The 220,905-nt window shown below is 39.4% G+C and overlaps 16 protein-coding genes and 1 long non-coding RNA gene across 22 annotated transcripts; 6 read left to right on the top strand and 11 right to left on the bottom strand.

Moving 5' to 3' along the window:
• Positions 1-3,429: 3,429 nt before the first annotated feature.
• si:zfos-911d5.4 (uncharacterized) lies at positions 3,430-18,703 on the top strand. 2 transcript variants are annotated; one of them, XM_063894179.1, is made up of 7 exons: positions 3,430-3,583; positions 4,046-4,170; positions 4,739-4,839; positions 5,435-5,583; positions 6,691-6,919; positions 7,385-7,605; positions 17,263-18,703. In XM_063894179.1, the coding sequence occupies exons 2-7, from the start codon at positions 4,058-4,060 to the stop codon at positions 17,428-17,430; spliced, it is 981 nt and encodes a 326-aa protein (XP_063750249.1). In that variant the 5' UTR covers positions 3,430-3,583; positions 4,046-4,057; the 3' UTR covers positions 17,431-18,703. The 2 variants fall into 2 exon arrangements, with proteins under 2 accessions (XP_063750249.1, XP_063750248.1); XM_063894178.1 differs by having other exon boundaries at positions 3,449-3,656.
• Positions 18,704-28,164: 9,461 nt separating this feature from the next.
• On the bottom strand, positions 28,165-31,675 carry bub3 (BUB3 mitotic checkpoint protein). The gene is made up of 7 exons (XM_063892470.1): positions 31,509-31,675; positions 30,554-30,748; positions 30,385-30,454; positions 30,106-30,257; positions 29,758-29,916; positions 29,420-29,597; positions 28,165-29,242 (listed from the first exon to the last, which is right to left on the bottom strand). Exons 2-7 carry the CDS (start codon positions 30,746-30,748, stop codon positions 29,022-29,024), a joined length of 975 nt encoding a protein of 324 aa, XP_063748540.1. The 5' UTR covers positions 31,509-31,675; the 3' UTR covers positions 28,165-29,021.
• Positions 31,676-32,808: 1,133 nt separating this feature from the next.
• On the bottom strand, positions 32,809-34,974 carry hmx3b (H6 family homeobox 3b). The gene is made up of 2 exons (XM_063893706.1): positions 34,449-34,974; positions 32,809-34,132 (listed from the first exon to the last, which is right to left on the bottom strand). Exons 1-2 carry the CDS (start codon positions 34,756-34,758, stop codon positions 33,540-33,542), a joined length of 903 nt encoding a protein of 300 aa, XP_063749776.1. The 5' UTR covers positions 34,759-34,974; the 3' UTR covers positions 32,809-33,539.
• A 1,615-nt stretch (positions 34,975-36,589) lies between these two features.
• Positions 36,590-42,554, bottom strand: acadsb (acyl-CoA dehydrogenase short/branched chain). 2 transcript variants are annotated; one of them, XM_063892777.1, is made up of 11 exons: positions 42,347-42,554; positions 41,140-41,296; positions 40,952-41,052; positions 40,660-40,866; positions 40,343-40,513; positions 39,923-40,048; positions 39,751-39,843; positions 39,562-39,651; positions 39,320-39,457; positions 38,830-38,929; positions 36,590-38,340 (listed from the first exon to the last, which is right to left on the bottom strand). In XM_063892777.1, the coding sequence occupies exons 2-11, from the start codon at positions 41,153-41,155 to the stop codon at positions 38,264-38,266; spliced, it is 1,119 nt and encodes a 372-aa protein (XP_063748847.1). In that variant the 5' UTR covers positions 41,156-41,296; positions 42,347-42,554; the 3' UTR covers positions 36,590-38,263. The 2 variants fall into 2 exon arrangements, with proteins under 2 accessions (XP_063748847.1, XP_063748846.1); XM_063892776.1 differs by lacking the exon at positions 42,347-42,554 and adding an exon at positions 41,602-41,758.
• LOC134870555 (zinc finger protein Pegasus-like) lies at positions 42,075-46,200 on the top strand. The gene is made up of 3 exons (XM_063892779.1): positions 42,075-42,566; positions 42,648-42,836; positions 43,303-46,200. Exons 1-3 carry the CDS (start codon positions 42,431-42,433, stop codon positions 44,217-44,219), a joined length of 1,242 nt encoding a protein of 413 aa, XP_063748849.1. The 5' UTR covers positions 42,075-42,430; the 3' UTR covers positions 44,220-46,200.
• LOC134870556 (L-seryl-tRNA(Sec) kinase) lies at positions 46,196-48,461 on the bottom strand. Of its 2 annotated transcripts, none has more exons than XM_063892780.1 (6): positions 48,143-48,461; positions 47,504-47,759; positions 47,176-47,377; positions 46,995-47,070; positions 46,524-46,617; positions 46,196-46,429 (listed from the first exon to the last, which is right to left on the bottom strand). In XM_063892780.1, exons 1-6 carry the CDS (start codon positions 48,365-48,367, stop codon positions 46,212-46,214), a joined length of 1,071 nt encoding a protein of 356 aa, XP_063748850.1. In that variant the 5' UTR covers positions 48,368-48,461; the 3' UTR covers positions 46,196-46,211. The 2 variants fall into 2 exon arrangements, with proteins under 2 accessions (XP_063748850.1, XP_063748851.1); XM_063892781.1 differs by having other exon boundaries at positions 48,149-48,461.
• Positions 48,462-49,041: 580 nt separating this feature from the next.
• On the bottom strand, positions 49,042-57,610 carry zgc:174164 (uncharacterized protein LOC570656 homolog). Its single transcript, XM_063893107.1, has 22 exons — positions 57,358-57,610; positions 56,888-56,994; positions 56,717-56,793; positions 56,246-56,324; positions 56,092-56,168; positions 55,571-55,763; positions 55,397-55,459; positions 55,132-55,203; positions 54,859-55,031; positions 54,679-54,766; positions 53,988-54,118; positions 53,203-53,374; positions 52,874-52,963; positions 52,515-52,716; positions 52,307-52,415; positions 51,978-52,158; positions 51,723-51,809; positions 51,540-51,645; positions 50,339-50,468; positions 50,114-50,207; positions 49,604-49,641; positions 49,042-49,492 (listed from the first exon to the last, which is right to left on the bottom strand). The coding sequence occupies exons 1-22, from the start codon at positions 57,422-57,424 to the stop codon at positions 49,369-49,371; spliced, it is 2,460 nt and encodes an 819-aa protein (XP_063749177.1). The 5' UTR covers positions 57,425-57,610; the 3' UTR covers positions 49,042-49,368.
• A 290-nt stretch (positions 57,611-57,900) lies between these two features.
• Positions 57,901-78,621, top strand: LOC134870731 (poly(ADP-ribose) glycohydrolase). The gene is given in 19 exon segments (XM_063893108.1): positions 57,901-58,484; positions 58,587-58,675; positions 58,758-59,183; positions 59,290-59,474; positions 59,734-59,856; positions 60,287-60,373; positions 60,632-60,706; positions 64,054-64,146; positions 65,121-65,275; positions 67,392-67,471; positions 67,573-67,633; positions 67,798-67,873; positions 69,091-69,238; positions 73,301-73,379; positions 73,789-73,837; positions 73,839-73,898; positions 75,695-75,800; positions 76,853-76,981; positions 77,216-78,621. Coding segments are annotated over 19 exon segments (2,313 nt in total). The 5' UTR covers positions 57,901-58,368; the 3' UTR covers positions 77,392-78,621.
• A 10,528-nt stretch (positions 78,622-89,149) lies between these two features.
• LOC134870491 (choline O-acetyltransferase-like) lies at positions 89,150-105,336 on the bottom strand. The gene is given in 16 exon segments (XM_063892674.1): positions 89,150-91,880; positions 92,255-92,392; positions 92,478-92,540; positions 92,773-92,914; positions 93,005-93,127; positions 93,210-93,338; positions 93,442-93,542; positions 93,619-93,788; positions 93,887-94,064; positions 95,111-95,291; positions 95,442-95,495; positions 96,476-96,594; positions 103,548-103,739; positions 104,548-104,561; positions 104,564-104,662; positions 105,158-105,336. Coding segments are annotated over 15 exon segments (1,899 nt in total). The 5' UTR covers positions 104,592-104,662; positions 105,158-105,336; the 3' UTR covers positions 89,150-91,613.
• A 654-nt stretch (positions 105,337-105,990) lies between these two features.
• Positions 105,991-108,779, bottom strand: slc18a3b (solute carrier family 18 member 3b). The gene has a single exon (XM_063893620.1). It carries the CDS (start codon positions 108,323-108,325, stop codon positions 106,757-106,759), a length of 1,569 nt encoding a protein of 522 aa, XP_063749690.1. The 5' UTR covers positions 108,326-108,779; the 3' UTR covers positions 105,991-106,756.
• A 4,657-nt stretch (positions 108,780-113,436) lies between these two features.
• On the bottom strand, positions 113,437-117,373 carry rgrb (retinal G protein coupled receptor b). Its single transcript, XM_063892561.1, has 7 exons — positions 116,948-117,373; positions 116,562-116,718; positions 115,802-115,923; positions 115,318-115,471; positions 115,031-115,148; positions 114,197-114,310; positions 113,437-113,984 (listed from the first exon to the last, which is right to left on the bottom strand). Exons 1-7 carry the CDS (start codon positions 117,021-117,023, stop codon positions 113,841-113,843), a joined length of 885 nt encoding a protein of 294 aa, XP_063748631.1. The 5' UTR covers positions 117,024-117,373; the 3' UTR covers positions 113,437-113,840.
• Positions 117,374-120,751: 3,378 nt separating this feature from the next.
• On the top strand, positions 120,752-124,220 carry lrit1b (leucine-rich repeat, immunoglobulin-like and transmembrane domains 1b). The gene is made up of 4 exons (XM_063892560.1): positions 120,752-121,011; positions 121,387-121,847; positions 122,129-122,434; positions 122,584-124,220. Exons 1-4 carry the CDS (start codon positions 120,890-120,892, stop codon positions 123,645-123,647), a joined length of 1,953 nt encoding a protein of 650 aa, XP_063748630.1. The 5' UTR covers positions 120,752-120,889; the 3' UTR covers positions 123,648-124,220.
• A 1,160-nt stretch (positions 124,221-125,380) lies between these two features.
• LOC134870357 (leucine-rich repeat, immunoglobulin-like domain and transmembrane domain-containing protein 2) lies at positions 125,381-129,171 on the top strand. Its single transcript, XM_063892492.1, has 3 exons — positions 125,381-125,577; positions 125,761-126,542; positions 126,738-129,171. Exons 1-3 carry the CDS (start codon positions 125,468-125,470, stop codon positions 127,523-127,525), a joined length of 1,680 nt encoding a protein of 559 aa, XP_063748562.1. The 5' UTR covers positions 125,381-125,467; the 3' UTR covers positions 127,526-129,171.
• Positions 128,957-140,827, bottom strand: LOC134870356 (cadherin-related family member 1). Of its 3 annotated transcripts, none has more exons than XM_063892489.1 (17): positions 140,575-140,826; positions 140,106-140,201; positions 139,673-139,818; positions 139,541-139,591; positions 139,169-139,258; positions 138,938-139,024; positions 137,813-137,929; positions 136,715-136,858; positions 136,536-136,614; positions 136,340-136,440; positions 136,048-136,251; positions 135,663-135,815; positions 134,939-135,103; positions 134,352-134,419; positions 132,763-132,991; positions 131,809-132,063; positions 128,957-130,558 (listed from the first exon to the last, which is right to left on the bottom strand). In XM_063892489.1, the coding sequence occupies exons 1-17, from the start codon at positions 140,633-140,635 to the stop codon at positions 130,043-130,045; spliced, it is 2,562 nt and encodes an 853-aa protein (XP_063748559.1). In that variant the 5' UTR covers positions 140,636-140,826; the 3' UTR covers positions 128,957-130,042. The 3 variants fall into 3 exon arrangements, with proteins under 3 accessions (XP_063748559.1, XP_063748560.1, XP_063748561.1); XM_063892491.1 differs by lacking the exon at positions 128,957-130,558 and adding an exon at positions 130,566-131,365 and having other exon boundaries at positions 140,575-140,827; XM_063892490.1 differs by lacking the exon at positions 138,938-139,024.
• A 3,212-nt stretch (positions 140,828-144,039) lies between these two features.
• ghitm (growth hormone inducible transmembrane protein) lies at positions 144,040-148,232 on the bottom strand. Its single transcript, XM_063893596.1, has 9 exons — positions 148,122-148,232; positions 147,618-147,776; positions 147,113-147,209; positions 146,752-146,863; positions 146,507-146,648; positions 145,875-145,983; positions 145,506-145,694; positions 144,768-144,939; positions 144,040-144,662 (listed from the first exon to the last, which is right to left on the bottom strand). Exons 2-9 carry the CDS (start codon positions 147,747-147,749, stop codon positions 144,575-144,577), a joined length of 1,041 nt encoding a protein of 346 aa, XP_063749666.1. The 5' UTR covers positions 147,750-147,776; positions 148,122-148,232; the 3' UTR covers positions 144,040-144,574.
• A 770-nt stretch (positions 148,233-149,002) lies between these two features.
• On the top strand, positions 149,003-155,304 carry LOC134870378 (carbohydrate sulfotransferase 3-like). The gene is made up of 3 exons (XM_063892527.1): positions 149,003-149,230; positions 152,586-152,801; positions 153,068-155,304. Exons 2-3 carry the CDS (start codon positions 152,722-152,724, stop codon positions 154,284-154,286), a joined length of 1,299 nt encoding a protein of 432 aa, XP_063748597.1. The 5' UTR covers positions 149,003-149,230; positions 152,586-152,721; the 3' UTR covers positions 154,287-155,304.
• Positions 155,305-160,788: 5,484 nt separating this feature from the next.
• On the bottom strand, positions 160,789-220,413 carry LOC134871153 (uncharacterized). The gene is made up of 5 exons (XR_010166637.1): positions 220,282-220,413; positions 219,749-219,866; positions 211,252-211,402; positions 170,130-170,209; positions 160,789-162,319 (listed from the first exon to the last, which is right to left on the bottom strand). It is a non-coding gene; the product is annotated as an uncharacterized LOC134871153 (long non-coding RNA).
• Between the last annotated feature and the right edge of the window lie 492 nt (positions 220,414-220,905).

Below are 220,905 nucleotides of genomic sequence, written 5' to 3'. Positions count from 1 at the left end.
ACACTAGGCTTCTTCAAAAGCATTCCACTGTGGAATTATTTAGAATAAAAAACAAAGTAAAAATACAACATTTGCTTGACATTGAAAGTTGTTTAAAAAAAAGAGTAATCTGAAGTAAGTTAGTAATGCTTATTTTTAGAGTTACAATACAAACAACGATGTTAGCTTCAATAGAAGCTGCATTCAGTAAACATGCAAACCTTTCCAGGTTGAATGCACTGGAGGACTAGGCTGTAAAATATGTTAATTGAAACTGTTTGCTGATGAAAAATACTGAAGGTCATTGTTCACGTGAGCTAGTTTCCCTCTCTGTTTATACCCTGAAGAAACACATACTTCTACAATGAATTCTCAGTTAATCTTCTCTTCTTTTTGTAATAATGTTGATTTAACATGTTGTCCTCCTCAGTACTTATACAGTTGGTGTTTATGCTGTCTGTCAGCAGCTAGTGGAGGTGTTTTCCACAGTGAGAGCCGGGCAGGTTCAGCTCTGCGGCTGAATCGACGGACTCTTCACTGCCAACGACTGCACCCGGCAGGTAGCAGAGGCTTTCAGCGAGGCCAGTCTGCAGCAATCAACTTAGTTAGAGGGCTCTCTCTGTAATTGCCAACTATTACAATATGTGGCATGAGGGGTTCAACACTATTTTCAAACATTATGAAATGGCATCAAGGCCTCCTCTCACATCCAGTGATAATTGAACAATTAAACTTTAGCATACAAATTACCTCTTCATATGGCATAACTAATTACTGAGACGGGCCAGTCACAAAGAAGGCTCTCCAAGGTGGATACCATTTATTTTTTTATAAAATCAAGCTTCATTTTTGAGCCCAGGCTTGACTGGGTTTATTATATAAATGTGATTATTCATTATTATGTTTTGTTAATCATTTTTGCATTTAGCGTTTTAGCTAAGTTATTGTAACTCATTTTCAGAACCTTATTTTGAATACCTCTTTTCAGCACCCATGGTTATCAGGTGAGATTGTCCTAATTACACAGGTGATTGAGACCCAGGAACATTTTCAGACCATTTACTTCAGGTCATCCAGTTGCAACCCCTATTAAACAACTTGATTAGACATGATTTAAATCACCCGGTTTGATTGGTGCAGTTAAGCTCTTTATACTCTTCACTGTAAAATGCTAATTTTCTGAAAAAAAGGGAATGGACAAGAATCCTCTGAGAGCATATGGAGAATCTCTCATATAAATAATTCAAAGGAAATGAGCAAAAATTAGTGAGCAGAGCATCAGCGGTGTAATGTAGCCATTACTTCTGCAAATGAGATATTTGAATTGAATGATTGAAAATGGAAATATCATGAGCTGGAAAATTGATCTCTTTTTTTATAGTATTAGAAACTGAACATAATCTGCTTGTATGACAGATTGTGAAAAAACAAGAAATTCATACCACTATCATTTCCCAGATTATGCTTCTTTCCTTCTACTAAGGTTTCAAAGTAGATCTATACAATAGTAGATATACCTCCAAAATCTGAACCCTGATAACTAATTATACTTTAGAGGGGACCTGAAAACCCCTCAGCAACTCCGCACACACACAGCGGAGCTCTTCAGGTGCATTAGGTGAAAAAGGCATTAATGCAATGGTAGAACCAAGGCTTCAGAAAGCACTTGAAGCATGCAGTGGACCTGAAGTGTGCCTGTTTTCAGCCCATGACAAAAGACTGAAGACAATAACATGAATCTTGCAGCAGTATTATGTATAATGTCTCCAAAATAAGCAGATGCTAATTCATCTGTCAAATACTTCTTCATGTATTTGGTGAGCTTTAATGCCTTGAAGCACAAATGGTGTTTGTAGTCAGGGTAAAGTTTGTTCATGGCTCCTGATGATGTTTGACACTCTTCCCAGTGGACAGTCGGAGATGAGAGAGATTAGGAATTTGATATTAACTCCAAATGAAAAGGCCAAACTAGGAGCACAAGGCACATTTCATATCTAAACGTGGCTGCTCACACACACAAGTCATTTGCAAGTTCCAATACAAGATGTGTTGATACGTGAAGGCAAAAGATGAAAATGATTGGAAATGTATTTTGAGGCGCTGATTGTAGACAATATTAAACTACACAAAGAAGCTTTTGTTCTCGAATTCCTGTGGCAGTTCAGCCAGTATTGCCTCTGCTTTAATTTAATATCTATTTATTTTACTCTGTTGTATGGATTTTATTGAGGTTGCGCCTGCTTTATCGCCCGATCTCACCGAGAAGTGAAGGTCAGGAGAGGCAGAGTACCTCGGTTTATTGGCTTCCATTGAGCCCATATGAGCTGATTTGGCTATCTGCTCTTGATATTAAGCTCTTTCATGGTATTTTGTGCTATCCGGATATTGCTTATCACCACGTTGAGATACTCCATGTGTATTTACTAGTGAATTAAATATTCTTCATCACTTTTTTAATATCCTCTTTGTATTTCATACAGGATGTGAGGATCCTTCTTTATGTGAAAGCAAATCCTTACTAAGCTTAGAGGAAAAACACAATATGCAGTACATTTCATCAGTGTTCCAACCAGTTTTCTCTACAATATTGTAATAAGTCTGCCCTTTGTACTGTCAAGGGTCACCAGTGAATGATAATTGTATTCCTTTATTTCACTATCATTTAACACAGCTTTATCATACAATTAATCAAAAATCAATTGGAGTATAATATTACATGTAATCCAACAATACCAAAACAGTGAAGCAACTATATAGCTCTATATTTCTTCTCTGATTTCTCTGTTACAGCCAAATATTAATATTATGAATTATTTTTCTCTCACTTCCAATCCCAGTTGTGACCATATATGTAGCTCAGCTTGCAATGAACTATGACTATGTATCTTGCATTGTGTGACATATGTGAAATGCCATAATGTTGTTGTTAATTCAATTTCTCTGAAAGCTGTAGTTGTTCAGTTATTTGGAGACAGTAAACTTTTCAATGTAATTAATAAGGAATACAAACTTGACCATCCATAAATCATAATGAATGAATACAAACATTAGTAAAGACACCTATAACAAAACTGGCAAGAGGAACTTATTTTGATATACAGCAGAATATATTGTTCATGAGCAGCCAACAGTATTTTTTCTCCTGTTTGTTGTGTTAACGTAATCTGGATTGCATGTGATCCATTACTACCAAGCCAACCATGAGTATTATTCTGCAAATACTTCTTGTTTACAAATTCCACTGCATGCATTTCACATGTAGTTTATTTGTGGACTATTTATCGACTGACTGTGGTGTTGTTGTATCTCTTTCCACATGATCTTGTCAGCTAGATTCGCAGTCCAAGGCATAACTTGGAGATCACATGGAAATAACATGGAATTGTTCCATAAATGCATCATACAAACACTGCCGCGACGAGTGACGTATCCTGACGTCATGTCGTAACATGATGCTGCAGGTGCTGCACGTGGTATGTTGTTTACGTCTTCCAGGAAAGCTGGAAGTGCTGTTGGAGAGGAGGGGGGGGGGGCGGTGAAATTGTGAAACAGCTTTCCCTGGATAGAGTTACATTGCTCAGCATTTGGAAAAAGACCCGTAGAAGTACGTTAATGTCGTGTAAAATGTCGGGCTGAACTGCCTCATCTTTGCTCTTGAACGGCGCGAGACTTCCTCAGTATGTATTGTTTGTGTTTCAGAGCTCGTGCCAGGCTTGTCTTTTGTTCTTTGTTCTCTCCACAGGGTCCTCAAGTTCAAATTACAGCGTTCAAACGTCGTCAACAAAGATGTAAAAAGTAGCAGTTTAGCAGTTAGCATGCTTTCAGGATGCTGTTAAAGCACTAGAGGTGGTGTTTTTAGTTAAACTAATGGTATGTTAATAGAACAACATGTTTTAAACACTGTTGACATTCTTTTAAAAGTATTGCAGTATGTAACTAGTTGAAGCCAAACATTTAAAGCTATTTATTTCTTCATTGTCTTTGTTATTTCACTGGATAGGCCTATTTTGAATCTTAGTCAAACTGCTTAGTCAGTTAAATGTCATAATATCTTACATTTTTTCAGATAAAGACTATAATGTCTCAGCTTGGAAGCCTGTTTACCCATATCATCTCCAAATCTCCTGAAAGTGTCAAGGGTCAGAGCCCACACCGGACACCTAAACTACCTGATTTTATTCAACATGTCAGGTAAGTGCTGTGGACATTGTAGCTGCATTAATAAAAACATATTTTTATACCTAGAATATACAATGTGAAAGAGATGTTTGAAGTGTTTATGAAAGCACTGGGAATTTCACCAAACTATGCAGTTCGCTTTACCTCTTCAGTGTTTTAGCATATTGTTTTGATTTTACAGCTGCCACCTATTCTCATTAAACCTGATGAACCTGCTGTCGTACACTACCTAACCAGTAATAAATAGCAGACCGACACAGTTAGCTACTGGTGAACATAGTGAAGATTTTAGCCGCTAAAAAGTCATATACAGTCACAGGTTGGTGGAACAAAGCTACAAAATAACTAGACGTACCTTCATTGGACTAACAGTGACAAATTGAATTCTCACGTGATCTTGTCGGAAATGCCAAGAGTTTTTTCCGCAACCTCATCATTTCATTAAATGTCGATGTTATGATTGCAGCTTGTTCTGATGCCCCTTAGTGGCCAATATAACATAGATATATGAAGCTTTTAAAAAGTGTTACATGAAAAGATGTAATAATTTATTAAACATTTTTCTATGTATCTTCTGTAGGAAACTCACTGGAATAAGAAAGGAAGATGTTTACTCCAATCTGCGTATCCCTGACAAGCTGCAGTCTGCCAAAGATGACATCAACATTGTTATCCTCACAGGTTGGTATCTAGAATAAAACATGGCATTACATGTACATTACATATAGGAATGAAGTGAGCAGTGAAGCGTTATAAAATGATTTTCACAGCAAAGATTTTGTCATAGTTTAAAACCAAGCTACTTTTAACATTAATGATGGCTCTGCTCTATTCAGTGCCTGTGTAAGCCGTACAGTGGGTCAGCAAGCAACTTACCAGGTTGCTTAAACTTAAGTAGCTAAATGGTAATCACCCATCCGTAATTATATTGTTTCCTACTTAATCACATCACAGATTAGTTTCAAGTGGGAAAAATGTACCAATAGCGATCACCACATTATATATTTCGGAGGTTAAGCTCTAAAATGCTACTTTATTTAAGACGGTTCATATTGTTCTGTGCTAACTCCCATCTAGTCATCCAAACATCTAACAATACAGTGAAAATAATTGACATAAATGTTTTATATCACAATGCTTATCGCTGTGGTAGTATAAAATGATATGTGATGCAACATTTAAACCATTTTGCCTTGAGAAAAGTATTAGCTACAGTATCTGGTGTTATAATATTATTCTGAGTCTTTAAATCTCCACTTTTCTTCTCTTCGCTAAGGCCAGGGGATCTTCTGCATAGATGTAAAACCCTGGAGAGGCGCAGTGTCCGCTCACAACCAGAAATGGCATTTGCAAGTGAAGGAAGAGGACCAAAACTTAACCAATACCTGCATTGAGCAGATTGAAGATCCCCTCAAAGCTATCATGGTAAAAAAAAAAGACACATTCAGCTGTAATGTCATCATGAAAACCTAAATGTCAAACTGTCTGGCACAATTGTGTCCAAGGTCCAACCAATTGTCCAGGACATTGTTTTCATCCGAACTCCAGCCGGGTGAAGAGATTCTGAGTCACCATAACAATTTATATGGAAATTTCAAACACTACAGCGAGGCTTCCTAAACTTCCCAAGTGGTTGCTCTTCATTTGAAAGGCCATAATTATGCTCAGAGGGGGATGGATGTGGGGGGGTGAAAGCAGGCAGGTGCCTAAACACAGCTGTCACCTTATGTGCTTGGGTCTGTTAGGAGTCATTCATTTCCATCTCTATAGATGCACAATTTAGACTGGGAGCTTGACAGAAGAGTCTGATGGCAAAAACACACTGCATTATTTAAAGAGTTGTGCTTGAATTGGACGTATTAACTTCAATAATCAACACAAAGCAGATACAGCTCCAACATGTGTGCTAATTTTAAAGTTGTATAATTTAATAAGTGGTTCTCTTTAGACACAGAGGATTAGACACCTGCATGTGTGTGTCTCTAGGTAATTATATAATTTTTAAGGCAAATATATCTTAAATCTAGCCAATTAGAAAGAACATTAATGAACAACAATTCTGTTAAAAGATGAATAGTTTTCTACATTTTTATTTGTTGTATCATTCTAAAATTAGTATCTCTGTTATTTCGATGGATAAGACTAGAACATATATTAAACAACACCTAGGTACCAATAACAAAACAACAGTTTTTTTCCAAACTTTGCTTAATAAAATACAAAAATGCTTATTCCTAAATACTACTCGTTCATTTAATACATTCATCAAAATCAAATGTCAAAGTTGCTTCAATATACAGTCTATGATTAGAAAGTAATCATTTAAATCAGTGACTGTTCCATCAAAGAACAAGTAAACAAGATTACTAAAGTGTCCTCACAATTCAAAGCCAGCTGTCAGTACTGCTGCTTATTGATTTGTTACAGATATGTTGTTCTGTACCAAAAAAGGATTGATTGGGACCCAGCCGTAGATCGGGATTGTTCCAAACCTATAATCATATCTTGCATCCCTAAACTCTTCTTCTCTAGACCAAGACGGCTAACTTCTGTGGCCATTTGAAGCGGAGTGGAGTGTCAGTACACCAAAGCCTCTTCTTCCCCAGGGTTATCTTCCTCTCCCCAGACTGCGTGCTAGATGAGGAGCTGAGGAAGAGGAGGGAGCTGATCCTCCAAAGCCAAACAGACGACTTCCTCAGATCTTTCAGGGCGGGCTACATGACCTGGATATCAGACGCAATGACTCCATCCTGGCTGTCTGGTGAGCGGTTCGTTAAAGGATAAACATACTTTAAACGACTTAATAACAAATCAGATTTTTACATAATATATACTGTATATATAGATATATATATTTAGCAGGGATATTAGTCTTATTATATATGATAAGACTAATCCACTTTTTGAAACTTAATTCAATTAACACTGTCGTTTTTGCCAAAAAGTTTAGGAAACAATACGCTGACCATTATTCTCAAATAACCCCAGATTGAATGTTTGGGTGGCATTTGTTGCATCTCATCCAATTAATCTCTACAATCGTTTCCTATCATCTTTCTGTTGACTCTCTGAGAAAAGACAAAAATGCCCCCGAAAATACTAAAATAATCTTACTGACAATCGATGACTGATTAACAGTATAATGAATTCCAGCACAGAATAGGAATAAATAATCAGGCTTCTGACAGGAGAGCTAGGTCAACCTCTGTTATGCTGTATCCTGCAGGTCATATGTCGTACAGGCAGATGGAGTCGGTGCGGGAGGTCCTGAGGAGGGTGGGGACGTGGGATCTGGTGCGCCTGCACTGTGGCGAGCAGCTGAAAGGAGACTTCCAGGGCTGCCAGTACATCGCTCTCAACCGGCAGGAGACAGACACGCTGGAGTTTACCAGATACAAGATCCTGTCAGCTGATTCGCTATGGGCCCTGCTGGGACACGCTCCTCAGGTCAGTCCACTCTGAACAGCTATCGGAACCAGAAGGGCCGTCTGTAAATGAGCGTTTAGGGCTGCATCTACGGCTTTAAATAATAATATAAAGCGAAAAGCCCAACACGAACCAGAAGTCCAGCAGGTGGCAGTATTACTTTATGACTCTCAGCTTTCAGGAATCCCCCGCTTGGGAACCGGAGAATCACAGGGTTGAGTATTGCAAAACATTGCAGAACATTACAGCCATTTAAATGTTATGGGGAAAAAACATAAGGGACATAGTTAGTTTAGAAAATGTCAGGATATTACTGTGTACATACAAAAAAGGAAGTTATTACTTTACCATTTAAGTCAAGAGCCATTCAATAAAATCTACAGTATTACAGTTTTTATATTGCATCAAAGAATTAATAATATATTAAGAAGTGAAGCAATTAGACTCATTTCCGTAATAAAAAGCAGGATGTGGCATCTTTTGCTCTGGTGCTGAAGCTCTGTCAGTTAATTTCAAATGAACGCTCTGGTGTTAATTACTATCCTAACTCTTGAGTTTGTTGTGGGGGGAAATCACTCTCTCTGCCTGCAAGGTCCTCATTAGCTCACTGATTGAATCAAGTCATTGAATGTGAATAAGCATCATTTGAGCTCTTCATATTGTCAGGTCGGTTGATAATTATTGTTTATGTTATTGTGAGGTAATGATTCAGCTAATTAGTTACACGTTGTCTCATCTGGAAGCATAAGAGGAAATCTTAACTGACAATGAGTCAATGTCACAGCGAGTGATTATAATATCACACAAAATGAAAACTGCTTTTGGTGATATCCTAAATCAATCACAGTGGTTTGTTTTTGCTTGTGCAACTGATAATCAGTACGGCTTGTTAGGGAAATTAGTTGTTGAATGAAGTATTTGTTAGAGGGTCAAAGGTCAGAGCTCTTAGGTCCAGTGGGTACGACCCCCGGTCAGCATCCATTACAGATTCCGTACCAACCCATCAGCACGCCAACAGACTGGGCTTTCCTTACAGACTCCACTCGGGCTTTAGTTTACCCCCCCCCAACCCCTCCCCAGATATCCAGACTGTATGTACTCTCCCCTCCTGCCTCCAGCTGCTGTGTATTTGATACATGACCCAGCGATCATTAGACGGTCTCCAGCGGGCCCTTCTGTAGCCCAAGGGGACACACACGGCGACAACAAAATATATTATTTTCAAAGAAGTATTTGTGTGAGGCAAACCCCCCTTCCCCATATTTCACTAAGAAATGTGAATAGTAAATAAGGTCTCTGTTTACCATGCTTAATATGCGGAGGTACATTAGACAGGGTGGGTGTTTCCCATTGTCCATTGACTAGCATTTAGCTGTAATAACCAACCCAAACACTCAGATTTTGCCATTGAATTTGCACTATAAAATTAAGGAAAACATGTACTCCTTTGATCTTGGCTGTCACCCACTCCATCTTAAGAAGAAAAAAAACATTGTGTGCAGCAGCTGCAAGGGGAAGCTTGGGGAGGGGAGGCAAAGAAACCTGATAGCTCCCCGAGGCGTATTTTCAGAGCCCCGAAATAATGCATGCTTTTGATTTGTTACTTGTAAACACACTGGATAGGAGATCTGCGATATGACCCACAGTTTCACTCAGGCGTCTGTTGCATCCACAAAGACATCGTGGAGGCACAAGGTGTGTTTCCTCGGTCAATTACTCCGCGGAGAATGGGATGTCTACATGTCCCCAAAGTGGAGAATGATTGAGTAGAGTGGCTGTAATTTATTAATTATGGTCTATATTCTTAGTCCGCAGTTCTGGCTTCATTCAATTTGTATGGATTGAGGAGTAATTACATTGTGTGTGTGTGTGTGTGTGTGTGTGTGTGTGTGTGTGTGTGTGTGTGTGTGTGTGTGTGTGTGTGTGTGTGTGTGTGTGTGTGTGTGTGTGTGTGTGTGTGTGTTAGGGAGAGAGAGAAAGAGCTAAAGATCTTTTCATGTCATAATTTAAAGTGCAGGTTACTAACGTTGTTCATCTTCATGTCATCTGAAATTTGAATGTTTCATGAGGTCTTTTTCTACCAGTTTATATAATCCACTTTATTCAGGAGTAGAAATGGAGAAACTGTGTTTAAAAAAAAAATGTCCTCGCTCACGTTGAGCATATAGAGTGTCTACTAATTGCATAGATGAGAAACAACAATTGAGTTCCTACCAGCGTAACTTGACTACTCCACCCTGTCAGCTGATTAATATAAGAAAAGCCACCAGAGGAAAAAAGGCTGCAAATGCACCGCCAACATCCCGGCTAACAAATAACCAGACCCCGGTTACCGTAGATACAGCTTGTCTCTCTGACTGGCTGCAGATTCCACACGGAGGTAGCTTGTTAATTTAACTCCGCTTTAACTTTAACATTCCTCTCTGCTGGGCCATCTCCCAGGCTGCACGCGTCACATGCCTGTAATGGACAGTGCGGTGCGCTTGGTGCTGAGCACAGAAAAGGCAGCGCGGGGAGACATCAACCGCTTTGTGGTGATAATGAATGGAGGTACACAAAAGGCCAGGAGCTGGCCATTTACAAAGCCTGCACATTCTGCTGTCTAAATAGATCATATTGGCAGCCACTGCAGCTTTTTACTCTTTTTATGTAGGGAAGAAAAGTATTTTGCCATTGAAATCGAATATATGCAGCACCCCTTACTGTTGATTATAATGAATTCATACTAGTTATTCACATATATGGCTTTTGTATGCACATTAATGTAATTTCCAAGCCAACAAACAGATATAAACATGGCTGAAAGCTGTGTCCTTATGAATGGATGGCCACAGAAAACATCCTTTTAGTTAAAAGGATACTTAAAAGTTGTTTCACCACATTTTATAGTTTAAGATTAGCGATTACCAAATGAAACTTGATAGAAGGATGATTTCTGTACCAAAGATTACATTTTGGAGGAAGACTATTAGTGTCATTTTTCAACAAAAATGAAAATTGTGGGGAAATTACCTGGATGTTCAGATTTCTATAATTGTCGCTCTCGAAAGGAAACTGGAATTGGAAATAATTTGCACCAGAGTGTGTGTAGGAAGCTACAGAGAAAAGCTAACCATGCAATTACACATGAGAAGGGGGCTGCAGAATCACAAGTGTCGGTAATGAACTAGTGAAGACACCCGCACTCACACAGTGGAAGGCAATGATATAAGCTGCCTTGTAATAGCGTGTGATTAAACTTGTTAAAATTTATTTTTTCACTCGAGCACTAAACCACAGTGAAGAGTCCTGTGGAGAGATTCTGCATCTGTCAATTTGAAGATGACTCAATGCATTTCCTCCAAATTCATAACCCAGCATGCAGAACCAGTCATTTTTAAAGGGCCCTTCATGCGCTCTTTTGTTAATTTAGTTAAACATCAACCAGTAGAGTTCATGTTTTACACATTCCTACTTAACTCAGTGGGAGATTGAGTTTCAGTAAATTTGAATACATGTTTAAAATAAAGCTCCAATCCATTAATATTCATTACAAGATAATTCCTGTGAATGTGGAATAAGCTACAGTTGTGCAAAACACACAGTAGGTTTATACTATATGTAATACCCATAAATATTGTACTGGATTATATAGTACATTGAATACTGTATGCATTATCACTTTTTATACAAAAATACAAATGAAAGACCGTACTCATATCACATTAAGGAATATTCTTAAAACAATCAATACAAATCAAGCAAAATGGCAAATATTCTCATTGCACCACCATCAGATATGAGGATTAGATGCCTTTCTTTGATATATACTGAATATCTTTGAGTTTTAAAATGTTATTTAAATAAAACAAGCACTTTGAAGATTTCTTTGTGCTTTTGGAAATCAGCATTTTTCCCTATTTTGTGACATTTTATTAACTGAATGATTAATAAGCAAATGATGTGCAGATTAAGCGGTAATTAAACAAAATGTTACTTACAATAGTCTTCAGTGAAGTTCAATAGTCGATAATCTTTAATCTCTGCCCAGACCTTTGCTACTGTACATTTAATAAGACCATAAAGGCTTCATACTAAATTTTAATGAGTCTCTGACATCATCCAATTAAGCATCAAATGCCGGATTTTTTATCTAAGAGAAACTTTTCCTTTGGTCACTGGCCAAGATGTTAATTTTACCTCGGGAAGCTCAGCTATTTGTTTCGGGGATTCAGGATATTACAGTGATCCCCACAGTATAGCTTGTAAGATATGATCAATAGGGATTCATGCATAATGAAGAGGCCGAGTGGAGCAGAGACACTTAATTACAGTTTCAAAAGCCATTCTCGTTAATTGAGGAGAATAAAGGTGGTGAAGTGGACTGAGCGGCGACATTAGAATTTTTTATCTGTGGCTTTCTTTTTTAATACAAAAAAAGACCCTTAATGCCAGCTAGAAACACCAGCTGGTAATTAGCAAGTTCTTACTATTTATCCCAAATTGATGCGCTTCTATGTTTGACATTTAATATCGCAGTTTGTTTTGTGTCCATTTCCTCTGACCACCTGTGAGCAGACTATCGTTCTTTTAATGCGAAGGCTAATCTGCTGCATATCCAGACAGTGTGTGGCCGCTGTGTGCAGCAGATACAGCATTTAATTGACAGCCCTGCCATCTGTTACAGTTATGTGAAATTATGGATAAACTAGTTAACAGACACTTTGGCCCATTGTCTGTTGTTTTGATAATCACCCTTAATAACGGACGGCATCAATATGGTCTTTAAACCTGATTTGGGAGTTAATGGAGTCAGATGGGGGCAGTCCGTGTATGCTCTGGGGCTAATGCTGTTAGAGATGTTCGTAAAGGGCAAATTAAATCAGTCATAGATTGTGCCCTCTCAAGTCAGCCAGACAACCAGACCCATTGAGGAGAAAAAGGAGGGGATTCATATTTTAACCTCTCGCAGAAAATGCACTTATGTGGATGGAAAATAAAGTCTGGGTGAATAGATGTAAATGGTTATTGCCGAGAGTCTAATGGCTTCCTGTTAGCTGTAGCAGATCGGTTATAAGCAGAGACGACGCTATTTACAACTCAACCAGCCACGTTCTGCGTTCATGGCTTAAGACAAATGTCGTTACTAACATGGACACGTATGTCATGTCACCAAACCAAAATTTAGGCATCTTAATGGATGGTCAGCAGTATTTCAGTAATTCTTCAAACACAATTTAGCTGATATCATTCTGGGATTCTTTTTTTTGGTATGCTAAATTAATAAATAGATTAGTCTGTCAACCCAAACCAAATATTCTTGTCTTAAATCATTGTAAAATAGAGCAGTTTGTCGATAACGATTTTCAGGTTTATTCACTAAATAATGACTCGGTTAATTGAACAAATAATCTAAAGGTTCATCGATAGCAAACCCTCTCCTTATTTCAGCACTTCAGGATGCATGAGTTCATTCTTGGGATTTATTTAAATCTTTCATAAATCGTATTGAATTAAAAAAGAAACAAATCTTGAATTGCTTTTGCAACTTGTAGAATCTAATTTAGTAAAACTCCTGATAATCCAGCGTTTCCCCTCTCAGCAGGTTGTTAATTTATTCACCTGGTGGGCCAAACCACACACTGGTTACCTAATTGCCTTGTTAAATCCAATCCGGATTGACAGCAAACTACTATTGGTCCGATTCCATCACATTTGGCGCGTCGACAAACATGTTTTGCCGCACCAGAGGTGTGTAACTCGGTGTTCCTCCTCATCTGTGTCTGGTGAGACACGGCGTGGAACAAAGAGCCCGTCGTCTGAAGCTGGTGTGGCGTTACGCTCACTCAGAGTTCACCTGAAACACGGCACCCATGGCTCCAGGTAACGGCCCCCGCTGACTGATACCCCACTGGGATTCTTTGACTTTATCAGGGAGAAGAATCTGAACTTTGTGAATGGCAATACACACAGGTGGTGACACGTCTCTACCCAATTACACAGCTCCTCACATTATTCACGATTGTCAGACCTGTCACGCCTTTGATCGCAAATCACGACATTTATACTTAAACGATCACATCTACAGTGTCAAAATGTAAAGTCCACGAGGTAAGTTAAGTAGTTTATAAAAGGATTTCTGACACCAAATTGGAGAAACTGTGCAAGGTGGACGCTAAGGAAACCTGTGAGATCAGCTGTTTGTAAGTAGATGTTAGTATGAGCTGTCATCTTGAGTTGAGAGGGTAAAAGGTTAACAGCAAAGGCAGGATTTATGACTATTAGCAGACGGTAAATAAGAAGACGGAGTTTTTCTCGTTGAAATGTGAGCAGTGATGTCATTCACACGACCTCCGCGACACTGAAAGTGAGAGGCAGATCAGGGGTAGACACGTTAGGTGAGCTCTTAGCCCTTTGTGTGACACCCAACCTTAGCCCCAAGGGTCCTGTACTCCCCATTAAGTGTTACATACACACACTCTCACATTCAGGCCTGTCTGCGCTCGACATAGTTTTGTTAATTAAAGTGAGATATTATTTTTAGTAACTCTTTATCTATTTGCTGGTTAAAGGCGGGGGAATTATGGCATGCTACACTTAATTCTATGATGCAAGTTGTTGTTTTATTGTCGGCAGATACTTTGCTGTTCTTCTGCTATTGAGAAACACTATTGTGCGTCAAGTGGCTGAGAGATGACATGCAGTGACAGCTCCTGTACCTGACACACCTTCACCTGGCAGGCAGCTTGTCTAGACCACACAGAACTCCCCTCTTTGAGCTCATGCCAAAGACGACTGCATACTTCCTTTATATGACAAAACACAGTCAGCATAGCAGTAAATCAAACCTCTTTTGATTTCAAATGATGCAGTATTCTTCTGTAGCTTCTGTTATACATTCAGGGCTGTTTGTCTGTGAACTGTCCAAAATTAAAGGAATTCGTTGTCGAAAAATACTATTTTGTCTCAATACGTTTATTCAAACAACAAATCTGGAGAATGTGCATTAAAAAAATAGAAAGATATTACTAGCTTATACCAAAACAACCCTTTATTCAACTCAAGTTTCATTGGTTAATTTCCAATAATTTGTTAGGGAAATCTTAAAAAGGAAACTAATGTTCAGATTCCACTACATTTTCCTGGTACTGTTATGGACTGTATGAATACATTTGATTTTACTATACTATACTACTTTACTATCACCTATAAACAAAATGCAATTGCAACCAAATAAGACGTAATTTGCTCACAAAAACTCAAACTATTTGATTGCATTCTGCCTTTTGGATGATGCTACAGAAAAATAAACATGGGAAGGTCTTTAAATTTAATTTGACACAATTTATCCTTAAAAACATATTATTCTCAGACAGGATTTATGTATCCACAAAAGACTCCATTAATTCCAAACTCTTTTGTACATTTCAATAATGTCTGAAGGATGCTGCAGCCGTATTGGAGGTCGATACTCTATAGAAGCAGTATGTGTTTCAGAGTCTCTCCTGCCGCTCTTCAATAGTTTTCTTGTTTGTACGAGTTTGAATATAATGATGATTACGTCTGCGCCACATAGACAGCAACTTCGGTTCCGTCAAATTAGTTAATTACTGCTACTTTTAGCTGTGATTTGTTAGAATAATCCCTCTCTGATGTCTTTGTGTTGGTTTATACGCCTCCCTGCCACCAGCTGTCATGAAGCTATTTTTTCATGCATCCCAAATTAATAGACACTCATTCTGAAGTGTCTGATGCTATTGTAATACAAGCCATGTGGCATTCGGCCAAGGCTGCAATATAAGACACAATTGTTCCTCCTGTTTTAATGCACAGTAATAAGTAAGTAAATGCTGGAAAGATGTGTGTCTGAAATCGCCGTGGCCTTTGTTGCAGATAATTAGGTTAGCAGCGAGAGTGTGCAGGTGCTGAGGGTGTGCTGTGCGCTCGTGTTGTGTTATCGACTTGCTCATATTCGTAGGCAGTCAGGGGTGTCGCACTTCCCATCAGCCCCAAATACACCAACCTCTTCACTATTAAAATGATCACTTTCAATAGCAGACAAAGGAAAGAGGGAACATATCTAGTGCAGGGTATTCTCCCCACCTCTAATGCTTATCTGCCTTTTGATGTCGGCGCAATAAAAGGCCTATTGGGCTTCCACAATGACCTGCAAAATGGACAAGGGCCGATATACTGGGCTCTGACTGTCGCTACCATTAACTAAAAGGCCCAGACATTATGGAGAGCCGGGGATGAAAGAACATGGAAAAAAATAATAATTGAAAAATTGCCTAATGCTAAAGTGAAAGAAAATGGAACTGTGAAAAGGCACTGTAATATTCTGTTATCCCCTGTAAATGCAGCCAAACAAGAGATGCAGCGACGCATTCTTTTTGAAATGGATGTGGTTCAATTACCTGCATGTCTAAATCTAGTTAAGGCTTCCATTGTGAGGCTCAAACATAACAGGCAGTTTCGATGTAGTGTTAAAGCGTATTATGCCCTACAACCTACATAAAATCAAGAGAGCTGTGACTCCATTCAAGATACAGAGGGGAATTAAAAGAGCTCACAGTGAGAAGAAGGTTAATCTAATATTTATTCTGTTACACACCACCGTTTGCATTACTGCTGCAAAAGAGCTGCTCGATGCTTTACCAGGTTGTGAAAAATATTTCAGTTTTTTAAAATCCCATTTCTGTGGATCACTAATTGGTTCCTGGATATCCTTGCATTTATCTACTTTGTATAAAAGATGTGGTTTTAGCCCGTAATACATTTGACCAGTTGAAAACCTCCTACACAATCACACTAGAATGGACCGCACAACAAGCATGGTGTATCTGAAAGGAAATAATTGATTTAATAAGTTAATAAACACAAGCTTAATCAGCTAAATAGTTTATGTCATTCTAGGAAAAAATGCTGGTTAAATATCTTTGGTATTTTTACTGTTTATTGGATGTTACAAGCCATTTTCCTAAATGTGATGGGAATTTTTCAGATTAAAAATAGACTGAACATCTAATCATGCTGTGAAAATAATGGACGGATTAACCACTAATGAGAAAAATGTTAATTAGACATAGATGTGTTAATTTGCAGGTAAAAAAACGGCATTAGTTAGCATCCGTGTTAAATATGTTTAAGAATAGGATACTTTTAGAGATGTCCAGTTATTTCTAGTTAATTTTAAAGACTACATTTCAATGAAGAGTTACCTGCTACACATTTATAACACACAGTTGTTGAAATGATTCAATTAATTACAATATGTATCCATATTGTCTTTTAAAAAGTTACCTTTCTTCCAAAAAGAGCCCATTTTTAGTTTTGGGAGCCTTGTCATCCTTAGCTTTAAATCCCCCAAAAGTATACTTTTAGGGTGAAATCTGTATACATACAATGGTGAAAATGTTCCCTTTAACAGTCCCTTTCAAGAAGAATCAGTAGGATTATACTGGTCCTTCAGTCTTTAAGGCCCAGACTGAGCAACAGCTTGTACATGAAGAGGTCAAATGTGAAGGTCATGAGCGTCTGCTTAGCTCTAGGCCAAGTCAAAGGTCTCAGTCCGGGTTATGATCCGAGCATGAGCCCCTGATATCCAACAGAAGCGTATGGTTTGTTAGACTCTTCTGTTCAGACTGTCACATATAACTTTTATTATTTGCTTTTCCTTTTTTCTGTCCTTCTCTGCAGGTGACCGTTAAAATGTACAAGCGTGGCTCTCAGGGCTGGCTTGGTAAATCGCTGATCGCCACCACCACCATCCCCTCCAACACCTCTGTGATCTTCAGGATCAGCGGGGAGGAAACGGATGCCAAAATCTCAGCAAACACCATCCACAGCATCACACTCAGCCACTGACCGTGTGTATCATTCAATACAAGAGGATAGCATCACTACATAGCGCTGTGGGAAGAGGAAGCACCCTTTAATACAAAAAGATAACTCTCAATTTAACCTTCTCTCATTTTTACGAGTGCCTTTTACTATGCAGTGTTTGTATTTGGTGATATAATGTCTTCAAACACAATTTCTGAATGTCTTACCGTGATTCTGCCATCGTCAGTGGCAATGTTATGTTAATCCGGATGGTTTCAGATAATTATCCTGATTAACTTTCCTTTGTTTGGAATTTCTAGGGCTGGCCCACACTTTACACTAGCAATTAATGAATCATTAGCTGATTGTGTCACATCAGTTCAGGATTGAAGTGTTTAATGTGTTAATCGTGGCGGTCACAAAGCAACGGCCCTGCTACGATGAGGGCCGAGCATCCTACTGCCTCTGCGGGTTTAATGGGCAGTGATTTACGGTCTGTTTAGACGGTGTAATTGTAAGGTGCTTTATTAATATGCTCCCGCGCACGGAGGAGATGATAACATATTCAAGAGCTCACAGGCGCGGTCACCAGCACCATTTATAACTGCGTCACTTTCCATCAGTTACCAGGCTTGCACAGCTGCGCTAACAGCTAGCAATTGTATTTACTGTGCCTGGTAGTGGGCAAAATGAAGTTATTTCCATCAAGATATCAGTGCCTTTAGCTAATGCAATAGAAGCAGCTCTCTGAGTCGATGGTATCTCTTTGCATGGCATCTCTCTACCTGAAACATCATTACACTGTACTCAAGCTCCTCACTTTTTCAAACGTCTGTTTACTGTTTTACCTGAGGGTAAGATTTGAAAATAGCAGTGTATTCTTTACATTTGTACTTGCACATTTTAAAGACTGTGGTTCTTTTTCAAATCTTGTTTAACATTGCTTGAATTCAAAATGTTTTGGACAAATGTGTTGTCATATTTAAGCTTACCTACTAAAGAGTTTCCTCAGGAACGGTTCTCTACACAGAACTCAACAAGCAATATTGGTAATATCAGACAATATGGGAAGAAAAGGGTTTGAAGAGATATGTAATTCTGAGAGCTAGGTGCATGCAGGTTAATATGAATGTTTTGCTATTTTTTTTTTTACTTCAAGCACTTTCAGTATCAAACCAACTTGATTGTACCCAAACCCTTCAGTTGATTGATTTAGGCATGGTTGTTTTTAGGTGTTTTTATTAGTCATGGTATCCTCAAATGTGTTTTTTGTTTGTACTATCTGGTGTCATAATAAAAAGATTTAATGGTTTAATGCTTATTATCCAAAGCCACTTGTTGTCACTTCTAGGCCACAAGGTTTCTTCAAAGCTCAATGTGCACGGTGAAAGCATGCAGCACGTCTCCAGCATGGTAAAGGCTGGATATTAGCACTGGATGACTGGCCACGGGGACAAAGCGAGCTCTGTCGGGCAGCATGGTGGCGAGAGGGAGGGGAAGCTGAGCGGAAATGCACATGGCGATCAGACCAGAACATAGTGTGACAAGGTAACAAGGTAAACTGATCCCAGCCTGCAATTCCTCTGGAAAGTGAATCAATGAGGGTTCTGTTAAAGAGGAAATCCTCCCGGATATCGAGTTTATGTGAATCTATAGCACAATGGAATTAGCAGTAAATATGTTTTCCTTCGCAGTAAACATGTACGTCATGTAACCTACAGATAGCCTTTCTGTACATCTGTTAGGTAAATCCAGGAAGTGATGAACTACAAGTCCCTGCAGTAAGGCCAGGTGTCTAACTTTGACCTCTGGCTGTTGGGCAAGGTCCCCAGGGTTGTCAGGTCAGGTGACTGGTTTGACCTTTCCTTTGTACAGGACATGGAACTGTAGAGCAGCGGACATGAAGGACCGATCCATCTCGAATGACATGCGAAGAAACAACTCACAATCTCAGCCATTTAAGGTCAGAAATCCTGCACCACAGTGCTGTATTCATACCGATCAGTAGTAGTACTCGAGGACAAAAAAAGTTTGACCGAACCCCCGTCTTTGGTTTTCTGCTTGTTTGACTACCTCTAAGGTTCTGATCAGACTGGGGTAACTACACTCTTTGTAATTCTGTTTTCTGATATGCAGGCCGGTTTCATCTGTGAAGGGCTCTAGAGAGGAGATTGTGTTGTACTGAGAGTCTAACCCCATGGGAAAAGCTGTGTTTACTGTAAGTGGGAAAACGTTTAGTTGTGACTCTGATGTGCCCTTACACACACTGAACAGTAAAATACTCTAAAACTGTCTGTGCATTAATATTCAGCAGTTAACAATCACTCTGTAGCTATCACGGCTGCTATCTTGACTTCACATTTTTGACACCACACACCGTTATTGAAGCTTAAAGGGTCAGTTCACCTAAATTAAAGTAAGAGTGTGCCACAGCTTCTATTTTTACATGCTTATGATAAAACTGTTTTGATGCTGATGGTATTCAGGTATAATCCCTACTGTTCTCGCTTCTTAGTTTAGTACATTAGCTTGCTAACATTTGCTAACTAGCCCCTGACACAAAGTACAGCATTAACCAGCCAAATGGTAAATGGACTTGTACTTATATAGCGCTTTATCCAGTCTTTTCGACCCCTCAAAGTGCTTTACATACTACATATCATTCACCCCATTCACACCCATTCATACAGAGCAGTACACTTTTTGCTCTAGGTAACTACCTTTCACACACATTCATACACCGTTGGCCATGCCATCAGGAGCAAATCAGGGTTAGGTATTTTGACCAACGATGAATCGACACATTGACTGCTAGTGCTGGGATCGAACTCACAACCTTCTGGTTGAAAGACGAAAATGAATTTGTCATGGTGAGTCATTGTATCAGTAAAATCATAAGGATGCATCCTATAGACACTATGAATGTCTATGACACATTTTATGTCAACGTGACAAGTTGTTGAGATATTTCAGTCTTGAGCAAAGTGATGGACAAACCGACATTCCTATCTATAAAAGTAAACAGCTACGATCTCTCCAGAAGATTACTCTGGATAATCTAAAGACCCTGCTGTCAACACTTTTCACTCAAACTACTTCTCAATCTCAATAACAACTGTTGACAACTTTAAGACCATACACCAACGCTGTCCAACCTGAAGACCCTGTTTCTCTTTCTTTACCCCTAACTATTGAACAATAAAACCCATTCAAGATAAATAAAACAAACTTCAAAGGGAAAGTGAAAATGTGATGCCCCCAATTTATAGATATGCCAACTATGATAAGGAGTCGACATGAATTATGAATTGTACCAAAGGGGCAAAAGCAAAACATGGTTGGGAAACACTGGCGTACAAGACTGACACAGCATAAACTGCTTAAAACATAAAAATAATTACATATTTAAAGGATCTGTGTAAAGATCCATGCAGTGACTGAAATAAAAACTCCTTCTTTAGCACCACTATTCATAAAAAGCTGATGTATCCAAAGGTTAAGAGTGCTTATGAAAAAATGCATGGTGAAAAATATTTTAATGCAACAGGATAAAGTGTAATTGTGGGGAAACTACAGGCTTTTATACAACTGCTACAATGTGATAATGAAAGAGACAGGCTGTCTGTCTAATGCCCACCACCCTTTATTCTGTGACCACTACTTTACTGAACAGCAACAAAGCTTTCAGTGTGAAAGCAGCAGAATACACAAGAGATTAAATGTTTTTCCACCTTTTGCAGATGTTCAAAATTAAGTAGGGCACTCAAAAGTATCATCAAGACTCTATTAAATTCTGACTTATTAATACACTTTAGTGTCCAACAACAACAAAAGGAGGAATCTTTCATTGTGTATTCATAAAGGAATAAATAAAATGGGCACATGGGTAGCAACAGGCATGGGGCTGCAAAAATTAGCCCGTCTTTAAACAACCCTCAAAAAGCACCACACTTGTAAAAAGCTACAGGACAACAAAAGACATACAGGAGTGAATGAAATGAAGCTTCCTTGCCAATTACTGTGGCGAACGTGGCCGCGCTGGGGCTTTTTGTGCTTCACACAGGCAGTCTTTTCTCCCCTTGTCCCCGGCTATTGAGAGGGATACATTAGCCAGGCGGGGATGGATGTGTGGATGGATGGAGTGGAGAGGAGCAGAGCGGTGTATTCGCAGTCATAGAGCTCACTTCACGCCCGGTGTTACAGACCTCTCTTATGACTTCACTCACAGTGCTCACACAAAATGTGATTTTGAACAATGTCATTTTTCTACCTGCTTTCTAAGACTTTGACAAGGATAATCCAAACGTGTAGAATATCTGCTCGGTTTTACCTGATGTGTTGCAGTGAAGAACAATCCTGTGTGTGTGTGGTTTGATTCCTCATCGTGCTGACATTTTGTTGACTATTTACTAATTTGTCAAATAAACCTAGCTCTGTTGTCTCACATGTTGGTTTAAAAGGACATTTATTCACCTTTCAAAGTCTAATTGTCAAATGTATACTTCAGGAATGGTTGGAATTCGTGTGGAAGTCTACATTAAAACCTCCTTAATTGTAATTGAAAAGTGACATTTTCCAGTGCATCAACTTGTAACCTCCTTCGATTCTAAATATGATCATTTATATGCTGTCTTTAGACAAATTCTGACTGCAACACTTGTTAGGATTAATTTTAAAATGTCTTTCTCACGTACATGCCTCTGGACCACCTTTATAAATGCTCAGCTCTTTATTTGTATGGCAATCCGAGCATATGCAGGGTCACAGTGTGTAAATGTGCTGCCTGTGACAACTATCAGCAAGGTTAATGCTGCGGATAACCACATCCATCATTCACTTTCATTAGCGCTGTCCTCTGACCTGCTCCACATAATGTTGTCAAATGTGTCAGGCGCCAGATTATTGGGAGATATGATGATCAATAGATAAATAACAGGGAGTGCGTGGAGCGGCTGCAGAATAAACCTCCATCCAGCATTCTGCCGCCTGTCACAAATCTGAAAAACAAATGGACTAGCCCGAGGCAAGAGCCATCAATAATAATATAATGTGTGGACGATGATGAATTAGAGCCAGACTCCTCAATGCATTGCCGTTCTACGCACAGAAAACCTCACTGGCTGAATGCATTGATCTCCGTATGCACATTAGTTTGCTTAATCTGCATTTGAGTCGATGGGACAACACAGCGTTTCACTTCACTGAATTCAGAAAAGTTAATAATGTCCGATAATCAAAAGCTGTTTATGAAAGCACCTCTTTTTGTGCGTCATTGATTGGGCTCTGTAATGCACTGATCACTCAGACAGTATGCACTTAGGAAATGACAAATGTATTTTATATTCAATAACATAGATTTTTCCCTGCTTAACCACAGGTTGGAGTTCAAACACACATGTCCACATCCATAAAAAAGTATTAACTAATATTGTCCCTTGTAATGTTCTCTTGAGCTCTACTTATGAGATGTTGAAGGAGAATATAACACAGGAATTGTCTCATTTCACACAGATGTTAACTGGATGTTACATTTCTACTGCATTAATAGTTTACTCTACATAATTGCCCAGCATGTTGCTTTTTCTTAAGGTTTTTGAGAAGCAATTTGGCAGTTGTATTTAAGAAATATCTTAAAGTAATGAATAACTCAATGAAAATACAGCACCTTGTTTTGAGTGTGAGCCTTATATTTGTCTTAATTCATCTTTAAGTAGACAGAGTTTGTTTGTCTCTTTGCCATATTATTCCCATCATTTATAAAAAATGCACTCACATTTCAGCCTACAACAAAACTTAAGTCACCCTACATAAACATTGCACATTAACTGAGTCATAAACACACCACTACAACAGAGAAAGCTAATAGCAGAAAACAGCTAGGAGCAGCTGTACTTTAAACAGTGCTGTCACTTAAGACCCATGAGATCCCCACGGCCCACAACAGCTACCACAAAGAGGTGGTGTAAATGTGGCTGTGTGCTGAAAACTGCAACAAGATCACAGTGTATGACCTAAATGTCACAGGGCAAACCAGACAAGAAAAAGAGACCAAAACAGAAACTAGATTTTTTTTTTTGTCGGGGAACTGTAGGAAAAATAGAGGAAACAAATGCACGTTGCCAATGGAAATGGCCAATATGGATCACTCATTGATGGTTTAGACCCCAGTGCTAATCCTCTTTAATCTATATAACAGATGTCAGAAAACAGTATATGCACAAGTTTATAAATCTGTTTTTTACAATTTGATAGCAACACTTAATTGGCTGTTAGTTGGCTTTAAATGGTTTTCTGTAGGGCATTTTGCAAACAACATCTAATAAAGCAGGTTGAAATGGATACAAGGAGTCGGTTAAATCTTGCTCCGCAGTCACCCAGAGGCACACAGGGAAACCTGATCCTCAAAGATGTGGTGCATTAGTTCTGCTAAGCTAACCGTGAATGCTAATTGCAGGAAGGACAAACTGTAACCCCTGCCCTGTGGCCATGAACCCATTAAACAGCACAGAGGGTTTCATAGACATGGAGAGCATACAATGAGGCTGGGCTGAAAAGGCCTGCAATCGGATTTCGGTTTAAACGGGGATAACAAGTTTTGCAAAGTCCCCCCTGGGATCTACCCTCGCCTTATTTTTCTGAGAGTGTAAAGTAGCTCCAAGCTGACCGCAAATCATCGATACAATGCAACAGGTTCTGTGTTTCCGAGTGGAATATGTTGCCGCTCAACAGGAGTTCTCACAGAGCCTGACAGGTGCTCTCTTTAGGATGTGGATCAATTAAGTTTGAGTACGTCCCACCCCTGGAACAGGGGTTTCAAAAACAAGCGGTTCAATATGACACCCTATACATTACGGGAAAGGTGTCCTCCTGAGTAGGAATCATCAAGTGCTGTCTCTGTTGGGGAGGAAGCACCTTAAACACTTAATCAGAACAACACTTAGATGAATCTATTAACATTTAGCTTGTTTGGGGCTAAGCAGGTTATTTTTCTGGGTGAGCAAAAATCATAAACAAGAGTTCCCTTTTCTGAGTGTTTTCACCTTTCATCTCTGCGGCTCTGGTGCCTCCTGGCCATACATTTTCAAACATGAGCCCGATGCACCGATTGCCCCCGACTTCTTCTTCATACATACATCCATCAGTTTGACAATTGGAATGAAAGCTGCTCTTTTTTTCACTTAAACATGCATTTCCACAATTTAACTTTTGAAGTGAATGTTTAGTTGGATGTGTGTCTTTCAGGAATGGCAAGTATGGAACATTACGTTGAAGTGTTTTTAAGTTGAGTGCAATCAACCAAGAGGATATACATTTACAACAGCAAGAAACAAAGTAGCTACATTAGCTTCAAATAAAACAAACCTTTTTCCGTGCTAAATACATCATTTTTTTTATTGCCAAGCTGCAGATCTGTGGCAGCTATGTATATCTGTCATTCATCCACAACATTGCTGAATTCAGTCTGATTTCATAGTCTTATTAGGCCTGATACTAAACACCAATGCTACACATTTCTTTGCAAAATGATTAATCTGCAGCACAAAGCCTAGGAGCCAAAAAGTAACCTCCAGCCCAAAATCTGTGACCCTCCTGTCATACCCAGAGATTTTTGATTTACTATAGTCCCCACTCCCAGGTGAGCGTCCCCTCCACCAGTGAGCCCCATGCTGTCTTGCCAACCCGGCCTGTAAGGAGATGGATGACTGCGAGTGTGAAACCTAGCAGTGGGTTACATGGCCTTGAGCTTCACCATCTAATTAGGCTCTAATGTAACTACAATGCTCTGGAGGAGATGTTGTCTTGCCCTCCAAAGCTCTTTAAAAGCCTCCTCGGGGCAGGGGGGAGCTCTGAGTGAGGTGCTGTGGCAGGACACAGCCCCGTCCTAAAGAAAGCTCAGGTTTCCATCTGGGATGCACTGGAAATGGGACGCCAACAACACTGCATCAGCAGCTTTGTGTTGGACCAGTTTGATGGTTGCGCTACAGCTTCACATTAACGTAGTAAATAATAAATACTGAAATGTCGCTTCATTCGCATTGAATTTAAAACTAAAAAGTCAAAGCAAGATATGCTAAAGTGGTATGTTCTGCTTGATTTCAAACTGGCAACCCAAATGATTACCTTGATAAATATCTACTTGCAACTAGCACTCTCAAATTTGAAAACCGTCATTCCCTTCTGGTGGACACTTTTCATCAGACACTTTATTTTTAGTGTCATTATGACAAAGATCTGCTGAACTGCCAGCAATGGAAATTATTTATACGCTTGATGGAAGCATGTCCCATCCAACTTTTAAAGTTTTGTAAAGAAACAGCTCAATATTGATATTTTTTTCCAAAAAAAAAAATATAGTTTAAGATGTATTTCTAAAGGAAGAAGAAATCACATTATTGATGGTGTTCCTGTTTCTTGAAACAGATACAAAATACATCATGTGATTTCCTCATTTCTACGCAGCTCATGCAGCTTTATATCATATTGGAAGCGGCTCCTGAGAGATAAGGTGTCTTCTTGAAGGTCATCTGTGCCCTCTTGAGTGAACATAAGAGCCTTCTGTGGTCGGGTTAAATGCACATGACAGGCTGTTGGAGCACAATCACCCATTTTAATTGTCATGTAACGGTTTCATGTAGAGCCAAACTGTCTGCAACACTTCAGCGGTTGGAAACCAGAGCCTGGCCACACAACCACAGATGTGGTTAACTGGGCCTTTACTGGAGAAAAGAAAAAAAAGATATTTGTGGAGACAGGCTGGGAGGAAGATAAGGAAACAGATTTATCTGCTGCAATTTCTGAAGTTCCAGGCCTGAAGAAATGGTAATGAATAAAAAGGCAGTGGTGGATGAAGAGCTCAAATATTTTACTTAAGTGAAAGTGGCAATACAAGAGTAAAGAAATACTCTGTTAAAAGCCTTGCATTCATCGCACTCAAGTGAAAGTGCTGTATTGGCATAAAAAAGGTCAAATTCAGATTCATACTTTAAATTTCTGAATGATAATCGATTATAAAAGGATGCATTCATTTGTAAATAACATTAATGTTGTAGCTGGTAAAGTTGGGTTTCATTTAAATGCCTCTATATACTGCTGGTCAGATTGCATCCTCATCATGTAACTTTAGCAATGAAAAATATGTAGTGAACTAAAAAGTGCATGTTGCTTACTATATATAATAGAGGAAACGCAGAAAATACTTGAGTGCTTTCAAATGTTCGTTTTTTTGTAAATGTACTTAGTTACATCCCACGACTGTAAAAAGGGACTTAATTTGTGCCTCTTTCAAACTTTAAGGCAGCAAAAGAATACAAATTGTTTCATATGCACCCGCTAAAAAACCTTCCTTATGAAATATCTAAACAATACAATTAAATTCAAAGAACCTATTTTCCAGTTGAGCAGCAGCCAAAGATGACAGGAAACAAGGTAATTTGCTGTAGCCCCAATAACAAACCCCCGGCCGTTCCCCGCCTGCTTCATGCAGAGTAATTATGTCCCAAAATGAGTGCCATTTCATATTAAGCTGCAGTCATGATCTAACGTCAAAGATGGACTCATTATCGGCAATCATGGGAATTAGTTACATCATTTAACCAATCCCAACTAATCATTTCCAGGATACCACAGAAGCAGATAGAGCCATTAGAAAAGATTGGAGCTCTTAAATAGAATAATTGACATCTATATCTTCGCTGCTGCTTTGGCTGAAGGGCTTCAGAAATTACATTAGTTGCAATTGAAAAATCTGAACTGAGGGAAAAAGACACCACTTAGACTTTAGCGGGGCTCTGCTCAGTGTTCACTCTTCCCATTCATATATTGCCCAATACAGCGTTAACAAAGGTCTGCGTCGCATCCCACTCTGTCAGCAGTGTAACAACTTGTAAAACAGCAGCAGCTAAATGCAGGGATATTAATGGAAAAGGTATTAAACCACAGAAACACCCAGGCCATTTTTATCTCCAATAAAATGTGTATAATGTTTGTGAATTTAATCTTCCTTTTCCCCTGTAGATTTAGCAAGAAATGACTTAACACTAAAAGGTACTAAACTGATGAAGCAGCATTACAATGAGTTAAATCTAGAAATGAGCAGAGGTTATTGATGCAGTAAAGTGTTCTCAAAGCTGGTAAAGGTGCAGCTAGTTTTAATGACTTCGTATTGCAGGGTAGCTTGTGAATTTACTCCAGGTGAAACTAAAGGATTTTTTAAGTGTTGATTATATTTGACCTCATTATTCCAAATCGGAGAAGTAACTAAAGGTATTAAATACATGTGGTGGAGTACAAGTACACCATTGGGGCTAGTGAAGTAGAAGTAGCTAAAAATGGAAATACTCAAAGTACAAGTACCTCAATTTGTACTTATGAACAGTAAATCTACTTAGTGACTTTACACCTCTGTAAATTAGCTGCATGCTCATTTCATCTTAGTGTCACCAGTGATTCTAATGCAGCCGGGTCACCCAGTTTAGTGGTTTCCTCACAATTTCCCCCAATAATAAAGCAGGATCTGGTCTGAGCCGCAGACCTCTGATGTCTATCAGCACAGGTCAGTGTCCGAGGGCAAGTGGAGCCCTCGGCAAGATGAGTGGATCCTCGCTTTCCCTCAACACATCATCAGGAGGACAGCCTCTTCTGCCCCGAAACATTCCTGGCGTTTCCCAGGTTTCGTTTCGGAAGTACATACGAGTTGGCTTGATATAAGCATGTTCTATTATATGTCAAAGTTTTAAAAAACATCCACTGCACAATAACCAAGCAGAAATACCAAAATAGGATTATATAAAAATCAGCTTTAGTAAAGAAAACAAAAGTTGGTTTACAAAAGATACATGAAACAAAGACATATTCAACAAGTCCCCCAAAAGAGAAGAGTTAGAACAAACAGGAAGTCAAAGAGGGAATTGGAATAAATGACAATGATAAATATGGTAATGGTACACTGGATGCCAGCAGATAACCCAAATGTGATAAAGGCTTTTATTCTATGGGTGAAATTCAAGTTGATGTTTATATAGTAAATACATACAAATTTCAGTTTGAATTCCTGTTAGCAGATATATTATTATACACTGGTATAGGTCGGGTTCTTGGTGCATCCTTATTTTGAATGAACAGTGAGAAAGTCATTTATTACATTGTCGCTGATGTGGAGCATTTTGTACCAACATTACAACAAAATCAAACCTTGGTCTGCACAAAACCTTCATGAAAACGAATCAATATATTGCCAGATTTCTTCATAGGGAAAAACATTTAACCAACAATGTGTTACTGTCCGAGTCCAATACATACAAACAATATATTTCAAAAAAGGTTTTATAAAAGTTCCTAGTCAAACATTGATTTAGTTTCACAAAGGTAGTATTTATACAGGGCTATTGTAGCGGTACAGCAGGGTTCTATCTGTCTGGGGTGTATATTTACAGCAGCATACACACACACACTGGGGGGAGGATTTTCAAGTTCTCATCTGTCTATCTTTCAACTGTCGGATATTGAAAAGTGGACGGACAGAGATACAGATCGGCAAACTGTGCAGCTGGACGTGCCTCCTTGTAAACGCAGCTGCATACAAGATTCGCTGAGTAGCAGACTGCCACAGTGAGGACACGACAGGTGAGGGAGACTCACTTGGGTTTCGTCTCTGCGTCTGTGACTTGGCGGATGAAGATGGTGTCCTCCGGGTGGTTGATGTCTCCTCTCTCGTGCATGTAGGAGGACGCGATGGCGAGCATGGTGCCGTCGTTGTTGAACGCCAGCGAGGCGATGCTGGTCGGGTACCTGTGGAACTGACACAGGCGCTTCTTGTTGAATGGGTCCCAGATGTTCACAAAGCCGTCTGAGCCACCTGGAAGAAGGAGAGGCTCAAGGTTAACCTCAAAAGATTTAGGTTGTGTGGCTGTTGAGATATGGATCTATAATAACTCTGTTCCTCATGCAACCTTGGCAGATCAATGGAAAAGGTCATAGGAAAACCCTGAGCTTTATAAACACATTTTGACAAGTAATAACTAGCAGGCCTTACCTGTGGCAAAGGTGTTATGAATACTGTGAAAGGAAATGGCATTGACAGGGTAAACATGCTCGATTCCCTCCTCCTTCAGTCTGTGGCATTTGAAGGCATACTTCTTCTTCTGAAACTCCTGGCTTGGGTCCAGGTACTCCACAGCTACACGTCCCTCGATTGAACTCAAAACGTAGCCCTGGAGCCAAGACAGAAAATATGATGTTACCACCCAACTTCCTTTCATTAACACAGGTATCTGTGCCAAAGTGCTCTCAAAGGAGTAACTCACCTGACAAGCTTAAACAGTAGTCTGCATCTTTCAGTATATAAAGTCGAGTCTAATTAAAAAAATGTACCTGTTTGTTGGGGAAGGCTCTGATGCAGCGAGTCTGATACTTGAGACTGGACTCTCTCCTTTGCTGTACATAGCCCATGTTCCTCAAATCCCACACAAGGACTCGTCTTCCAGCTGTGCCAACGATCAGCCTGTCTCCAGCTACAGACAGGGTATACACCTTTCAGAAAAGATAAGAGACAGGGTGAGAAAGGAAAGAAACACACCACCAGAAATGCCCAAAGTGTTACTTGACACACAATCACAATGTTACCATAAGTCATAACGAACACTTTCTGTAACAAAGACTAAAAAACAAAAACACCGTTATACTTCAGTCTACTATACTACTGTGTATCTTTTGCTTTACCTTTTCAGGCTGAGTGAAGGTGCCAGCGTTGCAGGGCGTCCTCGGGTCCCACAGCCGAACTGATCTGTCCCAGCTACCCGTTACCATGACGTTAACCTCTGGACAGTATTCCACACAACGAATGGGGGCGTCGTGTGTTCCAACGATTGTATCTGTTTGAGGATAACATTAAAGAGCAGCAGAAATTAACACAGAGCAAATACATGGCAGATATGAAAATCGGTCACAGGGTTAAGCAATACTGCCTGAAAACTCGTTAGTATTTGTCAGGTTTGTTACCTTGGTCTGTGTTCAGATCATGAGTTTTTAATTGTGCATCCAAACCTCCACTCCAAGAATGAGTTGGGTCCTGCCAGAAAAAAAGGAATGTTATCTGTGTGTGTAGCAGACTTGTGGGCTTTAATGTGAAAATAGAAAGACGGAACAAATATACAAATCTGTGACCTACATAAAAGGCACAGTCAAGAACTGGAGCCGAGTGCTGGTACTTCATCCGCATGGTGTTGCTTCCCACATCGAATAGGCGCACAGTTCCATCCCAGGAGGAAACCAGGAGGAACTGTGTTGCACTGGGGCTGAACTTGACAGCAGAGATGCTGTCCTCTGGTCCCTGGTTTAGCTTGTACTCGTTTGAGCCTGTCATCTGCAAAGATTAAACATATCATTTAGTGCGCGATTGTAACTGAGGCTAAAATATAACCATTGAGTTTATTAGAAACTTTTTGTGGCTGAAATTCCAATGTATTTAAATAATATGCTACAGGAAATACTACAATAGCGTGCCTGGAATTACAATTCTAAAAAAGGTAGTGTTGTTTTTTCTGGTAAACTCTGTTCCAAAACCACTTGATCCTAAACTAAACCACTGTCAAAATTGGTAAAAAATTGAATTACTTGCTGAAAAACCACAACATACAGATGTGGGATTGTAAAGGGTTTGCCATCCCACATATCTAATGTAGCTTCAGATAGGTATACAATTGCGTTTTATTCCGTTGTTTTCTTTCTAAATCATGTATCTTGAAAAGAACAACAACGTACATGTTTTGATACAGCAACTGAAGCTAACATCAATGGAGGATCAACGGCTCCAGCTTGTTGTTAGCCTAGCCCAGTGACAGCGGTTGAGGGTTTAACTTGCCAGCTAGCACTACTAAGTATTTGACTTAAAAGTAAAAGCTAAATAATATGGCTTTCTGTTGCAACGCTGGGGCAGGTATAACTTTACGTTGTGCGATCTCGATATACCGTGTTCTTCAGAATGACAACACAACTTGTACCGCTACATCCAGCAATTACACCTAGCCTTCTGCTACTTGAACTGGTGTATGCTAACGCTAGCTTGAAAACGTTCACGATAACGTAAGTTAAAGACTTGGTGATAGCTGTTTAACTATACTTACCGCTTTGGTTTAGTGTGCTGTGCTCAAATCGCAACTGATGCAGTTCTTTCACCGCAGGATTATTATACCTTGATTTACGGCAAAATGTAGAGTATATAACGTGGAAATGCTACAAAGCAATGTGGCTGCGTGACGCTGTATCCTTAGCAAGCGCCGCCGATGCCTCAGTGGATGCTGATTGGTTGACTCGAATGTTTAAATTCCCGCCTGCGACATCATTGGTTCATTTACGCTTATAATATCCATTTCCGTTGTCTCAGCGCAGATCACATGATGCAGGACTGTTCTCTTTCTCTTTTTCTCTCTCTCTCTTCGCTCTCTCTCTCTCTCTCTCTCTCTCTCTCTCTCTCTCTCTCCTTCTCGCTCTCTCCTCTCTCTTCTGTAAGTATGAGTATCCGTTTGTTTCATGAGTGATACAATGCAATATCAGAAAAACAAAATCATGAATTATTTAAAAATCAAAACCAGCCTACAGCGTGATAATCTTAGCCTATTGGCAAACTAACAAGGAAAACGTAACGTAGATAAAAAGGATTTTCTTATTTAGTCGGCTGCTGTTTAGTAGCTTCAGCAATGGTATACGCATACCTATGCTGTTTTGTACAATTGTTTCTTTCTCTAGCCTTTCTTCCTATTATTTATTTAGGGGAACTTTACGCAAATAGGTCCAGCCTTAGAATTCCAACACGTCACAACAAACACAAGTCTTTCTAAACATAAGCAGTAGGCTATCATTTACATTTTTGAAGATGTAACGACTGACTTTGCTTTTTAATTGTGCCACTGGGACCTGACTTTGGCATTTTTCGGATTTTCACTTTTTCTAGCTTGAATTATTTCTGCAGACTGTGAATTTGTATTATTGCAAGTCATCGAGATAATGTGATTGTATTTTATCTTAATCTATCGTTTTCTGTCAAATGTTTGCAGAATACCTGGAAACAAATACAGCAAAACAATAGCCCTATAGCAAAAGATCTGTGTTACGCTTTAAAGTGTAATTCCAGAACAATGGCTCCTCAAATAATGATTTAAGAATTGCGCAAAATGTGTCAAATCATCAAAACTAAATTGGTAGCCATAATGAATAACTGTTAAAATGATTCAATTTAAGTGTTTTATTTTGGAGAGCACGGTCCTCCCTGCAGTCCCTCAATGTGCCCTAAAGCCCCTGAACGCCTTTAACATTGTGTTTCTAAAGAATCGTAAAGAAAACCTCAATCCTCACAAAAGTTTGAAAATCAAGAATTTTAGGACACAGCTAGAATACATAATTGAATGGTTATATATGTACATCGCTTTTACATCAAAGATAGAAACATTTTTGGAACGAAATCTTTACTTAAGACCATAATATACAGATTTTCAATAACAATATCAGAGAAAAACATACACAAAACAGAGACTATTTTTGGCTCTTTGCATGGCTTTTAAATTACCGGAAAACATTGCGACATAAAAACAAATGCCCATCAACTGCAGATTTTTTTTAAGGATCCCATGATTGTCTTCACTATTCAAAGTGAACTATGGCCTATGGTGACAAAGGCTGGTAGCCTAATGTGAAGCCAACATTATTGCACAATATAGGAAAATATCAAAATATTAAATTCCACATGTTTAATACAAACACTGACACACATCTCTGTAAAATACATATGGACAGTCATCCTGTTTGAAAACAAGTTATTCTTTTCCAAATAAAACATTAAATTATTAAAATATATTGACCCACTTAAGAGCATGTAACAATTTTACCAATAACAATTATAATATTTGTAATAATATGTTTTGAATGTCCCTCATGTAAAACCAAATGGAGCCGTAAGGGACGCTTCAGCAGGATAAGGGCTGCCTAATAATAATAATAATAATAATAATAATAATAATAATAATAATAATAATAATAATAATAATAATTATATAACATAACATTGTGTTCATTTAATCTACAAAATGTACAAAATTGGGGGTTTTTTTCAATGAAGATCACTCTCGTTTAAAAACATGTGTACAGCTCATGGTGCACAGTCAGTGTTGCACAGGCCTCAACAGTGGGACATGGTGGGAATAGTACATGTGGTGGGGGAAAGCCAGCAGTGACTGGCTGCTAGGCGAGTTTGCAGCGGGGCCCCCGGCCGATTCTGGGGCTCCGTTCTCATGGTAAAGTATGGGCACACGCACAATCCTCTGCGCCGCCGCATGGCTCATGTTTGCCGCCTCCAGCTCCGCGGCCAGCTGCCTTTTCCACTTATTCCTCCGGTTCTGAAACCAAATTTTCACCTGCGTCTCTGTCAAGTGCAGGGACGCAGCCAGGCCGGCCCTCTCTGAGCTGCTCAGGTAGCGCTTGATGTCGAAGGTGGACTCCAGCTGGAAGACCTGACTCCTGGAAAACACCGTGCGCGTCTTCTTCTTTCGACAGGGCTTTCTATCGGAGTCCAGCTCGTCCGATTTCCTCCTCCAGTCGTCTTCCTGGTCTATTTCTTTCTTTGGCTCTTCAGAGTCACTTTCCTCAAGCGCGATATCTTCGTCGGCGCTTTCCTCTTTGGCATCTAGGTCAATTTTTTGGAGATCCGGGGATCGCCTGGCAGGCGAAGCTTCCCTCAGGCTGGCCTTCTCAGACCCTGCATGGAAAAAAATCCATTTAAAATCAAACTTCTTTACACTTAAACATGTGATCCTGAGGCAAAACCTGTTTTTGAATTAATTATAGACATTCATTATATTGTTGAAATAAGCTACGGGAACTTTTGTTGAAATATTGACATTAAAGGATAGCCCTATACTTCCATGATGCATGTGGCTATTTTAAATCCCCTACTATAATATGGTATCCCTCCCTGATATGAAATAATAGGCCATTTGATTTAAAATTCATTAAAATTATTTTCTTTTCGAAAACATTACATTATTCTCATCAACTAAGTTAATAGTATTTACCTCCAGTCCTCAGATGAGTGCCGAGTGTGTATGGGTACCACCAGGTAGACGCTCTCTCCAAATACTGCGCTGATAGTCCAATTCTCTGTGTGGGCAACTCAAACCGAGGGAAAGACAAGTCCCCGAGCCGAGAGAAGAAGTTGCCTTCAAACACACCTCTGGACGAGCTGAGGAAGCTTTTGGGCTTGGCTGGTTTATCTTCGATGTTCAGCAGGTTCTTTATGGAGAAGGGAGAGTCTTTTGCAGGTTGGCGAGTCTCTTGCGCATCAGAGTCTGCCATCACAGTTGACTGTCCGATGTGGATCACCATCAAAACTTATCTAGGAAAAAAAACGCTTGAAAAATCGATCTTGTTTTATTTCAAAACTATGCGAGAGAGAGGTTGAAAACAGCTGATCAGAATGAGAGCACTGAGATCACTGCGTCAAACTCGCGCTGGGTTGTAATGATAAAATGTAAAATGCAATCCGACTTAACACACGCTCGGTCTCTGCTATTGGGCAGGTACAACAACGAATGGGATGAAACCGCGAGGGGCTGTGACGAGAATGGACTCCAAAGAAAAAGGGCCGCGCAAGCGTTTTGGCTTCGGGCTCAACAGTACGCACCCACTTATCATCCAATTAGAATAAAGAGGAGAACGTCTCGGGGGTTTTGGGGCGTGCACATGCCACAATCACCTGTTAGTAAATTGAATAAATGGTGAAGGGATTATCACACCTCAATGTGAAGCTGCACACAGTTTGGATTTGGCACAACTATTTGGCAAATTACGCACCGTTTACGCACTACTGTAAGCCACCCAAAGAATAAAAAAACACAAAAAAATAAAGTTGACTTAAAAAAGGACAGTATATTCGTTTAGAATTACATTTAATTATAGAAGATGATTCTTAAGTGTTTGTTGAATTGTGAGCTACTGGGGATCAATGTCTTTCATCCGTTATTTGAAACTGATACGTTCCACCTGTTTGTAACCGGAAAGCAATACACCTGCATTTGTACTGCACCAGATCTCATTGACTTCAATGTAATTATATTTAGTCAGGAAGTGCTACAGGCAGACATCAAATTGAATGCTTACCATTGTGATAAAGGCTTTACAAATCTGCTTTGTACAAAAGATTGCAAACCCATAGGGGCAGCAGCAGGAGATGCAATGCACGAGGAGGACACAACAACTAACTGGTGTTTGAAGGTAGCAAAATATATTATGTGTAATAAAACATGATTGAATTCGGTCAGATTAGATGATATTACATTTAGAGATATTAGAGATTTCACCAGGGGAAATATATTTTAAAAGCTGGATTTTTCAATTAAAAGCTGACCTCTGGATTTATATGTATTCTAGGAAATCCTACACAAAACAAATTCTGCCTGCCCCTGTCTTTGGATATAGATGCTTTATTTATCTTTGAGTCAACATTTTGTTCAGACTTATTTGCACAGAAGGGCAAAGAAAAATAAGTGAAGGTACAAAAACCCATACGAGATTCATTTAAGATTCATCATTTAAACCAAACTTGAAGCAGATGCAGAGCACTAATCATAACAATTGAATTTGCTCAACCTACAAACATGCAGCCTGTCCTTTTAGCTCAGGGAGCGCTCTCCAGCTCTGAAGGACAACACTGTGTTTTGTGAAAAGCTACTTGAATCCCTGCATAATTAGAGGTCTCATAGCTGTGTTAAAGATGGGGGCGGAGAAAGAGGCTAGTTGAGCCGCGTTTGCCGATGCAGAGAGAAAAGCAGATCGCTGTGTTTTCATCAGATAAGGTTCATTAAGCAGGGGCTTGCACAATAGACGGAACAAGTCAGAGTGGATCAGTGGGGGAAACAAAGTCCACTCAATCAGAGATTCCAAAAGTACCCTCTGTTTCAATTTTCTAATTTTAGTAAAATGTCTGGGTAAAACATCTAGTCCTTTGAGTCACATGTTATTCCAAGTCTTCAGTTTGAACCTGTCATGATTGGTCTAATTACATCACACATATAATACTGTTCTAAGTACTATCAGTGATGACCCATGCCGAAATCATACCGTTCATTTTAAATCAAATATCAAATAACTGTTGTGTTTGATCAGGTGTCTCAGTATCAAAAGTACATCAGTAAATATAATTGTATGGTCACAAAACTAAAAAGGATACTGTTTAATAACATTTAGTTTTTGTATAGGTGGAAAAATTCAAAATAAGAGAAAATCAATGAAAATGGAAAATGTTAAGCTTTCTAGAGGTGTTTTTTTTTTGTACTTGCTTTGTTGTCTTTCTATGGTATTAGAAGCAACGTTTTTGGGGCACAAGTTAAAAAGAGAGCTCTGTTATTTCCCTGTAAAAATAAAGTTTGATAAATATAATACAAATTGACAATATGTTGGATGTTTGAATTGAAATCGTTTATAACCCTTAACCAAATGGAGATCTGAATATATTTTGCATCTCAACCACTGCAATGGGTATTCATCTGACAGTTTTTATCCTATTCAATACCTACTAAGTACTGCCAGTGATTAATGGATTCCTAACAAGATTACTTTTTACAAGGGGTCATCATGGGTAATGGCTATTACAGGTCTGTGAACATAGACACAGCTTGTCTGTGTTGTGTAAAACACTAAACCTCATTTTACACAGCACATGCAGGCAATGGAAATGTAATCAGCTAAAAAATGATCGGTGAGTCAATTACACAAGGCAGGCTCTTTTCATCTGAAGCACCAGCATAATTAAATTGATATACAATATCATTAGAGGTGACAGGCTGTTAAATGATGTGGTAATTGACTGTTCTCAGAGAGAAGCTGTCTCAACTCGGGAGTGCTGCTGTCCCTCTGGAGAAGGCTGCCATCTAGTGACAGAACTATGTATTATACAGTAGGCCTCAGTCGCAACACAGGTAGAGGGTTGATTCAGTATATTTCACATTTATTGATAAAGGATATTGATAATCGCTCTGTAAAGAGAATTTCTTTATATGATGTGAGAGACCTACTAGTTTAACATAACAAGGAACTGTACAATATTTCTAAAGCATATAAGTGAGTGTGTTGTAACCAGTCACCTATTCGAGAGCATCCTGTGAAGACAGACTTTCTAAGTTATTCAGCTCAGCTGACCCTCTGAAGGCACTGAAACATTTAAAGAAAATCTAAATCTTTAAAAGTTGTGATATAATCAGTTATTCTATTCTGCCATGATTAGTCACAATGTCTCAATAAACAAAAGAAGAATATGGATGGGGGGAGGGGTAGAACTGCAACGATTTGTCCAGTAACAGAAAAAAAAATGGACAACTATATTGTAAAATCAATTAAAGAAAATATTGGAAAATACAAATCTGTGGAAATGTCCTGCTTTTTCTTGGTTTTATATCATATTTAACTGAATATCTTTCGTTTTTTGACTCACAAGACATCCACTTTTTCCACTAAAAAAAGCTAGAAAATAAAATCTGCTGATATTTGATAACGAGGATAACCGTTAGTGGAAGCTCAATCTATATGAACAAATCATCTTATTGCTAGACTTTTGTAAAAGTATGACAGAAAGAAAATAGAATAACAATCATTGCACCAGAGCAACTTTAACCCTAAAGCTGGAGAAGTGGAACCACAACATCAGTAACATTAGTAGTGCAAACCACTTAAAAAGAGCAATAATTGGTAATATTGAGAACAAACATCTAGAACAAACAAAACTGTAGAAAAATGATAGAAGATCTACAGCAAGGCATCGCCCAGAGTCATTTGAGGAGAAGGTAATGGAGTGTAACACGGCAGAGTGCATTCCCTCTGGATCCGAAGGATGTGTTCAGTGATCATACTCCTTATCAATGAACTTGGCCATAGTCGATAGCTGAATGTTTGTTGTGCCCTCATATATGGTACCTGCACATGGAGGCGAAACAAAGCATTAGGTTGAATTCCTGCAATACAAAACAAGGTCAATGTTGTCTAATTCCTCTTCAGAAAACATGAACCTGCAGCTTTCGCTATCAGGACACAAAGGGGATCATTATGTAGCTCAGTCTGACGGTGCTCCAGCTGGATAACTGGGGAGCCAAAATGCTGGTGTTGACACGAAAAGTGACATTTGCCCTGGTAGCTTCCTTAGCTGTGTGTTGGTATAATGGCACTCTGAGGGGTCAGACGGGTGGAATTCCTGCAGAGTCCGATTACAGCCACTAGCATCAGCCTTTCCCTCCACCCCACTGTAGTCCAATCACAAACAGCTACATCTGACCTTCCCTCAGCCCTTCAGGAGCTGTGTCCTTTTGCACATTGGGGCTTGAGTCACAGCTCTAATTTACTTTTAAGAAAACAGTGTACAAATGTCAATATTTGTTTCGTGGCGCATACTTGTTGAGTCATGCTCACCAATTTTACAGTCTCTGTAGTATTTCTCTATGGGGTAGTCCTTGGTGAAGCCCACTCCTCCCATCCATTCGATGCATTTAGATGTTGTTAGAGTTGCAACCTTAGGAAAACAACATATATTGTGACTCTGATAAAGACAGGAAGATGTTTCGTGGTGACTGAAATTATACTTTTTGCAGGAGTTTCTTTGCCAAAAAAGCAGCACATAGAATAGATATCAACAAACATGTAACAGACCAAAAATGTATGAATGTCAAAACTATAATGAGATTACTAAAGGTTCAGCAACACATACAGTAAGGAATCGAATCAGCAATTTACTATAACAAGTGGGGGAAATCCTTAGAAATACACAAAGTAGATTTTTTTAAACATAAAGCCGATAACATTGATGACCACAATATTCTCTAGAAATACATTTAAACACTTCCAAAACCTTTAGCCACACCATCATTGTGTTGAGGTGCGGTCAATGAATCAGGATGCCCACCTCTGCAGTGAAGTATTTGGCCATGCAGGCCTCCTTGATGAAAGGTCTCCCAGCTTCCTTCAGACGAGCAGCGTTGTACGTCAGCAGTCGACCGGCTTCAATCTGTGTCGCTACGTGGGCTATTTGGTGCTGCATGCCCTGCAAAAAAAAAGAGAACCACAACAACATTAGAACCCATGTACAATAGAAAAATGTGAATAATTACAAACATGTTGTGTGAAAGAGGGAAGACTGATGTGAACCTGGAAGTCAAAAATGCGTTTTCCGAACTGCATTCTCTGTCGGGTGTAAGGAATAGTGGCGTCGAAGCAACCCTGTGCCAGACCAAGCATCTGAAACACAAACCAAAAATCAGCACTCATTGTACACTTTGTAATCTTGAATGGAACACATTGAGCTTGTCGTAATTATATCCCTTAAAAAAGGTTTACCTGAGCAGCAATTCCAATCCTGCCCTCATTTAACATTCCAATAGCGTACTTGTACCCATGACCGATCTGTCCCAAAATATTCTTCTCTGGTACCTGCAACGAAAAAGCAGGAAGTAAGTAAAAGTCAGAGTGTGCATATGTAACTGGTGCCGTAACAGGTGTTCTGTGGTACCTTAACATTGTCAAAGTTGAGAGGGCAGGTGGAGGATGCACGCAGGCCGAGCTTGTTCTCCTTCTTGCCAATCTCAAGCCCCTCCGTGTCCCGGTCCACGATGAAGCAGGTGATGCCTTTGTATCCCTGTCAGACCAAAGTGAGTTTCTCTTAACATTTTGTAGATCATTGGTGCACACTTTTTTTTGTTGAAGAGGTCTCTGTTTGATTGTTACGATTTTAAAATGTGTGATATTGCTAGTTTGTATTACATGTTAACGAACACTATCAAGAGCTGATATGCATTCAAGATAACAGGGAAAACTGATTTCTTTGCGATGGAAAATGATGAAAAAAGGTTGTTTTTTTTATTAAAGAAATACTCTTATTATAAAAAATATTTATAGTGACAAAAGGCAACAAGATCAGAAGATTACTCACAACAGAGGGGTCTACATTGGCCATCACCAGGAAGACACCTGCATGTTCTGCATTGCTGATCCACATCTTGGACCCATTGATGACGTAATAGTCCTTGTGTTTTTCAGCACGTGTCTTTAGAGCGAAGGCATCACTCCCTGACTCGGCTTCAGAGAGGCAGAAGCTTCCAATCTATGTGACATGAAACAGGTAGTATAATGAAGGAAGCTTTTAAAACATCTTTCTGTTATCTTTAGATTACCACTTGATATCTATGCCACACTGACAGTGTAGTGTTATATGCCATACAATAAGAGCCAGTATGTCACAGTCCTCACCATGTCTGTTGACAGTCGGCTGAGATAATGTTCTTTCTGAGCTGCTGTACCCAGTTTGGCAAACAGTGTGTTTATCAGCGTGTTCTGAATGTCGCAGAGCACAGCCACAGAGGCGTCCACCTTTGCCAGCTCCTCGATGACCAGAATGGAAGAGAAGAAGGACGAGCCAGTGCCATTGTACTCTGGGTCAATCTCAATGCCCATGAGCTGTAAACAGTAAATAGAACTTCAGTCAGTGGATAGAAAGAAAACGCTGGATTAAGCATAATGTGATGTACAATAAATTACATACACCCTGTTCAAAGAGAGACTTCAGCACTTCCTCGTCCATTGCAGAATTGTCATCCATCTTTGACACAAACGGAGCAATGCGCTCTTGTGCATATTTTTTAACTGTTGAAGAGCGAAACACATGTAAGAGTTTTAGGAATGTATGTGTCCAGTTGTCAGCATCATGTGTCTACTAGATGTCCAGCTCACCTGCTTCCCTCATCATGCTCTCCTCCTCTGAAAAAGTTTGAAGGGGAGGAAAGGAGACCCACCCCTGGTCTGTGGATGTATCTGGGGCCGGATGGGTAGACCTGCTCCTCCATCCAGCCTGACAAGCACCCCATGGTCGACAGATCTGTCTGCACGACTGAGAACAGGACAGACAACAGTGTTTCAAATGAATGTCTATCTGAATGTCTCTCACATTTTGAATAATAATTGCTACACAGTCATGTCCACCATTATTCACCATCAAAATGAATTAATGAATTATTGCAGTGATGCTCTGTTTCTATGCTAGCATTAGCAGTATGCTAACAACATAACAATCGTCATAAGAGCCAGTCAGGTTACGTGATGTAGTTCAAGGATAAGGGATTTAAATAGAGGAAAACATAACTGTGCCAAAAGAACAAAAGTATTTTTGACTGGGACAATAATGTTCAGTCTCACCTTTGAGAAAATCCTGACCAGCAATGCAGCCATGACTTCTTACGAAATGTTTACATGCATACGTACTTACGTCCACCAGAGGGGTGATGCTGCTTTCAAGTGCCTCTTATGAGAATCAGACACTCAAAGTGTATGTTTTATCGCAATTGCCAACACTGTTAAGTATAGCACAATCAACATACCAATCATGATGCTCTTTATCATGGGTTCAAACTAAAAAGTGCTTTGCAGTGTCTGAAAGAAAGGCATGCTATTTTTTTTAAATATGATTTGATGTTCTGAATTTAAGACTGTACCATACAGTGATTACATGAATGGGATGAAATCTGGTTTCGTGGCAACCCGGATAAAATAAATACATCTAATAAGTATTTAAGTGACGTTTCCATTACAGTTTTATCGTCGTTTGTAGGCGCTAATTTGTATAAAATAAATGTTACCTACGGTACTCGAAGGCAGCAGATGCGTTTGCGGGGACACGGAACACTGACGTATCAGCAAAAACGGAAGCGTTCACCTGTTAACAATCCAGGGCCCAATTTTCACCTTTTGTTCTACTTAGCGATAATGTTACTTCGACGCTGAAATGTTGGATAAGAGCTGCGTTACGGATAGCGTTAGATAATAGTTTTTAATCATTATGAAAAGTACGATAAAGTGTCGAACTAGCGGGGCAACATTAGCATTGTTGTTGCTATGAGCTAACAATCAATTTAGGCAGCTTACGTTACGTCCTTTTACTTACCTACTGAGGGATACCAGAAGTAAAAGTTGCTGAGCTTTACACCTTTCCTCTGGGTAATTTCAAGTTCAATACAGAAGAAGGAGGATGGAAGAGATAAAAACCGAGCCTGTGGATTTTGTGAAGGAATTTCAAGAATACCTGACACAACAAACTCAGCATGTCAACATGATTTCAGGCTCTGTTTGCGGAGAAAAGGAATCTGGGGAGCCCTATCAAGCCGGTGGGAATTGAGTACAATGCATTTTAAAGAGATATCTTTTTTGAAAGTCGAATATGAAAGTCATTGTGTGTTCTGTTTTAGTTGCCCCCAGGAGTGAGCAGAATGGTCTGGACCCTCCCTCTGTGGAGGTGAGCCTACCTATAGAGGATGGGTCAGATGTTCAGATGGACGGCCTTGAGAGGACCTGCGATGGGAAGTACAAATGCAGCTACTGCAGCTATGCAAACAAAGGCATGGCTCGCCTAATAGAGCACATCCGCATCCACACAGGTCAGTGTTTACATTCCATTCATTTATTATTGACCCATGCCTACACATCAATCTGCAACACAGACACGCATTGTTCATGGTAAACATACTTTTTAGTGAAAAGAACAATGCTAATCAAGGTCCCCTGCATAAGTAAAGGATGCAAAATACATTTCAAAACAGCGACATTGTGTGAGTATGTTATAACATGATATATTTTTAAATAGGCTCTGCTCTTCACTTCCCGATATATGAGATATATGAGAATATTCACAATAAACCTGATTATGAAACTTCACTACAATGATCTTACTGTGAATTTGTTATGCTGGAATTTACCTAACATTCTAAATCTCCCCATCACTAATCGTCAAGTCCCATACTGTTCAATCCCTTGTGCTGAATACATTGTACTTAGGGCATCATAACTGTTGACTCTTTCACAGTAAAGTATGCTTGACCATAGCCATATTATTTTCTTCCCTAGGAGAAAAGCCTCATCGCTGCCAGCTGTGCCCGTTTGCTTCAGCGTACGAGCGCCACTTGGAAGCCCACATGCGCTCGCACACAGGCGAGAAGCCCTACAAATGTGATCTCTGCGCCTTCTGCTGTAGCGACCGCAGCAACCTGTCTCATCACCGCCGCCGCCGTCACAAGCTCCTACCTACGAGGGCCGTCCGCTCTCCGTTCACCAATAAGAGAATGCTGAGCTCCCTGCAGAAGAGGACAGGCTCACCGGGCTTCGGCAGGCGACTACTCATCAACTTAAACTCTCACTCCATGGCGATGCCAAAATCAGATTATCTGAATAACTTGTCACAAAAGATCCACCACAATTTGAATAGCAGTGAGTATAAAAACTTTCAAAAGGTGGATGACAATGACAGTCTCAACAGAAGTGCTAATGGTTTCACGTTTACTAACCCACTGGACCAATTGTCCACACTTGCCGGCCAGTTAGCAGACCTCCATCCTCGTGCATCCCCAGATAGGGAGTCCTTTAAAGACGAGAAGCCCATCCTCATACACCAGGTCTCCAGTGAACATGTAGCAATGTGTTCAAATCAAGTGCAGACTTCGCCTCCTAAAAATGAATCTCCCACGTTAGGCTGCAGGAGTTGCAGTCCTGTTCCTGGCCTCGGCTTTGACAACAGCATGAACACTCTTACTGCGAGTGTTAGCAGCCAGCCGAGCTCACCCCCCCCTGCCCTGACCACACAGGACCAACTGCTGTTGAATAAATGCGAGCACTGTGATATTCACTTTCAGGATAATATCCTCTACACCATTCACATGGGCTGCCATGGCTACGAGCACCCATTCCAGTGTAACATCTGTGGGCACATGTGCACAGACAAATATGATTTTTCATGCCATTTTGCCCGTGGACAACATAAAAAGTGATTGCTATCAACATTCATGCATAATGGAGTCTTAAATCCTTATGTATTGTATTGCATATACACCGATCAGCCATAACATTATGACCAGCTGCTTAATATTGTGTAGGTCCCCTTTTTGCAGCAAATGAGCCTTTGCCGCCCATGATCCTGTCGCTGGTTCACCGCTTTTCCTTCCTTTGCCACTTTTGGTAGGTACTGACCACTGCAGACCGGGAACCACCCTCAAGAGCTGCTGTTTTGGAGATGCTCTGACTCACAATTTGTCCCTTGTCAAAGTCGCTCACATCCTTAAGCTTGCCCATTTTTCCTGCTTCCAACACATCATCTTTGAGGACAAAGTGTTCACTTGCTGCCTAACATATCCCACCCACTGACAGGTGCCATTCTAACAAGATGATCACTGTTCTACGCTTCAGCTGTGACCATAATGTTATGGCTGATACGGTGTACAAGGGGACTGAATTAATTTTTTTTCTTCTTATGTACAGTTTTACAATTCCCTTTTCATCTTATACTAACTATATTGTTGCCTTACTGCAGTTCTACCCTGCTTCAAGCTTTTCATATTGGTTTTGAATGAAAACATAGTACGGGTAGACACAACAACAGTAACATCTTGCTACGGCTTGACAGTAAAAACACATTGAGGCTCACTAAATCGTCTTTTCAACTCATCCTACAGTCAGTATAAGTAAGGGCATTGTGAACACTCTCCTTCTGTGCCATTGCAGCTGTTTGTGTTTGATATATTATCCTTTTTCCAACGCTTATTTCTCTGCAGTGAATTACCTGAATTTCGCTAAAAAAAAAATCTAAATTACACAGGAAGTTATATATGAGACATTTGATATGAAACCAACAGTATTTATCATAAATGTTACGAGTTTATCCACAGTTTGCTATTCATCATGGTGCTTCTTATCTAATGAGTCATTTTTATACACCAAAGTTTTCACGTTTAAACTGGCTGGAAATATTTCACTGTGAGAAACTGAAGTGAGACAAACTGAACAAATAATAGTCTGATTTTCTGTTCAAAACCCACATTTGTTTCTGCTTTCTGTTCTGATATTATTTATTCATTTTTATTTTCTATTATTGTCATGTATGTACAGTACACAGTGTAACACACACAAAATGTAACCTCTGCATTTAACCCATCCTAGTACTAGGAGCAGTGGCCAGCTATTGTACAGCGCCTGGGTAGCAGGGGTGGGGGGTCTGGTGCCTTGCTTAAGGGCACTTTGGCAGTCACCAGGAGGTGTACTGGCACCTTTCCCTTTCGGGGACGTGAACCAGAGACCCTTCGGTTCAAAGACCAAACCCCTACAGGCAAGATATTTATACCTCATTTAACAGACTCCAGCCATATCAGGAAGACTTTAGATAGATTTCAACATGCCTTTTCCTTTTTTGTTACTAATTTATTCCCACAAAACAATTTAAGAGTTATTTTGTAGTTTTTTGGAAGACATTTTTAGGCCAAATCAAATTTCCCTGTAGCTGCTGTGTGTAGTAGATGTTAAGACACTGTTGAGGTTTTTGTGACTCTAAGATATAATGTGAAGTAATATTAATTTCTATTTCAATAAAGAGCGTTTTAACTGTGTAGATCTTGGTCTAAAGTTAAGACGGGGTAACTTATTTGTTTGTGATTATCTTAGTATGAACAGAAAGTTCAAATCTGAGATCAATGGTTTTTTATCTCTTTATATAAGTAGAGAAATTGTATATTGACCTCATATTTCAGTGATGTGTAGATGGGTTGTACATAAGTTTTGAAGGAAGATTAATTAAAAAAATATATATATATATATATATATATATATATATTACTCTGAAAAATGAATACATTTTCTTTGTTTGACTTAGTGCCACAATCACCAGCAAAAGTACATTTTATTAACAATTAAATAATTACAGTGTCTTGCATTTACTTGTGACTTTTGAAGCGATTAAATCTGCCTTTGTCAAAAATTCAAGGAAGTTCGAGTCATTTATTTTCATTTATGATTCTCAACAGGATTTCTTTCTTCTCGTGATCAAAAAGGTCCACTGCTCTTTTCACCACACGTTCCACATCAATGTCTTCTTCTTGGGCGAAAGACGCTTCCAGTAGAAACTCTCTCCGCAGGTTGAGAAGAAACGTTGCTTTAGACTCGTTCAGCTGAGCGGCCAAAGACCTCATGAGATCAGGAGGGAGGTGATTATCTAGAATTAAGCAGGAAGAATTATCAAAACAATGTGCTTCAAATAACAAGCTATTTCAAATGTGTGGTATTAATGAAGCTCAAACACAACTGACCTCTTGCAGTCCTCATGGCTTCAGATATATGGCGTCGAAAGGCCTGATCAGTTTGGTGGATTACGCTAGAGGCACATTTCAGGCGGTCTGCCTCCTGAACAGTATGAGAACACAAAAAGAGCTGAGTGGGATTATACTGAAAGATATTGCATTTACGTTATGATTTATACATTATTCTCATTTTCTTTGTAATACTTAATGATGATGGTAAGATTAAAAAGTTTTCTTAAGTCTGTAGATTATGATCTGTAGGCTAGAGTATCTCCTAAGCACCTTACAATAATTTCAAATGTTTTAGATACAAATTTAGCCTCTAAAAAAGAACTCCTGCTTATTGAAACTTGCAAGATGCTAGACTGCGCAATTGGATTAAATGTTCAGCCATTACTGCAACACAAATGCATGTAAAGTGGCATAATTTACTTTCATTATTACACTTATATTAACTTATATTTGGTTACGATGGCGCACCTTTTGTTCTTTGTTGTCTTCAGCCGGGCTAAGCGGGTTGCTAAGGGCAGAGGAGATCAACTCCATCACCCTAAGCCTGAGTACAAGCCAGACAGAGAAAGAAACGGCAGCACAATAATACTTATTTATGCTTTGGAAATACTGTAATTGCTGGTAATATCTTCTTATTCTGCTGTCTTACATGTCACATTCGGACAAATCGTCTGTGGTGTTGAATGAAATGCTGTTTGTCTCCCATGAGTTCTTCTGTGGATTTGGAGAATCCAAGCGCTTCACCATCTCCAATATCACCTCAGTGGGAATGGGTTTAGACCTGCTCTGGTTTCTGCTGATGCAGAGGTCCAGATCGCACTGCAGATACACCTGGCAGAAACCCAGAGAAACTAAAAAAAACAAACAGTCAACTTAGTTTAGCAAAATAGAAATGGGTTTAGATATTGTAATACTACCAGTATTGGTCTTCATAACACTTCATTTAACGGTCCATGCTTTAGAAAGAAAGTTCATACATTTTCTTGCAAGTTGGTACACTTCATATCTCATGCTTGGATAGTAGAAGTTGTCATCCAGTAGAAAGAGGAGTGGTGCCCCGGCAGCCTGTGATCGGCCCAAATATCCAGGCTGCAGCAGAGGAAGGATGCATTGTTCCCATGCTGCCATGTTGATCTGACAGCTGCTCGGAAGCTCTGCCAAAACACCAGGTTTCTCCAAGAACTGCTCGATGCACTGCAAAACTGCCTGTCTGTGTAACTTCCATTCAGTGTGCTAAAAAGAGGGAAAAGATAAGTTTAATGCATGCTGGAAACATAACAGTGTATTGTAGTGGCACAATGCCTTGTGGACACATAACTAAAACCCAAAGGATGAAAACACTTTTCGGTGACTACACGTGTCCTTAGTAATTGTTTGGTCGATAAAATGTCAGCGCCTGAGTTTAGGTATACAAATTGTTTATTTTGAATGACAAACAATCCGAATTGTAATACGAGAAAATGTTACTCTCATTGTATAACTCCCAGTGTAACTAACACAACAGTGAGATAAGATAATAGGGAAAGTAATTTCTACTCTACTAGTTTTGGAAACAGATTCAATAAATGGCACTTATGGAGGTTTATATGAGATAGGGAACAATCAAGCTTATCCGCCTTTACTATTTCTTGCAGTTTGACACCGTCTTCTGCCCCTCTGGTCTGAAATGCATGCTCGGGGATCAGGTCATCATACGGCACAACACTGGCTCTCCACCCGCGCTGTGCAGCGGAGCTGAGGACTCTGCGGGCCAGTGAGGACTTCCCGGCAGCAGGGAGCCCGCAGAGGACACACAGGCAGGCCGGAGTCCGGGACACACCTCCGGCTTCCTCCGCTGCCATTTGCTACCAGACAGCTGCCTTAAAATGTATCTTTTCACATGTTGTAGCGGTGGGTGGTTGCAGCTGACAGCTAACTTCCGCGTCATTCGACTTCAAAACATTAGTAAACATGTGACTTCCGGCGGCAATTCTTTCAAAATAAAAAGGCATAGGGAGAAGTAATACTTAATTCAGGTTATATGTTAAAACAGGATATTTTACAGTTGTTGTAGGTGGAGAGTGTTTGATTTAAGTAAATATTTGCATATTATTGGAAACTAGGTAATGTACATGTTGTAGACGTGTTTTCCGAAACGGGGGTTGTAAAACCCTCGAGTAGTCCCCTGGGAAAAAACCCCCCACTAGATAATTCTTGAAGAAAAGGTTTGCTGTGCTAAGTGGTTCGTCTTGAAATATATATTTTTCACTTTTTAAAAATCCTTCAAATGAATCAACACAAGAAGATAAGTCCCAAATTAATGGTCACAGGTGAAAAAAGGTTCAGAACCACTGGTTCAATGACTGTCTGATCCAAGTTTAAAAAATGAATAATTTAAAACCAACTCATTGGAAAAGCAGTTGTGCAGGTGATCTGTAAGAGCATAATTGTTGGTTTAAGTCATTCTTTATTCTGAGAGAGCATGACACACTTAGCAATGTCTAAATAAACTGTCAAAACTGTCAGAACATGCAGATGAAGGGGAAGCAATGCCCTGATACATTTCTTTATTTGGTTAACATTCACAAAATCTTTATAATATTTTAATATATACCAACATAAAATACAAAATGTTTGATGATATCTTTACAAATATTTTAACAGACATATTCTAATAAATATTAACATGTCTACAAGCGTCATCCACCACCACCACGGTATTACAGTCAATCTTAAAAGATGTGCATGTCAAAATTAGTCATTATATCACAGTGTTCTAAAAATGTCTCTTCATACAGTGTTGAGCCATGGTAAACTCCATACATTCACAATACAATTTAAATGATGTAGTATAAAAAGCAAATCAACTTGGTGGTGGCCTGGGTGGAATTGGTCTGGGGACTCCCGGGCCCTGGTTGGGAGGTGGGGGTTGTGCAGTGGCAGTGCTTGAGTTGTCATTCCAATAATCCAGTTCTCCATACCTAAAACTAACAAGTGGTGGGAAAATTCTATTAGACCGGTTATACAGGTTCAAAGCTCCAATATCCAACCGGAATGTGATGCTAATATTGACAGTAACATTAAAAAAAAGTTCATACCCAGAAATTGGAAGTGAGGTTTCTTGTGGATGTCCAGGCTGGAATAAGAAGAAACAAAAACTTAAAATCTGCATTTCTGAAACCAAAACATTTGCCCCTTTTGTTTCTGACATTTTTTTCCCTATTTTTAGTTAGATACCCTTACAGCATGACCCGTCTTTTCAGATTATCATCATTACAAAACACAAATATAATAATAATTTGAGATATAAATGAAAAAATTATATTTGAATGAAGGAAGGGATTTTCATGGAAATGTACATATTTGTGGATGTTGAATTTAGAAGCTGAAAGAGGGTTTTTTTCCCCAATCAATAGTATGTTTTTGTCCCCGATATAATTACAAAACCTCTGTAAATCTTGCACCAAAAGGTATTTACATTCGAACATGTGCTTATTTACCTCTTTTCTATTTAGCTTTTTCATGTAATAAACATTTTAAACTGTTGAATTAACAATTTGCTGCTTTCCCTACAGTGATGATGATCAAGAAAATGAACAAATATTTACCCTCCCAGGAGGAGCTGGTACTGGAGGCTTTGCTGCGGCACTTGTGGAAACATTACCATTTGCCTGCCCATTTCCATTTTGATCATTACGCGATCTAAGAAAGCGAAACATTTATGAGAAGCAAAAATATATGAATCAACATATAAAACATTGCAACTTTAGACTTTAAATGATCCATAACTATATCTTTTATGTATATAGTTATGGATGTTTTATGATGTTTACTTTTTGCCTCTTTTAAGACACCGGTCCAGGGAGTCCCTCCTGAAGAAGTAGAGCAGGACCAGAATCAGAAGAACCAGAAGAGGAACCACCAACAAGAAAAAGATCAACAGGCCATCTCTGAGGGAGTAGTCTGAGCGGAAAAGGTCATATGTGAATATCAATTAGAACAGTGTATTTCACTCTATTTGTTCGCCAAATAGTCAACATTGCTAGCAGATACCCTCAGTTATTTTTCGTCTTAGAAGGACATTTTTCCCCAAAACATGACACTACAAGACTTTATGATGGACACAACTTATGTTAATACCTAAGAGTAGAGGCGGGGTGCGAAAATACAACTAAATTGACCATTTATATCTAGGCCAGTATAACAGCTTACATATCTGTATTTTTCTAGTTCATCCTGAGTAGCATCACAGCATGAGAAGTGATAACTGATAGAACACTCTGTTTCTATTATACTATTTCTAATGAAAGATAATGATACAATTTTAATATTATTTCAATGATCTAAAACCAAAACAAATACACATGCAACAAGGAACCACTGCTAACACAGTCATTTAAGCAGAAGACAGAATGATTAATATATGAGTAATATGAAGCCCAATAAAGAACTACTGTATTAGATTACTGTGTATCAGGTGATGCTTTAAAATAACTAAAAGATGACTTCCATATGTTGCCCCAATTAGAGTTTAGGAGTGTGGCATTAAAGTCAAACCAAATCATATTAGCTCTTTAGGATATTTTAATATATTGGGAGTTGAACAAAAGTGCAGATGGGTAAAGATTGGCCTCAATACAGGTATGTGTAGTTAAATACATAAAACAGTGCATTAAAGAAATAGATTTAATACCTTCTTATAAGATATCAGATATCTACATCAAATGAAAAAGCAGTAACTTAAAAACAAGTTAAGAGGGAACTTGACAAAAGCCATTGGGGCTTACTCAGACTGAATTTAAGTGTCTGTACATTTGATTTGAAACTTGAGGGTGGCCTGGGTGCAGCAACAGAAAAAGCTTGGACATCTTTAGTTCTGAGGAAAAAGTGTGAGGGACTGAGAGGAGTTGTTGTGAGAATGACTATAGTTACCTGGGGACAGGTTATGTGGACTGTATATAAAATACATGTAGTGTCTTTGACTATCTGTGTACTGACTTGAAAAGCAAATTAATGTAAATTATGTAAACTCACCTATCTGAGCCGGGCCGCTGTCTATGCTGCCACCTCTCCCGGATCTGTCACATTTAGGCGGAGCCCACCCATTTTTACAGTGGCAGTTTTCTTGGTCATTACATACCTGGAGAAAACAATATAACAGCCAAGTCAGACCTGTTATTGGCTGAAAGTTTTTTTATATAAAAAATGCTGACTCACCCCTCGGTCGTTGCAGGTGGTCTGGGCATCACACTCCAAGTTGGGTCTCAGATTAGAGGCGTTTACACACTGAAAATCCATGCATGTCTGAGAGAGAAACGTATTGTAACTTATTGGTTCAACAAAAATGAATCACTTGGCGGCATTATGTCCACTCTCACATTACTGCACTGAACTGGAACAAGTATAATCACATTTGTTCCTGGTTACATTCCTACATTGGTGTGAAAACTTCTTAAAATGTTGTCTGTTTACCTTTCCTTTCTCACAAGGGCTGCCGGAGTTAACATAGGCAGGATCTAGCACATCAGGGCCGAAATCGAAGTTTGCATTAATACACTTCGACCCTTGAATGACCTCGATACTGACTTGGGCATTAGGAGGGATGGTGGTGAGATCCACGTTGACACACTGCAACTTTCCACACATGGAATTTCTGCAGTGCAGGTTTAAGAAAACAGTCAGTTCCCACAACTTTTGATGAGTAAACAAAGTAAAGTTGTACAATTAAATCCAGTGATGTTTATGCTGTATGTATCCATAGTGAATTCATATAATTAAATTATTAAAAATCTTGTACTTACACTGAAGGACATTTTATGAAGTTGGCACCGTTGTTTCCACAGTTCCCAAATTTGTCTCCCCTCATATTAATAGTCTTGAAACAAATATCGTTTGCCTTTGTTGCTGGATCTGCCCAAAACATAAAAAATATTTATGACATTGAATACACAAAGCTGATATTTTCAGCTAGCTGAAACTACTCTTTGTATAAAGCATAATTGAATATACCTGGCGCAAAGATATGGTTGCACTGGAAATCATACGTCTGGCATCGGCCTTCAAAGCAGTACGCTGAAGCTTTACGGTATTCACAGGGCAGGCCGTCCATGATATAGAAGTCCTCTGGGCAGAGCGGAGTCTTGCCATCACAGTATTCAGAAAGATCACAGGTGTTAGCAGAATCTCTGCATGGCGTTCCAGATACTCTGATCTAAAATGAATCCAATCACATACAGCAATATGTAAGACATGCTTTTTTTTCTTTTAAAAAGTGCAAACAATGTCTTGTCTGAGGAATTGTTAATTGCCTATTTGCCTTGAAGTCATAAGCTAAATAACTCTGGCCTCAAGTCCAACTGAATGCTGACCTGACAGTTTTCGCAGCAGAGACCCTGAGCACAGGCAGCCCCCGGGTTGAGTTTGCAGGTGGCAGGATTACAGCATTTATTGTCACATTCCTGTATGATATGGAAACGGAGAAAACATTTTAAGACAACAATTTTCTTACTAAAATCTGTATTTTAATGAGGTTGTTACATAACGTGTATGTATAATCTGTAAAACTGACACTTAAAATGTGTTTATGTTACGCAATAAAGATATACATTTACCCAAAAATACTTATAAACTGTACTTAAACTGATCTGTAATTTTTTTTTGTGTGTGTGTGAGAGAGTTTCTGGCAGCAGGACTTTACCTCTGCTGTGCCACAGTCACATTCCTCTCCTGTGTCCAGCCGGCCATTGCCGCATACAGCGATACCGACCACATTTGATGGGGAGGGCTGGTTTTTTAGACACATGCCGCCTCCACGAAGGATCAACCTCTCAAAGTCTTCTCCACTGCAGCTGCTGAACATCGGGGAACCACTATAGGGAAGAAGGATAAACCATTAACATACAAATCCAACTGGACCGGCCTCATGTTGAACATTGAGCCAAGGCATTTTTTTGTTTCATTCATTTATATGACGTAGCATTTTGGGAGCCTACACTAAAACACAAACAAATACAGATTTGTATTTTACTCACATAAAGAGCCACCAGAGTCCCAAATGTGTTAAAAAAAATTAAAATCTTTTATGGACATTCAAGCTTTGTACCTGAAAACATCAGCATAAAGTGTGCATATTGTGAAATAAAATTAAGCTACTCTATGCTTGAAATAACATTAAAAGGTCTGAAATGTGTTTCTTATACTCCAGTATATAGGAGGATTAAGTCCTGTACAGGAAACACATTGACAGTGGAGATTTAACCTAATTGAACAACATCAAGACACCAAAACTGCTGTCTGCTAGTTTCACGCCACAACAAAAACATTTCTTAATTTAAGGTTGGATAAACTGTTGGTTTGAATTAGTCAAATTTAACCCAACCTATCTGTGTCTTTGTAAAGGACTCTGATTATACCATATCATTTTAACTACTGGTTTAATTTCATTGCAAAAAGTCAATAACAATGTTTTTGAAGTTGTGTTACCCAGTACCGGCTCCCATGATGCAGCCTTTTCCATCGCAGATGCAGCCCGCCCTGTCGTGATTCATGCCCAGGTTATGGCCCATTTCATGAGCCACCACAGCGGAGGCAGCAGGCAGGTTATCATTACGAAACTGAGAAAACACCCAGTGCAAAGCAGATTAAAAGAGATACGAGAGTATTTTAAAAACATTTCAAGTATCTATTGTTGGATCAAGATATATATATATATAGATACAGTATATATTTTGATATCTTTCAAAAGTGTAAACTACATTATTTGGATATTATTTGGATTAGTTCAATAAAGAAAAATGTGTTTTATTTAAAAAGGGAAAAGAGAGCAGCAAATGTAAAACAAACAAAAACTGTAAATGTTTTTGACAATCAGGAAGTAAATAAAATAAATTCCCAACCAACATTTTGTACATTTCATAGTTATCCTTCCTTCTAGTGTGAGGTATCGCAATGCAAAATGTTTTAAGGAATTCAATCAGCCAAATAAAGTTGCCTTGTCATTGTGTTTAGCAAGACTGTTCAGATCTAACCTGTTTGACTCCTTTGTTATTTAGAGCTGCACTTAAAGAACCTGCCATGAATAATACAGACAGTATCAGTTTCTGTTTAAAAGCTCATGATTCCAAAGTCCCCAGGTGTCAGCTGATGTTAGAAGTTAAAAGGGAGTTGAACTAACCACGTTGATTCCTCCAGAACTCGCTGTGGAGCAGACCGTACCCACGAATGCCATGCCCACTATGTTTCCAAATAGCTTGGGCCTACCACTAAAGTGGACCAAGAGATAGATCACAAACTTTCATGTAATATACTGTCATCATATAAGAAAAAAAAAAGCCAGAAAACACATGTTACTTACATTATGAGTTGTCCGATGTCATGCCTGATCTTTGGTAACAGCGTGGTCTTCCTCCACTTGACAAACCTTCCCAGCACCTCTCCTGCAGAGCCTGCCTCCACGTCAAAGGGATTACTCTCCTTAAAAATCTCCAGGCCCACCAGCACCACACGGATATTCAGCTTCTTGTAATACTAGATTAAATCAAGGATTACACATTTAAAACATAGTACACCACTATAACTTATTAAAGAATGAAGCTTTCTTTCTTTTGCAAACAACTTGAAATCTCACCCCATCCAGCAGATTAGCCATCTCCACCATTTCCTCTCGTACCGCTGTATCATTTTTTTTCTTATAATTATACTGTACATACAAATATAAAAAGATAATTATTATAGATAATATTGTGGCCTTATTGTCTGCAGCACTGGAAAAGCAAAGCGACAAAGTGTTAATGACACGGCATCTAGTAAAACTAAAAAGAATCCACAAAATCATGATGCAGCCAATTAATACTCACTTACATAAAAGTGAAGACAAACAAATACACACTTACCCTGAGATTATCGACAACTAGCACAAGCTCCACGTAATTCGTTTGAGGTAAATTGCGCTTCCTCTAAAAAACAAACAGTCAAAAAGGTAAAGCAGACATTTAGACCCACTTTCAATTTCAAGTCCTGTTTACACTTTAAATATAAGTTCAGGTGAACTTGGTGAGCATCCTAACCCGCAGCAGTGAAGTGAGCGATTGGCCAGGCTCAAAGTGTTCATGGCTTTGCGTTGATGAAGCCTCACTGACGACCCCACAAGTGGTGGGCTCGGACTGAGAGTCCTCCAGTAGGTACAAAATGTGCTCATTGGTTGTAGACTGCGGAATAGGCTCAACCCCATAGGTCTCATTTCCAAGGATGATCACGCCCCTACAGAGAAGAATAGATTAAGTGCACGGTAGACACAACATTGGATTGTGGATTATGGCAATGCATTTCAAAACATAATATTGGAAAACAAACATACTTTAGAAGAGCGAGACTAAGATAGATTTGGTTCAATTTGATTGATTCAAACAAACCAATCAGATACACTTCCACACAATAAAAGTACATGTCTGAGCAGGACATGTAGAAATGATTGAGATTTGAAAGATCTTTATTGCTATCGATGAATAATTTGGAAAACAAATCACATAACTATGATATGTTTTCACTGAAATATAGGACCTAAAAACAGCAAGAGGGATGTTCAAACCTGAGGCCAGAGCATGTGCTGAGTGCTACCAATGAATCCTCATATCCCTCCACCTCTCCATGGTAATAGCAGTGCACCTGGGAAAAACAACAAAAAACATAGTTCAAGAATTGAAGTTCAAACAAGCCCTATAAACCAACAACTGTCGACTTACATGCTGTTTTGGATAAGATGATTCGGGGTTACCAGTGGCGTCACGTGAATACTGAACAAAGTTTGGGTGTAAAAAGTCTCTGATAAGACGAGGAAAAAAAACACACAAAATATTTAATCAGAAGCATAACAAGGACTAAGATAAAGGTTACTTTCTCCAATGGGAGAATATTGTTTTGGAGAAAGAACATTGCTGCATCAGGAGCACACAACTCAACAAAAGATACAAAATGCATTATACAAACATCAACCTTGAACAACCATCCAAAAAACAACACACCATTCCCTTTGTTTAGAGCTAAAGAAATTCAAGGCATATGTATAAAGAATAAGTTGGTAGTGAGAGGTATGGAAATCCCTATCATCTTCCCTGTTGTCTTAACCAGACTGAATATTAGATCTGATAATATTTGAGGTTTTCTTGTGAGTAGGCTTAAATATTGCAATTTAGTTTGCACATTTCGACATATACCTGTTCTTTTTTAGATGAAGGAGGTGCTTCCTGTTGTTAATGTTCAGTGCATATGATATTGTCTCATCTTCCTTTTTCTGAAATGGGTAAAAACAAGGAAGTATTCTTGATGTTGTCATATTAAACTTCTTTAATGTTTAATTAATATAATGAATCAGGGTTTTTACCTACCTCTTGTGACTGTTGTGTTTTGCCAATGCTCCTTGTCCATCTGTGAATCACCTGAGGATTTACAATGGAGTACTTGGAAAGCTTTAATGAAAGCCCATTGAGTATGTCTGGAAGAAAGATGAATAGAGGAAAAACTGTAAATAGTCTGGAAGAAAGATGAATAGAGGAAAAACAGTCAATAGTGTGAGAGTGGTTAAGTCAGGATATTTCTTCTCAGGACAAAGAGGTCTACTATAATTAAACCACATACAAAAACAATGAATTGTGAAATATGACAGTTGTTAGGTTTCTTCCTCTCGATTCAAAACAGAAAAACAGCCAAGGATACACAACTAATATTATCTGTAGACTACAAACAAGCTCAAAGTAAAAACCACACCAAAACCATCCAACCATCGTTGTCTCGGTTTACAAAAGAAGAAAAACACGCTCTATTTCTGCTTGGTCGAAGGACTAAAGCTGTATCTCACCTTTGTTGTCAATCCTCGAAACGTAAGACAGCAAAATAACAGCGAATAAAGTATATTTGCTGACCATGATTCTGGTTAAAGTATCACGATTATTTTTCCTTAGGTCTGAGCTATGTCTGCTTCCAATGCAAGTCTGTGCCTTTGCTTCCTTCTGTTGGTCAGGTGCATCGCGTGGGTGTGGCTAAGCACAGGTGAGCTCCACGGATTCAGAAACAAAGTAAAGGCGCCGTGGCTCAATAACTGGAAGTTTTGCAGATAATTGTGCGTTACTATGCTGTAAATGTAAGTGTTAAGTGAAAGGTTTCACTGTCAAATGGTTTACAACCATCCTAAGTCGGTTTCTGTAAAATTCCATAAATATATATATGTATATTCACATCAATATATATATATATATTAATGTGAATATACAAAGCCTAAGTACGTCTCCAATAAAAAGTTGTATTTGTTTTTCTGAGTGCCTTTCTGAAAAAATGTCTTGACATATTTGCGATCCACGAGAACTGCATCGGAAATATCGCGTTGTTTTGGGATTTGTGCCGTCACTCATACACGGAAGTGTTTTGGTGTTGAACAACGTCACTGTTTGTAACCATGAGCAGTTCGTTTACCATTAACAAAAAACAACAAATGCTCTTATAATATACGTTGAAGCTATTTCTTATATTAAGCTATCACTCTACACTACCAAGCTCAAGTTTCTGACGCTACTCTTAATTATTTTCCGGTTGTTTTAACGCATAGTTAGCATGTAGGTCAAGCGTTAGCTCATAAGCTATGCTTTGTTGACAATTGTTTATGGACAGCTTGTCAATTTTTCTTTTGACTGCAACTAACTACTGCCAAAGACCAACGTCGGAATAATATGAAATTACAAAACATCATTTTCCTGCCTCATTTAGTGCTTAGTTAATGCTTATTAGTTAGGAAACGTGTGATAGTCACTAAACCACGGAGGAGTATGTACCTTTGGGTAACCAAAGCACTCTCTGATTTCCAGAAATAGAGTGTATGGCTGCATACCATATATTAAGATTTGCAAACCTATTGAAGAAAGGACTGCCCAAGAAACAAGTCTGCACACAACCACATAACATTTCAATCGTGGTGTCAGCTCAAATTGTATTGTGAGTATACATTGATTTTCTTTTTATGTTTAAGCTGCTCAGTTGCACCTCTTTTTCAATTTAATATGGACATGGTGTTATGTGTTGGTTTTTCTTTTGTAGAATGACTGCGCTCACAGACTTTGAACCTTTAGCAAAGAGACTCAGGGTTGAAACCAGTGCCCCAACTTACCCTGCATCTCCTCTCCAAGGTAATTTGGTAAGATAGCATTTTAAGTATACGTCAAACAAGTTGTTAGCTTGGTTTTAATCTTCCTCTTTGTAAACTTTCAGTTCCAACTTTTAACATTCAGATTGGAGATAATGACACAGTAAATAAAGAAAGAAGGCAAGACAACACACACAAAAGGATGGATGTACAGCCAAAGACTGGAGCAGATGGTCTGAGAGGTGTAAAGACAAAAGGTAACAATCAAAGAATCGGCCCAAGACAACAAAATACCTTAAAAAATACTCTTGATCGATGGTTGGTTAAGCCCAAAAGAGACCCAAGTACAGCTGATGGGTGCCATATCTTAGAAGATGTAGAGATGGACGATGATGACAGAGGCTTGCAAAGCACCTCAGTTCAGATTCAATACTGTAAAGATGCAGAAAAGCCTGCTGTCTCTGATTCGGATGAAGAAACTCAACACATGACATCAAAAAACCTGTATGACGACGATCCTGTCTCACCAGCCTCCATGGATTCTGCAGAGAGTGAGCATATGCAGACACTGTCTCATAATTATGATACATTTAAGAGTGAAGAAAGCTCAGACGGCTCTTACAAACATAATACCAAAAATAACAGACTTCTTTTCAGGGACCTCATCACCAGATAAGCCTCCAGAGAAAGGAGATGCAGACAAGGAAAATACCTCTGCTGTTGTCAAGCCTGTTGTCAAATGGCTGGGGACACCAATCAATGATCTCAACAGAATGCCTGAATGTGGGAGAGCGCTTCCACCGCTAAAGGATGTTCCTGGCCACCACAGTGTGATGATAAGGGTTGGAGCATCTTCTTTTTAAACACAAAACTTCAGATTTATTTCAATCTAACGTCTTTGCATGTTTCTGAGTCAGCTATCAGAAACAATTAGTACAATCATAATCCGATTTTTTCAGAAAAATATGTAAGCTTGGGAAGGCGAAAAACTAAACTCCAATATGTCTTTTTAAGTGTCTCATCGTTTTATATTGTATTGCCATTTAGATGGTTTGTGCACAGGTACTACATGTTCTTATGCCATTTGTTCTTCACTGACAGACAGACCTTCTTCACAGTGGTAAAGTACCTGTTCCATATCCTGCTAAGTTTAAGGATACCTGGGATGACATCCATGTCAAGATGCCCTGTTCCAGTTGGAACCTGTTTCCTGTACATGATGAGGTAATGGTGTATATATATAAAGTGTTTATTGACTTGTCAGTATTAAATTACAATTGTAGCAATGGATAATGTTAAAAATATAAATGAATGGCACATTAATGCAAACTTTTATATGGGTAAGTAAACTGACTAAACAATTTTTAAGTCTATTATTGTGAACAATGAGCATACTTTTATGAGCACTGGGATATTTAGTTGTAGTAACTCTCAAGAGTTGCTACCATTTAGTTGCTTACCCATCCACATTACATGTTTCAAATCTGCATGTTCAAGAATTATACAACGAGGGGGTAAATGACTGTACTGTTTTACATTGATTAATTAAACTACTGCAAGAAACAGGCACAACAACACAGCCTTGTTATTCTTTATATGAATATCTTATCTGAATTTACCCTGCAGAGAACTTACAAGCTGTGTGCTTCAACAGGAAACACAAGAACGAGAGAATAAGAGTCGATGGGAGTTGATCAAGGAAACTTTGAACGACGAATTTACATGTCAACCCGAGTTGAAGGCAAGTTTAGTATGTATGTGCTGTCCTTTATTGGCAAGGCCTAATGCATTTCAGTCTGTAAAACAGGCATGCTGCACAGTGGTTGTTGTTACCAGACTATGCCATAAGATGGCGTCATAAGCCCAGAAACTGAGAGGCACGCAGCATCTGACAATGTTACTCTTTGTTCATTATGTTTCTTATTTTAATACACGTGTAGAAATACAAACTTAAAATGACAACTTCAGATTCATTTAGATTCTCAATTTTTTTTAACAGAATGCCATTTTGAAGTACAGTTCCTCACAGGCGAAGAAATGGGACTTCACCGCATTACGACTTTACTGCACTAAGGTAAAGAATAGCAATGATTCCATATGTAGCGAATAAAGTTTATTTGTTCTTGTAATTTATTCATCGTAAGAGTATGTTGATCAAAACTGGTATTCAGATGGACACGCATGTTGAAGTTGTTTGAGGGTAGCTGTCTAATGAAATCTCTACTGTCTAACCATCATACTTAATTGCCCGACAGAAGGCATCGTAAACCAGTGTTTCTCACAGAGCTTGGGTCAAAGAGAGTACAGATGTCTCATTAGGTAGTTAGGATAATGTCTCCAACTTGTGGATGAAACAGTAATACGGATGTCTCATTTGCACCAGATTAGATTTAGTTTAGTATAACCAGTATTTAAGTCACATTGTGAATCAATATCGATAAATATGCCTACTGTGCATCCATTTTTCCTTTCTCTTTGGAAACGCTGCATAATTCGAAGTTATGGCACCTAAAATGAGCCTTTCATAAACTGATCTGATACTGTTTTTAAAGGAAATATATAGCTAAGAGTGGAAGTGAAGTTTTAACAGGGCTTTTGAGAAAGTTTGTTCTATATTATTAAATTGTTTTTTCAAGGATTGTGAGTGCGTTTTTGCACCATTACATAACCAGAGCCACAGCATTTGCTCCAAGTTAGTACAATACAAATAATTGGACATATTTTATCCTTTTGTGCAGTTTAAAGTTCTGAGACTCAGATATAGCATTGTCTTAAAAGGAGTTTTTATGTATATATCTTTTACTGTCCCCAGATAACCCCTTTTATTTCGTTCCGTGTTACGTTGAGATGGCCAGAGCACTGTTTGTTTATTGGCTGTTGCTCAGAGTTGTCAGTGCGTTTTCCAGCCTTGTTTGGAGGCCATCCATCATCTTCTGTCCTGATGCGCTCTGCGTCATCCTTTGTAAAATCCAGAACGGCTGTACTCCTGTCTGGTTCATGAAAGGAATAGGAAACTTCCATTAGTACAGATGGGCCATTTTGTGACATGAGTGTTTGATTGAACAAATCCTGAGCATGTAAGACTAGACAAATAATGAGCTTTATTTTCCTTGTAGTAAAAAGCACTCTTCTACTCTGTGCTTTCATAGCATCACCTTGAATTCATGATGTTTTTCACGATATCTCAGGAAAGAATTATATGTAATGCTTTTTTTAATGAATGCCATTATGTCAATTATTTAGTAATGGATTGTTCACAGGAGAATGTTGAAGCCCTTCAAAGGAAAAGTGGCAGACCAGAGAAATAATTTAACATGTTGCCGAAAGGTCAAAGTTTAGTAAGTTGTCAGAAATGAAAATGGCATTATATGACATTACATCCTAGAGAATGATTTACTTCAGCCTTATACTCTTGAGCCAATTGTGTGCCATAAATCATAGTGAATGGGGATTTTATTAGATACAATCTGGACATGTTGAAAGGCTTTAGCCTTAGGCCAAGTTTTGTTGTGGTTGGATTTGAATTGTGTCAAGTCAACTTGGATGGCAAGATTTGGCTTTGTCTGATTGCAAAATGTCCAGTAGCATTAAATCTATTGAAACAAATATGGATTTTAAGTGAGGTGTCACATGAATTGAAGCTTTTGCTTTGTTGGTTCATACTGAAGGTGGTTTGTTGAAGTCAGTAAACACGTTAAATTTGACGTAAGGTTATGGTAATGAAAGTGTGACAGTTATGTTTCATGTCACTCTTTAGAGTTGCGTATAAGTCATGGTAGTGCACACAAAATAGATAGGCTTTATTTATGCTCCATATTATTGCAAAGTTGACACACACAGTTCCTCTTAACAAAGTCTGTTTATTGCCTTAGCTCCCATAGATGTAAAAGAAAGCTTCAGTGAGTTAATAAATCTGTGTTTTAGTAGTTCATTGTGCAGCAGGGGCAGTAGCAATTAGGATTCGTACATATGTACAGCCATAGCCAAGAAAATATAGTGTTGGTATTTAACCTAGTTTATTGTAAAAACCAATCACAGAGTATTTTATATGTCTTATTTATTTCCAGTGCAACACACAGGCAACATGAGGAAAGGCAACCCATGCAAGGCTACCTACCCCGTTTTCCCCTTTGTTACTTTTCCGTTGGAGATTTTAGCCTGGAGACCCTGGAGCAGGCTTATTTTGAGTGTCAGAGAAAAGTAGACATGAATGGCATGGAGTGACGGGCCGGGCAACCTCATTGAATATTCATTTCTGCACAATAACCTTATGAATATGGGAAAAGCGGTTGACGGACAGCATTGGTTTTGTCAATTTCACTTTCTCCAGCACAACCAGTCTTGTATTTACGGTTACGAGCACGCAAGCGTTTTATTTTTACACGGTCGCACGTCCACAGACGCAGTCAGGCGGATTGCTTTATAGCTCGGACCTGTGTGGAATAGGAACCCAGAGCATCAGGAGTTGTGTTAAATCTGAATCTGGTTTCTTACTGCCCACACCCACGCATCTCGCTTGATTACTTTGTCAGTTGGGTGTGATGTACAGACCTGTATCAAGACATACAGAGTGTTATTTCAGTTGATTTGATGCAGTGTCTTCTGCTGATTTAAAGAGCTTGGCTTATACTACCTCAGCTATATCCCAGTCTCGCCCTGTCAACTGCCTTTATTTATTACGCCCGTAGGAGCAGTTTATGATGTCAACCAGGTCATTACTTATGACAGTGTTTAGTCAGGCTTCCTTTGCCATAATATAAATGTCCTTCACTAAAACACAAGTCAAGGCTCCTTTTCCTGGACACACACTGTCCTTTCTGTTTCCAATGCTTGGCCATTTGCATCTCTTCCAGGAAGACTGTTTAATCAGCTGGCATGGCTGTGCGGGCAACCTTGATTAAATGACTCTGTGATTGATCGGTGACATTTTGTAGCCAATATGGGTGTAAATATGGGTAATATACACTGTATATGTTCTATGATATATTAGAGCACTGACTGTAAGCAGTGTTGTTGAGTCATGTATGATACTTTAATATTTGTTTCTTGTCATGTTATTATCGACAAACTGTTCAGCTAAAGCCAGATGTAATTCATTTATATATTTCACAATTGTTTTAAATGTCCAATAGTAGGTTATATTCAGTTATTTTTCTTCCACTATTTGTTTTAAATCTGCATGCATGCTATGGTAGGTTGTATAGTGTAATTTCACCTATTTATTTTTTACTTCTTCTACAGAGGTTATGGCTTTTTGACGTTCTGTATAGCTTACATTTCTTACTATACGTTTTTCAGTGAAATTGTTCATATTGCCATAGATCCGAGTTGTCAATTTAATCAACCCATACAGCTAATAATGTCACAGCTGGGTTTTGTGGCAAAACAACAAACATAAACAGATTTCTTGCTCTCTCCAAGGTCTTGGATCCTGATGCTGCTGAACATCTGTTTGACTCCCTGCTGCCAGACATGGTGCAATTAGCACTGAGAGCATCTGAGCTCTGTACCAAGGTAACAGTCATCACTAACCAACAGGCCCTGACTTACTGGTCCGTGACACAGTAGATCACCGCAGCAGGTTGATCCCAAAGGTCGCAACATGACAAATATCTTGTGAAATGGTAGTAAAAATGGTGAGGTCAAGGCACGTAGTTATTGATGGTCATTTGTCCAATGTTTTCAGTCCTCCTGGTCATCCGCTTCTTTCATGTGCGGATGATGAAGAGCAATGTGTGGTAGTAGTTTAAAAGTGTCATTGTGTATCCATTAGCAAGTCATCCTAGTTTTACATCAGTGAGTGATAAATTGATCGAGAAATAACTTTTATATTCAGTATATGACTAAAAACATTATTCAAGCAAACAGGTTCGCGCTAAGGCAGAATTTCATGTAGCAAATTATAGCGTTCATTAAAAAGAGTGCGTTGCAGTGGAATTTTATGTTTTTTCTAAGGACCAAATACATTTTTTTTCTACAAATGGAAAATTAAGTGGGTAGCTTGTCTAAAATGTATGTAAAACTCTACTGATTCTGTGGAAAACTGGTCTGTGTTGAGATAAAGAGAGGAATAGATTCATAGTAAAGTAAACAGAATGGACTCTTACATTGATCTGATCTATAACCACATACACACCTGTCAGATTGAATTTAAACCACTATTATTATTATGTTGTTTCATATTTGGTAACTTGTATTTTATCAGTTATTTTCCCGGTTCGTCTCTATTCCTAAATTCAACCAGCACTTCTAATTGTCGTGACAGAATTGCTTACACAGATGCATTGTTTATTTATAAAGTAATAGCTGTTATCAGGTGTATGGATCTCTAGTGAGCAAAGGAGGATGTTGATTGTGATTATGATTCAAGAAGCACCAAGTGGTGCCAAATGAGTGCATTTATGCAACGTACTTCAGTGTCTCGTTTGGTAAATTGACAAAACAAATTACTTTGACCTTCCTCAGTATTATCTGTATTCCTCCTCTAGCCGATACCCCTCCTCAAAGAAGGCATGGACCACTCCATCACCGTGTCTCAGGAGCAGGTGGCATGTCTGCTTGCCAACGCCTTCTTCTGCACCTTCCCCCGACGCAACTCCAGGAAGACTGAGTACTACAACTACCCAGACATCAACTTCTTCAGGTAACATGGGGATGTGGTGCCTTCATACATAATGTTTAAATAATCAGTTTGTAAATGATGCTGCTGGGACAACTTGTTTAATTTCCATGAGATGGCACTAGTGTATACGTTTTCGCTATAAACCATTTTATCTTCATGCTGGGTTTAAAGCAAGCATTAACATTGTGTGTAGATTGTAGGAGCAGAAGCTATCTTATAACTTGTATAGTGATTAGAAACAGTGATCGCTTTGATTGTCATTTTACCTTTTTAAATAATGACATTTTAAAGCACGTAGCAGATGTGTCCTTTTGCCTGCGATACTTACACAAACTTTACACTATGATGCTATTTGTTGCTCAATCTATCTTTCTCTGGCACTCAGTTTTACCAGACATTTTAATACCGTTCTTTACGTGTAGGTCAGAGCCAAACCTTTTCCTTTAAAAGCATGAAACGGGAAAAAGAGGAATGCAGCAGTTTAATTCCTGCAAGCTTTCGCTGTGGAGATCGCCTGGGTGGTGTAATGCCAAAACAGTCTGCAGGTCTCTGCTCAGTCTTGTCCCCCATCTCTTTTGGCATCACAGTGTAATTACCTAAATGGAGGTCTGAATTAGATTAACATTGACTCAGATGGCTGCTCTTGACAATGGAGAAGGCCATTGGCTGTTTTGCAGAAGGCTGTTACAGAGATCAATTGCATCAGCATTTTATTCACATAAAGGTTTTTCTTTGATTTGAAAGGAAAGCCCAGAGTCATCTTGTTAGCTTGCTGCTAAAAATGCCCCTGAATCACCGATTTGGAGCGAGCCAGCTTTGAACGTTTTTCTTTTATTGTTGTTAAAACGGTTCTTTTCCTCTGCATTTCGGTTTCAAAAGAATAAGAAAAGGAAATAAAAACAAAGCTGTTTATCTTCAGATGTTATTCTACCTCAATAGAGACGTCCCATATGTATTTAAAACATAATCAGCTTTATCGCAATGCAAATAAGAACTCTACATTGAGATAAAGCTGACTTAAAAGTATTGTTTGTTGTTTTTTGGCTGAAATGGTGGACCTGCCATTCAACGGATTCATCAAAAGCAAGCTTTGTGTATCATTTTACCACAAAGTGCATTTAGCTTTTCCTGTCTCCTGTTAAATGTTTTCTTATGCTGATGATTGAGGAACCCAACCGGTGTACATACTGTGGGCAATTATCCCCTTTTCTTGAGTTACATCATAGCTTTCTTTTATATCTATGGGAGCTCTATTGATGTTATATAACTATTAATTCTCTCTTCCCCAAAGAGCACATGTTACTAAAAGCCTGCTCTTACTAGTGGCCGGTTGATGTCAAAGACTTATGCCCTGAAGACTACACAACGCACAATGGTTTCTAGGCGCCACACTGGGTGCAGGAGCTGACTTGGATGAAAGCATTTCTCGGCCCCTGAAGGGCTCTCGGTGCATCAAGCTTTTGTCGATATTTCATTTCACTCATATGACATTTTCTTCCACTTTATTGTGGTTTATAAGGAGGGCTGTGGCGTTCTTTACAGTTTGCTTGAGACGGCGATGGTGGGCTCAATGCTGCATTCAAACTCGCCCAGTGCACCTCACTACCAGCAGTTTTGTGTGTGTGTGCGTTTGTATGTTATTTTTCAGGGGGATTGACCTTTTGCCTCCTGAGGACTCTGTTGCTTAAAAACAACACAGGGCTTCTTAATGTACCCCCAAGGAGGGAGCCCTGTTTCCCTCTTTGTTCTATTCTCTTTTTTGTGTGAGTGCTGTGAAGTAGCACACCAGTGTGACTCTGCGATGGCAAGCCTCGGGCTACTCCATTGTCGTAACAGCGAAGGAGCTCCTGCATAATCGGATAGTGACTGAAAGGGAAACTGAGTGAGAGATGAACCAATTCATATCAAAAGTTAAAGCCTGACTGAACTCACATGGCCAAAGTGGAGGTCTTGTGTTTCGACCCACTGGAGAGTCATGTTTCCCACTCATGGCTCTAGTTGTTTAACCAGTGGATGACTGAATGTGTTGGTCGTTGGCTGTGATGCCGTGAACAACCTTGCCAAAAAAGTGTGGTTTCTTTTTTTTAAGAAGAACATAATATGTATCCTAATATCCAAAATCTCTTCTTGCCTTCAGGCTCTTTGGGGGGGGCTCTTCAAGCAAGATTGAGAAACTAAAAACCCTGATGTGCTATTTCAAAAGTGTCACTGAACAAAGTAGGTGTTACATTTGAAAATGTTTGCAATGTCGTATTGATGTAAAGTGCTTTTTTATAAATAAAAAAAAATATTCCTTTCTTCCCTATTTTTCTTTTCAGAGCCTACCGGACTTGTGACATTCACACGAAAAAGCTTGGATAAACCTCTGAATTGGAAAAGGTGTAGTGAGCTGACACTGTTTCAAAACCTAGTAGTAGTATGTCAATTGTTTTTGCCCAAAAGAAATCACTGCAGCTTCCTAAATCTAAAGCTATAAGACTGTTTGGAAGCAAAAATCCATGGCTCAACTTTAATGAATAACTTAAAAACATGTTGTGTTTCAGCTCACAGGCTCAGCTCACAAATCTCCACATCACTTGTGAAGGAACCATTGAGGATGATGGTTATGGAATGCTTCAGGTAAGAATAGTATAGCAATAGCGTTCAATAGTGAATATACAATGTCATGTTATTTTAATAGACCTTGCAGAATCCTATTCTTTTGCTTGATAAATGGCTGCGATATACTCTACACTGCTTGGTTCCCATCCCCTTTTCCCACTGATGTAGTCAGTCACTAAGCCACCACATTCTGGAGTCTTTCACCCAGAATGCTTACGACTGCTGAAAAGGCCTTTGAGGGAGCTGGTGACACGTCAGAGGGAGTGTGTGCTGGGACCGGGGTCGAGGCCTCTGAGTCTCCTCTGCTCTCTTTGTCGGCCGTGCTTCCTTTACTCTGTCAGGACGGCCCGCTCTGCCTTTCACCTTTTGTTTGCCTCCAGTTGCCACAAGCTGACAGTTGATGTGCACACATGACCAGCCCCGGGGTACACCGTGGCCCGGATTGATGGATGCTCTGCTGGGGTGCAGTGGGGTGGGGGGGTGGGATGACAGCCTGTCAAAGCAGACTTTGGAGGCTGGCTTGCTATCCCAGTGTTGAGTGACCAGTTTGGGAAGATCTGCAGCACGCTCCTCTGCAGCCTCTGCTTTAGGGTTGTGACGGGGTTGGTGTGTGCTGTCTTTAGGCCAATGAGCAACAACTGTCAGGAAATTCAATAATATGTTCAAAACGGCTGCTTTTTTAATAAAACCATGACTTGTCACGTCTGTTTCATAAACTGAAACGATGAGAATTGATTTTGAATCATAAACAGACCAAAACCAATCACATAAACAAGTCTCACCCATAGTTTTGTGCACACAGCACAAGCAGCAAGCTATATTACAGGCACCAGTCAGCAGTCAATTTAGTAGCATGTTATGACTAGAGGGAGATGTTTACTCTGGACTGCAGGACTCTGCTCTTGTTTTTTTCATATTTGCCACTGGCAGCAGCTAGCCTAAGTGCTGCTCCCGGGGAGAGCTCTTTTTGGCATGGGGGAAAGGAGTCTGAGTAATGTGAGCACCTTGGGACACATTCCCAATCAGCTTGTCAGGAATTCTGTCAGAAATAAAAAAAGCCTAAAACCCTTTCCTGCTTCGTGTTTTCCACCTACTGTCCAAAGTTTAGGAAACTACACGTTTAACAGTCAAAGAAAATGTTTTGTCAAAAGAATATGTGACTTCTAAATTCAGTCCATGCTGCAAGGGGTGTTTGATTGTTTTCTTCATAGCAAGTCATCTGTCTTGATTTGCAGGTGGATTTTGCCAACCAGTTTGTGGGGGGAGGAGTCACCAGTTCTGGTCTAGTCCAGGAGGAAATCCGTTTTCTGATCAACCCTGAGCTTATTGTTTCTCGCCTCTTCACTGAAGCCCTGGATCATAATGAATGTCTGATCATCACAGGTCAGTGATAATAAAAACTCCTCCACACATTGTATGCAAAATAAAAACAAATCCTCTGAAGAAGTATTTTTCTATTCAATTATGCATGATTTAATATTTTGATCCAGATCAGATCAATAATGCCCCTGGGTTTACTTTTCTTTTGCTTGACCTATAATTTGACTGAAGGGTAGAAGGCGTTTGTTGACACAGCAGCAGTATGACCTTGAAACCTTGAAACCTTGTATACACAATCAATTTACCCATTGTGGCTCAGCATGAGGCTAAAGGATTGTTCTTCTTTAAATTGCCCTGTTTTCCCTTTCCGTCCTTGTCACATGTTGCCTTTTGATTGGCCCAAAGGTAAGGGAAGAGTCGCATCATTCTAGAGTTGTAGATTGGCCTGTCCTGATTTCTCAGCTGGGGTCTTCCTGTTGAGTAATTCCCACAGACTGTACTTCAGTATTGAGTGGTTGCAACAAACAAGGTTGTGACGGGCCAGTAGACCCAGTAACAACCGAGTCTCAGCAGGAGGCTGATTGCTGTCCTTTTTAAAAAAACTCTTCAACACTGTTGACTCTTTGCTTGATTGATTTTGATGGAGAGGTTGGAAAACAAATGTTGCTTTGTATAGCAATTGCTTTAAAAACACTCAGGGAAGCCCACTTAAATCCAGTAGAACCATTTCAACAAGAACAATATAAGATAACTTCATTACAATAGTAACTTCATTCATAAGGGAATAATCAGGCATACGAATTAGAGATACATAATTGAATGCATGATATTGGGACTAGTATTTTAATAATCAAAGATTTTATAGCAGGATTACCAAAAATCATCAGATTTTTATGCAACCTTTTTGTTATTTAGAAATAATTTTTACGAACCAGACACATCTTTGCTGGGCCAAGATTGATCTGTTTCGCACTACAAAAATATCATAATTGATATTTCTGTATGTACTGAACCTCCCTAGAAACACTTAGGTCTTGAAAATATATTTTTTACCTAGTTAGCAAAGACTCTCAACATGAATTGTTGTATTGAATGGAAACAGGTTATCTTATCATGTTGTTGAATAAATATACAGTACATCTCTTTTAATAGATGCAGTGAGCCCTTTATAAGTAGAGCATGGTATAGCTGACGTAAATTAAATGGATTTTAGTTAGAGAAAAATGCCACTCTTTCCTTGTTACCCTTACAATTTATTTAAATAAAAGGTTCTGGCACTGCTTAGTTAAAATCATTCAAATTAAAATCCATTTAGGGCCATATCGATATTTTATTATTACATTACTGCAACTATCATCAATAAAGATGCTTTGCTCATTTTTGGGATTTACGTCCCTTTTTTGTTGGTTCACTCTGACTTTATGGCGTTGCTTTCCAGCACAGGCAGAAGTCATTGCTGATAAACCATCTGTACGCTCCTTGTCTAGCACCAGATATTAGCTGCTAATAAACCCTTCTGATAACATTAGAGATAAATATGTCTTGAAATTATACATTTAAATATATTCAAGTGCATGGCGTCAACCACTGTTACAGCAGATACCCACTGACCATAAATAGATTAACAAGATGCATTACCAGTGGGTGGATTTGAGCAGGAAGTGAGGCAACAGAGCCTCCGCCCTCCTGATCAGCAATCATACCGCAGCAGCAGATCTCCTGTGCTTGGCGGAGTCACCTTCAGACTTCTTGATGGCCATCTCTCCCTCGCCTCCACTTACGCCACTTAACTTTATTACCCGGGCCCAGAATAAATTATAGCTGGAAGACCTGCCCAAGACCCGCTCTGCTAATGGACTCTCCCATTCCATCATCTTATTAAACCCTGCCCGCATCTCTTGTCCTCCGTTGTAACAGCCAAATCTAAGCCTTAGCTGCGATGTGGCCATGTGGTAAATCATATCCCCCTGTCATGTGTTTTGGCATACAGTAAGGAAGCTAATGGAATTTACCTCTGCAGTGAAATTTGCAAAAGTGCCCCTGCCTAATTGAATTTATCCTTGATTGCTAGATATGTGGCTACCATTGGAGCGGTCAAACATATATAGTGTATCAAGGAGAAGTCATGTGACTCATAGAAGGAAATACTGACCAGAAATTGTGGTGCATACTGCAAAAGATTTTAGGGATTTTGTCTTGATGCATAATCATGCTACACCATTTATTGGTACCTTCTCAGTTTCCCACTTTTACCTCAACATGGCAATGAGATGCACTCCTGACCTTTTACTGTCTCTGGTTCACCACAAATATGAGACAGTTTGTTGTGATGCATTTGCACATGAAAGGAACAACCTTCAGGAGCACAGCAAATAATACCTGCTGATTTTTATGCAACCTTTTTGTTATTTAGAAATTATTTTTAACAACCAGACACATCTTTGCCGGGCCAAGATTGATCTGCTTCGCACTACAAAAATATTATAATTGATATTGTTCATGAAGGTTGTTCCTTTCAAACGCAAATATGGTTGATCATAGAGTTGATATTCTTGCAGGACCAGTAAAGGTCAGATGTACAGTATGAATACTGGAGACAGGGCCGTCTTGTTTTATGGTGGGAGTGTCAAAGTTTGTGTTTTGAAAACATCCTTCAAGGGTCTACTTTGTGTATCTATTGTACATCACTAAAAACACCTCTATAGTTTAGTGGAGATACACATTTTCATTTATTATTGCAAAGGTGTTTGTATGCAGGAGTTGGATTGTAATCGATGTATCCTTGGGCAAGATACTTAACCCCAATTTGCTCCCGATGGCATGGCCAACAGTATATGAATGTGTGTGAAAGGTAGTTCCCCAGAGCAAAGAGTGTACTGCTCTGTATGAATGGGTGTGAATGACATGTAGTATGTAAAGCGTTTTGAGGGGTCGAAAAGACTGGATAAAGCGCTATATAAGTACAAGTCCATTTACCATACTGAGCTTGAAGGAGTTGGCTGAACAGTTTATATTAAAGTCAGGTAGTATGTTGAATTGTCCATCCTGTCTCTTCGCTCATCTGTTTTCTGTAAATTAAGTATTTGTGAACCAGTTTAGACACTCTAATGTCTTGTTTGGGCCGCAATTGTGCTTATTACTTTAAGAAAGTGTTAGTCAGGCTGATTATAAGTGAAAGGTCTGTCAAGCAGACTGCGCTGTAGATACCACCCCCCCCCGCGCACCTCCTTATACCTGCTGACCAAGGCCCCACTACTAATCACTTGGTTTATTCACTTTGCAGCGTGAAGCATCTCAGCGAGTGCTCTCGACAGCCAGGTACTAATGAGCGCTAATGAATGGGAAGTTAATTTGTGGCCTCATTGGTTTGACTGTGCTGCTGTTCCCCCCCCCCTCCTCTCCCCCTTTAACTGGTGATGAGTGTTCCCCTGTGGGCAATCGGTCAGATTCTGACGTTGTTTCAAGGGGGGGGGAATAACTTGACCTTCCTCTTGTCAGGAAACTCCTCCTGGTTCATCCGATCACATCAGGGAGGATCACTAACGACACCTGAATGAAAACCTTTAGTTATTACAGTTAATTGCTAAAGTTATTTGTATTGTTGGATATCTATGCACATATTTCAAGAGTAACCACTTGTACATGCTTTTTTGTCTTTGCATTTCTGTTTTTGACTTTTAATATAAACTGATATTTAAATTGTGGAAGCTGTTGTTGGGTTCAAAGTAGGATGTCTGCCACATGTAATTTTTAGGAAAGTGTATTCTATTTTTCTGCAAAGTATATGACAGGTACTCCTAACAGGTGACAAGATGAATGCTGTTTGTCATCTCCTGACACAAGCGTGAAAATAAACTGTATATCCTAGGTAGTTATTGTTGTTTTAATTTAAAAAATCAATAGAAAAATGTTCAAAAAGAAAAACATTGATTTTAGCTACACAAGTATGACAACACCTCCGTTTTCTAAATGGTAGCCACTGGACTTTATGTGCCTGTTAACACTGTAATCTTACCTGCCTTTCTTTCAGCTTTGCTACCTGAACTCAACCGGAAGGATTCTTTAATTCTGAAATGTTAAATTATAAAAATAAATGTGTTAATGCTTTGTTATTGTTATTACCAGGGACGCAGCAGTATAGTAAATACACCGGCTATGCTCAGACTTACAAGTGGGCTGGCAGCCACCAGGACACAACTCTGAGGTATTTATTGAATTTAGCTGCTTTAAAAACCTTAAAATACCGTATTTAAAAAATAAATGCTTTGTTAAATGCTACGTAGCAATCAGTTATGGCCATGTTAGCTCATGGTAGTGCAGTTTTGATCGGTTCATCAACTTGGTCCAGACTGAAACACCTCAACAACTATTTGATGAACTGCCATCCAATTTTATGATTGCCTGACATTTCATCCAGTACCTTTATCATAATGTAAATCCAGACATGTCTTTGTATGTCACAAGGCATGTTTTTTGAACCTGTTTCTTTATGACTTTATTTACTGGAACTTCCTATTTCTGTCATAGATGTTGCTGCAGGATATTATTGCATAATTTGTCTCAAGTGTATCTGTTCCTTTGTACGTGATACCATTTTTTAAATTTGTTGGCAGAGATGGCTGGCAGAGAAGATGCACAGAGATTGTAGCCATCGATGCGCTGCAGGTTCAAGAACTTCCTCGAACAGTTCCGTCCTGATAGACTCAATCGAGAACTAAACAAGGTCATTTTATTTGTATTTTGATGTGTATAACCTGCTTACATTCTTTGGATGATTGTGTTGTATATGCCTTGTTTTTCTTTGTATATCTTATATATACACAAAACTGAACAGGTCCCTATTTAGAAAAAAAACACTTAAAAATTCAAATGATAAAAAAGAGTTAAAACAAAAGATGTCAGCTCATCGAAACTTTAGTAACTTTATGATGAGTGCTGCTGTAAGAGCTTTTTTGTTGTGTAGACAAAGTTTGCACTGTTTAATTGAGAGGAGTGGAAGTGAGGGGGCAATCTACCACTGCTCTTTGATGTTACACTCTGAACTAGTCATGGCTTTTTAAAGGCGCATGGCTGCAATTATCTTTTAGCTTTTTTTGCTAGTTAACCTAATGTTGCTTTTCATAGACATATCGACTTTAATGTCAGTCCGTTTGGTTTATAAATGGGTAACGGGAATATAGCAAATGTCAGCTGAGATGACATTGATGTTCACTTTTCTCTAGGTACATATTTTAATTGTAAGTAATACAGGCTGATGGATTTCTACATTTGTAGAGAATAAATTGATGCTATTCGTTACAATATCCAATAGGGCTAGGATTCATTTAATCAACATATGTGACCTCACACCAATGAATCGTAATTATTATATTTACATTACAGATTATTTTTTAAATGGGAATCTTCCATGTGTGCAGTCTGCCCGTTCAAAGACAATCAAGATGTTGTCAAATCAGAAAGTATGGAGGAGTTTGACAGCTCTGACAAGGGTGTGAAGGATGCACCAACATATAAATCAATCTTGTTTCGAATATTGTTCAGCTAACTGTCACATCTACCCTTTCACAGGAACAATTTATGACTGGTCAGGAAGAGGGTGGGCTCGCACAATTCATTTTCACTATTCACTTCATTTCATGGTGAAAATGAATGTCCAGAGCCCCTTCAGATCTTTTATTTTATAATGTCTTCCTGTGAAATACTCATGTTGCTGCACGTGGGTTTAGTATATTTGATATGCGATGACTATTTTGAAACCTACGCCAATTTCACACCAGTTGGAATTGACTTGAGGAAATAGGTGTGAAATGTAGCCAAATATATGTTGAGTCAATCCAACCAACCTTTTATGTGTTCATGCATTAACTGATGTGTCAAGCACAGGCCTGCAGGCAAATGGAATTACTTTGCTTTTTTCCATTTATATCTGATATAAAGGAGACGTTCTGAAGGACTGGCTCTTATACAAAAAAAAACATACCAGTGAGCTGAAATAAAATGTGATCCTACGACCTGAGGCTCATCAGAGTGGATTTTGCATTTATGTACCAAATGACATATCACTCAGTGCCCTTGTGTGCCTGACAACTTGATGTTTTTTCAACCCAGAGAAAACCTAGTGTATTCACAATTTTGATGATGGAAGGGCTATGCTTATCATGAGGCAATGGCGGTATCTGAAATCAGTCCCTATTTGCTACTTATTGCATTATTTTATTTTAGCACCATAATCAGAATATCTTTATAGTTGTCATACTCAGGTACAACAACATTTTGTAGGCTTCTCTCAATGCAGTAATGACATATAGTAGAAACATATAAATACCAGCAGCGATAAAAGCAGTATTGGCAGCAAATGTTTTCAATACGACAGCAGTATAGAATACATTATTTAGGGTTACTGTGTAGAAACAAGTAACCAATTTTAGACACAGCAAACTTTTTTACAGTGTTATTTTCTCATGAAAATATAGTAAATGGTTGTTTTGCATTGTGTTTACATTTTCTGTCTGCATTTAGGCCTACTGTGGCTTTGCTCGCCCTGAAGAACAAAGCCAAAACCTCTCGGCAGTGGCTACAGGGAACTGGGGCTGTGGGGTTTTTGGAGGTGACACACGTCTGAAAGGTAAGCACTGACGTAATGCTGCTGTCAGAAAAAAAAAAAGCTCAGATCATCTTAATGCACTTGGCAGTCTAAGCGGACACTCTTCCTGGATATATCGGAATATATTTCAGCTTGAAAGGCTCCAGCAGATCAGTGTGGGCCATCCATTTGTCTTCCGGGAATGCGTTCATTTAGTTAAGGCCTATTCTTCGCCTTCCTTCTATTGATCAAATGACAAATTTAATATGTTTCATTAATAGTGAAATTGATCGCCAGCTGGAGTCCATCAATCCGGTACAGCTTTCTGTCCCAGCCTTGTAACACGGACACTGAGAGGAAGCCTAAGGTCTCTTAATGCTAACAGTTTGCAGTAGTATCTCTGCTTCTTACTTTATACCTGATGTGGTGCCATGGTGCTTGAAAACTATACATACATATTTGTTAATTAGCTGTAGCAAGGTACAGCCCTCCATAGGCAACATCACCTACTGTCTGCTTAATGACATGCCTCCCGGGAAGAGCTTTGTAATTCAGATGCTGTTTTCTTCCTGGGTTTACCTTCTGTGGCTTCAGATAGCCAGATAGTGTTTAATTGTCAGATAATTCTTGGGAAAAGCGGATGAAACAGAGCCGGGGACAGAAACTGCTGAAGTGTAGGCATATTCAGCTCATAGCTCTCTTCTGAAAATGTTGATTCAGTTATGCTCGTTAACTTGCCATAGTCCCAACCCTCATTAATCAGCAGACATATTTCCAGTCTCTTAAAATATTCACAGCTCTCTACGGGGCCAGACCTTGCTTCTCTTTGTAACTAATCCAGAGTTCTCAGTGGGGGTGAGACCTATTCCCCCGATTATTGCCTTTTGCAGTACACTGCCACAGAGGTGGGTGGCACACAATTTAAATGCTAATATTAGATTAGACCTCTGTTAATATAACTGCATATTAACAAGTAAGAAGATGATAATGTTTATACAAACCTGCAACAACAGCCTCTACAGGGCAATCTTTTTATTCTAATGAACCAGTTTCTCACAGTGGAGCGTTAACACAGGCAGCTTCTTTTCCTTCAGCTCTGCTCCAGATGCTGGCAGCTGCTGAGGCGGGCAGAGATGTGGCCTATTTCACCTTTGGTGACAGCCAGCTCATGACAGATGTCCACAAGATGCACTCTTTCCTAACTCAGAGGAAGATCTGTGTCGGTAAGGAAAACCACCCGTCTGCCTCCTGTTTACATGGAACTGTGTCTTTTTAATATTTCAGGGTGTGACAATAATGAAATTATAACAGTATTGAATATGCTTTGGAAAATGTGCTCTTTGGATTTTGTTGTGAACAATGTGATCTAATGAAACAATGTTATGGAAAACTTACTGACAATTCGAGATTTAGCTTTATGTGGTTTGATTTCAATCCTCATCTTTTCTCCCTCACAGGAGAGGTGTATGATCTCCTGGGGCAGTACCACAGCTCAGTGTGCAAGAGCTGCCTTGGTCGGCGACCTGACATCAGCCTGTACTCCTTCATCTACCAACAGGTCAGCTCCTCCCCGGCGCCAGATGACTCTGACAGGGACTCGGCGAGACATCACGTCCCCGCAGACTGCAGTTAAGGCCAGGTGGCTGATGAGTCACCATGCCTAATCTTTTTTTATTTTTTTTAAGAAGGCTTGATCAACCAAATCTGGTTTTCATCAATGGGAGCTACATGCAGATCCTTTTGTATCAAAAACAACTGGACTGCAGAGGGTGATTAGTTACGACCCTGTCTGGCGCTGTGTTCATTTTGCTGCAGCTGGTACTACACCGATGGATTGAGCTTCAATACGACGCAATTGTGATTTTAATGGTGAAGCAAAGGTTGCCATCCATCTTCTCAGTTTGTCATGTTGCCTTTTTTACACCTACACATATCCAACCTAATTGAATTGGCTGTCAGAAATGAAGTTAAAAGAAAAGAATAACAAGAACGGGGTTTGGAAGGCTAGGAGCACTCTCAGGAAAATGGTTTGATTTAAAGAGCAACCTGGCTCTTTAGGAAAAAATATTTAACTTTCTGCATTTACAGCAACATTTAACTTTCAATAATGACTTCCATGATCACATTTTACCAGTTCTTTGCTGTATGGGATAAAAACATTCGAAAGAACCAACAGTTGCATTTGAAATATTCATTTGATTGGTTTGTTTCTATATTTTACAACTATTTACACTTTGAATCTGTTTTTTGTAGTCCTTCTTACTAATTGCTGTATAGCTGCACATGAACGAAAAGTAGGATTTTTTTGCCAAAATAAAATCAGTTTTAAGAAAATGGCATATTTGTATATTTCTAATATTGCTTTTGTTTTATTCCGAAGCCCTATTTACAGCCACACGTCAGAAATACTACTTTGAACAATCACAATGAGAGCTTCTTGTCCCATAGATGTTACAGGCAATATCGGTTTCTGTACAGCGCTGCCATTTATCTTTCCCCTGCTTCACCCTTTCACTCAATATATTAATAAGGTCATACCTTTTATATAAACTGTACATGACACCTCATTAAGTAAAAAGTAGATCATAGAACATCCAGTCAGGCGGTGGGGCTCCTGGGTGATTTCTCTGTCTGTCGGATGAAACACCACTTCAACTGCATTAAGAAGAAGCTGCTTGGGCGCAAATCCTCAGACGTTCAGCCGTTGGCACTTTGGAACGTTTGATTTCTTTTGGTATTTGTTGGTCAAAAAATAATCTCAGCAAATAATACTTTTATTTGTATGTATGATATCTGTTTTACAATATTAAAGTTGATGTGTTTAATAACACCATGTTTGATGTTATGGACACAATGTATTTCAGTGATGCCTTTGCCTGATTGTGCGATTATCTACTTACACTCCTAATGAGCTGTTATGTTTAACTTTACAGATTACCCAGCCAGCAGGAGTTTATTGATTCAATATTTCCAGTTAAATGTTGCTTCAGTTTTGCCCCCAGATAGGCTGCACGGCACTGAATGGACTCCTGGGAGCCTGTATGTGAATGAATACGGAGTAGGTGTCTCTGAACCTGATGCTGAGCCTTCATCGAATCAGGACTCGAAGTAGGTGGGTTTCTCTTTGTAGCTGGCTGAGTTCAAAAAAAGCCTTTTGTGGTGTCTCCAGGGGGCTCCATCATAGACACACAGGGGTTTCTTACTGGATAGATCCCTTTGCCGAGAACCCCATGTGTGTGTTTAACCTTTTGGCTACAGTCTGCCATAAAGTCACAAACATGGACAGTGTTTATTCTCTTCAACATGATCACACTTTGACCACACTTTACTATTATGCATTTTGGCGATCAGATCAATAATGCAGTTTCCAGATCAGACTGAAATTAATAAGCTCACCGCTCAATGGGTTAAAACCAAATACAAATGCTATTAATTGTATATATTTCAATTTATAATTCATGCACATTTGAGCCAAACAATAACACACCCCTACCCGTCACTTTTTAAAGAAAATGACCCAATTGTTTAAGAGAAATCTGGTAAAAATGCATTTTTGACATCATTGTTTCTGACTTTCGAGCGTTCAATGTTAGAAATCTGGGGGATCAACTATCCTTTTAAGAGACATTCAGCACTACAGCAATGCTGAGTTTTTATTCAGCCTATAGAATGAATCATCCATGCTCCCCAAAGAGCAAATAAAATGCATCAACCAGTTCATGATTAGATTCTGTTTGAATCTGGAATGACATATCCTTTCACTTTTCCTTTGTTTCCATCCAAGAAGGTCAGGTCTTATAACAAGACTACTGTATTATGAATGGAAAGGCCTATTTGAATTCATTATGAGCTATTTACTTCATATTTCCTTATCATTAGTGGATTTCTTTGGCCGTGTTGGAGGAGTGATGGAAGGATCTCTTGGCCACAGATTAAAGGCATTATCAGCTGAATATTGATATGTTTGATTAAACCCTGGGAGCTGTGGCTTACATTTGTTTGGACTAAACACGTAAGACACAAATGTGATTCGTAGTCATGAGCTTCCTCTTGGTAATTATTCATACTTTCAGTCCTTTCCATTATAAACACACTATTTTATGAAAAACAGAGGGGTGCTGCACATAATGCATATACATACCGGGGCACTGGATTGCATAGGGATGTACATCATTTGCAATTGACTTAATCCTCAAACATAAGACATGGACTATTTCTATTTAAACTATTTTGGTAAAAGAAAAAAGAAAAGTCTAAGGTGGTTTTATTTATTACTCCAATCAATTTATACCATTGCAATTTTTATTCTTTGTTTTATTTTGCAAGACCCATTGCACTGGTGCGTTTTGTTACAGTAGTTAGCTTTCTTGAGCTACAGTCCCCTGAGCTTCACAGTGATTCTGACACATTTTTCAAAGTACACACATAAAAGCAAAGTGTTATTGTAAAGCTGTTAGGAAAAACTCTTGCAGAGAACAAACTGCTTAACACTGATCATTGTGATTGAAACAAATTACAGCCACTGAGATAAAAGACAATATTCTGTTACACGCCCGCAGTATTTATTGCAAACCACCAAGTCTGTTATGCTCCTTTGCAGACAGGATGTTTGCAGTGTCATGCTCTTCTTTAAATCAAGTGTTCGCCATCATGATTAACACATTTTGCATCGTCTGGGAATGTCCTAAGCTTTCACTCCCGTAGCTGTTGGCATGTTTGAACTCGGTGTGACCTAAATGTTTCACCGCTTCCTCTGTGTCCTGTGTGGCACTTCAGCAGTGTCATTGCTGCTATCGTTTGATGGTAATTGCGTCCCTCCTTGGGCTCTTAGCATGCTGAGATGGTTCCTCATCCAAAGGCAGTTCCTTTACTGCTCTGAAAACCTGCATGCAGTGTCTTTTTTATTCAATCCAAATAGCTTGCGGTCAAAAACACTTTTAAATATGGGTTGCTCGAAAGGAGGCGTAGGAGGTGTATACATCCATAACACAGCAATTATTTATTAGTGACAGCTTTCTATGGCCATTTTAGTTCAAATGCTTCCACTGCAATTGATCCCCAAAGAAAAATCAATTTTTATGTGAAAGCCGTAGCTTTTAACCAAACGGACTGCTAGCTCCGTAAGGTCAAGGATTGAGTGAGTGAAGTTATTTTTGCTCCTTGTTTTATTAGATTGCCTATCTATCATTGTAGTGTCATGTGATTGATACTGACTAGGCTTGAATGAAAGATGGAGCAAGGCCATTGTTGCTCCCACACAAGTGTAGAGGAGTAGCCTGTATGGAACAGCAACTTGTGTAGGAAAAGGGTTTAAAATTAGCCACCAGCTAAACACTTACTGCTTCTGCTGCGTCATGCCTTCACATAACATTTACAAACTCAGCATGTTTAGCAGTTGTGGAAGGATGATTACCTCCATGTATGTTCGCACAATCTGTTAAATTAGGGAAAATCTACTTATTACTGTCCACTTAAAATTGCATGAACTGCTCATTAGCTATTACCTGTGGTTGATGAATACATTTAGCCATATATTAGAAGTCTAACTGTCAAATTTAACATTCCATGTGTGAAAGAAATATTTTCTGTATACTGCTGAATTGGTTTACTCTCCTGAGCTTATCTGTTTTGAACTGAAGGCATCTCTTCAGGCCTTTAATTGCGCACTTGTTGCTCCTTCCATTCATGAGGTGGAACACCATCTGCTCCTTGTCCGCACAAGTCCAATCATAATTTCAAAAAGATACAAATATATTCAGTTCATTGGCAAAGATTTCAGAGTGCTAAGGGAAGCCTATTAGAGAATATGAAACACATGTTTTATTTTGACTTTAAAAGTGTTTAATATTAAACCATTATTTGCAGTGGTATCTGTTTGAAAGACATGTATGCAACATATGTTGATCTTTGAGTTCTTTGGGAATATAAGCACATCAGGCAGAGGTCTCTCTCCGGGATTCAAAGGTGCCAGAAACAGATGCTTCCCACGCATTTCAAAGGAGACATTTTCCTGGCTTTTGGCCTTGATCATTTTCCGGATATGATTAGATCTCGACACATGGCTACAGTCATTAACTGGGAGACAAACACAGTACAGCAAATAAGTTAGAATTTGTTTTACTTCACCTTTAGGTGCGGTGCTGAAACGATTGGATATTGAATTGATCAATACGTTTGTTGCAAGGGAATTAATTATGTCCTATACTATTCTGATAAGGGATTAATCAGCAATGTGATTTTGAAAGCAGAAATCCCCAAGAATGACCAATTCCTCAAATGTGAGGATCTGTTGCTTCCGTCTTTTTTGATATCATTAAAAATGTAATATATTTTTGACTGTTGGTCAAAAAAACATGCAATTTGAAGACTTCTCCTCCGGTTCTTTTTCATCAATTACACAAACATCTTATACAGAATCTTTAAAAAAGGGATAAAATAATGTATAGTAAACCTCCTTCAACTGCAAACCTATAATATGGTGGTCAATGTTTGGAGAACGGGAACCTCAGCTGGACCTTTCCCTGACATCTCAAAGTGCTTGATATGTTGTTTTCTGCATGCATGTGAGGACCGTGTGACAGTGGGCTGTGGGGGATCGCAGAACAGAATGACTGGAGGCCGGGGCCTGTCACGTGTCGCAGGTTTACTCTGTGTGCGTCTGTCCACAGAGAGGAGGGAGCTGTCTGCGTGTGCCTCTAGTGCCTTTCAGAGTAGCTGTGTTAGAGTGGACCTCGAGGCTCTGCCGTGCAACGACTTGTTATGGAGCTGTCACTGTTAGGGTGGCAGCCCACAATGCAACGACCCCTCTCCTGGAAGTTGGACAGGATGTATGTGGAGCGTAAAAAAAAAGGCACAAGTAAATTGGTTATGTTAAGACCTCTGTTTGTGCTCTGTTGTTCACAGATTAATTACAGTAAGAATCTCTAAGTATTTGTCAGTTTTTTTTTTTGACAAAACAGTAATTACAGTGATTTGTAGTCACAGTTGATTCACCACCAAGGCTGAGGATTTCCTGGTTAGAAAGTGAATCCCCCTGGGCCTTTTTACTGAATGTTAATTGGATTTCATCCGGGAAAGCCCTCCAGTCCTCACATAGACATCCTTTTTAATCAAAACATAAATGAGACATGCTGAAGTATCATAACTCAGGGGGATCCATGACTTGTAATTGGATCATTATTTAATCTTTTCACTCTGCTTAACATCTTATTAATGATCAAGTGCCTACGTTTTTGATTAAGACAATATATAAAAGCATCTTTTTTGAGATATCTTTTCTATAGAGAGATGCAAGTGTAATAAGATAATGCTGCATACAAACTGCACTTCACAGATCATATAATACATAAGCGCAAAAAAAACAAAAAAAAACGTTTTTGAGAAAAAGGGCAAAGGAACAGCTTACAAGCTTACCTTTTGTGGTCCAAAATGTAGTTTCAGTAAGTCAAAAAAATAATTGGCAGTAATTTACCCACTTGAATTACAATGCCGACCAGCAAGCCAATGTATACTATAGTTAAACCTCCAGTTTGATTACAAGTAATTCACCACTACCCATAACTGGTTATTGTTGCACAAGCAACTTTACTGCCACATTGGGAGCTCCGCCATCCTTAGTTTTTTTTATACATGTCAGGTATATGTTTAATTGTAAATAAATAAAAAGTCCTGTATTTGCAGCTGTTTTAATTTATACTACAATGGTTTCCTTTGCACTGGCCAAATAAGCAACATTGAGTCTGTGTCGGCTAATACTTTTCAGAGTCAGTTTAGAGACTGAAGATGCTATAAAATCTGTCCCTCTGCTGGGTAATTGTAAAACAAACTGACAAAGACTATTTGTTGTGCCCATCGAGGCTGTCTTGTGGGCAAGTTGCTCTGACAAGTGTGGTTAGAGGGGCTATAAAGCAGCACCACCACCATTTCTCAGTCCTGTCTATTACATATGAACAAGGGGCTAAACTGACAGGCTTATTTGCACCAGGACACATGTAGCTTAGATGACACTATTGCTCCTGTGCCAAACTCCGCTGGTTTACAAACAGATGTCATTGACAAAGTACCACAAGTGAAAGCCAACAGAGAGAGGGTAAAGAGACCATACCAATATAAATCCAGCAGTCATTCAGTTTGCACACACTTCCTTTACGGATAAGTGGATGAGACCCTTTTTCCTCCTGCTGCTCAATTACCCAAGCACCCATAAAAACCTGAAGTTCTGTCTCCCGAGTGAGATATTGTCGCGCTGCTCACGGCAATAAGAGCGAGATTTAGGATGAGCCTTTCCACTGTGACAGAGATTCGGCAGAGGGACCCTCTCTGTCACCAGATATTGCGGTCCCCAGCCGCTCATTAAAGATGGAACCATTACTTCACGGCTCTGGCTCGCTTCTCTCTGCTCCTTCTTCATCTGCCTTCACAGCCCCGTGGAAGTAAATAGACACAAATTAGCTCAGGAATGTACAGAAAGCACATAAGTCGATCCTGTGAAAGGTGGCCTTAAAGTATCAATTGTGTGGCCCATTAAGTTCCTAATGCCTCTTACCATATTTCTCATAACGTCTCTTTGTGGTCGGATTAACTTTAAAGTCCCCTGTGCACCATGCAGCGTAATGTGTTTGTTGTTCGTTGTATGTGCGCGTTCCCCCATGGTGCAGTTTGGATTTAACTGGGTTGTTTGCTTCACTCATAAAGGAAGGACGATCATAGAACTAATTTATTCGTTTTAACATAACATTACCGCTATTTAGCCAAAGACAAAGTAATTTAGGATTAGTGCATTTAAACTGTGAAGATACAACATACACACATTGCAAAAATTGGAATTTGAGGGCTTGATTGAATGCTCTTTAACATCAGTAATCTTTGACATTTGTTAATGAACATTTAGCAGTCAAACTGATTTTGCAATTATCAAAATATATCATAAGACTTTCACCTGACCTCGTGAACCTCACATTACGGCAAAAATAACAACATAAATATCCTTTTAAAATCTGAACAATCTATGAGGAAACTTTTTAAATGTTCTTTTTGTCCCACTTTGAACCAGAAATAGACTAGTGTCTCATTCCACCAAACACAGGAATGAACACACCTCTGTTCTCCCATCTGTTGGAGCTGCATTGGTTTCCTCTTAATGGGTCACTGTAATTGGAAGAGTCAGGAAGCGGGTGCTGCTCCATGCCGTGTGGTGTAGTTACTGGAGTCGTGAGAGTGATGGAGCCATTGGCAGCTAGGGTCTGGAGGATGCTGCTTCCGCTCTTTGTAGGCCTTGGTTCATCTCCACTCCATCCCACACAGCTCTGCTCCACAGGGACAATGGGACAAATGGTCACCTGGGAGATGAGCACTTAATGAAGCACACCTTTTTTTTCCTCCTCTTCTCAATTAAACCCTTAAAAAACTGCAACAATTTCCCATCTGGCATGGCGTCACAACAGATCTGTTGGGGAACATGTGAGGGAATTGCCTTTTGCAAAGTGTGTCTCACATGACCAGAGCCACAAAGCCTACATGCATGCAAACTCATGCCTTTTTATTTGCTCTTCATGACAGTATAGCTATTAGCTGCCTGGTGGCGGTTTTCACTTGTCAAGCGTTATGAAATGTCCTTCAGAACTCATGGCCAGTTTACAAATTTCTCTTCTTTACCGAGATGGGCTTTGTGAGGAGAGTGCAGCGCTCTTAATGAGTTCCTTCCATCTAACTTTTATCCTTCCTGTCGCCTTGGATCCATTCATATTTGGCACTTATGCAATCGGCACTCTGTGTTTCTCTCATGCTGAACTGTGAGGCCACGCAGGACGAGTCGTTGTTACTCCGATGTGAGGAGAGCATTTAAGTGATTGTCTCTTTGCAGTGCTTGTGTGGATGATTGACTCGGGTCTTGAAATGATGGCCTGGCACAACCGTTTACCTTCTCGACTCAAAACCATTTATGAACTCACTTCTTCTCTCTTTATTTCTTTGTTTATCTCTGCTCAGATTTAGTATGTGCAAGTGTGTGCTTTAGAGAGGCATTCATACTGCTGTGAGCTGGTAGAGTATATGATAATGATAATAATGATACATCTAATGATTAATGACTGTTGGGATTATTGTTCTTCACACTAATCATGACTTTCTGCACTTTCTCTGAATGTAACACCCTGAACCTTTCGCGTACCATCCCCACTATTCACTCAGGAAGCTCTTTCACTGAGGCCACTCAAATTAGCTCTGGCCCCTCGGTGAGAGCCCCACTGCAACAGGACATGTCGCAAAAACGAGGCATAAATCATTCCCCAGAGCAGGAGCTGTGGCAGGCCGAGACGCACATCCACCACCTGAGATTTACGCTGCACATCGAAGCACGGCCCCGCAATCTGGATCCTCTCCACCGGGTCATCTTCAAATTGGTTATTGATCTTCCAATCACAAAATGAATCATACGTTGCCAAGACTGTTTAGGTACTGCGTTTACAGTAGTGTGGCTTGTGTTGATGCTGATATGGAGCCTGGGGATGGATTATTGTTTTAGAAACCCAGAGAAAACAGCTACCTGCGCTGAACGGGGAGAAAATAGGAAAATAAATTAGATGCAGTCTACCTTGTGATGAATATATGTCATGTTCATCCAGCAGAGCCTCATTATAACATATAAAAACATATAGAAACTCCTGACAGTCGCTGAAGTGAAGAACTTGAATTGGGCTATTCTCCTGTTGTGATATTCAACAGTGTGTGATTATGGCTGCAGTCATTTACATTTTTTATTCAAGAATAATTGCAGGGCCTGTGATAATGTTATACAGCAGTTCTTTAGAAGGCATCAACAATTCATGCTGTAGACTATTTTGGTTTTTTCCCCCTTTATCTGATGGTAACATTTACACACCTTTCTGACTTTGTAAGATATAAGAGAAGCATCTTCATCACTATACTTCATACAGAAGATTCTGTCATAGCATTATCAGTTCTTTTATCTACAGCTGACTTAAATCGGACAGGTTCAATAGACTTACTTCGTTTCAGTTCTTGGCATATTCTGTATTTTTGCGTAATATTTAATGGGGCTTCACTCCTTGCCCAATTAAGCTCCAAGATGGTATGTAAATGTAGCTTCTTCCCTGGGTGCAGTTTCCTCAGAAATGCCAGAATGGCCATTATCTGAACTCCTTTGTGAAAAGAAACAGACAGCTATAATATAGTCCTTCACCACCTTAATTCAAAGAATGTAAGAGTGGTACTGTCTTTGAATTTCCTTCTAAAATGTCAATGTCTAAAACCAGAACACACCATTTAAGACGGATAATGTTAAGCTCAGTTTAATTTTCAAAGGTGGCTGCATCATTACTGATGACTCCAGAACTACCTAATAAATTAATAGAGCTGTTCAACACATTTGTTTGACAGGATCGGTGTCACTAATTGGCTGTTGAATGGAGTCAGATAGTAATCTTGTAGCTGTTATTTTTCATTCATGTTGAATTACAGAGTCTCATTACAACTATGTGGTGATGAGTAATTAAAGAACATGACATGATTTGTGAAAGCTGACATGTGTTGTGGAGCATGTCCATGGTCAGATGTGAGGACAGGAAGCTGCGTTTCTACTAATTGATTCCTTGCTCACTTCAAATAAAGCTATAGTCATTTATATTTGCTAACTCAATTTATAACCTTTGAGTTACTTATCATTTCCTACCTATTCCTGCTGAGATGATCTTAAATGTTTCATTTTACAGATGTGGATCTCTTTGTAATTCAACATACCAAGACCTATTTACAAGGAGGAAGTTTATTCACATTCAGTATGAGGGTTTTGATTTACATAGACACTGACCCTGCTTTGCTTTGCTTTGCTAAGCAGGGATGAGGGACTCTGGATGGACAGCTCTGCTCCCCCCAGCTCCCCTCTCCAGTCGATAGCAGCCAGCAGGTAAGGCTCTGTCTCCGTCTGCAGCGTGGCAGACACTTATTAGTGGTAATGTACTCCCATCATCCATCTCCAGGTGGGCTTCCACCATTGATCTCAACGCCAAGCCTTGTCACTAGCAGCTCCTCACACAGTGAAAGCTCTGGTCGCTGCCAGCACAGGCTTTAGATGACCCAGCTTAATGTTCTGTCAATATCCTCGCTGCTGGACAGCCGGTGTTGGAGCTGTGAGGAGACTTTTCCCCACAGTGCTTTTCAATACCTAAATTCAGCCTGGACAAAAAATTGATGGTGTATTTCTTTTTGTGATCTTCATGATGGAAAATCGAATAATTGCTGCTGTCGTAAGAACTTTTCGGAGTTCAAAAATCCTGTTTGTGAGTGCTATCAACCACTGTTGTGAGTTTTTGTATGTGCTAAACCTTTATTGACAATAACTCATTCCAATAGAACTTCCTGAATCATATTTCTTACCAGTATCTTAATCAGCAGGTGCAAACAAATGTTGATATCTCTGCTTAGATAACAGATTACGGTTACAAAGCTGTTTCAAGCTAGATAATACCACATAATGGTCTTATATTCTCATAAGAAGGGAAGCTTAGGTCCGAAATGCTGGGCCTTGCTCATGCTGCTCTTGGAAGCGAAGGAGAACTGATGTCTGCAAATGGGGTTATTGCTTGTGAAAGGAAAAAGATCACTATAGTTTTCCCATAAAGTCCTTATTTTCTTTGTAGACTTGGGGATTTTTCTTGTAACACACTGAACTGTTTTGAATTCCAAATTGAATTGGACCAGTCCATGGGAGCTTGACTAAATGTTTAAGTTTTTGTGGGCACTTGATCGACCTGGTTCAGTGATTTAACCAATGGAGAATTAAATTTGGGTTTATCCCCAAACACCTCATCCGATGCCAGTGAAAACGAGGCCATCTGTTGGGAGTGTGTTAGTTAAGTGGCCATGCTGCAAACAGACAACCATGTGCAAATAGGTCCAGTTGTTTCTGCAGTTAAAGTTGCACTTGAGGCCGGATATCATGGTTTTAGTTTACTTCACAGACATGTTAGCTTAGTTTAGGTTCCTTAGCTTCCTGCATTTCTGGATTAATAAATGTCCATCTTATCTTAGTTTGGTAAATTTGTTTATGTCAGAAATGAGTTAATTAGTAAAAGCTGTGTTTTTGAAACAGTGACAGAATTAAGATACCCAAGGGTTTTGATTTCTATCAGTAGTGGAAACTAATGTAGATTCCCAAACTGTAAGTATGTCCTGTCTCCGTCCAAATGGCACAAATGAAATAAACACCCAGACACAACATTTAATGATTTCACTGCCATGTCCTTATATTAGATATATACAATGCCATCAATCTACTCTGAGAAACATACTGTATATTCAGGAACAAGATGCACGAGGCATCCATTTAAAAAGAACACACTGACACCATTAGATATAATAGCATGATGTGCATTTTATTTCTTAAATCGAGTATCAGCTTCTGCTAAACAACTATTTTATCATAACTCAAATTAGCAATGTCTTGTATCAACAGAATTTCTTTATGGCCTAAAAAAATAAATCAACGTTTTGTTTTCTTTCATCGATGATAAACATATGAGTTTACACTGAACATTCATTGAATATTAAATGACTTCATAAAACACTATAATATCCCTGTCAACGATGTGTTACAAGTTAATTATCAAAAAATGTTATCATGGATGGGTGTGCAAATGATTTATCAGGCCACATTATTACTATGCCATGGTTCAATGCATATAACAGCTGGATTTACTCACAGGGATTATATATTACTCTTTATGAATGAGACAAAGGGGAACCCACTGTATAGCACATAACAAATAGTACATTCTTTTACAGGTATCACTCCGGTTAGACCATTAACAGTAGAAACAGTTCAAATGAACATCAGAGGTAAAACATGAAACATTTATAGAATATCTGGCAGGAAAACAGTTTGCATCACTTTATTTTAAGGCATTTTTCTTACGTTTGTGTACCCTTCACCAGTATTGTACTATATCTTTTCAGGTGAACATATACAAAGACTAAAGAATAAACATGCAATATGTGTCGCTTATGTAGTTTCTTCACATGATGGTTCACATTCAGTTTGGCTGATTATTTGTAGATTCAAATCTGAATACAGGACAACAAATATCCTCACATTTTCACAGCTACAGACCACTGATTTAATTTGCTGTAACATACCCCCCCCCCCCCCCTCAGATTGAAACACACTTTATATATTTCTTAAGAATCCAAGTCACACTACACTTTCAATGGACAATACTGACAGCATGCTTTTAGATTGCCATTATTTGTTGTAATGTTACCTCTTTTAATGTATCTCTGAGTATCAAAAATAGACAACACAAGCTCCATGCATCTACAGTATTGGTTGATTTTCTAAATTGCACATATACCCTCACTGCACTTGCTACTATTATTGCACTACAGTATATCAATACATCCCATACTCTACCACTTAAGTGCAAATAAAAAGCACCTCTATACACATGAACACAGTGGTTTGCCTCTATTACCACTGGACTGTATTTTACTTAAAACGTAGCACTGTTTATTAAAAGCTACACTTTTAAACTATTGCTATTGAACACATACATACAGTACATCTAGACAACTCCAAATGTGCCAGTAAAACCCACAATGTTTCCCTCTAAACACATGATTCAGTTCTCTATGTTGAAAGTTATTCTTTATATATATCCATAAAATTATCTTAAAGTGCCTCATCAGACAGACTTCACATGTACACAACATCTTTGGCAACCTTTATGGTGTTGTCAAGAGAAATAGAAAAATACTTAACTTGAGCACAAAATGGATCTAGTATAATACATACTAGTATATATAATCCAGTTTATTACAATTGCAAGCACAACGTGAAACAGAATCACATTTAAAGGATGTCATGATTGCTATAATTCACTTAAATATACTCTTATTTTCAGAATCCTTTCATATATTATACTCCTACTCTAAATGTGAAATAAATGTGTATATATACGTAACACTCAAATGATTCACTCTGAAGGAGGGGTTGCCCCTTTCATCAGTGTTACATATCGTGCATGGCTTCAGTTTCCTAAAGGCAGCAGACCACATAACGTCAGTCTGCCGAGTCAATGGCCATGGTTGGACCTGAAATCATTAGAACATCTACACATATCCAAAATAATGTTCTCCCTTTACATACTATATATGAAGTTTAAGGCATTGCATTTTGTTCTTAAAGGAACACTATTGCACAAACAACAATAACACAACTCTAGGTCTAAGGCTGCTAAATCGTACTTTTTCTTTTAGCCTAGATGAGGTCAAGGAAAGAAGTAATGAAGAATAATTAGGACTGGGGAAAGGACGTGAAGTAATTTTTTTCTAAAACTACTCCGCATAATTTTGCGATGCCGAATTTTATTGACGTGGTTTAAGAGTCACTTTAAATGTTGCTGCCACCAGGAATTGTGGGAACACATTATTTCCCTTCCAGTCTACCATATGCTAAAGAGGGTAAAAAAGGAAGCATTCCAACCACATATCCTTATGATTTAGAGAATTTGATTTCGTTTTGCATTTTGTGATAGGGTGACCAGCTGAGCCAAAATGGTGTTGTCATTTAAATTGTCTTTGATGTTTCCCTATAAGTCTGCCACACACAGAGCAGGATGGAACTCTGAAGGAGTCGTCGTGCTTGCAAGCATTAAACAAGATCTGAAAAACTTTATATCGATATTGTGTTTCTTGCATATTTGCGTTACTCATCATTTTCTCCAGACAGCAGCTGATTTGAAGTTGCGACGACAGAACCGTCCTAACCAACGAATACTAATTGGCCGCAGCCATAGGTTGTTCAGAGGAGCCTCTGAGTGGGTGATGCTCTCTGTGTATGGCTTACTTCCCTGATTTATAAGGCAGGCTGGCTCCTTGGCTGCTACCAGCCGGTTTGGTAGCCGCAGCGCTGCTTCTATTGCACAGGTCCCTGATTTCCAGCAGGCTCTCGTTCAAGGCTTTGACGAAAACAGCAGAGCTCGTCCCTGTGTTCTCCCAGAAACTAGACACACAGAAGATGATGTGGTCTGACTGCGGGTTATAACACGCGCCGTAGCCGTTGGGCACCACCGGGCCGTAGCAACAGAACATTTCCACTGTGGTAGGGACCTGAATACAAGAGGACACAGATTGGGTTAGAATAGTTTTTCAACTAACAATTTGTATTGTTGTTTAATCTGGTGATTCTTGATGAGTCACTGCGGACTTTCAAGAGTATGTGGTTCATCTCCACTTTCTTGTAATCATGGTTAGGTCATGAAAAGGCTGAGGGTCTCGATGTTCCTGGGCTTCAAAAACTATATCTGCTCTTTGAAGCTTAATCTGGCACAAACAAGAATTGAGTAAATTTGTATTTCTGTTACAGGGAGTAAACTTTTATCACATTTACCTTTGCTCACAAGAGAATCAAGTAAGGATCGGATAGAAGCAAAAATGTAAAGGAAGAGAAAATGTTATTTGTTTCAAATTGCATCACATGTTACCTGACTGGTAGAAAGGATGAACTGGTTACTGGCCAAATACGTCTCATCACTGAAGATCTCTGGCATCTCCATGTTGTGCTCCTTTGCGACTTTCAGAAGCCCGAGGAGATGATTGTCTATTGCCATTCCTGTAATAGCCTGAAAAATAATATTTTTCTTGTTATAATTTTTCTTCAATCTGGCTTTAAAAATAATATAATGACAAATGGTTTAAAATACTTACTGCAATTGTATAATTTGTCTGGGCATTAATTGCTTCCCTCAGTCGTCTATTTTTTTCTGAATCCTGTTGAAGTAAAAATAAAATTCGGGAAAAAAAGTATGGCATTATTCCCACAGTGCAAAAAGAGAGCAGAACAGCCAGTAAATTCATTTTTCATAGACACGTTTACATCTGCAGGGGCGTCATCTGTTTGGATCAGGGACACTGGTTGCACCTGTTTCATCTAAGCAGGCGTGATGAAAAGTAACGTGGGAGTTATTCAGTAATTGGGGTCAAAGTGAGAAAAATGACTCACAGTGAAAGTGGCCCTCTCGTCTGTCATGGACATCACAAAGGCCAGGGCCTCGGGGGTGGCAGAGCGAATGTTATCTACCCGACCTTCTTGAAATCGCCGAATGGACGCGCTCTCATAAGTGGAAACCAGCCTTTTATTGCATCTATACACCGGGGCATAATCACGTAAGTAAGTATATTTAAAGGGCTTATTAATGGCCACATTAATTAATAAGATAATAACTGGACTTTACTTGTAAAATGCAAGTTGTAAGGCAACTTGTATGAATGCATCCGGGCTCATCTTCAGTTTTTTTATCAAATCTTTTCCATAAACGTTGAACGTGAAAACATCCATGTCAAGATTATCCACCAGCCTGAATGAGAAAGCGCAGCAAATATAAGAATATATGTTTATAGTGATAATTCATTTTATAGTTTAGCTTGAGTTGGTCTTGCCTCTGGAGTCTGTCTCGAGATGCTGCTAAGAGTCCTTGGATGTGTTGGTTACATTTCCAGAGCATCTTTTTCGGAGGGGGGAGGTCTCTGATGTTAGACGCCCTCGCCATCTTGGAGGGACTTCCTGTTCTGTTCCGGAACACAACATTACATCCACTGTTGGTCCAGCAGCATTTGTTGAGACAATGATAATGACAGTATGGTTATATCTTTCTGCAATGCACTGACTTACATGTGTTTCATCAGGTATTCGGAGCACTGCACCATAACTATTCCCTCAAAAGGGGAATGTTCGCACACCACTCCACATACTCCATCCATTCCTACAACAAACTGAGAGAAGGTAGATTAGCTAACAGCCTTAACTCTACATTCACGGAGGAGTGAAGTGCCTTGAATGTAGCCTTACCTGCATTGACTTGTCATACCAGCGATTTGCCCCATTCTTCTCATGGCCGCCACCGTGCAGCATCAGCACGGCCCGGGTTGTGTCTCTAGCCTCCAGGCCACTGGGCTCATCCAGACACACCACACACAGACAGCTCTCGATTAGAGCTAGAGAGTCCCTGTTGGTTTGATCTGGATGGAGGAGAGAATAAGATCAGATATGACTTTGTTTATTTGTCGGAAAATAGTTTATAGTTATTAAAAGCTACTTAAAGTGATGACTTTCAGACCTTTTGTAAGTGCATCTCTGGCTTGTGCCCACTCTGTTCTCCCGTCAGACGTCAGGATGCCAAAAGGAGGGAGTCTCCCTTCAGCGTTTTCTGACATTTTCATGATTTTCTCCAGTTGGGATAAGATCTCCGTCTCGTTGAGCTGCTTGCTGTTTGCGACTACATCCAACACGAAGAACTAATGAGGAAAATGGATTACAGAAATCCATTATGTACTGTTTCACACGAGGCAACTTCAATAGTGAATGTCTGTTTGTGTTCAGATTTGCCCGCTATGATAAATGTATCTGAGCTTATTGTTACTGTGGTAACAATATTTGAACACTCAGGTAAATAGGTAACTAGGTAATTATGGTAAGGACTGAAAATGGCCAGTTGTTACCTTAAATATGGCTCTTTTACTGCAATCACTTAAACCGGCATCTCAAGGAAGCTCTGGCAGACTAAATCAACAGAAATTAAGTTAACCGCCTGTATCTCCATAGGGACGGGCCCTTATGTGCCACAGATTGATAGTTCCCAGAACCATTTCCAGGTGGGAGCTCCCACTGTGCCTTTTTCTGTGGCAATTTAAAGGCTCAGTCTGCAAGCTAAATATAATGAAAACAGGGACCTGAGACATGTCAGCTACGGGCGTTTTATGCATTCATTGGATCACCTTTGAGGATTAAGTGAGTGGTTGATATGCAGTCTTAAAAAATGCATACGTTTGGATCAGTTTAGAAACACACAAAATGTTGAATTTGAATTTGAGTATGGTGTATGTGACACTTAGAAATCCAATGTCTCTATGTTGATTGATATACGCCTACCATAGGTCAGTATGAAGTGTCTACCATGCTTTCCATTTTTAGAATTGTCTCTTTTGAGTAGGAAATCTTCCAGTTAATTATAACAGAGCAATACATCCTTCTTAATAAGCCCCAAATATCATGATGGTCATATTGTTTGACCTGCTCAATTTGTTAAGACAATGAGAAGTAGGTCTGTTTTGCTCCCTTTTTTTTGCAAACTCTATAATTTTTTTCCAGTTTCTTCTCTTTATTTAATACTGATCATGTTCATTTGGGTGCTTATGTCTGACCCACAGCTATAGATAAATAATAATTTAACAATAAAGGATCGTTACATTTACTTATATTTTCTCTCAAATGCACAGGAAACTGTCTCCAGTTAGAAATGTGATGGCGTGTGAAAGGTTTCCTCAGAAGCCGGCTTGCTGACCTGGTTCTTGCAAGCCACGATGATGTGCTCCTGCGCTGCGGAGGCTGCGTTCATCTGGACCCTCAGCGTGTCTGTCTTCAGCCCCGGGTAACGGTATGAGTTGAAGATGCGGTAGTACTGCTCCATGCATAGAGGGGTCCCAGCTAGCTGCCCTCGAGCAAAATCCACTGGCAGCGCTCGCCTGAGAGACGTTATTACACATATAAAATGACCCGCTAGACTATCACTTCATCAGTTATTATTATACTCCATTTTATTCTGCTGATTTATCATAGATGAGTTGTAGGTGGACACTGAGGGTGGAGTGTGACAGGTATTCTATTAAACTTACGCATCAATGAGAGCCTTATAGTCCAACACTCCTCTGACGAGACGAGCAGCAAATCTTAAAAGAGAGAGAAATTTGAAATGTATAGAAACTCTGAGCATTCATAGTGAACCGGCCGGTGATTATAATTAGATCTACTCTCCTCTCTCACAGGACTAACAGTAATCTCATTATGCTAAATTAGTAGGATACAGTGGGCAGGCTGTGTGCGTTTATCTGTGTTTGTGAGAGAGACAGAGAGAGTTTGTCTGTACGTGTGAGTGGGCGGTGTGGGCAAATAGGAAAAACACAGAGCCCTGTCAGGTCTCATGTTGTGTGTCATTTGTCTTGGTGTTATTACGTTCAAAGCCAGATCAATACAAAGGAGGCGGCCGCTGTGTACCACACCCCTAAATGAGGACTGACTAGCAGTCTCCGCGGAGAGCTTGGCCCTGTCACTCCCAATCTAATAAGTGTCTGTGTCAGTAGATTACCAGCTCCGGGTGCTCTGGAAGTATTCAGTTAGTACAGCATGAGCTGACAAAAGCTGATGTTGAGTTACAGGGCTGGGTGGACTGGTGTAATGTTTGGTGGAGCACGGCTCATTTAATAATGGGCAGAGATTTGGCCAAGAGATGATGCCAGTGATTTTCTGAGTCTGTGCCTGCTGAGAAACATAAACCCTGTCAATGGCTGCACAACTGAGTGATATACTGTGCACTTTCTACTGTTCCTTATGGCATTCATTGTAGTGGTTGGACCAAATAAGCAACTTGAATACATAACCTTGAGCTTTGTGATGGGAAAATGTTACTTATGGGATGCTCTTAGAGAGAGTGAGATTAATTATTAGATTGTATTTTGTTCTATTGGCTGCTTTTCTTGAAGTTTACATGCCTCAAATATGTTCTGAAAAATCTAAATGTCCTAATTGAGATGCATATTTTTCATATTGTCCGCTTCTTTCTTTCAGAGATAAGGAAGGAGAGTGGAGGAAGTTTAAAATAACAGCACATGCAACTGTTCTACAATAACAGAACCACAGGTCCAGTACATACCTGAGGGCGTCTTTCTGATCTCTGAACGTCTGCTTAGGGAACACCATGACGGGACTGGAGTTGACAGGGAGGGCCAGTCTGTTGTTCAGGTACATGTCCTCCAGCCAGTAGTCGTAGATCTAGATGAAAACAAATGGACATTTTTTGAGTGATGTGTCTTTGTTAAACAATTTCGACTCCAGTTATTACTTTCAGAGATGAGACGTTTAACGGCTGCTGCATACACAGTTGGTGATTCGACAAACCCCTGTGGGAGGCGCGTGTATGTGATTTGTTTACCCTTGAATTTAAAAGAAAACAGATACTGGCTTTCTGGATGCAGTGGAATTGAGAAAAGGCTGAACAAAGATCAATGACTGTGTAGAGGGTGCAGTCCTGAGGTAAAGAGGCAAGAATAGAATCGGTGTCGGGCACAATAGTTGCTCTGGGAACGACAATGTCATTAATTGCTTGCAAATGTTGTACAAAACGCCACTCATCCGGTCGGTTATGCTTTGGGATGGGAAGATTAGAATGTTGCAGGAACTGTTAGTATACACTAAGACCCCTTGATCGAGCAAAGATTGTATTACTCCCTCAATGCCTGTTACGGCTCTCTGAGCTAAGTTACACTGTCTGATTGCTGGCAATCGGGCATTAGCCTTCAAAGTCACTCTGTGAGGTGGAGCAGAGCTTACAAACCCAACATGATTCTTGTGCTTCACCCCTTAAGGTAGCTGGTACCTCTACAAAATCTGAAGGGGGCCCGTAGTTAGTGGGAGGAGGTGGTTGCAAATGAATGAATGTTTAGGGAGAGAAGCCCCCACCTCCTTTGGACTACTGCCTGGAATGACAGCTAGAGTGATATGAGGGACAGAATCTAAGGCATATAGCCCCATTTGTGTGGGAGAGAGCCGAACAAGCAATGCACATCCCTGTGGGCCTATAAACAGAAACTGCTCGCATTCCAGCTAATCTGACATGCTGCAAAAACTCCTTGCTGACAGTGCATACTCCTATGATGGGTTAAATGCAGCTGTACAGTGACAATGTAGGACCGGCCTCATAGAAGACATCATTGAGGCACAGACCGGGGGAATGTTAGCATTGTTTTGAATACCTTTAGTGGAAAAGGTAGAAATCATTTGGAAATCTGGGAGTGACCAACAATAGAGATTGTTTTGAGAAGAGTGTATGAATTGAACAGCCTGGTATGCTTTGCTATCGGGGATAGTCAATGTGTGGTTGCTTGCAATTTACACAAAAGGTCTCTACCCATAAGATTTATGGGGCTGCCATCTGAGATAAGAAAAGAGTGCTGCACATTTGATCCCTCAACTGAGATGCTTGTTGTTTTTGATAGAGGCTCTGCTATTGGAACACCGGAAACACCTACAGTGGGTACAAAACAGTGTGTTGCTTTGCATACCTGCCCCTTAGTTCTAACTACTGAGAGAGTAGCCCTGCTGTCAACCAAAATGTCAACAGGCGTGCCATTAACCTCCACCGGCATCATTGGATCATCACAGGGGTTAGTAGAAAGTCGAATAGTGGCTGCTTGAACGGGACAATTCTGTTTTTCTGATTCTACTCCTCCATGGCATCCCTATGCATGATTATAGCCTCACTGCCCTGAGCTTCCCTGCTCTGAGACATACTGCCCCTGTTGGGTCTGTTGTCCATATGTCGGGGTTGTGTAAAGATTCTGGGGCAGGGGAGGAGGAGGAGGAAGCAGTGCAGGCAAGTTTTGTGTGTTCTGCTGCATTGCTCCCCACCTGTTAAGGCATTTATTTGCCCAATGATCATTTCTGCCACATACGTGGCAGGCTCCTGTTCTTTTTTTTGTGGTGGGACCTATTTCTGTTGTGGATAGACCCTTGTGAGTTCCCATGATTATGCTGTCCCTGTGAGTTAACCTGGTTCTGTAGCCCTGTGAGTTACCCTGATTCTGATAGCCTTGTGGCTGATGCTGCAGTAGCTGTTTTGTGCGTGTGTGTGTTGAAAATATCTGACTCCTGTGGAGTGCATGCATGGTGGCCATAGAAGTCTTCCAGTCTTTCAGCTGCCAATCAGGGGTGGCCAACATGTAGGCCTGGGCTGTCTCTGGGATAAGGTTGTGTAAAGTAAACTCTGTACTGTAAACAAATCATTACCCTCTCTTTTGATGCCTACACTGTTATCCCACACTGTCATGAATCTCTGGGTCAATTCTGACACATTTTCCGTTGGGTTCTGGATGCAAGCCATCACCTTGGAAAAATCTTTGTGAGTCTTAGCGCATACCTTCACTGCCCTTGTGGCTTCAATTTCTAGCCACTGAGTGAGGGGGGTCTCTGCGGGCCAATCACCAGTGTCTGTGCCCTGGGGAAATTTGAACTCATCTCTGCATTTAGGCCACTTTGCCTTGTATGTGAGTGTGATCAACTGTTTAACATCATGCACCAGACAGTTATACATGCATACATTAGATAACCATGCTAGATAGTCATCTGGATTAATGGTGGGGCTGGGGGCATGTCTTGTGACATCAATAATCTCAGAGGGGGTCCATGGTTTAAAAACCGGGGTGTCCCCTATCAGGATCTTTGGAGCATTATGTGGAATTTTTGTCCTTATCTTTCTCCTTGTTTTACGCATTGCCTTCCTCTGCTCTGGTGTGAGTTTGACGCCTGGCCCTCGTGTGAGAGGTGTGTTTATGATGGGAGGTGGGAGTGGAGGCCCCTCCTCCTGGGGAGGAGTTATGTCTGTCAAATTTGAGATCTCATGATCAGACATGTCTGCTTCTGCTCCCTCTACAACTTGGGGCAGATTTATGTGTCTTTTGGTCAGTATGGCAGCTGCTGCTATTAGCAAATCATCATCTGAGTGCCTGGCTATGGGGTAAGATAATTGTGTGGGTGTGTTGTCAACTTGTCGAATACTTTGGGAAAAAGAGATACTGTTTGTTCCCGTGTTAAGCTGGCTAATGTGACACCGGCTTCTATCATGAGCGGGACAAAACAGGACAGAGGCGGAGTCTTTCCCTGACGTTTGAGCGAATCAAACATTATTGCCCTTGCCATAGCTCCAATATCTTTAGCATGCCTCTCCCTTATTTTGATGGATTGAATTTAAGGGGTTTCAGAGGGGGGTAAAGGGGCTCTAGGCATGATGCAGATGCTCTTCACGACCCCTGTATACAAGTAAGATCGGTCCCTGTCCCTGATGTTATGATATAAGGGTCATGCAGCAGCAGATGGCTGTACCTTTAAGAGAGAGGGGGGGTTGTGGCGCGTGAATGTATGTGTGTGCACAAGAGTGAGTGAGCGAGCAAGCGTGTATGTGTATAGAGATGTGAACGGAACAGCAGCAAGAACAGCGTATGTGTAACAGGTTCACAATAAATACAACGGCCTCCAAAGAAAAGCATGCCTGTCAACCTTATTTGGACAAAGTGGGTTATTGAACCCGAAGCCTGTTGCTTCGGCCCTGGAAGACTGCAGAGAGTCATCCCCTGTTTTCCTTGACTACGGTCTGGGAGCCGAGAGGAAAGTTTAACACTGATGAGTGTTCAAGGGTGATAACTAGCTTATTCCCCCCCAAGGAGCACATAGACTTTTCCACCCCTACCTCTTTCTATCCAACACAATACGGTTAGTTATGGTCCTCCAATGACCAGTCCTATCCACTTACTATCAAGTTCGTAATCAACGATGTAACACACCCGGTTCCAAACTCGTATGCCACTCTCCACCAGAAACCAATTAACCTACGTTTTTTTTTTTTTATGCACCACCTGTCGTAGCATTCCCACCAGCAAGTAGGGGACTGAGGCAATCAGTGCAGTGCATGCACCCCTGAGATGCCCGACTCTCCAGCAAGTAGGAACCGGTGAACAGTCTTGTACTTGTGAGTACAAGCTTGGGCCTAGGCTGTGCACTTCTCCCTCCCCAGTAGCACCTCTCCAGATCTTCCAAAGCCGGTACAATGTCTATAAACACCTCCTGTATTCAAAGGTTGGAGCTGTGCCTAAGAGGGCGATAGTGTGGATATCTCAGACTTCTTCTCATAAACTGTGTTGACCGCTGAAACCGCTACCATTCGGGGATTTATAAACATTAGCTTATAAAATGCTTGACAACAGAAGTTTCTCTTTTCTGATATGCTCATTAAGGCTTATTTGAACATGAGCTGTCTGAGCTTGTATGGCATATACAGTGGGGCAAAAAAGTATTTAGTCAGCCACCAATTGTGCAAGTTCTCCCATTTAAAAAGATGAGAGAGGCCTGTAATTTTTATCATAGGTACACTTCAACTATGAGAGACAAAATGAGAAAAAAAAAATCCAGGAAATCACATTGTCTGATTTTTAATGAATTAATTGGTAAATTCCTCGGTAAAATAAGTATTTGGTCACCTACAAACAAGCAAGATTTCTGGCTCTCACAGACCTGTAACTTCTTCTTTAAGAGGCTCCTCTGTCCTCCACTCGTTACCTGTATTAATGGCACCTTTTTGAACCCGTTATCAGTATAAAAGACACCTGTCCACAACCTCAAACAGTCATACTCCAAACTGCACTATCGCCAAGACCAAAGAGCTGTCAAAGGAGACCAGAGACAAAATTGTAGACCTGCACCAGGCTGGGAAAACTGAATCTGCAATAGGTAAGCAGCTTGGTGTGAAGAAATCAACTGTGGGAGCAATTATTAGAAAATGGAAGACATACAAGACCACTGCTAATCTCCCTCGATCTGGGGCTCCACGCAAGATCTCACTCCGTGGGGTCAAAATGATCACAAGAACGGTGAGCAAAAATCCCAGAACCACACGGGGGGACCTAGTGAATGACCTGCAGAGAGCTGGGACCAAAGTAACAGAGGCTACCATCAGTAACACACTACGCTGCCAGGGACTTAAATCCTGCAGTTCCAGACGTGTCCCCCTGCTTAAGCCAGTACATGTCCAGGCCCGTCTAAAGTTTGCTAGAGGGCATTTGGATGATCCAGAAGAGGATTGGGAGAATGTCATATGGTCAGATGAAACCAAAATAGAACTTTTTGGTAAAAACTCAACTCGTCGTGTTTGGAGGAGAAAGAATGCAGAGTTGCATCCAAAGAACACCATACCTACTGTGAAGCATGGGGGTGGAAACATCATGCTTTGGGGCTGTTTTTCTGCAAAGGGACCAGGACGACTGATCCGTGTAAAGGAAAGAATGAATGGGGCCATGTATCGTGAGATTTTGAGTGAAAACCTCCTTCCATCAGCAAGGGCACTGAAGATGAAGCGTGGCTGGGTCTTTCAGCATGACAATGATCCCAAACACACCGCCAGGGCAACGAAGGAGTGGCTTCGTAAGAAGCATTTCAAGGTCCTGGAGTGGCGTAGCCAGTCTCCAGATCTCAACCCCATAGAAAATCTTTGGAGGGAGTTGAAAGTCCGTGTTGCCCAGCGACAGCCCCAAAACATCACTGCTTTAGAGGAGATCTGCATGGAGGAATGGGCCAAAATACCAGCAACAGTGTGTGAAAACCTTGTGAAGACTTACAGAAAACGTTTGACCTCTGTCATTGCCAACAAAGGGTATATAACAAAGTATTGAGATGAACTTTTGTTATTGACCAAATACTTAATTTCCACAATAATTTGAAAATAAATAAATGTGATTTTCTGGATTTTCTTTTCTCATTTTGTCTCTCATAGTTGAAGTGTACCTATGATAAAAATTACAGGCCTCTCTCATCTTTTTAAATGGAGAACTTGCACAATTGGTGGCTGACTAAATACTTTTTTGCCCCACTGTACGTCCCGAGTAGCATACGCAGAGAATCAGCCAGGACGGAGTCTCCAGACGCTGATCCTCTAGGCGTTATAAAGCCTCAGATGTTCATTAGCCAAAATAAAACAAAGCAGCTCATCACACAGGTAATTTTAGGATACCGTCAATCACACATTCTGGTAAGGCAATATTCAAAATGAGAATTTAAAAATCACACTTACCAGTTCTATAGATATGTTGGTATCCTGCCGACAACACCAATTTGTGATGGAAACTTCTGAAGCAATAGAGACGAAACTCGGAGAGACACAGGAGAGCTGGGACTTGATGGCAAACACTGATGGTGTATTTGAAGTTACGGCCGGAGAACTGACAAGACATTTTCTGCAGCCACGAGGTGACACAGCGGTGGCCAAACCAATTCTGAAGAACTCTTCTACTGCTTGAGGTTTTAACTACTGTATAATCAACATTTCTCATCAACGAGACTACACAAATATGGACCCTGAATCTACCTAAAGCTGTCGTCCATAGAAAAGAATGTGCGCCAGGTAACCTATGTTCCAGAAGAGATGGGCTTCTAGACATCCCTGAACAATAAACTATTTTCATCGCAGCTTTTGCTCGGTCATAGACTGGCAACTCCAAGGTGCCCCGGCTGCCCCTCCTTAATGAAGATAACAGCACACCAAGGCTGTTAGCCCATGCCATGGGAAAATACACAGTGAGAAAATGATGAACTGTTTCAAAGTTTAACTACCTAGCCCAAAAATTCCCCAACAAGACGTATGGGCAATAGAGTAAAAAACCATTACACTGTGTCACTGCCAGGTGAAAATAAGAGTGGGAGAGAGTATGTGTGAGAGTGGGACCGTGATGAATTTCACTGAGCAGGATGAGTTGTGGACTGACTGCAGGTCGAGAGATTTAAGCTACAAAGGCTCCAATAAATCATTCTCCTCAGATGTTTCACTTTCTTCAAATATTTTATGAATGGGTTATTTATTAGTATAGAAGAATTTGAGGTTATATTATATTCTTGTGTTACGCCTTATGCTTATGTTGTGGAGAAATTCTGTATTAGATTATAATCATAATGTATGAAACGAAAAGGTTATTGACTGAAGAAAAATCATGAGAGAGAGATTTTGCAATTAATGTATTGAGTTCTGCAAATGAGAATGTGATTAACTAGAAAGGAGAAATGCATCCAACTGTTCTTAAACACGAATAAACCAAAACAAATCTTTATTGATACAGGGGAAGGACTGAGTAGGGGTTTTTTCTGTGTTCTTCTGTGTTTTTGCACATATGAGAGTTATATACATTTACCCAGTTTGTTGTCTTGTCCCGCCGTTCTAAAAGCTTCTTCTGGAGAACCTCTCCTACACCTCCAGGAGCCCCAAACTTCTCTGCGATGGCCTTTGTTTTCTTGAACTGCTCCTCCTTCACCAGGTGTTGAACACACTTCAAGTAAGTGTCAAGTGTTTGTTTCAGTGGGGGCACAGGGACCTTTGGCAAAACCTGACATAAATAAAAAACAGCTTAGTGTAAATACTAGTAACAAGTAATGAAAGAACTGCAGCTGTTCAGCAATTTTATGTCCCCTTGATTCACCGTGGGTTCATTAGCTAAAGGGGTAATTCTATCACATCTTTTCTTTATGTTTTATTATTAGACACTGAGTTAATAATTCATCCTAGATGCTTTGAGGCCTATTTAAGAAAACATTAGAGAGCCCTTTGGGACTTGAAACACTTGTTTTTTCACAAGGATGGAAAATTGATGATCTTTTCTGTCTGATGTTTGATCATTTGCATAATGATACTGAAGAAGCCCAATATGTTAATATTGACCAGTTCATTGGGATTTAAAATAAAGTGTCTAGCTGTGGATTCATGGAATGAGGGGTAGTGTAGATTTCTTTCTATGTATTTATTTTGAGCAAGTCTCATCAAGTTACTCTGGAGAGAAACACTGAAAAATGAATTTAGAGCAAAACAAACCACCCCATGCTAACTGCATTAAGATATACTCTTCCACTGTCATGGTGTGGATAACATTAAAGCACAAAATGATACATTTACTTTATCATTGCAACAGGGTTTCATACCCCTGAAAGGTAAAAGGCATGCTATCTTTTCGACCCTAGCGGTAGGTTAGAGTAGATGCCGCTGTCCTTGGTTATAAAAATCAGGCCTATTACTTTGCGCTTCAGGACCATGGACAGCAACAGTGCTCCGTAAAAGGTTGTATAAAGTTAATATAGGGACTGGGTGCTGATGTAAAGAAAAAACACTTTGACTATAGAGACAATGACATGTATTCATACTTGGCTGACTCTTGTCTGGCCGTCTCTTTCTCCATGATTGGCATATTTGCGTTCCGGTCCAGTCAAGGGGAATAGATATGGAAAGCCTCTAGAGACGATCTGAGGTCAGCCCTCCCTGCACGAAGCATGTAAAGACATTTTACAAAGAAAGCAGACAAGTTTTTTTTAAATGCAGCAAATAATAAGCCTTCTAAGCAATTGGGCTACTGAAAGTGGACCAGCGGGCTTCCATTCTTCTTCATTTTGTGACCTAATGCAATTTGCCGCATGTCCTTGAATTTCAGCTGCGCCTCATCGTTCACCACTGCAAAGAGCATCTCAAAAACAAATGTCATCTCTGTCAGTCTCAAAAGCTTTATTTATCCTAAAACGAATATTAATTCAGCCAATAAATCGTAAACATGTGTGCTTATTTCATTTGTTTCAACAACGTTGATAAGAATTATAAGAAATGGTAAACTTTTCATATTCACAGCAAAAAGAACTTTGAAGTAGATTCAATTAGTTTTTAAGATGCACACTCTTACTCTCTGTGCGCCAAAAAAACTCACGCATAGCACAATAAGTTTCTAATTACCACTTACACAACATAGAGGAAAAGTGACCCTACCTGATCGGTGCACCACTGAAGTGTGTGGAAGTTTTCTTCGCCTCCTTCACGCTGTGAAATCCCATATTAGTGTAGAGCTCCGTGCAGGCACTGGACTTCTCCCCCGTCCCCTCGTCTCGCCATAAGGCTGTGGCTCCACATTAAAGCGCGCCTCGGAAAAGATGCTGAAGGTGTTTGCGTCTACCTTCCCCCTTGGGGCAAGAAACTCCTCCCACTGAAATCTATTCGCGGAACATATTATCTGACAGCTCGCCCCCCCCCCCCTCCCTTGCGCACATCCGATAATACACTTAACTAGAAGAAATAAGTGGGGACCGTTTTTGGTTTGTCATTCAAGAGCATCGTGATATTGTGATGGTCCTTCGGGTCGTCAGAGATGAAAATGGTGATACTTTTAGTGTTCAGATCTAAGACTTGCGCTTTCTTTAGAGTTTTTAAGACTGATTTCAAAGAATACAAAATGCATTTGTGCGGAAAATAAATCTGCTTTGCAGACTTGAGTCTAATTGTATTAACTGCTGCGCACATGGATCTGTTAATTTATGTTTTATTTTGTTTTTATATTGTGGATCTTTCTACACTAGTGCGTTTGTTGTGCACTGTGAAAGAGGTGTATAATCAAAAGTCTGATTTCAACGTTAAAATCATTCTTTTTTATTCATCAAAGAAATGTAATATTTCTCGTGTTTCATACACAATGACATACACATGTGACTTGTAATTTAAACCAGTGTGTCTTAATGCTTTTTAAAGTATTTAGGCTACTAATACAAATTCGAGAGCACTTTAACAAAATAGTTCCAAGTGAGTCCGTTTATTTAGATTCGTTTGAAGCTTAAAATAAAAATGAAACCAGCCGTGTCACACAGATTTAAACAGAGATTTATTAAAACGACAATTGGTAAATTAATACATACTTTTTCATCTGAAGTAGACTGACTTCATTGGCTACGTCTTGACAAAATGTTTCATACATACACGCGCGCAGACACACGAACGCACACATACTTTGTAGAGGTCCACGTATGTTGCAAACATTTACATTGTGCATATATCCACATATGTACAAATCCATTTATTGTGATACATTTAATTTCAAACAACAGAAAACATTGAATCAAAAATAAATTAAAAACAGGCCCTGGTGTTACAAAATTAAAACAGACGATTTTTTTTTTTTTAACAACCAAAAAGAAAAATCAGGCCTTTGATGTGCAAGTAAAAAAAGTTTTTTCAGAGACTAAAAATATAGGCTATTTTGTGTAAGGGGGCAAATGTGCTGCTTATAGTTGGTCCCATATATTTTACGCACATTTATCTATTTATATCTTTTTACAGTACACACAAATTCAACAGTAGCTGATAGATCTCTCACAAAACTCCAGATATACGTCTATGACAAACGCTACATAGACTTGTTCGACACAATGAAACCACAATAAAAAAAGAAACTCTGGAAAGCGGGTCACACCATCATGATTTTGGTAATCGGGTGTTTATATTGCACATCGGTAATTACATACAAATTAAAATTACTTTACTATAACCTTTCAAATATCTCCAGGGGAATGTTGAGGGGGCGGTGAGAGTGTGGCCGGGCTAAGTGTATTCCGGACCGGACGACTCTTCAGACAAAGACCGCTGTGCTCTAAACGGGTCATACCCATTTTCATCTACTGACAGGGAATTCCCTGCCGTACTGTAGCCCTTCTTTTTAGATCTCCTCTCCTCCATCTTGATAGTATCGTACAGCCCCTGCGGAGCCTCCTCTAACAGGTTATCTCTCTCTGAGTAGGACGGTTTCATTTGGCACACGTTGCGAAGCAGCAGCAGGGCTGGTGCGTAAAGCACATTGACGAGGCCCATACCCAAATTAAGTTGTACAAACCCATGATTGTGCACTATCTGGCCGGCTACTATAGGACCCATAGCATAAGCAACAGAATAGGAAATATCTGCTATAGCGTAAACACTACCGTACACTGAAGTATGACGCACGTCAACCAAAAACGCAAGAGTTGGCAGCAGGGCAGTGTCTACCAGTGCAATGCCAAAACAAATGCCGCACAACGGGGCTATGAGCTGCCCGAAGGTTTTACATGCAGGTACTGTGCAGGAGCTCGCTCCTATGATAACCATACCTAAAGCTCCGTAAAACCACTGCAAATGTGGATGCTTTGCTGCTAATTTAACCGTAATGTAAACACCGAGAACATGAGGGAAGAAGGCTGGGAGCCAGGTGAGCCCCATTTCCCACTGACTGGAGTGCATGGTGGTCTCCATCCAGTTGGCTATGGTGGGCTCTAGAAAGGCCAGGGGGATGTTACACACTGTGAGCGCCCCGGCCACCACAACAATGTACGGGTCAACCATGAGTTTGTATATAGGGGTACCGACTGGCCTGTTCTCTCTAGTCCTGTTGGAGAACGGCTTGATCACGGTCAGCAGCAGAACGCCATCCGCCAGGCAAATGCAGGCGAGCACGATGAAGGGCACTTTCTTGCCCGCAAACTCGTACAGGATGCCCCCGAATGGAGGCGCCACCAGACTCCCGAAAGAAATAAATGCTAGAGCGATGCCTAGTGCCGTGCTCCTCTCCGACTCCTCCGTGTACTTGTCAGCTATCATTGCGATTCCAGAGGTGTCCGCGAAGGCAGACCCCAGACCCTGCAAACTTCTGGCCACAAAGAGAGTTGCGTAGTTCTCCCCGATTGCAAATATGCAGGTGGACACGAACATAACAGAGAGTCCGATTAAAAGTGGAATGTCATATCCAACACGGTCTATGAAAGTTCCCGATAATGGGTTAACTAAGAGCTGCAGGATGGCTTTGGATGCGAAAAGTACTCCTATCTGGATATCTAGATTGTTCTTGTTGATTTTGTCTTGGCTTGTGCTGTTGTATGAGGAGTTGGGGTGTATAACTACGTGGACGTGCTCTGCCTGCTCACTCTCCAGCTCAGCAAGATAGTCTGGAATAATTGGCACGATTACCATGTAGAGCATATTGTCCAGCAGGAGAGCCACGCAAACAATCACTAATATGATCCGTCTTTGCTGGTGGGGATCCCTCATCGCGGTGCCAAGCTGCTTGGTCTTTTCACCCATCTCAGACAGTTTTACTGCGGCTGATTTCACCAGCCCGGATGATCCTCCTTCTCCATCCATGGTGTGCTTTTAAAAAAATGATTTTCGATCACAAATTGTAATTGTTGTGCTTCTCCCGTCTGCTGTCGAGTTTTCAACACCTCGGATGTCTAATTGGTGATCCCTCTACATTGGTGTGATGCTCTCCGTCCTCACCTCGCCTGTGCGTAAAGGGAGAGGCGAAGGGGAACTTGGCTGCCTCATCGGTGAAGATGGCTTTCCTCAGCTTCCTCAACGTTTCCTCGCCTCAGATTCATCCAATGTTGTTTCATGATCTCCCGAGAAGTGACGTGATGAAATCGCAGACTTTCTGCACCGTGCAGAGGTTTCGGTCGCAAATCTTACATGGCAATTTTTGGTTACTTATTTGCAACACATAGGACGCGCAAACTCTCATCTCTGTGTCCATTCCTCCTATCACCTGTGGCACTTTTGCGCTCTGCTCTGAGACCACGAGTGACTTCGTGGCCATTGGTGCACATTAACCCGCAGGTTCGGGGCTATTTTAGTCCCCTTTTTTGTCTCCTCTTTTCACCAAGAGCTGTGACGCATCACCAGCTTGCCCCCAAGTGGATCCCTTCGCCACTTGCCTCCTTTATGTTAATTTCCAACCATGGCAGCAATCAGTTCAACCAATAAGAGCCAGTGAGCAACATCTCACAAGCCTCTTCAAGAGCGTCAAAGGAAAAAGAGGCTCTATTCTTCTTATTGTCCAGTTGGTGATTTTGGTATTATTCTTTAATGCTATTCTATATACATTTATAGACATAATACGCTCACGCAGATATGATAATCTGCAACGATATACATCTTTATCAAGGCAAGTTTATGTAAGTATATTTCAACAAACAAGTGCTTTACACAAAAGATTCACATCGATCAATCAAGCTTTTATTAAATAAAATATGTCAATCTCTAGAAAATATACAAAACATACAAGTGTTTCGTATTCAGGTGCACACACCCACAATGGGTGCATTGAATATATTTAAATCCAAGGAGACTTAAAACATGACACACGTTCTTGGATGAAACACATATTTAAACTAAAATGCTCCAGTCAGACCTAATTGCTGCTTAACAGAAAACGTTTTCAGCTTACTATATTAGCTGTGTTTGTTAAATGTGTACCACACTTGAACTCATAATCGAGCCGCTGCTGCAGGAGCCTGAAGCCTGTCACCGAAGACAAACATGAGCCAAAGAGTATTTTCTTTATGAATGAAAAACAAAAACGTGAACATGTAAGGAACAAACCCATGTCAACAACAAAAATAACATTAAAACCATCTATTGATGTGAAAGACCATTACATGCAGCTCTTACTTCTATGAAATCTTGCCACTGTACGGAGATGTAAAGGGACCTTTTTAGATTGAATACAGGACACGGGCGACACCTTGTGGTGAAATACTAGAAGTAATTACAACGCCAGTAAAACCATCCCCTTAAAATACTTCTCATCAGTGAGGTTGCCCATAAAGGTAAAGACAGCTAAAATATTTATGATATTATAGACACTTTGTTTATCACTTTAGTCTTACGTTCATATGTTTCTTTCCTTTTGTCTCCTGTAGTTTTAGATTATTTAATTGTATTAATGTGTAAAAACAAACAAAACAACAGTTTTTTCCCAATCATGTTCAACGAATAAAAGCTTTGTTTGTGTTTCCTGTTTATTTTTTAAATGTATTTCTTTACCAGAACCATTATCATTTTGCCAGTAGAGGGCTGTAAAGACTTGCAAACAATACATGTGCAATCCATGGTTAAACAGTTTTACCTAGGTCAGCATTATGTTACAGTCCATGGGTTGCCCCTACAAAAAACTCAAAACACTAGAAAAACTCCTATATTTGAAAATAAAACAACCAAATCAACTTCAGTTTTTCAATCCAAGTTTAAACGTGATTAAATATTTTATATTTTATTTTCTGGTGCTACAAAATGGCGTCTTTTTAGAAGTCCTCTAAATTCGTACAAACAACATTTTGTATGCCTATTTTGAACAGGGAACTAGTATGTTCAAACTATTTATAGTATTTGCATCCCTATAAATTAAAATTAAAACAGGGAAAAGGTCCTATGAGACCATATTGTCATATTGAATGTAAAACCAAGAAGGAAGAAAGTTATCAATGCTTATGATGATAAGTTTTATAAAACAGCATTTGGTCTGATGATCTCATGTAAAGTCCAGGCTTTCCATGTTTGCCGTCTTTTGATGCAAACCAACATTAACAAACTAACAGGAGGATTAACACACCCCAGGAAATAGCTGCCCAATTTCACTAATGAGGAAGGCTTGGCACAGCAGCAGTCGTTAGATAAATGTGCTTCAGTGTTTTTTTTACACGGATTTAACAGGAATGTGACTCCATACTGTAACCTCTTGCTCATGCAGGTGACTTGGCAGTGTCTGCAGGTGTTCAGAGTGTCGGCTTTGTCTTTTGGGTTGAGATAGGGTCAGTGACCTGGCCTTAGATGTGAAGACGATGTAAAAGAGGTTTGAGGCCAGAAGAAAGGCTGTCTATATAGGCTAAGGACGCAAATATCATCTACTCCAGATCTGGAAGACATTCCTTTTAATTAAAGGTGTTTCACAATTTGTTATTGTGTTAAAGATGTGACACATAAATCATTACGGCATTATCTAAAAGCTTTGTTTTTGTAATGTGACATGTCTCTGTGCAATGTGTCTTATAATCTGACCCCTGGACTGTAATGTGTTACCTCCCAGTGACCTTTGTTTTTTTTCTCTCTGAAACTCTCAGCTAAATTATAATTAAACATTAACCATAGTGCTTATCAGACCAATACAAAGTTTATCAGTAACCCTGCAGCTAATGCAAACCATTTTTTCCTCAATTGACCTCTGTCGCTCAGCTTTTACACAGGAAATACTGTTTTAGTCTGTTAGTCTCTTTGGCCACAATCATCTTATTCTTTTTTGATTATGTATATAATCCAGCTGCAGTTAATAAAATGTATATTGTTTGCTCTAAGTGTTTCAGAATAAAAAAGGAAGCCTGCACTGACAGCATTTTTGTTATTGTCCTGAGTATTTTTTCTCTGAATTTGGAGGGATTTTAGTGATTGATTCAGGCTCTTTTTATCTAAATTTAACTTTTTCGGGCATGTCCTTCCTACAGAGTGCATGGACAATAACATTTGATATTTGCCCCTTCTGTGTGTCTTGTCAAATGATTTGTGCTGTCACATTGGTGGGGTTTCAAGAAATTTGATGAATTTACAAAACTGGAGATGAGATGATGATATTAAAGATTTCTCAGTGAGTTGAAGTTGCATCAGGGGAACCCATGACCTCAGCATTTTTGAATTTCTGGCTGAGCTTATTTTTCTGATGCTCTTTAGGACTCAATTTGATTACTTAATCTCTCTGAACATGTCACATGTGTGCAACCTTGTGGTGGGATTGCTGTTTTTGCTGAGTCAGGTTTTATTACAGATGTTTTACTCTTTCGTTTTATGCCATCTGTCTGTGGCTAGCATTTGATCAAACACACTAAGGGGTCATATACAAGCACAGACAGTAACACCTTCACCTCATCTCTTTGGTTGATGGTAATCTAAATCCTGCCTCTACCAAATAAAACGGGTTGTACAGAAGTCAGATTTAAAACTCAATGTGTTGTTAAGCTCAAGCCATCTGTGACACGTTCTCCTTTCGTACTGTGAGCTTGTTGCTATTACCGCTGCTTCTATCTACAGCTCTGACCAAATTAGATCACTAGTAACTAGTCCCTGCAATCAGCTGTCTATGAATGGCTCGGCTGTTTCCACGAATTTGATGCTAATCTTTAGGATTCCCCTGTCTTTCCTGATTAGCTCAGGTGAATGAGGAGCAGTAGAGTTTATGAGGAAGTAAATGATTATGCCCAGCATTTAATACGTGCTTATAAGAGCTTGCAAGGACACTGAAGAGTTGGCTGCATGACAGCACCGTGAAACCTTCTGACTTACTTGCAATTTACACCTTATTTAGGTCTCTGGGTTTTTTGGACCTAAAAAACAAAAACAAAACATTCAGCTTTTCGATTTTATGGCTTCTTCTATTTTACACCAAACATGTTATTCAAAAACATATAAATATTATATTAAATACGAAAAGAAAGTTCAATTAAACTACTGATTTCCCATTTAAATATTCATATATATATAGCAGGTGGACTAAAACTGAAAAAAGGTACAGTATATCCTACTTGTTTGGTGTAGTACTGTAAGATTACATATTACATAATGTGAAGAGGTAGCTGCTTTCTCTTCTGGCCACGTGATCGCTTGATTTATTGACAAATCCTTTAAACACATTCACTATTAGACCAAGTTAATGCTGATACACACTTGGATACATGTGAAATATATTAGATGTTATGCTAATGTAAGACGTCAACAAAAATTGAAACTGAAACTGTTTGACTGGCTCTTCAGGGATTTCGGCTCCTCCTCCGTTAGGCTGCCATTGGTGAGGAGAGGGTTTTACCTGCTGACGACCGCCTAGCAATAACGTCAGTAGCGCCTGAGGTTATTGTGACATAGGCTTATTTCTGGAGTGCATGTATTTAGCAGCTCAGAGATCAACGGGCTGGATTCGTTTCCTGTCTTTACACTCACTAAACTGCAACACAGTAGATGAACAGCTCATATTAGAAAAGACAGAACGGCTTGCATGTAATCTAAGAAATTGGGTTTGACACTCAAATTCCACAGTGTCAGTCCAGCTGCTTAAATTCACATTTCGTTCAACATAAATAAGTGGATTAGATTGACCTTCATTTAAATCTTTCAGGTTTGTTATCTTATCATTTTGGTTAAAAATGTGAGCTTTGCTGTCTTCCATTATGTGTCCATCTTTCTAACAACTCAGCACAATGTAAGAAGTGTGTAAAAAAAAAAGCTTCATAAATCCTCTAGGGCACAACAGTTGATTTTGTTAAGCTACAAAGCAACCCAACATGAGACCTATAAACTATCTACCGCTTAATTGACCAATTTATGGATTCAATATCATATCTCAAATTAGCTTATGTTCACTTTACCCCAGCTGTTAACATGTAATGTGATTGCATAATATAGTCTTAGCACAGTCTGTTTTTTATTTTACAATATATGGAAGTTACATCACCACAAACCACCTACACAGTGAGGGTATCTGTGGACGCGGGTTACTAGTAGAAATGAGACTTCCTACTCACAGCAGCTCAGCTATTCAGCTTTAAAACAATGCAGCTTTAAAGTAAATGGAGCATGCATTTTAAGAGCAGCAAAGTGTTTATTGTAAGTGGTCTAACATGGGAGCAGGGTGAAGACACATTTCTGTAGAAAGAATGCAGTAATTTGAAAATGATAACATTACATGCAATACATTTACTTAATTTACACAAATCTTACTCAAAAATGCAGAGATTGTCATGAGTTTCAGCTGTCCACATATGAAAATACAACAACTGTACAGGCATCAAAGCTTATTGATGTTTACAACAAGAAAAATGTTGGTGTGGGACTGAGTTTCCTTTTATTTTGACTTTGACTTAATATCCGGTTGAACAATCTTCGTTCCGGTGAGGAAGTTCCACACGCCACCTCTGTAGAACTCGTTTCCAAATGAGTAGAGGAGAGCGTTGAAGAAGGGGTTTGTCTTCGCAATAATTGGAAGCACCTGTGTGCACAAAGATTTTCTCTCTGTTAGTACTTGATTTAAAGGACAGTACAAGTTTGTTACAACTTGAGTCTCATTTCTGCATCAGTGGCCATCATTAAAACCAAGTATTGGCTGATAAGGCACCACAGAGGTAGAAATGTTTTTTGTTTTCTTCTGTAGGGTATTTTCTCACCAAATGGTATGTTAGATTAAACTAAAAAAGTGCTTACCATTCTTAGCTTGGGAGATACGACTGTCACATTCTCGAAGCAGGCATAGACACACATGGCGACGTAAGGGCCCCAGCACATCAGCATCACCCTCAACGGCACCTTGGTGTTAAACTGGAAAACAAAGTTCATTAAGTCTTACTGTCACTGTACACATGAAATGTAGTGGAATGGTTAAGTTATAACAAGGTCACTGTGTTCTAAGAAGAAATACTTGTAGTGCATAAATCTCTAATCCCAATGATTTATTTTTTGTTTGTGCACAGGTTGAATATATAAAATACCTCTTATTCATTAGTTAGCTTTAACAAGTGCTGGTATATACGTTTCTGCCTCTGGACAGAGACAGGCTAGCTGTTGTATGCTAAGCTAAGCTTATAACCTATAACCTATGGTAACCTAATGGTTATAGACGTGACAGCAATATCGATATTTTGGCAATAATTAGGATAAAAGCAATTCTCAAAATGTCAAACTATTCCTGTAACATTCAATCTGCGTTTTACCTTACTGTAAAGGCAAGCAAAACACTCAGTTCTGACTAGCACTCTAACATAGCATTTACGGTTGTTGTTGTGTTGTTGTTAAGTAATGGATGTCAATTCACACACTCATCTTAAGTAGCTACTGACATATTGGAGGCATCATTGTGTTAGTATTTCCAAATATGAAAAAACTAATTTGCGCTTTTTAGTCTACAACAGGAACAACTAAAACAAGACAGTAGAATTCAGGTTAATAATTAGAAAAGGTTTTTTTTTCTGTAAAACTTATCTAACAACAAAACAAAAAGGAGTGGGAGTTCCTTTTAAAATATATGTTGCACACTGTTACCCTGTGGTAATGGATCTTTTTGAAGTGCTTGTTGATGGCGTCATAACATGACATCATGATATAAGCTGGGAACATCAAGTAAAGCAGTGTCAGGGTCAGCATGTAGGTCATATAGTCCCTGTTGATAAGAAACAAAGAGGAACATAATTAGTAATACCTAGTGCAGGTGTTGCTTTGTCATTTTTTGCAGAATATAGACATTGCATTATGAATGTATAGTGATGAAACAGCAAACTGGCCATTTTGACATTCCATCTTTGATTGCATTGCATATTTCTAAACTCTACCTGTCCCCTCTGGTGTAGTCCAGTGTGCAGCAGGTCCTCATAGGCTCAAAGTCATAGACAGCCCATCCAAAGAGAGGAACAGCAGCCCAGAAGATGGAAAGAATCCAGATAATGGCGGTCATCGTCAGCGTGGTGCTCCAGAAGAGCTTCTGTTCTGCAGAATAAAGACATGCATATTGTCACTTGGATGCGTGTAGACATTTGATTTAATATATGTTTGTTTAAATATAGCTTAGAATGTGGGTACTGACTTTTTTAGCTATTTTTGTGGCAGTTAAAGCGCCGGTGTGACCGAATCAGAGGCATTCGGTTAGTGCAGTATTTATTCAAATGTTTTAAGAGCTCAATTGAATACTAATGACAATACAAAAACAAATGCATTCTATACTTATCAATTGCATTGTGTAATTCTGTGTATTAAATGCATTTACTTTAGTGGTGTTTATAATACAGTGGACCATTCCTGGTTATATGTTGTACTCACTGGTGCAGTACTGGTGATACCTGTCCCAAGACAGGGCAGCCATGAAACTGATGGAGGCAAGAACCGCTATCATGCCCTGAAAACCATGATAGGCACATCCATTTTGACCAAACGGCCAATATCTAGAGAAGACAACAAACTTAGATCATTCTCCAGCATGTAGGGGGATGTTACCTACACCCAATACTACAAACAATGTTCTTATCGACTACATCAGGCTGTAAAAGCATGTTAGTAATAATTTTGAAATAAAGTGGTGACAAGAAGTAATATGCGAGTAGTTAATCCAAAGAGTGATGTGCTCTTTTTTCAGTCCTGAAAAGGTAAAAACTCCAGGTGTTCACCAAAACACTCATTTAAAATAACCATCTGTCTTCCTATTGCAGTTGTTATGCTAACATGGATATTGTTCTGTACAAATTGTGCATACTTCATACACAATTCATAATGGGGTCAATACAAGAAGAGGGGTCAGTAGGGGCCCCTCGTGTGTTAATCTGGCCTGCTGAGGTTTTACAGGATGTTACAAAGGCAATGTTGCAACATATAAATTAAGATTTTATTAGATTACTTGCAACAGTACTGTGGAAAAAAACAAAAACCACGTTCCACACTGAATAAGGTGGAGTTTGGATTATGAAACCCAAAAGTTTATTTAATTTGTGCAACCCATTTTTTTGTGGCAATAGGAATACCCTTTTATGCAATACCCATACAAGAATACAAAAGGGCCTTTGTATAAAGAAGTCATCTTTGATACCTGAGGTAGCTCGAATACGCAGCTGTGAGTCCATTAATATTCAATAAGAGGTCTGCCACAGCTAGATTGAACACAAAGAAGTTGCTGGGAGTCCGCAACTCCTTCACTCTGAGAAAAGCCAAGATGCTGATAGCATTTAGGAAAAATCCAAGCATGCCTGAAAGTAAAACAATAAAAAACAAATGTCCCTTTAGTCTTACAATGTTATTCATTTAAATGCATCACCACAGTTGTTTGTAGGGTTGTAAATAACAATATCACAATGAAAAAAAACATGCAGGTTTTGATTTTCATGATTTAAGTTGCTTTTACATAGGAAATTCGGAGTGAACTGTCCCTTTAATTCTCGAAACATGTCTTCCGGTGTGTTCGTTGAACTTACTTACCCCCAACAAGAAGCGCTGAGCCGTATGTAAACATATCAAACTCCGTGAATCCCTCCGGCAATGAATACGCTGCCATGTTGAAGTATAACAATTCTACTTTTGCATCAAAAACAGGTCCTTTTCTCGTGTAACGCACCACCGTCTGCTGCAAAATTACGCCTTATAAAGGCTCTTTCACGTGAAAAAGCACAAAGACACTAATCTTAGCCAACCCCTCCTGAAATCCCCCAAAGAATGTCCTAACGAGCAGAGTTTCTGATAAAGTTTGCGCGTTTGCTGACCAACCCTTTGCTGCAGGTTTGTTGATTTGGAGCTCAGCTGTGATTTTTGTCAATTTGAGTATATTTATGGCTACTTCAGGAAACCTTCTGGAGAGACGCACTTTTCCCTGAACAGCTTGCCTCGGCTGACGCTGTTATGTTTCTGTGGGTGATGTGAGGGACATGGAGACATGGGAAATGTTGTTTTTCACCGAAGTTTATCGATTAGCAAAGATGTGAGACACCAAGAAGTATGTTGACCCCATAGATTGTAGGTTAACCCTTACATACCACAACATTAAAGGCAAAATAACAAATGATTATTTAGCTTTATTTTATTTATTTTTTTGCTTATTGACATGTCTCTTCCATGTCTAACGCACATTTATCATTCCGAGCTATATAACAAAATACATTGGATGGTTTTATATTTTATTTATCCATGAAATATAATTACGAGCTGCAAATCAAACTTTAAGTATAAATCATGGTTTTAAAACAAGTATTTTCTCAGCATAATGACTGTGTACCAAAAGCATCAGCGGGGCCTAAAATTGCACAGGGAACTCAAGAGTTTCAATGTCAGGAAAGAAATGTGCCTGTCACTGTCTCCAGAGTCTGATCTCACGTTTATTAACAACCCATGTAAATTAAATGATAACTACACTAGTCATTTAGACAGAATACAACCCTCATGTGCTGTATAATTTACTTGAATGAAATGTCACGGACACATTTCTATTGCCTTTTTTTTTTTCAACAATCTGAACCTGAAGTTTCAGCTTAAAGTTTACCTATTTTATAAACCTTTAATGAGGAAACCAGTTTAAATATTTTCTCAAAACGTGTATGTTATGGATGTACAGTCAAGAAATCAAACAACTCACAACACACATTCTGATTTTTTTAGAGCCGCATTTAAGTTATTTAAAAAATCTAAAAAAACATCAGAAACTTATTCATTTTCTAATTTCTGTTCCCCAAAATAACTCTCAGTAACAAGGGCATCAGGAAATTGACATTTGACTTGAAGGCAGTCCTTACATTTAAAAATGGAACAGTTGGGGAGTCTGATTGCATAACTAATCTGCCAACAGATTATCAGAAACTCATTAACTATAAAGTCATGATGTGTCCCAATAGACTTATAATACCCTTTTCACAAACCGTCCATATTGTCCTGAGTTGGAGCTTAGTGTACGGTGCAGTCACAGACTTCCTCATATACAAAAAAGAAGAGCTGCAAAGTGGATGCTCATCACTGCATCGGTTACTCTGACACTGCTATATATTACAGATAAAATACAAAGTGTTGAGCGTATGATGTGTATATCAGATTTTTTCGTCCTCCCCAAGTCACAACAGGAGGCTATACAATGTTCAGGTACATAGAACTGAGTCCCAGTTTCACAATGCGAAAGTTTAAATACAACAATCTGTTAATCTTCTGCAGCTGAGTGTGAGGAAACAACAGCCGGTCTAAACCAATATCAGTGACAACATGAATAGAGTGGATTGATCAACTGGTATTAATTGCAACTATCCTCAAAGCCAACCTCACAGATTTACTTTTCAATTAGGAGAAGTTTTATCCAAATATCTTAATTTTTTGAAAGTTGAAGCACTTCCACTCCTTTTGTGTACTGTTTATTGATAACAAAAGAGCTGTATTCTTTAGCACCACAAAGCCATATCTTACAAGAAGAAATATGTATCAATATAATCTTAGCGGCTAGCCGTAAAAATAAAATGTGGAAAAGAAGCACACAACTATAACTCGACTGAATACCCTGTCTGTAATATTTATTTCCAAAGTTCTTGCACTCTCGCGGTGCTTACACATTGCATTGGCCAATAGTTAATCACACCGTCATAATCTGTTAGTCTAGCAATGAAACAATGGTCCACTGTTAACTATTACACCAACAGACTCCAGAGATCAGGAGTAAGATGAAAACTAAAGTAATGTTCTTATTTATTCCTGTAAAGTATCACATGATAACATCATGAATGGGACATACGTACTATCTTTAATAATGTGCTTTACCTTCATAGAGTTTATGGTAGTTTGCTGAGTCACATTTTACATTTACCCTGAGAACTGAATGGAAAGTAACTGCACATTCACTTAGTTACAGTACAATTTTGAGGTCATTTTACTTGCGTATTTACATTTGTTACTACTTAATACTTTTACTCTATATTTCTTTCTCTACACACAAGCAATAATATAACTGAAATAAGTGTATGTACAATGTATAATGAATACTTTTATTTTTGACACTTTTATTAATTTGCTGATATACTGTATAGTGATACTGAATAATTCATTTACTTTTACTTAAGCAATATTTGGAATGCAGGACATTGTGTAATAATTTTAAACTGGTGTTTCTACTTGAACATACGAATCTTAAGGCAGAGAAGAAACCACAACCTTGTATTTCTGTAATATCTTACTCTTTCCTAATATGGGGATTTAGAATAGTTGCAGATAGACTGGGGCTATAGCAACATGTATTCTTGGGAAAAACGTTTTTTTCACTTTGGCCTAGGACAACCCTCCTGAAAGAAAATAGAACAAAGATGTATTATTAAGAGACAGAGAGATGACTGGATTAAAGGATTTCAAATCCTGCTGGACAGCCGTGTAACATAAACCTCTGCACCTGGAAAAAACCTCAGAAACTGTGACAACACGTGATAGATAAAAGTGTGTCATAGATAAAATATCAACATGTTTTACAGAATATTAATGCAAATGATAATAAAATAATACAGCATCATAAATAAATAATATGCAATACAATTCTCACATGATTATTACAATAGTTGAAGTGTAAAACGCATTGTTTATTTTATATTTATTTAAACCCAGTGATCAACTACATATGGTTACATAGTGATATATTTGTCTTGTTTCAAGTTTGGAATCAATAATAAGAAAGTGAGTAACACAACACAGAAGGTGCCTGCAGAAACTCTCCACTGCTACCCAGTGGTCGTGTATTGCTAAATGTCTGAATGCTGATTTAACCCGGAGTCTGCGTATTAAACATCATTAATTCACCACGTCATTATCAGTCATTATTATACTACAGGCTAACATACAAAGAAAATATGCAAATGTTCTGAAACTGTAAAACATACCTGTGTTTTCATATCAGAGTTAAATCTGTTTTTGGTGGCTACAGTGAGGTAGGAGTACCTCACTCAAATAGTGTTCATATTTAGCAGTAGCCTATATGATATATCTTGAGTGGAAAATAGAGTAAAACACTCAAATTGACAGTTTCAATTATCCATTAAGCTTAACTATATGCAGATAGAGTTTTATCTATCTGCAGCTTACACTTCATTTATGTGCAGTATAGTATTTCCTTTCTTTAATCAACCATCCAATCAATTATTGGAAAGTATTTTTCTGAGAATAAAAGACAAAACGGTACAGCCTATCAGCGTTCAGGAAGCAATAGCCTTATCGTGTGATTGAAAATAACCCAAGTCCTTCTCTAATCCCTGCATATCCCTTTTATCTCAGGATTCAGACCAGTCGGAGCAGTATGGAGCTGTGAGCATGCAAACCACCACGATGCGTCCGATGCCCCGTTAACCGCGAGCTGTAGCGCCTTTTTTAATTGTAGTTTAGCTGCTTAGCCTTTAGTAGCTTGCAGGAGTAAAAATGTGTCGACATTTTACTGCTGCTTTTTGTTTGGCTTTAGTTTTTTTCCCTTTGCTGTGCAGTTCATGTCCTGCGCAATGCAGCTGCTTCTACCACAAATTAAGCGACGGATCAAAAGCAAGGTAAATATGTCAATTTATTAAATGAAGCATTATTGTTGTTGGCTTTAATTCTCAGTAGGCCTTACATGTTTTATTCTTTCGTGCGTGCCAAAGTGATTTTCAGTGAAGCCTTCTTCTGTCCTGTCACTCCGTATACTGAAGGATTAACTTGGAGTGGCCTTTTAATCCCCTTTGCTTGTTACTGAACAATAGGTTACTACGTTTTTCTCAATTAAATGCTGAACTGTGTTATGTTTTTTTAACCAAAGTGAAGGCAGAACAATTTATTACTATTAAATCCATTCCTACAAACCCCTACAATTTAAGAGAAACATTGATTTAGTTCCTCTTAACTGAACATTTTCAATGATCATATTGTGTTATTTTTTCTTGCAGGAGTGTACTTTGCAATGATCCAGAGATCACTGTGGTTCCTCCAAATTTTCCCAGTGACACATCCAAGCTGCGAATTGAAAAGACAGCGATCACACGGATTTCAAGTGACAACTTCCACTACCTCAACAACCTGGAGTTTTTGTGGATGTCTTTTAATTCACTGAATTCACTGAATGTCGACAGTTTCCGGGGTCTGTACAACCTGGATGAGCTCCGGCTAGACGGCAACTCTCTTACCTCCTTCCCCTGGGAGTCTCTGACTGACATGCCAACCCTGAGGCTCCTGGACTTACACAACAACAAGATCTCTGCCATCCCTGCCGATGCCACTATGTACATAAAGAATCTCACCTATCTGGATTTATCCAGCAACACTCTTAATACAGTTCCCTCTGAAGTTCTCACCATGTGGCTGAGTGTGAAGCCATCCCAGGAAGCAGATTCCTCTAAACTAATTCTCGGTGAGGATCAAGCTGTGACATATTGGGACACAAGAACTTATTCTTTTTAAGCTGCCTTGCATGACGACCACTTCTTTGGCACCTGAAGCATTTAAAGCTAAATTAGGGATTAGTCTAATTACTCATCTGTTATGTTGTTGAACGTATTCTTTTCATTTAAACAAACAGCCACATGTACTTGGTCCTGAAATCACTTGTTTTGTTGTGCATAGGAAAATGTACTGGACTTGAGCGAAAGAAGCCTTTCTGATTTTACTGACAGCCCCTGATTTCTCTTGCAGGTCTCCATGACAATCCGTGGATGTGTGACTGCCGACTGTACGATCTGGTCCAGTTTCAGAAATCTCCATCATCATCTGTTGCTCTAATCGACACCAGACTGAGGTGCGCTGATCCAGAGAGCTTGTCAGGGGTTCCTTTCACTGAAGCAGAGCTGCAAAGGTGTCAGGGCCCACGCGTGCACACGGCTGTGGCGCGTGTACGAAGCTCACTGGGCAACAACGTCCTGCTCCGCTGTGGCACAGTTGGAGTCCCTATTCCTGAGCTGTCCTGGAGCCGCGCCGATGGCAAGAAAATGAACGGCACCAGTGAGTTCTGCTAAACTAATTCCAGATGTGCTTAGAATACAACATTATCTATTTCTGTTCATAATGAAAGTGTCAATGATATTAAAGCTATTCTATTTGTTCTAATCTATTTAACTAATCACTGATTGTCTGCCCTTTGTATTATACAGTTCAGGAAGAGATTTCGAAGGAGGGCATCATATGGTCGATTCTGAGTGTTCCTGCAGTCGCCTACAGAGATTCTGGGAAATATGTGTGCAAAGCAACCAACTTTGTGGGCACTGCAGATGCCATTATCTCTTTAGTGATCACAGATTCCATTCAGTCGGAGGAATCAATTGCTGCTGTCTCCAAGAAAACGAGAGGGAAGAAACCTGGGGGCATGGGAAGAGCAGCATACCAGGAGAAACTTATCGCCAGATATGTTCCTCCACCAACCACCACGGCTGCTCAGCCCATAATCGAACCTCTAAAGGGCAAAGGCGTCACTGGGAAGTATGAGATTGAGAGCTACAGCATCTCTGACGGTGCTTCTGAAGGAAAAGGCAAGGCAGCAGACCCTCAGAAACCGGTGGAGGTGGACGCTCTGAGCAACTTAGCAGCCAATGCCTCATCCTTACAGCAAGCTCCGGAGAAAAGGGTAGTGCGCTCGGTGAAAGTGATTGGCGACACCGACCATACTGTCTCTTTGAACTGGCGAGCCCCTACAGCCACAAACACCACAGAATTCAGTGTCCTTTATGCTGTATTTGGTGAAAGAGACATGCGTCGGCTTAATGTAGCTGCGGGGAAGAACCGAATCACCATTGACGGCCTTGTGCCTAAGACAAAGTACATTGCTTGTGTTTGTGTCAAAGGCTTGATCCCGAAAAAGGAACAGTGTGTAATCTTCTCAACAGACGAAGCAGCCAGTGCTAGCGGCACTCAGAAGCTCATCAATGTGGTGGTGATAACAGTGGCATGTGTGATCGCTGTCCCCCTGACACTGATCGTGTGCTGTGGGGCATTAAAGAAGCGCTGCCAAAAGCTGCTGGGGCGAGAGTCCAAGGAAATTCAGGACTCGTACGTGACGTTTGAGACCCTGGGCCCCGGGGCCAAAGGTAAAGGGATGGAGGGCGAGTATCTGACCAGGATGAATCCTGATGAATCCAACAGGTTGCTCTCATCGAGGTCCAGTGTTGACTCGGAGGCTACAGCCAGGAACGAAGGGCCACCTAACGAGTACTTCTGCTAAAACCAAACGAATGCCTCAACTTCTAGATGATGCACTTTGTTTTCTAACAGCTTACGATGGGAATGGATAACTGCTGAGCTCAGAGACTTGAAAGACTGAGGACAGAGGACGCTGATTGGATGTATGAAGTTGTTTTAAAGCCTTGTGGGAATAAAAACAACCATTCATTTTGTGGACTGAAAAAGGGAAAATATACACAGTGACACGGTTTCAATATTTACATGTTGTGTACAGTATGTCACTTTTTTATTATTCATCATGCACTTTTAAAGATTGTTTTGCAGAGGAAAATGTTGCCATTAACTTTCTAAAATCCAATCATTTAAATTTTTTCCGAAATGTAACTTCTTAATTGTGTTCAAATCTGTTTTAAAGACACAGTATTTAGAGAGATGAAGAACCAGCAGTTATACGTCTATTTTCTATGTAAGTACGTTAATGTGCCAGGTTTAATGTTGGGTCAAAAAACCTAAAATACTGTACATTTGATAATGTGTAAATATCTGTGATCTAAAATAAATGTGTATAGTATAAATGAATGTACTGTATAAAAATAAACATTTTTCATATTGATGTATGCTCCCAAGTGTTTTCTTTCTACTCAAAATATTGTTTGTTAATACAGAGCAATATTCCTCTTGACTGAAGTGGAAATTAGATTGTTGGCATGTTGCATATTGCTAACTTAAGGAAAAATGAATGCTAATGTAGTGAAAGATTCAGTTAAGGTCACAAAGCATTTCATACTTTATTCAAGTTTCCTATATTAGTAGATCTGCGAGCTGGATCAACATCACGATTTTATGTTCATGGCTAAGTAGCAGATGTTAGCATGATTGCATGCCAAACTAAGACTTCAACAGCCCTTCTAAGCATTTTAGCATAACTCTCATAGCAGCTAGCATCTTTGTTTAGACCCGTTAAGATGTGAAGTGTCAACCACACCTGCATTCTCTGAAAAAGATTTAGGTGTAGGTGTTTTTTATCTTGAAAGCCTAGAACATAAAGATGTCAAGATAAGTTAAAACATATTGCTAAATTAAATTCTGGACAGTTTTTTTGTCTCTTCAAGTATTAAACCTGTTTCATATAAATTAAATAATTAAGAAGTACTATTTCAAGAAACTTGGCAATTGTCTCTGGATGAATTGTACTTCCATGCAAGTAAACAATCACACAATTATCAATACTTAATTTAAAATGTGTAACACGGAGATTGCCAATAGCTGATTAATGCCTTTGCCTGCTAAACTAGCATGCATGTCAATACACATCTTGGATATGTAGGAAACTCAAGGACTATACATGTTGTCCGTTTTCACACTTGCTTTATATGCTGATTTAACAACCTGAAAGAGAACCAGTGTTCAGATTAGAGAGGTCAGATTACAGTCCGATCCAGACATCTGTCTCTCTGTATCTGTGCAGCCCTCCCTCTCTGTGCGGCTAAGCCCGACGCGCTCCAGCCCACTTACAGATGGCCCTCCGGTCAATGCCTGTGCTTTGGTGGGGGACAAATACAAACACATTTAATTACACTGATGCACAGCAGTTTGTTGTCATACGTGAAAGTAGTGAAATATCATATGTCTCACTCTATTTTGATTGAACATCTTGTGTTGCCCTTCTTTTGAAGTAATCTGACAATGTTTTCCAGACAAGGTGTACTATTGCTATAAATACCTTTCCTGTCTCCTGTGTGTCTCACATGTCACTTGGTGTCTTAAGTGTTACGTCAATGAAGATTAAAGTAATAGGCTTTCTTCCACACAGCCCTTGTCCTGCACTGACAGGCCTATTTCACATGCTCCTCTGGGAATATGGACAACTTTTGTGTCGCATTACTTATCACTTTGGTATTTTATCTCATCACCCCAGGATCATCAACTTGTTTGACCGGTTGCTCTTGCACAGATGACAACTTGGGAAGGTAGGTAAACATTGAAACTATACAATATCTTAAAGTAGGTTATGTGTTAACTCCATTGTTTTAATGCTACCAGTAACCAAGTAGCTCTTTGTAAACAATATATTAACATTTGAAGAAATGGTGCATGTGCATGAGTAGATAAACACTTTTCTTGTCTAAAAATATCCCACCTTACCATTCTAGGTCTTTACTATGTATGGAAACCTCCATGGGACAAATCCCAGACAACATCCCTCATGATTTCACTAAAATCCGAATTGAAAACTGCCACCTGACCGAGTTACCTAGGGGATCTTTCTCTAAAGTTAGTGCCTTGGAGTTCCTTTGGCTGAATTTTAATGAGATCACCTTGATGAACATTAAAAGTCTGGATGGGCTGGCAAACCTGACTGAGCTCAGGCTACAAGGGAACAAGCTGACTTCAGTAACATGGACGGCGTTTCAGGACACGCCAAAACTGAAGATTTTGGACCTGAAGCACAATCGACTGGATGTCCTGCCCGAACATGCTCTAAGACATTTACCTGCACTGACCTACTTAGATTTATCTTTCAATCAGCTTAGTGTGATATCAAAAGATGTCTTCATTAATTGGCCTCTTTACCAAACAGCAGAAAAAACATGGGGGAAAGAAGGCGTGGTCTCAAATGTGGTTTTGGCACTGCATGACAACCCCTGGTTGTGCGATTGTCGTCTCAAAGGCTTTGTTGAATTCATCAGAGCGGTCAGCCCTCCCATCATTCTCATGAACTCTTATTTGATGTGCTCGGGCCCTGCCTCCAAAGTTGACAAGTTCTTCCATGAGATCCAATTAAAAACATGCATGAAGCCAGTGGCCTCTGCCCCAGAGACTAACATCACTTTACCTCTCGGAGTAAATGCAACGCTCACATGCTTAGTAAAGGCCAGGCCAGGTCCAACCATTAAGTGGATGTACAATCTGAAGATTATAAAAGGATTTGCGGGTAAGATTTTTTTTTTCATTACTACCGTCCATTAAACTGTTGTGAACCTGCTTCCGGAGCACTTAGTTTGGTGTATGTCAAACTCAGGCTGCATCTACTTAATGGAAAGATCCAGGAACAATACCGTTTCAGGGTTACTTTACTATGTCCATATCACATGTAAAAAACATCTGACTCTATGGTTTCTCCTTGCAGCCACAGAGACCAACACAGATGAGGAGACCTTCACCTCCGAGCTGGTGATCCCCTCTCTTCACCTGGCAGACCGAGGACTCTATACCTGCACTGCCAACAATTTCATTGGCAACTCCTCTGTTGGCATCATGGTTAATATCAGCCCCTTCAACTCGTCTGCTCTCCTCCCTCCACCTGTCCCCATGGTGTCGTCCGATGAGAATTCTTACATTGACATCCGCATTGCCAAGCAGACAGTTTACGGTATCACCCTCGAGTGGCACGCAAAAACAGACAACCCAGCAGAAACCTGGTTCACCATCCACTTTGGTAAATATGATTTACCCAAAAAGGAGATGATATATATTGGCCCCGGCATCAACACTTACAGCCTCAATGACCTGCTTCCTGTCACCAAGTACGAGGTGTGCGTGACCTTAAAGAATCACCAGCCGAAGGAAGGCCAGTGCATTGTGTTTGTGACGGGAAGTGACATCAGTGAGCTGGAGCAAAGAGAGAGGCTCATCCACATTATCGTCATTGTGTGCGCCATGGTGCTGGCGGTGCCAGTCGGCATGTTCGCCTGCACCACGGAGGCCAGGTTCAGCTGCTTTGATCGCTGCGTGGATCTGTGGAAGAAGCGCAGGCTGCATGGAGGAAACCTTCAGGGGACAGAGAGGCAGGGGACCTTTGACAGCCTGCAGGCAGCCAGCGATGAAGGCCTTTGCAAAGACTCGGAAGAAAAGCCAAAAAAGAGGCGGAAGTCTGAGGACAGGTGCAAAGGAGGAAGTGCAGCTCAGCTCTACTAGAATCAACATCTAATATACATAGATGTGTATTTGTAAATAATCTCAGTGTGCTTCTAATGTATAATTTTGCTTTTTGAGTCACAGGGCAAAGAGGTTTTCCTAAAAAAAAAATGATCCTAGATTCCTTAAATCTAGGATCACTTAACAAAGATTACTGCTGTTGTGATGGTACTTTAAGAATTGATGAGACACTTTAAGAATTCTTGAATCGAGATCAAGGATAAGCTTGATGACATTTTCTTTGAGATTTTTGAAAATATGCAAGGTATTTGTTTTTGGGAAAGCTCTGCTCTATTAACATTAACACATCAGAGGCACAATTGGGCTATTCTAAGTTTACTCATCCTGTAAATATATATGTATATCTCAAGCTAATAGCTCATAGTGGAGATGCCTTTCTTCCTTGATGTAAGGAGAGTGTTAATATACATGTACAGAAAGAACTTTGTGATAAATTGCATTTGATATTTCTTTAGTTTTTTTCTGGAGTTTTGATACTGAACAAAAAAATATCCTACATTTAAAACATGTAAAAAAAATCAATATTGTGTATATTCTAACTTCCTCACGTTCAAATGTAAGTGTTTGTTTTGTCTCAGGAGGTTTCAATTCAATTTTCTTTTTACAGATTATAGATTTCATGTCTTGTAATGGAATGAAATGCTGTTTGGATTAAAGGGAAGTCAGAGACAAATGCTGAGACATACTCAGATTTTTTAGCACAATCACTCAGAGGATTTGTTACATAAGCTGTGTTTTCCCGTGCATTTATACATACACTCGTAAGCAGATTAAAGCGATTTTCTAACTGAATCCTAGTCAGCAGGACATGATATTTCCATTTAATGACAACTCCGAGCTCACTGTGTCTCTCTATGTCAACTCTAGGGATATAGAGGATACTTTTTTACATTTCCTGAATGTGTTTTTAACAATACTTTACATTTTCCCATGTTTTCTGACGTACTATAAGATGACTTTTTTCATGATATTTTTTACTTACAATACTAACCACTTTTTTCACATTTTCATTTACTATACTATAATCTTCTCATGATATTTTCAACATACTATATTTAGATTTTTTAAACATACTAAAGTTTGATTTTCTTCATATGTTTCTTGTTGAATTACTATACTATAACTATAGTTCATAATATTTTAAAAAATACAACATTATGACTTTTCGATATAGTGTACTATTACTTTTTTATACTATACTAAGACCTTTTACAAATTATATAATGATTTTCTTCAACGTACTTCATACTACTACATGCTGAGCCCCAGACAGCTCCCTGCTTAAATATTACGCATGTTTGAGATCTGTTGATTCTACATTTTTTGTTTCTACTTTAAATGAATAAACACCTATTAAAAACTAATATAGCTTCTGGATAAAATGAAGCACAGACCAAATAATGTTTACAATATTTATTCAAAAGCAAGACAGTACAAAGACGGAACAAATACGTTACTTCAAAGGACCAGGCAAGTGTTATTTATAGTGACGATATATACTGCTTATCTCAACCTTTTTAGATATTTAAAAGTGAAGATATAGTCAGATACAATGTATGGGTAACAGAAATGAAATGTATTTGATTTGATTTGCCTACATTTGAAGGCATTGAAGAGAAACATGGAAAGTAGTACCTAAATGTTTAACATAGACTTTGTATTTCTATATCTACATATATACAAAATAAATGTCCAAGCAGGTTATGTACATAGTTATCTGTTCGTAAAAATCTTGTGAAGTTGGATGGTTTCATTTTAGTGTTGTACTACTGCTGCAAGATTACAACAGAGAGATGTTTGGATCTTGTCATATATGCATATATACATTTAAATTTTCATTGATATAAAAGCATTTTTCTAGAATAACACACTCAAAAAATGGAAGTACTTAGTTAGCTGATTACCGTTAAAACATACAGTGGCACATTGTAATCATTCAAAATAGCAACCTCTCAGCTTTCAAGCAGCTGATGTAATACAGTTAAAATATCAACACACAGGTCATTTAGCACTTTATAAGAAGCAGTGTCATTTCTGACCGTGTCATTCAGCTGCACACTCCAGAGAGCAAGAAACATTTTTTTTAAAGGATTTTTTCAGTTAAATCCTTTAACTGTGTTTTAAAAACAATCAATTAAACGTTTCAGAAAGATATGCAACTAATGTATACACAGTGAGTCTAAGAATTCCTGTTCTTGGTACTTCTTACTGTTAAGATGATTAAATCTTCCTCAAGATGGCAGTGTGGTAAGTTATGTCCCACTACCTAACACACTCAAGCTCTCTTTAGGTATAATGATGATGCCCACTTTTTAAATACCTCATCTTAAGACGTAAATATCTGTAAATCTTCATGTTACACTCCTTTTACCATTTAGTCATGAATCATCTACAGGTAGGCCAACCCAATAGTTCATCACATGCTGGAGACAACGTCCGGGCAGTAGAGAGTGACAGTAGTTACAGCACCTTAAACTGGGCGCTTGTATGACAAAGTTAATAATTACTTTGGTTGCTCTCAATGATTTTCTGCTCAAGCCTCATTTTTAGCTCTGACACCAAAGCAGAGCTGAAATTTCCCTCTTTGCGGTGACTACATTTAGTTTTAATGGAGCCTTTGGAGGCCAACACACCAGATATTGTCGGGACTGCCCGAAGCATCTCATTGGACCGTGTGTTACACGGGGGTGGAGGAGCGCAGGGGGGTGGAGGCTTCAGTCGGGTGCTGCTGGTTTTTCTCTCTTGGCTAACTATGAGCAACTCTTCAGTGTTGTTGAATTTGACAACAGGCATGTTGAAGATCCAGGGCTGCTGGTCCCTGGGACGCCTCTTAATGATGCGACGTGCTGGAAGGATCCTGTTTGACTTTAAGTTGCGCATGTAAATAACCGTAGAGATCAAGATAGTCAACCCTACCATTAAGCTAATGACAACAGTGACCATGCCTAGAGCTCTCATTGGATTGTCCCTACTTTTCATTAAAAAGGCCGCCATAGGCCCCTTGAGAGGAGTCTGTGAAAGAGCAAAATAAAAAAATAGTTTTAATCAAGTCCAAAGGACAGAATTCAAGTGTTAACTGAGCATTTGTTCAAAGCATGCAAGCATGAGATGGATGCGCAAAGCACTGACAGAGGAGGCCCAAACAACAAGTCTACCAACAAAGTGACGCTCTTAAACTCACCCCCGTCCTCCTCCTGTCCTACAGCACAGGATTGCTAGTGCAGAGCTAAGAACTATGCCCAACACTAGGTGTTGGGAATGCGTCTGGCAGTGCGATGAGTTAGGGTTTTTCTTTGGCATGTGATGTATGAGGGCTGAGTAAAAAGGATAAAAGCTGGTGGGATCTGTCTGAAATGATGTGCATGTATGTGTGAGAAAAATGGGGATAAAATGAAAACAACCAGGTTTAATCCAAATAAAAAACCCAGTCTTTGTCTCTTGAAAAGCCTTCCATTTTTCCATCAATTTTAGAATATTTTCCAAAATAAGAAAAACTAATAAAAAACGTTAAAGAAAAAAAAAGTTTATTGTTATATAATTCCTTCAAATATGCTCCAGTACTCCTTTACACATCATAACCGATAAAAAAATTATAGCTATCTTAAAGCTTTCATATATCTCTCACTTGGTTCTGCGCACCACTTTGATATAGTTACTCTCAGGGTTGATTCTGGACCGTTTCACTGAGTCACAGTACAGGATTGTGGATATGCAGGTTGTTAGCAAAATAAGGGAAGTGACAATGCTGAGAAAAATTCCAAAAACAGTCAGAGGACGCTTGCTGAGGCCCATGAAGTATGAAATAACTCGGCCTTTGATCTGAAAAGCACGATACAGAAAAAAGAAACAACACCAAAGACAGGGAGTCATCCATCATGCAGAGTGAAGGAATGAAACATGGTGACAACATAGAGTAATGTATGGATTAATGTAAATGACTGAAACATTTAAAGGATAACGCTGCTGTTGTTTTATATTTCATAATTTCTCAATTTTCCCTCAATTTTGGATTCATTGTTGTTTTCGATCTCTTTGTGACAGTTGTACAGTTGGTAATAATTGAAGCTTAAAAATGAGCAGCATTATCCTTTTCAGAATATGAGATCAATGAAGCATGCTTGGCTGAAACGCTGATGCTGAAATAGCTGCTTCGTAGCATGAAAACAATGCCTACTATCATATGTCAAGCTGCAGAATCTACAGCTCATGCTGCCTAAAGCTTGCAAAAACGCTTTTAGCATGCAAGTCAGAACCAGCCTTACCGCCTCTGTGATATCGATGTTGACCACGGCTGTTGTGCTGAAGGATGGTGAGCCTCTGTCCCTTGCCTGGACCACCAGAGACCACTTGCAGTCCTTCTGCTTGGTGATGTTCTGCACAATCTCCATGGACTTGATGTAGGGCTTCAGCTGGATCTCCCCAGTGTCTGCATTGATGTCAAACGCGTTGTCAGGATCAGCCGTCATGATGGAGTACTCGATGACGTTGTTTGGAGACTCTGCATCATCATCCACTGCCTAGAGAAAGTAACCTTAAGTTGTTAGCCTGCCAACTTCAAATCAATATTCTAAATGGAAATGTGTACTGCAAATTACAAAGCAAGCCTACAAGAGTATCGTGATGGAGATGATGTACAGTGCACTTGATAAGGACGTACGCAGGAATCCTACATTTAAAATGAATACATATTAAGACCTTTTTTAAGAACCTTTTCATACATTTTAAGAACACTTTGCCACTTTAAATACTGACCAACAACATCAGCTTTACTCTATTTTACATTTATACATGATAACTCTTTGGACCTTTGTATCAAGCGGTCATAACAAGATCAATTGGCAAAAGTAGGCCGTAGAAATGAATAAAAATAAATGTGAAAGTATATAATAGAATGCCATAAAGGAAGTCATATTGTTGTTAGACAAAAAAAATGAAATTCATGAAAGTCATGAAAATAACCAGTTATAGTATTGTATGCTTTAAAAAAGTGAAGTATAGTTTACAATATAAAAAAGTAATAGTTAGGTGTAATAAGGTTCATAGTTCAGTAGAAATACTATTACATAAAATGTCATTTTTTATCATTATTTTGTATTATTTCATTTTCAAATTGGCACTCCTGAACATACCATGTTGTTTAAATGTCAGCAGGATCACAAACGGCTGGTGTCCTATAGAATATGAATGAAAGGGGAACATGATTTTACATTATGTACCTCCACTTTGACTGGTGTGCCAATTATCATGGTCTTTTCCAGGAGTTTTTCATCAAACGATGGAGAGTGGTCGTTCATGTCGAGCACCGTGACAAAGACTTCAGCCAAGCTGTACTTCCCCTCCGAATCTTCAGCCTTGACGTAGAAGTTGTATTTAGACCTGATCTCTGCGTCCAGGCTGGTCCAGGGCTGCGTGGAGAGGAGGCCTGTTGCTGGGTGGATGGAGAACCTGCAGAGAGGTTCAGACAGAGTATGAGTCACTCTGAGTCAAACACGAGCCAGGTGTTAACTAAGTCAGGCGTCTTTAATTAACAGCATATGACATTGTGTGAAGATCGACATGACTCACATTGAAAGTATGATAAAAAAAGCAGGTCCTTTATCGCAGGAAGCGTTGTCAGAACATCCCCGTTTTTCATAGAATTCATGAATATACAGTAAATGATTATCTTATTTAGTCTAAGGTGCTTTGCTGTTTATAGCTCATGAATGTAAAATTTAAATTCCTTCAATTCATTTAATTCATTATGAGCTACATTTATCTTTATGTCTTCTACCTTCTTTGTCTGTTTCCCATGACACTTTTAACATGTGTTTTCATATCAAGTGACCCCAAAAAGTCTTAGCTATGAACCTGAATAAAGTTTGACACTATATTTAACAATAATGTTGTGATTCTTTGTCCTGAATATTTATTTACCAGCTTTTTCTGGGCAGCAACACTATTCACCTTTCCTTAGTCAAGTTTACATTCAACCTAGATAATATATTTCAATGAAAGTGACTTAATTTGTTTTTTGCTTTGGTGTTATGCAGTCTTCTTGTGATTTTCAATGTTGATATAAACTTGCATTACTCTTCAATACACTGTCTAATTTCAATTCAATAGATCCTGGGCCACAACAATTCTTTGTCTCTTATTTTATAGATCTTATGTGTAGAATAAAGTTGTTTTTCTACAATCAAAGTATTTTGCCATCAGAATAATACATTATCATTCGCATATGCATATACAGTACTGGCTTAGGTTTGTGTTTTGGGAGAGCTAATTCAACACCAGCTTTAATATCATTTTATTCAGCCACTTTTCCTGTCTCATTTTCCACTGTGAAAAATCACAAGTTGTCTTGAAACTGATAACTTTCACACAATTAATTCAACTCGTCTGCATAAATTCTCACTTTTCCTTGCTGCATGCTGCCTTGCTTTCCAAAGCTGCCGTTAATGTAGCTCCAGCTGTCACCTTGCATGTTAATTGGCTCTCCCTTTATGAGACAGACCAGGCTGCCTATTTTTAACCCTCCAATCCAATTAGGAGATTAGCCAGCATCTTGCAGCCATTTTAGAGTGAGCTGTTAGTGCTGCAGAGGGGCCAATCACACCCTGCTTACCTCTTGTTTCAAAACAACAAAGATGAATCAAGACGTGGGTGTCCTGCTAGCTGAGTTTACCAAAAACTCTGAGCAGTATTGAGTTGTATATACATAAAAAAAACAAAAACTTTAAACCATGAAATGTGCTTTGCAGAAGTGCAAGAGTTAAATATCAGATCAAACCTAAACTGGCAGAGGTGACAGGTTTTAACTTACAAATCTGATCCTGATCCATAAATCGTGTATTTGACTTCACCCCAGGGCCCTGAATCTGGATCATTTGCCTAGACGACAGGACAGAACACAGATTAAAAACCAAATACTCATGGCACGTATAGTATATAATGAAAAATGCACATTTGTAAGCAAGGTTACATAATAATCAAATGTAATGTGTGTATGTCAAATGATTGAAATTGGGGACAAAAACCTAAACCAAGGTGATTGAAGGTTGTACAGTTAGTTGTCATTTTAATGCTGCTGGCTGAGGATAACCAGCTAGGGTCTTAAGCTCATGTGGGGGGGTTGGGCACACTATAAGTCCCTTCCTGTAGTGGGAGGGGATGGAGGTATAGGTCAGCATGATTAACCTTGAGGGAAAATTAAGCCTTTGACATGTCGCCTGGTTGCAGTATAATGGAAAGGAAGAGACACATGCACCAATATGTCCAGTCAAAAATCGTCTGCCAACAACCTGCTTTCATCTAATGAACTGCATCGAGTAATATGCATTTATTGGAGCATGATGGATTATATATTCACTTTGTTCAGGCTAAATCAGAGTGTAATTGTGATTGACTCACTGTTACAGACACAACGCTTGAGCCTCCAGGTGAGTTCTCAGCGACTCTGGTGATGTAATACTCTGACGTGAATTTGGGGACGTTGTCGTTGGTGTCCAGCAGGTTGATCACTATGTCAGCTGTTGCACTGAACCTCTCAGGTGTGTCGATCTCCACTGCCAGCAGCTGCAGAGAGAACATGAAAAGTGTGAATAAATCAGTCCTGAAACAATATTGATCAATTTGATTGTTGACAAATACTTGCAGCTCTTGTGATGCTGAAAGGCTCATGAACAAACTAAGACATTAATTTTTGTTTTCAATATTTGAGGGTGATGTCGGAGTACAAAAATAATTCACACACAGATATTTAAAAACGAATCGCAGATGCTTTGCTACCAAAATAAATAACAAGTCTTAGTGGCTTTTTAGGGTTAGGGTTAGGAGTGGCTTAAGATGAATGGCTAACAATTCTGATAATTCATACATTGTTTCCTATTCATGAAGTTGGTAGCTATTAAACTTGATATCTTTCTTACTGAACATCATTGGGTTAGTTGGATGTTGGTCAGAGAAAACTATCAATTTGATGAAATCTTTGGCTCTAAGCAAAGGAACCAATTGATTGATCGAAGATACAGCCAAAAGACATAAAAGAGGGGCAGATAAAAATGAGCTGCAGCCACAGAATAAATATTGGATTTGTTTTCAATAATAGATTATCAGGTGATATATAAAGGCAAACCTTGAAAGAAAGGGTTGGTCCTTTTTCATAGTCGATGCCAGATGTGTCTTCCACAATGATGGTCACCTGCGCTTCATTGAGGACGGTCTGGGGAACGACACGCAGCACTCGACTCGGCCCCACCAGTCTTAGTTTGAATTTAGCGTTTGCCCCCTACAAAGGAAATGGAACAGTAAGAATTAAAAAACCATGAACAGAAAAATAAGAATAGAAGATTCCCCAAACTTAAGAGGATGTATGTAAACTTTGGTGCATTGAAAGAAAGTGACTGAATTTTAGCAAATTACGTCATAAAGTTAGTTGCAGTACAGCAGGAACACAAAGACCAATGAACCCAGAGGAAGGATTTAAATCAACTCTAAAGGAAAATTGAGTAAAAATGTACCTGATCTGAGTCATTGACTGTGATCTTGAAGCCTCGGAGGATCTCCCCTGCAGGAGGATGCTCGTACATGGTAACCTCAAACTTGATCTGAGGTCCGTTCTCTCCGTAAAAGGTCGGAGGATGGTTGTTGAGATCCACCACCCGGACCGTCACCAAGGTAACGTCGTATTCCTGCAGCCGATTGTCTGGTTCTACCTCATACGCCTAGGTTTATAAAGATAAATGCATTAAGTACTAGTAAGAGTAGATTCAATTAAATTACTGTGTTTTATATTTTGAAAAACAGTATTACCTTGACTATTATTTCATATAATTCATTTGTCAACAGATTTGGATTAGTAGTCAGGGTGATGCATCCACTGGTGCTGTTTATGTCAAAGACACCATGACTGCCTGAAAGGTGAGAACAGACAGCTTGTTAATGATGTGTCCGATTAAAAAGGCTGAAAAGAGTAAGCAAGATTGATGGTTTAATGTATTGTTCTTACCGTTCATAATGGAATAATGTATCGGGTTTGGGTTGCCTTGATCTCCATCTTTAGCGTACACAGTGAAAATCTCAGAACCCTGGAAAAAATTATATTTATTAGTCTTATTTACTGCAAGCAGACTTAATCAGCGCCCCGATCCCTATCACTGGTGTGTGACAAATAAGAGAAAAACTCACAGCAACTGAGACTTCGTAGACGTAGCCAAAGTAAGGGGTTCCTATGAAGGACGGAGGCATGTCTTGCACATCAAGCACATTGATGGTTATGGTGGCAGTGGAGGTCAAAACCTGATGCTTCCCCTTGTACTTTCCACCTCCATCCTGACATGACAAATAGTAAGGGAGAACAAAAGGTTGTATCATATTAAGAGTAGTTTGTTTAGATTATTCTTTTATACACAGCAAATTATGATACACAATAGTGAACATGCATTATGTTAGATTGAACATTTATGTGATCTCTGTAAGTAATATAGGAGATATTGAAGTATTTTTTGGACACATTATATACTGAGAGTTTGTCCCTGTTTTACCCAACTATTCAATGTACCACAAGTAAATAGATGTCTAGCTTGAAATGGTTTGTCGAGTTTTCTGTTAACTGGCTATTTAAGCTATGTTCAACTCAACGCTACACAGATGTTTTATATTAGCATGCTAAACAGACTATATTGATGTATTTGATTGCTTTATAAACGTTACATATTTAGATATGTCATCATCGGTTTAACTTCTCTTAGCTGATTTGTAATTTATTAACCTTTATTAAAAAGTAGCCAATGTTATTCCACACACAGTGGAGTTAAGACTAGAAGAATAACCACTGTTGTATTTCTAGGATTGGAAGGATTACATTTCAGGTTACTCACACTGGGAGCTCTACCGCATCATAACACCTCCATTTATTTCACATACTGAGACTGTTGCAATTCCGCAAAGTATTGGAGAAAGCTCAGTGGTGACTGCACTTTCCATGACCTTTGGCTGCTTTTACTTTCCTCCCAATTGTTTCATACAAAGCAGTGCAGAGGTTAATCTCAGCCCATTTCAACATTTTTGTTTTCAGATTTAACATGTTCAAAGCAAGGCTCTTGGAGAAATGGTGTTGGGGTTATTGACAAACTCTAATCACTTGATCCCTTTTCCCTGCTTGAATTTGATTATTGCTGATTCTGAAAAGGCAAAACCACATCGATGAATCTAAAAGTTCTTGCTCATCAAAGCTTCTTCCCACAGTGGGAACATGTGTTAAGGGCATCATGCGCGACCTCTCACCTTTGCAACCACGGTCACAAAGTGCGTGGGCGTGGTCTCGTAGTCCAAAGTCTCACCAGGTTTGACTCTAAGGATCCCGCTGTGCCCATCGATGGTAAACTTGGCAAGAGCTGAGTTCTGATGATGTATAAAGTCACACAGTCAGCAGTGTTAACAGTAGACAGTAGATGTTCAATTTAATTTAGTAAGCTAGCCAATTTTAGGAACCAGTTTTAACCCTTGACCTACCTCCCTTCAACCTTGACATTTTTTACACACTTTTGACACATGAACAGTAACAAATACTGTGCTTACCAGTGTTGGCGTGAACCACACTTAAGTCCTTATTAAGCCTTCAGTGCCTTGCTCTAATGAAATTGAAAATTAATCCACTAAAGTAAAACCCTTTCCAGACTGCTCTCTGGTATGAGATTAATCTATCCCTGCACACACTGCCTCGTCATTTGAGTGCCCTTTTCCCCCCTCCACATGGCAGTACAGCCCTCATGATGTCGGCTCGACCTCCTGTCTCACCCGCAAGTGTTATGGCCACAGCAGGCCAGTTATTAGTATCATTGTGTATATAATAATGGAGCTTGGAGAGGGAGTCAAATGGTAGAAAAACAGCAATACAAAGTAAGTGTGAAAGAAATGATTGCTCATTCTTTCAAATATGAGAGCTGAGGGGATTAACTTGTTGGCAGACTTCAAAGGGCATCCTGGGGAATAGGAGTAGAGAAATCTGGAGATGTAAGCTAGTGATACATCTCTATAGTATACTGTATGTCATTACACAAATCTTACAATCAACACAGAAATGAACTTGAGGTCATGTGCATGGAGAAAAAAACCCCCGCCAATTTCCACTAATCTCTTACTCTTAAAGCTTGGCTGCCACACCTTTTTCCACTTAATACCAGAGTATGATACTGTGTAGATGGAATAGTCCGAGCAAAACAAAATAAAAAGCATGACCTCCATTTTAGTAAATATTTAAATGTCATGATAACAATTAAGTGCTTCAATTTCTATGATGACATTTTAGACAAACAACACAGAACGGCGTGTTTTAAGTCAGTACCAAAATGTTCCCATTTAAAAACACAACTGTGCATCATCTGCATAAAAACACAGCTGTAGGTTTACCTGTAGATAATAGGAGACACTGCCTCCTGAGCCCATGTCTCTATCTACTGCTTGGACTCTGTAGATGCTACTCCCAGGCACAGTGTCCTAGGGAAGAGATTTTATAAAACAAATTTGATTCACAATGGTTTGTTCAAATCACTTTGCAGATTAAGAAGTTGTTTGTGGCACAGAAAGACCTATATGAAGGATTCATTGTGTGTATTGTGTTGTATTTATTTGATACTGTACCTCTGGGATGTCTATGATGAAAGGCAGGTTCTGAAATTCAGGTGGTTCATCATTTGTATCCGTGACAAACACTCTAATTGTCTCAACAACCTGAAAATAACAGTTAAAATATGAGTAAAAATAATTAAAACAAATTATTACGAGGATATGAAATATTAGAAGTATACATGTGACATTTTAGAGAGTATATTTAACTCAAAGGGATCAGAAAAAGATCATTCTTTAAATTGAAATAGATTTCTTTTCCCTAAAAAGACTGTAAGCAATGGCTGGTTCCTTGTATCACAGCACATATTTTGTCCGATAATATAGCCTTTTAAAATATGTACCTGAACAAAACAGAATTTTATCACAAAAAGAGTAAAAACGTACTTTATTACGTCCGTCAGTTATGCTCACGAGCACTGAGATCTCATCTTGTGTCTACAAAGAAAAAGATGAGCATCACTTTGAGCCTCAGTGGTGACATATTTACAGCAGGTTTCTTCAAAACAAGTGTCTCACCTCTCTGTCGAGTTCCTGAACTAGAGTCACGTTTCCTGAAATGGACTCCACCCTGAAATATTCTTTGGAGCCCTTCTCAAAAGTCAGATCATATCGCACCGGATCGTTCTCTGGATCTGTGCCATTCAAAATGTATATCTGTGTCCCTATGTGGTAAAAATGACAAAGAAACATAGATTTCAAACAAAGACGTGACATTTCTTTGTTCATTCGAATCATGCAAATCCTTTGTTTCCACTCTAATTCAGTGTTAATGGCATGTCTAATAATAAGATCAGATGATGCCACACTTGGTTTTTTTTCCAGAAAATGGCACCTCAATATCAATGTGATAATTTAATGCTTAGTACACCTACGCATGTAAATATTACACCGTTAAACATTACCTCACACTGAAAATGAGCAGAACTGTGAAATCTAAAAGGAGACTCACCAACTGGAGTATCTTCAGAGATGCTGAACAAGGCCATGTTCCCATGTGTACTGCTGGGTCCATAATCATAAAAATGTGGAGCATAGTCCGATTGCCCTATAAAAAAACCATGCTTAAGTTATTTGTGCAGAAACAACTCAATATACTCACATGAATCTGACTATAGATTGGTTCTATTTCCCCAAGAATGGCTTATGTAATCAAGACATAACTGTTGCACTCACTTGCTACAAAGGGCAGGAACCGAACAAGCCAGGAGGGGCAGGAGGAAGGGGGACATGATTTAAAGAATATATTTGTATTTTTACTATCACAACACAGGCATACTATCACACATTTAGATGAGAACAAGCAGCATGAGCAGTCCTCACTAAGAGGGACATGCCCTCTTAGTAGAGGATTAACCAGATAAGAGCAAGGCAAGAAGTCTTAACCACACACAAAGAAAACACATCAAAAAGAGCCTTACCCAAGGTGAAGTGAAGCAGGAGGAGAAACAATAAAGCATGCGTTTTCTTTTCCTTCTTCATCCTGGTGGGGAGGCAAGGCTTGACTGGCTCATGTGGAAGGCTTGGTTGGAGGTGAAGCGAGCAGCGAGCTGTCTTGCCCTTTCTGAAGACGTCTCAGCAGCTCAGGAGGAAGAGGCTGGGGCAGATTCTCAGGCACTAATCCAGTGACGCATCCCTTCCCTCCGCAGACATCTTCCACCACCACACTGCTCTCTCTCTCTGTTATCTCCTGAAGAACTACACGTGGAGGGGGAGAGAGCTCACACAATGTGGTGTGATCATAACACCTCAGCGTGACAGGAAAATGTTCATGAAGCACTGCATCTATGATCACCTAAAAATCAACGTTATGATATAACATACTAAGACTGAAGTTCTGAGTACATTATGTTCTGGAGCTTACACATTGAGAACCTAAAATGTCCTTTCTGTCTTCTGCTACATATTTGTTTCCCTTTTTTAATGGGTACAGACACATGGCACATTTGGCTTCTCTTGCTATTGTTTTAAGGGTTTCTACATGTCATTGGTCACATGTGGCGAGTCCCACTCGGCTAAGTTTCTCTGTGGACGCTCTTCTCGGCAGCTAGTTGACCAACATAGCCTCCACTGCACTTGTGGATCTGTGATGCACTAAAATACCAACAGGATTTCTTTGGGATTTTGCAGTCCACTTTCTCGAAGCCCCAAAATAAGGCTTTTACAAAAAGTCACTATTGTGATTCAACATTGCTTGACTTAAACTAGAGAGTTGCAAGCCTACTTCCTACGATGACAGAAGACAGAAGATGTTGAACACTAGTGCTTACGCTGTTGTAAAAAATTCACCTGGTATGAATCCCTTTCAGATTATGTAGGTCAGAACTAAAACAGCAGTAAACAGCTGATCTGATAGAGAAGGCTAAATTGGACCACTGAGTATGATGCTTTTATTTTTGCAACATTATCTGATGGTGGCACACAGCACAAAGCTTTACACCTTTTATTTTAGAACATAATTTCCACTTTGGCTCTGGGTGATTTTGGCACCTTTAAAATCCTCAGATCTGCTCATAGGCAGGTGACGATGAGTGCACGTTTACCTTATTGTGTCAGGTCGGTGTGTTAAGTGCGCAGACTTACTCACAGAGGTGCAGACTTGTGCACTTCCTACTTTCACAGGTATAAAAATAGTGTGTGACGTTTGCACACACACTCTTGCCTCGTACTGGTGGCCAGCCAATGGCAGATCTCTGTTCACTAAAATAAACACAGAATCCATGCGCTGCTCAGTGTTTACAGGAAACTTTGCCAGTGTACAAACAACAATCCATGTTACTAAATATCACATAATTCAGGCCGAAAAAACATCTACGAAAGAAATTGATTGATTTAAAGATTCAAAATGAATATTAAGGTCAGATGTATTATCTGAAATGTACTTTGAATATTAGCACAGGTTCACATTAAGCAGGCTGTGATATTCAAAGTGCGATCGTATTTTTTTAATAATTGGAATATTATAACTGAGTAATTTACAAGAATCATTTAAATGTCGTTTAGTCAATGTTGAGATCATTTGAAACATTCCCAATACTGTTAGGTTTTTTTTACCAATAGATATTTTAAATATTATGTGCATGCCCTTTCAAATAGTGTCTTTTTAGTTGTCTTTAAGTGTGGGTTGAATAAGGGTATTCTGATTCAGATTTATTGGAATTTCTTTTACACAGAAAATCAGGATATGCAAAATAACTATAAACTGTAGCTGGATGTAAAATGTAAAGCAATACAAAAATAAAATATCCTGTCAAAAAGTAGTTAAGAAGTTTATTTTTAAAGCATATTATATCATTTAAAATAATAATATATAATGTATATGTTATATTACATTACATATCTATATACAGTATATATTCAGTAGATTAAAATGAGGTTATTTAATTTATTATTAAAGTCACATCAACTGCAAATCTCATGCAAATCAGCACAACAAGGTACACCAGGGGATAATGGGACTGTCAGTAGTTATATTTAGTCATAAACCAAGGATTTGGCAATATTTAAATATGAATTGTCTGAAGCAATAATCCCCTGGAGACTATGAATGTTGTAAAACATATTTTAGGATATTTAACAATATATGTGAAAACGTTCACTATGAATGTCTCGATGATTCAGTCTATTTAGGAAATGAATTTGTTTTCACTTATTGGTCAAGTAATAATGGGAGACAAAGTGCTTGTAAGGTCTCTCCCCCCCCCCCCCCCCCCGCCCCATGTCAAGTAAGCATTAAGAGCATTGGACCCTTACCAAATATTGGTCATCAATCTGAAAATGACTGCCAGAGCGCAACTTTTATCCCCAGTAATGCCACAGCTCCACATGCTGAAGCTTTCCCCAATCTCATCCATTATTGCCTTCTTCATCCCTCCCATCTGCAGGCTTTTCGATATGCAGTATGTATGAATCATACGTGTCCTAAATGTGAACATGATCTGAGTGATTGAAACACCCCGAGCAGCTGTGTGCTCCACGTGTACTGGCTTTAACGAAGCACCTGCATATTTACAGATGATAGCATCTGTTCCAAGTGCCCTGGTTTGGAGGTTTAATTTTAGAGGAGCGGCCAGATGGTGGACAAGAGGATTACTATGCTAAGCCTTTGTCATCTGCTGCTACACACTGACTGTCCATAGGAAAATATAAGGTGGACCCCCGCTGGTCTCTTTTTGTCTGATTAAGGCTGTGTGGGGACGACAAATTGTAAAATATGTAAGTTTGGCACTAAGATCATTTTTCAGTCCTACTGATCATAACTGTGATTTGTTAATGCATGCTAAGCTAAGGCAGTTATCAATACACATCAATGGGGCCTTTCTTTATGACAGTTCCTTATGGTATACTTTGCCATATATTTTTTACAGTAAACTGCAGTTTAAAATAAGATAGTTGTAAAGATATCTTATTACAAATGGCTATACTGATACTTTTATACTAAATATACCATAAATCCTTTTATTGTTGCTATACAACATGTACATATTATTTAGTATTCATCAATTGTAAATGGCTTTCCAAGAAGATACTGATCATAAAAATATGCATTTCACCTTGACAGATAAAAAATCCTATAAAATATGTTTTGCTTCTTATTTCGGTCATCACCGATTTAGGCGCCTTGCCATAGTAGCAATTAAAAACAGTGCTACTAAACCTGTTAACTATGGAATAATTTTATGTAACTTCCACTAATCTGTGACTGCGTGACCGGGACCCTAAAAATGAAGCAGATCAAGAGAGTTAAGTCATCGTCAACCCTGTTTAATAATAGGGCTTTCCCTTCTCTGTAAATAGCCTATAGAAGGAATCATGTCAGCTTTACATCTGCTTGAATTAAGAGTCACTTCTAAAAAAACATAAGAGCAACATCTGACAAAAAAACATCACTTTGGACATGTTTATTGATTGGTTCCATGGTTGAAATTACTGTACAATTTCAGAATCTATGAGCTAGTGGAAACCCCTTGAACGCATAACAGAAGTGCAAAATCAGTGAATAGAGTTGGGACCAGTCTAGGTGTCGCATTTCATTCGCATACACCATGTATTTTTGAACTTTCATTCTTGTTGGAAACAGAAACACCACTCGGTGAAATAAATACAAAACATAAAGAATACAAAGGACACCTGAGGCAGGCGAGAGGAAGCAGACAAGACAGATTCAACCCATCTGTAACCCCCAGGATTAACCAGACACTTCCACTATCAAGGTTAGAGTGTGTTATCAAAGCATAACGATTTATCTTCTTTGCACCGGAGTACAATCCTCTTCTCCGCACTCTTGCAAAGCATGGATGTATTTTTCCCAGTTAGATAAGACGTGTCACTAAGAGATAACATCGGGTGTATGCTGCTAGTAATAAAATAGGATTTTGATCAGCTTTGCAAAGGGTAAAACTGAAATCAGAATGCCGCTGTTTACTTCCTCCTGCCACCGCCGCCGTTAGCCAGAATCATCACCATCCTCATGAAGATGTTCAAAGTGTCCATGTAGATCCCCATACACCTGTGAGATTAAACATAATATGAGAGAAATACCTTAGTGAGAGTTCATAGCTGACGTTCAGCTAGAACCCACAAGTGTACTTGTATATTTTCTGTGATGACTTACGCGTTGATGGGGTCATATTTCTGTACGCCGTAGAGCGGGTGTGTCTCTGCTCTCTTGATGACCTTCTGCGTGTCGTACAGGAGGAACATGCTGAACAGGACCAGGCCTCCATAGATGGCCACTGAGTACAGGCCTGCTCCCATTACTGAGGTGGGCGGCAGGAACATTGATCCTGAAGGAGACGGGGAGATTCACTGTGAGACTGAGACGAAGGGTTGCAAAGTGGTAGCATACAGATATGAATAATTAATGAGCTGATTATCCAATCATTATCTGTTTGTGTAACTAATGTGTGTAGATAAATTCCTACAGTTTCTACAAATTATTCACACTTCTAAAAAGGAAAGGTTGTACCAACGCTGAATTTTGCCAGCTATTATGTTTTATCCCCCAAATGTGGAGCACACTTTCCTAAAACTAACACTTTGGGCGTGATATCTTCATCAAATTTGCAGATTATGCAATTAAAAAGTGAAGTTTCTCATGTGGGATAACGGGGACATAATCATGATAAAAACACTTGAAAGTTAGTTTTTTACTCTTAAAAAACATCTTTAATTAAGTGTTCAATTGAAAAATAAATCTTGTAGTTTGACATTTGGCTGAGATGCTTACACTTTAATTACTTTACATTAACCTCAACGCCCTTTTTGGTCTGAAATCCCATAAACTAGCATTCAGTACTGTGTGTACTGCACCTGAAGCAGGGTTTATGAGGTGAAACCGCTTTGTACTAACCAATAGAAGAAGCGAACACCACTCCAAAGCCAACAGCCAGTGGCCCGCCCATGTTGAGGAACTTCTCACTTGGGGCACACATGGCCACAGTGGACAGACCGCCCACGATTCCAGCGGTGTACCAGGCAGCCCTCATCACCAGGGGCCCTCCCAGGAGGGTCAGGGGGGCGATGACAGCACCCATCACACCTTATCAACACATAAAGACAACTGAACACCACACTCAACTCAAACAACAAAACTGTGCATGAAGGAGGTTTGAAATACAACAGCTGTTACTCTGAGCCTGTACGTGACTGCCCTCTAGTGTCACACCGAGGAAACTACATCACATAAATTACAACGTCCATTAGAGCTTGTGCTACAAACCTGCATGTAACATCCAGGCCAGGTGTTTGGGCATTGGGCTCTGCTCATATGAAATGGACCGGACCAGCATGCCGGCACCAATCATGGCAGCAAAAGTCGCTCCAATAGCCTGAATTACAAGACACATCAGGTATGCATTTAATGACCTCTAAGTAGGGCTTCACAGAAAAGCTAAAGAGTCATTCATAACATTGACATTCTGATTCATAACCATCTTTTTTTTGCATGTTTATTCAGTTTAAATGTGTTAGGGTGGGTAACTATTTGTGGAATTAGATTCCAGCGAAGGATTTTTTTCCTACCAAACATTTCAATACCTTCAGTGCCTTGCAAATTAAGAAAGTCAAAATTGATTGAATAATTGATAACTATACTTATTTCTTAAATTTGCAGTTCGGATTTCAAAAACATGCTTTTCTCTGTGTCAAAAAATACAGTCTGCCTTCCCGCTTGGCCCACACAAAAATGAAGCCAGCAGCACAATACAACATTTAGATTAATTATAGAAAGTTTATTTAATAAGGATGTTCTAATAATAATGTTCTATTAATACATCGAGATTATGTGCATAAACCTTACATTTTATCTGAATATAAATGCAATGTTGGGTGTACTTGAGTTATAAAGCTTACCAGCCAGGATCCTCTCATCATGAGACCCATGAGGGCCGGGGTCCTGCTCACTGCAACAGCGGACAAAGCTGTCAGGCCAATGCTGCCGGCAAAATACATGTAGGTGGAGTGGATCCTGTCCTTCACATACTGAGGCCAGATCCTGCACAGAGAGTAAAGAGCCACGTGAAAATAAAGCAAACACTTTTCTAATAACTGCTGTTTGAAAAAGAAATTAACATCCTGAACAAAAAGCTGATACTCACACTGATTTTTCAATGGCACCGATTTCATTGGACATGCCAAGTCCATAATAGCACAGAGCTCCAAGACCCACTGCTGCACCTCCAGCCAGGATCAGTCTTCCCATGCCGTGAACTGTGGAAACACAAATACCATTTTTTAAAGTATTAAATATACCTAAATATTAAATAAGCGTTGTAGATCAACACAGGGACTGCCAGAGGTAAGAGGTTTAACTTGCACTCACAAAGGAAATTTTGGCATCATGTCAATTAAAAAAATATCTTAATATATAATATCATTTAAATTGAGACACTAGACAAAATTAGTATGCCTTTACAGTATATGTAACAGTCATTTCAACAAACATGTAATAGTAATTACTTTTCATGGCGGTTTCTGAAGCTGGCTCAAAAGCTGCTTCTTTGAGCTGGCTTCTGGTTGTCTTGCGGAAACCAAATCTGGCCTTGGAGGAAAAACCCTGGTGAAGGAGAAAAGGAAACTTAAATTAATATGGGAATTAAAGACGGCAGCTGCAGGTCACTAAACACTTTGCTCCTGCCTAACGGCACTGTATGAGCCAATTAATAAAACCTAAGACATAAGACTTACTTTAAACACAAGGATACATGCATTCGGTGCCCACAAATTGATTTCATCGGGTGTGTTTTTCAGATCTGCTATTGTCACCTAAGATACATAACATTTTCTCCAGTCTAACCTTGGTGGGAGTGGTATGAAGTACTTTTAGTTGCATGTGTGCATGTGTGCGTGTGTGTGTGTGTGTGTGTGTGTGTGTGTGTGTGGTTATAATGGAGAGTTGAAGCAGCAATAACCAAGCTTAGAGAAGCAGAGGTCTATGAATGCTAGTCTGTTGACTTTACAGTACCTGCTGGGGCCTGAGCAGGGGGGGACAGGCCTTCAGGGTGGATGTTCTCAGGGCTGGGGATCCCTGTGACAGCAGAGGACGCAGCCCGATGAGAGGAAGAGTCCTCAGGCACGTCAGCCTCGCCACCAACATGATCACAATGTATGATGCTGTATCAGTCTGAGAGATAAACAAACAGAGGGTCAAGGATCTCACAGTAATTTACAGTAACTGACAGATTTCTGTGTGACATCATTTTCAAACACGTGTTTTGCACATACTGACTCAAACTGGCCAGTTAGTGAATAAATATAACTTTGAAATGATAACATTTTACGTTAGTTAAATAAGCTAGCTAACGTTAGCTAACATGCTATCTAAGTAATGTGACTCATTTCACTACAACGTCTTTGGAAACTTACGCTATTACGGCGTATAGTCTGACCAACAAGATAAACTGTTACCACTAACACAGTATTTACTAATATAAGTAGGATAATATAGACAAATGTAGATGTTACATACCGAGAAACAAACGTACGCTGGTCACCTTTCTAGAAATAAGTGCGCAACCTTCTGACGCAATTGTTTTGCAACCTTCTTGAAAATTCTCCATCAGTGCGTCATCATTAAGCGACGGGTTTGCAGGGAATCGTAGTTCTAAATCGTGCTTCATTTAATAATTTTATTATAATGCATAAGGGACTGAAGCAGTATTCAGATACAAACGAACAGCAATATCACAATAAAATAAATTAAAAAGTCATTTATAGAAATGTTATATAGGACAATGTCAACATTTAGAGGGTTATTCCACCACACATTGGGCTATGTGATTGATGATGCAGTCAAGTATGGTGATTGGTTAATGCTGTAAATAACTAGTCATGGTAGAGCTAATTCAATCGACTTAAAATATACGTAAACCTTTTATATACGTATATATTATGATGTAGGCATACGTGACATAGGCCTATCCATTTTAATTGTCATGTTTAATCGTCTTGGAAAATCAACAAAATAAAAAATACAGCTTTGAATGTAATGGAGTTAAAAATACACTATGTTCCTCCTGATATGTTGTAAACTGTACTTGAATAAATGATTTTAGATTGGGAAACACATTGTGTTTTCTCCACTAGGTGGAGTGCTTGCCTCTTCTTTTGATGCTACTATTAAACAATAAGCGCTAAAAACATAAACATAACATCAGCACTTAACATAATCTCGGCCCTGACATTATTGACCATGTGTTAATATGCATATTATTTGTTTTTTGCTAATCATTATAACAGACTATAATTAGTGGGTGTGTAGGGGGGAGCGTCTGTGCGCCTCCGGCTGAAGCTCCGCTCCTTTGGTCCAAACTTTCCCATGTGAGTCGTAACTGTTGCAAATACTTGTCATTCAATTCATCGGGCAGCCTGACCTGCAGCTTCCCTAAACATGAGTCCATCGGATACACAGGCTTCACTAACTCAAACTAGTCGAACTACTTCTTCTTTTGGATTTGATTGTTTTTTGTTTCATAAGTGAAGTACTGTTGGGAAGTAATGGAATTCATTTATATCGGGAGTCGCTCATTGAGGAAAGGCTGATCAACTTCACGCATGACACCGCAGCACATCATGATGGTGGGTATGGAGAGCGACAAAACTTTGACTGATAGCAACTTTATGAAGGTATCTAAAACCTATAAACTTATAATATCACATGGGAGGACTTTTAAGCTTTAATGACAACCCAGGGGGTTAGAGACAAAGTCATAGAAATCACCATAAAACATGTACGGTTCTCTGATATAAAAATTTGAAAGAGAGTGGGAAAACGTCTTCTTATTAAAAAAGCATGACTTCAGTTTTGGCCAGTTTGTCCCTAATGACCGTTGAATGCTATGCATGCTCTCAACCTAACCACTGCTGCAAAGAAGTCCTACTTTTGTGACGTTTCAACATTAAACCTGTTGCCTGCATGTTCATCTCCAGGCTAATTTTTTAAGGGTTATGGGGAGATTCCTTAAATACTTGATTAATTTATTGATCAAAGATCTGGCCAAAACCTCTTTTGGTGATACCTATTAAGTCTTATTGAAAGTGATCTTTATTGACCTAGGACAAACATTCCAAACAAATGTATAATGACTGAAACACAGCCCAGCTTGTTTTCCTTTGTAAAGTTGTCAAGAGGTTATCACCTAATATTGAATAGAAAAAAACACGTTATTACAGTATATGAGATTTGTATTGTGATATTAATGTATGTTTATCATAAATTGAGAAACATGTTGTTAGATTTCTAAAAAATGCTGGGAATGTTTATTTGGCTTACTAAATTCTTAAAGTAACAGTGCATCACATTCTTCCAGTAATTCAGAAATATTACAAAAGATATCATGGTATTACAGATGTAGAAAAATGACATAATGATCACAACTCATACTGTATTTCGAAGAAGATCTAAAAAAAAAAACCCCAACCTTACATTTACAACACTAGTGGGTTAGCTGGGTGGCGTTTCATTTGTCTTCACATGAGATTTACATTAAATAAGAGGCAGCTATTAAAAGCATGTGTAGCAAGATGATAAATGGTGCAGTGGCGGTTTTGTTATGAGTAGATGATCAAAAGTGTCATACGCCTCAGTGATTTGTGAATATTCAACAATGTCAGCTCATGTGTGTTTTTCTTTTTTTTTTTTTACTTTATGCAGCAGATGTAGTTAGCTGAGATAATTGGTGTATATTTAATTTATCATATACATGACAAAACCTCATACCACTTATTTTCTTGATGTATTGTTGGCATCTTTCTATGGTTTCTTTGAATAATACATCCTCTAGTACTAATTGTATGTAAAATCAGTAAAACATTTAAGGGTCACCAATGTCTTATTCATTGGGCCTGTTTTTGTTTTTTTCTCCAAATGTGTTCAGTTTATTGTTTGCTTTACACAAACTATTACTGTATTTGGGCAATGTCAAATCACCGCTTAAGACTTAAAGACTGAGTAATTTGCTGGGGTGCATCCGACTATCTGACATGTACCAAATAACTAGTAACATCATCTGGTTAGTCACTGACCCTGTGACGTGTGAGTGACCTGCGAGTTTATGTTCTGCCATCTCAGCCCAAAGAAGGTTTAGAGTCACTCCTGTGTAAAGAGACCTTTGTGGTTGTGGCATGCGGCAGGGTGGTGCAAGAAAGATCAGATTTTTCCTCCTGGTGAAAACGTGTCTCAGTACACAAGCTGTTCACCTTTTCATTACGTGCCGTTCCACGTCAACAGAGCTCTATTGGAGCTGTAAACTTTTCATTCCCTCTCAGAGAATTTCGCAGGCAGTGTCCAACCATTCCCTGTGTTTAGACTACGCTCATTTGGACTGGCTTCTGTGCTCAAAAACTGGCCTGGGACAGAGGTTGCAACAGGATGTGAGAACTGGTCCTCCAGACCTCTTACAAAATACTCAAAAAAGCTCATCAGAATTTAGAAATGTTGACAACAGTTGGACTTGTTTCGTGTCAAACCCACAACCACCTAACTGTAGTGAGTGAAAAGGTGGGTTTAAAGGCTTTGTGGCTCTGCTGATTTATAGTAGCAGTTTCACTAAGACGAGCTAGACCTGAAATCATTTAACAGTGATTCATAAGACACACTCAGGAGTCTGTGTGAAGCACCTGCTGGATCCAATAAACAAATGTTTTCAGAAACCCAGACGTCTGATTCTGGATTAAAACAAAGACTGACTGTAAACCCTTTGCGTGCTTACTTATATGATCTAAATTTTTAAGCTTGACATTTTTTGTGGCAATACATCAAACTAACACATTTTCTCAGGGTGGAAACTGTCTAATTTACTCTCGCCATGTTATTGACCCTTTCACTGGCAGACGAGATATGGACGGATTATGCTAAAATCCAAAGATTAGTCAGGGATCTGAGCCAAGCTGCCATTATCTCAAAATATCAATCTTCCAGGAATGTGCAAGACAATTCCAAATACACAAAGGAATCATTAAATGCACTCCTCTCTTCATTTGACTACCTACTGCCTCTGCAGAGTAAAAACAATTACAGCCTGCAGGCGTAGAGAACTACAAATTATGGCTCCACGACAAGCAGGCTTTCCCCTTCAATTTTAGCCCTGTGCCGTTATACCTCTCAGCGTCAAGCCATGTGTCCCTCTCAGTATCAGTCAGTGTTTTAGAAGCACAAAGGCATATTATGGGGAAGCAGCAAGCCATTAGCCGCCACCAGATGGTCTACTGTACCAGTAGCCCATGTCACTGAGGGCCTCTGTTGAAAATATCTCCTCCCAGTGTTGACATGGACATGGAGTCACCCAGCAGCAGCTGGGAGTTTGGACCACAGGCTGCTTTACCTATCAGTGGGAGGTAGGATTATCACTCAGGCAACTCTGAGTTTTTTAAGCAAGCAGGCTTGCCATTCTGGAATACAAGTTTAATTACAAAATTGAGCTTAATTGCAGTTGATTACTCATATTTCATTGGTGCCTCACAGTTGTTTTCCTGCCATTTGCTTTAAATACAACGACTGGCTCATAAATACAGTTTCTCCGTGCACCAGCCTTCAGTCTTGCAGCATGGGTGGGCATGCTCCTGAAATGCACTGGTGCACTTAAAGATAACAATGACTTCCTGGTGGGAAGAACTTGCTTAGATTCCAGTCTAACACACTCAGTTATTTTCTATTCTTGCCTTCTCAAGATATGATACTTTTGTCTTTCGGTAAATGCCTTCATTGTTGGTTATGCATAACACAGAACAGTGAACCGAAACATGAGAGGGAGAATAACTCTGTAAAACCACAACTCTGACTCAGCATCACAGTGCAGTTCAACATATTGAGAAACAGACAGACAACTTCCTCATCTTTTAAATTAATACCAGGATGGGTTTTGAGGAAACTCTTAAGACTATGATCAGATGTGCAAAATTGTAACTGAAAGGTTGATGTTCATTTCATTTACAGGATGAAACATAGCCTACAACGGGGAATACAAATAACTGGAAGGCTCTTTAAGAAGGCGACTGGAGACTTGCAAGATTGGCAGAACCCATTAAGAAGCAGTCAGTAAAAGCATATCCTGGCACAGCTACATCCAAGAATGAGGATCAAATACACAATACCCATTGTCTTTTTCGTGGCACTTGTTATCATTGAGAAGGAAAACAACATTATCTCAAGGTAAGTCCATTCCAGAGATCAATAGAGTGCTTTAGTGATTCCCAACAACTTTGTGTGGGTTTATCTCTCTGTATCTTTAAACAGATATTTAAATAAAGGAGGGGCAATAGTTGTTAAAGGTGAAATGTGTAAAAAAAGAAGTATTTTTTTGTATGTGTTTATCCAAATTAGTAACATAAAATTGCAGTTAATTTCAAGTCAAATAAAACCATTATATATTTTTCTTGAGAGAAATAACTTAACTGTGATTCCTTTAACACTTTCAGGGTGTCAGATAAGCTTGCCTTAAAGCAGACCCCCCAAACCCCTCTACAGCCCAGTGGTTTATCCCACATACTGCCGAAGCACAATGGTTCACTTAGCAAGATGGACTCTGCCTTTACGCTGATAAAACGGCGCCTGGAGAACTACAGCCAGCACCAGGAGGTGGTGACAAGGGGTAGGAAGCACATCCTCCTGCTGGCCACCACCAGGACGGGTTCCTCGTTTGTAGGAGAGTTTTTCAATCAGCAGGGCGCCAACATGTTCTTCCTGTTTGAGCCGTTATGGCACGTGGAGAAGATGTTGACGCTAGACACTGGTGGCACCAACGCCACAGCGTCAGCCAAGGCGTACCGGGACGTGCTCCAGCAGCTCTTCCTGTGTGACTTCTCCCTGCTGGAGAGCTTCATCAAGCCTCTTCCTGTGGACCACATCACCACCGGCCTCTTCCGCAGGGAGTCCAGCAGCTCTCTGTGCGAGGAGTCGGTCTGCAGTCCAGTCATCAAGGGGGTCTTTGAGCGTTATCGCTGCAGGACCAGGCGCTGTGGGCCCTTGAACCTGACCATGGCATCTGAGTCCTGCCTCCAAAAGGAGCACAGGGCCATCAAGTCAGTGAGGGTGCGTCAGCTGGAAAACCTCCGACCTCTGGCTGAGGACCCACGCCTGGATTTGAAGTTCATTCAGCTTGTTCGGGACCCTCGAGCTGTACTGGCCTCCCGCATGGTGGCATTTGCTGCTAAGTACAAGAACTGGAAGCAGTGGGCTATTGATGGTGATGTGCCGATTGATGATGATGAGGTGAGAAAGCTGAAAGGGAACTGCGACAACATCAGGTTGTCTGCAGAGATCGGTCTCAGACAGCCACCGTGGCTGCGAAGGCGTTACATGCTGGTGCGATACGAGGACATTGCTCGGTTCCCAATGAAGAAGGCAACGGAGATGTACAGGTTTGCTGGAATCCCGTTCACACCACAAGTGAAAGCCTGGATACTAAAGAACACCCAGGCCTCCAAGGAGACCAGTGGTGTTTACTCCACACAGAAAAACTCCTCAGAACAAGTAGAGAAATGGAGGTTCAGTTTACCATTCAAAATAGCCCAGGTTGTACAGAAAGTGTGTGGGCCAACGCTGAAGCTTTTTGGGTACAAGTTTGTAAGCAGTGAAGAAATGCTAACAGACAAATCTATCAGTTTGATTGAGGACAAAGTGTTCAACTTTTTATAGCATTGACTCACATGAACTCTGAATCCTAATGCCGGAAAATACAACCTTTTTGTAAATGACTGTTATTTATCAGGCTATTTTATGTTGATACAGAGAGCTTTATATTGTATGATGGTGTGCTATTTAAAGTTATTTTGTATTTAGAATTGTATAATGAAGAAAATGTTTTGTTGAGCAGAAAATCCCTATAACTATTGAGGCAAGGGTGTATATTAAGAATTGACATAGGTTTATAGCATGGGGGAAAAAGGAAAGCTATATTTGTTTTTTGCACTCTATTTTCTCTGTCAAACTGTATTGTTTGCTTGTCCAGCAACCCTATCCCAATTTAAACCCTTCAAATATAGGAAAGTCCTGAGGGAGACAGCTATCAGTTAGTGCACAAGAATGAACTGTTCCAGGAACCTCGGTTATTTTTGTTCAGCAACTTCAGTTAGCAAAACAGTAGGCTGCTTTTACACCAAAGAAACTTGAAATGAAATGTTTATGCATAGCCAAAAAATTGTAGCTTTGAATAGTAACGGTAATGGCGGGAAAGAGGAAATACCAATGTTTTGCCAGGTAATTTTTGCGCATGAGATTTAGAAGTTATAGCTAATTTTATTTAATTCTTGTCTTTGCTTTAAATCGTAATGACTCCAGCTCTGAACGTGGTCCACAGGTTCAACTCCCCCTCTGAAGGGATACTTTTCTTGCACACGCAAACTGTTGTTAGCTGTATATGCATGTTTGTAATTGGACACAAGATGTTTGAAGTTGTCCTCTGGATTGAAATGAACAATTCTATGAACAATTCTGAAAAAACAGATGTTTACACTGCTACTGTATGGAAACATTCCAACTGCAGCTGGTTTGCAGGATTATGCAAGGTTTGTCGGCAGGTCTGTCTGTTGACACAAGTCTCTTAGCTGGTGATAAAAAGAGGCCCTGGTTCTCTGGCCTGCCACACTTTTTGCTGGTGTTTCAGTTTGTTCCTTTTGCATTTTTTTGTTGTTGCAATAAACCTACTTTTACATTTGCTGTAAAACATCTCAAATTTGCCATTTGGCAAAACTGTTATTTTCGTTTAACTTTCAAATGACAAGAGCGGGAAAACAGCAAGTGGGCATAAGTAGCCTCACAAATACTGAAACACTCTTCACAGATTATTTGTTTAACAACACAACAAACTCAGGCTTCATGAAAGACCACAGTCAACACTTCCCAGAAGCAGTTTTAAACGCAACTTCAAGTCTGCAGCCACACCAACAGCTCTGTGAGGCTGTACTTTTGGTGGTTTGAGCAAAATGCTAATGCCATTGTGCTAACCTGGAGTCAGCCATATACTCTCAGTCTCTTGTTCTTGGATATAAATGAGCATTTCTTAGGGTTGAAAAGGATCATCTTCCCAGTTCAAATTGCAAAAAAATAAAGGAAGACGGAAGTTTCAAATGCAAATGTTTGAATTCTAAAAATCAGTTTAGCCAAAGTGGAGGTATCAGAGTCTTAAGGCAAGAAAACATTTGCCTGCACATTTGAGTGCATATGTTTAAAAAAAATAATCACATCAGTAGGCTATGGCTGTAGGTGGGTGTTTTCAACATTAACCCAAAGAAGCCTTTATTTCTAAGAACACTAAACCCTGGGTCTCATTATATGTAAGGGTTATATTAAGAGGATATAAAGTTGAAGGAAATCCGGTGCTGGGAACAGAGATACACTCCCTTAACATGCTAAGAATGTTGACCTGATGTTGGCATTATGTCAAAAATAATCATTTATCCTGATAGGGGAACTAATGCGTGTAAAAATGTCATGGCAATTAATCTAATAGTTAAAGGAAGGGTGTAGGCGTATAGGTTTTCCAAAGATAGTCCGCCATCTGATAAACACTGTGACGAGAATGGCACAGTAAGCTCTTCCAGTAATTGTTAAGACTTCCCATGGCTTGCTCACATCTGATTAAATAATAGTTTGTTTTGCCATGTTGTGCTTTGCCCAAAAACACAATTTATGAAAGAAACATATTCACAGTTCCATTCATAGTTTTAGTACACATCCAGCAACTGATCATAAAGCCTCTCTTGTTTTAGTTTGAGTGGTTTTTGAAGTGTCCCCAAACTTCTTTTGGTACAACCAAATATTTAATCTTTCTGAACACTGTCTAGTTTGTCTGTGAGTAGGCAAAAAGGAAGGATACCGGAGGCAGCTGCCTTGCCTTCCAGTGTGTTTACCACTGTGGGCCCAGTTATTTAAATCTCCAAACCTAGTAATTACCAACTTCACATATAATGTGGTTCAAGTCATTTTAGTCCACCTGACCCCACCCGCTTACTGACACGCAGGGAGGCAGTCGTTTACAAAGTTTCTCTGCCTCAGATACTCTCTTTCACACCAAAAAGTGACTTATTTTTTTCAATACTTAGTAAACCTCTCATCTGAGCTCTCACACATTGCTAAGCAGAGCCACATCAGAGCACTTCACTCAAATCAACAGATCATTATCTGGTTAGTTTGGGCTGGTTCTTCTATTTTAATAAAAAGTGTTCCCAGGTCTGCCGCTTGTAAAGTGTCTAAACCTAATGAGAAGAGGTTGAGCATTCATAAACTCTTATATTGGAGTGGCTTTATGTGGGACGTGTGGAGGGTGGAGTAACAGTATGGTTGGTGCAAATATAGAATAACCGCTTTCCACTGAGTTAAAACCTCTCACCCCCCTCTGCAGTAAAATGAGGGCATTTAGGTAACCCCACCCTCTGGCTCCGTTATAGAGTGTATCCTGCCACATCAACCATAAGGGGGTTTAAAATATGCAAAACAGCCTGGGCAGAGTATGTTAATAATACCTTGCTGTAAGATCTGTGATAAACAGACACAACATTGAGTTAATTCAGATGTGTCTCAGAGCTACGCATAAAACTCGCACTGTTGCAGGCGATAATCATGGTTAAGGAGACAACATAAATCTAAATATACAGTAAATTACCTCACACTGAGGAATGCAATTCATAAAACTCAGGTTGTTGCATGTGATAATGAGTGGCTGCGCCAGGAGATGGAACAGAATTTAAATGCAAAAACAACTCCCTGTATATAACTGATGATTGATGAGGAGACAAATTAAGCAGTTTTCATCTGTCATTTCAAACTGGTGTATTGGAAATGTCACTTCTACTGAGTTTTCACTCATCTTTTTTCAACTATACGTAAAATCCATAGGGGCAGCTTTCCAGTGCATCAGCAGAAGCTGCATACAGCTCTGTGGCAAACATGCATAGGAAGCACTTCTAGTCCAATATCATGCTGCTTTATACAAAATGCTGGCAATAAAACCCGTTTTTTGCAGGCATTTTTTGAAACTGGATCAAATGTCACAGAAACTGTTATTAAAGCCAGACATTTTTCTAATTTCGAGCTAAGACAGGAAATGGTAACCTGGGGATTTATGAGCGCTAAATCCCCAGTTAGCATTATTTTTTTATTCACATAAAACCGATAGAAAGACATCAAAAATCTGAAAAAAAAATCTTTAGAAGTGTAACATTGAGTGTGAACACCATTCTTTCCTCATATAAAAATGACCATAATAGCAACAACCTCTCAATGCTAGCCAAAACTTCTACATTCCCTGTCCATTTTTCTTTTCTTTATCTATGTGTAAATTCATTGTTCAGCGGGAAGTCTACAACTGTGTCATAGAACACTTTTGAAATCACAATTTGGTAACTCTGCACTGAAGATATTAATGATGATTAATTATGACTCACTAAACAACGGAGTAACATTTCTTAATTTCTCTGCAACATGTAACACAATGAACTCAATTCGGGCTGACCACACCAAAACAAAGCCTTTGCCAAAATGGAAATGGATGACCATTTTACTATGGATATAGGTTTTGCAAAAGAGTGTGGTAGCTTAAAATTGCAATAACCAAATAACATTCTAACATAAAGTCTAGACGTTCTCTACGAAGTGTTAAAAACAATACTTCTTTCCTCTTTCGAAGACAAAAGAGAAAAACTCAACTTTTGGATACTGTGTGTTTGAAGTTTCTTTTCTGCTTTTGGATGGTTTGAATGTTACCCTGTTCTTAGTTCTAGAAGCCATATCATGTGATAAACACCAGGGATTTTCACTTCCCTACATGGTTTTAACTTGGTTTGAATTTGTTTTTACTCTGACCCCCTTCATAATTTTGACTATGAGCTCATTGCTTATGTGCATTCCTGCCATCCCCTCTACCCAGTCCCGCAGGAAAACAAACATTACATTACATTACAAGCATTTGTCCCACTCTAAATTTAGATTTATATTGAAGTGTGAACTAAATTACACCTCTCAGGATTTAAGCAGTCTAGCCTGACATTTAGCTGCAGTCAGCTGAACAATGGCTGTGTGGGCTCGGGGGGAGTTTAAGTAAATACTTTGGGTTAGGTCAGCAGGTGGGTTAGGAAATCAAGATGACAAAGTGTTTCGATCCTCAGTGAATAGGTGTCCTTCCCATATTTACTTAACATTTCTTTTCTTCAATGAGGGAAAACAAGTTCCTATTTCAAACCCAGGGTGACATTCCTTCCTGGGACTAGTCAAGGACATATAATTAATGTCTGTCATGCCAGACAAACACACATTTACATTGTTCTCCATTTCTTTGGTTTTTTTCTTTCTTTGGCCTCGGAGAAGCTGACCCGGGTCCTAAAAATCATGCCCCTGTTACATGACAATAGGGACAATGACATTGTAGCATTCTGTATATAAAAATACTGTGCACTGCAAAAAATTTGAATAAAAAAGAAACTATTTGTATTTTGCATCCTTTAAAATGTTCTTAAATATCACATACAAAATGGTATACTTTCTTAAATGTGTTGTGGGTTGCGAAAGTACTGCATAGCTGACACAAAACGGCCTACTGTAGGTTTCTTGAGTTCAAGATGTGCCACCATTTGCATTTTGAATTAAGTTTTGTGAAAGAGCTGTTGCCTCAGCCAGTTCTGGTGGGCATAACACAAGGCTTCAGTCTACCCTCACATCAATACCTCCTTTTGTGTCAGCCCCAAGCCAGAGCTAAGAGGTCTTTAAAAAAATTTAGAACTACTGAATGGGTTGCTCCATTTGTCCCACTCTGCTGGCTTTGCTCCAAATACAGAGTAAGTGCCGTTCTAGTGCCACTATTATTCAAAATAAAACAGGCATTACAGTTTAGGGCTAAAAAGAGGCAGAAGGAGCAGGGGGGGCTAATGGGAAACATTAAGCATCAATCCAAAACATCTCCATCTCCCCTAAGAAGTGGTGCTGATGCATTTACCAATTATAGATTAATCTCCGGCCTCAACAGTGTAACGTCAGGCCGTCTCCTCTTTGACGCCATAATGCCATGTGAGCACCAAACATGTGATGCTGCTGCATGTTTACCACAAAGGAAAGGTTCAGAAAAACATTCAGAAATATGTTTGTACAGGAGACCAGGAAAAACACCGGAAGCAGACAGCGAGAATCCATTTTTACATATAGGAAATGATGGTGGAGAAACTGAGCCGCAGATATTGGAAAAAATATCCAACGTGGGCTTTTATTCCCACCTTTCTGTAATTTTTCTTCAAGGACAGCCTGCAGAAACAAAGAGTCATTTGTGTTACTCGAGGCGCATTATGCACCACTTCCCGAGGAACGTAGTCCGTTTATTTTAAGTGCAAGTTGAACAATAATTACAGACTGTGGTGTCCTGCTGTGATTCAGAGTTTGGAATCGCCATAGCAAACATTCAATTGATTTCTTTATATTTATTATACTGTGGTCATTTTTAGGTGGGTCAGTGACAAAAATAGAGCTATGGGTTGTATTAATAATAAGCTTATGTTAACATATGACCACCAACCACTGCGCTAAAATAACTAAACCCACTCCTGTCCAGTGTGCCATGCTACAGCAGGCCAGCATGTAGCTCATAGCAGAACAAACTAAGGATCTGATGGTTATTTGTAAAGTGTAATGATACCATAATTAACTTGAGTTGAATTTAAATAGTAGTACATTCAATAATATTCAATCCTAACTATGGATCTAAAAATAGAGATGTATAATTGACAGACAATCAAACTCTTTCTGTTCTCCTTTAAATACAGTATGCTGTACGAAACTGTGATGATTCAACACGACAGAAAACAAGACACAGTGGTCGCTTACTCTTTGATTGGGGCAGGAGGGAGGGGATTTCATATCTTTGCCCTGACCGTGTGGTGTACACAAAGCTGTCCTATTTCTGGCGCAGAGGGCTGTGGTCCTATATGGCTGGTGGTTGCTGATAAATGATTAGTAAAATTCCTTTTGGAGAAGAACATGTTATACAAAGAGGCACTGCATTTTAAAGCCAACATTTTATCATATCCCTTTGCAAGACTCTAATAACAAATCAAGTCCACTCCCAAATGGGCACCCGCTGTATAACATTTATTGATTCCAGCTGGTTAACAGCAACAATATTTACATACTTTTTATTGTAGAATTTGTTACATATAAAAACAAAAATATTAATATACAGAATGGAAGTTAAGAGATTGCTTATTCAAGGCCATGCCCTGTCAGGAAAAAATAATACAATGGTTTATAAGGATTCCTTGGTCCATGATCCACCCTTGTACCAAGTTAAATATAGGCGCTAGTTTTCCATAATGCTGCTGAAAAAAACACAAACAAACCAACCAACAAACCAAACCAGAATCACAGCATCCTTGGCTGTTGAAAAAGAGACAGAATATCCTCTAGAGAAACATCAGTTGCCATGCTATATCTTTCTACGCCCCTACTGTTTATAAAGGCAAAGTAAAAGTTTTTTTTTTGTTGCCATGCATCTGGGTCTCCTGGTGAGGACAGATTCAGGTGTGCATACTCTTAAACAAGAAACAGAGATGGTCTACTGTATATTATCATTAGTGGCAGGGCAAACAGCACTTACCACAGAGGACAACAACCGCTGGCCTCTGAGCAGCATCCCCTGCAGCTACAAAAACATCTGCGTGGCACTAAAGTATGCAGAACAGGTGGTAAGGCCAAGACCCTTCATTAATGCCTGATGACAGATGAGCGGCAGTAATGGACTGAAAGCGCTCCTCTTCTTAAGACTCACAATGATTATTTGGATGTACTATAAACAGTCAGGGAAATGGTTGATTAAATAGCTGCCGGGTTCATTTGGGGTTCAACAAAATAGGAGCATAATTCAACAACAATAAAGGAAATCTACCAGTTTGTATTTTACTGTATGTATATATTTAAACACAGCCTGACCACACTGTTGTACATTTTACATTACATTCTTTAAGCTTTAATCCAAACTGAATTACAACTTTTACATACATACTAATCTGGAGCAATTTGTGGTTTAGCTTCTTGCTCAAAGATGCATGCAGAATAAAAAAGCAAGTTGTCAAAGCAAAATGGCAAACTCAATATACCACCTGAGCTACAGCTGCCTCTACTCCGCTTTCTCCTCTTTCACCCACCTTGATACTCTATGCAGCTAGGAGGCCCCTCCGCAGGGGGAGGAAGCGCCTCTCTTTACTTTTCCAAGCGCAGGAGTTGAATACCTACAGTAGTTTCTTGTATGTAGCATTTGGGACGTTGGTACAGTTGATCTGAAGAGATAAAAACAGAATCACCTCTATTTGACTTTTGCATTGAACTTATCAAAGTTTGAAATGCACTGCATTGAATTGCCAAATAATACTCTACTGTTCTTTAGGAATTTGAGATAGGATTAGTTGTGACATTAATAAATGCAGTTCATTTGGAAAGGTTTGGTTAAACGCCATAATGCCATTCCCCAAAAAAGGGCATGCGACATGGGCCTCTCGCATGCCTCGTAAATGACCAGTTGCTCTCTGTTAGTTCCCATGTCCCCCTTGACTTTTCTCTTTCACAGATGCGGCTCCAGTCGACTGACGTGTAACCCAGCAGCCGATAATCCGACGGCAGCAGCTTGAAGTGGACGGGGCAGTGACTGTGGCTCAGGGGGGCCCTCCAGCTGGGTCACATAGCTGATAGCGGTTTGACTTAAAGGAAGATAACACAACATGTGACTGAAGCAATGTTTGATTTCCAAGCACACACACAAGTCAATTATTTACTGACCTAAAACCTTTACTGTTGTAGTTTCACATCTGCAAATGGGCTGGTCCAAAAAAACACAGATGGTTTATGCTCTCTAACACCTAATTTTCCAAGGAAATTCGGTCCAAGGAATTTAGGTGTTAGAGAGCATAACATGACTATAATTAGGCGGTAATCTCGGACCATAGGCCTACTGAATTCTGGATTTACACAAAATCAGTACATCCAGGAGCATAATTAAGGCAGGTGAGATGTAATTTTCAGTACTTCAGTACACTGGGGCTTGATGACAGTTAATTACACATTTTTATGCTCTTTCGATGTAATATTATTGTAAAGAATTCATATATTGAGCTATGATATGAAATTACGTCTTCTGAATTGATGACAACAAGAACAAACGTATTTAAATTTAACAGAAAATCTAATGTGAAATATTCTGGCAGCAGGAGATTGCAATTTTATTGTCACATTTCCAATCAGTTTAGTGTGATTAGGAAACTGGACTAATACAGGAGTATACAAATAAAAACCTCCATGTTTAAAAACAAATACCACTATATATTTAAACATAAAGTTATAGTCATGCTATATCTTGATACATCCAGTTATAAATTGACCCCTTATGGAAACATTTGGTCCATTTCACTATGCCCTAGTACAAATCATATTAATTGATTACATTTATTTCACAGATTGAGTTAGTTTGAAATGCTCGTATGCACACAAAGCCTCCCTAGAGTTCGACTTAATGTGTAAAGCAATCTGAATCAAGTAAAATATTTTCTTTCATTGCTTTACATTTCAGTTTTACCGTTGATTTGGCTTGATGGAAATGATGAGAAAACATACATTATGTGAGCAAAGTGACTCCCCTTTTTAGACTACTCAGTGGGAGAAACCAAAGTACCCTCTGTAAAGGCGGAATTGCACCTTATAAAAGAGATAATTCACATGTTTGTGTTTTGACGTCAAACTTACTGGAGTAAACACCCACTGTGAGACCCACAGCACAACTACAGACCCTAAAACTGTCAGTTTACGTGCAAACTTTAAATACAAGAGATATCTCCAACCTTCAATTTAGCTTTGCAAGTAAAAAGCCAAATGGCCTCTGGTTTTTCAAAGTCAGTCATTTAAAATACAGAAACAGCCCTGAAAGAGTGAACAAATCCTCGGTGCTATATACAACACAGCACGATCAGCCCAGACAACATGCTAACAGTTTACCAGAGAGACCACCATAAAAATTAAATAAAACCGAAGGGAAGTGTGTAAAACCTGCAGCTGTACAGTACACATAAAACACCTTTAAACATGTTTTTACTTGGTAATCACTGTAAGGAATTCTGTTACATTAAAACACATTTAGGTCTCTGTTTTTAATAGCTAATGTGAGCAGAATCTCCTAATGTAGGTAATTGTCTAGTAACCTTTTGTCCCTGCAGAGGTCAGTGTGCTCCAACATACAGCACTAATATCTTTCCCTGTTTTCCCAGCCTCAGTACAATGATTCATGCCCAGTCATCACTGCCACTAACATATATTCTTAACTTCTCCGAGCCTCACGATGAGACAGCTTGATGATCAGCCCTCCAACAACTTTTATAGTCTAACAGCACCGCACATGCTCGGATATATTGTGTTGACAGATATATGGGGTACTGTGACTGTGCTGGGTTACACACGCTTGTAAAAACTGTTTACAATAAGAGGGGGAAAAAAGGAAACATTTGATCTCACTGTAACACCCCCCCCCCCCCCCTTATGTTTTAAGCAGGATTGCGTGAGAGGCCGCAATCTGATGTCATCTAAAATGTTCAAGTTTTCAATGGCAGCGGCTATTCCAATTAATCTTTCTTAATTGTGACTTTTTTGTGAAAAATGGTCACGGGCTTCTCTGTTTGGACCATCTGCATAGTTTCGTCTATGATTGCTTCCTGATTTTCTATGGCAAGGAAGTGTGAGGAATTACCTCTTCAAAGGGATGTGTGCCCCACCAGCACTAATCCCCAGTTAATGGCCAGTAGAGCCAACAGACCCCAACAGCCTCACATCCTGCGGTGGTTTCATGTACATAATTCCTTGGCCATTAAAAAAGTGAAATCCTGAATTGAGAAAAAAAATCATGATTACAGGAAGGAAAAGAAGGATCAGAATATGTATCCTCTCATATTGTAGGGATAGTCATAACATCGCCATTATCGTTGTAACAATATACTTATTTTACTGTGTTTATATGTCAACAAAGACTCTAAAAAGTGTAGTTTGTTAACTTTCCCTATGGAAGGGCTGAGGTCCTTGAGGTGGTTTGTGCCAGTGACTCTGAAAGACAAGCACTCTCCCTGGTGGCCTCAAGCTGAACCAACAGAGCGTAATTGGACTCACAACCCTCCAATTTACAGAATTAAGGAGTCGCCAGTCTGTCTTATTCTGCTGATTTGGTCTCAGGACAAACACTTTTTTCCTTTAAAGACGTCTCCAAGACTGGGGTTTGAAAAAAACTAAAATGTACGTTCTGAAATGTTGGCAAAACAAGTTTTAAATCACTGATATTAAAGTAGATTATAAAAGGATTTTCCATTGTGCGACAGATATTTTGTTTTGTAATATTAACGCATTAGCTTCTTTGCAGAAAGGGACCCCCAATTAACGCTTAAGCGCTTCAAAGTCAAATATTTACTCTAATACAAGCACAATTAATTGGTGAAACATGGATGTTGTGGCTGCACACATGTAGAACAGATGCCACTGAGCCTTGGGGAAGCGCAAACACTTCACTTTCACGTCGCTGATCTCTCTGGCTGCTTTGCAATGATTTAGCATTTGTTCAAATTATTCAGACATCACAGTTTGTGCCATGTGACCTGTCAGTGCTCGTTACGGAGCGGTTAAGGCTAAAGAAGTGTGACGCGCCGAGGCAACTGTGAGCGTTAAAATCACGGTTTTAAAAACCCTAATTTCAAACTAGTTTTGTGTAAATTCAATGTAATCTTTTTAAAAAAGTGCTTTTTAATGTTGAAAATACTAGGTATCAAAATCAGTCTAGTGTCACATGATGTTATTTAAAAATCCCCATTTTTCAATGCTTTCCAATGTGTTATTTATTAATTAATGTATATAAATGGAGATTGTGCTTTTGAATATTTTGTATAGTTCAGATAGTGATTTCTCTCTGGGGTTGCAAACACTTTGATTGGTTATTTCTGGATTATTTGTGCTGCTCTTCCAATATTTATGCCCTCCGTAATGGATATCAAGAACATTTTCAGCTAATGGTTGAAGATATCTCTACTTGAGCTCAAAGGAGAGACCACCTATTGGTCGAAACGTAAATTGTAGAATCTTTAATCCCCTCACCTTTTGGCTAATTCATAATTTAGTGAACTGGTAGTGAAGCGTTTAGCTTTTCCTGGCTATGGCCCGCTAAGTGAAATGGTGTGGAAAGTGTGAGGTCATTAACCTGCGACAGGTATGTTCTCTCCTAATATTGGGGATAATGTATTCCACCCAAGTGTGACAAAAAGGAGGGAGAACTCATATTCGTTTTTAGAAAACTTAATTTGAGAACATTAGGTTATGAAAAGTTAATATGGTTTTTAATCAGGAGAGATATGCCTTCATATCTGGGCAAGATTTCCACTCTGCTGCTTGGAGATGATAGAGGAAAAGCACAAGATAATTTCCCACCATCCCCCTGTGCTCATTTATAGCAATTCTTAACCCAACCGTTATTTGTTTATCATTGTCACTCAAATGTTCAGCTAAAGATAAGGTTGCACTCAAGCACCGTTGTAAAAATGTTTTTCCTTTTCAATTGGTCTTTGATTATTAATGACATTTCCCTTTAATACTTATTTATAATAACATGTGTTTTTAGGGCGGTTACTTTGAATTGTTTTTGTCTTTCACTGAAATTGAATCTTGATAATGATTAACCAGGTAAAGTTTAGTTTTGAATGCTTAATAAGAAGTGGAAATTTAATATTGGTTTGATTATTTCATGTGATTGTGTTTATATTTAATTTAATAATTAATAATTGTAAATAATGCAACAATCTTTATATTTGATAATAATTTTGTCCTCAAATGACAATCCCTACATGAGTTTAAGGAGTTTACGTAACGTATTTAAGTGTGCATACTGTATCTACGCTGCGATGAAAGAGTGTGAATAAAATGTTAGTTACAACATAATAAAAGGACTGTCCCAGATTTTCCATAAATATACATTTTCCCTTACTCTACAGGAAAATGATACATTCTTGGTCCTTCATTACGATGATCCGATGTCAGCTCCATGTGGTTAAAAAGATTTAAACTAAACTTTCAAATACAGTAAGTAAAACACAGCGACTCTGTTATTGCACAGAATGTATTGAAAGAGTTAACTACTACACTACCCTCAGCTTTTTTTATACTATGCAATTGTATATTACTTTGCTTTTCAAATGTATTTTGTTTTAAACACTCATCTTTTTTTTCCGTAATGTGTGTGACGTGGCTGCTGTAACACCACAACTGCTTTTCTGAATTAATAAATGAGTCTATTTATCTTTATCACTTATAGACTGCTATTTGGCAGATCATGCAGCTATGTTTGTGTTACATCATATTCAGTTTTTGCATCTTTCCTTTGACTCAATTCCAGCGTGCATCTCTATACACTTAATGTTTCCTGACGCTCTGTTTGACTTGATGCAGACAACGCTATAACTCCTTGATGTTTTTATCGATCCTTCAGCCTCTGTTGAATTTATTTCTACAAGTCTACACAAATCTGTTTCTGTGCAGCCTATTGTACCAGAGGGGGTTAATGTATTATACAAAGTGTTCAGATCAGGGATTAGATTTCCCCCCAATTCCATCAGTCAATTCTCGGTGCTCTCCAGGGCATTCATCATTTTGACAGTTGCAGATAAGGCAATTATTTTCCTCGAGCAACTACAAAATGTAGACAAGTGCTTCTGTGACAGTGTGTCTGTTTGAGGGGTGAACACAAATATTATTCCACCAGTCACTGATGGCACATATTGCTTGCTACAAAGCGATATCCTTTGTAACACAAAGGAAACAGATGTTATGAGCATTTCTGAGTCCTAATGCACTTCAGCGTTTCATATTTATTCAGTGAGGCTCCACACTGCGATTCAGTAAGATATCTTTACACATGTTTTTTTTGTTCAGGCCTTATTTCCTGCAGCTGGAGAACATTATTTTCTGAGTAATATAGGCTGTGATTGTTTTTTAAGGAACTACACATGTCCTAATTGTCCTTTAAATACCAATTTGATTTATTTTCATGAACCTCTTCTGAAAACAATAGAACAATCAATGATAAATGATTGCATTATGTGTATTATTTGTTTGTAACATATGAGAAAAGGGAATAATAATTACAATTTCAAAATAGAACATTTGCATACTAACAACCACAGAGCATAGAAATAGTTTGCACTTAAAACTGTAAACATATTAAAAGAAAATACATGTTGTAGCAGGAATAATTATATTATTTTGTGCATGATATTCATATAAAAGCACACAATGTCAATCTTACTGTTCTGGGATCTGTTCACTCAGCACGAGTGTACACGTTAAAGCTGTATCACCTCAACTAAGGGAGCTGCTGGCTGGATGACTGCCTGTGATCTCGTCTGTAAGCCCCTGGGGGGCAGCAGAAGACTTTCATTTCTACACCGGTGCAGCTGCTTACGGCTGACTTACACCGCTGTCACCTACTACTGATGCTCAAGCCGGGGCACGATTCTGGCTACTGATAAATCCTTTGAAAACAACAAATAAAGTTTGCTCTAAAGGTTTTATGAAACTCCTTTCCTCCTTGTTCTGTGCGTTTGTCTTTGTCAGATGTCATAGAAAATATAAGTCCCACTTTACTAAGGTAAGTAATGGCAAAAGACAGCTTAATAACATTATTTAGAAGTATATGTTTATACTCAAAATCAAATGTATATATTTATGATTTATTTATTCAAACCTGATATACGAGAAGAGAAGAGATCACTGTGAGATTGCCAACCAAATGTGTCTGTTGGTATTCATTGCACAGACATTAATGAGCATTATCTTTAGATGTAAGAGACCAAATAAAACCATCTTAATGCATTGTGACACTCTAACAATTAAGAGGTATATATTATAGAAAGAAACAATAACATCATTTTTCAATTTAGTAATCTGTTAGCCACACAAATTTGTATGGGAATGAAACACGCAGTTCTTAAGTGCACTCTTGGCGGATTATGGTCCTTATACGCCATAATACCTTTCGAAGAGTATTTTAAGTGTCAGATTTCGAGTGGAAGGCGTTGTGGTCTGAACCTGAGTTAATAAATGTGGGAGAGCGGAGGCAGGGCAGGAGGATGACGTTAGGCTGAGCTCAGGTCTGTCATCGGATCAAAGTGGGAACTTGTTCTCCCATCGCTGTCAGCACGTTTTAATTACTGTCGGGTCGGTCCAAGCTGTACCTCCCTAAAACTTTCCCATACCAAGAGTCTGATGGATTCGTGGCTTAATCATTAACTTAATTTGTCTGGAGCAACATTAAGCTCAAATTACAAGGGGATTTTTGGCAGAGGTCGATTTATACAGAAGAGGACATGTATGTGCCTATGAATAAAAGAAATGATGTTATAAAAATCAATTTACAGAATATTAATAATTGCAAACTAAATGGCATTTTACCTGCAATATAATATCCCATGTTAACCAAATCTGCTAATTATGATGAGTTGTAAACAAACCCCCACTAATTCCTTCAACGTGCCAATCTTATTTAACACTAGACTTTAAAAGATCAAGGTTTAGGGCTAAATAGGATGTTCATATATAAATTAAGATCGTAAGTTAAGTAAACCCCAACATTTGAAAGTGAGCCTACTATTATTGGATAATTGTTAATAAATAAAAAACAGGACTCCATCTCTTCAACACCATGGGAACAACTATAACCAGTATGTTATACTAACAGTGTTATCTTTTACACTGATTGCAATGTATAGTTTGAAGACTATGTTGGCATAAAAAAAACAGTAATTCATTCTTTTAATTTCTTCCTAGTCAGAAAGTCAAAGCTACCTTTATCATCTCGCTTTGTGATTTGAATAATAATGCAAAATACAGAAAAACTAATATAGCATTAAAGCACTTTCCTGCATTACTTTCTTTGACTACAGTACTATCCTTTATTTATTTTTTATATTGTGGTATAGTTGAGTATATACCCTTTTTTTGGTGCAGAAATACAAAGAGACATAGTTAAATTATGGCAAAAATGATTCAAACAACAAAAACAGTGTCATTTGTGGACTGACAAAGGTTTCATGAGTCCGTCTGAGCTGAGTTGCTGTGACAATAAATCAAACACAGAAAGAAGGCCGAGGCCTTTATGGGGTGTGCCACCCATATATTGACTGCACATCACAGCAGCCCTCCTGTTGTAGGCTGGATTATAAATCCCATTTCAAAAAGATATATGGGACTTCTGATGCGTCAGACCTGTCTTTTCTTCAGCCTAACCATAAGTTAGATTTTTTCTCTATATTACCACTTTCATTATCCCCAAAACGCTTTCAAAGTCAATTATGAAGTCATTCAAAAGTACTTACATATGCAGTAATAAGACTTTTGATTTCATTTGTTCATACAGAGCTAATAAAAATGGCTACCTAAATAAGTACAGTGTTAGTTGACAGTAGACCTTTACAATCTGTGTACTTTAAATTAGCTTACCCCTTTTTTCTGAAAGTGTCCTGCCCGCCTGCACATCTGACTGGACGCATGGTGCATGTGTTGAGTGAGATGGCCGGCGTCTATAGGGTGCAAAAGTTGTTTCAAAAGAGAGAGAGAGAGAAAAAAAAGATCAGCCAACAGATGATGAGAGGAGAATCCAAGCTAAACAAGGGATCAGCCCCTTCAAACCCCAAAACCGACCTCTGTCCCAGCAGAGACGCTCATCCCTTGAAATGCCTGAGACGTAGATCTACCATGTTAAAGTATGTTTTACTACAGACCGAATGCACCTATATACCAAAGTATTAACAACAGCATGAATAAAGACGTCAAGCGCTAAAAGTTGTTGTCAAATTTTATTAAGTACATGCTTACTTTTGAGGACTGATTCTTTAATCAGATAGTTCATGACTGGAATTGTATTTAGCTGTTTCCATTTAGAAAACAAGCCTGTGCATCCACTACAACAAGGAAAGAATCAGGAACTCACACTGTTTAAGTACAGTTTTGCTTAAAATATGCACTCATGTTTGCTAGAGTAACAGACATTGAGTAGTGATATTTTAATCTAAACTGTGCACAAAGAACTCAAAATCATATGTTGTCCATGGGTTTACTGCCTCGAGATTCAGGGACTTAATGATCTGAAGTGGTTTACATTTTTGTATAATTTGTATAAGATATTATGTCTGGCTTTATGAGCATAAAGTAAAGTACATCTTTCACCACCACAGGTGTATTCCTGGTACTGTTTAGACAACTTGTTGAAAACAGCATTGAGAGCTTAAGTAGATGTTCAGTGTAAAGACAATACAACAACAAAAAATAGTCCAAATCAATATATTAGTTTTGGTGACATGTCGTGTTGGATGACCGTAGTATTTTAAAAGCCTGCATGTGTTCCAATAACTTCTCTCCACTAAACTCTTAGGCGGTGCTACACATTCAGTCATTCAGACAGGAATACTTTGTGACACTTAATGCCTCCATATTGTCTTTGGGCAAGGGAAAATATTTACATTTCTACTGCATGGATTTTCCTGAAACTATTACTGTGTCTAGAGTGACTTATGGTAAGTTTACAGTCTGCGCTTTAGAGCACAAATATACACAAATATATGCAAAGGGAGCTAAACACAAACACATGCAAGCCTGCACGTGACCATGCAGAAACACACACAAACACACGTACCATCCTTCAGAGCCATTGATTCTGTTTTGAATAGTGTGTTTTTTCCCTCAGTCTAGATAGTCTTGCCACTGCCCATGCTGTTAGTGCGCCAGGCATTTTCAAACTCTTTACATCCATTACATTCCACTAGGTAAATACCTAATGCTGGAAACATTTGTCAATGTGTGCGCCTGGCTGAGCAGAATAGATTATTGAGGGCTGAGTAAAATACACTGCATTTCCAAACAGCACTATGCCTGTGACATTAAAAACTTCACACAAGACCTGGGCACTTTTCTGCCTTCACCAAGGATGTGTAATATTTCAAGGAAATAAAGCTTGCAAACAATAGTAAACATACTTGGTGAAAAATGGGAACGTCAGTATTTCAAATAACAGGAGCAGTCGGGCTATCTCTGCCCCTTTGGCAACAATATACAGAAAACACCACTGTCAGACCCTATCAATGGTTACTCCAAATGATAGTTAAGATACCCAAAATATTTAACTGGCGGGCTGCGTTAACTGTGGTATCTTCACCCGGATGTAATGTGCAGCCAATCATCCTAAAAGTACAGTGTATACTCCATGACTAAGTTAAGGCTTACATTTTTTGTGTTTGTCAATTATATTAATTGACATGTTGGTCTATTCACGCTAAAATGCACTTTATCCTGACAAATATGTGTTATCTGTTTGAGATATTTTAGTCAAGTTGACTCACCAATTAAAACCAGGACAGAAAAACATGTTGTAGAGAATTGCATCCCCATCTATTTCAATGGAACCTGTTGCCAGAACATTTTGAGCTCATTCCTTAAATTACTACGACATTCAAACATGGCTAACTGACTCATCTTAGAGGCTGAACACACCTAAATAGAAATGGGATAGGACCGATTGGAGTCCCATTAATTGGATTAATGTCTCTCTAAAACGGCTGGTAACGATATGCATGGAGCTGTGGGAAGCCTGTGAGAAGTGAGTTAAGGAAAACAATGTTGACTTTTTAAAACTCAAGTAATTAGAATCAGTTAGTGTTAAACCTAAATACAGAAAAGTGTTCATAAAAGTGACAAAGAAAAGTAATGTCTCTAGGGCGGAAACACTTAAGTTTTACTACATAGAGTTCCTAAGAGTATGTTTGTTGTAACATATTGTTTTTGCTTCTTCTCTCATTTCAAGGGATATCTTTAGATATTGGCCAAGGAATAACTGATTTATATTCGGTGCAGGTCCAGGCTTAAAGTGTTTTTAGAATTGCAAGTTGCTTGATTTTGCAACTTTATGTTACCTGTTGTTTTGTTTTATCATCATAATGTGCCGTTGACAGAGAGAAGATGCAGAGTAAAAACAGTTTCTACTGCTGTGCAAATTACACATTTAGATGATTATGCAGCCTTGAGGATATCTTTTAAAACAATGTGTAAGTAGTCCTTATTCGTGTGGAACTAAACATATAAATAGATATCTAGTGATATAAAAACTCACTAACACCTTTCTATACATCAGCATGCCTCTTCTCTATGCCTCTTTGATCTTCAGTAATTGATAGAGAATAGTCTCCTGTGGCAGACCCTCTTCAACAAAGATAAACAATAAAGAGCAGGGACTAAGAGTGGACAGGGGTGATGCCGGGTCTCTTATTTGGGTGCGTTTCCATTCATTCCTTCAATATTCCATTCCTGGTTCTGCTCCATAGGTTTATCTTTTGTGGAGCGCTGAATGGCAGAGCGCAGGAGCGTCTCTGCTTCCGTTAATTAGAGCTGTTTGCAGCTTCCGCTCCTTGAGGAGTCAAAGTTTAAGCGGCGGAGAGAAAAAAAAGAAACCCTCTGTGCTGCTCCAACCTCAGTCCCCCATTGTGGCTTCAAAGACATGAAAAGGTGTAGTTTACCACTGGTTGGGGTGCAGAGGGCTGCAATATTGGAGGGGCGGAGGCTATGACAAACACTGAAAAACAAGAATTGTTTAACACAAGAGGGTATAATGGAATATGTGTTAGTAGTGTTAAAGCCATGTAAGTTAGCTAGTTGGGTGCAACAGCATGAATATTGAGTATTTTTCAAATAGCTAGTGTAATAGTAAAGATCTGCACATCTGATTATGAAGTTCATATGGAGTTTAACACGATGAGACATTCCAAGGACTATTATATGCATACTGATTGTGCAGTTACCCTCACTTGTCTTTACACATGAAATGACCAATTGTTCGTGCAGGCTTAAGTGATGCACGAGGAAAAAGAGAAAAAAAAAGTCCTGGGGTCTGTAATGACATGTGGCTATGGGTGTCCTTTTATACCTTGAGATTCCCTTTGACTCATTAGTTAACACACTTTCTTAGTTTTGAACAATACCTTAGCTTGAGTTCTCCCAGCAGAAATCCCCCCGCTCAGTCGATATTTGCAGGGCCTGCAGCAGAGTTTCAGAGAGAGGGCCCTTTCCCCCCTGTCCTAACAGCTTTAATACTTGTAATTATCTCTTGCTGGGGGAGGCTGGAAATTGGATTAGGGTGGTGAGTCTCAGCTGAATGAATTACCTCCATCTCCCCACTTGGTGGGCCACACACTGATAAAGTGCGGAAAAACGGATTTGGATTCAGCCTTAGCATTCATGGCTTCCTTGTGGAAAAATGAAATTTTCCAACAGAAGGGGCCAGTGTGCCAGCAGTATCTGTCCACAGCATGTTTCATCTGCTCCTGCTCTTCTGGAAATGCAATTACCTGCGTTATCGGGGCCTAAATGGTGACAGTTTGGCAGGGGAGCAGTTCCACCTGCCAAAGGCATCATTTCTACAGTGTTTTTGTTGCATTCAGTGTTCTTTCAGTTATAAATTATTCCTACTTATTTCCACCTGTCAGGAGTAAAACAATCTGCTGATTTGTCTACAGGTTGAATATTGATGGGGACAGAAAGTAGAAGAAAATTTAATTTACAAACTTAATTTTTGGTATTTATTATGTTTATATGACCAGTTTTGTTCATGTTATTTATCCTTGACTTACATACTGTCACCATCAGGTTCAATGAAGTTATACACACAGTTAAAACTATGTTGAAATATTTGATATGGCTGCAAAATTATCTATAAAGCACCGATTTAAAGCTGACAGTAGCAGAAAAACAGAGCAACGAACCAGAGAAAGGACACTCAATAACAACGTTTACTTTCTTTACTGTACCTCAGCCTTAACTTGAATCACTGCACAAAAAGTAAAGGTGGAACTGAATTATTTCAATTATGTTCTACATGTGTCTCCCTGAAAGGAGAGAAGCAAAGCTCCTTCAGAGGGTTTATTCAATCAATATGTGGAAAATGTTGAGCCTGTGGATAACTCTCCTCCAATACATCACACAAAATGTGAAGTGAGTAACTAAACTGCTTGATTTAAATATAAAACTATCAAAATTCAGCATAGATTATTTTCTGTGCTCTGTTTCCAGATATTTATGCAATATAAATGGTTTGAAATTGGGATTCTATTACAAATTATTTCCCTAAATGTCTAAACGAAGCGAAAAATAACCTTAGATAAAGCTGAACTAAAGAGATAATGCTCCTAGGAGAAGTTAGACTTTCACTTAATTTGGAAGGCAGCCAACTTTGTTTCCCCGTTGTTCGTTAAGTAGTGGTTTTAATTCGGTTTCATATTTAATTTCCCGCTGTGTCATTGTAAGGAATCAGATCAAACAGAGGACAAACTAGCCCTACATACCCAGCGCTCGCTATCAGACGCCCCCCTCGTCTTTTCCACTTCCCATTCTTTTAACCCCCCACTGAGGACAATCCTTGAAGGTAGATAAAAAGAACAACAAAAGATAATTAAATCTAAAAAAGGAGGGAAAAATCTCTGCTTTCTCTCTCAAACAGTTGGGGATAGATTTCAGCACAGTAAGGGTTTGGCTAATTTATACAATGGCCTGATGGGAGTCCTTCAACATTTACACTCTGCCTGGGACATGGATGGGTAAAGAGAAATTATATTTGCCTCTAATTGTTATATTCCTATTTTTACTAGTCTTACCTTATCACACTTCCCAGCACAAACAAAACACACGTTATTAGCATTTGTCCGATTGCAGGACCACCAAAAGCCAAATTCAAAATAATTTATGATAAGATTATCAATTTACAGCTGTGCCGTTATCAGGGGAGCAAAGATTGCTTTGACGTGCCTTGTTGTTCCAACTCAAACCTGCATCCCATCGGTGACAAATCTAAAATTATAATACAGTAATGCTTCACATAGACCCAGCTATTTAGGCGTGAATTTAATATTCATTGCTTTTGCAGCTTGGTTGGTTTTAAGGTGCTATCACCCTTATCCACCCTCCTCCCAACCCCACCCACTCCCCAACATCGCTGCCACCGACACTCCTATATCCACCAAACAGGGGCAAATGGCAGTCAATGGGACAGACGCGCGCACACACACACACATCCAGCCGTCTCTTTGTCCCTCCCTCCTTCACTCATTTCCCCCATTCTCTTTCTCCGGCTGCCTCTCTCTGTCCCCCATCACTCTCCCTGTCCTTGTTTTTGATCTTCAAACGCTGGTAGGGATAATGACTACAAATCAGGGATGAAGGTGAGTGATCACAATGTGGCCCACCCATCCCAGCTGGCCTTTTTACTCCCATCATATGATGCATCTTCCTGACTCTTTCTGAGAACCCGCTGAACTGCACCCTGAGGGTTTCATATGGAGTTCACAGGGGGCTCAATACCTTTGGATGGACTCAGTGTTTTAGGCAAGGTTTGATTCACCAAGTCCCCAATCTAATGATAGTGTCTTAACTTGTGAAAAAAGTGAAAAAAAGTAAAAGTGTACATACAAAATGTGCAGACTTGATTAAGTTGGTAACTTTGAGCGAATAAGTAAGTTGTGTATGTACAGGTGTTTGGTACAAAATGCAACACATTTTTGGTATTGTCAGCTTTGTTGTCAAACTAAAATGCATTTAAATAATGACATGGTTTTGTGGATGTTGCATGGAAACAAGTGAGAATCTTGAAATAATAGATTCAAAAGTAAATTGAGCTTGGCTAAGATGGAAAAGTTGATCCAAAATCAAAATGCAACAATAAAAATAATGGTTTAGCAAAGAAATCGCGACATATAAAGAATTTGGTCAAAAACTAAAAACGTACTCAAGTTTGAGCTCCACTGGGGACACTAAAAACAGTTGCAGAAGAAAACGCCAGAACTGTGTGGGGCAACTATGATGTTCTTCAAATTAAAACATGAAACAAACATGCATTTTGGCATTTATGTTTGTTTTGAGTATTCATTTTAGGAGCCTGCATGTTTTTTTTATGGTTGGAGGTCTAACTGCCGTAATTCATTTTTTATTACAGTTGAAACGCATTGATTAATATTTTTTATATTGACTTTCTGGTTACAATTTGAACTTCATTTGGATAAAAACCTTGCTTGTGTCACTACAGAAACATGTGAATTACTCTTCACTATAGAGTGTTAGTAAGTGTGGAGTTGGACCATTCAACAGTTTTTCAGCAGCAATGTGTTCAGGATTTTTTAGGCGGGTCTTAAAACAGGATTTGATGATGCACTGTCGCTTCCTTAAACTAAATCCCTCCCCTTACTATTTAAATAAAGACGAGAGCGCAGAGCATCAGTAGTTCTCCCGATCAATCGGGCGATACAACACTTACTTACTACGGCCGTTGGTGTACTGTGCCATCTGGCATAGCGGGACTTACCCCGATGGGCCGCCTCATCGGTGGGCCGCTGGACCGTCAAAATTTCCATAAAGTTTTTACCGTCCTGCTCTGTCGCTACGGTAGCTACTACTGCGGTAAAACGGTGGATAAATTGTTTTGTGCATCACAACCCCCTCAAAATGATTTATTTTACCATCCGAATTTGGTCTGATAACATTTGGAGAGTCCAGAACAATCACATGATGGAATAATTTAATCTTTAAATTCAAGTTAGCAGCGGCCTAAAAGTGGAAGAAGCGTCTGTGGACAGCAGAACTCTCTAGCTTTTTGTTTTTGCCTGGGTTTTTTTCTTTCTTTCGAATATGGCAGGGTGGTTGATAACACATCTTTTTGTGGTGTGACACATTTATTTTTACTTTTCCCAGACACCAAACACTGACAACAGATTTGAAGTACAAACTGATTGAGTGATTGATTTATAATGAATATCCTACAATTGAAGTCTAATAAAAATGCAGAAACTTCAAGATCCATTCTTTGTTTGGACGTCAAATTAAAAAGTGTCCTAGTACCAGGAGTCCTATCCTTTCACATCATAAGTTTCTAATGGGCAGTATAGATGATTCATGCCAATCAAACATCTGTTCTGCATTCCCCTTGTCAAGAAGAGCACCTGTTGACCTCTACCTGACCTCCGCCGGTAAGCAATGCGGTGGGAGAGAGGGACTGCGGTTTCCTGTTTCAGGCAGGAGGACAGAAAGGACCAGGAAGAGTTAGTTTTATGACCACTGTTTACCTTGGTGGAGGCCTGCCTCTTTGCCTCTTTTTTTCTTTTCTTAATGTGCCCGGCAAAAAAATGTTTCACTAGGGAGCAGGAGGTGAAATTTTTCTCATCCAAATGGATGGCAATTTCCCACCATTTAGCACCTGAAGGTAATTAGCTTGAAGAGATTGCGGAGTGAGAAACACGTTCATGGAACATTAACTCTCGTACATTCTCCAGTTGCAGGGAATTAATAGGAAAGATTAAAGTTTAAAGAGAGCAAATGCCATTACCACACAAACCACCTCTCTGTGGCACCATCTTGGGCTAACTTTTCTCCCTCTTTATAATAAGTCTGTATTTCACAATGGCATCAAGCTCTGGATTACAATAGCAGGTAATAAGTGGTGCAAATGACACAGTTCTGCAGGTTTGCCATGCGGTTGTATATGAGACAATGAGGAGCCTCGATTGCCTGGAGCTTCATTTTTCTGCATAACAGCTTCCTGCCTGCTTTCTCTTCCCTCTGATGCAATATGCTAATAACCAAGACTGCATCCTCTCTCAACAGCAATTTAAGCAAATGCAAACCTCAATTTAATCAAGCGCTTAATAATAAGTTATATAACCTCAAAATAACACATCTTGTTAATTAAGCAGCTTATCTCAACGTAGCCCTATTATCAAAACAATGTGTGAGAACAAGCTATGTTATCTTTTCAGACTGTAACATGTGAATGCTCACTTTATTGTTATTCTTCACTTTATTCTTTATTGTTTGTTCTTCTTTGAAATCGCAAAGTTGGTTACAGAGAACGGTGTGTTCCAAAGATGATCAAAACCACACGATAAATCACACCTTCAAATTTAAGAGCCGAAAGAAATTAAATTGAGACATGATGGAATTTATTGCCAGGAAAATCCCATTCTACTATCTGATTTGAAAAGTCCAGTCCTCCAAGCTCTCGAAAATCTATTTTCCACATTTTAATACCCTGCATAACAGTCCTCATAATTCATTCGAGTGTGTTAAGCACAGTTTTATTAGATCTGAAACAAATTTTGGTGGGGGATCCTATAGGCCATTAACCATGGAGTAATTTTATCCTTGTTTCCTTAATGATGCCATAATGGCGAGTGAATTTCTTAACTAAAGACCAAAGAACATTTTGAAGGTCAGCTTCATCTGCAGACTCCTTCATGCGCTTCTCTGAGAGATTGGAAAAGTCGGAGATCTTTGAAGAGTCATTAATAACGCTAAAGCTGAAGGCCTATTTGCGTTCTCGCTTTCTACCTTTTAATGTTACAATTTCTTCCTTCCCTTTCTCTCCTTTCCTTGCTTCCCTCTGTTTTGCAGTTTCTTTCATGCAGAGAGAATGGAGTGCTGAATGAGAGGGTAAAAACGGCAGCGCAGTGACATACAGATCCCAGATGTGGTGCCTCAATAATTTAAATGTTATGCCTTTGTTATCACTTTAATCATTTTCTTTATTCGTTTTGTTTCAGCGATCGAAGAAACAGTTGATAGGCCAAAATGCCATGGGAACAATTTTTATTTGGCGTGTGGTGCAAAGTCTAATTAGAATTAGAATTTTGCTGAGCCTTGAAATGGCTGGTACTTTATCCTGATCGCCTTAGATATTGTTCGAAGTCAGTCATTTGTCATAGCAGAGCATGCTGGGAAGGCTGCTGCTAATCAAGGCTTCATCTCCTCCACTCTGTTTCTGCTGCCATTGCACCTCTGTCCAAATAAATGCTGGTGGGTAAGGATGAATGCAGTCTTAGCTCTGACACTGAATCTTATGGGAAGTGATGCAGCTCTCATGTTAAACCAGACCACAACATTCAGAGAATCAACTTTTAAATTTGTTTAGCAGCATCTCTTACTTTTCTAAATAACTCAAGTCATTTGATTAATCTCTCTGCTGACTTCCAATAGAAAATGATGAGTAGGAGAAGAATTAAGTGCTCCAACGTTATAGCAGATGAACTTTTTGGGACTTTTTAAGGTCCCTTAATGATCCCTGTTTATGTGATTTCAAGTTAACAAAGATCTCCTGTGGTAATTGAAACAAATTGTGTGATTATAGCAATGTCTAAGCAAGGTCAATGATCCTTCCGGTGGGTCCCCCTGTAAAATGACACACCTCTGAGCACGGCTGCTCCACCCCCTGAAGATTAGCCACATAAATAAATTAGACCCAGGGACAAAGGAGCACTTGCTCCCATGTGAAACATCAGTGGCGTTTTTGTCATTGTCTGTCAGGGACAGAGGAGTATTTCCCCTAGAACAGCACAAGCATTTTATCCCCCCCTGTGAGCTAAGGGTCTTTAAAGAAACCGAAGCTGACAACCGTTAACATTCAGAAATGTACCAATAAATGGCTTTTATGCAGACATATCCCAAAGCCTTGGTGGCGCACACTGTCACGGCCAGAGCCGCTCTTCAGGAGTGTCAGGTTGAGTGAAGCTGTCAGAGCAGTTAAACCAAAATAAGCCCCTCTTGAGACCTAAAGCACCTATCCGTTCTTTGGTGAAACAACACCGCTTCATTGTGTGCGGACTTCCTAGAATAATTACATTTATTTATTCACTTTCTGTTTCCTGCTGCTACTGAAAATTACTAAGATCTTGTCCTTTATCATTGTCAAAAAACTAAAAAAACTAAACTAAAAACATGATTTCACTTGATCCATGTTAAAAGCTAATAAACACGTCACAACAATTATAGCAATTACCAGAACATCATAAAAGTGGCAGTATTTTAAAAAATTGCAGGAATTAATTTTAATGTTGTTGGAGGGCCCTATTAAGAAGATTAAGAAAAAATTAAAGACTGTGCACAAATGTCATTTGAGGTGTAATGCCACCCTCAAAACACCTGCTTTGTTCAGATCAGCTCTACATAAAGAACTGCCTGAAAGCCACAGACTCCCCTGGGCTCCTTTCTTCCAAATGTTCAGAAATTACCTTTGGCGCAAAAAGACCTAACATGGCAAAATGTGCCTTTAATAGCCAGAGACATTTTCTTTTTCAGCAACAAGTTTAATTGGAAAGAAGTAGAATTCACTTTGAACGGGCAGAAAAAAATAAATCGGTGTGACAAGATGATCGATTACCTGTAACTCTACCTGACACAGAAATTAGGGTTTTTTAATGATGGGCTGCCTCTTCTTGGACATGAAATTCAAATGCTCTCCCAAAGTCTACCTTCAGCCATCACTTGTCTTTTGCGCTTGTACGCTCCAAATGCAGGCACTTTGTCTTTGTCACCGGAGAAAGGACATTGTTATTACCGACATGCCTTTGTATTAACCAATTTCATTCCTCTACAAGTAACATCTCATTGGTTTACCTATGCTGCTGGATCACATTTATTCCCATCAAACGCATATAGGATTGTATTTTTATGAATTTTATTAAAAAAATACAAGTATATTGATGTGTATTTATATCTTGGCAGGTTATTCCAAAATATTCCAAAAGAAAGAACTTGATTTGTGGGTATTTTAATCAAATCGTAAGACAAACACATAGAACAGAATAGTATAGAATGAGTGATCAGGTACAGCCTTTCCTTCCTATGTATTTTGACACTAAAATAACCCTCCATGAAGGGGCACTCATTTACAGTTCATAAAATCCACATATTTCTCATTTATGACCCAAAGATGAGCTTAATGTGACACTTTTCTTGATCAAATTATAAGATGACGTGTGTCAGAGGAGTTGTGAAGCCCACAGTGTCGGCAGGAGGAAGGATGGAGGGGAGGGGGGATGGCGGGCGAGGTGTTTGCTACTCGGTCGCCTGTGAGAGTAGTGATGCAGCTCCCAGCCGGCTGTCCACATGGCTGGAGGTATTGATCCAGTTATCATTGCTAGATCATCACTATATAGACTCAGCAGCACAGTGAGGTGGGACACTCACTGACTGAACTGACGGGAATCTCACTGACTGAGTGACTGCCTGCAGAAAAAAGCCAGCATGCTATGGTCGGGACAAAAACGAGAGGCATCTAGGCAATGACCAGTTGTAGCTACTGTAGGGGCCCTAGATGTTTTAATCCACTACCAGCACGACGATGAAATGTAATGTGCAATTGCTTAACATAACTGAACTCAATTAAGCATACACAAACACATACATTGCTATAGTCACATAAGTTGATATTTGCATTTGCATCGCCAGAGTCTTATTTTTCATAATTTCCAAAAATGTTATAAGAACCCGGAATATATGTGCAATATAGGCACATATTCTACACTACATCAAAACGAGGTGCTCAAAATACTTAAATTCTAATAAAAAATACACAAAGCAACCCAATAAAAGTTTCAATTTCAATGTGTTGGCGACTGAGGGGCCCTAAGCATCTTCTTATGGCTCTTGCCAGCTCCGGAAAATAACAGTTATATTCCAGCTGTCTAGGCGACTGACTCACCACTGAGGGGAAAAAAATACTTTACAACATATGAGATATTTAACGCTAGGAGATAGAAATTCATCCAACACCATAACCTATAAACAAATTAATTTGATCGTTATTTGTTACCGTCTGTAAGCATCCAAACAACATTATCAGGCTCTCAAACATGCAACGCTCGCACTGCCAAACCCTCTCAGAGTAAAGACGGAACATGCAATAAGAAAAGCAAATTGCCCAGGACATACAAGGTATGTCTCCCCTAGAGCAAGGGCTATAAAGCCCACCTCACCTCACTGAGTTATATGCTAAAGCCCAGATATTTCATTTGCTTGATCACTTTGCCTCATCATAATCACTTTTATACAGATTTATTGCAGGGTGGGTCACAGTGCAGTGGAGGTGCTGCATTCTCCAGCTGTTTATGCCTCCTGAGAGCTTTCTGCTCACCCGGCCTCACATGGTCTTTGTCTTATTTAGAACGAACAAAATGTGAAATATGACAGGCGATAGTGCCCTCATTTGTTCTGTAGATTGCCTCACACACACCTCCCCACATGTCGGTGCCAGTCTTGGTCCACCAGCAACTCCTATTTCTACCTCCACCCACCCCCTCTTCCCTCCACCCCACCCCACGCACCGCTGACCCCACTGCTCACAGATTCTCCCAAGTGTTGTGTGTTGTCCCCCAGCCTCCACCGTGAGGAGGAGGTGGGCACGGGGCCGTGGAGCACAGCCGCCACCACCAGCATCGCCTCTGAAGGATAATGCTGTTTATTGCATTTGTCAGGCGAGCGCTGCAATACTTTGTAAGTCTATTGCCTACTTACTGCCATGTACTTTAAGCCGGTACTGATGTGCCTCTTTCGTGTGGTTCTGCTTGTGTTATTTGGCAAATTGACTCATGGCTGAAGGTTGGAAACAGTCCTCAAAGAATTATAACGTGTTACATTCTCCTGCTCTTTGTCCCTCTCTGTGTCTGTTTCAGCCTTTTTCTTTCTTTTAATCCCAACAAATCTTTTCCCTCTCTCCATTCCACACTTTCCCTTTTTCATTCAGCTAAAGACCGGACTAGGGCTGATGATTCAAAATAAGTAATTCCATTAAATGTTTTTTTTTAAGCCACAGGAGCCCTAGTGTGTGAGCCCCAGTGTACCATTATTGATGATATCATTATTATGTATAGGATCCCTCAGTGAATAATAACCCATTATCTTTCATTTTTCCTGTTTTTGTCACTGGATGTTGGAAAGGTTAGGCAATTTATTTTAATGTTAAAACTGTCAGGCACTTACACAGCCATGTCTTGGTTCCCAATATATTCAGCACTTGGGGCAATGATTGGTTTTAAAGTAGGCTACATCTTTGAACAAGCTATTCCCACAAATCTCAATGCAATTCTTTTAGCTTTGGTTTTTTTTCTTTTCAATTGACTTCACGTCACATTGAGACAAAGTATTACAGCCCTAATAGTTCAGGTTACTCTAAATAATTTGACCCATGTTAAATACAACAAGAACATTATGTTGTTGAAGTTTCATATTTAATCCTGCAGTCTTTCAGAAACTAAGGCAGCTTGATAGTGATTCACATATACTCCCACCCATAGACAAAGGAAGAGGAGAGAAAAAATGCTGTGAACGCTTCAGTGCATTTAAATTTATACAAACTCTCCCCTTGACAGTGATGAATGTTACACTGTATTTTACAATATGTTTAATGCATAGGTCTGTTAAGTTAAGTTTTCTATTCTAGTGCTGTGCAGCGCAGTCACCTCTACAGTGTATTACCAGTGGCACAACACAAATTCATCAGTCAATATCTTCATGGGTGTTTTTCATCTTCTAGATTATGTATTTGTCTTTCATGTTATAAATATCAACCAGTTGAGGGACAGTACTGAGCGTAAGTACTCTGAGTACTTTTATTATACCTTGGTATTTCAATTTTATGCTACTCAACAACATGTTATATGCATATATTAAACCATTACTGCTACTATATTTATTTCAGAGCTATACTCACTAGTTACCTTCCATATTAAGATTTAAAATGAAAAACATGCTTTATCAAATATAATATTGTATACTATTGGTATTGAAGAGTAACTACTCAACTTTAAATTGTTAAAATCACCCTAAAGTACTGCATGTGAAAGAAAGCAGTACAAGTATCAATAGTTCATTAACACATATCATATTATTAATGACTGATTACCTTTTTGCTAAATGATTGTTAACCTTTGATCATTTGAGTAGAATTAGCTTTTTACACTTTACACTTTTTTATTTGTTAACATGGCTGTATTACTACTTTTAAGAATCAGAATCAGAAATCACTAGTCCCACAGCGGGGAAATTTACATTTGTTATAAACGTTTAAACATGGTCCAAGTCTGACACTCTGTATAAATAATACATTTATAATCAAACAAGATAAAACAAGCAAAACAATGTTTATTCTTAAGGGTAGTTTTGCAAAAAGAAGATGATAGAAGATGTTTTGAAAGCCTATCCTTAAGAAATAACTAATCAGTTGCTTTGTAAAACCCCATTATTACATTCTTGATATAAGGCATGGTATGGATTATGGTAAGGCAGATTACTCAAACAAGAGATGCCTTTTTTGCGCTTTTCTCCATTGCATTGGTCTACTGTTGATGAAGCGTAATGTGCGACTCCTCACCTGCCTTGTTTGATAACCAACATGGCTTTCTTATCATTTTATATATTAGTATAATGCATTTTTCTATATGTCGAAGCAGAAGTCAGGCCAGAAATCTCTGGCAGCTTACCACAAAAGGCCCTATGGGGTTTATATGAGTGATAACGCAATTCTTTAACGTAAAAAGAATAAATTGTGCAACATTTTGACAGCTCATCTGCATCACAGCGGCAACGTGGCAAAACTGAAATGTGGTTGTTGTAACACATTGTTGGTGTGTTTGCTCAGGTAGCATGCATGCACCATCAGCAATGAATGTTTGTATAGAGGAGAGAGAGTGAGGGAGTTATCTGTTCACACAATACATAGTCAGTCAGGCAAGGCTTATAGATTCAGGGAAATGGATTCCATGTCAGGATATCACACTTACCAAACCTTTAGAGTGTGGCACCTTGCATCCAGGCCTGACTTGACGTTGACACAAATACTCTCTGGCCCGTATAAAATCACCTCCACAGACGGTGTTTTACATACGACCCGTGACAACAAAAGAGCATAAGAGAGGTCAATTAATTAGATCCTGCGTAATAAAATCAGCTGGATGAGAGAATCATGAGCAACACGTCTGGAAGTCCAAGTTAACAACCAAGCTTTATGACCTTGATACCGAACCAATATAACTCCACATTGTTAGTGTAAATACAATTAAATATGGATGTGCAATTAAGTAAAACCTTTAAAAGTGTTTTGATTTGGGTGTCGTGAAAGGAGGGGAAATACGCTGCAAAGTTTTTGTGATTGCAAACTTGAAGGTGACAGCAATAAGTAATGTTTTACAAGATTACACAGATGCAATTTATTGCATTTTAAAATGAGTAGGCTATCGTAAATGCAGGAGGCAGGTGCGCAGTGACCTCTTGATGAGCGGAAGGAGAGGTAACAGCAACAAACAAAGCCTGACTTGTATTTTTCTGTCGTGTATTATCACAGCTGAAAGTGGTAATTTGCCAAGGCACTGCTTTAAATTGCACCGCAGTAAGAGCCTTTAAATGGTTACCCATTGAGATACAGTAGTGTCGTTGTGAGATAATGTAATTCAAACACAGTGATCTGAGTGCAAAGGTACGATCTACTGCTGCTCTCTGCCCATGAGTTTACCTGCTTGGTTTAATGCAGGTGACTGTGAGAAGTAGTTTTTGTAGAATCTTTTTTTAATGACTGTGTTGGTGTGCAACAGCACACACCAAAGCTCAATAAAAAAGGAATCAAGTATATTAACCCCTTAAATAAAATGTGAACAGGTAGATTTTTCTGTTCAGATCACTTCTTCAGGGTAAGATCTATTCTTAAAAAAGGGGCAAAAACTTGAATTAATTAACGAAACTTTTTTTAATGAACACTGCGAATCGCCTTTGAACCTGTTTAAAATACTATTACTAACTTTTGCTTGCTTTCTTGATTTTCTGGGATATGTTTAACATATTTGATGATTTAATGTATACTAGAACTACTAGGATTAGTCGAATCCTCAGCTAGTAGAAAAGAAGAATTGAAATTGAAATCACCATTTTTTTATAAGATATAAATGGCTGTTGCTTTTTTTAAAGATAAAAAAGGAAGAACATGTTGTTAAACAATTGACTATTGTAGAAGTCATTTGCAGTATAATGGATAGTGAAAATATTCTTTAGTTGTAGGCCTACTACTCACTACGCACTGACAATGATGCTACAACGCACACATTGTTGGAGCAGCAAGCCGCACCATGATGTTCCTTCTTTAGCTTTATGACCCATACACATAGGCCGGGTGATGTAAGGTCTGCTGAACCCTTCAGACTAGAGTAAAGAGTATAATATGTAAACAAAGCTGCTCATAGGCACTCTGATTTACAGCGCTCCCTCCCTGCATAAGAGCACAAGTCTTGCCTCCCTGCTGAATTGGTTGCGCCGCTTTAGTGACAGTATGAGCTCTGGTGCATTTTACCCCTCACCAGTTTTTATGGCAACTTTGCAACTTCTGAGTCACTGCAAAATGTGCCAAAATATTTCTTACCACACACATACACAAGACCTTTACCCCTCCCCAACAGGAAAACCACTTCTGTTGTCAGAGATCAAGCATATCCTCAGACTCTTGATATGCCATCTGTATCTTCCCCCCTTCTTGAGATTAAGTAAGGTGGGGTAACCAAGCCGCAAAAGGTTTTTAACATCTGTGCTGGGCTGCTGTAAGTGATACTGAGGAGTTATAATTAAAGGTTCCGACTGAGGGAACAGTGTTTAATGTGGAGCACCCCTCTGCTATCCATCTGAAGTAATGGGGTGCAATGCAAGCACCCGACTGCCACTCCCCAGGCCCCGTCTCACTCTCTCATCTTTACCCCACCTCTGATGGATGGGGAGGACCGGGGGCCAACACTACAACGACTTCGACTGATAGCGCGCCGCAGATCTCTTTCTCGCTTTTGGCTTTCTTCTCATTTAGCCGGCATTGTGCAACGTGAACTGTATTGTGAAAGATAGTTGGGAGGAATGACTGATTCCACATTGCGCTGTGACTTAATTGAGAGCGCGTGAATGTGATGAGGACGATACAAAAGTGTACGAATGACAAATATCGCAGGAGACGTTATTCAGCAGCTTGACCTTTTCCGATGATAGTGAAAGAAAAATAAACGGCATAATGCTGGATAAATCAAGCGCAGATCATTTGCGTTAACATAAAGACGTGCTCTTGGGTGTGATGGAGCCTGGAGATGAAGTCTGTGATAAACATGAGCTCCTTATATGAACATAATGCAATGCAATGATGCACATACTAACCTGCATGCTATGGTAATAGTCTAATGTGTGATTACAATAAAGCTTTTGCTGGCATGATAACAGATGTAGCATTCAGTATTTGTTTTCAACATTTGGAGCTTTTACATGGCGGTATAATGAAATACAAGCAAGTTTTAAATACATTTGAAATCCTTAATGTCCCTTTCATCTGTTTCTGTTCGTAATTCTGCCACAGTGAACAGGGGGAGTTTCTTCAACTGCTTCTAACACCGTCCCTCATTTTTCATGTCTGTGCCAGAAAATCAGTTGTGACAGGTAAATTCTGACAGTACAGAAAATCTAGCCTCAGTCATTAGAGTTAATATTATGTTTCTTTGGCAATCCCTCATCATTTTTGGGCCTCATTGACTATTTTTCTTTATAAGATATTAAGTATTCAAACCTCATTTACATCCTTATTTTTCAATTTGCTGCCGCAGTAGTTTAATTTATTCCATATAATTTCTTTTTCTGAGAGGGACATTAATCATTGCCTGTTCCTTTTAGTGCCTGCGGGATTCTTTTTTTAAATCAATAAAATAAAGGCTCTTCCTTTGCTGAATATGATAAAACATTTTGCCAAGGGATATCAGTGTCCTAGCCAGCCTGTTTCCTCCTTCTTGTTTTATTCATTTTATATTCCGGGCTTGTTTATTTATCTTTGGGCCTAATGCATGTGCTTGTCATACACACATACAGTACACAGAGGGAGAGGTCGGTCCATTCAGCAACAAAAAAAAAAAGGGGTGAAAGTGCAGCCAGTCGTTTTATCATTCCGAGCAAGTGGCCTTCCCCTTGATCATCTTCATAAGACGCCACAGGATTTTTTTCCCCCTTTTCATTTTTAATAGCTGATGTGGGATAGTCAAGTGTGAAGAAGGGGGAGGTTGTTATAGAAATTTAACTATCCTTTACAAATTGATTCACACTTCACCAGCGCACAAGGTCCAGTAGGTAAATTACCAGGAGGACACAATCTTAATTCTCTGCCTCCATGGCATTACTGCTCTGTCCGGAGATGATCACCGCATTAGTGGATGTAGATAGTTGTAGGAAGATAAGAGTGCTATGAATATTCAGAAAATGTGTGTGACTCCATGTTTCAAATGGAAACTGAATGTATGTTTTATAATCTGTGTGAGTGTACTCTTTGAAAATGTGACTTTATGGTTTGATTGGTGTTGTATATTAATCTATATCTTTTGTACTCCTGTTGATCAATCTCAACTGTCACTCAAAAAAAGACTTAAATAAATGACTGAATTAAAAGTTTTCAAAGTGAACGGCAAAATAAATGGTGGATGTCTTACTTTAAATAGTCCCCCCCCCCATTGCCAAACTGCTCATTACTATGGGGCGTTAATCTATATTAAATCATTATAAAAATGGTCGTCCAAAAGAGTTCAAGTCAGCGTTTTCCAAACATCCACTCCTAATGACATCATTCTTCTGCTGTCATTAAGGATATTAAAAATTCATTAAGAAGAAAAGTACTGCTGAGTGGTAACAAATCAGTGAGCATCCCCCCTTCAAGACTAAAGACTAAAGAGTGTGGCAAAGTTTGAGGTATATTTTTAAATGACACCATGGGGCTCAGTTTTAATGCCACCGAGGTTGTCAAACGGACCATAATTCCACTTGTTAAAGCAAAAAACATAATTAACATGCAACGCCGATATGCCTGGCTGTTATATTGCAGAGCACAAAAGAAAGGCTCTGACAGAGGAGTATATATTTGATAAAACCTCATAGAATAAGATTACTTCACAATTCATAAATAAAAAGTAACTAACAGGCAAAGGTTAAACTTAAAGTTTGTAATGGTATTTACTTTTTTATTTATTTTTCCATTTCTTGTGAACATTTTGAAGCTGTTCTTCAGGGAGTGAGTATGTAAGGTACCTAAAATATTTTTGCAGCATACTGAATTTGTTCCTTATGTGTCTATGTATTCCAGAAAGCTGAACATTTTAAACAAACCAAAAGCTTTGAAGTACAAAATATTTAACCGTATCTAAAAATATGACTGCTTTACAATGCATGAACCACAACCCTCTCCTATACTAAATGTCATGAGATGATAACCAATGTTTATACTTTCTTCAGAAAACGATACTAAACCTGGATATTAAATGGGTTGAGCTACAGCAATGCAAGGAGTGCTCCCATTCTTCTCTGCTTTGCAGTGTTTTATAAGCTAATACCTGCCCATAATGTGTTTGTACTTTACATCTTGCAGTACTTAACATTTGCACTCCATTTTGTCGGTCAGGGCCCAGTGAGTATGTACAACAATTTCATTTATGCTATAGGGTTCTCTCAGCATTTTAATGGTTTCAACTGAATACACACCTTGTTGGATATATACTGTATACACACTGCGCTGCATTTTATCGATGTAAGCCCAAGTTCAGAGCCACCACGGCCCATTGCTCTATCAAGTTTGCTATCAAGATGCTGAAGCCCCAATGCCTCTACTAGCCTCTCCAATTCCTCTGAGTAAAACAAGTGAAGTCTTCGACCCCCTCAGTCTCTCAGCCAGTACCAAACACGTCACACCCAACCAGAGTCCACTTCATTTCTACTACCAAGTCTCGGATAGAGGCTCCAATGCAAGAAACAGCCGCTTTCCATGAAGTTAAATATTGTTAAAGTAAAAGGCAATAAAATAGGTAGTTAAATATAAATTGGATTATTTTGTTACACTAAAATGTACCTTTTGGATATATACTTCAAAGAAACAACCGAAAACAAAAGAATATAGCACTTCCTGGACCAGAACAATAGCTCTTCTCAACAACTATGTATAAAAAATATAGGGAAGAACATACCTCAAATCATGTTTTAGGTTTTATCCGTCTAAAAGACAAACCTGTATCAGAAGAGGGTAGTTCATACCACCCTCTACCCCACCTCCTTCAAAATGATCAACATTAGTTTAGGCGGTATAAAATGAGAGTGGTAATGACAGAGTGTGATGGCAGAGGCCTGCCTGGCTCAGTGGGACACACATGGACAGTGGAGAACGAGGTGGCTGGGCACCGGAGTAATAACGCTGATGAGATCTTAGCAGGGCGATCTGATTCCAATGTGAATTAGAGTTAAAGAGAGCTCCCTGCCGGGCACATACTTAGGACAATCTCCCTCACTACCAGACATTCATTGTTAATATGACATTCCCCGGGATCCTGGCTAATAACACTCTCAGAGGGTGGGGTCTTTTATGACTGTTATACGGAAAAAAATACGCAACCATTCTGCCTTTTGCTTAATGTTTATCTCTCGGGAATTGCACAGTGGCGTGGCACACAGCGATACAATCTCTTTTAATTCTCTTTCTGGTCTGTTTACACTCAGAGGAAGCGCTAAGAAATCAGAAGGGTTGTGGGAGGTTGGGGGGGGGGGTGTTCTTCAGCAGACAAACTCAGCTACATCTACCCTAAAGCAGCTAATGCTTCAAGGCCATTCTATTCTGATTGGAAATCTAACAAACAAATCATCGATCTTAATGTGAGTCCACACCAAACATTATTAGGCTGAGAGCCACTTGTGCTTCAAGTCTGGCCTCAACAATACAAACAGTACACAACAACCAGCTCTGAATTAAAGAGTCTCTGTTGTGATCTTTTGGCATGCTTAATATTCTGGCAAGTTCTAATTAAGGCCTCTGGGTTACTCACAGATTTTCCCATTTCTTTCTCTTCACAATTTCAGTAAATATATTATTGAATCACATTATCTGTTTTTGCTCTGGTCCCATTACTCACGGAGAACAATCTGTAATGATAGTCTATCATCAACGTGGTGGGTCGTGTTGCACCATTGATTATAATCCTCCAAACGGCTTTTATGTTTATGAGAAATCACCCTAAGAGCAGTCTGCATCGTATTTCCCCCTACCTGCTTCATGCAATTATGTATTCTGGTGCGATTGCAGATCAAAATCTGCTTTTGATCAAGGTGTGCTGGCCACAAAGACAGACCATAACTTTATATGGTCTGCAGTAGGAACAACAATATGGCAGATTGGAAAAACCATCGGAGTTGACAGATCCATTACACACAAACAGCTTTGGTGGTCTACTCCCTTTTGTCCACAATGTCCCAATTGAAGTATTAAAGCAACATGAAATATTACAGACAGCTATTTGTCTAAGCAAATGGAGCGGTTTGAATTTCTGATTATGTTTGCCATTAATTGATTGGTGTTGACAAGATAAAAAATACTAACTGCATTAATTAAAGCAGGAGCGACTTCTTTAAATGTATTCCGTTTGTTATAATGAGTGGTATTAAGAATCCTTCATCACAAATACTGTAAAGCTCTGAATTTGAAATTAAAATGAGGAATACCCAGGACGTTCATTATCAGAGTTTGTTATTGTTGCATAAGGGAAGGAGCCACTAAATCAGCTCCCACAGGACCGCTGCTTCACCAGGTCGCACTCTGCTCTGCTTACCCTTTGATATGTCTGCCTATAAATTCTGAGTGCCGCTCATCTGCTCATGGTGAGACAGTCTGCTTAAATACAGGATTGGACATTTAAATGATTTCACTTGTGACAGGCCTGCTGTGACAGAATAACAGATTCTGCTGAACAAATAGGCCGTAGAGGCTGCTGGGGTCCCAGGAGTCAGACCCCCGAGCCCTCAGGCTCTGTTTTGTAAAGGGACTTGTTTCAGTATGGCAGCATTTCTGGAAACATATTGGGCCTTGTTACATTGAATGAAATGCTAATTCTCCCAGACTGTGTGGATTGTGGGTCTTTGTCTGCGTGTGTGTGGTCACACACGTTGCACATGTGAATAGGAATAACATTTACTGAGTGATGTAAAAATAAGCCCCAGTTTTAAGAAGGACAAATAAAATCCAGCAGATTTTCTTCAAGGTGGTATCTGCATTGTTAGGTATATTAATGCAATACATAATTGAGATTTCTGTTTGAGCTCTAAATTTAATCGCTTCATGCTGGCCATGGATTCAAATGACATGCTTTATTCTAAGAGTGTGAGTGGAGCTGCTTGTCCTTTGACAGCCTGCATAGGTGGGAGTCCCTGCAGGCATTATAAGTTTATGATGGTATGATGAAGGAGTGGGCCAGCCAGCATCTGCTTAAAAAAGCCAACCCAAGCTCTTTCTAAACTTACCTTTCTTTGTGTGGGGAATTGGACAAAAGCCATAGTTCCCTCTGGTCTGTCAAAGCTATTCTATAATCAACCAACCGTGGCCCTCCCCTTAAAGAATAGGAAGACATTATTCAGCTTCCTCCTTCTGATCTTGGGGCCACAACAAACCATGTAAGCCATGGCTGACTGGTTAAAGCAGAAAAAAAGAGGAACACAATGTCCCCCTGTCAGCGACTGCAGATACAGAGGCCTATGAGCCAGGCACCACGTGACCCTTGGACCGCCGCCTCAACCATGGTGGCCAAACCACTGAGGCCTGCCACACAGAGAGAGGCCTTGAACCCAAACGCTCTTAGTCTTCCATAAGGTCACATGTCAAGATGAAGGAGTCTGGTTATTTCAAACTGCAACAACACATGAAAGATGTTTCTTAATCAAAGCTATGACCACATATTTAAGAGTCCAGTGAATAAAGTGAACAAGTAAGTGCCATCCCCACACTGAGTAATCAGAATTATTCAGTCGTTCTGCCTGCCACTTGTCATTTAAGGAAGAATTTGTACTGTGAGAAAGGTAAAATGAAGGGCTTATTTTGTATAGTGATCAGCAGATTGAAGCTACCACGACACTAGGAGCTTGAGCTCATTTCCTCGGCTGAATGAAATGTAGAGACTTAACACTCAGCCAGAACATTTACTGGCTGGATGGTCCCAGTTTGCCAAACTGCAAAAGGGGATTTTAAATTAAAAAGGAGGCAAATCCACCACTGCTATTCTCATGGGGACAGCCATATCCAAAACAAAAACACATGGATCAGAGTTCTGTAATCAGTAGATAATCCAGCACAGTCACATTATGAAGACACTTGAAAAAACAGTTCATGTAGTTGAGAATTTTTGAGTAGGACTTTTTAACCAAACCACAATGATAACAACTCAAAAAATTCAAGAATAAAATGCAATTGTGCGTAATTTGAGTTTAACAAGTGGCAACAAAGAAGTTAATGATTGTAAATTACAATAAAGAATACAGTTTAAAAAAAGAACTGCTCATAAATGGTGCAACATGGCAAACCCTGTGTGATAATATACATTGTTTTGCAATTGTACATAACAAATTCCTCTTTTTATCGTGCCTACAAGCCTAACTGAAACCACTTGAAAAACTGTTATTATTCCACTGAGCAACGTTGATTTTATAAGTGTACTGCCAATGATTGTGGAGTGAGGCACTGAATGTTAAATAGGTAAAGAGCCCCGTGGCAGAGGCATTGGCCCCCTGTTACCACTTAGCCCTATTTGGCTGGCCTCACTCACACTCATAATTAAGACCCCCTACTGTGAATATAAATGGCCCCTCAATCAATAGTGATAGAGAGAAAATAAAGAGACAGAGACATGAAGACCATGGGCATATCTCAGGGGCAAACATGATAGCATTATGAAAGGAGCAGCTTGAAAGCGGCTTTTACTCTGACAAGGAGCTAACGTTGTAATTGTCCCTCGGGGGACCAGAAGCTCTTGTTATTAGAAAACAATTTCTCCCTCTAGGCCACTTCTTCTTCAGCCTAAGGGCACACAGACCCCACGTTTAACTCCTCCATCCTGTTACCCAGCGACACTCTCATGTGCGATGAATAAATGATGCTCAAAAGTTAGAAAGTCCCAGTTCTAATAAAAGATTAAAATCTGATATATTTCTTTCACCCAGTAAATCAATAATCAGTTGATCAGGCTCTGCAAAAAAGTTCCTTTGTATTGTGACTAAACACCCATGTAAGATGGCACTATGGAAAAGAGGAGAATTGCACTTTAATGAGTGCTAAACAGCCTGGTTGAGGAAATGATTGTATTTACCCTGCTGTCTTTGTCTGTTTGTGGCTTTCTTTGTTCTGGTAGACCCTTTATGCAATATACACTGTCCTGTGCTAAGCATATATCATTTCAAATATTTACCTCATTCCCTGGCTAATTTCAAAGGTTTATTTCCTGAAATGAATCCCGTTTGTCAAATCCATTGATCCTTGCGAAACCAGAGCAATATTACTGTTTGTATAATAAATTAACCTGTAATGTAGATTGAGTTAAGGGGGAGAAAAGAATGAAAAAAAAGAAGTGAAAAATGCCCATTAACATTTTGCCTTGTGAGTTTGTGTGGTTAATTTAAAACATTTAAGGCTGGAAATGAGCTTCTCCATCAAATGTCCCACTTCCATTTACATTTCTTGCATACAAGTCAATTTGTGGCTGCCCCACACCATAAATCATTGCCACCGGAATGCTGTGTCGGTACCTCTAGACATTACCCTGGCGCATGGTACTTAAAAAAAGCAATTTAGAACTCCATTTGCTCAAAAAACAGTGTGCTTTCAGCAGACTCACACTTCTCCAAGCAAAATGAAGATTAAACAGCATTGCCTTAAAGAGTTTTATTGTATATGAACGTCTTGCAATTGTTCTAGTTTTCTTTTTTTGGTTTTGTGATGTATTTGTATAGACAGGGGGTGAATAAACAGGTTTGAGTTATAATTGCAGATGAAGGCATTCTACTTAGAAAAATCAAGATGTTTTCACTTGACAATTATTTGTATTAATTATCTATTTTTCTTTCTCAGTTCATTGTTCATTTTCTTTTTTAATTAAACAAATAGGGAAAAATACTAAGCATATGCTTGATCCTCAAAAAGTCCTTGTCAAAATGTTACAGTACGTCAAGCAAACAGAACTTGAATATATTCAATTTGTCGTTTCTGCTCTTAAATTACTTGTCTAATAGGACAAATAAATTGTCAAATGTATTTAAAATAAATGTAAAGCTTTTGCTAGTTTTGGTATCTTTCTAATCCCCTGCATTATTGACCTCACTCAGCACCCTGGCATAGTGGAAGTAGAAAATAAACCCACAGGTCTGTTTACTGTGCTTCCATTCACCATCAATAATGGGCTGATAAAAGAGATGCTATCTGACCAACCAGAAAGCAGTGGTCAGTAAAATAGGTACAATATTGTGTCACGTATCAGGAAATAATTGATGACCCCTTTCACAGGGATCTAAAACGGGGCATTGGGAAATCATTTTCAATCTATGGCTTAGCAGATGAAACAAATGCTCCCGGCTTGCTTTGTCAATTCTCACTCCTTAGGGTCAAACAAACAGCTTTTCCAGGGCCAGCTCGAAGCCTAGTGTACAGGCAGTCAAGCTTAAAATGTCCCTTGTCCTCCACAAAATGATACAACGGAGCATTTCATATACCAACAGTTTGTTATTTGTCATTGACAAAGTTATAATAAGAGGGGCCTTCATATTCATTGACCAAGTGACCCTTACATTCCCAAAGCCTCCAGCATCATCCACACAAACTCCCTGGTCCATGTCTCCTCTGTCCTCTCATTAAAGTCCTGGCTGACTGCTTAATAAGACACAAAGAAGGAAGGACAGACAAAAGAAAAGCAAAGGGAAAATACAAAACTGTGTTGTTGGCAATATAAGCCCAAATGCATGTATGGAATGCTGCATATACACAGATAAGTGGTTTTCAATTGCAGAATACCAATGTATTTATTGGTTGGTAAATTAATTAGTGAATTCCTATTTTGGTGAGGTTAATTAAAAGAAAAGGCCTTCACTTACTGTTCACAGCTTTGCTTTTAGTCCCAAATGTTAATGTATTCTTATAATTTAACAACAATGGAGCTTTTGGAGATTTGGAAAATAGATTTAAAGAGGTTTATGAAAGACTTTGTTCACAGTTTTCTTTTCTTATTTTTAAGTGTACAAAACACATATAAAATGTAAAGTTGCCACTCTACATGCATACTGCCAAGTGTTGGCTGATAAAGCAGCTGAAATGTGACAATACTCTGGTAAGGCCAGTTAGAGTTTTAATGGTCTGTATTTGTATTTAGCACGAGGGTGGTTGTTGTCTACTCAGCAACTCCTTGACTGATTAGTTTAGCTTCACTGCTACCAGGGGCCAGACAATGGTAGTTATGGAGGGAAAATTCACACAGCCAACACAAAGCAGGCAGCTACAGTGCTGCTCTACTGCTGCGCCAATAACTAACTAATCTATAAATTAAAATATTTACAATTATTTGTTGATGGAGGTTGCTGTAATTAATTGTTGTTTGAGTGCATCTTAAAGCACAAATCAAAAATGATGATTTAAATGAATCCAAATAGATGGAGAGTCGATAAGTATTGTTCTCATTGTTATAAATGCAAAATTCAGTTGATTGATTTTGAAATTGAAATTGGATTTGAAATGAGTGTGACATGGAGTGAGTTTATAAACAGTACTACAAGTGACAATGGAAGGGAGGACAAATATAATCTGGCACAAACAACAACAATGTTAACTAGGATCTCTGCGCACTTTTCTGTTCACAAGCCGAGAAAATACCTCTGACAAACTTTTCAAAGACATCCTGCTGTGGTGCAGAATTCCTCATCCCCTGCCCAGGGAACGCTTTCCATTTCTCCAGCTGGCTTGTCGCGGGCCGTGGGGTGGAATCGACCGGCCACGCGCATGGGAGCCCAACATCTTACACACTTCTGTGTCCACGGGCCTCCTGCTCGCCTCTGTGAAACCAACAGTTTATTCTCTACCAGCAGGGCCCGGAGCATGCTCTGGAGGGGGGCGCATTGTACGGCATTACCAAGACAATGGGGCCATATGGGGAACAGAAGGATCTCCCGCTCGCCTTTTCAGCATACAACAAACGGTGTAGCACATTATGCGTGGCAGCGGTCACTTTAGGGTTACAGTTTTTTGCATAACAACTGATGATAAAGGGAAAGTCATTTTATCCCCATTTAGGGCTATTATAAGCACAACGTAAGGGGGAGAGATTTATGGGTTTTGAACAATACCCTTCTTGGTCAACACACTGACGAAGGCTCGGGGAGAGATAATGGTACCACATCATGTTCATCAAATCAACATCATGTCAAAGGCGGCTGCTCTCTTGATATGTGTGTGTTGACTCCAGGGCCACATGGGGTCTGATTATTCCTGCCTTTGTACTTCTTAAAAACGCATATTTTGACACATATAAAGTAACAAAACGCATGTATTGATTTATCTTGTCGACAAATCCGAGAGAAACAAAGTGAGTGTGTGGAAACATGGTTGTGACGTCACATGAAGGGCGCTGCAAAATGATGCAATTGTAAATGTCTGAACATCTTGTGTGTTGATTGGAGCATCGCAGATCCTGTGACGGTAGACTGCAGATCCAATCCATTCCCGGTGTATGGCATCTTCACACACAGTCAGCAAAGCAGGAAAAATCATATGGTGAAGTGTTGCTTGATCTACGACAAGCAGATCAATGCCAAGAGACTCTTTTTTTTCTGAGAGGATGCTTTAAATATCCTCTTCAGTGAACGCCTGGATTCTCCTGAGATTGTGTGGAAACTTTAATGAAATCAAGACGTTTCATTTATTTTAAACAGTTCCTTTTTTTGTCTTTTTTAGTTTTTTTAAATCATTTTAAAGTTACAGAATGCTCCTGAAATAATTATTATTGGTAAATATGTGGTCAATAATTATCGGCCTATGTGCATGTAATGAATTGACTTTCCTCATAATCTGGCTCGTAATGGATTTAGGACACCAAAGGGTCCTCTAAAGAAGATGAGAGCCTATTGATCCACAAGATAAATGCTCTTTAGGATGTTAATAGTCTAATTTGCTTTAATGATTTCTCCTAACACTTCCCCAGTCAAGGACAGGATAATATACACTTAAAAAGGCATTTCAAGCAGAAGCACAGCAACTGGACGCTTCCTGCATAAAAATGTAGGGCATTTGAGTCGAATGTTTGAAATTGATGATCAACCCCACCATTAGTTTGTCTTTATTTGCTTCCTTCCAAGGTAATTATCATGGATTAATGCTTTTCTGGAGTGTCATGCGAAATAACATTAGCAGTATCCATTTCCAGAATAACCTGCCCAGGTCTAATAAGCAGAATAATAAAGCTTGCAGGTTTTTGTTTGATGTGACACTAAAGCACACACTGAACACATGGTCTGCGGGGCGAATGGTTGATGTTTTATTTAATTAATAAGCTGTCAATTATCAAGCACAAATTATCCTAAAGATGTTGGTGACACGTATTGTAATTGTTAATTATCTGTGTGAGGGGATTGCAGTTTTATTTTGATCTTAATTGGAACAGCTTCTTAGTATCTAATTTTATTACTGAATAATGCAAATTGTGGCATCCTTTCAACGTATATTTTAGTAAATATTTTTGCTCTACAGCTATAAGGGACATTTTAGGATTCGAGCCCATCACCGGAGCAAATTTTAATCTCAGACAAAGGCAGTGTAGTATGACACACCAGAGACAAGATGAGCTATTGCTTTAGCAGTTTCAGGCATAAATGACATTGACTTCTGGGAGATGAAACTCTTTAACATGCTCTGCACCAACTGAGTCACATCTGCCGTTGACAAACAGCTAAGGAGTAACCTGAGTCTATGTTCTCTTTACTGGCAATTTTTACATTTTATCATTGAAGTCAATGAGCCAATCTGCAATTTACGCCGTGGAGAGCGGGATGAGTGTATTCAGAACCCGGTCACACACCCAATCTCCTACTAAAGAGCAGCGATAATGTAATAATGCCTCACTGATGTGCCAGGCAGTAATGGTGCTGAACATCTCCCATTCATCCAACACTACCTGATCATTGCTTTAACGGAATAATACATTACGGCTGGAAATAGCTGTAAACCTCCAACTTTATCTTGGGAATGTGCACTCCTTTTTACCTCAGGAAACGTTCTTGTCCCTCGGTAATAAAAGGCAGAGCTATCAGGATGAAATGGAAAAGAGATTGAAACCCCTTTGTCTCTGACAGGCAATGCACAGATACACAGAGTATGGCCTTTTTCTTATTGTGCTGCCCTACAGGCTGTTTGTATTATTATGAAAATAGGTATTATGATCTTACGCTTCCTCCCAGAAAGCAGAAAATGAAACCCTGGAGATGTTCGCCTTTTTTCTCCCCCTTATGCCTGTAAAGTAGGTCTGATTGACCGTTACTTCACTCTGTTTCTTAGCCCTGTCAATTATTCCTTCCTTGACAAATGACACTTAGCCGTCTGTCAATAATGGCTCACATAAATGTGCTTAAATGGGCCAGGGCACACCAATGTTATGGCTGTTCATCCTATTTAAATTACTTTCTGCCTTACATAATTACAGAAACCTTGTATAAGAGGGTAGTTCTGGCACAGAGGCAGTGTAATATATAGAGGTGAAGGCAGAGATGCGTACAGTAGAAGGCCATGTTACTTAAGGACATAGAAACACAAATGGCACACTGAACAAAACTTGATGATAATTGAGAAAAGACAGAGGCGCAAGAAGGTTACATCCGCCATTAACCTTATATCAGGCCATTTTGTAAATCAATGTCACTCACATTTAATAACAAGTGTAATCAAAGAAATTATGCTAATTTAATTTGATGCCTCTTGCATTATGCAAATCTCAGCCAAATATAATGAATCCTGACTCCTGACCAGTGCGGTATACAGCATGGGTGGCTCTCATTGTAAAGGGGTGACTGTTTTTGTTTAAGAGAAAACAATAAGGTGAAAATGGAGAAATGGTACTAAAGATCATCAATTATATTACTGCTAGTGATTATAATGAGTTAGTGATGTGTGTTTCCGTTTTGTGTTCTGCATTTGGTTGCTATAATAAAGACATTTAGATTGCTATGAGTCCATGCTCATGCTACACTGGATGTTATTAAAAGGTCTTTGTGTAAATCTGTCTAGTGATTCAGAAAATGTTTCTGTAATGGATTGAAATACAAGAATGAAAACAAACGACAAATGTCTGCCACGAAAGCAATTTTCAGTGTGTTGTATTAGTGACCAACATGTCTGCATGACCCAGCGACTCTGACAACAACCCCACAGACACACCGTTACAAGTGGTTCATAATAACAAGGGGACTCCTCGCATCGGATGCAGTCAGCTGGTTCACTACAACCAAATGTTACGGAGTAAAACAGCATGTCATGCTGCCATTTGACACGGTGAAATAAGATTAGATGGGATCCATTTCAAAGTGCAGGAAGTGCAGAGGCTGGACTGTTCTAGCTTACATTCTGCAACATACAAATACTGAGCAGGAGGTGGCGTACTGAGGCATGAACGCTGACAACATTTCAGAGTAATCCACTTTTCAAGGATGCTGTCACATTTTTTAAAGATTTACCAGCCAATGTATTGGAAATCATCTTCTTATAATACAATATAAAGTTGTTTTACTGTATTGTTTTGATGAGTTCATACTGTTTAAAGAGACGCTGATATTCAGTTCATCTGAGATCCTTCAAATATATTTTAAAATGCTGATCTGAAAAGAGCAAAGATGGACTGATATATAGATCTAGATTAAGATTAGTCTATAATCCTAGTCAATACGTTGATTCAGCGTAAGATAAACAAAAGACCTAAAATGATTGTTTGGTAAATTGATTGGTTGATAGGCAAAAAAAAAAAAGAATAAAACACTCTGAAAAATACTCATTCTTTAAGTTTTTTTAAAATGCTCAAATTCCCTAAATAATATCTGGTTTGAGTTTAGGACATTTTAACCTAGTAAACCATATAACAAAGACAATATGTTTGTTGTTGTGGAGTGTTTGTAAAAAAAATCTATTTGAATAGATTTACTACAGCTTTGGGAAATTGCAATGAACATTTCTCAGTTGTTCTTTTTCAGATATTTAACAGTCCATATAATCCCTTGAGAAAATAATGTATTCCATAATGAAAATGATCATTTGTTGCAGTCCCAATCAATAAACCAAAAAATGCTTGCATGTCTTAGATAAGCTAAGAACTAATAATGGCTCCTTTTACTAAAGAGCATTTTTTTACACTGTCAGTTGTTTCTCTCAGAAACTATACAGCAGGATTTGTGTGCCTCAGATGGTGTGTGTTACTAAAGAGTCCTTTAGTGTGCACCACTCTCAGAGTAAAATGAGCTTCGATCTGTCCCAGAGGTAGCCCATCAAGAGGTGGGGAGGTTAGTTGGTCGTCACGGCCATCTAGACCCTGGCCTGTGAAAGCCTGCCAGAATCAATGCTAATTATGCTGCCATCTGCGAGGTGCCGGTGGTAGGTTGACACCTGTTCACTTCCAAGTGACGCTCACAAACTTCAATCAAGTCGGGAAACAAGATGCTAACACTGCTGAGGAGGGAAATGATTGGGAAGAGTATTGACAGTGATGATAGTTGGTGGATAACCAACTCTAGAAGAAGAAGTTGTCATATATAAATACTTGGGGTAAAACTTTCATTGCTAAAGGTAGGCTATCATATCTCATCACTGTCTTTGAGATGCTACATATACAGTGCATGAAAAAGAGTGACCCTTAAACTCTATCAGCACAGTCGTTTCTCTCCTGGAATCCAACTCAGCCTACGTGTGTGATGAATGTCCCTGGGCTGTAGCAACACTGTCCCCTTCCAGATAATTTATCATGCAAAGACAATGAGTCAGAGGACTTGATTAATATTTTCTGGGGGATCTTTTCAACTTTGGAGGCTGATCTAGCCAGCCGCATTAGGCAGAGTGTTTGCAAGAGGAAACCAATAAACTAGGTTTGGCTGTTTGCTCACTGAGACCGGGGGCCTGTCAATTCTTTGCCCCTTGAAAGAGATCTGCCATTAAGGTGACATGAGAAACAAATGAGGCCAATTTCTCCTCCAATGTCCCATCTGATATGTCAATAAAAGGCCCAGCAGCCGCAGGATGCTCCAAGATGGATTTTTCCTTGCAGCTAGACAATCAGTGGAATACATCTAACTTTCCTCCGATAGGTGAATCACTCAGACAAAACCAATGGACGAGCGTTAAGTAGCAACTGCAGATCTGGTTTCAGACAAATATATGAATGACATTTACTTCCCAGGTTTTGTTTTCCATCTTACAAGATAAGATAAGCCAGGCAATGCATTTGAATGATGTTTGTCTTTTCCTGGGTATAAAACTGGAGCTGGACCAGACATCACAGCGAGGTGCAGCGGCAAAGGATTTCATCTGTGTTTTTGTTCAGTCAGAGCTAGCATCGGGCTGTAGATATATAAATAAACTATACATAGGAGGTTGATAAAATAAAAAAGGATTTTCAGCTATTCTAGGCTGTTTCTGTCTATGCCACATGGTGGATTTACACAGCTGAATGATAGAGGAAGAAAACTCTGTTGCAGAGTAGAAAAAGTTGCTTTATTTAATTGACCAGCTATATTTCTGTCTCTTGTATTGTACATGAACATATCTGGTTTGGGCAGAGAAATAAATGTTAACCTTGTAAGGAAATAAATGACTAAACTGCTATAATTTCATAATAGCTTGCAAATTAAAAAACGGAATGGCAATGCAGACTGGTGTTTTTCCCTGCCTCGGTCCAGGACTGACAAGCAGAAATTAGAACAGATCACATTTAGAAACAACATTACACACCGACGTGTGATTGCGATACTTATATGTAGAATTATAGCCTCATCTGCTTAGCCGCAGCATCGATAGGCATTCATTAAGTATGCAGCTCATAAAGTCAAATGTTTTTCAATAAATATCATGGGAACGAGGCTCGAGATACTCTGCATTCAGAGACTTACAATGGCAGCATATGTTGAGGTGGATTGAGTCCTCAGGCTCCAATCTGGCTTTCTCTCCCTCGGACTTAGAAGATAAATTATGTGGGCTATTTTTCCATTATGTTAATCAAAACACTCGCCATATGTATTACTATTATTAGATTGGTAACAGAAGACATCCTGTTTTCAATGTGAAATTGTGAGACTGAGTCTTAATTGATCACAAAGACAGTTTTAGGATAGTCGAAGATAATTCAACAGCTGGCCTTGTTTATATCTCTAGTTAACACGTTATATATGTTTTATGGGGTGTCAATTGATGTTGTTTCATATTACAGCAGAAGCCCATTTACAAGGATGCGTCCATGTGTAATGAGAAGCGTAAATGACAAATAAGGTAATCTAACTTGAGTTTTGAAATAACAACACAATATCCATTCCAGTTGCTATTTCCAGAGCCGTTTATGTGCTATTGTTTTGTGTGGAGGATGTGGTTTATATGACTTTAAGTAAAACAAACAAAACAAGTGGTGCAGTCCTGGCAATAAAAGGGTCTGAGAATGTGTGTTGGCCCACCTGAGCTTGGCTAATTGTTTTTGAGATACACAGAAGGTCTGAGGCACCGTCTTAAATTCCAAGGTTGCACTTACAGCCTGCTGGACGTCCTTGACTGGAGCCAGACGCAGGTCTAGTGAGGGCCGTTTGGCCAACAATGTCATTGTTATGGCCTTTGTCATCTCAATTAGCAGGCGGGTGCTAAAACACAGAGCTCTAAATGGTGGCATCAGTGTTAACCTGGGACACAACACACTGCCCATAAACTCCAGCACTTATGCCTACTGCTGACCATGCTGTTTGTCTCTCATTACCTTCCGGCTGCAAAAAAGGGCCCAGAGGTTACACTAATGACCCACTCTTTCACAAAGTTACTGCAACGACTGTTGTCGTCAGATGGAAGTATGAAATGAAAGTTATTTTCCAAACACAAACACTGTCTGCTATATCTGTCAGCAATTTATTTTACAATTTGCATTAGGTGGTACAGTGAGCCTCTGAAAAGGAAAGTCAGTTTATCATTAAGAATGTGTTACTGTGGTCAGAAACAGAGGCTGATTAAATTAAGCCTGTTTTAAGGTCAATGTATTTCTTTAATCAGTTGTCCCTTTTCATCATCCCTGGGAACAGTGCTCTTCAAACTCAGTCCTTGGTAATTGGTCCTCCTTACTGGCTCAGTGTCTGTACTCATATACCCGCGCTTTAATGTTTCTAGCATTTTCAGCACAGGCAGAGCACGTAATGCTGTGCATGTTTAACAGTCATTTCCATAAGTAAGTGCAATTTCTGTACAGTTTGTTCCTGTGTAATGAAGTGAAATCTTGTTTATATTCCCCGTATTTCACAAGGAAACCCACTCAAGCAGCTACGCGGGAATTAAAGCGGCAAAAAATTAAAAACCGGCACTATCTTTAACTGAATGTCACACTATTAGGAAATAAAATCAATTACTTGCATACTAAGTAGTTTGGTTTTTGCTATTTCAGATTTTTTATTCAGCAAGGGCTTTTTTCCCCCTCATTGTTATTGTGGGAGTCTATAAGTGACCTTAACAAGAAAAAATGCAAATGATGTGCGAGAGAAAATGGCTAACATTTATTTATCCTCGCTGTTCTCTTGTCTTGTTGGTGTCATTAGAACAGTTCGCTGCGTCCCATTCTCTCCCATTATCTCTGCTATCAACGCAGCACAGCAAGATTCCAGCAGGGCTATAAATACTTCCCCTGGACCACATACGGCTAGCACATCATCTCCCAGACACAGCTTAATGATGGAAAAAAAAATCTAATGTCTTTTTGCCCTCTTTCTTCCTCACATTCTCACAATACCATGAAAAAAAGTCAGCCAGCTTGCAGAAGTTACACATACATTTAGTGGGGGGAAAAAAATACATTTGCACCTAAGTATCAGCGACATCTTAGAAGGTATGAGAGGAAATGATAGATGTCTGTCTTGATCATCCACTGGCGCAGGTTTTTGTCGATTGCACCAGGGTCACTGACGCTGGCTCCACAAATCCATTAGAGCGAGAATGCAAAAAGGACACTTTATCTGAATTCATTATAAATGGATCTATATCTTATGTTTAGGGCCAAGGACACGATTTGTATCACAATGCAAATATCTATCATTAAATGTTGACAGTTCATTTTTCCTGGCAAAGAAAGAAAAATGTTTTCTGTGCAGCACTGTTTCCGCGCTTTTTATTCCTGATAAGGCGACCACCAAAGTAGTTGAAGCTGATTTGTAGTCCAAATTGAATGGTTTGTCATAATTTCATAAGGGGATAGTATCCAGTTTCATGATTTGCATGTATTGTAACATTACAGGTAAAAAGTATGATAAATATCCCAAATTATAACCAGTAACGTGAATATACAGAAACGCAATACTGCTTGTATGCATTTTATGATATTGGAAAAACAATATCAACAATCTGTCTGGTGTTTACTCAAATATAGCCAACAGCAAAGAAGTTGTGAAATGTATAAATTGCAAATACAATGCATAACAATGACAGAGTGGTGCAACAGCGGTAAAACACCCAAGAAACTTAGCCTTCCACACTGAATTGACAGAAAGGAAATTACGGCTTCCTAATTGTGTATTCCTATCAAATCAACAGTAACCCTGTGCAATCTCTCCTTCACACAAACTGACACACCATCATTTTTGTGCTCTCACAAACTTGTAGGCACTTTGTCCGATGCAGGGAGTTGAATTGCTGAGCACATGGCTGGGCATGTCAGTCAAAGAGCAAAAGGAGCATCCCGTTGTGTCGCTATCTAAATAATGGCTATAAAGCGTAGCTAACGGTGTCCTCTGAAACGTGCTCAGGTGGAAAGAACTAGACAAACAGAGACAGCCACCGCAGTGCTCCCTGACACAGAGGACAAAGTGAGGGCCTCATTTCCTCCCTCTAATCAGTGTTTACATCCACCCCAGTGCCAATGGCTGGTGACTGAGCAAGACGTGTATCAATCACCAAAGGCAACCTAGTCGGGAAGGACACACTGGTACACAAACCCACACACTCCGACACAAACAGACACACAACAGACTGGCACCGGGGACAGCAACACGCTTTCATCTTAACCTCTTCTATTGTGTCCTCTCTCTCCCTCTCTCTAATGGGTGCAGAGAAATTACAGCTAATTACGGATGTAAATGGTGGCGGAGAGTGACTTCTAATTCTGCATTAAATTGTCTCTTACCTCAGCAGAAAAATTTATCAGAGGAGGCAATGTCAACTTTTACTGGGGTGGGTTTATTTGCATTTCTGCACACATTAATTCCTGGGATGTGCGGCGCCTACAGAGCCAACCAAAGGGCACGAACTGCATCCCAGCACTGGGTACACATCAGAGTGGATGTTATTGCTCTTCTCAGCCTGTGGTCGCCTAGCTAGGAAGCTCTTCTCACTAAATAATTGCTGTACATACATAGCAGGAGAAGACAAACACATGGAGAAGTGCATGTCTGTAAACTGCTGTCACTTACTTCCCTCCACAGATGTTTACAAGGTCACAGCATGGCCATAAAGACTGAATGAATGCAGGAAAACACAGCGCGATGTGAGGAGCACAACCCCAGGTTACGCGTTGTAGCCGGGCGCATTAATTATCTTTACAGCAATTCTTGAGGTGAAAGCAGCAGATTTGAGGCGCGGCCAACAGAAGCGGTCTACACGGAGCTTGAAGTCAGAGGGCACGGCGGCAAACATGTGGTAGGTGCCAAGCTGCAGGGTCTGAGAGCTGGGCACCAGGGACGAGAATGATTAGAGATTTATTACAGCTTTTTCTGCAAAGTCACGCACCCGGCCTTTTGTATCAATGACAGGAGGATCTATGTAGAAAAAACAGAAACAGACATACTGGATGCAACCTGAATTCTAACTGATATACAAAAGACTCCTCACTGTGGCCCGAAGAATGTGTTTGCTTGGTCATTGATTGACCCCCAAATGAAGGACCTCATCACTCGCTCAGCTGTTCCTGCGTTTCATCCCGCTCAATCCATTTACATTTAAGCACAGCTCTGCTTGGCCTAATTAGTTCCATGGCTCCATTAGTCTACATTGTGGTCAATCCATTCATCACTTTGCATGTTAGTTAAAAGCCCATTTCTCTGATCCTGTCACTGTTCTCTGCCTATTACTACTTATTCCTCTTTTTTGACTGAGGGGGATTATAGGTAAGTAATTACCAACAAATGACATCACAACAGGCTGAACCTTATTAGTGACTTTTGGATACCAAGATTATGGTCTGATAAACTGTATATTTTATTTCCACATGATGTCATATGATAAGTATTTTCTCTGATAAAGAAACTGAACATTTTTGGTAATTCATGTAAAAAATAAGGGGGCTTCACATAAGAGAGAAAAATGAAATAAAGAGCCGAATAGGAAGCGAGGGAGGGAGAATGAGAACGACAGAGAGAAAGAGGGGTGGTAATGATCCCTGCATTGAGAGACTTGGCTCACCCACTGGCATACTGGCTCGTATGCTCCAGTGGCTCCAAACTTGCTGAGGTCTAAAACTCGCATTACGCCTAAAAAAAAAAGGCAGGCAACCAGGACCTCAACACACTGAAGCTTATTAATTCTCAGACATAATGAGACATTATCATGTTTGATGTACAGTTCACATACTCTTAGGGTGCTCTCTGCTATCAGGACACAAACCGTTGGTGGAACTAGCTTTGACAAAAGGGAAACCATCAGGTGGGAACAACAACAGTCATTTAGTAGATAAAGTTGTCATGTCAAACCATATAAAGTGACCAGCACGCAAAAGGGTTTCTTTGCGTCAATATGTTGCTGGTTTACAAATGGAGGAAAAAAATGCTCCAGAGAAAGTAGAAAAGCAGAGATTCTTGGAGAGCTTTTTGCATTTACAGTCATGTGTTTGAGACGCTCTGCTGTTTCCTTGGTTGATTATATCCCATTGGTATTCACTTTACCATTGCCAGGTCGCGACCACTTTATGTCTACTATCTGCTGAAGACAAGTGCAGCGAGGGTGATTCTCAGGGTGATTCAATGTCTGGTAGAGTCCCTGAAAGCGGAACTCATTTCCAGGCCAAGCTACCTCGGAGTCCCAGCAGGGAGACATGAAGCAATCTCAGGCCCGTGATGCCCCCCCACAGTACCCGCTGCCCTTTCACTCCCACATCCTCGCCTTTTATCGGGAATCTATTTTCCCTTTCCACCCCCCCCCCTGTAAGGTTACTCCATCTGAAATTTTACATCTCCCATCTCTCACTCTCTCTGGTTTCCTCCTTCCATGATGGATGAGCTCCACACTCTGGGGTGTCTCAGCTTGTCCATCATGCCCCGCGATTAGGAATTAAAAATTGCAAACGTTTCACAATAGCCACCCCCATTTCTCTCCGACTCCCCCTCCACACAACCCCGCCGCTCCTCCAACCACACCTGCCACACCATAGCCACCATCACCATGACCGAAAGCCTCATGGCCACCATCAACACCACCCCCCATATGGAGCCTTACACACTATGCCCAACTCAGATGCACCAAACACCTTCATTCATCTAAGTGGGGAAAAAAACATAATTTATTTTGTACTTCCCAGATAATTTACTTTTTTTTCTTTCCTTTCTACAGGAATTCTCCATTTCCCTATAAAATGAAAATTCATCTAGAATTACATCTTATGTCATCATTATGTTTATTAAGCGTGGATGATGTATATGAACAGCGCTGGCTTGCCGCTGAGTGCTTAATGATGCATAAGATTAAGCCGAGGCTCTCAGCTGCGCTGTGACTCCCCTCTGGTACCCATACTGCCGAGGCATGCTGGGAGTACAAGCTCCAAACGGCCATCAGGTGAAAGGAACTAACATCTCTCTTTTTGTCTGTGAGTGAGGCTGAATGTGGTGTGTACTTATGTTTCGTGCACACCGCTGAATGGGATTGTGTTTCTTCCTGAGCACATGTAAGAGCTGAAGAGGAATGGTATGCTATCACCGCGCTTTATAGCATCTGTCCCCCGATATTAGAAATAACTTGCTTTTTCCTTGCTGACGATCATGCTGTTTTCTCCATTTCAGCCCTTTCTCCTCACTGCCCCTCTATCCATCCCTCGACCCCTTTCTCTCTGTGTCCTTCCTCCCTTCATTTCTCTTCTCCCCTTCTCTCTGCCACACCGCTGTTTTGCCGCAGCAGTCTATGACAAAAACATTATCCTTCTGCTGCTAAACAATCCAATAAACCTCTCCACAGGGAGGAAGTTAACCTCTTGTCTGTTCGACTGATGCCTTCCAGACCACGTGACGGCTGCCACAGTAAATTCAAATCATTAGTCTCCTTGCCCCCCATCAGAGAGAAAAAAAACTTCTATTAGTAATGGAGACCTCGTAAGAGACCTTCCGTGGAGAGCACTGCCTTCCCAATTCCCAGCGGAGAAATCCTGCACAAAAAACTAATTCTACTTTTAATAATCTGTCATCAAGACCAGAGGCAGTCATAAATTATGTGGGGAGCATGTGCGAGAGCGAGCCACAAGAGGGAAATCAGGGTGGAAAATCAAAGCCCAAGTTTGACAAACTTTCCTGGAGATAAATAATAACTTACAAACCGGATTAGTTGTTAAGTCACAGCTGAGCGCACAGTCAAGCCATTCCAATCAGCCAATGCAGATGAAGAATTTATAGGTGGAGCTCATCATTTGTTTTCCCACTCTCCTCCCTCTTTTTATATGCATCCCACCTTTTCTCATTCCTGTCTCCTTCAAGCTCATTATATTCAGGGCTTGTTGTCACACCCAGGGCTGGTTTTATCATTAACTCCTTGTGTGCCATAGCAAAGAGTACATGTGGAGGCGTTTCTGAGGTGACAGGTTTTGTTGTTTGGGGGAAGGGCAAAGGCCTAAAGACGACAGAAGAAGGAATGCCTGGATTGTGTTGAAAAGTAAATAAAAGGGAACACTGGAGTCCCCTCAACAACTGCAGCATTATGGAGCCTCAGACCTTAATTGACCACTAAAACAAAGGAAATCATCATGGGAGAGGTATGTTGAAGGTGAAAGAGAATTTGAAACATGACCACGGTGCTTTGAGGGAAAAAGGCTATCAGCCGCAAGGGTCTGCTCTTTGTTCCTGTGTCAATATCTCTGTAAACTATCGACATGCATCATAATCGTTCCCTTCTATCAAGTGCAGACTAAAGAACAATCTCCATTAGGTGACAGCGCCCCGGCAGGTTGATAAATGCTCCCTCTCGAAAGGGAAGGAATTGCGTAAAATAAAGAGGCATGTTCCAACAAGTCTTGTCAAAATGGTATTGATTTAATCATCTGCAGAAATACACATTCTTGGTTAGTGTAGCGTGCAGCAGAGATGGCAGCCGCAGCTGAAGCTGGGATACGCTTTACAGTTGTTGACGCGGAGACGCTCTCCCTCATTGGCTTTGCAGGTGATGAAACACACGCTGAGCCGCACTCACATTTGTTTCCCCTCTCTCCCTCTTCAATCAGATGTTATTCTAAGAAAGCGTCGGAAAATCTCCTTTTCTATTTTTATTTAGGACCAACGAACATAACTTAATGTGAGTGGGCGAGTCTATATGTAACACGCCGCTGTGGCCAGCCTTCTCCTTGGCCTCTCAGCAGAGTGCAGAGGCGATAGATAACAATAGCCCTCCATCATCTAGACACACCAATGGTATTCCAGTGGCTGGAGTGAGCTGGCCAGAGGTCTGGGAGTGTTTATTTAACATTGGGTGTTGGGGAGTGTGTCTCACCTTGGGACAAATGGATCCCCTCTCTTTCCTCCTCTGGCAGCCTCAGAGTAAACACCAAGGCAGAAAACCGGAGGTCTCATTGCTCTGAAGTACAAGTTCATCAGGCATGAGGGTAGGCTCATCATTGGAGGCTTACTGCAGGATGGAGGGCCTATAAAACAGAGCAAAACATGTCTGTGTAAATACCCATGTTGCAAACACGTACGTGATGGTAACAGTACAACTTACTGCTGCCTTTTCTACCAAAATCAAAGCAGCTGCAGCAAAACCAGATGTTTTCTTACACATGTAATCATTTAGAAGGTTAAAGGCTTATTATTATCTCCTCACAGCCCATCCGAGCTGTGATGAGGTGAACACAAATAATGTGCCTCCAACAGAGGGAAGATGTGTGGCTGCGGCCGCTGGGGGTTGGGGACAATCCCACAGTGACCTGACCTTGACATGTCTGAGTGAAATGGTGGCGGAGGCTAATACCTCATCATATCGAGTTTGACTTTGAGCTCACTGTGGTGGGCTCCATAAAACAAAGGATAACAGTGTGGACAAACAGTCGTAAACTATGGACAATTAATATACCCTGGTATCAAATACAAGCATGTGGTTTTGCTTTGTTGTCTTTTAAGATAGAAATGTGCTAGATACGTGCTTTCACTTCATTTTGCCTACATTAAGAAAACATAAATATACAATATTCAAAAAATGAATTCATTAAATTGGGAATAACATGGGAGGGAAACAGAAAATGCACTCAAATTATTTTTGGATGCCTAACCCAACACTGACACAGGTTTTGGTTTTTATCTGATAATAAAACCTCAAAGCCAATGGGATGGAATCATACATGACCGCACCATAAAAACGTCTATATTACAAAAAAATGAAATGTCCACCTCTCTGAAATCAGGATATAACTCATCGTATCAGGCCAGGTCTGACGCTTCAGACATTACTCAGTCCAGGAGGACAAGTGGAGAGGTGAGGGAGACACAGACCTTTATATATTACCTGCTGCTCCAAAGTAAGGACAAAGGGAATGAAGATGACTACCCTGTCACAGGAAAAAACAGATGAAGCAGACAGACCTGACTGAACTGTTCACTTACTGCGACCTGGGACTCACACAACACACGGAAACAGAACTAACATTATTTTATATATATTTCTTTGATCAATAGACATTGTGGTGGAGTATGTTCCCCCATGTCTGAGGACAAAGAATTTCCTAAATAAATTGAGGAATTGTATTGTTTTTATAAGTTATTGATATTATGTTGTGAAAGTTGTTGACAGACTATTAAACTATAGAGTATACAGACTATTCTGCAAAGATGTATTCTGTTGTGGTTTTGTTGATTGATAAATTGGTTTATTTATTTTTAAGAAGAAGAAATGTACATATTTTCCAGTTTACAAATTCCACTATAACACTAAACTAAATATCTCTGACATGTTTTAGAAATAATCTATTGATCAAAAAAGAAAAGACGAAGACTGCAGCTCTGGATACTACATCATATTTGTTATAACTCATCATTCAGCATAACTGATAAACCCAAAACACCATGAATAAAAATGTTGCTTGCATTTTCTCTTCAGTTCAGTAATAGTTAATTGTATTCTGAATGTACTACTGACAAGATGTGTAGATGTTCAATAGTAGACTGAAATAATCAGCTTATCTTGATTGTTGAATAAACTGCCTCTTCAGACAATTTTGCTGGTTGGTTAGCCAAATACAGACTTGTTTTGTCCACAATTTTTCCTGTCAAGCTTGTCATTGTTTGGGCCATTTCTCAGGTCACAGAGCAAGAGATGAAAAAAAAAAGAAAAAAAGAACATGAAACACAAATATCAGATATGACAGGTAAAGTACATCACTTTTGACTTGAGCCAGCCTCAAAATGAGCTAATGTTCATTTTGAATTGATATTAGATAAATGCATCACTTATGGTTCTCCAGTCCTCTAACAGCTAAGGCAATCTTAATCTTTGTGTCGATAATGAAGATGTGTGTGATATCAACTAGTCAGGGTAATTAATAGGAATGTCAGTGACATTGTATTAATAGCATCATGCATAGCATCAATTTAGCGTAAATTGTCGTTTTGACAAGCCATTTTAATTAAAACTATCACACAAGAATTAAAGGACCGTGGTCGTCATTTTGGGAGACTATCAAATAATGCTACCATCTGGTATTTTTTTGCATGTCTTCTCCCCGCTAATTATAAGTGATACTCAAAAGGTTAGAGGCACTTTGGCAGATGCAGTGATCACCACCATACTGTCCCTGCAATAACCCACAGGTCGTTACACTGTACATAGTGAAGATATGATGGCCTGCTGTTCTATTATGATAGACGATGATTAGGAGGACCACAACTCTAAATGGTATTAAGGAAAAAAAACACTGACATTATTTCATATCCACAAGGTTTTTCTAAAATAACATTCCTGGTTTTGTGTTCTTCTCAAACCTACAAGGTCATGTGACACACAAGCTCAAACTAGAAATGCACTTCAGTCTTCAGTGAGCGGGGATCTAGCCCAGGAATCAATCTTCCTGACCACTCTCAGAGCCCAGGAGTGAGCTCAATATGGGCTCAATTCCTGTGGGCTGCTCCGGGGATGAATTGAAATGGCTCTCCTGTACAGTAGTCTCACAGACAGTCTTTACAGGAAATGTTGCTTTTCTATTCATTCAAATGCAGCAACTGTGCTTCTCCAGAGAGCTCTCTGCATGTCAGTGGGTTTTCACATTTCTGCAGGGGTCACCTTCATGACTGAAGGAGGTAACACTGCTTATCAATACTTGACCTTATCATTTATTGAAGGTGTAGAACTGTACTTGTACTAATGGAATTTTTCTTTCTAAATAAGAGTGCAAAAGAACGACTTTGGGCACTATTTCACCTCAATGATAACAAACTACTGACCATAATACCGTAGCATATATTAATAGTATTACTGTACTACATTTCTGTCATGGATTGAATACATTTTGACGATTACATATACGTATAGTACTGAATAGAAATGCAAAAAACATGAGAAAATAAGAGAATCCTGATCACAAAACAGTTAAGGCATGTCGTATGTCTCTAACTGGTTTTGTGCAAGATATATTTCGCTAGATTTACAAACTCATAGTGGTAATAGTAACAAATATGGTGGCCATAGTGAGACCATCTGATGCTAAATTGTGCTATATCAGGTCTGATGCACAAAGCTGGCGTCCTTCTGCTTAGTTTAAGGACTGTAGTCTAAAATGCAATGCAAGTTAACATACTGTGTCATCTGGAAGCTCTTTAAATAGTCAGTAGTTTCTGTTCCTTGGTCTGCAACATTTCCATTTTTGATATAATTATCTTTGTGGAAATTGTGAGGGAAGAATACTGTAGTATGGTCGAAGAAAGTTTGGAAATAGACGCAAGGTCATAAGTAGTGTAACACATTATGGGTTGTTGGAAAGAAACATTACAATTTAAACATGTTTAAACCCCTGGTTAGTTAGTCTACTTAATAATGGAATGTGTTGTTTTGCAACTAGTGAAACAGAGATATGGCCATAGGAGTTGCCATTTACTTAAACCTCCATACAATTAAATTATCAACATTCTTAAAACAATCATCCTTTGTAAAGTACATGATGATGTGAAATGTTTACTGTATTATAGGGATCTATCAAATTATCTTGTGGAAAGCTAAATCAATGAGTGAGTGAGTGTGTGAGCAATAGATGAGTCAGGTGAGAGAGTGATGGAGTGAGTAAATGAATGAGTGTAGCGAGTAATTGCAGCAAATGAGAGAGTGAGCAGCCTGACCTCTTTGCTGACTTGTGTTTTCAGTCGCTCTTCCTGGTTACTATGCGTCATGCTTTGTTTCATCTGACGTGCAATTATTTTTTCCATTAAATACACAACATGTATTTCACTTAGTTTTTCTGAATGAAATTTCAATCAGAGGCCATTACACTCTTCAGACAGAGAAAGTTTGGAAAAATAACAACACGCAATGGAAAAGAAAATAATGCTCTGTCAACGGAGATGGAAAACACAAAAATAATCATTTGCGGGAAGCAGGTGATGCATATGTTAAAGTGTCAAGAAGCAGAGGAGAAATTAATAGCTTTCTGCCATAAGCATTCTCTGATAAATATGATTACATTTGCATACTTCATTTTACTCTTGATCTGCTGTCTCTGTGATTCTTGTGAGTCTCGTCGCCTGTTCTAAAAAGGAAAAGTAATTTCCATTACTGCTCAAACATGAAACAAGTATTTCGGGTCTCATTAGGGATTTCCCTGCAGCTCGTCCCGTTGACGACACAATAGAGCAAACATATGTCAGCAAGACCATGTAGGATAATTGTGCATCAAGAGTAAAGGAAATGGTTAAGTTATGTAGACGCGACGTTTAATTACCTAGACTATTTCTGCAGTGTAAACACGGCAATGTGAATAATGTGTAAATCAATGATTTGAGGGGATGGTTGTGGACTGGGTGTTGGATGGGTCTCCCAGGAAGTGTTTTTTGCCTCATTAACTTATCAATAAGGCCATCTGACATTGTCCTCTATTTGCCCTGATGAGGAAAGCTGTCCATTCCAGTGTAATGGTCCTACATTTGTCCCAAATCCTGACATGTGGCAAGAAAATCTGCACACACGCATGAAACCCAGATAACATTGTTGGCATTTACTTTAACTAAGTGCATATGTGTCAAACTCTCAATTGCAAGCTATTGTATGTCTGGGGTGTCTGTGGGTTTCCCATCATGATCAGCTACTTTATCAAGGTGTTGCTCTTGTTGTGTTTATGCCGTAGGTCATTGAACACAAGGGTGGCCTGTGGTCGGAGTACACGCTTTATGTGGCCGGAGACATGCAGTGATTGAGTTACCTTTTTCCAATCCAGTAATGGACTTCAATAGCACACTGTATCTTGGAAAGTGAGCTCTACATCTTCCCCAAGTACTCTGATAAATGTTGCTTTCACATTAAATGAGACCTTGTATCTGTGTGCGTGCCTGTTACAAAACTCTAAATAAAAACATCTCTTTGTTTCTTAAGTCTTTACTAACAGCTCTTTAGGACACAAACTAAAATAGAAGGCACTAGATTGTTGTTTTTAACCATTTGCACAAACTGTGCTTGTACATTGTTAACATTTCATTTCTTCGCCATGGATTGGAATCGACAAACATATTGGTGGTTTTCGTTTGGGCAACTCTCTGGGCGACAATATTTGCTCTTTTCCCCTGCTGTTTTCCAGTTCAGGATTCCAATTAACCTGTGCAGGGCGTGACGCCAATCACAGGACGCCTGTATCGACAACGGGCATGAAAAGAATAATGCTGTTAGGATGATGTAGCTTACTGTGGGGGACTCCTCCCTCACTGGTGACAGAGAAGTTTGCTCCAGTCATTTATCAAGTCCTCTCTGGCCACCAAGGGGCTGGCGAGTCCCAGGGCCGCCTGCTGCTTGGGGGGCCAGCATGCAATATGTGCATTTTAGGCCTCTGGTGGGCTGGCAAAAACTGCTGATGTGCTCACTGCTGCTAAGTTTGATGGATTTGTTGTTGTCATTTGCTTTGGTTCTATTCCCCCCAACAAAACAAAGGGAATCATTAACTCTTTTGTGCTGCATGGGACTTTTATGGCTTAGGGATAATGCAAAACGAGATGGGGTACAGATGGGGTCAGCTGGAGCATTCTGTTGCTGGAGCTTTCCAGAATGGGGCGTTGAACATGCATGGATGATCCTGCATAGAGAGCTGATTACAGAATGATTTAGTGACCAGTGATATCCCTTTTCTTTCTCAAGCTCCCATCATTGGGCTCGTTTCAGCCGCAAGAGTGCAACTGGCAGCGCTCACCACTTATATTTATAGCCAGTTGCTGTTTAGCACCTCATACGATGTTCTGGCCAGGCTCAAGACTGAGCCATTACAGTGCTTCACCGTTAGAGGCTCGCAGTGTTTACTGATGCGGGCTTGGCAGAGGACTGCTCTACCATCAGAGGCTGCTGCATTGAGTGTGGTCAACTTAAAACCTCAACACTGATTTTACTAACAAACGTAGAGATTCTGTAAATGAATAACAATTGTAAGTTAAAATAATCGGGTGGTTGATCAACAGAAAATTAACTATTTATTTATTCTCCAAATCTGCTTCATTTTTTTTACAAAAGGTGAAAAGGTGACAGATTGTGGTTAGGACATACACAGTATCAACTGTAGCTGCGCAGACTACTAAGAAAGAAAGATATATCGATAAAGATTTCATATAAAACTGATTGTGGATAATTGTACATGCCTACAGTTCGTTGAACAATACACATTGTAACAGATGGGAAATAGTTTGGTTGGAGGCAGTTGGCCATGCAGTTGCTAAACTTCAAGGTGAAGACTTACTTCCTCAAGGGAGAGTTGAAGATCAAGACAAATCCTCTTATTTTTCTCTGTCAAGTCATCACAGTCTGAGACGAAATACAAATTGAGATTGTAGCAAACGGCCTGCGACAGTCTGCTGTTGACTGCAAGCGTTACAGGCGTGATTGAGTGTGTGTTTGACTGCTCGAGGCCGAGGGCTAACAGTACTGTAACACATACAAGGTCGCCTCAGAGAGAGAGTAGCCTCAGCACATAATCCCAGTGTTCTGACTACTGTGAACACAGGCAGGCCGCAAAGTGAAAGAACATCACTTGGGGAATAAGATCATCAAGACAGATGGAAGCTTATGGTTTTTATCCAAGAAGCTATGTACTGTACTTTAGTTCCCTCACCTCTTGCTTTTAAATGGGCATGTGTTCTCACTTTAGATATTCTTGTCTCCCAAAAACTTTGGAATTGTAATACTTTGACCAACATTGACGCGTGTTTGATTTAGCTCAATGTTACCTGAGCAACCAAGAAAAATGGCTACACTATATAGCAGCAATATTTTATCAATATTGACCAGAGGCTCAAGCCAACCTTGTTATGTTCCCCTTACGCTCATCAATAACGCAAAGAGGAAAGTTATTTCCCATATAAAACTAATCTTTCCTTTTTATTGTATTTTAATGAAACAGACTTGGTTCTAAGGCAGTAATTCATTCCATTTGTTATGTTTGGACAATTCATTAACATTATCATCTATTATCATTAGACGGAAATTTTAAGCTTCTTCTCCCTTGAGATGCAGTGCGTTTCTTCTCTTCAGTTTGCATTAAAACAAATGTGGACCTGCTGATGCATTAGATTAATGTGCTCACTCACTGCCTGCTACGAAGCACCAGTCCTGCTTGAAAACTAGACCAGATCTCTCTCTTTTTAAGCTTCAAACGCAAAAGAAACAGAATTTTACTTTGTTTGCTTTGATAATGCATTCTGAAAAGCTGACTTATTGTTTGTTTTATTCTGTAACTCGTGTGTCAGTACAAGTTAATCTTTGCACTAAATATAATGACACAACAGAGTATCTAGTGGCATACATTGTCAGTAATTGTTAAATGTAAACACAACGCTTCTGGAAAAAACAGAGAAGCCTGTGTACATATACACCGCATTATAGTATTATTTACACAGAGATTAATTTGTCTGTTAATTTACTGGCTAATATAATCATCCACACGTCAAGCATTAGCAGCACCCTTTTTGCCTGACTTCCTGTAACATTTACTAAATCACAATGCTAATTAGTTATTTAGACTTCCAGATCAAATTCTAAGTTCCTAATTCTTGCTGAGTCTGCTGCAACAGATCAGGCCATTTGCTAATTACAAAGTTTGCTTTTTTTCCTGAATAAATAATGTTGATTAATTAGCAAATCTAAATAAGTGAGGATGATCTATGTATTATATATCACTGTCATGAAAACTCACTGAAACGTTTCATTTACATTGCCGGAGTTCTTAATTACATGCATCCAAACTTTACCCATTTGATGGAGAATTAATAACATGAAAGGTGGAAGGTTTCACGTAAAAACCTTGCAAACTGAAAAGGTATGAGTAATTTAAGCATCCAAACAATGCATTTATTGGATTCTTAGCTATTTCAGACAAAGGTAAGCTCATCTGTCAGTAGGATGTACAGCCACAATTATTTATACATCTGTTTTTAGGGGATAAATTATCATAATATTCATATAATATTCAATAAGTCAGTGAAATTGAATCACCTAGAAACATTTACAGAACATGAGTGGTGCGTAAATAAACAATAACAAACTCTCTGTATCCAAAAGACAGTCTGGATATTTTAAACTTCACAAAATAAGGATTAATAGTAGGGCTGCTTCTTGGGATTGCATTTGTGTGCAATATGTGTCTAATGTTTTAGTGAAACAGTATGAATTTGTATTTTGTCTTATCATAATGCTGACCAGAAATGCTTCATTGTGTGTTGTAATATAGGATGTCATATTATAGCTATGCTGCCTTTGCTGTACTGTCATTTAATACAAAACAAAAAACAGTGCATAAGAACACAATATAAGTCATTGAACATACCTTAAGTTTGATAGGGCAGTTTGCAGAGAAGCTCAATCCCTCCTGAGGACAATTATGTTGCATTTCTTCTTCTCACTGTCAGTCCTTGGAGTATGAATGGGGTTGTCATCATCATAACCTAAAACAAAAAATACATTTTAGGTTTCTATACCTTCTATGACCTTGCATTGCTCATATGTGACAGTTTTATGAATGTATAGCAATATCCCCATACATCTTGCTGGACCCTGTTAGCATCAACAACCTTGCTGACACTGCTTTTCCTGCACGGATTAGCAAATTATCACAACGATTCAAACGTTTGCATTATAGTAGTATAACTGGCACCTTTTCTAGTAGGCTAAAGCTAATACTAATGTTGTGCAGCTAATGCTACTGCATGTTTGTTTATTTATATTGATAGCTATTTTTTAGGCGTCTGCAAACATGGTGTTTTTATACATATTCGTAAGTAAACAGTTCGGGTTTTACATTCTATGGTTTTACTTAGCTCTAGGCTATCTTCCAACAAACAATTACAGTGATATACACACCTAGCGTTTGAAACAAGCTAAATTGCCACAATCGTTGTATGCTTTGCGTGGCTACGTCCGTAACGTAGAGACTGGTCTGTAGTGGTGCATTGGTTTGATTGGTTGGCGGGCGGCATGCTTGTCCAATCGGCTTTGTTGTAGACAGGTCATTGCATTTTTTTGGTTCTCCTCCACCTGTCCCTAATAAGGTCGAGCACGATTGCTCAATGAGAAAAAGCTTTAAAACAAATACAAGTGATCATAAAGAGAAGTCTTTACTTTAAATATAAGATGTCAGACTGCCAGTAACCAAAGGTAACACGCATACTTTAACTCACTGATACTGTAATGACATAGGATTTAGATTTTACGTTCTGCAACTTTATAGACTTTACTTCTACTGCAAGTACTTTTAACTCCACAACATGTATTTGATAACCTTAGGTATTGTAAAGTACTTTGCAGATACAGATTAACTATACAAACAAAATGAACAATTCAATTATTAAGTAATAATATACATTTTTGAAGATTATCATCTTCATCATAAAAGTGATAGCCTACTATGCTATACAAGCAATTTTGCGCAGGCTACTTTTTCCTTTGGTACTTACATTATATGTTGATGCCATCACCTTTACTTTT

The sequence above is a fragment of the Eleginops maclovinus genome, chromosome 10, assembly GCF_036324505.1.
Source record: "Eleginops maclovinus isolate JMC-PN-2008 ecotype Puerto Natales chromosome 10, JC_Emac_rtc_rv5, whole genome shotgun sequence".
NCBI lineage: Eukaryota > Metazoa > Chordata > Actinopteri > Perciformes > Eleginopidae > Eleginops > Eleginops maclovinus.
The sequence above is the reverse complement of the archived record's forward strand: the minus strand, read 5'-3'. Positions and strand labels throughout refer to the sequence as shown.

Bases quoted from the DNA above. Each gene is read 5' to 3' on its own strand.
- si:zfos-911d5.4 (XM_063894179.1), top strand. From the start codon at position 4,058: ATGTCTCAGCTTGGAAGCCTGTTTACCCATATCATCTCCAAATCTCCT. The intron at 5,584-6,690 runs GTAAAAAAAAAA...CTTCTTCTCTAG, and splicing joins ATCCCCTCAAAGCTATCATG to ACCAAGACGGCTAACTTCTG. The intron at 6,920-7,384 runs GTGAGCGGTTCG...TGTATCCTGCAG, and splicing joins GACTCCATCCTGGCTGTCTG to GTCATATGTCGTACAGGCAG.
- bub3 (XM_063892470.1), bottom strand. From the start codon at position 30,748: ATGACAGGCTCAAACGAGTACAAGCTAAACCAGGGACCAGAGGACAGC. The intron at 30,455-30,553 runs GTAGGTCACAGA...TTTTTCTGGCAG, and splicing joins TTCTTGACTGTGCCTTTTAT to GACCCAACTCATTCTTGGAG. The intron at 29,598-29,757 runs GTACATTTTTTT...TCTTGGCTCCAG, and splicing joins GAGCCTTCCCCAACAAACAG to GGCTACGTTTTGAGTTCAAT.
- hmx3b (XM_063893706.1), bottom strand. From the start codon at position 34,758: ATGGTGATCCACATCGGACAGTCAACTGTGATGGCAGACTCTGATGCG. The intron at 34,133-34,448 runs GTAAATACTATT...TTTTCCATGCAG, and splicing joins CACTCATCTGAGGACTGGAG to GGTCTGAGAAGGCCAGCCTG.
- acadsb (XM_063892776.1), bottom strand. From the start codon at position 41,634: ATGGCTGCATTGCTGGTCAGGATTTTCTCAAAG. The intron at 40,867-40,951 runs GTATGTAATTTA...TACTGTTTACAG, and splicing joins AGTCTCTCTTTGAACAGGGT to CTCATGGGCATTGAGATTGA. The intron at 40,514-40,659 runs GTGAGGACTGTG...CATGTCACATAG, and splicing joins GCCGACTGTCAACAGACATG to ATTGGAAGCTTCTGCCTCTC.
- LOC134870555 (XM_063892779.1), top strand. From the start codon at position 42,431: ATGGAAGAGATAAAAACCGAGCCTGTGGATTTTGTGAAGGAATTTCAA. The intron at 42,567-42,647 runs GTGGGAATTGAG...GTTCTGTTTTAG, and splicing joins TGGGGAGCCCTATCAAGCCG to TTGCCCCCAGGAGTGAGCAG. The intron at 42,837-43,302 runs GTCAGTGTTTAC...TTTCTTCCCTAG, and splicing joins GCACATCCGCATCCACACAG to GAGAAAAGCCTCATCGCTGC.
- LOC134870556 (XM_063892780.1), bottom strand. From the start codon at position 48,367: ATGGCAGCGGAGGAAGCCGGAGGTGTGTCCCGGACTCCGGCCTGCCTG. The intron at 47,760-48,142 runs GCGGATAAGCTT...CCCTCTTTTTAG, and splicing joins AACTGCAAGAAATAGTAAAG to CACACTGAATGGAAGTTACA. The intron at 47,378-47,503 runs GTATGAACTTTC...TGTTTTTTTTAG, and splicing joins GTACCAACTTGCAAGAAAAT to TTTCTCTGGGTTTCTGCCAG.
- zgc:174164 (XM_063893107.1), bottom strand. From the start codon at position 57,424: ATGGTCAGCAAATATACTTTATTCGCTGTTATTTTGCTGTCTTACGTT. The intron at 52,159-52,306 runs GTAAGTACAAGA...CCTGCACTGCAG, and splicing joins TTCATAAAATGTCCTTCAGT to AAATTCCATGTGTGGAAAGT. The intron at 49,642-50,113 runs GTAAATATTTGT...TTCTTATTCCAG, and splicing joins TACCAGCTCCTCCTGGGAGG to CCTGGACATCCACAAGAAAC.
- slc18a3b (XM_063893620.1), bottom strand. From the start codon at position 108,325: ATGGATGGAGAAGGAGGATCATCCGGGCTGGTGAAATCAGCCGCAGTA.
- rgrb (XM_063892561.1), bottom strand. From the start codon at position 117,023: ATGGCAGCGTATTCATTGCCGGAGGGATTCACGGAGTTTGATATGTTT. The intron at 115,149-115,317 runs GTAGAGTTTAGA...TCTTATCAACAG, and splicing joins GACTACACCAGAGGGGACAG to GGACTATATGACCTACATGC. The intron at 114,311-115,030 runs GTAACAGTGTGC...TTTGTTTTCCAG, and splicing joins AAAAGATCCATTACCACAGG to TTTAACACCAAGGTGCCGTT.
- lrit1b (XM_063892560.1), top strand. From the start codon at position 120,890: ATGTGTCGACATTTTACTGCTGCTTTTTGTTTGGCTTTAGTTTTTTTC. The intron at 121,848-122,128 runs GTGAGGATCAAG...TTTCTCTTGCAG, and splicing joins TTCCTCTAAACTAATTCTCG to GTCTCCATGACAATCCGTGG. The intron at 122,435-122,583 runs GTGAGTTCTGCT...TGTATTATACAG, and splicing joins CAAGAAAATGAACGGCACCA to TTCAGGAAGAGATTTCGAAG.
- LOC134870357 (XM_063892492.1), top strand. From the start codon at position 125,468: ATGGACAACTTTTGTGTCGCATTACTTATCACTTTGGTATTTTATCTC. The intron at 125,578-125,760 runs GTAGGTAAACAT...TTACCATTCTAG, and splicing joins ACAGATGACAACTTGGGAAG to GTCTTTACTATGTATGGAAA. The intron at 126,543-126,737 runs GTAAGATTTTTT...TTCTCCTTGCAG, and splicing joins GATTATAAAAGGATTTGCGG to CCACAGAGACCAACACAGAT.
- LOC134870356 (XM_063892489.1), bottom strand. From the start codon at position 140,635: ATGAAGAAGGAAAAGAAAACGCATGCTTTATTGTTTCTCCTCCTGCTT. The intron at 137,930-138,937 runs GTAAACCTACAG...ATACATCATCAG, and splicing joins GTGTCTCCTATTATCTACAG to AACTCAGCTCTTGCCAAGTT. The intron at 132,992-134,351 runs GTAAGTTAAAAC...ACCTCTCTGCAG, and splicing joins TATGGATCAGGATCAGATTT to GTTCTCCATCCACCCAGCAA.
- ghitm (XM_063893596.1), bottom strand. From the start codon at position 147,749: ATGTTGGTGGCGAGGCTGACGTGCCTGAGGACTCTTCCTCTCATCGGG. The intron at 145,984-146,506 runs GTAAGCTTTATA...CTTGTAATTCAG, and splicing joins TGATGAGAGGATCCTGGCTG to GCTATTGGAGCGACTTTTGC. The intron at 145,695-145,874 runs GTTTGTAGCACA...TGTGTTGATAAG, and splicing joins GGCCTGGATGTTACATGCAG to GTGTGATGGGTGCTGTCATC.
- LOC134870378 (XM_063892527.1), top strand. From the start codon at position 152,722: ATGAGGATCAAATACACAATACCCATTGTCTTTTTCGTGGCACTTGTT. The intron at 152,802-153,067 runs GTAAGTCCATTC...TAACACTTTCAG, and splicing joins GAAAACAACATTATCTCAAG to GGTGTCAGATAAGCTTGCCT.